The 272347-nt window shown below is 41.8% G+C and overlaps 2 protein-coding genes across 5 annotated transcripts; one reads left to right on the top strand and one right to left on the bottom strand.

The window, feature by feature from the left end:
• The first annotated feature begins 35384 nt into the window (after positions 1-35384).
• On the top strand, positions 35385-66261 carry XKR8 (XK related 8). The gene is made up of 3 exons (XM_089686319.1): positions 35385-36112; positions 61666-61871; positions 65428-66261. The coding sequence occupies exons 1-3, from the start codon at positions 35502-35504 to the stop codon at positions 66111-66113; spliced, it is 1503 nt and encodes a 500-aa protein (XP_089542445.1). The 5' UTR covers positions 35385-35501; the 3' UTR covers positions 66114-66261.
• A 19639-nt stretch (positions 66262-85900) lies between these two features.
• On the bottom strand, positions 85901-212871 carry EYA3 (EYA transcriptional coactivator and phosphatase 3). Of its 4 annotated transcripts, none has more exons than XM_089686315.1 (18): positions 212736-212871; positions 183018-183081; positions 173911-173954; positions 173021-173091; positions 167025-167091; positions 164741-164883; positions 163485-163616; positions 155690-155766; positions 149424-149598; positions 146410-146549; positions 131796-131879; positions 128148-128237; positions 115591-115649; positions 109795-109955; positions 101905-102019; positions 100656-100777; positions 96518-96618; positions 85901-86752 (listed from the first exon to the last, which is right to left on the bottom strand). In XM_089686315.1, exons 2-18 carry the CDS (start codon positions 183057-183059, stop codon positions 86672-86674), a joined length of 1704 nt encoding a protein of 567 aa, XP_089542441.1. In that variant the 5' UTR covers positions 183060-183081; positions 212736-212871; the 3' UTR covers positions 85901-86671. The 4 variants fall into 4 exon arrangements, with proteins under 4 accessions (XP_089542441.1, XP_089542442.1, XP_089542444.1 ...); XM_089686316.1 differs by having other exon boundaries at positions 173911-173952; positions 183015-183081; positions 212736-212848; XM_089686318.1 differs by lacking the exon at positions 131796-131879.
• Positions 212872-272347: the final 59476 nt, after the last annotated feature.

Below are 272347 nucleotides of genomic sequence, written 5' to 3'. Positions count from 1 at the left end.
TTAGATAAAAGTATAGAATAGAGTGTATTTAGTAACTCTTATAGTTCCTACACAGTATACTGTTTTAAATAAATAAGTGCAGCGCTGATATATATTATAAACCAAAATAAATAAAATATCAGTAAAAAGTTCCAATAAAGATTGGTGATAGTGATAAGTTGCCTCTTGTGCTATGGTGACACTGGACCCGGTATCATTGAAAAGGTAATGCGCACTCACCGGACGCGCATAATGTTTGCGCCTTGTAACAATAATCCAGATGTCATCAGATAGAGGACTGGTTTAGGAGATGCTCTTCCCTCTTCTGGGATGGTGGGTCATCATATTGGATGATAAGCAGCTGATGAAGACACTCTCCGTCCACTAGATGCCCCTCTCTCCAATAGATATCTCTCAGGGTGTGTGAGTATCCCCTAGGAAGTACTAGTCCGTCCTTGGTATAGTGGGTCTGCAGGCTAAAAAGCTCCCTTTCACTGCTGTAGGTGCCGGAACCGCTGAAAAAAAGCCCCGGGCACAAGTATTCAGAGACTTTGCAATAACACTTACTCAATCACCCCAGCCTCATTGTGCCCTTCCCCCAACAATTGAGTTTAATTATAGGATTGCCTCATCACTCCGAGGGTGAGAGCCACCCTGCCAGTCCGGGCTGAGAGCGGAGAGCACACGGTGCCGGCCTGCAGCTCTTTATAGAGCCCACACCACAGCCGGCCAGTCCCATACCCATCCCCCCCTCCCATCCCAAACATCTGGATGAGGGAGCCGGAAGCGGAAGTGCAGGAGAAGCCAGAGAAGAGGAGGAGCGGAAGTGGACTCCAATCAAGGGGTAGAAACATCTCATCAACGATCAAAAGAAATGGGAGGCACCTGAGATAAATTTCAAGTGTCGTTGCAAAGTCTCTGAATACTTGTGCCCAGGGCTTTTTTTCAGCGGTTCCGGCACCTCCAGCACTGAAAGGGAGCTTTTTAGCCTGCAGACCCACTATACCAAGGACAGACCAGTACTTCCTAGGGGATACTCACACACCCTGAGAGATATCTATTGGAGAGAGGGGCATCTAGTGGATGGAGAGTGTCTTCATCAGCTGCTTATCATCCAATATGATGACCCACCATCCCATAAGAGGGAAGAGCATCTCCTAAACCAGTCCTCTATCTGATGACATCTGGATTATTGTTACAAGGCGCAAACCTTATGCGCATCCGGTGAGTGTGCATTACCTTATCAATTTGCACTGGTACCGGGTCCAGTGTCACCATAGCACAAGAGGCAACTTATCACTATCACCAATCTTTATTGGAACTTTTTACTGATATTTTATTTTGGCTTTTTTTATTATTGTTTGTTTAAGGTGTTCTATTGGTTACCTTTTTGTGCACAGTCGCTTTACCTTTATTACTTCTTTGGCGCTCACAATTTTATCTATATATCTCAGAATACTGTTTTAGCTTACCCAGAAGTTCTACTTTAAACCCTAAGGTTCAGGCAGGTGCTGCCACCTATACTGCTGTGTGCAGGCAACTTATGGATGCAGATGCAGTGGCTGCAGGGACATAGCCACATTTCAAAATTTGACAGCTATGCAGGAATGGATGTACACTGTCTGGATGCACACTGGTGTCACTGTTAGAGGTAAGGAATAAAGTGGTGTCATCTCCCCAACCTCAGTCTATTGACTGGACAATAAATGAGCAACACAAAAACTACTATAATGTAATTTCACTCATCTTTCTTCTCCTGTTACCATCTGAGAACATGTGCATGCAGCAGAGCCTGATTGGCTCCCAGTGCTGTCCCTCCCGCTCCCACTCTGCAGTTGTAGAAGGGATGACAGGGGGCCGATACCAAGACAGATTCAACGATTAATGCTAGTTATATGCAAAAATACAGTGAATTACTGTTAGGACTCGTTCACACTGCCCGCAGACTAAATTGGAGTTAGTGTGCAGGCAGCTGTTCGTTCCGGCTGCAGTGAGATGGTGGTAGGGGGCGCTGTAATGCACATTTCAGCGCATCAGACTGTCCCCTTTTTTCATTTTTGGTCAGCTTTATTTGAAGTGGACAAAGTGACACTCCATTCATGTCACTGCACAGCAGTGCAATGGATTGAGCAGCTGTGCGGTGACATGCGGTCCCTTCCTGTGCGGAAGGAAGCATGTCTGCATTTTACTGCAGCTCATTGCACTGCACCTCTGGGCTGCATTAAAGAAGTACACCACTGCATTCAAATTGCTTTCTTATATTCACCCAGAGTTCATCTCCATGTCTATATTAAAGAGGAAGTATAATCCCCTTCATTTTAGCAATGCATTGTATAGGAGCATCCTCTCCAGCCACTGACATATTCGTCCAGTCTTCTTTCAAGGTCCAGTCTCCTGCCGGTTTGATTGGCAGGACCGAGTTGATGTTACTCAGCGCATATGGGAGTTCTTTCATCTCAGCTGTTTCTGACATTGCACACTAATCGGCATGTGCACAGCTCAGTGTACATTGAAAACAACAGGTAAGAATTCTTTCATGCAGAAGAGACTCTTCTGTCTTTATCCTGCCTGATAACAAATTTTTATGTAACTGCTTAAGGTCCGCCCTATAGCAGGAATACTGCTACAGGGCGGACTCCCTGCACAAAATCACGTGTATATATACGTCACTGTAACTTGATACATTGCACACAAAACCGCAGTGTTCGCAGAATAAGGCCTGATCTCTGCTAGCACTTGCAGGTACATTTTTTTTTTTGTAGCGGTTCAAGCAGTTCTTGGCAGCCAGGTGCTCTTTTTCCCGTGAGTTGCACTAGGTACCTAATAAATTTAGTGGCCAAAATGTCCAACAATAGGTACTCTAGTAAAGAGGCCTACCGGATTCTGAGTATGTCATATGAGAGCGAAGGGGAAGCCTCACTGACAGAATCAGGCTCAGAATACGAACCTGTAGGCAGCAGCAGCACCCTGACAGATGGCTCAGACAATGGAGTAGAGGTCCCTGTTAAGGACTCAGGTTGCTGAGGTGGTAAAATTGCATGATGATTCTCATATGCAGCAGAGTGCCAGTACTAGTGCCGCTCAAACTTTTGGTGAACTGGCAAGCACCAGCGACCTAGTACATCCTGGTCTTATACATACCAGCACTGCAGTATCAATTGGTGACATGGCGAGTCCCATAAGTGCAGTACAAGCTGGTGCAGTGGCGAGCACAGTAATGTCCTGCTGCCACCAAGAATTCGCACACAGGCCTGTAGAGCCCATAGTGTCCTTCTGGATGTACTTGCAAATCCTTATTGGCAGCCCACAAATTCTGCAGCACCCGTACTTCCCCCATTCACTGTCCAACCTGGAATTCAGGTGGAAACAGCACATTTAACTACTCCCCTTGATTTTTTGGAGCTGTTTTTCATAGAAGATCTGTATGCATTGATTGTGGATCAAAGCAATTTAAATGCACAACCGTTTATTTCTGCCAACCAAACTTCAAACCTTGCAAGACCATTTGCATGGAAACTTATTACGGTTTCTGAATTTAAAGTTTTTTTGGGCCTTACCCTCAACATGGGCATTACTAAAAAAAAAATGAATTGGGGGCGTGGCTTGGCGCTAGATGAGGATGGCAGCCTGAACAGGGAGCTCTGACACGATGGGAGGAATCACCCTATTTGCAGCCAACACAAGCGGAACCATGGACAAGATAGGGAGATCCCTGCCCTTTGCTAAGTTGCCCCTCTCTCAACCTGGGTGAAATTTCCTGGAAACCTTCCGGACACAGCCAGCAGCACCTACGGAAGAGCTCCCCTCGTGCTCTCCGCTGGTGACCATGTCTCGCAAGCAGAGTGATACGCAGCAGCACCAGAAGCAGAGAGAGGACGTGGCTGATGTGATCTCCCTGATCCAACAGGTACCGAAGGTAGCAGACTTGCAGTTCATAGCCCTAGACATAAAAATGCACTAAGAGAGGCTGTGTGGGATCTGAAGGAGGAAATAAGAGGGGTGTCTGACCGCCTGGGGGAAGTGGAGAGAGCAGCAGGCTACCATGATGCAGATATTCAAGAGTTGCAGCAACATGGAGCCCATTATTATCACCATCTTATTACTATGCAATGTGAATTAGAAGATTTAGATTACAGGGGTCGACGTAGGGATTTGGCCATCCGTGGGATACCTAAATCAGTGGAACACGATCAAATTCTGTTAGCTATACAGTCCCTGGTTAACAACTTGTTGGAAAGACCCCTAGACTCTCCGGTGGAGCTGGAGAGGGAGCACAGGGCCCTCTGCCCTCGCAGCAGAATGGAGAACCCCCCCCCGGCCCTTTAAGAGTTTCAGGGGGCGGGGTTTTAGGGTCATGTGATGGCGGTCACATGATCGGAAAAGGTCCCAAACGAAAGGGGAGATCGGGACCTTTCCAGGAGTCGCAGAAATATGTGCTGGAAGTGTGCAGGGCGCGTGCTCTCAGCACATATGTCATTTCTGATTGCACGTAAATATGCGGCCGCTCGGCGTCAAGGCCCAGACGCCGAGAGGCTGCATATTTGTGTATGATCGGCATCAAGGGGTTAATAGATCAGAAGTAAAAGTCTTCCAGGACCTTTCTCAGATCACTTTAAATCATAGAAGGGCCCTGTGTCCTATCCTTACCGTCCTCAGGGACAGAAACATTCCCTATAAATGGTGCTTCCCATTCGGCCTCTGCTCCTTTACGCTGCAAACCCCTGCAGACTTACCACAGTTTTTGGACCACTTAAGTATACAACTCATCCCGATGCCAGAATGGTATCGAGTTCAGTGTTCCAGAGTTCTGGAAGGATGCATTGCCTCCTACAGAAGAGAAGCACACGCCCCGCCTCAGACTTCACGCAACACCCTACAGAAGAAGAAGACCAGAGACCACTCCAGTGGACCCGTCTACTGAACCAAGCTTGGGGCTCTCATTCCCATCAGGGGTTCACTACACAAGGAATTCTCCGATTGGACAAGGATGATGGTGCATTAAAGGTTTACCCTACCCTATTGAGAGCTTGGAAGTGACTGCTAAAACATCTGAATATCCCTTAAGGCTTGATATTACTCCATGAGGGTAAGTGTATGCATTCTTGCCATATAGAGGTGGTCACGGAGTGTTCACATAAGTTTGTTTTTTGAAAGAAAAAAATTATTTTATTTTAATTTTATTTTTATTATTGATTTTGTTTGTTTATATTTTTTTTTGTTTTAAATTTATTATTTTGTTTATATTTGAAAAAAAGTTTTTGGTTTTGAGTGTACACAATTTGTCACTATATATTCGTTTATTTATAGTGTACACAGAGTGATTTTGCATGATTCACGTGTTATTCACAGTTGAATCTTTTTGCACAGATATAGTATATACTTATTTGTTTGAAGGTATATACTTATTATTTGAAGGTAATACACTATTTTAGTTGCTTTTTTCCGAGGTAATCACTGGGTTCAGAATACTGGAAATATTGAAGTTGGACACCAGGGGGGGACTGACCATTTGAAAGCTCGGGCACTGCCCGAGGGCCCGGGGTCAGTAGGGGGCCCCATGAGATGCCCCTGGTACCTTTTTCATAGGCTTTTTTGAGTTTGGGCAAGGACACAGGGGCCCCATGATCCCCTATTGCCCAGGGGCCCCATGAGTTGTCAGTCCGCCCCTGTTGGACACATAGGATTGAGAGATTTTGGTGGACTTGAAAATTTTATTTTTTTGAAACTTTATTGAAATTAAGTTAAGGTTAAGAAAAAGGTTTGAATACCATTATTTGCTTTCAAGGGTGAAAGTGTGACTTTTTCTTGGGAGTAGAAGTTGGTTATTCACTATATGAGTTATATTTAGGTTATAAGTTGCCGAGTGATTTATTTATTAGCCTTTCCATGGAGTCATGTTATGCACTTATATTACGCAATTTGATATTATCTCCTAATGCACCCCAGTGATTTAGCGGGTTACCTTCTATCACCCCCTGAGAGATTGCTGGGTGGCAGTGCAGAAGCTCGCTCCTAGCTATATAAGATATTTTATCATAAGGCCCATTGATGTGATCCAAGCACTCGGCTTTAGTGCAATAAAGTTGTGATGTCACTATATTCTAGCGGATATGAGATACCCTTAATGGGCCTAACGACTATGGGGACTTGATGCACTAACAAGTTTTGATTTACTATTTCCTCATAGGACCTAATTGATCACATCTTCGCATATGCCAATTGCTAGCTTTTGTTGTTTTTTTATGATCTATTTTGTTTTTTTATATGAGATAGATACTTTAGAGGGGCTACGAGCTTCCTGCACAGGTGCTTGACGGTGCTCTGAAACCCCCGACTAGTCGTCACTTCTGTTATATACAATTGATGGATCCGCCGACCAGAGGGAAAATACTGCCCCACGCCTCTTTCTTGAGCCTGAGATTGAGAGTATTTGTCCCCCTGCTGGCTTGGGACTGAGGGCGGACCCTTGGGTCCTGAGATGGCACACCCCCCGTAGGGTTTGCTTATCATAAAGCAAGATGACTATATCACTATATTTCTGCCGGGTGTGGCTCTTGGGTAGTAAGGCAGATGAGAATCCCCTTATGACACTGGCTGTGGGAGGTAACAAACGGGAAAAAAGGAAGACGACGTCAGGTTTTTTAAGAAGGGCCAGTTTCTCTGGAGCCAGGTGCCTGCCCGGAGCAGAATCGTGCTGGTTCTGTTAACACTTTTTCTATTGATTGTACCATGGACCACTTAGCTCAAGGGTGGTCCTCCTGACAACGGGTGCTTTCCTTCACCTCTTGTCGATATACCAACCACCCAACACCCCACACGTCAGTCTGGTCTTAGGCCAGGCTGCACCTTAGTGTTCCGGTTAGAGATTGTGGGTTGGAACCCTTTTATTTCCAAATTCGCCCGGAATACTCTCTTGTCTTTTCTTATCTTCTTCTCTTTTTCCGCTCTCTGTGTAATGTCTTTTTCTGTACATCTGGTCCACTCTCTGGGCCTTCTTTAAATTCTCTTTCCATAGCTCCATTCATCTTTTATTTCTTTGTTTTAGGGGGCCTAAATACCCCTGAAAAGAGGTCTATGGTACTGAGAGATTTAGCTAAACACACTCTGCATATTGCGCTCTGCATATTGCGTATTTACAGGAAACGCATTTCAGAGGCCCGAATATTCCTAAACTTTGAAATATTCACTTTCCAGTAATGTTCCATGCTTCCTAATCTGTGTCTTAAACTAAAGGTGTGGCTATCTTAATATCAAAGAATCTTTCCATCCATATATCCGACCACCTAGCAGATAAGGAGGGTCGTTTTCTTTTTTTAAAGGGCAAGATTTATGGTCGCCCTATCACTCACCAACGTGTATTTTCCGAACGAGGGTCAAGTTTAATTTATCTGCAGAGTAGCGGACCTTTTAGTCCAATTCCATGAACGAATAGTAATACTGGGTGGAGATATGAACTTTCCTTTGAACCCGCTTTGATTCCTCTGCAGGCACTTCTGCCATTCCATATAGGGCTCTTAAGCAAATGAAATCTCAATTGCATCTTCTACCTTTACATGATTCTTGGAGGACGCTATACTCAAATACTAAAGATTATATGTTCTACTCATCGCCCCATCGCAAATATTAACCATCGACTATTTTTTTCTTTCACAAACTGACCTCCCGCTTCTCCATTCTGCCAGTATCGAACCCATGTACATCTCGGACCACCTGGTGACTATCTCCTTGCGTTTCCCTGAATTGCAGGCTAAACCCAAACGATGGATACTACATTCTTCCCTACTCGGTAACCGGGCCAATCATCTTTATCAGACTACTTTTCTCTTAATGCGTCGGCTGAAACCTCAGCCACGATTCTTTGGCTGGCTCATAAATGCGTACTTTGTGGGGAATGCATATCTTTGACTGTCCAGAACAAAAAACAACATCAGGCTCATATTTCAGATCTTCTTACATGAATTCGATCTCTAGAACTGTCTCATAAACAGAGTAGGGCGAAGGAGTGGACACCAGGAAGGCTCTTCTTGAAGCCCTCGGTGCTAAAACGTGACAAAACTTTATCCTCGTGTCTAAACTTTACTGAGCAGGCTAACAAAAGTGGCAAACTCCTAGACAGAATGCTTCAGGGTAGAAGGGCCCAAATGACTATTCATTCTATTTATAATAAGTCCAGTAAATGCTTTAACAATAATGAAGATATCACATAACATTTTGTAGATTATTACTTTGATTTATACAATGTTTGTACATGTGACTCTTGTACGTCTGTCCCTCCGTCACGTACGCAAGCTGTCACCGATTTTTTTAGCCCTGCATAGCATACCAGCAATCTCACCCGAAACAGCTTTTATCTTTGGACAAAAATATCACTGAGGAAAAGTATCGAGTGGCCTTTCAAATATGAAACCTGGTAAGAGTCCTGGGCCTGATGGTTTCCTTGCTCAATACTGCAAGAGCTTTTCATCTGTCCTTGCACCATACTTTTTGGAGGCTTTTAAGACCATTTCACAGCAGATGATTCATAATCCTCAGCTGTTAGAGGCACATATTACTGTTATTCACAAGAAAGATAAAGATAATACGCAGGTTCAGAATTACAGGCCCATTTCGCTACTTAATGTAAATGTCAAAATTATTGCCAAGATCCTTTGCGAATAGATTGCTCACTTTTCTTCCTCAGTTGATATCCCCAGATCAAGTTGGTTTCATAACAGGTAGAGAAACGTGTGATAATATGATCAAGGCCGGTAATATTCATCACTGGCTGTCTTCCTCTGGTTCAGAGGGTTTCTTCTTATCGACTGACGCGAAAAAGGCATTTGACAGGATCGCCTGGGACTTCATGGAAGCGGTTTTGACATCAATCGTATTGGGCCCCTCCTTGCTGGGCATAATTATGAGCCTCTACGCTGACCCCTGGGCCATTGTTAGGGTCAACGGCCATCTCTCAGAAGCATTTTCGATTAGAAATGGGACCAGACAGGAGTGCCCTCTTTCCCCAATCATCTTAATTCTAACGATAGAACCCTTGTTACGCTGTATTAGATCGCATCCTGACATAATGGGAGTACAAGCAGGCCATAGGACTTATAAAACAGCAGTGTTCGCGGATGATATTCTCTTTTTTCTGACTGACCCATTAACTACACTTCCTGCCCTAATTTCAGTATTATAGCACTTTGGGCTACTATCCAATTTCAAAATAAATTTCGCTAAATCCTTTGCTTTAAATGTCTACTTGCCTACGTCACTTGCTCAGGAATGTCAGGACTCTTTTCCCTTCTCATGGCGCTCGATGTCCATTACATACTTAGGCATACAGCTTCCCTTTAACCTATCAGATCTTTACCTACTAAATTTCCACCCTTTCATTCAAGAGATTAAAAAAGACCTTACCAGGTGGGATCATCCTAATCTCTCCTGGTTTGGTCGAGCCGCGGCACAAGATGAATATTCTACCCTGCTTCCTATACCTGTCACAGACCATTCCCATCTACTTGCCATCCGCTTTTTTTGCGACCATTCATTCATTTTGGATGGCATACATTTGGAAAGGACAGACACCCAGACCTGGTCTGGCGAGACTCATGGCCTCTAAGGAGGGAGGTGGTATTGGCCTACTGAACCTGCAGCGGTATCATAGAACATCACTCTTGACCAGAGTGGTGGATTGGCATGTGCATGGGAGCCTCAAGGACTGTATTACCCTGGAACAACATTGGGCTAATGGTGCTCTAACTGATATCGCGTGGCTTCCTGGCCCCATGACCCCAATCGGTAACAACCCTTCTTTCCCCCCAGGTCTGGAGGCCAATTTTCGGGTGACAAATCTGTCAAACATGAGCATCAGGGCCCATCAATTCTTTGAACACGGCCGGTTTCACACAAGGGATGCTATTTTATCTAATCTCCCCCTACTACCTATGGCTTGGTGGTCATACTTACAACTAAGACATTTCCTGACTAGCTCCAAATCTAGAGAGGAATTTGGTAGTCCCTTGACGCCCTTTGAAAAATTATATTCGTTCACTACTCCGCAGAGACATTTGATATCCTCCATTTATTCTATACTTTCTGGACTTGATTCACTACATCTTCGGACAATCATTAAGGCTTGGGACGTGGAAGGTTCACTTGATCTTTCTATGGAAGATTGGGAGAACGTTTGTAATTTTGTTCTTGTATTGAAACATTCTGAGAACCCTTGTGGACAGATAGACAAAGTCCTTACACAGTGGTATAGAACACCAAACTTTCTTCACAAAATCTTTCCTCAGGTTCCAGATACTTGTTGGCATTGCTGCTCCATGATAGGTACAATGGCCCACATATGGTGGGATTGCCCCAAGATTAGCTCATACTGGTCACAAGTCCATGAGATAATTTATGAGGGTATCTTCATATCAGATCGATTTCTCCCCGCTACAATACCTGATTCATCATTCTGTATCCATGGGACAATCCTACCGCAAGTCTCTGGTCATGCACATGATTAATGCAGCTCATATGTGTATCCCGGTATTTTGGAAACAAACTAGAACCCCATCCTTGAAGGATTGATTTTCGAGACCCAATAGCACCTCTGAGATGGAGGAATTGATAGCTACATCTTTAGATGGATTGGATAGATTTTGGAAGACCTGGATGTGTTGGATACACTTCCAATCATCATCTGCTTATCAGAATATCATGAACCCATGAATGGCTGATGTGTAATGTTTGCACCCAGCTTTGAACTCTCATTCTACTCTATTTTCTCTTTTCTGCGCCGCATTGGGAAGGAGACTCGACACGATTATTCTTCTTTTATACCTTCACCTATTTTCTCTCTTTATTCCCCTTCCCTTTCTCTCTCTTCTATCTTTCTTTCCCCCATCTCTCCCCCCCCTTTTTTTTTTCTTCTGTTTTTCTCCCTCTCTCTTCCCTCTCTCTTTTATTTATTTTTCTTCTACTTTTCTTTCTTTCCTTCTTCCTGGACCTTCATTTCTTCTTTTAATCATCTCCATTTTTATTTGGATATTTATGCTTTTTCTGCTTAGTTCTCATCCACTCTGATTTGTTACTCACGGCACCCTGCTTATTTTTGTGGATATTACTATGTTATCGGTTGTTTGTTTTTCTTAGCACATAAAAGTCTGGAAAGTCATAATTTCTGATTGTATAATTGTGAATTCAAGATCGCTGGGTTATGCTGCCAATTATTCTGATGTATTACTTTTGTTATGTTTGGCTTCATTCATTTGAGACGCTCTTCTCTGGCATAATTGCTATGCATAGATGGGGCTGCCTTTACTTAGGTTTGATGTATAGAGCTCAAGTCTAACATGTGTGATGGGTAACTTCAAATTGCTTCTAACGGAGCGGAGCGGATAGCTTATTAACCGAATGCGATGTATACGATTGTATAACCAATTGTACCATTTCATGATGATGTCATTTTGATTGTATGTCTAGACTTTCCTAATAAAGTTTTTTTGTGGGAAAAAAAAATTAATTGCAGTTGTATTGGTCCACAGACCTGATTTATCATATGCCCGTGTTCTCTGCTGCTATGGCCAGGCATAGATTTGAGACTATAATGTGATTTATGCATTTCAACGACTATACACTCTGTTGTCCTCAGGGTGACCCTGAATTTGACTGGCTCCACAAAATTCGGCCGCTCATAAATCACCTTAACAAAAAATTTGCAGATGTCTATACTCCCCAACAGTAAAACAGTAATTCAACAACAACAAAAAATTACAACTTTTGTTTTTTTGAAAAGTTGTAAGTTTTATTTTTTTTCTTTTCTTTTTCTTTTTTACTTTTTGTTTTAAACTTTAACCAGATTGTAGGGTCTCTCAAAATGCGATAGACAGTTCCCTAACTACCTAACATCTTTTGAGACCCTGTGTAAATATGTGCCCTGAACTGTGCCGTGCTGTACCCTATACTAATAGTTTACTAGTGTATGGTAGCGAAAGAAGCAGTCCTTGAGGCAGAGACCAGATTGGCCAGGACAGGAGGGACAAAAAAAGTCGGTGTCACACCTAATTTCATGTCTGCTACAGACACATCTTTTTTGGTGTGTCCTTTGGGTTGGGATACTAGGAATGGCATCAGTAAATGCCTCTCATTCAGCTGGCTAACTGCATCTGGGTTGGGGGTTTGGGCCATAGCACCTTCTGGATACAAAAGGGTTGTGATGATCTCTTCCTGACATTTTAGGAAGGATCCACTACGTCCAGTTGCTTTGTAAAGCACAAAAGCGTTATATAGAGCCAATTGAAATAAATAGACACTTTTTTGTACCAGTATCTGGCTTTTTGGGAAACTAAGTATGGCTTCATCATCTGGTCATTGAATTCTACCCCTCCCATGTTATGGTAATAGTCTTGGACACAGAGGGGCTTCTCGACAACACCAGCTGCCATGGCAATTTGGATGGTCATGTCTGCATGAATGGAAGACAGGATGAAAACATCCCGTTTGTCCTTCCACTTCACTGCGAGAAATTCATAATTTCTCAAGCAGGCTTTTTCCCCCTTTCTAAGATGGGTATTTACAAGCCGTTTGGGGAAGTCCTGGCAATTAGGTCACACGGTGACACATGCGCAAATTCCAAGATGTACAATTGTCTAAATAGTGGCATGCTTGAATAAAAATTGTCCATGTATAAGTGATACCCCATATGGAAAAAAGATGACACCAAGTCCCAAACTATCTTGCCACTGCTCCCCATGTAGTCTGGGGCGGGGGGGGGGGGCTCCATGTGACTATCTTTTCCCTCGCAAATCCAAAACTTACATGTATAGCCTGTTGCCCACTCAGGCCCTATACATCTTGACCCCATATATGGCATGCTTGCTGCATAGAAACTGTTTGAATGCAAGGTGGCCAGAAAAACTATTGAGGGACATACGTTTTGACAGTCAGAAAGTAAAAGCTGTGTAAATTCCAGTTTCTATACCACCAAAAGAAAGCTTTATTTGTGTGAAAAAAAAGGACATAAATTTCATTTATGTACAATATTGCATGACAATGCACAATTGCCAGTTAAACTAAAGTTGATAAATCTATACCATCATTTGTAGACACTATAACGTTCACACAAACCAATTAATATACACCTATTGGTATTTTGTTATCAAAGACATATAGCAAAATACATTTTGGCCTAAATTTATGATGAAATTTGAGTTTATTGCATATTTTTTATGACCGAAATGAAAAAATATCATTTAAAAAATTTCAGTCTTTTTTTGTTTATAGCGAAACCCCTGAGGTGATCATATACAACCAAATGAAAGCTCTATTTGTGTGGGAAAAAAAGGACATAAATTTAATTTATGTACAGTATTGCATGACCACTTAATTGTCAGTTAAACTAGCACAGCGCAAAAAATTGCGTAAATTTCAATATCTATACCGCCATTTGTAGCCGCTATAAATTTCACACAAACCAATTAATATGCATTTATTGGGATTTTTTTTTTTTATCAAAGACATGTAGCAAAATACATTTTGGCCTAAATTTATGACAAAATTTTAGTTTATTGGATATTTTTTATAACAGAAATAATAACATATTGGTTATTTTTAAAACAAATTTTGGTCTTTTTTTGTTTATAGCACAAAAAAATACAAAACCCTGAGGTAATCAAATACCACTAAAAGAAAGCTGTATTTATGTAAAAAAAAGGACATATATTTCATTTGGGTACAGCACTGCATGACCACACAACTATCAGTTGCAATAGCACAGCGCCAATAGCAAAAAATGGCCTAGTCGGGAAAGGGAGAAAATCCTCTGGAGGACAAGTGGTTAAGTTCCACTTTAAGTAGAGTATATATGAAAAACCCGCAATTTTATTGTAGCTTACATTCAGCATAAAGTAGCGTCCATCCTTTCCCACAGTTCGTATGACTAAACTCCAATATCCAAGATGGCCGCGCCGCTCCTTCCGGTTTTACGTCTGACGTCATGGTCTGACGCGTTTCGTCACTTCCGACTTTTTCTCAAAGGTCCCTTGAGCATTGTCTTCTCTGCCCATTTGAGGAGCAGGGAAGTCCGGATTGGGCACAATTGCCAGTTAAACTAGAGTTAATATATCTGTACCATCATTTGTAGACACTATAACGTTCACACAAACCAATTAATATACACCTATTGGTATTTTGTTATCAAAGACATATAGCAAAATACATTTTGGCCTAAATTTGTGATGAAATTTGAGTTTATTGCATATTTTTTATGACAAATGAAAAAATATCATTTTTAACAAAAAATTTCAGTCTTTTTTTGTTTATAGCGCAACCCCCCCCTCGAGGTGATCAAATATCACCAAATGAAAGCTCTATTGCATGACCACTCAATTGTCAGTTAAACTAGCACAGCGCAAAAAATTGCGTAAATTTCAATATCTATACCGCCATTTGTAGACACTATAAATTTCACACAAACCAATTAATATGCATTTATTGGGATTTTTTTTTTATCAAAGACATGTAGCAAAATACATTTTGGCCTAAATTTATGACAAAATTTTAGTTTATTGGATATGTTTTATAACAGAAATAATAACATATTGGTTATTTTTTAAAAAATGTTTATAGCACAAAAAAAATACAAAACCCTGAAGTAATCAAATACCACTAAAAGAAAGCTGTATTTATGTGAAAAAAAGGACATAAATTTAATTTGGGTACAGCACTTCATGACCACACAACTACCAGTTGAAATAGCACAGCGCCAATAGCAAAAAATGGCCTAGTCGGGAAAGGGAGAAAATCCTCTGGAGGGCAAGTGGTTAAGTAAAGTTCCACTTTAAGTGTAACAAAGTTTCAGTATAACGAAAATGAAAAAGTATTTATCAGTATACATTGTCAAAATTTTTTGTAACTCTAATTTGTAATTTGGTTAACTGTGTCACTTTTTTAGAAAAAGATTGTGAGAGACTGCAGGCAGGAGGAGGAAGGAAATAAACAAAGTATATCTTAACAGGAAGAATGATGAAATAGGGGAGGACAAATTGCATCAAGGTATAACATCGACAGTAAACAGAAATAAGAAAATAATGCATAGTAAAAACTGGCACAATCCTTTCCCACCAATACAGGCCACCTTGTCATGTACAAAACTGATAGAATTTATTATAGTGGAGATGGGCTGGCAAAAAATTAGGCAAAGACCACCATGTAGGCTTGATCTACATGGCAGTTCAATAAGCAGCACATTGACATCAAATGCTGCAACTGAGGAAAACACCAACAAGCGTAAATCTCACAATAACTAAGACATTTAATTGCCTGTGTAGTCCTTGGCATATCCATGAAACAAATCTCTACATTTATTTGAAGATAGAAATATGATGGCTTTCATTGCTGAAGTTCTCTTCAAAGGTGCAAATTTTGGGACTGTTTTCTTGATCCTTGCTTGTCTATGAATATAGTGGTGAGGTTGGAAGAAGGGTGTGACCCAAACTAAATTGACAAATGCCGCTCAAGGCTCCACTGGGTCCCCTTATATAGCAACCGCTTGGAGTGCAGACAAAAACAGAACTCGTCCCAGCTCTAGACATCTGATGGAAAAGGGAGAAGTACTGGAAGTTGCAGATCTCTGCAAAACCCCGTAAGAAGGTGTACGGCAGCCTCAGCCCGGGTTCCAACCATGCCACCCATCCCATTGTGTTTAATGCCACCCAAGGAGCTCAGTCATGAGCAGTGCTTGGCTTAATCCTGGTACATATCCATGAAAAAAAATGTACATTTATTTGAAGATAAAAATATGATGGCTTCCTTTGCTGATGTTCTCTTTAAAGGTGTACATTTTGGGACTGGTTTCCTGATTCGACATAGGGTTGAGGTTGGAAGAAGGGTAACACACAGGTTTAAGAAAACATGCTGAAAAATAGTCACCAAATGTCTAACTCTCAGCAGTGTCAGTCCAACAGTTATAAATGGCAATGAAAAAGTGCCATGATAGTTATTTAGGGGTCTATTTACCAATATTTTCACCCAGAATTGACACAACATTCATCCAAGATTCACCCATTTTTCTTATAAGATTCTATTACAGAATGGGTAAAAGGTGTGTGAAAACTGATAGACACCTTAATATAGTAGCAAATTTCATGACTTGTGTTAGACTGATTGGACGATTCATCAATGTACGTTTTAAATCAGACTGTCATCTACCCTCCTCACCTTTAGGCGCACGCTGAAAACCCATCCCTTCAGGGAAGCCTACCCCACCCTCACCTAACAGCCGATCTCCTCCACTCCTCCTACCACTCCATCCCCCACAACCACTTCTTCCTGTACCACTGTCCCCTCCCTCCTAGATTGTAAGCTCGAAAGAGCAGGGCCCTCGAACCCCTTGTGTATTGTTTTGTTACTGTATTGTCTCATGTTCTGTCCCCCACTATAATGTACAGCGTTGAGCAAACCTTTTGGCGCTATATAAATACTGTATAATAACACTGTTCAACAAATTTTTATTTTTTGCCAGTTTTGGAAACAAAAGGATCAATTTCTTAATGAATTTCACATTCTGAGTTCAAATATAACAATGAAATTTGTCAATTGGCTCTAGTTTTTCTGTAAACGGAAAGTTTTCTACTATAGGCGTAATGACTACATAATGCACAATAATTATATAGATAGATGTCTTTCCACAAATATAAAGCAAGTGATATTGACTACATAACAAAGCCTAAATGGCATAATATATTGCATAGGATTACCAAGAAAAATTATAGCCATAAGCTAAGTTGAATCATTTTAATACTTAGGATTCTCACTAGTTTTGTCTTCAGTTTGTGTCGGTTTTGCTTCTCTTGGCTTTTCTCTTGTATTCGAGGAAAGGGCTATCTCTTACAACTGCACGTGACTACACGCTTCAGGTTCTTCCTCACTTGACTCAACCACGAAGGATTCTGGTGCTTTAGGAATTGGTAGCCCCTCTCCATGAGGAACTGGACGTATTGCCGATGGAATATTTGGATAGTGCACAGATACCTTTTTCTTCTTATTTAGCCCTTTTACAATTGGAGGCACCATACAAAAGTAACAATTACTAACATGATCTGTTGGCTCTCTCCAAATCATTGGCACAGCGAAAGGCATAGATGCCTTTTTTCCATTCAACCATTGCTCCAGTGCCGTCCCACAAGAATTGCAGCATATATGTGGTGCCCAGCTCTTGTCCTGGTCTCCTATCTTGCAGCCAAAATACAAGTTGTAGGCTTTCTTAATCATTCCTGTTATCCTCCTTTTTTGTGAGATAAAAGTTATTTCACTGCAGATATAGCAGAAATTATCTGCTTTATTCACACAAGTTCGAGGCATTACTGAGTAGCCTATATAAGCATAAAACGAAATGTAAAGACGCTGTCGAACTACAATCAGCTACAGATACTGCAGCTTTTATGCAGTGAAGTGATGCAATTAAAGGCTAATATTGCATCATCTCAGTATACATGCAATTTTCTATTGGTCACCAGTATCAATTGCGCAATATGCAGCTGAAGTTGCATCATAATTTTGAATGGCTTACGTCATTAGATGGGTGAATATATCATGGAAACTAGAGTCAATCAACATTTTTTAGGGTCATTTTCATTTTCAGCACCCCAAAATTATGTAAGATTAGCTAATTTTATGCCCAAAACTTTTTACCTGTTGAACAGTGTAATAAATGAAACACGTGTTTAAAGTGGTAGTAAACTCAGGCAAAGTAATTGTAAAAAAGAATGTATCCACAGCACAATACCTTTTTATATCATTCCTCTATGAAAATAACCCCCTCTCATTTCCATCTTACCGTTTTCCTGCTTATTTTTGCTTATTCTCATTTCCAGAGCCGGCCCCCCTGCTAATACTGTCGTCCGCATCTTTGAAGTCTAACACTTCCGTATCCCTGGATCTGTCTTGCTGTTTACACCCCCATGTGACATAGCAAGTCAAATGGGGTGTATCAGGAAGCTGTGCACGGAGTTTTACTCTCGCAGAATTGCAAAGCACAGCATGTATATTAAAAAGTAAGGGTCCCAACAATGAACCTTGAGGTCTTCTTCAAAGCTTTGATATTGAACTTTAAAAGGAATGGAGTGGAGGGTTAGTGGTTTCAGATGCCACACAGATCACTTACAAACTCCTTGGATTCCAGAATATAGTCCAGCTTCACAATGTCAGAACCTTTAAGCTGACCCGGCAACACTGCTAGCACGTTTTCAGAGGTAGATAAATATAACCTTTTCTACAATCCTTTCAAAAACACTCCCAACCCCTACCCCTGAATATCACTAATAAAAATTCATAGTGAAAACTATATCATATATGTGTATAAAGGGCCATCAAAAGTCCACACACTGGAATCTTCCAAATGTTATAAACAAATCCAATTTGTTGCTTCCAATCCAAGATACCTCAAACAAAAAAACTAAATATAGTGCATTATCTTTTGTAGAACAAAATAAATAAACAAAACCACTCGTGATAATTAAAGTGACTCCTCCTAAACCCACACTCCTGAGAAAAGATAACGCACTTCAACTTGTGATATGTGCAAAATCCACAAGTGTCAGCACTCTAACATAATTAAACACCATTACCCTCACAAGGTACGATAAAACTTTACAACCATTCCAGGGTAATCCACATCAAACGAATTGTGATCACGTGCAACAAACCCAAATAGTGCCACAACTCTTGCAGGATAAAATACCATTACCCTCTTTCAGTTTAAAAAGGCGTTACAATCCTCCAAGGTAATTCATAGCTCCCTCTTCCTGAGGTGCCCAATCCGGACTTCCCCGCTCCTCAAAAGGGCAGAGAAGACAATGCTCAGTAGAGTATATATGAAAAACCCGCAATTTTATTGTAGCTTACATTCAGCATAAAGTAGCGTCCATCCTTTCCCACAGTTCGTATGACTAAACTCCAATATCCAAGATGGCCGCGCCGCTCCTTCCGGTTTTACGTCTGACGTCATGGCCTGACGCGTTTCGTCACTTCCGACTTTTTCTCAAAGGTCCCTTGAGCATTGTCTTCTCTGCCCATTTGAGGAGCAGGGAAGTCCGGATTGGGCACAATTGCCAGTTAAACTAGAGTTAATATATCTGTACCATCATTTGTAGACACTATAACGTTCACACAAACCAATTAATATACACCTATTGGTATTTTGTTATCAAAGACATATAGCAAAATACATTTTGGCCTAAATTTGTGATGAAATTTGAGTTTATTGCATATTTTTTATGACAAATGAAAAAAAATATCATTTTTAACAAAAAATTTCAGTCTTTTTTTGTTTATAGCGCAACCCCCCCCTCGAGGTGATCAAATACCACCAAATGAAAGCTCTATTGCATGACCACTCAATTGTCAGTTAAACTAGCACAGCGCAAAAAATTGCGTAAATTTCAATATCTATACCGCCATTTGTAGACACTATAAATTTCACACAAACCAATTAATATGCATTTATTGGGATTTTTTTTTTTATCAAAGACATGTAGCAAAATACATTTTGGCCTAAATGTATGACAAAATTTTAGTTTATTGGATATGTTTTATAACAGAAATAATAACATATTGGTTATTTTTTAAAAAATGTTTATAGCACAAAAAAAATACAAAACCCTGAGGTAATCAAATACCACTAAAAGAAAGCTGTATTTATGTGAAAAAAAGGACATAAATTTAATTTGGGTACAGCACTTCATGACCACACAACTACCAGTTGAAATAGCACAGCGCCAATAGCAAAAAATGGCCTAGTTGGGAAAGGGAGAAAATCCTCTGGAGGGCAAGTGGTTAAGTTCCACTTTAAGTGTAACAAAGTTTCAGTATAACGAAAATGAAAAGTATTTATCAGTATACATTGTCAAATTTTTTTGTAACTCTAATTTGTAATTCTGTTAACTGTGTCACTTTTTTTAGAAAAAGATTGTGAGAGACTGCAGGCAGGAGGAGGAAGGAAATAAACAAAGTATATCTTAACAGGAATAATGGTGAAATAGGGGAGGACAAATTGCATCAAGGTATAACATCGACAGTAAACAGAAATAAGAAAATAATGCATAGTAAAAACTGGCACAACTCTTTCCCACCAATACAGGCCACCTTGTCATGTACAAAACTGATAGAATTTATTATAGTGGAGATGGGCTGGCAAAAAATTAGGCAAAGACCACCATGTAGGCTTAAACTACACGGGAGTTCAAGAAGCAGCACATTGACATCAAATGCTGCAACTGAGGAAAACACCAACAAGCATAAATCTCACAATAACTAAGAGGAGGAGCAGGGAAGTCCGGATTGGGCACCTCAGGAAGGGGGAGCTATGAATTACCCTGGAGGATTGTAACGCCTTTTTAAAACTGAAAGAGGGTAATGGTATTTTATCCTGCAAGAGTTGTGGCACTATTTGTGTTTGTTGCAGGTGATCACAATTCGTTTGATGTGGATTACCCTGGAATGGTTGTGAAGTTTTATCACACCTTGTGAGGGTAATGGTGTTTAATTATGTTAGAGTGCTGACACTGTTGTGGATTTTGCACATATCACAAGTTGAAGTGTGTTATCTTTTCTCAAGAGTGTGGGTTTAGGAGGAGTCACTTTAATTATCACGAGTGGTTTTGTTTATTTATTTTTTTCTACAAAAGATAATGCACTATATTTCGTTTTTTTTCTTTGAGGTATCTTGGATTGGAAGCAACAAATTGGATTTGTTTATAACATTTGGAAGATTCCAGTGTGTGGACTTTTGATGGACCTTTATAAACATATATGATATAGTTTTCACTATGAATTTTTATTAGTGATATTCAGGGGTAGGGGTTGGGAGTGTTTTTGAAAGGATTGTAGAAAAGGTTATATTTATCTATTTTGCACTTTCAAGGGTGAAAGTGATACTTTTCTTTGAGGGTTTATAGAGTTTGGTATATTAACGTTTTCGGAGGTAGTTACGACCTCCGGATTTTTATTACCTGGAACATGGCAGAACTCCATTCCTCCAGCAGTTGTGTCTTCTCCAACCTGCCACTAAGCACAGAAGGCAGTAGAGGAAGTTTTTGCTCTCTTGCTATTGGCAGTCACTCAGGACATGTGCATGACCAGGCATTTATCAGTGGGTGCCCCGGTTCCCCATGCTGCAACTGCCACATTTTTTCTATTCCTGTGGTTCTTTGGGAGAGAGTTCTTGTCCTGCCCCACCTGTCAGACCTGTGTAGCACAGGGCTGTGTGAAGTGCTACACGTCTGATAGGCAGAGATTGCACTGTGATGGAAAAGAAAAAAGCTCCCACACACCTAACAGAGCATTGCTGGGTGCACCACAGCAAGGCTTTTGTGAAAAGGTGAGAGAGAGCTATGGAGGAAAGGGAATGGCGGTTGTGCAGAGAGGTATCTGTGGGAAGGTGACAGCTAGAAGTGGGAAGATGTATGAAGAGAGCTGTGAATGCCAGGGGAAGAAGTGAATTTGTGAAGAGATAAAGGAAAGGGGGGGCAGGTTGCACAAAGTGAGAGTCGTGTAGTGAGGGGTGGCAGGTTGTTCAGAACCAGGATATGGAAAGAGGAAGTAGGCAGGTTGTGTAGAGCTGGCAGGGGGTGTATAGGTGAAAAGTGGGGGCTGAGAGCTGTGGGGCTCAGCTGTACTGTAGATGGGAGTGCAGAAGTGAAATGTGGAAGGGGGTAGAGACAAGTGGGGTGTAAGCTGTGGACGGGGGGGAAGGGGGGTCCCAAGCTGAGTTGTTGACAGGGAGAACAATGGTGAGTTGTAGATGGGGAGTGCTAAGTGAGCTGTGGAGAGGAGTGCCGAGTTGAGGTGTGGTTCGAAGGAAAAGAGGTGAGCTGTGGATAGGTGTAAAAAGAGGTAAGCTGTGGTTGAGGGGAAGAAAAGGTGAGCTGCAGACAGGGGAAAGAAGAGCTGAGCTGTGGAATGGGGAAAGAAGAGGTGTGCTGTGGAGAAAGGGAAGAAGAAGTGCTGTGGTTTGAGGGGAAGTGAGGTGTGTTTTAGATGAGGGGCATAGGTGAGCTGTTAACAAGGGTTGCAGAGGTGAGCTAGTGATGTGATGCAACCCTGGATTACATACACGTGTGTACCTTGGGTGTGCGTTTGCACATGTACAGTGGGGCAAAAAAGTATTTAGTCAGCCACCAATTGTGCAAGTTCTCCCACTTAAAAAGATGAGAGAGGCCTGTAATTGGCATCATAGGTAGACCTCAACTATGAGAGAAAAAATGAGAAAAAAAATCCAGACAATCACATTGGCTGATTTGGAAAGAATGTATTTGCAAATTATGGTGGAAAATAAGTATTTGGTCACCTACAAACAAGCAAGATTTCTGGCTCTCACAGACCTGTACCTTCTTCTTTAAGAGGCTCCTCTGTCCTGCACTCATTTCCTGTATCAATGGCACCTGTTTGAGGTTGAACTTGTTATCAGTATAAAAGACACCTGTCCACAAACAGTCACACTCCAAACTCCACTATAGTGAAGACCAAAGAGCTGTCGAAGAACACCAGAAACAAATTGTAGACCTGCACCAGGCTGGGAAGACTGAATCTGCAATAGGCAAGCAGCTTGGTGTGAACAAATCAACTGTGGGAGCAATAATTAGAAAATGGAAGACATACAAGACCACTGATAATCTCCCTCAATCTGGGGCTCCACGCAAGATCTCACCCCGTGGGGTCAAAATGATCACAAGAACGGTGAGCAAAAATCCTAGGACCACACGGGGGGACCTAGTGAATGACCTGCAGAGAGCTGGGACCAACGTAACAAAGGCTACCATCAGTAACACACTACGCCGCCAGGGACTCAGATCCTGCAGTGCCAGACATGTCCCCCTGCTTAAGCCAGTACATGTCCAGGTCTGTCTGAAGTTTGCTAGAAAGCATTTGGATGATCCAGAAGAGGATTGGAAGAATGTCATATGGTCAGATGAAACCAAAATAGAACTGTTTGGTAGAAACACAACTCGTCGTGTTTGGAGGAGAGAGAATGCTGAGTTGCATCCAAAGAACACCATACCTACTGTGAAGCATGGGGGTGGCAACATCATGCTTTGGGGCTGTTTCTCCACAAAGGGACCAGGATGACTGTACAGGACAGAATGAATGGGGCCATGTATTGTGAGATTTTGAGTGCAAACCTCCTTCCATCAGCAAGGGCATTGAAGATGAAACATGGCTGGGTCTTCCAACATGACAATGATCCCAAACATACCGCCCGGGCAACAAAGGAGTGGCTTCGTAAGAAGCATTTAAAGGTCCTGAAGTGGCCTAGCCAGTCTCCAGATCTCAACCCCATAGAAAACCTTTGGAGGGAGTTGAAAGTCCGTGTTGCCCAGCGACAGCCCCAAAACATCACTGCTCTAGAGGAGATCTGCATGGAGGAATGGGCCAACATACCAGCAACAGTGTGTGCCAACCTTGTGAAGACTTACAGGAAACGTTTGACCTCTGTCATTACCAACAAAGGATATATAACAAAGTATTGAGATGAACTTTTGATATTGACCAAATACTTATTTTCCACCATAATTTGCAAATAAATTCTTTCCAAATCAGCCAATGTGATTGTCTAGATTTTTTTTCTCATTTTGTCTCTCATAGTTGAGGTCTACCTATGATGCCAATTACAGGCCTCTCTCATCTTTTTAAGTGGGAGAACTTACACAATTGGTGGCTGACTAAATACTTTTTTGCCCCACTGTATGTGGGCAATGGGGGTTAAGGAGTATTTTTTCTTTATACATTTTACTGTTTTTACAAATATTTATTTTTACTTTATTAGTATCACAAAAGGTTAATAACCCCCCATAATAATAGACCCCAATGTCACCCCTGCCCTTCATAGCATCTGAGCACAGATCTGCTCAGTGAGATGTGTCCCCTGGCTGTATCTATCAGGAAATGGTGGGCACCGTGCTCTCCGCTCTTTTAAAGTGATCAGCTGCTATAGAGCTGCTGCATCACTTTCACTTTGAAGCCAAGAGCTGGCTAAAAAAACCCTGCAGAAGTCAATAGCTGCAGCCATCAGCTTGTGTTTAATGGTTCAGAAGGTTGAACAAAAAAAAGAAAAAAATGACTTGATGACAGCAGGGAGACTTCCCTGCCATCAGTATACACTGATCATCACTGCTGACTATAGTCAGCGGCATTGATGGAACAGGAAAAATCCAACAGGCTGCCCATACATGCATTGAAATTTGGCCAGATTCAGTTGGACTGGCCAAATTGTGATCCATGTAAGCTCCATGAGCAGGATCATCCTATTCTTTCTGTATTGAATTGTATTGTAATTGTACTGAACCATTTTAAATTGTAAAGTGCAGCACAAACTGTTGGCGTTATATAAATCCTGTATAATAATAATAATATGTATGGCCAGCTTTACATAGGTAAACAAGCCATACCTTTAAAACACTATTTACTATAAACAAGTACCCAGTGAATACATATATATGTGATTTTGCATTTCCGGGTAGGGGGTGCCTGCCGCCATTGGTCGCTACAGTTGTCGGGCACCAGGTCCCAGCTGGAGATTCCCTGCCAGCACCTGGTGATCGCCGAGAAACACTGACAGGGGAGAGGTCTGTATGTAAACAACACAGATCTCTCCCTTGTCAGCACGAACAAGCTGCTTTGTACAGCACAGCAGACCAGAACAATACAAATCAGCTTGTCTCCCTAGTAAAACACACACAGCACATAATGTAAAACACAACACAGTACACAGTTAACCCTTTGATCGCCCCAGATGTTAACCCTTGCTGCCCAGTGTCATTATTACAGTGTCAGTGTTTTTTATTAGCACTGATCACTGTATTAGTGTCACTGGGGATGTCAGTAGCAGTTAGTCAGTTCCCACCCCAGTGTCAGAATGCCCCCTGCAGTCCAGCTATAAGTCACTGATCGCCATCATTACTAGTATAGAAAAAAAAAATTCCAGTATATATACCGCCATTTGTAGACGCTATAACGTTCAAGTAAACCAATTAATTTATATGTATTGGGTTTTTTTTTAGCAAAGACATGTAGCAGAATACATTTTGGCCCAAATTTATAACAAAATCAGTTTTTTTTTTTATTTTTTTACTGGATATGTTTTATAGCAAAACGTCAAAAATATATTTTTTCTTTCAAAATTGTTGGTATTATTTTGTTTATAGTGCAAAAAATAAAAAATGCAGAGGCAATCAAATACCACCAAAAGAAAGCTCTATTTGTGGGGAAAAAAAAGATATAAATTTCATTTGGGTGCAGCGTTGCATGACCTCGTAATTATCAATTAAAATAACGTAGAGTCCTATCACGAAAAATGGATTGGTCAGGAAGGGGGGTAAATTCTCTGGAGGACAAGTGGTTAAGACCCCTCAAGCAGGGTCAGATCTAGCCTGTCTGATGTGGGAATGCAGTAAAAAAATGTCAGAGGGGCAGAGGATTTGAAGTTAGCAGGGTAGTGTAAAGGAGTCAGTAGAGCAGTGTACAGGGGGTCAGCAGGGAAGTGTACAAAGGCCACTTGCTTGTAGGACAGTGCACAGGGGGTTAGCAGAGCAGTGTACAGGAGCAGTAGGGCATTGTACAGGCATTGGGGCAGAGGATAGGAGTCAGCGGGGCAGAGGCTGGGAGGTCAGGAGAAGAGTGTACAAGAGTTAGTAGGGCAGAGGACAGGGGTCAGCAGAACAGATGACAGGGGTCAGTAGAGTGGAGAACAAGCGTTATCAGGGCAGAAGACAGGGGTCAGTAAGGCAGAGGACAGGGGTCAGCAGGGCAGGGTAAAGGGGTCATCATTAGTGTGACATACTGTAGCAGCCAGGTACATACTGTGCAGATTGAGGCTGTGTCTGTAAATGAATCCAATCTCAGCTATGTGCTGTGTCAGAAAGAAGAACAGCACTAATCAGCATGTTCCTACCCTAAGCATAAATTTCCTCTGCAAGAAAAATTTCTCCCTAAACAAAAATGCCTCTCCTCCCAGTCCAAATGCCACCTGTCAGCACAAATCTTCACCCCCAAATACCCCATCCCAGCACAAATCCTCTCCTCCAAATCCCCTCATCCCAGCACAACCCCCCAGCACAAATCCCTCCAATCCACCTCCTAGCTCAAGTCCCCTCCCACATCCCCCCTCTTAGCCCAAATCCCCCCACCCCCTCCTAGGATAAATCCCCTCAATCCAGCAAAAAACAAATTCCCCCTCCTAGCACAAATCTCCCCTCTTAGTGCAATACCCCCCTCTCAGCAAATGATTGAACAGTTAATGGCCATATTTCAAAGGTCACAAATAAGAGCTTGACACTTTTTGCTTTTTCATTCTCTAATTTTGATTTTTGTGAATTGTGGCATGCTGTAGATTCTACTAAATTATACTTTTAGCCTTTTGAGGGTTTTGTTCAACCAAACCGAATATATATTTTAATTTCTAGTTGACAATATGTGTTCCTGGATGTTCATTGTGGCCGTTCGTAGATCCAGTGCTGTTCCTGTATGAACCCATTTATTGTAGATCTAGGAGGTTTCGTACACGTCCCATAGGGGTGCATCATCAAGACACCCTGGGCTCAGAGAACAATGCATCATTAAGTGAGCAACATTAAAGCAGACAGGGCCACCTACCACCAGAGGCACGGACACCCTTCAGAAAACACTTTGCATCCTCTCAGATTGGACAAGGTGCAGACTGTGATGTCAGCACCCCACATCTCCACCATATCCCATCAAATAATAATTTGGATTTTTTGAGAAAATGCTAAATATTCTGTTTCCATGAGAACCAGCCAGGCATTGGTCCATTGGAGTAGTAGATTGACAGTGGATTCGCTGGGAGTGTGAATTTGCCTATTTAGCATAACCCAGCGAACCAATTAAGAGGGGATTGGGGAAAAAAGGAAATAGAACAGGGGGATGAAATTCCTCTTTAGGTTTAAACTACGTGAAGCACTGGAAATTTTTTATCACTGGGTATGGAAAACACATTTTATTATTTAGCATTGTTATGTAATTTCAGGGTCAGGAGACAATGATCAAACTTCAGCTGATCTCTGAGACCCAAGATCAGGCTTAAATGAAGTGTTACACTCCCCCTTAGGGGTTGCTGTTGAATTTGGGTCCCCCTATAATCCTGCACAGCCAGTCAGTTAGCATTTTACACACCATCTTTAATTTGCAGACAGAAATCAGGCCTTGAGCATTAGTTTTGTTATTTTATTGAGGAAATTAAACTTCGATGGGGTAAGGGATTTATAGGATGGTCAAGGGAACCAATCCAACTGAGGACAACTTCCAACTTCTCTTCAGCCAGCAATCTAGAGGTATCCCTGAACAGGGGATTCAGATCCTGTCCCTTCAAGGAGGTGAACAGCCACACATAGGGGGATAATCTGGTTTCCCACCACAGTGCTCCTTCACCTATCTGCCCCGGGGATGTAGGTGTACTCACTCAGATCCTCTCCTGTCCTGCTTGTGGGTTGGCTGCTGCTACTAGGCCTATCAGCAGGTGGTCCTCTCTCAGGTGGCCAGTGAGTTTCAACCTTTCTAGCTCCAGGCCTACAGGTGGGCCCGATCCCACTGGGCCCCCTTAAAGCCTCCTTCCTCAAAGCCTCACAGCTTGCTCTCCCCTTCTTCCACCCGATTCCCCCTCTCTGGACAGGTTCACTCGTATCTAAGGGCTATTCTGGACCCTAGCCAAGCCTCCTGTTGGGGACTGGTCAGAGTCACTTGAATATGCAGATCAGCTACTCCTGACATCTGCCCACTGCTTCTAGAACTTTCCCCAAACTTCTAGGCAGCCGGACAACCCAGAGGGCTGAGTCTGCAGTGCCTTCCAGCTCCTGACCAAAATTTGATGCCTCTGACTATTACACCTGAGCTGCTACTTAGTTATTGTCTAACCATTAAGATCTAGCTCCCCCTAGCTGACTAGGAGGGTGCTATAGATGTAAATCGGTTAAAATAAAGAAGAACCTTAACTCATTCACAAGTAAGGTTGTACAGTTGTAACAATTTAAATACCAAGAATTCAAATTCATGCTCAAAACTAACATTGATTGATTCTATTAAAAATTAAAGTCGTCAAGGGCACTTCAATTTCCTGGGCAATCCACTTGAACATTTACTGGTCTTTGAGGAGAAAACCTCCAGAAGTTATTTCTCAGGAGCCTGAGCCAACAGTGAAGGAGGACAACCAGCCTGAGACACATCACGGGTCCAGCATTAATAGCAATTCTCTCTTCTTTGTATAGAACAGTGTGTCTGTGTCAATACAGCCAGACGGCGGGGGATTGATTTACTAAATATAGAGGGTCACGGTCATCTGTTGAGTGTTCTGTGTCAAGGGTGGAGGCACTTAGGTGTTTCCTGTTCACTTGAAAGAACCTAATGAAGGCATTTTAAAGCACAAAACATTACATGATGTGATGGGCATTTTATGTTGGTTCTTTATAACACATTTTGAACTGTGGTTATATAAAGTTTCATATACTGTAGCTATGTGCAAGTGCTCATTTCTGATACTGAAAAAGACAGTGCAATCACCAGAGACAGAGAAGGGTTCAGCCACCCAGCAGTCAGGGGCAGTGATTTTCCAGCAGCTGGTCTCCAGCAATGAAGGGGGTGGATGATGAGGTGGCAGACCATCAGTGGATACCACAGACTGGAGAGGAGGAGAGTTCAGAGGGAGTGGAAGAACAACAGCAAGGTAGAAGGTTGTCCAGGAGCACATAGAACTAAAAGGAGCAGCCATCCAAGTCAGTTTGGCTGTACTGCCCAACTGGTGCAGGCCGCTGATATCCCCAGAGGGGAACCACCAATGTCCTCAGTGTGGGCCTTTTTCAATGTGTTGTATGGACATTCTGATTTCAGTGCTCCTCCACATGCGGTACTTGTCCTAGATTCATGTACCTGTTCATATCAAGTACAAGAATTTATCACCCACACTGACATTTGTTGTGCAGAGGCACGCTAGAATTCTAAAGGGTGTCTTGGATATTCTTTATGAAGTCTTCTGATCGTTTAACAGGCTATGCCTTCCTCCCACACCTAAACCCTTGGAAATTGCATGCACCAGAGCTAAACATCGAGAGGAGTTCATCATACCTTGAGTAGTCAGATCCTGGAACAGCTGTGCATGACCACCAATCAACTTCTATCTTCAGCTTGTATAGCCAGTTAATGACTGCCCCATAGCAGATGTACTGCTACAGGGTGGCCATGCTGTGCAAAATCACGTATAAATACGTGATATTGCACTTCCAGGTGGTGGGGGGGGTGCACACGTGCTACCCTACCCTTTATGTCATTGGCTGCTGAAGATGTCAATTACCGGGTCCCAGCCAGCGATTCATGACCGGGATTCAAGTGATTGGTGGAGAAGCTGACAGGGGAGAGATCTGTGTGTAAACAACACAGATCTCTCTCCTGTCAGCACAGACGTACTGCTTTCCATTTCTATGCACAGCAGAGAGATAGAAAGCAGCACGTCCCCTAGTAAAACACCACACAGGAAGCACAAAACAGCACACAGTTAACCCTTTGATCGCCCCACATGTTAACCCCTTCCTGTCCAGTGTCATTAGTACAGTGTCAGTGCTTTTTATTAGCACTGATCACTGTATTAGTGTCACTGGGGATGTCAGTGACAGTCAGTCCCTCCACCCAGTGTCAGAAGGCCCGCCGCAGTCCTGCTATAAGTCGCTGATTGTCGCCATTACTAGCATAAAAAAAATTTAAATTCCAGTATACATACCGTCATTTTTAGACGCTATACATTTCACGTAAGCCAATTAATAAACACTTATTGGAATCTTTTTTTTTTTTACCAAAGACGTAGCAGAATACAGTTCTTGCCTACATTTATGAAGAAATTTAATTTTTTTTAATGGATGTGTTTTATAGGAAAAAGGAAAAAATATTGTTTTTTTTTTCAAAACTGTCAGCTTTTTTTGTTTATATCACAAAAACTAAAACATGCAGAGGTGATCACATACCACCGAAAGAAAGCTCTATTTGTGGGTAAAAAATTATGTAACTTTCATTTATGTACAGTGTTGCATGACCGCGCAATTGTCAGCTAAAGTAATACAGTGCCATATCGCAAAAAATAGCCTGGTCAGGAAGGGGGGTAAGGCTCCATTCACACTTGTGCAACTTCAAAATCGTGCGATTTTCATTGCAACCTTACAGTGTGACTTGATGCGACTTTGTATGAGTGCGACTTTGGCTTTGACCAAGGATGAGTGTTTGTGCTGTACAAAGTTGCACACAAGTTGCACGTGTAACATTCTGGTGCGACTTTGGAGGGTTTACATTGAAGTCTATGGCCCTCAAGTTGAATGAACGTTAGACCAAAGTAGTGCAGGAAGGACTTGAAGTCGCACAGATATGAATGGTACTCAGGGGTGTGACTTGTCATGTGACTTCAGACCCAAAAGTCACATAAGTGTGAATGGGCTCGGTTCACACTGCTACGACTTAGGATCCAACTTGTGAGACCCCAAGTCGCATGACATGTGAAATCCCAAGGTAGTCAATGAGAGCTGTCTTAATTAGCACTACTGAAGTTGCTCTCACTTTAGAAGAGGTTCCTGTACTACTTCAAGTGACTACTATATGACATGTGCCCACAGACTTTAATGGAAGTTGCCTCCAAGTCAGATGCTCATCTATATTGATGTGATTTGGATCCAACATTACTGGAAGATTACCCAGGCATTTCTTGAAAGTCGCTTTAAAGTCACAAAGTAGTGATCAAGTCGCCAGGAAAAGTTGCACTGTAAGTCGCACGACTTTCAGATCGCAGTAGTATGAACTGAGACTAAGCCCTGGTTCACACTGAATGCAATTTGCATGCCTTGCAAATTGCATGCCAAGTTGCATCCTATTGTCCACAGTTGGAGCAGATACTAAAAAGTAGTACATGCACTACTTTTGGTGCAATTTGCATAGACATCTGTATTAGATGTCTTGCAAATGGCATCTGAAATCGGCGGGTCCCCCAACTTTGAAATCGTGAGACTTCACTGTAAGTCTCAAAGTTGGGCTTAATGTGAATGGAGGGTAAGTGCCTGGTCACATCGGTGCAAATTGAAATCGCACCTGAAATCGCATCTAATGAATGTGAATGTCAGTGCCTTAACATTCTAAAGTAGTTCTTGCATTACTTTTTCTGCAGTTTTGTTATGATTTCACATACAAAGAACATAATGTAAATCACACTGCAAATTGCAAATCATTGAAAATCTTCACAAGTAGCAATAAAGTCTTCAGAAATTGCACAATTTTAAATCGCAGCGGTGTGACAGGTGACTAATGCAGGCCATAGATGGGTCGAAAATCGGCTGATTTTTCGGCCGAAAATAAAGTCGGCCGATTTTCGGATCGTTAGTGGGCTAATTGTTCAGCCGTTTTTCAGTATTTTGGCAGATTTTTTTTATCGGTAAAGTTGGAAACAAATCGGCCGATTTTGCCGATCAGCCGATTTTCGCGGCAATTATGGGCAAATCGGCCGATCTTTTTACCGATAAAAAATCTGCGCATGAGCAGTGACCTGCAAGAGGAAGACAAAAAGAAGAAGAAGAAGAAGAAAAAGAAGAAGAGGATGAAGAAGAAGAAGAAGAAGAGGAAGAAGAGGAAGAAGAAGAGGAAGAAGAAGAAGAGGATGAAGAAGAGGAGGAAGAAGAAGAAGAATAGGAAGAAGAGGATGAAGAAGAAGAGGATGAAGAAGAGGAAGAAGAAGAAGAGGATGAAGAGGAAGAAGAAGAGGATGAAGAAGAAGAGGATGAGGAAGAAGAAGAGGATGAGGAAGAAGAAGAGGAAGAAGAAGATGATGAAGAAGAGGAAGAAGAAGAGGATGAAGAAGAGGAAGAAGAAGAGGATGATGAAGAAGAAGAGGATGAAGAAGAGGAAGAAGAGGATGAAGAAGAGGAAAAAGAGGATGAAGAAGAGGAAGAAGAGGATGAAGAAGAAGAAGAGGAAGAAGAGGATGAAGAAGAGGATGATGAAGAAGATGAAGAAGAGGATGAAGAAGCTGAAGAAGAGGAAACTGAAGAAGAAGAAGAAGAAGAAGAGGATGAGGATGAAGAAGAAGAAGAGGATGAAGAAGCTTAAGAAGAGGAAGAAGAAGAAGAGGATGAAGAAGAGGATGAAGTAGAAGAAGTAGAGGATGATGAAGATGAAGAAGAAGAGGATGAAGAAGAGGATGAAGAAGCTGAAGAAGAGGATGAAGAAGAAGACGAAGAAGAAGAGGATGAAGAAGAGGAAAGTAGAGGATGATGAAGATGAGGATGAAGAAGAAGAGGATGAAGAAGAGGATGTAGAAGCTGAAGAAGAGGATGAAGAAGAGGATGAAGAAGAAGATGAAGAAGAAGAGGATGAAGAAGAAGAGGATGAAGAAGAAGAGGATGATGAAGAAGAAGAGGATGAAGAAGGAGAAGAAGAAGTAGAAGAAGCAGAAGAAGAGGATGAAGAAGATGAAGAAGAGGATGAAGAAGAAGAAGAGGAAGTAGAAGAAGGAGAAGAAGAAGAGGATGAAGAAGAAGAGGAATTCCAGTCCAGAAAAAAGTGTCCCTACAGAGAGCTCTGCTATTTCTTTGACAGTTCCTTGACATTTATAGCGGTTGCAACAATGTATCTATTTGTTTCCAAATAAAAACATCTGTATCCTAAATGGATACAAATACATTGTTGCAACCGCTATAAATGTCAAGGAACTGTCAAAGAAATAGCGGAGCTCTCTGCAGGGACACTTTTTGCCAGCTGTAGACAGGATGAAAATCGGCCGATTTTTTTTACCGTTGCAGGTAACATCGGCCGCTTGAACGACCGATTTTTCATTTTTTTAAAAGAAAAATCGGCCGATTTTCGACCCATCTATGGCCTGCATAAGCCTCTTGTCACACTGCTGCAATTTATAAGCACGATTTATGTGCAATCTCAACGCAATTTCAGGTGTGATTTCTGAAGACTTTATTTCTACTTGAGAAGATTTTCAATAATTTCTTGCAATTTGCAGTGCGATTTCCATTATATTCTATGTATGTGAAATCTCAACAAAACTGCAGAAAAAGTAATGCAAGAACTACTGTAGAAACTGCGGTGCAGCAAATCGCACGTTAAAACACGGACATTCACTAAATGTGATTTCAGGTGTGATTTCAATTTGCATATCGCACCGGAGTGACAGGACACTTTTTCCCCCGGTCACATCAAAGCAGATTTTGAAATCGTGCGACTAAGCTCTGGTTCACACCGCCGTGATTTCAGGTGCAATTTCTAAGTTGAAATCGTACCTCAAATTGGATCTAATGAATGTGAATGTTTTAACATACACCATTTGCTGCAGTGCGATTTCAAAAGTAGTTCCCTGTATTACTTATGCAGTTTGTTGTGATTTCACATATAGACTACAATATGAATCACACTGCAAAACGCAATGGAAAACGCAAGAAATTGTTGGGAAATCTCAAACAAATCTTCAGAAAACATGGTGAAATCGCAAACAAAACACGCGATTTTAAAGCACATCCAGTGTGAACCAAGCCTTACAGTGAAGTCGCACAATTTCAAAATTGTGTGACTTGCCGATTTCATTGCAATTTGCAAGACATCTGACATAGATGTCTATGCAAATTGCATGAAAAGAAGTGCATGCACTGCTTTAGAAATTGGTGCGACCAAGTCGGAACCGCACCGATATGACCGTTCTAATAGTGGACAATAGGGTTCGACTTGGCATACGTTTTGCAAGTTGTCTGGCATGCAAATCGCATGCCAAGTCACACCTGATGTCACCGGGTCGGTTACACCTCGGTCAACTTGCCATGCGATTTTCAATGCTACGCGAGTTGCAAATCGCATGGCAAGTCACCCCCTACTGTCCGCAATTAAAGCGGACATATCGGTGCGATTCTGACTTGGTCAGAGCTGCACCGATTTCTAAAGTAGTGCATGCACGGTGCGACTTGCATAGACATCTGGGCAGATGTCTTGCAAGTCGCACCTCAAGTTGGAATGACATCCGAATTTGAAATTGTGAGACTTCACTGGAAGTCGCACGATATCAAAGTTGGATCGGTGTGACCAGGCTGTTAACCTCCCTAGCGGTCTGATTATGTCAGTATTTCTGTGCTCAAAGCGGTACATTTTTTTGCATGGAAATATGTATTTTTTTTATTGTAGGCTTGTAATTTTTAGGAATAACTCACCAAAATCTGTCCAAACAAGAGTCTAGTAAACATCCCGGGTATGATAAAATTTGAAACACGAAATCATAAATTATAATTTAATAAATCATAAAAAATAATATAATAATAATAAATTTAATTCAATAATATAATCCAACCAAAAACACTGAAATTTGAAATATAGCGCCAAGTTTGCACATCACTGAGCAAAGTCGCAAAATCGTTTTCAGTGTCTGATGACGAATTTCCCCACGAATCATTATCACTCAATTCTGCAAGTGGTTCTGATTTACTATCACTGTTCTCTAGCTGGTCTAAAACCGCTTTTGACCCAAAGGGACGCTTTTTGGACTCCATGGACGTTTCTCAGTTTCCAGGCAGAAAGAACAGTAAAAATGTAGGCAGGACACAGGACAAAGCACTCGGGACAAAATGTATGTGAAATGGTTTGATACAGTAATGTTATACTATGTGATTTTAGTGAATGTCACTTTTTGTCATTTTCAAATTTCCTGCCGTTCTGTCCCCCGTACGTCCCGACGCTCGCAGAGGATAGAACCCAGATGACAGATGCCGGCATCCGCCGGAGGACATTACAGGGGACACTGCAGGGAGGACATCGCCGGAGCGCAGGACAAGGTAAGTGATCGAGGGATCCCGGAGCAACGCTGCAAGGTATCCTGAGTGTAGCTCGGGGTTACCGCTTGTGGTACTGAAACTTTACCCCGAGCTACACTCGGGAATACCGCCAGGGAGGTTAATCTTCCGGAAGGCAAGTGGTTACTTACACCTCAGTCACATCAAGCCTTACAGAGAAGTCACATGATTTCAAAGTCGCAAGACAACTGACACAGATGTCTGTTTAAATCGCACCAAAAGTAGTGTATGTACTACTTTAGAAATCGGTGCGGCTCTGACCAAGTCGGAACGACACCAATATGACTGCTGTGATTGCAGACAATAGGGTGCGACTTGGCATGGCACTCAGTGTGACCGGGATCTTAAGCTTTGAAAATGAAAGAAAGAAGCTGATTGGTGGCCATGCACAGCTGCTCCTGTTTTGATAAATTCTCCTCTCAGTGTACATGAGGCCCCAGTCAGGGCACCCTGGCAGCCAATAGGGGTGTCTATAAATCTGCTGTGACCGCAGCGCTGAGGTGCCCCCTGGAATGCCCAGTCACTGTTATTGTGACACGAAGCAGCCCAGCCTGTGTTGTCCCTCATGTGCTCCTCAGAAGTGTCAGTGTCAGACGCGAACAGGCCGCCAATCCGCGACCTCACGTACTCGCCACGCCCCCGTTCAGGCTCACAGCCGCGCCCCCTCCGGGTAGCTCGGAGTGCGGGATGCCGAGCTGCCTGGCGCCCCGCTATCGGCTCCTGGACCTGGTGTTTGCGGTGTTGGGGACGGTGGCCTTCCTGTGGGACCTGGGCATCGATATTTGGAGCGCAGTGAAGTATTATAAGGGCGGGGACCCCGTGTTTGCTGGTCTGCACTTCGGCCTGTACGTCGTGTCCTCTCTTGTGCTGCAGCTCCTCAGCTGGGGATGGTTCAGGGCTGACTGGAAGGACTGGGCGGCTGAGGCTGCCAGTGAAGGGAAGGCAGCCAATGGGCACCCAGCGGTGAATGGAATGAGGAGTGCAGTGTTGTATGTGCGGACAGAGGACGGGAGATGCAATGTAGATGCGGCTGTGTGTATGGAGGACCAGCCAGGAGGGACCACAGCTTGTCCTGAGACGTCCTTACTCCAGGCTAATGGGGACACCGAACAAGCCGCTGCCACCACACAGGCACCAATGCCTGACACTCCACTGCAAGGACCTGAGCTGGACTGCAAGCCAACAAGTGAGCACGTTGAGGAGCCGGCCTTTCTGACTCGGTTTTCTATCTCCCGCATCCGGCGGCAGCCTTTCTGTCTCTCTATACTGCACATACTCCAGTTAGGGTACCCCTTTAGGTAAGTGCTGCTGCCTATGGGTCTGATTTGTTAAAGGAGTACTAAAGATGATGCATATGATGTGGTCGGTCTCTAGCATTGAGAGATCTTAGATTGTAAGCTTCTAGGATCAGGGCCTCCTAACCCTCTTGTATTGAACTGTATTATCTCCCATTATGTTGGAAAGCGCTGAGCAAACTGTTGACGCTATTTATTATTATACAGGATTTATATAGCGCCAACTGTTTGCTCAGCGCTCTCCAACATAATGGGAGACAATACAGTTCAATACAAGAGGGAGAGGAGGGCCTGATCCTTGGAGCTTACAATCTAAGAGATATATAAATCCTGAATAATAATAATTTGAAGGTGTGTTCAGATGCTCCTCCAAAACCCATCCGAGTGAACCCATCACCTGTAATAGGCCAATCATCTGCAGCTAGGGCATTCCCCACTGTCATAGACGTACATGCCCTTTGTATATGTGTGGTTGTAGGTTGGGAAATGCTACCACACTAGATGACTGCTCCATTACAGGTGATGGCCTCCTGGCAGAAGAGCATCCAAACACACCAAAGTTCATCTCTGCCAGCACTAAAGTGGTTGGAAAGGCTCCAGGTATTTCACCTTCATACATTCTATGAAGGGAGGTTAAAAAAAAAAAACCTGTGTGGAGCAGCCCCCCCGATCCCGATATGTTCATGAGAGCCTTGGATCTCACTCCTGATTGGCTCCCACTACTATCAATCACTGCCTGTGAGGCAATCAGGATAAAAAGGGGGGCAAGACCAAGCCGTGACTCTATGTGTAAATGCACACAAAAAGCTGCAGCTCGGGAGCACGTCTGTTCAGGTGCCCCCCTAACAAGGTGCTTGCTATGGGGGCACTCCTTAGGAGGGAGGGACCAGGAGCACAGGCAGGAGAACTGAGAAGAGGAAGAGCTGGGCTGCTCTGTCCAAACCCACTGCACAGAGCAGGTAAGTATAGACATTTTTTTTTTATAACAAAGACTAAAGCAGTAGTAAACCACAAAAGAAAAATTCTAAAAAAAAAAAAAATCACCCTGCAAGCTAAGCGCATAATGTGGCCATCGGATTGGCCAGGCCATGATGTCATCACTCTCGCGCATGCACAAAGGGAGTTTCAGCCACGGCACGGCTCTCAGTGGATGGCGCGCCATCCATTGAGAGCACAGTGCGCATGTGCCGGTGGCATCACCAGCGGTTCTAGAGTAAAGATCTCCTATACAGTACACGTTTAGGAGATATTTTGCAGTACCTACAGTTAAGCCTTATTAACCGCTTTCCGACCGCCCTATAGCAGATATACTGCTACAGGGTGGCACGGGTGCGCAAAATTACGTGTATCTGTACATGGTTTTGCATTTCCGGGTAGTGGGCTCGCGAATGCCCCACCCATGCTGCCATTCGCTTCAATTACTGTGTCCCGGCCGGTGATTCCTCGCCGACGCCCGGTAATTCACAAACCTCTCTGCTGGGGAGAACTGTATGTAAACAATTCAGTTCTCCTCCCGATGAGCCCATGCACACTGCCTTGGAGCAAAGCAGTGTACTTACAGTGAAGCACATGGACACAGCACAGAGTAAAGCAGCACAGTTAACCCTTTGATCGCCCCACATGTTAACCCCTTCCTGTCCAGTGCCATTAGTACAGTTTCAGTGCTTTTTTTTAGCACTGATCACTATATTGGTGTCACTGGGGATGTCAGTGACACCAAGTCAGTTCCTCCCAGTGTCAGAATGCCCACCGCAGTCCTGCTATAATTCGCTGATCGCCATCATTACTAGTTAAAAAAAAAAAAAAAAAAAAATCCCAGTATATATACCGCACCATTTGTAAACGCTATAACTTTCACATAAACCAATTAATTTAGACGTATTGGGTTTTTTTTTTTTTTTTTAGCAAAGACATGTAGCAGAATACATTTTGGCCTAAATTTATGATGAAATTTGATTATTTACATTTTTTTTACTGGATATGTTTAAAAGCAAAAAGTCAAAAAAATTTTTTTTCCCTCAAAATTGTCTGTCACAGGCGATCAAATACAGACAGAATATGACAGAAAGCTCAATTTGTGGCAAAAAAGGATGTAAATTTCATTTGGGTTCAGCATTGCATTAGCGCACAACTGTAAGTTAAAGTAATACAGCGCCTTAACGTAAAAAATGGCCTGGTCAGGAAGGGGGGTAAATCCTCAGGAGGGCAAGTGGTTAAAGGCTTACCTGTTGGTAAAATATGCAAAAAGGAGTGTACTTCCGCTTTAATATCACTTTAAGACTACATTCACACTAGCGTTGTGTGCAGGCGGCAGAGAGGCGTTTGGGAAGCGTTTTTACCGCTTCCCAAACACCTCAGACAATTCTGTACATTGCAGCACATGGTGCTGTTCTAACAGAAGCGTTAGCGTCGCGGCAAAACGGACGCCTCTGGTCGAGTCAGGAGGCGTTGAAGCCTCCTATTCTAGTCTATGGTGCCGCTCCGCAAAAGCCTGGCCGGCGTTTGCGGAGCGGTTTTGGGGCGTTTGCGGAGTGGTAACGCCATTTAAACTTCATTACAGGCGTTTGTGGGCCGTTTTTAATGCTCAGCAAACGCCTACCAACCGCCACTAAGCCGCGCATGCGGCGTTTGCGGAGCATTTGCCGAGTGTTAAAAAAACGCTTCGCAAACACCGGACCAACGCTTGCCAAACACTATAGGAGCGTTTGGCAAGCGTTGGTAAAACAGTCAAGTGTGAACGAGCCCTAAGGCTTCATTCATACTACTGCAATGTGGCTTTGAAGCAATTTACAGTACAATTTTGTGGTGGGACTTTAATGCAACTTTGCATATTTTATGGGGCGAAGTCACATTGTAAATCGCACCAAAGTAGTGCAGGAACCTTTTCCAAAATCACACCCTTCTGAGTTATATTGATTAGAATGGGCACTATTGAAAATAATGAGATCTACCTTGTCATTCCCCCTCTCTATTTGTCCTGTTTACCATTATCATTGAAATTGAAAGCAAAAGAAAATTCAAAATTTTGGGCTGTCCCCAGAAAAGTGAGAGAGGAGATATCTTCCAATGGGGACACTAGTTTTGGGGACTAGCGACTAATTAGCTGCTGGTTTGCTTTTGCAGGCAGCAGTGGGGGGTCTCCCCCCCACCCCCCCTTTCATGGCTCTTCTGTTTCGGCTTACCTAAGAGATAATCAAGGACCAGAATCACAGCATTCCTCCTGCAATTTGAAACGCCTAAGTGTGAATGGAGCCTTAGACAATTCATCAAGTGTGGACATATTACATGGTTTGTAGGATATAATTATGGTAACATATTGTCAAAGAGTTTCTTTAGGAAACCTGTGCTTTGGCATGCAGGACAAGCAAAAGGTTCATTTAAAGCTGAAGTTTACGGAAAATTTTTTTGGGGGAAAAAAGCACCAAGGATATAAGTTACATGTAATTGCAGAGTATTTCATGTCCTGCAGGCTGATGTTCCTGTAAAAATGTTTTTTTTTTCTCTGAACTGCAGCCCTCTCCAGCAACACATACCTTGGGCCCGTACACACGATAAGAAAATTGTACCGATTGTAACAGTCGGTCAATTATGTGTCCATTTGTATGGAAATAGGCAAGTAGTGAAAACCGCGCACGACCGGAAGCAAAGAACGACCCAATGCTATACTATATCTCTTCCTCCTCTACCACGCTAGCACATAGCTACATTTGCCTTCATCAGTTGAGAATTTTTGTACAAGTTTATACAATTGTCAGTTAGATCAGGACACGCACCCTCGTGAAAAATTGGACGATTATGCGTAATAGGCTTTACCTTCGCTTTAATCCCTCAAATACATTGTATTGTACATGTATGGGGAGCATGTGACTTCCACATGCCGGTGTTTGGCCAGTCAGGCAACCAGCATTGTCGCATGGGTACGGGAACAGAGTCTTTAGCCAGGTCTAAGCCCAAGGTCAAACTTGGAGGTTCCACATTATTTCCTATCTCATTTCCTGGTGGCTGAATGGAGAATCAGGGCAGGGAAAGTAAGGTGGGTATGGGCAGCAGTTAGGTAAGCCTGTGCTCAGGTTTAAAGTCTTTTAAGTTAGAGTGCTGCTCAAGAGTAGATGCCACAAAAGCCTGTTTTTACCTATATTACCCAGAAAAGCTTTTTATTTGTCTTCTCCTCCCTGATACAACTTTACTTTGTTACTGGGGCCTTACTTTATTTATATACCTAAATTTATAGCCCAGTTCTACCAACTGCCATTAGCGTCCAATGAGATTTCTTCAGTAAAGGCACTCTGACAAACTGAACCTAAATCAGCGATGGTCACAGAAAAGGATTTTCTGACAAATAAACATGATATTAGATATCTTTTGGTGTCTGCTCTAAGAGAGGACACTTAAAATTGCCAAGGATCACTTTAAGTGCCATTTGCAGCTTGACATTTTTTGGCACCACATTGTGATATACAGTAGCTAATTATAAATTGTAATACTATTCTTTCCAGTGATTACTCCCTGTGACAAAGCAATGATACTCATGTGATTGCATGTGGGCAAGTCACTGATTAGCTATTTATATTCCTTTTTTTTTTTACTTGAACAAACAAAACATTCCATTAGGGCTGCTTGATGTGATCCACAAAGTAAATGGCTCCATACTGTATAGATGCATATTGCTGGGCAGTTTTTCTATTTGTTTCTTATTTTACAGATCTAGAAAACTGCCAGTTACATACAGTGAAGGAAATAAGTATTTGATCCCCTGCTGATTTTGAATGTTTGCCCACTCACAAAGAAATGATCAATCTAAAAATCGAATGGTAGGTGTATTGTAACACTGAGAGACAGAATAGCAACACAAAATTCAAAAGAAATGCATGTCTAACAAATTATGCACTGATTTGCATGTGCATGAGGGAAATAAGTATTTGATCCCCTATCATTCAGCAGGATTTCTGGCTACCAGGTGTCTTTCATACAAGTAACAAGGTGAGATTAGATGCAGTCTCTTAAAGGGAGTGCTGCTAATCTCATTTTGTTACCTGTATAAAAGACACCTGTCCACAGGAGCAATCAAACAATCAGATTCCAAACTCTCCACCATGACAAAGACCAAAGAGCTGTCCAAGGATCCAGGGACAAGATTGTAGACATACACAAGGCTGGACTGGGCTACCAAACTATCGCCAAGCAGCTTGGTGAGAAGGTGACAACAGTTGGTGCAATCATTCGCAAATGGAAGAAACACAAAACAACTGTCAGTCTCCCTAGGTCTGGTGCACCATGCAAGATCTCACCTCGTGGAGTGTCAATGATCATGAGAACAGTGAGGAATCATCCCAGAACTACACGTGAGGATCTTGTCAATGATCTCCAGGCAGCTGGGACCACAGTCACCAAGAAAACAATTGGTAACACACTACGCCAACAAGGATTGAAATCCTGCAGTGCCCGCAAGGTCCCTCTGCTCAAGAAAGCACATGTCCAGGCCTGTCTGATGTTTGCCACTGAACATCTGAATGATGCAGAGGACTGGTTGAAAGTTTTGTCAGATGAGACAAAAATCGAGTGCTTTGGCATCAACTCAACTCGCCGTGTTTGGAAGGAGGAGGAGGAATGCTGCCTATGACCCCAAGAACACCATCCCAACTGTCAAACATGGTTATGGAAACATTCTGCTTTGGGGGTGTTTTTCTGCTAAGGGGACAGGACAACTGCACCGCATCAAAGGGACGATGAACTGGACCATTGAAAATCTGTGGAGGGAGCTGAAAGTTCGAGTTTCCAAACATCAGCCACCAAACCTTAATGACTTTGAGAGGATCTGCCAAGAGGAGTGGGCCAAAATCCCTCCTGAGATGTGTGCAAACCTGGTGGCCAACTACAGGAAACGTCTGACCTCTGTGATTGCCAACAGGGGATTTGCCGAGTACTAAGTCATGTTTTGTGAAGGGGATCAAATACTTATTTCCCTCATGAACATGCAAATCAGTGCATCATTTGTTAGACATGCATTTCTTTTGAATTTTTTGTTGCTGTTCTCTCAGTGTTACAATACACCTACCATTCAATTTTTAGACTGATCATTTCTTTGTGAGTGGGCAAACATTCAAAATCTGCAGGGGATCAAATACTTATATCCTTCACTATATGCAGAAATGGAAAACTGCAGATATGCATTGTAAAACTGTTGCTACTAATTATATGTGGTGTCAGGAAATCAGTGCTGACCAAGTATCACCTGTCCCTAAGGGCTTGTTCACACTTGATTACATTTCTAACTCTTACCAAACACTTCTATATAGTATAGTATAGGCGTTAGTCAGGCGTTAATGAGCTTTAGACTTTAAAAACTCTCCCCAAATGCCCTATGTGCAGTTTTGAAGCATTTAACAAGTGTTAAAATGACACCACAAACTGTAAAGTTATTAAAGCTCTGCAACCACACCACAAATGACTTGCAAATGCTTGCCAGTGCATTTGAGGAGCGTCTTGAATGGGAGGTGTTGAAAGACTTCAAACTCCTCCTGACTTGACATGAGGCTTCAATTTTTAAGCAACACTACACCCTGTTCCAAATTATTATGCAAATGATATTTTTCTCATTTACCTAAATGACTGATGTAAATAACAGCATAATTCTCATGTTATTAAGAGTACAATTCACATTTTATTGAACAAACCTCCTAATGATAACAGTATTTTTTTAAAACATAAACTTACAATGCACTGTTCCAAATTATTGCGCACAGTAAGTGTCAAAACACTTTATAGGTTGTAAAGAACTGAAAATTGTCATTTGTTGTGTTTGCAGCATATTTACTGAAATCAAAAGCTATTTCAATCAAACTTTTACCAACATTTTAACTTTTTAAACATTTTAACAGGTCACGTTACATTGTAACATAGGACCCCTTATTTGGTAGCAGCTTCACAAGTCTTGCATCCATTGAACTTGTGAGTTTTTGGACAGTTTCTGCTTGAATTTGTTTGCAAGATGTCAGAATAACCTCCCATAGCTGCTGTTTAAATGTAAACTGCCTCCCACCCTCATAGATCTTTTGCTTGAGGATGCTCCAAAGGTTCTCAATAGGATTGAGGTCAGGGGAGGATGGAGGCCACACCATGACTTTCTCTCCTTTTATCCCCATAACAGCCATTGATGCAGAGGTATTCTTTGCAGCATGAGATGGTGCATTGTCATGCATGAATATTATATTATTACGGAAAGCATAGTTCTTCCTTCTGTACCAGGGAAGAAAGTGGTCAGTCATAAACTCCACATACTTTGCAGAGGTCATCTTTACACCTTCGGGGACCCTAAAGGGGCCAACCAGCTCTGATCCCATGATTCCGGCCCAAAACACGACTCCACCACCGCCTTGCTGACGTTGCAGCCTTGTTGGAACAGGGTGACCGTCCACCAACCATCCACTACTCTATCCATCTGGACTATCCAGGGTTGCACGGCACTCATCAGTGAACAGGACTGTTTGAAAATTAGTCTTCATGTATTTTCATGCCATTTCTGCTTGTGAGCATTGGTTAGTGGTGGCTGAATAGAAGGTTTATGCACAGTTGCAGGACTCTGGAGGACTCTACACCTTGATGTCTGTGGGACTCCAGAGGCACCAGCAGCTTCAAATATCTGTTTGCTTCTATGTAATGGTATTTTAGCAGCTGCTGTCTTGATCCGATGCATGGATCTGGCAGAAATCTTCCTCAATGTGCCTTTATCTGCACAAACCCATCTGTGCTCTGAATCAGCCACAAATCTCTTAATAGTGCGATGATCACGCTTAAGTTTTTGTGAAATATCTAATGTTTTCATTCCTCGTCCAAGGCATTGAACTATTTCACTCTTTTCGGCAGCAGAGAGATCCTTTTTCTTCCCCATATTGCTTGAAAATGGTGCTCTGCTTAATAATGTGGAACACCGTCCTTTTAGTAGTTGTTCCTTAAATTGGGCTCACCGGCCAATCTAATTATCACAGGTGTACGAGATTGTTTTCAGTGATCAAAAGAGCCCTGACACACAATGCCATTCATGAGTTAAACTGAAAAACAAAATATTTAATCTTTGTGACACTTAAATAGAATTTGCATAACAATTTGGAACAGGGAGTAATGCTTCATGTTTTGATGATGTGAACAGCACTTTGTGCTGCCCATAGTATCATTTGCATAGGCGTTTGAGGAGCGTTAAAAATGCCCCTCAAACTCCTGCTTTCAAAGCCAGTGTGAACTAGGCCTCTGCACAGCAGAGAAATACAAAGCAGCATGTCTCCCTAGTAAAACACAACACGGCACAGCACATAATGTAAAACAGCACACAGAACACAGCTAACCCTTTGATCACTCCAGATGTTAACCCCTTCCTGCCCAGTGTCATTAGTTCAGTGTCAGTGCTTTTTATTAGCATTGATCACTGTATTAGTGTCACTGAGGATGTCAGTGGCAGTTAGTCAGTTCCCACCCAGTGTCAGACTGCCTGCCGCAGTCCCGCTATAAGTCGCTGATCGCCGCCATCACTAGTATAAAAAAAAAATTAAAATTCCAGTATACTGCCATTTGTAGACGTTACGATGTTTAAGTAAACCAATTAATATACACTTATTGGGAGTCAGGGTCAGGAAGGGGGGTAAATCCTCTGGAGGGCAAATAGTTCAAGTGGCCGTAAACCCTTACATATACACAGAGAAGCAACTGGCCTCACAGAGATTAAACAGATCTTCCTATATACAGTCAGGTCCATAAATATTGGGACATCGACATAATTCTAACATTTTTGGCTCTATACACCACCACAATGGATTTGAAATGAAACGAACAAGATGTGCTTTAACTGCAGACTGTCAGCTTTAATTTGAGGGTATTTACATCCAAATCAGGTGAACGGTGTAGGAATTACAACAGTTTGCATATGTACCTCCCACTTATTAAGGAACCAAAAGTAGTGGGACAGAATAATAATCATAAATCAAACTTTCACTTTTTAATACTTGGTTGCAAATCCTTTGCAGTCAATTACAGCCTGAAGTCTGGAACGCATAGACATCACCAGACGCTGGGTTTCATCCCTGGTGATGCTCTGCCAGGCCTCTACTGCAACTGTCTTCAGTTCCTGCTTGTTCTTGGGGCATTTTCCCTTCAGTTTTGTCTTCAGCAAGTAAAATGCATGCTCAATCGGATTCAGGTCAGGTGATGGACTTGGCCATTGCAGAACATTCCACTTCTTTCCCTTAAATAACTCTTTGGTTGCTTTTGCAGTATGCTTTGGGTCATTGTCCATCTGCACTGTGAAGCGGCGTCCAATGAGTTCTGAAGCATTTGGCTGAATATGAGCAGATAATATTCCCGAAACACTTCAGAATTCATCCTGCTGCTTTTGTCAGCAGTCACATCATCAATAAATACAAGAGAACCAGTTCCATTGGCAGCCATACATGCCCACGCCATGACACTACCACCACCATGCTTCACTGATGAGGTGGTATGCTTAGGATCATGAGGAGTTCCTTTCCTTCTCCATACTCTTCTCTTCCCATCACTCTGGTACAAGTTGATCTTGGTCTCATCTGTCCATAGGATGTTGTTCCAGAACTTTGAAGGCTTTTTTAGATGTCGTTTGGTCCCTTAATAAGTGGGAGGCACATATGCAAACTGTTGTAATTCCTACACCGTTCACCTGATTTGGATGTAAATACCCTCAAATTAAAGCGGACAGTCTGCAGTTAAAGAACATCTTGTTCGTTTCATTTCAAATCCATTGTGGTGGTGTATAGAGCCAAAAATGTTAGAATTGTGTCGATGTCCCAATATTTATGGACCTGACTGTAAGTTGTACCTGTTTATCTGTACCCTCTCTGCTCTACAACTGTTCAAATTGGAGAATGTATACAGTTTGTCTGAACTTTTAGAAAGCAGGGGGCAGGGAGCTAAAGTTACACTCTGTACAGCTCAGTGAGAGCTGATTGGAGGGAAGGGACACACACCCCTTCAGACAGCAAACAGGAACAGAGCTGAGGCTGTCAATCACAGGATGTGTGTTGAAGTCTCTCCCCATGAAGTCACCATTTTACCCCTTGATGTCAGGAAAACTTGTCATAAGTGACTCATGCAGATAGCAGAGGAACAAGGCAGCACACAGAAATGACACTTCTTGCTCTGGATTGAGATAAGTACACACAGTCTATCAGTGTTCAGCCGAACAGTGGTTAAAGCTTGTAGGAGGAGTTTTCTCTAGGAGGATGTAGAACCCCTGACCTCTGTCTGGATAGTGCTGATTGGCCCTTTGCTGATCGCATGCATTTCCCCAAGAAAAAAAAAACACCTCTAGCAATACACACCAAACAAGCATGTGCAGTGTCTCCACATGATATGTCTTACCAGGTAGACACTAGAAAAAGGGGAGGATCAGAGAAGACAGGATCAAACAGCATTTTTACACAATATGGAGGATTAACCCCTTAGGTTCTACAATGAGTATAACAAGCATGCACTGCATATATAGACTGATTTTACTGTTGTGGGTTTAATAACACTTTAATGTCAGCCTGTTGTCATCTGACAAAGCCAGGTGCTTGACACCAGTGCTATCATGTGGGAGATAGGAGACTGAATCACATACTTGCATATGCACGACTATGCACATTTACTATACAGCCCATACTGAAATTTTGAAGCAGGAACTTACTCCCAGGAATCTCATGTTCATACATCAGTACCCTGTGCAAGTGTTCTTACCAGCCACTTCAGAAAACCTGTCAGAACAGGTTGGTATTAGGACCAGGGCCTGATTTTCATCACTGGAGCCTGTAAGCACCCAAACAAGATTGCCTTTTTTACACACAATATTATCTTGTTTTGCTGGTCCTAACCTGGCTTAGAATATTGTGACAATGTGTAAATAATGATTAGAAAACCTGAATTTAAGGCTCCATGCACACTGGGCATTTCAATAACGGTGGTAGCGTTAGCTGTGTAAAGTCACAGTAAAAAATGTGAGTTTTTCAGTGGTTTTTTAGTGTTTATGCATTAGCGTTTTGCCGCATTTGCGGTTTTCAGCTTTTTTTTAACCAAAAAATTTTTTTTGCTCAAAAAAAGGCCAAAAACGCTGGTTTGCCGCGTTTTTCAATATTAGAACGTTTTTACAGCTAAAAATTCCTCTAGAAACCCACTAGTTCTGGGTTTTTTTTTCAGCCGAAAAATGCTGATTACAGCCTATATGTGCATAGATACATAGGAGAACATGCTGGGGAGGAGTTTACTGGCTGTAGAAAAATCACCAAAAGCCAAAAACAGCAGCTGTAAAATGTCCAGTGTGCATGAGGACTAAATCTACTAATGATGAGATCGCTTGATGTGTCATTTTGCACAGGGTGCTTGATCAGAAGGATAATGTACATCTGGCTGATTAACCACTTCCCATCCAGCCCATGTACATAAACGGCCGGATGGGAGCAGTGCGGGAGCGGGTTGCCGTTCATAAACGGCTGCCATATTTATAGGCTGTGCACGCTCCCTGGGACACCGATTGCTGTACAGGACCTTTGTGTGAGGTCCCGATCATGTGATCACTGATTGGCCAATCAGTGATCACATGAATAGTAGCAAGCAAGATGTCACTTGTGACATCATTGCTTACTACTCGTGAAATCTGTGAATGATCACAGAGGTCACATGGTACAAGGCTATTCACAACAGCCTTGTACCATGTGACAAGCTTTGACCAGTCACAGCTCTCACAGTATTTCTCAATGGCTGCAAGAATGCAGCCAGAGAGAAGGAGAAACGATTGCTTTTACAGCCTTTATGGTTGTAAAAGCAATCCGTTAGAAAAAAAAAATCTTCATCACCCCCCACAAGTAGTGCAGTGTCACTGTGGTGACACTGTACTGCTAGGATGACACTATGTTAAAAAAATATATAAAATATATATAAAAAAAAAAAGAAAACAATTTTGAAAAATTATAATTTTTGGTTATAAACGAATTTGGGTTTTTTTTTTGTTTTTTTTTTACTAAAAAGATAGCCGAATACATTTTGGCCAAGATTTATGAAGAAAGATTATTTATTTGCAAAATGTTATAAGAAAAACACTTTTTTTTCAAAATTTTGGGACTTTTTTATTTATATAGCAAAAAGATAAATAAAAATCCCAGTGGTGAATAAATACCACCAAAATAAAGTTTTATTGATCTCAAAAAAATGCTAAAAAATTCATATGGGTACAGTGTTGCATGACCGCGCAATTGTCATTCAAAGTGTGATAGCGCTGAAAGCTGAAAATTGGCCTGGACAGGAAGGGGGTGAAAGTGTCCGGACTTGAAGTGGTTAAACAGTCCAGCAGGAAACAATGGTGAGATAAATCTCAACTTTCCATGTGCTGCTGTGAACGGGTTTAGACAAGCATTGGCATCTCTTGCAAAGGATCCTAATATCAGGCATTCAGACAAAGGAGGAAATGTCTTACATATCTCAAATTATATGGCAGAAGACAACTAGAGCAGTGGTTCTGAACCTTAAGACCAGGGCCCAGTAAATTCTTCTAAAACCTTCCATGCCCCAACAATGATAAAAAAAGTTTAGACTCCAATAAAAGTATGGGCATTTAAAATATGAATTTAACATGTATTAGAAATTGTATAATCATTTAAATATCTGAGTTACTGTAATAATAATTTAAAAAAAAAAATCTCGCTCTTTTTCCCCCTCTCTTACCTAATCCTCATTAGTAACTAAGGTCATCTTCCCAGGCCAGGTAGTTGCACGTTTACCAACTAGATGCAAGAGTCACCATCTACTACTAGGAAACATATGCTAAAAAAAACTGCTTTAGTGTAAACTAGCATGGAAAGGAAGCCATTGAGATTTATTGTGGAAGCTGCCATTCATGCATTCATCTGAGTAGGTGACTCAGATCAAGCCTGGTGGTATCATGTATCTCCACACCTCATATGTACATATTTGTTCCAGGTCAGTGAATGTAATAACAGCCTCAAAACAAAAACTCACCAGAAACAGCTCTTATAATTCTATCCCAGCAACTTTGGAAATATGTATATAACCCTTTGAGTATACTAAAATAAAAGAAATACCCTACCAGATCATTTTCATGCTCTTGTAAATATATGAATAGAAAATATGTTTGTTGCTTAAAGCGGAGCTCCAGTCAAAAGTTAAAAAAATTAAAAGCTACAAAAACTGTAGCTGTTGCCTTTTAAAAAATAGCCACTCATCAGTTCCTCGATCCAGCTGTTTCATGCGCCATCGTCTGCTTGGTGCCGGCATCTTAAGTGTGGGGACCCCAGCTGTGACAGCTTGTGGCTTCACAGCCGGGTACCCACTGCGCATGCGCAAGTAGTGCTGCGCCTTGCGAATGGTCCCGTAGTCTTCTGGGACTTGTCACGTGTCCTAGAAGACTATGGGGAGGGTGCTGGGGGAGGACAACTTCCACTTTCAGTCGCCCATGCATTCACAGTGGCATTGGGTACCTGCTCCCCAAAGGTGCCAGTCCTTAATGGGGAGCGGGGAATGAGGCCTTAAAGAGGAACTTTCCCTTTTGGGTGGAGCTCCACTTTAACACCACCCTAGCCTTTCTGTCCAGACTCTCCACCTCATTCAATGACAGAATGTTTTGCATTCATCAAAATGCAAAGCAATCTCCAAATGCTGCAAATTCAGCAGGGCAGCCACTGGACATTTGCACCTGGAAAATAGTGGAGATCAATGTTATAGGGGTGCCAGCATCTAAAACGGGTGGGCAGTTATTTTCCCAAGGGGCCACATGAGAAACCGAGATTGTTTTGGAAGGTTGAACCAATACGCTGAGCTTAATTCTGCCCAAAAATATTTTTGGACCTGGGAAGGTTTATAATTATGTAAATAAATAAAAACCAAACACCTGGTGCTAAGAATAATAGGTACAAACTGTTCAAAAAAAAATTGTGTGCACAGGATTATTAGAAGCAGTAGTCAAGAAATGTCCCCGGGGTTTGCAAGTCTGTGATTTACTAGAACACCCAGATCTTTCTCTACCATTGATGCCCCCAGTTGTACTTTTCCTAGAATGTACACGCACTGGCCACTTTGTTAGGTACACCTTGCTAGTACCGAGTTGGACCCCCTTTTACCTTCAGAACTGCTTTAATTCTTCATGGCATAGTTTCAACAAGGTGTTGGAAACATTCCTCAGAGATTTTGGTCCATATTGACACGAGTTACTTTTGCCTATCATCTCTGCCCATTCTTCTTTGACATCAACAAGGCATTTTTGTTCACACAACTGCCACTCACTGGGTATTTTCTCTTTTTTGGACCATTTTCTGTAAACCCTAGAGATGGTTGTGTGTGAAAATCCCAATACCAACAACCATGCCATGTTCAGAGTCACTTAAATCCCCTTTTGTCCCCATTCTGATGCTCGGTTTGAACTTCAGCAAGTCGTCTTCACCACGTCTAGATGCCTAAAAGCATTGAGTTCTGCCATGTGATTGGCTGATTAGAAATTTGTGTTACCAAGCAGGTGAACAGGTGTACCTAAAAGTGACTGGCGAGTGTATGATGGGTTTATGTCATGTTGTGTTATAACATCACATTTATCAACATTAAACCTCATTTTCCACATAGTTACCAAATTAACAATTTGCCTACCAGCGCAATTCTGACATTTCTATCATACATGTAAGTCAGCATCTTTATGCTAGAAAATTACTTAGAACTCTCAAACTATATATTTTTAAGCAGAGACCCTAGAGAAAAAAATGGTGGTTGTTGCAATTTTTTTATGTCACATGGCATTTGTGCAGTAGTTTTTCAAATGCAATTTTTTGGGCAAAAAAAATACACAGAATTTTAGTAAACGCAAACACAATATAATACCCAATTTTTGCTAACCTATAAAAGATGATGTTACCCAAAGTAAAGAGATACCAAACATGTCACACTTTAAAACTGAGCTTGCCCATGGAATGGCAACAAACCAAGGTATATTAAATCATGCATAGGCGACGCTTTAAATGCCTTTACAAGTTACCAGTTTAGAGGTATATAAGAGGTCTGGTGGTAGAAATATTGCTCTCGCTCTGACGATTGTGGTGATACCTCACGTGTGGTGAGATCGCCATTTACATATGCGTGCAAGACCAACACATGTGTTTGCCTTTGCATTCAAGACCTACGCTAGTGTTCTATGAGACCCCAGATCTCTCCTCTGGACCTTAAAGCAATAGATCAAAATGAGATCGGTTGGATCTGCTGCTAACGGCTTGTAAACAAACCAAAACAGGAAGTGACTAAATCCTCATCACTTCCAGTTACTGATGTCACAGAGTGGGACATCAGCAACATCAGCTCTTCTCACTGTGTCCAGGGAAACGGATGCTGCCAGTGGCATCCTTACCAAACTTGCTGTTCAGACAGGAGAGCCCGGTAAAGGCAGCAGCAGAAGTGGATCTCCTTCTGCCACCTGCAAAAGTAATCCAGTGGTTGTATAGTCACTAGAATTGCTTTTACAATGTACAGAATTGCTGGCTGTAAAAAATTATACTGGGATCATGGTTATAGACAACCATGATCCTGATAAACCCACCTTAATACCAGGATGTATATGTATGGACAGTGGTATTGAGGTGGTTAACCCTTTGAGGACCGTAAGATTTTGGAATGCCAAAAGAATCCATCTTTTTGTTTTTAAAGTTCGTACACTTCAGTTGCTGTAACTAAGCCATTTCATGAAATATTTGGCAAAAAGCTAGATCCATTTGTTGTTTGTTGATAAGAACTAATATTTTGACTCAAACCAAAAAAAATTAAAAACATGGGACAAATACGTCCCTTGGTCCTCAAAGGGTTAAAAGATAAGTTCACCTTTAAACAAAAAGTAATAAATGCACATTTTTTTGCAGGTAAAAAATGTGCATTTACGGTTTTTGTTTTAGGAGCCTGGACAGCATTGCACCAGCAATCAGCAGATTGCTGGTGCCATGCAGATCTTCTGCAGACCTGTCAGTGTATCTGTGTGCCCATACCTTGTATGGGCAAGCAGAAACACATTGACGGGAAGAATAAGTGAACTAACACAGCGCTCAATAGTTCTTCATTGAGAACTACAAGTCAACAGCTGCAAAGGCTGCCAGGACTTGTAGTTTTCTCATTCACAGAATACTTTTTTTTTTTTTTTAAATTGTGACAGCTATTGGGGGGAGAAGATCCCCCGCTAGCTGTCACATGGGGGGGGGGTCTGGGGTGTGGGGGCCAATCCTTTCGTTACATGTTACCTTCTGAATATTGATGTAACATGTTACGAAAGCTGGTCTTATCCTTTAGTGCAAGTTGGAGACTGCAAGATTCTGTAATGTTATTGCACTACATAGCTTGGTTTCATTTCCAAACACAGAAATAGTATGTTTAATCCCAAACTCTATATAACTGATAAATAGGTTAAAACGTAACGGTCCCAACACTGAACCTTGGGGTACACCACTAATAACCTATCAAAGTATGAATCATTAACCACTACTCTCTAAATACAGTTTTTAAGAGCCTTTAAAAATGAGGAACAATGGCTATGAAATAATAGAGAACTTTTTGTGGACACGGGTATAAGCCATCTTGTCCAGGTGCTTTATTCACCTTTATTTAGCTCATTGCTCAGGAAACCTCTGAAAGAACCCTGGTTGAGAATGAAAGGCTGATCCATATTATAATAATTTCTTGAGCCATCAACCCTGGCTGAGAAAGAAAGGCTGATCCATATTATATTAAATTCTTGAGCCATTAGACCAAGGGAGTCAAACTGGCAGCCTTCCAGCTGTTGCGAAACTACAAGTCCCATCATGCCTCTGTCTTGGGGAGTTATGCTTGTAACTGTCAATCTTGCAATGCCTCATGGGACTTGTAGTTTGGTAACAGCTGCAGGGCCGCCAGTTTGACACCCGTGCATTAGATTTTTTCAGGTAACACAGTTCACAGAAATTGCCAGTGTTACCCTACTGCATATGTTCTATAACAAACTATGGCGAGATCAAAAATTGATTTTCCACCAGGAACCAGGTTGCGACTATCTGCTGCCTTATCCTGACTGCGGTCATATGATGATTCATGTGACTTCCAGCCTTTCTAATTTCTGTTCCAAAGACCAAGTCACCTTGAGTCAGTATATATTGATTAATTAGTATTCTGTGAGAAATCAAATCACAGCTGCTATAAATAGTGCTAGTGGTGAATCACAGACTCAGAAATCATCCAAAACAAATTTTGTTGCCTTCACTACGTCAACCTTCTAGTATTCAGAGTATTGAAAAGTGCATCAACCACCCCTCCAGTATTGACCTTATTGGGAGGCTGTATGAAGCCTTTACTTGGGTTCAAAACTTTCTCAAGCCTCTCTTTGATGCTTACCATTTTTTCATTAAGCATGATCCTGGAGATCCTAGTTTTTGTTGCAACAATATTGACCACAGATTTCTGTATCTTAGCAATGGATATTTTCACTGCCAGTAATGTGTTAAAGATGAGTCTCTGAGAATTTCAGCAATTGCGTCACAATCTCAAGTTCAGCGTTCCAGCCAATCACAGAGAGGGTGCGGTTTTAAAAGGCTAGTGTGTGGATTGCTCAGGGTTGGAGCATCCACAGGTTAGCAGCCGACCTCCCTTCTAGGAATATCCTGTGTCTCTGTTATCCTCTGTGTTTCTTTTGCTTCCTGTGTGTTCCATCTTGTTTCTAGCCTTGTTCTCAGAGTCTCCCATCCTTGCTCCAAGTGTGTTCCAGCCATGTGTCCCTCTATCTGTATCCTGCTCTTGTCACTATGTACTCCTACCTTGCATTCCTTCTTCCTTCACTTCCAGGGCTCTCTTTGCTCCTCAGTTTAACCACTTGACCTCCAGAGGATTTACCCCCCTTAATGACCAGGCCTCTTTTTGCTACTCGGCGCTGCACTAATTCAACTGATAATTGCGCGGTCATGCAATGCTGCACCCAAACGAAATTTACATCCTTTTTTTCCCACAAATTGAGCTTTCTTTCGGTGGTATTTGATCATCTGTGCGCTTTTTATTTTTCACGCTATAAACAAAAAAAGGCCAAAAATTGTGAAGAAAAACAATATTTTTTACTTTCAGCTATAAAAAATATATAGTAAACTCAAAGTTGGTTATAAATTTAGGCCAAAATGTATTCTGCTACATGTTTTTGGTAAAAAAAAAATCCCAATGAGTGTATATTGATTACTTTGTGTGGAAGTTATAGCGTCTACAAACTTTGGTATAAATACTGCAACTTACGCCATTTTTCTGCTATACAGCGCTGCGCTAGTTTAACGGACAATTGCGCGGTCATACAATACGGTACATAAATGAAATTTACATCCTTTTTTTCCCCACAAATTGAGCTTTCTTTTGGTGGTATTTGATTGCCTGTGCAGTTTTTATTTTTTGCGCTATAAAAAAAAAAGGCTGACAATTTTGAGGGAAAAAAAACAATATTTTGGACTTTTTGCTATAAAACATGTCCAGTAAAAAAAAAAATGCAAAAATCAAATTTAGTCATAAATTTCTGCCAAAATGCATTCTGCGACATGTCTTTTCTAAAAAAAAAAACCCCAATACGTGTAAATTAATTGGTTTACGTGAAAGTTATAGCGTTTACAAATGGCGGGAAATATACTGGGATTTTTAGGGTTTTTTTTTATACTAATAATGGCGGCGATCAGTGAATTATGGCGGCAATCAGTGACTTATGGCAGCGACCAGCGACTTATGGCGGGACTGTGAGACTGCGGCAGACATTCTGACATTGGGGGGTACTGACTTGGGGTCACTGACATCCCCAAAAACACTAATACAGTGATCAGTGCAAAAATAAAAACACTGACACTACTAATGACACTGGGGAGGAAGGGGTTAACTTTATTTTGCAGGGAAGGGTTATCTGAGTGAGGGGGAGTGTTTTACTAGGGGGCGAGGGTGTGTGCTGCACGGGACACCGCTGATCGAGAGAGAGAAACTCTTCTGTCTCGATCAGCTCGTCCTCCAGCTGACAAGGAAGTGACAGACAGCACAGCTACTGCAGCTGTGCTCTCTGTCACTGTTTACCGCCGATCGCCGGGAAACAGCCGCTAAGGACCGGCTGTGACCCGGCGACTGACATCCGCGGCGGTGATCGGCGGGACAGATAGGGCGGCGGCGCACCTCGCGCGTGCCCCCTATCTGTTTAAAAAACACAAGTTTTAAAACGTGGTTTTGCCTGCCAGTGCCGCCCTGCCGCCGTATTTCTACAGTGGCAGGGCGGCAAGTGGTTAAGGTCCCTTTCACATGGATGTTCTGATTGGGTCCGCCTGCCTGTTTTTCAGGCGGACCCAATCGGAATCTGCATTCTCCTTTATGGAGCAGCGGGTGTAAGTGGACATGTGTCTGTTTACACACGCCGACATCCAATCCGATCTGCAAAAAAGAGGCGGATGGGATCCAATTCCCCTTCCGTCCGTCGGATCGGGTAGGATGGAAACGGACTTTCGGTTTCGTATTTGTTTCTCGTCATCAGTCTGTTTCCCATTTTAGCTCCAGTCTGCCTTGTTATCTGCACTTGTGCTCTGCCGGCCTGTGTTCCTCAATTCCTCATTTGCCTCTTGTGTGTTTCTGTTCTTTTTGGCTACTTGTCTTTGTACCCTTCTGTCTGCTGAGTCCATTGTCTCGGTCTGCTTGGGTGAGTCAGAGGACTGCAACCTGATTGCCACCTGCAATGCAGCTCCTCCACCTCTGGTGAAGACTCAGACTTAAAGTCTTAGACTCTGCACCTCGACCCTTCTGAGGGCTCTCACTTCCGCTAAGCAAGCAGCCAGCCGAGTCCTCTTTGTGCACGCTATAGTTTTCACCACCATCCCTCTAGCTGCTATCCTAAGTTCTGGTCAGCCACTCCACACCTGCAGGCATTCTTGGGAATATTAAAGCGGAGCTCCACCCAAAAGGGGAAGTTCCACTTTAAGGCCTCGTCCCCCACTCCTCATTAAAGATTGGAACACATGGAGAGCAGGTACCCGATTTTCATAGGTACCCTCTCTCACTTCTGTTACGATTGCGTAGGCGATCAGAAGTGGAGGTTCTCCTCTCTCCCCATAGTCTCCTGGGACACGTGACCGGTCCCAGAAGACTATAGGACCATTCACAAGGAAGTCGCAAGCTGTCACAGACGGGTGCCCACACTTAAGACTCCGGCACCGGGGAGAGAGGGCAGCTAGTGGAATCGACTGTGTTAAGGACACCGTTGGATTGAGGGACAGGTGAATGGTTGTTTTTTTTTTTAAACAGTTTGTACAGAATTACAATGGTAATTTGGAACAACTACAAGGAGAAGAGGTCAAATTTAATAATCGTATCGGTATAAAAAAAAAAGTGCTGGGGTTTTTTTTGCACGTTTTAGAGCTATTCTGCTCATCGCACATAGGGAAGCACATTCACTTGAATGGGCTGTCCTACATGCGACACGTGCCCCAAAGAAGCTTCAAAAACCCTTTTTGAAACAGAATGCACTTTTTTCACTGGCCATTTGTAATACATTTGCTGCACAACAAAACTCGTGGCAAATGCTGCCTGCTACTAGTGCTTGGGGTGCCATGAACAGCTAATGGCACCACACACGCGACATGCATTTCTAAAATGTGCAGCAAAACGCTTGTTTTCTGTGTGCTTTGTCATGCATTCCACAAACTCCAAGTGTAAATAGATTATTAAAAATTTAAATTTTTTTGCTCAGTTTCAGATTCATGATTAATGTAATTTTGGTGGTTGATTAAACACATGGATGGAAATTTGTGATGATTACTTATGATCTTATGTGCAATTTCTGGTGGATGGAACATGGTTGAAAATGACTAAAAGTTGCCAAGTTCATGGCCTGTAGCCACAGAGCTATAGTAGATCTAGTGCAAGGAGCATTCCATTCCTAGACTTACTAAAACTACTTCATGCGCACTGTGATGTCTTTGGCTTTTGGATGGAAGTCACAGAATGATCTTCAGTTGTCAGTCTTATCTTATTACTAAACACTTACTAGACTCACAAGTCCCAGCAGGTTTTGCTGATATATCCACCTCTCTATGTAGTATTACAAGTTGAACGCTTCTTCACTCTTAGGGTCTAAACTAAAGACCCCAGCATGCTCAATTGGTGTCGCCCATGTCTGTGTAGAAGTTCTAGTATCTCTGCCTGGGAACTACAGCTCCTAGCATTCCAACTGGTCTTTCTTATAAATCACAAGTAAAAGTCCTAGCAATCCTGACGTCTTGTCCATATAATTAAAACCACATCTTATTACAAGTCCAAGCATGCTCCCGATTGTATTCTCTCTCGTTTGCTTAGAACTGCAAATTCCAACATTCTCATTTCTCACACTTAGGGACACATTCTGCACATACCCTCAAGTCAACATGTATATTTAAATACTTTATGTCTAATAAATGTATTTATGCAGTACACATATATAAAAACCCTCCTGAGCATCAAACCCAATGTATAAATTAATAATTCTGTGAAACAAATAAAGTCAATAGTTAATAAGGAAACTAGCTGAGCTACTAAATCCAAATGATATGTGAAACATATATCAAAAATAAAACACAATCAAGTAGCAATAAACACCTGGCCAGCCTATACTAAACACCCGGCTGAGCTGAAGAATATAGTGTAAAAAAACAAAAAAACAGTAATAAATATGTGAAACGTATATAAGAAATAAAACAAAATCACAATAGCAGGAAATAGCCGGCTGAGCTGAAACATAAAGTGCTAAAACCAACAAAAACAGTATTAAATAATTGCAAAACAAAAGCCCGGCTGCGCAATCAGCCCCAATGGAATAAATAAGTGATCAGTCAAGTGAATGTTCAACTGGACTAGATATTCACAAAAAGTGCATAATAAAAAAAGATAAGCAACTCTATGAAATATGTACAAAAAAAAATGATGAATGCTGAATGATGGGTAACACAGTGCAAAGTGCAGAGAAAAAGTGATATTAAAAAAAAAAAAAGGTCTCTTTCTTCCAACATTTAACCACTTGACCTCCAGAGGATTTACCCCCCCCTTAAATGACCAGGCCTCTTTTTGCTACTCGGCGCTGCACTAATTCAACTGATAATTGCGCGGTCATGCAATGCTGCACCCAAACGAAATTTACTTCCTTTTTTTCACACAAATAGAGCTTTCTTTCGGTGGTATTTGATCGCCTGTGCGCTTTTTATTTTTCACGCTATAAACAAAAAAAGGCCAAAAATTTTGAAGAAAAACAATATTTTTTACTTTCAGCTACAAAAATATATAGTAAACTCAAAGTTGGTTATAAATTTAGGCCAAAATGTATTCTGCTCCATGTTTTTGGTAAAAAAAATCCCAATAAGTGTATAGTAATTGTTTTGTGTGGAAGTTATAGCGTCTACAAACTATGGTATAAATATTGCAATTTACGCCATTTTTCTGCTATACAGCGCTGCGCTAGTTTAACGGACAATTGCGCGGTCATGCAATATGGTACATAAATGAAATTTACATCCTTTTTTCCCCCACAAATTCAGCTTTCTTTTGGTGGTATTTGATTGCCTGTGCGGTTTTTATTTTTTGCGCTATAAAAAAAAAAAGGCTGACAATTTTGAGGAAAAAAAAAACAATACTTTGGACTTTTTGCTATAAAACATGTCCAGTAAAAAAAAAAAGCAAAAATCAAATTTAGTCATAAATTTCTGCCAAAATGCATTCTGTGACATGTCTTTGCTAAAAAAAACCCCCAATACGTGTAAATTAATTGGTTTACGTGAAAGTTATAGCATTTACAAATGGCGGGAAAGATACTGGGATTTTTAGGGTTTTTTTTATACTAATAATGGCGGCGATCAGCGACTTATGGCGGGACTGCGGCGGACATTCTGACACTGGGGGGGTACTGACTTGGGGTCACTGACCTCCCCAGTGACACCAATACAGTGATTACTGCAAAAAAAAAAAAAAAACACTGACACTGTACTAATGGCACTGGGGAGGAAAGGGGTAAAGTTTATTTTGCAGGGAAGGGTTATCTGTGTGAGGAGAGTGTTTTACTAGGGGGCGGGGGTGTGTACTGCAGGGGACACGGCTGATCGGGAGAGTGAAACTCTTCTGTTCTGATCAGCTTGTCCTTGAGCTGTCAGGGAAGTGACAGAAAGCACAGCTACTGTAGCTGTGCTCTCTGTCACTGATTGCCACTGATCACCGGGAGATAGCCGGTAAGGACCGGCTGTGACCCGGCGACTGACATCCGCGGCTGTGATCGGTGGGGCAGGTAGGGCGGCGGCGCGCCTCGCGAGCGCTCCCTACCTGTTTACAAAACACACATTTTAAAACGTGGTTTTGCCTGCCCGTGCCACCCTGCCGTCGTATTTCTACAGTTGCAGGGCGGCAAGTGGTTAAAGTAATGCACCAGTGACTTCAACAGGTGTGAAAATCTTTCGTGCTCCTCCACCTTCTGTCATGCACACTCACCTTAAATATAGGTCAACATGGGCTCCATATGAATCCCACTGGATCCTCTGCTTCCACAGGTCTCTCCAGGTGCACTCAGGAACAATCCTTTATCCGATGCATAAGTGCTCAAAAGATAAAGAACTCCTCATAGTGTAGGAAGGCTTTACTACCATAAAAATGTATAAAAACCGCCACGCTTGTATATAAAAGGTTCACAGAACCTATTCCAAGCATTTAGAGAAAAGCAGGGCGAACACAGATAGCTGCTGCTACACGCACTAGAAAAGAGGACACAAGCATCCTTCCTACACGTTACGCCACGGATCACGTGATTTCTTCGGGGACAGATCCTCATTTGGATTTAGTGGCTCAGTTTCCTTATTAACTATTAACTTCATTTGTTTCACAGATTTATTTATTTACACATTGGGTTTGATGCGCAGGAGGGTGTTTGATTATTTTTTTGGGACAATAGGGGGCAGCGCAGCACTGTTCTTGGGGTAATTTATTGATGTGGGAACATAGGTGTTTGCAGCAGTGTAGAATTCATTTGTGGCAGCGCATGAGTATTGCATCCTTATTTATGCAATACACAACCATCTGTTTTTTACATTTTGTGTAATTTCCGGTTTCCTGTAGTTGGGCTTTAAAGGATAAATGCACTTTCAAAGAAATTGTGCTAATCTGGTTCACCCCTTTAAGGTGACCTAATGGATTCTACTGCCTCTCTCCAAAGATGCCTCTGAGGATTGTTTACACCTTGTGCCACAAGCCCTCTGTTTCCTGCACGTGTGCGCAATAGAGCCCCATTGAAGACCACGGGGCTTGTCTCCCTGCATCTCCCAGATGGAGACAGAGGGAGATAGTCCAGACCCTTAGTCTTCTATGGAGATTTACTGCACTGGCATGGCCAGGACACAGAAGACATGAAGCATGGGTTGTAAACAATCCCCGGTGGCTGTCAGATCAAGGTAGGTATGCATCTCTGGTGGGATGGGGCATGAATTGGGTCATCCTAAAGAAGAAAACAGAATACGTGAAGTGCACTTATCCTTTAGGAAGATTTTACAGGGATTTTACTCTGATTACAGTGTGTGTAGTTGGCCTAAATTGTTAATGCCCATTTTTCTACCTTATTTATAAGGCACTACTTCTGTTGCTAGACAGTTTGCTAGCTTGGTTTTATTATTTCATACAGTTTATCCTTTAATGTGCACACTCTTTTTCTTCATAGAACTCTGGGGAATTGACCAATTTGAAGTACCACGTAAAACAGATGTAACATATACAAGACACAAACTCACATAGTGTTATGATGGCCTACTGCATCCCCAATGTACAGAGAAGGTGTTAAAATATGTTTTCTCTTATGTTCTGCATTGGACACAGCTCTTCTGATTCTCGACTGTAGGGTTATAGCGCCACCTATAGGAGGACAATAGGTAGAAAAAGAAACAGCACTGCCAATGGGTAGTCCTAGCTGGTATAAAAGCCCTCTCTACTATAGGCAATCCAGTTTTTTTTTTTCTTCTTGCCCATTGCGGCACTGCTTTGGGATATCCCTATGGTCAAGAATCAGAAGATCTGTATCCGTCAATTAACGTAAGAGAAAACGGGATTTTAGTTACTGTAAAATCCTTTGCTCTGAATTGACGGACGGACACAGCACTCTCCCCTCTATGAAAGTTTATGTACTGCTTTGTGCCTAACTGGATTGCCTATAGTAGAGAGGGGTTTTATACCAGCTAGGACTGCATATAGGCGGTGCTGTGTTTTACTGCCTAGTGTCCTACATCTGTAGGTGGTGCTATAACCCTATGGTCGAGAATCAGAAGAGTGGTGTCTGTTGAACTCAGAGAAAAGGATTTTACATTGAGTAACAAAATATCCTGTTATTTCAAATACTTTTCTTCTTCACTGTTTTATCAGTGATCAAATGATCGCTGTCTTCTTTGTTCTCTAAGGTCTGGGGAAAGTTAGTTATTGGATTGCGCTGCACTAGAAACAATTATACTGTATGATTTTATTACATGTTTTTATATTTTGTGTTTACATGCACTTTAATATCCTTACAGGTGCCTACATTCATTGGAAGTGGGGATAGCTGCATACCGAAGCAGTGAAAGCAGTCCAGAGTTTAGCCCATACCAGGAATATGCCTATTTTCTAACTCATGACATTAGCATGATGAGACTTGTAGAGACCTTCCTGGAGAACACTCCTCAACTCATCCTTGTCTTATATGTTATAATACAGCAAGAAACCATACACCTCTTTCAATGTAAGTAATGCACAACAACAAATAATGTTTCTTTGCAGTAACAGACCACAAAAATAGCAAATATATTACAATATACCAAAGACCATATATTGTCACATGATGATCCCAATAGATTAAACATGCACAGGCTTTGATGACTGGCTGATATTTGTCACGTTTTTATGGCGCAACTTGCCAGTATCACATGGTCAGTGCAGTCATAGCTGTAAACTTCCAAACTGACTGTACAATACATAGGGACTGTCTTACTCCATTATATATTTCATGTTTCACATATTATACTAGGCTTCATTCAGTAGACAAGCAGCTAATTAGCATGAAAAAAGTAGATTAATTTATCACTAGATGCATATAATAGCCATATTCATATCACCTAGTTGAATGTGTTCAGGGGTATTTTTCTATTCTTTACTCCATGGAAACACCTTTTTCCTGTCTCTTACTAAGTATGACAGGATCAAAAGTAAGTCCTGTTATGGGAGGGAATATCAGAGGTAGATTTCCATAAGACATACATGGAGGGCATAACTATGCCCTCTCTGTATGATACATTGCAATATTTACCTGAAGGAAAATAAGTGGTGGTCATGGAGCAGTACAGCCAGTGGAAACCAGGTGCGTGGGGTGAAGGTGGCTTCTAGTTTAAAAAGCTTGTATTGCAAGCGGAAATATTCTACATAAAGTAGAATATTTTTCTCAAAATTTTTACGCGGTAAAGCCTTGTTACTGTTTAGAAAAAAAGAGACAGGTGCTCTTTATTGAGAGGCCAGGTCATCCAGAAGGCATGCATGCATGTGTTTAGCCCCAAAGTGTGCTCATTAAAGTTACTAGGACCATGCCACAACCATGTGTCATATGCTTGGCATGCAGTTGTCACACGGTATTTCAATATAAAATCACCCTTGGGATCAGAAACTTAAAAAAAAAAATAAAAAAAATAGTATCCCTTCCTGAACGCCTGCAAACTTCCACTCAGTCATCTCTGAAAAAGTGACCCACCACAGATCTTTTTTCAGAGGAGCAGTAAAGTCCACTGCTGTGTAAACAGGCCTTACTCAATCATGTAATGCTGTACCCAAATTTTAATTTTTTTTTTTTTTTTTTTTTTTTTTAGACAGATAGCACTTTCTTTTGGTGGTAACCACTGAACTTTTTTATTTTTTACCATGCAAGGTAAAAAGACACATTTTAGAACAGAAGTACTGTTTCCATTACATTATGTTACAAAACAAAAATGGCAACACAGCATGAACACCACCAAGGGAGCCCTTTTTGAAAAGGGGACACCCCAATGTGATCTGATTTTTTTGTATCACGGTTTTTTGAAAATGTTGGTATTGAGGTGGCTAAAACATGATGCACTACATACAGTGCACTATTAATGTACAGGTCATATATTGGGAGGAGAAGATGAAGGGGCATATGTACAAGTCACATACAGTTGGAGGATGGAAATTAGCCAAGGATGACTCCAGTGAAGGGAAAGACTCTAGTACTAGTACCTCCAGATAGTTGCCACTAATATGAGGCGTGCTTTAACCACCTCCCGTCCGGCCGTTGTATATAAACGGCTGGACGGTGGCAGTGCAGGGGCGGGTGGCCGTTTATAAATGGCTTCCCCGCACCCTGCTTGTGCGCGCTCCCTGGGAGCATGCAGCACCGCTATCCGGTGCCCGCTGTGTCCTCAGCACGCAGTGGAACACCGATCATCGGACGGGACCTCTGTACGAGGTCCCGATCATGTGATCACGGATTGGCCAATCAGTGATCACATGCAAAGCAGTAAGCAAGATATCACTTGTTACATCATTGCTTACTACGTGTGAAATCTGTGAATGATCACAGAGGTCACATGGTACAAGGCTATTCACAACAGCCTTGTACCATGTGACAAGCTGTGACCAATCACAGCTCACTCAGTAGTTCTCTAGTGGAAGAATGCACCTAGAGAGAAGGAGAAATTATTGCTTTTACATCCTTTATGGGTGTAAAAGCAATCAATGTAAAAAAAAAAAATCTTCATCACCCCCAAGTAGTACAGTGTCACCATGGTGACACTGTACTGCTAGGGTGACAGTATGTAAAAAAATAAATAAAAAAAAAATATAAAAACAAATGTTTAAAAATGATCATTTTGGTTATAAATTAATTTGGGTTATTTTTTTTTTACTAAAAATATAACGGAATAAATTTTTGGCTAAGATTTATGATGAAATACTATTTATTTGCAAAATTTTATAAGAAAAACACTTTTTTCAAAATTTTTGAACATTTTCATTTACATAGCAAAAAAAATAAAAATCCCAGTGGTGAATAAATACCACCAAAATAAAGCTTTATCGGTCTCAAAAAATGCTAAAAAAATATTATGGGTACAGTGTTGCAGGACCGCGCATTTGTCATTCAAAGTGTGATAGCACTGAAAGCTGAAAATTGGCCTGGACAGGAAGGGGGTGAAAGTGTCCAGACTGGCAGTGGTTAAGCAGTTCCTGACCTGTTAGTGAACATTGTGCTTGGGGCACTTGGTACAGAGGGACTGTACGCCTTTGTCTAGAATCAGGCATCTTGCCATCACAGGTGTGGTAAGCAATGTACAAGCAGGAGCCAAGGCCTTGAATACTCACAAAACTTGAACAGCTCGTAACTTGCAGAAGGGCTCAAGACCAGAGGGTTGAGCAGCTGGAGGTTACCAAAGGTCACTGCAGGAGGACAGCAGGAACTGAGCAAGGATTGTAGCTCCCTGTGGATCTTGCAGCAGTGGGGAGATGCTTCCTCAGTTCTGTCTGGGGGGAAAGAGAGCGACATTCTACCTAGAGGAATGACCCGTCATGTCAAACTCTTGTTGCAATTCTGTGGGGGAAAAAGGGGAATAAAATGTTGTGTCCGTTGACTAAAAAAGTGAGGAAGCTCCCAGTGCATGGCTCGAATGTCCTACCTACTACAGTAAGACAGGGCATGCCTACAGCAATTGCTGTGGTGTACTGGAAGGCACTATCCAGCTAACATAACTAAGCCAGTCCAGAAAGCACTCTTACAGAGCCCAGTGTATGTGACTCACTTCCACGCTCACCCTGTAACATCAAGTCCCGTGTCTCCAGTCACAGTGAAAGCTTGGAAGCAAAGGCTAAGGACTACTAAACTGGATAGTTGCAAAGAAAGTGGGAAGATCGCCTGCAGCTATAGGATAAACATTATTGATTGAAGAGATTAAGTTACTAGAGGAAATTAAAGGGAAGTCTTGAAACAGTAGCACTGATGAAATGACATTCATCCTTCTAGGACACTATTAAAACAAAAACTGAAGCATGCTGGTAGTAAGGGGTTATCCCCAGGGCTGGCCTACAGTTTTTTGTTTGACATGTCCAATCCTCCTGTAGCTGGTAGTACAACGTGAAGGTTTCAGAATTCCTGTGTCTCTTAGTGAGCGAGGTATTTACCTTAACCAGTATTGCATACAAACATTGTTTTTACAGTTTCAAAACCGATTTTCACTTTTAATTATATTACTAGTAAGTTATTAAAAAAATACAAGCTAACCCTATTTATATTTTTTTAGATTTCAGCATAGCTATTTCATTCATCTGCATTAGCTGGGCAATATTGGACTACCACCAGTCACTAAGACTGTTTCTGAAAGACAAAGAAAAGCTGAACCTTTTCTCTTCAGTCATTTACTTCCTGTGGAATTTATTCTTAATTTCATCACGTATCATATGTATCACACTTTTTGTGGTCACCTTTCATTGGATGATTGCTGTGCATTTTGTTGCTGTGTGTTTTGTATTTTTTCTATGGGCATGCCTGCAGAAGACCGAATTTATGAAAAATAAATTCCTGGAGCCTTTCTACAGAGCAACAGTAGCTGTGATCCTTTACTTCTCGTGGTTTAACATAGCTGATGGGAAAACAGTCTACAGATGTCTTTTCTACCATATATTTATTACCCTAGATTCTATGATACTTCTGCTCTCATGGACGTTTCTGAGGTTTCCATCCATCATGGATAAGTATGAAATATTAATAATTGTGACAGCTGCTCTACTTACTGGTCTAGGTCTCATGACAAGGTTGTTTTATTACAAGTGTGTGCACCCCAATGTGACTAGAGAAACTAAAGAGTACTATGATGAACTTGATGGTATAATAGGAGAAGGAACATACAGAATGTTTGAACCAACATTAAAGAAAAAGTCCTGGAAACAAAATGATCGAATGGTCCACTTAGCACAGCAAATTTACTAGCAGTATTTCTGCCAAATGTAGCATTGGATTGCATTGAAACATGCCAACATGTGACTTTTTCATTACGAAACAGATGCTTAAAAATGTGTTTGTATAAAACAATGCTGTAAGCAGCTCAAACCCAAATAATAAAGTCCTGGACTTGAAAGCTGCTTAGGAGTAATGAATTGTGCATAAAAGTATTGCAAAGCCTAGGTTTTTATTTAGGCAAATTGCAGTAAGGTGTTAGTATACGCGGTCACTTTTTTGTGGTCACTGCCACGTTAGCCTGACTTTAGGCACCCCCATTGACTTCTTTTGCAGTTTTTCTGCTAAGAGAAGGGGTCTTCCTCTTCTATTGAATTAGTCATCTCTTTTACATTATGGAGAATGAGACTGGAACACTGAAGCTCCTACTACAGCAGGAAATTTCAATAAAGCACTCCAAGCAGGGAGTTCCCAAGATGCACATAACGAGTGTAAATAATTCCTCCAGCATCAACCTTTAACGAAAACACTATTTTAGGCGGTCTATTTAATATATGGTAGTCATGATCTGTGAAGTTTATAATATTTATAATGCTTGACTGTCAAGTATTTTTGATACGTAAAACAATGTCTCTTGTCTAGAGCTGCAAAACAAATTTATTTTCTTAACTTTGACAATGTTGTGTTCAAATTCATAGATCAAGTTTTCCCAGATGTATTGCATTATCATTGTTCCTCAAATGAAAAGGTAAATGATATGCATTTTGTAATAAACATATTTAAAGAGTTTGTTTACAATATACGCCGATTAGCCATAACTTGATGACCTCCAACCTAATATTGAGTAGGTTACCCTTTGCCACCAAAGCAATTCTGAGCTGTCAAGGCATGTATGCCACTAGACCGCTGAAGGTATGCTGTGGTATCTGGCACCAAGCCGTCAGTTGAATCTTTTAAATCCTGTAAGTTGCAAGGTGGGGCATCCTTGAATTGGACTTTTTTCTAGTACAGCCCACAGATGTTTGGTTTGATTGGATTGGGATCTGGAGAATTTGGAGGCCAAGTCAACACCTTAGGCTCTGTGTTGTATTTCTCAAACCATTCTTGAACTATTTTTGCAGTGGATCGGGGCACATTGTCCTCCTGAAAGGAGCCACTGCCATCAGGAATACTGTTTCCACAAAGGGGTGTACGTGGTCAACAACAGCGTTTAGGTAGGTGGTATGTGTCATGTAACATCCAAATGAATGGCAGGACCCAAGGTTTCCCAGGAGAACATTGCCCAAAGCATTACATGCTGCCTCTGCTGGCTTATATTCTTCCCATACTGCATTCTGGTGCTATCTCTTCCCCAGGTAAGCCCACACACACCCAGACATCCACATGATGTAAAAGAAAAGGTGATTCATCAGACCAGGCCACCTTCTTTCATTGCTCCAGTTCTGATGCTTACATGCCCATAGTAGGCACCTTTGGCTATGGACATGGGTCAGCATGGACACCCTGACCAGGCTGCAGCTACAAACTGTAATGCACATTTTTTCTGCATTCAACACATCTTCAGGAACAACATGTTTACTTGCTGTCTAATGATCCAACAACTTTCAGATGCCAATATTACAAGATACCCTAATCAGTGTTATTCACTTAACCTTTCAGTGGTCATAAAGTTATGGCTGATCAATGTACAGTTGCAAGAAAAAGTATGTGAACCCCTTGGGATTACGTGGAGTTTTGCATGAATTGGGCATAAAATGTGCTCTGAATGTCATCTAAGTCACAACAATAGAAGAACACAGTCTGCTGAACATAATACTACACAAACATTAGATGTTGCCATGGTTTAATTGCACATAACATGTAAACATTCACAGTGCAGGGAGGAAAAAGTATGTGAGGCCCTAGCTTAATGACTTCTCCCAGAGCTATATGGAGCCAGGAGTGAGCCAACTTTGACTCCAATCAGTGTGATAATATTGGATGTGTTGCTGACAGCTGTCCTGCCCTTAAAAAGCACACACCTGTTTTGTTTACTGGTTTCAAGAAGCACTGTCTGATGTGAACCATGCCTCGCAGAAAAGAGCTCTCAGAAGACCTATGATCAAGAATTGTTGACTTGCATGAAGCTGGAAAGGGTTACAAAAGTATCTCCAAAAGCTTTGATGTTCATGTGTCCACAGTAAGACAGACTGTCTACAAATGGAGAAAGTTTAGCACTGTTGCTACTCTCCCTAGGCGTGGTCATCCTGTAAAAATGACTGCAAGAGCACAGCGCAGAATGCTGCATGAGGTAAAGAAGAATCCCAGAGTGTCAGCTAAAGACCTACAGAAATCTCTGGCACATGCTAACATTTTTGTTGACACATCTACAATAAGGAAAACATTAAACAAGAATGGAGTACATGGGAGGACACCACGGAGGAAGCCATTGCTGTCCAAAAAGAATATTGCAGCACGTTTGAAGTTTGCAAAAGAGCACCTGGATGTTCCACAGCACTACTGGCAGAATATACTGTGGACAGATGAAACCAAGATTGAGTTGTTTGGGAAGAACACACAACACTATGTGTGGAGAAAAATAGGCCCAGCACACCAACATCAAAACCTCATCCCCACTGTGAGACATGGCGGAGGGAGCATCATGGTTTGGGACTGCTTTGCTGCCTCAGGGCCTGGACGGATTGTTGTCATTGATGGGAAAATGAATTCCAGAGTTTATCAAGACATTTTGCAGGAAAACATACGACCATCTGTCCGCCAACTGAAGCTCCGCAGAGGATGGGTGATGCAACAGGACAATGACCCAAAGCATACAAGTAATTCTACAAAACAATGGCTGCAACAGCACAGAATACGCCTTCTGGAGTGGCCCAGTCAGAGTCCTGACCTCAACCCCAATTGAAATGCTGTGGCATCACCTTAAGAGAGCGATTCACACCAGACATCCCAAGAATATTGCTACACTGAAACAGTTTTGTGAAGAGTAGTGGTCCAAAATGACTCCAGATCGTTGTGCAGGTCTGATCTGCAACTACAGGAAACGTTTGGTTGAGGTTATTGCTGCCAAAGGAGGGTCAACCAGTTATTAAGTCCAAAGGTTCACATACTTTTTCCTCCCTGCACTGTGAATGTTTACATGTTATGTGGAATTAAACCCATGGCAACATCTAATGTTTGTGTAGTATTATGTTCAGCAGACTGTGTTCTTCTATTGTTGTGACTTAGATGACGTTCAGAGCACATTTTATGCCCAATTCATGCAAAACTCCACGTAATCCCAAGGGGTTCATATACTTTTTCTTGCAACTGTATATGAATATGTTTGTGCAAAATACACAAGGCAAATCCATATGGAGATATTTTTGAATGTAAATCGTATTATGCATTTTTAATTGTTGTTCTTTCAATTTTATTGCTATTTAGATGACTGGTGTGGTTCACATTAGCCTTATCATTAGGCGTATTAGGGTCAAATTGGAGGCCATGAGGGACTGCAGACCAGCTTTGCTGCTAAAGTCACGGTTTCACATTTTCACCTAACAAGACTAATGTTCTACCCTATCATCTTCATTTTATTTTTTTGTTCTCTTCTTTTCTCATTATGCCTTCTTTCTTTTTCCTCTGTTGGACTGTCCATCCATTTTTTTTTTTTCCCACACACGGGTGACAGGTTTACAGTAAGGCCTGGTTCACATCTGCCTGCAACCACCCACAGTCAAAGCACACTCTTTGGAAATGGACAGGGCTGCAATTCATTCTGAATGGCACCCCACACATCTAAAAATGCATCCCAGCAGCTGTGTTTTTAGAATGGTGCCAGAACCCTTTTCTTGCAGGAAGTGCAGGTAAGGCAGCCCATTCAAATGAATGGGCTGCCATACCCACGCAAACCCACATTGATATGAACCAGACCCACATGGTGCATTAGAAAAGAATGCCATTTTAAGGTCAATGAACAGTCCAAATAAACATGTGATGAAATTGTACTGCCAGCAGTGGGCAACGTATGAAAGACAGTAATTTCAGAACACCTATTTAAGGTCTCTGATTAATTGGCAGACAGGAAAGTGAGAACAAGTGCTCTATAAGACTACAGTAGGTTCACATCTGTGCGGGTGGTGCCGCTGCGGATCTGCACGAAAGCCATGCAACCGCACCACCTGCACAGAGAAATGTGGACCCGCGGGCGGGTGCCATTAGTTCTAATGGCACGCCACCCGCACTGGAAATCGCAACGGTACTGGGAATTGAGGTTCCTGTGCGGGCTGGATTTGCAGAAGAAGTGCAGGGACTTCTCTGCATGTCATGGTCACGGGAGTCCATTCAAATTAATGGGCTCTCGTGCCCGCGCAAAACGCGACCCGCACGGTCATATATGTGAACCAGGGCTAAGGCAGCACATCTGCAGATGCTAATCTGAAGCACTCAGTGTTCTCTGTGCAATCTTGCAGAATTTATCAGAGCTATATAAATGTCTAATATAAATAGTAACGTAACTGTGGTGGAACATTAGAGTAGAAGCTTCCCTGGTGCTAAGACTGACACAAGTGGTGCAGTATTCTCTGAAAAAAACGGAGGATAAATAGATAAACCACCTCATGCTTGCTGGTGATTTCTGTGTCATATCCTCAGTATTCACTGATACCATTATTGTGAACAGGGGAACGGGCAGAATTTACAGTATGAGACCTGAAATAGTTTTCCCCTACTGCTGACCTCTAACAAGTGTGCCATTTATTCCCTATAGCTACGCCATGAGTTATGTCTGTAGCACACGTTCATCTATATCTCATCTTCCTTTTCATCATTGTTTATTTCAAAGATGACATGTTTATTGATTTTATATTACAGGACACAGGATCAGTATCTAGACCATGGATTATCTAAAGCTACCTTCAGTTTATTGGACACTGGAGCACACAGCTGCAAGGACAGCTGCTTTATATTCCATTCCACTCCCAGCAAGCCTTATTTTTTTTGCTACTGTCTTTAAGTGATGGATGTCTCCTCTCTGCTGAGAGAAAAATACCACTTTCTTTGTATTTTCTCTCAAGGATATTCTAGCAAGTTTCTAGCTCCTACATAGTGACTGTGGCTCCCATATTTGCAGTTTTCTGGATCAGTTGACTCCTTGGTTGAGCCTTAGGGGACGGTACCTGATCCAGCAAGAAGATGCAGGGCCAGCCTGTAATGTTGATTTGTGCACTAGGTCCTGCATTAAGTGCTCAACTTGGCATATAGTACTGTACTTTGGGTTAGCCACAGGGTGCTATACAGGCCCAAATCTAGGTGGGACACAGTGCCTGAAGACCCCATAGAAAGTATGCCCACTGGTAGGGCGAAGACTGGGAGGACTGCAAGTCTGCTGCTGTAATTTTTTTTTTCTCCTTTACTGGTGACCAGGGTGCCATTGATCTAGTCCCCTTATAAATAGGTTGTGCTCACCTGCTTTGTGCACATAGCGGCAACAAACCTCCTCTTCTGGGGTCCCCAGTGCTTGGTCACAGAAAGCTTAACCCTTTCTCAGCAGTAATTGGTTGTGAGTAACCCTTATGGGACATTCTTCATCACACATGGCAGATCATAGGTACAAAAGAAATAGATCAACAGGCCTTGCAAGTTCGCACTTAACTGACAAAGGGGTTGCAATCTTTTCTTAGGCCTTGGTTCTGTAAGCCTTGACCATTGTCCCCAATCTGAGTGACTTCTTTCCTCTGATAGCTCCAACCAGCCACAATGTTTGAATTGCTAGGCAGGCTCTCAGCCAGTTTAGAGGCCTCCAGTCGCAGGGGCTGCCAGTGGGGCTCATCAGCCTCTCCTTCAGTATCTGTCTCTAACTTTATCTTACTTCTCAGAAGCAAAGCAGCAAGAACAAAGACGATACATAATCTGGTCCTGAGTATTCAGTACAGGAGAAGGCTCAATCTGGTGATATCTTGGTGCACACTTGCCTAGCCTTGGAGCCTGCCTGTGTTGGCCTGTCTAAAGCTCCGTTCACACCTATGCAGTTTGCTTTTTGTCTGCTTTGCAGGGTTTTCAGTTTGTTTTGAATTTTTCTACACGTTTTTGCTGCAATTTGCGTTTTGTTCAGTTTTTTTTTTTAATTTTAAAGTGGAATTTGTTTTTTTTTTGGGCAGAATAAAAATGCAAAATGTGGCAAAAACGCACCACCATGCATTTCAGCAGATTCTCCTATTGTAGCAAAACTGCTGCTTTTTTGCTTTTAAAAAAGTCCCTGACCCTTTCCAAAACCGCAGCAGCTCAAAACAGCATAGATGTGAACATGTTCCATAGGAAACCATGGAAAATAGACTAATGCATTTCTGCAAAAAGCACTAAAAAACACATTGGTGTGAACGGAGCCTAAAGGTCAACAGTCTGGGTTCTTAAAAAATGCCTAAGCCTGTGAAGACTTTCTCCGTATACTCAATCCCAGAGCCCATATTGTAGGGCGAGCACTTTGCTCCACAATTCCCTATGGTGGGCGTTTCCTGAAAAGTATAGATGAATCAGAGTGACTTGTGAGCCACAGGTGTGATAATTGCTAGAGGATCGCAAACATGAAACACATAACTACAACTGTGTTGGAAATATCTACAAATATACGTTGCGCTCCTAAATACTTCTCAATAAATAATAATTAAATTATTACCATTAAATTAATTCAAATTATGATACAAATAACTAATAAAAGTGTATAAATACCAAAAAAATGTTTTAAATAGATAATTCCACATGAAATACTCCTCTAAAAAATATTTTACCAAGTGCTCATAAATCATCTATTAGTGACATGATGTACTTACTAATACCCTAAATTTCCTGAAAAGTAACCTCAGTCCCCTGTAGACAAAAGGTTGAAGGCCCTCTTTAAAGCCTTGTTTTCTGTTAGCACCACAAGCCGCTGTGGCAGCTATGTCACTCTGCCAGATATTTGCAGTCTGGACTAAATACATGGCTCGGGATCCTGGATCAATTCTGACAGATCCATCCGTCCTGGAATAAATTCTGTCCTTCCTCCAGTCAAGTCTGGTTCAATTCTTGCCCTGTCTATCCTTTTTCAAAGAGTGCTTGCCTCTCGCTCCTTAGTGAAAGCTTTTGTGCAGGGTGTAGTTCACATTGCTCCCCACTGACACTGTGGGATCTCAAGTCTGGTTTTGTTGGCCCTTGAGAGGCTATCCCTCTAACTCATAAGGAACATGCCCTTATCTAACCTCACTGGCACAGTTGCCTTTCTCATTGTTATCACCTCTGCAAGACAGTTCTCTGAGTTAGCAGCCCTGTCCTATAAGGAGTCCTTCCCACAGTGGTTTCTTCTTTCCACCTTAAGTGGGTCAATGTTCTGTCCTTTATTTGCTGGCCTGAAAAACTCCAATTTCTCTCCACTGCCTGGATGTTGTATACTCTCAGTCTGCCCCTGAGCTACTGCTCCTTCAGTAATTGGATTGCCCATTTATCCTTTCTAAAGGTTCACCTAAAGAACTTCTTGCATCTCACTCCACCATTGCTAAATTAGAAAAGTCATCATTTGAGTTTATAGTCTTAAGGATAGGGTTCCACCCTCCCCTGTTAAGGCACATTAACCAGATCTGATGCCACCGCATGAGCTTTTCAGCATCAGGCATATGTTTCACAGACTTGCATGGCTACCACCTGGTCCTATGTTCACATATTTGTTAAAGTGGAACTGAAGTTCTGCTGTAAAGCACAGTAAGGAGGCAAGCTTTTAATGCACAAAAGACATGCAATATGTCTTCCGCAATAAAATGCCCCTACCTGTCCACTCGCTGTTTTCTCCAGGGCTGTTATCGCAGCTGTGCATACACAGCTCAACTTATAGCAGTGGGCCACTCTGTGTGTGACAGAATACCAGGCTCCAATGCATGCACAGGAGTGACATCATCCCATGCCAGCCAATGAAGATGGGCAAAAACTGGCACAAAGATGATATCAATGATGGAGCATTGGTAAGGTAAGTTTAACTCCCTTAGTTTGCTTTAAAGTGATTGAAAAGTTTTTTTGTTTTTTTTTTAAATTAAAACATGTTATACTTACCTGCTCTGTGCACTGGTTTTGCAGAGAGTAGCCCCGGTTCTTCTCAGATCCTCAAGGCGCTCTGGGCTCCAACCTCCCGCTGACTGCCACTAGAAGCAAGCTGCTTACTTTGGGGGTACTCGTGTGCTCACTCCCAAGCCCTGCTCTGTCTGTCTATAATGCACACAGAACGCGACTTGGCCCTGCTCCTCATGACTGGCTCTGATTAACAGCAGCAGGATCCAATGAGGAGTGAGGGAGCCTCGACTCATTCACATCGCTGGGTCAAGAACGGTCTCATATGTATTTGGGGAAGCTGCATGCAGAAGGTTCTTTACCACCACTAAGTTTTATCAGGTGGATGTTGGAAGAGAGGCTTCAGATCTACTCTCAATTATACGGTGCTTTCAACCGCTTGGAGTTATCAACCTTTTCCTTCCCCTCTTGTTCTGTGGGATTGTTAGTGTTAATTTGCTGTGCTACCCACCTTTCCATTGGACTGCTTTTGGACATGCCATGATCTAGATTTTGATCCTGTGTCCTGTATTGTACAATTAAGAAAATAGGATTTTTGACTGATCTGTAAAACACCTTTCTTGGAATACAGTACAGGACAAATATTCCTTACCCTGTGATCCTTATTGCTTGCTGAGAGTGGAAGGGGTTATATTGGGGCTGTCCTTGCAGCTTTGTTAGCCAGTGTTTCATGTGCCTGAAGGTAGTTGCATATAACCAATGGTCTTATCCTGTGTACTATACTGTACTCCAGGAGAAAGATTGTACAGGTAAGTCAAAAATCCTATTTTGTGACAGTGAACTCTCCTGCTTGGGAAGAGTATCTTAGCTGAGGGCCTAATGCATGTGAATGATGATTGGGGGGGGCAGCACTTGATTATTGGCTGCATAAGGGCAGTGAAATAACAGTAGAGTGTCTCCAAAAAGGCAAATCCCTTCTTCTGTGAAGAACTCTGCACTCAGGTGTCCTCTGCAACAAAAATGTCACTTTCGTTGAGATATTCCCCAAGTGCCGGCTCACACTAAAGAAACGCAGTTCAGATGCGTTCCAGTGTGTTTATGCATTCCAGTTAATTTTTTTCCCCCTCTCTTTCTTCAAATGAAATAGGGACATGTGCGTTCCAGTGAAACTTGGTTCGTTCCAGTGCAGTTGTGTGCAGAGAAAAATGCAGCATGTTTTACTTTTTTTATGCAACCAGAACGCACTGAAACTGCAAGCACTGATGTGAACTATGACATTGACAGCCATATAACCTACTTTCTGTGCGGTTTGGATGCAGAAAAAAAAAGCAACTGAAAACGCATGTAATGTGAACTGGCCCTAAGGGTTAATCACTTCTAGAGGAGTGCAGATACTGCAACATTTCTCATTAAAACACTGAAAGTGCACCAGTGGAATAAAATTATTTAGACATTCTCATTCAGAATCACTCTGCACAGGAGATAGGCTAACAAAGAGCTATTCCTGCCAAACAGAAACAAGGAGTCTGCAACAAATTATGTTAAAAATTGCACACTGTAGGGGATTTCCCCCCCCCCCCAATAAAAGTGGAGTTACACTTTAAGTAGTGCCTTTTCCTTTAAGTGCCTAAAAAAGATGCCACAAAATTAGGTTATAGGGTCTATTTATAAGTGGTCTCACACAAGATTCATGTGTTTTCTACCTGGATTAAATTGAAAAAATGTCAATTCTAGGTTAACGTTGTGTGAAAATAGTATATCTGATGATAACGGTAGCATTAATAATTCTGTATTAAGGCCATGTGCACATTGCAATAGATGACCAAAGAGGCCACATTCACCAACACCCCCAGCTGCAGGGTGCCTTTGAGTCACTGTACACAAAACAATCTCTGCAGGCAATGCATGAATAGGTACAAGGAAAAAATGCACAGTTGGTGTGAATGGGCCCTTACTGTATTAGGTTTTCAATTTAAGGAGAATAACGGAATATCACGTCTCACAAGCGTCTCAAAGACCAACACTTTGTAAGATTTGCATGTTCTTTTGTTATGTAATAAAAAAATTAGAGTATTCATATATTCTTAAAGGGAAAAGCCACCCACAGCTGATTTTATTTTTTCCTGGAAAGTAAAAAGTAGCACTGATAGGTCCAGACAATATTCATATACCGTGCCTAAAGGTGCCTGTACAAATCTGCAACAGGTTTCATTGCTTTCTGAACTTCTGAATGTTAAGAAACTCTAACCAACTAAGCTCTGGCATTTTCTTGCTTGCCCAGGCCTTCCTATTAACTACTGGGACAGCCCATCAAAGCAATGTGACAATAGGAATGTGTGGAGAGAGAGTACATATGCTGCATACAATTTAACATATTCCTAGTGTCTATGCATCTAATAATTTCTTTTACCTCCTGGGGCTTCATGATATTTTTGCACTGGATTTTTCAAGCCTATGCACTTGCTGCTGCGTAGGTCGCAGACTTTCCTTCTTGCACAGGAACTGAACAAGGAAATTTCTCCCATGGAGTCCTGAATAGATTTATGAAACCAGTAGGTGATTAAATCCATACACTTTACCTGTACATAAAATATTGCAGGACAACCCTTAAAGAAAAAGCCATATTTTAATTTCGACTAGTTAATTTTATACTCAAATATATAAAACAAAACATTTTATATGACTGCTGTATGTTGCCATCTGTTTGGAAGAGTATTTTTATCAAATAGTGGTATGTTAAAAAATGTTGGCAAGTGTTGTAAAATGTTAACTTTCTGCATATATCAATAAATATGTGTATTTTACATCTCTATACTGTCATAGTCTTGTTACCTAATGCCATCCAAAACTAACAAAAACATTGGGTGGCATTCTTGTTTTAAAAATGTATTTAATAAATTAATGAATCTTAACTAACTCCTCCATCCTATTAGCAATTTTCTGTGTAAACAAGGTGTATGCCAAAGCAGCAATGACAGGCTGAAAGTAGCCCCAGCTGTTTGCAATCCACAACATCCAGCATTTACCTGAGGTTATTGACAGCAGTCCGACCCTGAAAGTTGAAAGATTGTGTCCAGGGTCCGCCATCTGTCCCTAACTGCAGGTAAATGCTAGATGTGCAGATACATGTGAAAAAAAACAGTTCCTGTCAGCCTGTTGCTGCTTTATACAGGTTCCTCAGCCGCAGCTGTTTGCATACACCTTTGATCCCAGCCGTAAGTGTCCACTGATTCTTGCCGCTCTAGGTGGAAATAGCAGTAAAGAGTGGGATCAGTGGTGTGATATAACACATGGTCATTCATCTGAGATTAAGTGGTTGAATGTTAGTGCCAAGTTTGAAACCATTACACTGTAAAGTGAATACATTCCAAACATGACTCCGGTTTTTACAGTAACTGTGAGATACATGGATGACTCTTGTCTTACCTCTCCACAACACTGAACTGCTGGTCATGGTGGGAAAACCCCTGAAGGGGTCTTCATAGTGATGGGCCCTGGCCCTGTATAGCACCCAGCAGTTGACTACAACACATTACACAAAGTGCCAAGGTGGGTGCCTGCAGGATCCAATGTCTGAAGCAACATTACAGGCCTTCTCCACAGAGTGGTTTCCAGGTACAGCTCTCAAGGTTTTACAGAGGTTGGACTGATCCGGATGTACTGCGTCTAGTGATGGCATTAGAAAGCAATGAAGGAGATGATTGAAGTGTTGAAAAATCTGAAGATAAACAAAATAAACTAGTTAAGCGAACCGTAATTTCTCTGCAAAGGAGAAGAGGTCCATCGCCTTGGGATACTAGTAGAGAAAAAAACAACTGAAGACTCACGGAGTGGGGGAGGGTTATCGAGGCCCACCCAGGGGCATGTCCTCAGAAACTTTGGCAGTGTCCAATCAGCTGAAGGTAACAGCCTATAAACCACAGCCTATAAATATCAAACCTGTGTCCTGTACAGTACGATTAAGATATTATGAGCTGCACTGAAGAGAGATTTTTCTTATGTAAACTACTAATCCCATCAGCCATCATGTAATTAAATATGAAGAAAAACATATACAATGCATTCAGAAAGTATTCATAGCCCTTTCACTTCTTCCAATTTTGTGTTTGTTGGAGCCTGATACTACAGTTGTTTAATCTATACTATCTCAGTACTCCATGATAACGAAGTGAAAACAGAATTTCAGAAATATTTGCAGATTTATGAACAAGGAAAAACTGAAAAATCACATTGGCATAAGTATTCAGACCCTTTGCAACACTTGAAATTTAGCTCAAGTGCTTCATGTTTCTCTTGAGCGTTGCTGAGATGTTTTCCCCACCTTGATTGAAGCCCTTGTCTGGTAAAGTAAATTGACTGAACATGATTTGGGAAGGCACACACCTCTCTATAAAAGGCCTCACAGTTGATGATGCATACTATATCGGAAAAAGAAATTAGGTCAACGGGGCTGTCTGCAGAGATCAGAGACAGTATTATTGCAAGGCACCGATCTGGGGAAAGGTGCAAAATAATTTCTGGTTCCCAAGAGCACAGTGGCCTCCATAATTCTCAAATGGAAGATGTTTGGCACAACCAGGACTCTTCCAAGAGCTGGCTACCCGGCCAAACTAAGCAACTGGGGGAGAAGGGACTTAGTAAGAGAGGTGATCAAGAACCCCCTGGTCATTTTGACTGAGCTCCAGGGATCCTGTGTGAAGACAGGACAAAGTGACCATCCGATATTTGTTCGCCTCTCTTAACAAGACCTTTCTGCTCCAATTGCTCAGTTTGGCTGGGCAGCAAGCTCTTAGAAAGTCCTGGTTGTGTCAAACTTCTTCCATTTGAGAAATATGGAGGCCACTGTGCTCTTGGGAGCCTTCAGTGCAGCAGAAATGTTTTTGTAGCCTTCCCCAGGTCTGTGCCTTGCAATGATCCTATCTCTGAGCTCTGCAGGCAGTTCCTTTGACTTCACTGTTTTGTTCTGATTCAGTAAGCATTGTAAGCTGTAAGGACATTTATAGAGAGGTGTGTCACTTTCCAAATCATGTCCATTCAATTTAGTTTACCACAGGTGGACTCCAGTCAAGGTGGGGAAAACATCTCAGCAACAATCAAGAGAAACCTGAGCTAAATTTCAAGTGTTGTTACAAAGGGTCTGAATACTTATGCCAATGTGATTTTACAGTTTTTCCTTCTTCAGAAATGCGCAAATATTTCTAAAATTTGGTTTTTACTTTGTCATTATGGGGTACTGAGTATAGATTAAAGAGGGGAAAAAAATAAAATAAAATTTAAACAACTGTAGTACCAGGCTGCAACATAGCAAAATTTAAAAAGGCGAAGGGGGTCTGAATACTTTCTGAATGCACTGTATTAGTATTCCAGCCTGTATGAAAACCATAGCACCCTCCATAGGTACAGTGGAGGAGTAGGTTATTTGCAGGATTACCAGGTGAAAATAAAGGGAATAAAAGCCTAAAGAAAAGATAGAAAACACAAACCTCATTTAAGGAGTGGTAAGACTATAAATATAAACAACAGGAGTCTAATCTGCAGAGAATTACAAACTCTTCACTCAAAACGAGTTTCAGACCCGTCAGGATCCTAATGGGTCCAAAACTGTAGTTATGATGAGTTTGTAAATCCTAACCACTAGGGGACTGCCCACAGTACATATACTGTGGCAAGGCGGCCCCTGTGCGCAGGATCACGTTTATAAATGTCACCCTGCATTTCAGGGCAGAGGGCGCGTGCGAGGCGCGCAACCGCCCTGCCCGAGCCGCCGATAGCACCCCACGGGAGTTAATCACCGGGTTCCGGCCGGTGATTACCCGCCAGAGCCCGATGATTGCAGGCAAACACTGACAGGAAGGATGGCTGCACACAAAACCGCAGTGTTCGCAGAGTCATGCCTGATCTCTGTTAGCACTTGCCAGTAAATTTTGATGACTCTCATATGCAGCAGAGTGCCAGTACTAGTGACACGCTACCTTTTGGTAAACTGGCGAGCACCAGCGGCCTAGTACATCCTGGTCTTTCACATACCAGCACTGCAGTATCACTTGGTGACATGGCGAGTCCCATAAGTGCAGTACAAGCTGGTGCGGTGGCAAGCACATGTATTGTCCCGCAACCACCAAGAATCCGCACACAGGCCCGTAGAGCCCATAGTGTCCTTCCAGATGTGCTTGAAAATCCTGATTGTCAGCCCACAAATTCTGCAGCACCCGTACTTCCCCCATTCACTGCCCAACCCAGAATTCAGGTGGAAACAGCAAATTTAACTACTCCCTTTGATTTTTTGGAGCTGTTTTTCACTGAATATCTGTATGCATTGATTGTTGATCAAAGCAATTGATGCACAATTTATCATCGCCAACCCAAATTCAAACCTTGCCAGACCATTCGCATGGAAACCCATTACGGTTTCCAAATGTAAATTTTTTTTGGACCCAACCCTCAACATGGGCATTACTAATAAAAATGAATTGCGGTTGTATTGGTCCACAGACCCGATTCATCACATGCCCGTGTTCTCTGCTGCCATGGCCAGGCATCGATATGACAGTATAATGTGTTTTATGCATTTCAACGACAATGCACTCTGTCGTCCTCAAGGTGACCCTGAATTTGACCGGCTTCACAAAATTCAGCCCCTCATAAATCACCTTAACCAAAAATTTGCAGATGTCTATACTCCCCAGCAAACAATCTGCGTTGACGAGTCCCTCATTAATTTTTCTGGCCGCCTTGCATTCAAACAATTTCTTCACAGCAAGCGTGCCAGATATGGGGTCAAGATGTATAAGACCTGTGAGAGGGCAACAGGTTATACATAACTTTTGGATTTACGAGGAGCCCCCTGGATGCCCAGACTACATGGGGAGTAGTGACAAGATAGTTTTGGACTTGGTGTCATCCTTTTTCCATATGGGGTACCACTTATACGTGGACAATTTTTATTCAAGCATGCCACTATTTAGACATTTGTACAATCTTGGAATTGGCGCATGTGGCACCGTGCGACCTCATGTGTGCGCACCATTAGAAGTGGGTGGATGCAGGGCAGTATATTCTAATGGTGGGCATACCACACACTTTTTCTGGCAGAGATTTCTTCTCTTTTTCATTCAGCCCACAGGCTGCATACAAAAAAAAAAGAAAACGGAAAAGCATATATACTGAACAAGGACCAGCGACATACTGGTACATCACTGGATTTGAATGGTTATACCAGGATGATGCCTACAGCTGTAGGCATCATCCTGGTATCGTTTTTTTCATCCGGCGATCAGCTTTCATGTAAAAGCAATCCTAGTGGCTAATTAGCTGCAGGATTGCTTTTACAAGAAGTGGGAGATGACGCCCCCCCTCCCCCGCTGCCTTCCACGGCCTTCTCGAGCAGTCCCGTTCCATCGAGGGAACCTGAGAATGCAGCCGGTGTTTCTGCCAGCTGACCATAGAGCTGATTGGAGACCAGAATGGTGCCAATCATCTCTATAGTCTATGAAATCAAAAGCTACAAGCATTTCATCACTTCAGTTTCGCAGGATATAAATAGCACCATTTGTAAATTGGGAAAGCATCTGATCACACTGATCTTGGTTTGATTAGATAATGTAAGGGCAGAGGAGAGATCTACACCCTGTTCCAAATTATTATGCAAATTCTATTTAAGTGTCACAAAGATTAAATATTTTGGTTTTCAGTTTAACTCATGGATGGCCTTGTGTCTCAGGGCTCTTTTGATCACTGAAAACAATCTCGGATACATTGAGATAATTAGATTGGCAGGTGAGCCCAATTTAAGGAAAAACTACTAAAGGAGGGTGTTCCACATTATTAAGCAGAGCACCATTTTCAAGCAAAATAGGGAAGAAAAAGGATCTCTCTGCTGAAGCATGGTATTTTGCAGATCTTGTTTGTTGCTACAAGTTTTTGGAAAATGAAGAAAACACATTTTTTTCTTTTCTTATATTTCAAAACCTTGTGAGAAAAAATTACATCTGCAAAATACTCACCATGCCTCTTTTTAAATTCCTTAGGGTGTCTACTTTCCAAAAAGGGGTCATTTGGGGGGTTTGGTGCTATCATGGCATTTCAGGGCCTCCGAAACTGTGATAAGTAGTGAGGACGTGGAATGAGGAAGTTACGCACCTTCAGGTTTTCAAAGTGGTCATTAGATTTCAGGCTCCCGTATGTGGCTAGGCTCCCAAAAAGTCTCTCACATGTGGTATGCCCATACTCAGCAGAAGTAGCAGAATGTATTTTGGGGTGCAATTCCACATATACCCATGGCTTGTGCGAGAAATATATAATTTAAATGACAACTTTGTGTAAAGAAAAAAAGTTTGTCATTTTCCACAAACTTGTGGAAACAAAATAAATCTTCCATGGACTCAATATGCCTCTCAGCAGATAGCTTAGGGTGTCTACATTCCAAAAAGGGGTCATTTGGGGGTGTTTGTACTATCCTGGTATTTCAGCACCTCAAGAAATGTGATAGGCAGTCAGAAAGTAAAAGCTGTGTAAATTCCATTATCTATACCAGGGGTGGGCAACTGTGGCCCTCCAGCTGTTGTAGAACTACAAGTCCCATGAGGCATTGCAAAACTGACAGTGACAAACATGACTCCCAAAGGCAGAGGCATGATGGGAGTTGTTCACCAACAGCTGGAGGGCCACAGTTGCCCACCCCTGATCTATACCATAGTTTGTAGATGCTATAACTTTCACACAAAGCAATCAATATTCACTTATTGGGATTTTTTTTTACCAAAAACATGTAACAATACATTTTGGCCCAACTTTATGACAAAATTTTAGTTTTTTTAGATATTTATGACAGAAATGAGAAAATGTTTAAAAAAAAAAAATTTTTTCTAAAAAAGTTTTTGTTTATAGCACAAAAAATAAAAAGCGCACAGGTGATCAAATACCACCAAAAGAAAGCTCTATTTGTGTGAAAAAAGGACGTACATTTCGTTTGGGTACAGCATTGCATGACCGCACAATTATCAGTTGAATTAGTGCAGCGCCAAGTAGCAAAAAAAAGCCTGGTCATTAAGGGGGTGTGTGTACTATATTGCTAAAGGTATTGGGACACCCCTCCAAATATTTGCATTCAGGAGTTCCAATCACTTCCATGGCCACAGGTGTATAAAATCAAGCACCTAGGCATGCAGACTGCTTCTACAAACATTTTTGAAAAAATGGGTCGCTCTCAGGAGTTCAGTGAATTCAAGTGTGGTACCGTGATAGGTTGCCACCTGTGCAATAAGTTCATCCATGAAATTTCCTTGCTACTAAATATTCCACGCTAAACTGTTAGTGGTATTATAACAAAGTGGAAGCAACTGGGAACAACAGCAACTGAACCACGAAGTGCTAGGCCACATAAAATGACAGAGCAGGTTCAGCGCATAGTGTGCAGAAGTTGCCAACTCTCTGCAACCTGATAGAACACCTTTAGGGTGAATTACAGCGGAGACTGCGAGCCAGGCCTTCTCGACCGACATCAGTGCCTGACCTCACACATGCCCTTCTGAAAGAATGGTCAAACATTCCCACAGACACACTCCTAAACGTTGTGGACAGCCTTTCCAAAAGGGTTGAATTTGTTCTAGCTGCAAAGGGTGGGCCAACTCAATGCTGAACCCTACGGACTAAGACACCAATAAAGTTCATGTGTGTGTAAAGCCAGTCCCGTGTGTGTGTACATACAAATATATATATATATATATATATATATACACACACACACACACACACATATATATATATACACACATATATACATACACACACACACACACACACACACACATACATGCACAGTGAAAGAAATAAGTATTTGATCCCCTGCTGATTTTGAATGTTTGCCCACTCACAAAGAAATGATCAGTCTAAAAATCAAATGGTAGGTGTATTGTAACACTGAGAGACAGAATAGCAACTCAAAATTCAAAAGAAATGCATGTCTAACAAGCTATGCACTGATTTGCATGTTCATGAGGGAAATAAGTATTTGATTCCCTTCACAAAACATGACTTAGTACTTGGTGGCAAATCCCTTGTTGGTAATCACAAAGGTCAGACGTTCGCTGTAGTTGGCCACCAGGTTTGCACACATCTCAGGAGGGATTTTGGCCCACTCCTCTTGGCAGATCCTCTCCAAGTCTTTTAGGTTTGGTGGCTGATGTTTGGCAACATGACCTTTCAGCTCCCTCCACAGATTTTCAATCGGATTAAGGTCTGGAGACTGGCTAGGCCACTCTAGGACCTTAATGTGCTTCTTCTTGAGCCACTCCTTTGTTGCCTTGGCCATGTGTTTTGGGTCATTGTCATGCTCGAACACCTATCCATGACCCATTTTCAATGCCCTGCCTGAGGGAAGAAGGTTCTCACCCAAGATTTGAAGGTACATTGCCCCGTCCATCGTCCCTTTGATGCGGTGCAGTTGTCCTGTCCCCTTAGCAAAAAAACTCCCCCAAAGCAGAATGTTTCCACCACGTTTGACAGTTGGGATGGTGTTCTTGGGGTCATAGGCAGCATTCCTCCTCCTCCAAACATGGCCAGTTGAGTTGATGCCAAAGGGCTCGATTTTGGTCTCATCTGACCACAACACTTTCAACCAGTCCTCCTCTGCATCATTCAAATGTTCAGTGGCAAACTTCAGAAGGGCCTGGACATGTTCTTTCCTGAGCAGAGGGACCATACGGGCAATGCAGGATTTCAATCCTTGTCGGCGTAGTGTGTTACAAATTGTTTTCTTGGTGACTGTAGTCCCAGCTGCTTGGAGATCATTGACAAGATCTTCACGTGTAGTTTTGGGATGATTCCGCACTGTTCTCATGATCATTGACACTCCACAAGGTGAGATCTTGCATGGTGCACCAGACCTAGGGAGACTGACAGCTGTTTTGTGTTTCTTCCATTTGCGAATGATTGCACCAACTGTTGTCACCTTCTTGCCAAGCTGCTTGGCAATAGTTTTGTAGCCCAGTCCAGCCGTGTGTAGGTCTGCAATCTTGTCCCTGACATCCTTGGACAGCTCTTTGGTCTTTGCCATTGTGGAGAGTTTGGAATCTGATTGTTTGATTGCTCCAGTGGACAGGTGTCTTTTATACAGGTCACAAAATGAGATTAGCAGCACTCCCTTTAAGAGACTGCTTCTAATCTCAGCTTGTTACCTGTATGAAAGACACCTGGTAGCCAGAAATCCTGCTGAATGATAGGGGATCAAATACTTATTTCCCTCATGAACATGCAAATCAGTAAATAATTTGTTAGACATGCATTTCTTTTGAATTGTTTGTTGCTATTCTGACTCTCAGTGTTACAATACACCTACCTTCGATTTTTAGACTGATCACTTCTTTGTGAGCGGGCAAACATTCAAAATCAGCAGGGGATCAAATACTTATTTCCATCACTGTATCCATCCATCTATATATATATATACACATATATACATAAATATACACATATATATATATATATATATATATATATATATATATATATATATACACAAACACACACTGTATAAACTGTATAGGATATTTTAATTTTTAGACATGGGAAGGGTTGTGATGGTTGTACATTTTGAACAAAAGTTTCTGTAACATTATGGTGAGCAAATGCTTTGAACAAATGATTGAGGAGATTGCAGCACTTGCCTTTAATATCAAATATGTGATTATCTTTTATTCATGTATTCAATTAAAGAGTGTGTTTGCACTGCATTACCACAAACAGCATCTCCCAATATGACAGTATCTGTTCCAAACACCTGCTAGGGATAAAATACAGACATGGGAAACATATCAAGGAAAAAAACTTCTTTAATAAGTTATAGATCCAAAAAGGTATAATAATGGAGGCCTTTCTTCCCCTCCCGTGAGGTATTTCACGAAGAGTTCCAGAATGGTAATGAGACAATATTAAAGGCAAGCCATTATGACTTGTGAAACTGTAAAAAAAAAAAAAAAAAAAAATCAAAAAAATGTACACTGACCCATCTGTTCATACTCTGATTAAAGGAGAGGACAGTTAAAGTTTGATGCAGAAGCCATCCATCCTTAGGAGAAGGTCTTGACTACTCCATTCACATCAAGATGCAGTACATTATTAGGATCCAATGCTACATGTTATGGCTCATCCTATATAAGCTTAGCTGCTCCTTATGTGCTCATAGCATTATTAATTGTATTTCCTGGCACAAGAGGAACAGCCTACAACTAACCAGAAGTTGGGTTCGAGTGAAACTGAAGACAGTCCGTACAAGAGGAGGTAGGTGGGAGTGGGAGAGTTATTTACCAAAAAAAACTGAAGAAACTCTCTGGCAAGTAAATGAGAGGTAGGTGGGATGTGAAAGCTAAACAAGGTATTCTGCAGGACTGGATAGTTGAAATGGTCGAAATGGTTTATCCTCCATGAAGGACAAAACTGAAAGCGTCTCCCTCTTGGAAAGTTCAGGGTAGATGCAGGTTTACCAGATCTAACATCTCTTCCTCAGGTCTCCACCTAAGCTTTTGTTTGTCAGGCACCTGCTGATCTAATGGGGTTGCATACAAAACATGGTTATTCAGCATTTCTCACAAGAAGTCCAGCTCCAGTGCCTGATGTAGAGAGATGAGGTCATTGTGGTTTGCGATTCTCCAAAAAGGCATATTGTGCTGTAAGAATAAAATACATGAACTCAGAGATTGCCAAAATGATAGCCCAACTTTAAATGGACACAAATTAAGTAAAATCAAAACTTGTTGGTTTAGACATAAATAGACTTTTCTCCTATAGGAACACTTCAAAGGACAACTGTACCATTAGTACAATATATTTTTGTGAATGTTTAGTAGGCAGCACAGTGGCTAAATGGTTATCACTTCCGCCTGGCAGTAGTAGGGTTGTTGGTTCGAATCCCAGCCACGGCACCACCTGTCTGGAGTTTGTATGTTCTTCCTGTGCCTGCATGGGTTTCCTCCGAGTCCTCTGGTTTCCTCCCACACTCCAAAAAAGACATGTTGGTAGGTGAATTGGATCCTGTCTAATATGGCCCTAGTATGTGTATGTATGAATGTGAGTTAGGGACCTTAGATTGGACTGATGTGAATGCACAATATATATATATATATATATATGTATATGTAAAGCGCTGCGCAAATTGACGGCGCTATCTAAATACCTGAAATAAATAAATAATAGTGTATGTACATTTGTATTGGCACTAAAACAGCAAATTACTGATAATACAAACGATAACATATGAGCGCTGGGTAGTATAGGAAAAGGGAGCAGCCAGCATAGAAGAGGAAAAACCTCAAATCCTCCAAAATATGCAAACAGTTAGAATGCGGCGCTTTACAATGCAGATGATGGACAAATATGTTAATAAAACACCAAAGATCAGTCTTAGGTATAGTTCATAAGGTGCAGCGTGACAATAGTGATGCAATGAGCAACCAAATAACTTTTGTGACTGCCGTGGCTGTGAAGAATCAGCATACAATGCACTAACCAGATAGCACAAATGATTGTGCGTTGGAGTATATAAGACCTACTCCTAGGTGCTCTGGGGATAGGAACTCTGCATACGGATGAAGTCGTCAGGTGGGGGTGCGTCACCAGGTGTCATCCATCCAGGGCAGGTTACCACTCTCCAGCAGTGTGTAAACACATCAGGTTAACTGCATCCAGCAGTACGGATTTCAGCCATCGGGGGGATCATACATTCAAGTGTGAATCCAATTTGAAAAGGACCTTCAGGGGAAGGGGGCAGAGTCCAGAGAGCGAGTCCGCCTTGTTTTTCCATTACTGATGTCCTCCAATACCTTCAACACAGTGGGGTTTATTTACTAAAGCTGGAGAGTGCAAAATCAGGCTCACTTCTGCATAGAAACCAATCAGCTTCCAAATCTTAATTGAACAGCTGAAGTTAGAAGCTGGTTGGTTTCTATGCAGAAGTGAGCCTGATTTTTCACTCACCAGCTTTAGTAAATAAACCCCACTGTGTGTACACAAAAGTTTTATATACTGCCACATGAGCAAAGGAGTGTCCATTGTCAAGCACATAGGAGCGTAGTTTAGCAAACAGGCCAGCTCTGCAGACAAGCCATCTAAAGGACATAAAGCCTTATGCGATTCAAAACTGGCCACCTTAATTTGTCACCATTTTCCTGTCTACAGAGGTCGAAGATATACATTTTTTTAGTCTCAATTTATAGTAATTATACAAGAAACAGACCTTGTTCTGTAAAATGCATAAGGACGTCTGTATGGGGTTAGCACCACTAGTACGGATGTGATAGTTAACTATTATGGATACAAATGTGTGATTATACCTTTCTCAAGGATTGTAAACTATTGTATTTGGTCCTGCTATATTATGAGAGTGATGTATTTGTAAAATCACTCAAAAAAAAAAATAAAAAAAATATTGTACCTTTACCACTTTGCGTATCTATTTTTATGCCCTTAGAAGTCACTCCCTTCTAATCATATTGAATATGCTTAGCATTAGTTCAGGATGAAAACTGCCTTTGTTGGTTAGTGGAGGTGCTGACGGAACAGATTGAAAACAAAGTACATATTGTTTCGGATTTAGTTGTTACAGAACCCTGGCTGGGAAACAAATACAGGAGGGTATTTGTTACGAAGTATAAAGTAATGATAAATGAGCATACTGTATGAAACAATAACATGATTTACAGGGGTAGGTTTAATACATTTACATTTATAAGAGTTTAAAGAATGACAAAGTTCTAGTAAAATTCCTGAAGAACACTTGGGCATGAAAGGGGATTATTTACTAAAGCTGGAGCATGCCAAATCTGGTGCAACTTTACCTAGAAACTAATCAACTTTCAGGTTTTATTGCCAAAGCTTAAAGTGGAACTGCACTGTATCTGAGCACTAAAAAGCAAAAATGCTATTTAATTCCTTGTTAATATTCAAAGCAAACTCACCCATGTTTTATTTTGCTGATAATTACTTTTAAAAAAACACCCCCTGGTATTTCGGGACGTGGCCATCTTGAGTAAGGGCAGATGATTCATGTAGCATTTACTTCCTGGAACCCATCTGCCCTTAGCTCAGGCATTGGCTGAGCAGAGAACTCTCCCTTCCCTCCTGAAGGCTCCTGGGATCTATGACATCATTTGCCTTAGCATGGAAACCAGGAAGTAACTAAAGAAATGTTTAACACAAGTAAATATGATATACTTTCCAGTCTATTATTCACTAATGCTATCAGCATAAGGATTGAAAATAGTCCATGTTGGGGGGCGAATGCGCGGAACGACCCAAGATGGCCACGATTTACGCTAGCTCTGCTCACCCCGGACACTTCGCCTCCTCTCCCTCAGGCTAGAAGGAGCCAATCGAGTCCCTGCTGGTCTCTGTGGGTATCGGAGTGTGTGGGGGAGTGATCGGTGGCCATGGCTCCTCCAGATCAGTTCCAGTCCAAGCAGCAGGCTGATCCTAAGCCACAACACCGGCTCCCTTCCAAGATGGCGTCGGCCCCCTTTGCAGATGAGACCACGAGGCAGTAGTTGGGAGACTCGGAGGATTCAGTTGACAGCCCTTTACAGTTCCCCTCTGCTTTGCAGCCGTCCCGCACAGATCAAGATTCGGTTCAGTTGAGTAAGATTTGAGGGATTGTTCGCGAGGAACTTGGCGAGATCTCTCGCAAATTATCAGCAGATTTACTCAAAGAACTTAGAAATGTAGGCGAGAGGGCTGTTCTTCTAGAACACAGAATGGATGATGTTACTACAGTTCTGGATGGCCATGAGGGTGATATAGAAAATCTACAGGCAGAATTGCACTCTCTTAAGAATCAATTGGAAGAGGTGGAAAATAGAGCTCGTCGCAGTAATATTCGTATCAGGGGCCTGCCTGAGACCATTACAGATCTCCATGGCTCGGTGTTATCCTTATTGCAAGAACTGATCCCTGATGTTCCGGTGGATCGTTTGGAAATAGATAGGATACATAGAGCCTTAGGCCGCAGATCACCTGAAGGCCCACCTCGGGACATCATCCTGAAATTTCATTATTGTAAGATGAAGGAACAGGTGATGCAAATGGCTAGAGAAGTGAAGATTCTTTAGTTTCAAAGTCACACCTATCAGATTTACTCTGACCTCTCCCAAACTACTATCTTGGAGAGAAGATCTATGAAGCCGTATCTCCAAATTCTTCAGGACAATCATATTTGTTACCGCTGGGGTTCCCCTTCAGACTGTCCTTTATGTATATGGGTGAGACATATGATGCCTTTAATCCACCGGATCTTAAATGCTGTCTGTCAGAGCTTACTCTCCTAGATCCCACCTCTACTTCGCAGACATCTTCAACGAATTCCTCAGCACATCTACCTTAATTATTTCGCAGCCCGAGAAAGTCTTCCAATCGAGAAGCTGACAGAAGATCCCAAGCCATTGCTCAGCTCCATTCTCAGAACTTCCAACCGGTTGGAATGGGCTGACCTGCATGTTTTTCTGTTGTTGGTTTGTTTCTCTTTTTGCCGTCCCAGAGGCCTCTTTTTGGAAATTTGGCAGCTGGGTGGGCCATCCCCCTTTGATATAGTGCAGGTGCTGGGAGAGTGGGGGAGGGAATGGTGGTGTGTCGAGGTTTGTTTTTTCTGTGATCTTTTTTTTCTCTCTTACCCTCTCTCCCTATTCCGGTCAAAGCCCTCCTTTGGGTTGGTTTGTGTGATATTGTATCGGTTTATTTGTTTGGGGGGCCTCCGAGTTGATAGTCGGATTGAGTCCAATTGGGTATGCGCCGGTTGAATTTTGGCCTCCTGTCTATGTGCTTTTCCGGATGGGACGGCGGGCTCATAGTCTCAGCCTTGAAATAGAGCTGATTCTCGGTCTCTGTTGTTACAAGAGGCCAGCTCATGGGAGTGGGCGACCCCTCCCGATCATTGCTGGGGTATGAAAAATTGTTCCACCCACTCATCTACACACTGTTTGCCATGTGTTTGTGACTGGGCGCTATTGTTTGACCCCGTTAACTTTACGACTCCCCTTGACAAGATGTTGCCATTGTTATTGTGTCATTGTGTCTGTTTCACCCTCACGTGCCTGGTTTCTATGTATGTGGCTGTCTTCCTCTTCCTTGGTTTGATATGTGCGGGGGTGGGGTGTCCGGGGTGCTACATGATGCCACCCTCTTTTGTTCCCTGATGTGGGGTATGGTTTTTTGTGCTCCGTGGGTTCCATTGGATACACGAGGTGCATCGCTCTTGCGCTTTGTGGCATTCTAAGGGCGTTTCCGTTTTTTCCTTTGCGACACTCTCATTAGTGTACTCTCTCCTTCTCTGGTGGTAACCCCTTTTCTAGCTTTCTTTTTTCTGTTCACCTTGGGGGGAATAAGTTTTTGGGGCACCCCCATGGTAGAGTGATTTTTTTCTGCTGTGACTCTCACTTGCTTTTCACTTAATGTTCAAGGTTTTAACTCACCGCAGAAATGGACCAAAAAGTTTTTATGTATCTTCGTTCCTCCAAAATCGATATAGCTTGTCTGCAGGAGACTCATCTGACAACCTCCTATACCCCCCATTTTTTAGATGGTCATTATGCCCAGTTTTTTCGCCTCGGCCCCACTTAAGAAGAGGGGGGTTCTTCTGGCGATTCGCAATTCCTTGCCATTTCAAGAGCACAAAGTAGTTACGGACCCCCAAGGCTGTTACTTGATAGCTGTAGGGATTCTACAGATGTGGAGGTTACAATGTGTACGTACTATGCACCCTTTTTTTGCACATCTTTTGTCGGTTCTTCAGACTCATCAGAAAGGATATCTTATGCTGTCAGGCGATTCTAATTTAGTCCTTAAAGCAGAGCTCCACCCAAAAGGGGAAGTTCCGCTTTAAACCTTTGTCCCTCGCTCCCCATTAAGAAGTGGCACCATTGGGGAGCGGCGGGAGGGGGGGGTGGGGTGTGTGTTGACAGGTACCCGCTCCCCCCCCCTCTCTCCCTGTAGTCTTCTGGGACACGCAACAGGTCTACGGGGCTATTCACATAGCGCAGCGCTTCTCGTGCATGCAAAGTGGGCACCCGGCTGTGAAGCCGCAAGGTGCCACAGCCGGGTGCCCACACTGAAGATGCTGGTGCCAGGGAGAGAAGACAGCCAGTGAAATCAGCGCTGGACTGAGGGACAGGTAAGTGTCTGTATTTTAAAAGTCAGCAGCTACAGTTTTTGTAGCTGCCTACTTTTATTTATTTATTTATAGGTGGAACTCAGCTTTAATCCTAAACTAAATAAATCTCCTGAGGGCTCAGCGGCCTCCTCTCCGCTCTCTGTGGAGTTTGGGCATATTCTCTGTTCCAATAATCTGTTCGATGCTTGGCGGGAATTACATCCCACTTCTAGAGATTATACCTTTTTCTCCAACCCTCGTATTGATCACGTTTTTGTGGCCCCTTCTTTCTCCCACATTTAATCTTGAGGAGGATTCCTACGGTTCCTTGGTCTGACCATGATCCCATTATCATGCAATGTTTAGTTCCCTCTCAGTGTCCACGAGCTCCCTCCTGGTATCTCAATGATTCCCTTCTCTCTTTTTCCTCTTTAGTTGAGGATGTTTGGATCCATTCCTTGGATTACTTTCGCAATAATTTGGGTACGGTCTCTTCATCTGTTACTCTTTGGGAAGCATATAAAGCGGTTATTAGAGATCATATCATACAGTTGACTTCTAGACGGCGCAAGGAACGGGACCAACACCAGCAGACTTTGGAACGTAAACTTGAAAGGGTTACAGACCTGTTTAAGCAATCTCCAACAGCTGAGCTCCGACAGAAAGTGGATGGTCTTCGCACAGATCTCAATCTTTGTCTGACTGACAAGACTGAGTGCTATTTGCGATTGTCTCGTCAGACGTTTTATGTGAACAGGAACAAAAATAGGGACTATGTTAGCTAATAAATTACGATCGTTTGCTCCTCAACTACATCATTATACTCTGAAAACTAGGAAATGTCTGAGAACCTCTAATCCCAGGTATATAGTGAATGAGTTTTCTCATCTTCTTTTGAAACTTTATGCTGGTTCGGGGGATGCCCCAGCTGATGTCATCGACACGTTCCTTCGGGAGACTCCTTTACCTCATATCAGACGATCAAAGGGACATGCTGGGCTGATATTATGCACGACGAGCTTCGGGAGACGATTCAATCCTCGCCCAGATGGCTTTACGGCTCTCTTTTATAAAAAATTTAGCGATGTTGTAGTTCCTGTTTTGGCTCAGGTATTCAATCAGCTTAAGCAGGATGGTCACCTGACTTCAGAAATACTAAGGCCCAGATTGTGATGATTCCCAAACCGGGGAAAGATCAGCAATCATGGTCAAATTATCACCCTATTTCTCTGTTGAATGTGGATGTGAAAATTCTGACAAACTCTTGCCAATAGATTGAATGTGTTAATCCCTACCTTAATTGAGAAGGATCAAGTGGGTTTCGTGCCTCGGCGTCAGGCGGCCGATAGTATCCGACACTCTATTTTAGTCATTTCGCTCGACTGCGGTCCCGGGATCTTATGTTTCTGTCCTTGGATATGACTAAAGCCTTTGATACTCTTTCCTGGACTTATTTACAGAGAGCCTTGCAGAGGTAGGGTGTGGGAAATTATTTTCTTCAGTGGATTTATAGACTTTATAGCATTCAGTCAGCTACGGTCCGTTATCATGGGGTTGAATCCTCTAGGTTTTCAATTAAGGGTGATACGCGTCAAGGTTGTTCCATCGCCTCTTCTTTTCATCATGGCCTTTGAACCCCTTGCTGTTCAGATTCGGCTTCATCCAGACATTTCGGGTCTCGAATTCGTGGGATTGCATCATAAGATTGCCCTTTTTGTGGACGATATTCTGATGTATCTTTTGTCTCCACTTATTTCTCTCCCCAATCTCTTGTCGCTTTTGACTGATTTCGCTCATCTCTCAGGATTACATGTAAATCCTAAATCAGTGGCTATGAACATTCCCCTTCCCCATTTGCTTGTGACACACCTTCAATCTCAATTTCTGCTTCAATGGACCTCCTCTCTTCCTTACTTGGGAGTTAAACTTACACCTTCTTATGATTTGTTGTATCAGGCGAATATTCCTCCTCTGCTTTCTATGCTAACCCAGTTGCTCTCTCTTCTTGGCAGTCCATGTCCTTGTCCTGGTTTGGTAGGGCTCAAGCAATTAAAATGACTTATCTTCCCAAGCTACTTTATCCTTTTCGGGCGCTCCCTGTTCAGATTCCACCCCATATACTCTGTATCTACAATGCCAAATTTTACTGTTGGTTTGTGCTTTGGGACGTCCTTGTTTGTCTAAACAGTTGCTTAACCACCCACGTATTTGGGGTGGTCTTAGTCTTCCGAACGTTCATCATTACTATATTGCGGCCCAAGTTACTCCCCCCTATTCAGCTTTTTTCTCACAAAGACTTACCCTTTTGTGGGCACTGATATAGATACTTTGGACACACATCCGCTTCTGCCTTGCCCTGGCTTCCTCCGTCCTTGCGGCCTAAACGGTTGAATCCTGTCCTCACTCACGCTTTACAAATTTGGGACTCGTGTTAAGTATTCAGCGGGTCTCCTTTCCCTGCACTTACCTCTTTTACAATTAATCAACTGTCTGCTTTTTCCCCCAGGGGATCCTGATAAGATGCAATAGGAAGAAAGGTCAGCCGCACACCGGACAGATGAATATAGTGTGTATTTATAAATCCATAGGACACACAAAACACAAGGACATAAATACAGGACCTGTTAACGCGTTTCACACGAACCATGATTAAGCACGAGATCGTTAACAGGTCCTGTAATAATGTCCTGGTGTTTTGTGTGTCCTATGGATTTATAAATACACACTATATTCCTCTATCCTCCGGTGTGTGGCTGACCCTTCTTCCTGTTGCATAGTGTTTGGTGGCGAGCCAGAGCCTGCACCTGTTGGGGATTGATCTGGATTGTTTGCCTGAGCAGTATACCTTTGTTCTTTGGAGCCTGATAAGATGGCCTTTCCTTGGTGGATAACTCATGGTTTTACGAAGGTCCACTCGTTAATCATGGGTCGAGGTGTGCGTACGTTTGCACAGCTTCGAGAGAGTCATACTATTCCTCCATCGGCGTTGTTTCGTTATTTGCAATTACGTCATTTTGTTGCACCTTTGATTCGTAGACAGGATTCCCCCTGCACCTTTTCTGGTTTTGTATCGCTTTGTAAGGCGTCGGCTTCCACTAAAGATGCCTTCTCTCAAATTTATCAATTCGGAATCATATGGCGGAACCTCTACCTGCTTACTGCGCAGGAATGGGGGTCTATGTGGCAAGGAGTTTCCCGATGCTCTCGTAGCATACCGGCATTGGAGAACTCCTATAAAGTAATTTCAAGATAGTATTTTACTCCATCTCAATTAGGTAAATTTATACCAGATTATGACTGCTCTCTAGAGGATACGATGCTCCACATTTGATGGACCTGTCCAGTTTATAATCTTATTTATCCAGTTACGTCCATTAACCTTAAAGATCCTATTGAGACCTTACTTTTTAAGCCACTTTGTGGCCTACCTCGCAGACTCCGCTTATTGGTCAATTTCTTTATTATAGCTACTAAGCAGACTATTGCCGGTTCTTGGAAATCCCCTACTCTACAATTTGAGGTCAGGTCCAGAATCCAAAGGTTTCTTTATCAACTAAAAATTTACGGCAGTGTTAGAGGACAAACATAAGTTTCTCTCAGTTTGGCAACCGTGGGTGGATTACCATCCAGTTTCTCGTTTTACCACAAAATTTACTAATCTATGATGTGTTGGATTTTGCCTCTCCTTTCCCCTCATCTGGGGATCGTATCTCCCAGCGCTCCTCCTCCGGCAAACTCTTTTTCTTTGCTGGCCTGTCTTTTTCTTCTCTCCGCTCCCTTCCTTTTGTTTTCCTGTTTTCTATGGATTCGGGGAGAAATCTGATTCTAACAAATCTGATTGTCTCATGAAGGCTTGGCTCTCTTTTTTTTTTTCTTTTTTTTTTTTTTGTTGCCTTCTTGCATGTAGCTTTTATATTTCTGAATGTGGTTGTGGGCCTCACGGCTCTGCCTTACACAGTGTTGTCTAGACCCCAACATGGGTCTTATATGTGTATTTCTGTGTTTGTTGTATGATGTTTCCCTATCCTCTATTGTTTGTTGTTGCTTTGTATCATACGATTTGTCATGATTTGTATGTTTCTATCAACATGCATAATAAAATCTTTGGTAAAAGCAAATCATCCATGTTGATTGAGGGAGTGAAGTTCCACTTTAATTGAACAAGCGGAGGTTAGAAGCTTATTGGCTACCATGCGCAGCTGCACCAGATTGTGAGTGCACCAGTTGTAGAAAATCTCTCCCAAAGTATCTCAAGGTAGTACCTTCACATATTGCATGGCAAATTAGTATGCCTAAATACCTGTTTGGCGGCCATTTCTTCATCCCTACCATCTCCAATCACCACATAGGTAACTTTCTTCCCAAATCTTGTCACTATCCTTTCAAAGCAGCTCTCTTTTCCTGTAAGTAAAGGCCAAGGTTTTATGACTGTAAAGCATTGGTGTGGAGCATACATATATGCTGGCATCACTAGCCAATAATTAATAAAACAAAATTACAGTGGTTACTCTGTCCATCAGCCTTACTTTCTGCATTTTATACACTTAGACATTATAGACAATTGTGCACTTCCAGCCCATCGACAAGTTTGGGGAAAGCCTTTTTCCAGCATGACTACCACTATGCACAGTGTCAGATCCAAAGGCATGATTTAACAGGTTTGGTGTGAAGAAATTTAACTGATTTCAAAACTATTTAACACCTTTCAGATTATTTAAATTGGCAACTGTGCACCAGGTTTTCTCATCCATATAAACATTCATAAGGTGACAATCCGTGTGTAGAGTGCCCACTATGTCGGTACTTCAGTGCTTGTGCTTTTAAAGGTGGGATATGAATACGCACTCACCAGATGCGTAAAGATAATACGCATATAAATCAATCATCCGAGGTCCCCCTTTAAGGAAGCAGGTTAAGCCAGGTATAAAGATATCCTCCCTCTGGATGGGTGGTGCGTCAGGCACTTCTGGGTGATATATGGATCCAGTAACCAGAGGTCCCCTTTAAGGGATGACTGGGTGTAGCAGCCTGTGTAGCAGGAACTCCCTCCTCTGTGCAATATGATGGATCTGGATGCAGGGGTGGGCTCTGGGGAATCAATGACTCCACAAAGGAGACATAAAGAAGATTCCCATAGTGTAGTATTTAAAAGCATTTTAAAGTGTTGCCAAAAATCCAAGTAAAAACAGGTAAAACTTGTGGGGTGTATAGCAAATAAATGGACTAACCATCCTTTAGTAAGATGGACGCAGGACCTTCATGAGGCTCCGGCGGCGTGACGTCACGGCGTATTGGCTCCTCCTTGTGCGTTTCATGCCACACACGTCTTCAGAGGAGAGCCAATGCCACCGCGACGTGCACCATGTATATATGTATATAGGGAAGATGGCGCATGCGCATTACCGCCAGCGCCATCTTAATGAAGGTAGAAAGGTGCACGTGCGCGCTTCTGTGGGCGCCATTTTGCCATAGGTTTTCTGCACACAAATAATATCACCAAATCGAGAAGAGACTAAAAGGTGTTACGATTATGGATAATGCATCTCGATCCTGGTAAAGCCTAATGACCAAATTATTTATGATAGACAAGAATGGATAACACTCATTCTTATGAAAAATAAATAGATACGGTAAGAAATAGAAAAACGGTGTGAACAAGATAATAGAAATATAGATGCAGATAATTTAATTGAAGTGGTCATCTTGGTTGCTATGAAAAGGATATGATCACTCATGGCAACAAATATTAAATAAAAAAGTGTTTAAATACCAAACAATTGAATCTCTTTATGTCTCCCTTGTGGAGTCACTGATTCCCCAGAACCCACCTCTGCATCCAGATGCATCATATTGCACAGAGGAGGGAGTTCCTGCTACACAGGCTGCTACACCCACTCATCCCTTAAAGGGGACCTCTGGTTACTGGATCCATATATCACCCAGAAGTGCCTGACGCACCACCCATCCAGAGGGAGGATATCTCTATACCTGGCTTAACCTGCTCCCTTAAAGGGGGACCTCGGATGATTGATTTATATGCGTATTATCTTTATGCATCTGGTGAGTGCGTATTCTTACCCCACCTTTAAAAGCACAAGCACTGAAGTACCGCCATAGTGGGCACTCTACACATGGATTGTCACCTTATGAATGTTTATCTATATGGACATTATTACCAATTGTTACCTATTTATAGCGCTGCACTTTATTTATCGATTTGACTGAGGTTTTTTATTTATTTGGTTACCTGTAGCGCATAGCTGCTGATGCTGAAAGCACTCACTTCATTTTTGTTTTATTTAGGTTTTCTCATCCAATACACCTTTGGCTAAAGGGGCACAAACTTCCACAAACACGCTCCAAAATTTTGTGGAACACCTTCCTACAAAATCTTTTAGAAATCCTTCCCAGAAGACTAGAGAGTGCAAAAGGGAGCCCACTCCATATTACTGTCCATGATTTTGGAATAGGATGACCAACCAGATCCTATAAATGTGATGGCCAGGTGTCCACAAACTTTCTGCCATACAACAAAATCATGAACGTCTGACACAATTATCTAGTTTTTCATTGTTGGAAAGGAGCTATTTAAATAGCAGTTATAGTATTGGCAATTTTTTAGGGTTATCGCTTTAAAAGTGTTGTACACAATTATTTTATTCTGCAGCAGAAAAAAATGCAAAGGAAGGGGAAAAAATTCGAACAGGCTGAAAAAAGTTCTATCCTAAACACTATTTTACAACTTACTAAATTATTTGTTCCACACTATACAATCATTATCAATACATTGGAAAAGAACAAACAAACCATGGTGTTAAACCAATCACATTGTAAACTGCATCACATTTACAGTTAGGTCCATTTATATTTGGACACAGGCACAGTTTTAGTTTTTTCAGGTATTTACCAAAACATATTCAAGCTATAGTTATATAATGGATATGGGCTGAAAGTGCACACTCTAAGGTTTAATTTTAGGGTATGTACATCGAAGGAGGAAAGGTTTAGGAATTACAGCTCTTAGAAGTAGCCACCCCCCCCCCCCTCCCCTTTTTTTTTCAAGGGACCAAAAGTCATTGGAAAATTGAATCAAAAGCTGTTTCATGGGTAGGTGTGGGCTACTCCTACGTTATTTCTTCATCAATTAAGCAGGTAAAAGGTCTGGAGTTGATTCTAAGTGTGATATTTGCATTTGGAATCTTGCTGTGAACCTACATCATGTGTTCACTGGTGAGCTCAGCAACACATGAAAAAGGCATGGATGTCAACGGAAGACAACAGTAGTGGATGATCGCAGGATCCTTTCTATGGTAAAGAAAAACCCATTCACAACATACAGACAAGTGAAGGACACTCTCCAGGAGGGGGCGTATCATACTCAAAGTCTACAATCAAGAAAAGACTTCACAAGAGCAAATACAGAGATTTCACCACAAGGTGCAAACCATTTATAAGCGTGAAGAACAGAAAAGCCAGATTAGACTTTGCCGAAAGACATCTAAAAAAGCCAGACCAGTTCTGGAAAAGCATTCTTTGGATGGATGAAACTAAGATTAATCTGTACCAGAATGACATGAAGAAAGTGGGGAGAAGGATTGGAACAGCTCATGATCCAAAGCACACAACGTCATCTGTAAAACATGGTGGAGGCATGCATGGCTTCCAGTGGCACTGGGTCATTGGTGTTTATTGATGATGTGATAGAAGAAAAAGCAGACCGTATATCTCTAAACACTGCAGATTTCATCTGTCAGCCCAGATTCAGCCAAATGCAGCAAAGTTGATTGGATGGGCTTCACAGTACAGATGGACAATGATCCAAAAACACACTACAAAAGCAACCCAGGAGCTTTTGAAGGAAAAGAAGTGGAATATTCTGCAATGGCCAAGTCAATCACCTGACTCAACCAAACTGAGCATGCATTTTACTTGCTGAAGGCAAAACTAAAGGCAAAAAGACCCACAAACAAAGAGCAACTGAAGACAGCTGCAGTTACAGCCTGGCAAAGCATAAGAAAGCAGGAAACCCAGTCTTTGGTAATGTCCATGGGTTCCAGACTTTAAGCAGTCACTGCCAGTAAAGGATTCTCAACAAAATATTAAAAATTAACATTTTATTTATGATTACATTCATTTGTCCAATTACACTTGAGCCTCTGAAAATGGAGGGGCTGTGTATAAAAATGGTTGCAGTTCCTAAAATATGTACTTGATATTTATGTTCAACCCCTTGAATTAAAGCTGGAAGTCTGCACTTCAAATTAATTTGGAGTGTTTCGTTTTAATTTATTCTGGTGGCATACAGAGGCAAACGTATGACATTTGTGCCTGTGTCCAAATATATATGGACCTAACTGTATATGCTGGAACAGGACACAGAGACAATAACAAGACCCACTTCAACAGGAGATCAGGACTCAATCACTTTGTAATGTTACCTATTTTTGTGGCACTGTATATATTCTGTATTGGAAACGCGTCTCCAAGCCCGTAGAGAAGAACTTTGGCCAGAGCTGGAACCAGCTGTGTTGTAGTTATTAACACATTAACACAGTTCTTCCTAAAATGAAAACAGTGCAAAATATATACATATATAAATCTTTTTAAGAGTGAAGTAGAGAAATGCACTAAAAAGCTATCAATGATTTCTGCTTTAAATATGAATAGGCTTAAATCACACCACACAGAATCACATGTGAATTGCACAGTAATGCGCTGCGGTTCCTGTTAGCTGCAGTGTGAACCCGGCTCCAGCCTGAACATCAACAATATGGAACAAACAGAAATTAAAGCTTAATTCCAGGTTTGGTTTTTTGCATAGTGATATTACTCCAGCTTGGACCAATGTAAGTTTGCATGTGCCATACCTGTAGTATTCATGCGCAAGCAGAAAACCATTGTAGTAGCCACTGCTACTAAGTGATCCTCTCTGTCTTCCGGATTCCGTGGATGGGGTTGCCCGCTTGAGAAGGGCACCATTCAGAGATCAACTTGCATTTTTCTCAGTGAACACAAAGCCTTCTCTGATTGGATGAGGTGGTGATCATGACAGCACTGCCCCCTTATCCACCTCATCCAATCAGAGGAGGCTTTGCATTCACTGAGAAAAATGCAAGTTGATCTCTGAATGGTGCCCTTCTCAAGCGGGCAACCCCACGTAGTTACTATGCAGCAAGGCAGCTGTTCAGCACAGGTCCCAGAGAACAGCAAGAATCACTGTAGTAGCGGAGGCTACTAAGTGATTTTCTGCTTCCAAAAAAATTGCCCAGGTATGGAATATGTATACTTATATTTGTCCAAGCTAAGCCAATATTAACTATCCAAAATAATCCATACGAGGAGTTTGGCTTCAACTATAAAATAAAGTAAATTTTGTACAGAAAGCACAAAAAGTGCCCTCCCCTTTTCTTTTTACCTTTTCCTGTACCTGTTGCCAAATTATAAAATTGTTGACTCTATATTGACTGGTCAGAAAATTGTTTCATGGCACAACTCTGCTTTATTGATGGGTCCACATATAAGCTCTTTCTTTCTATATTGACACAATAGACCCAATGTATCCATTTTTTGGATTGTATCACTGCATCTTAATATATCAGGTAAAAGCATGTTATATACTATATATGTACAACCTATCCTTTGGTCAATAAACTATTAAAAGAAAATACAAAAAGTATTCTTGGTTACCTTGCTTGAATGAGTTGTAAACACTTCATAGCAGTGCCTAACCAGCCATCTGTCAATGTCTCTATATCATCTCTAAGTCTCTGGAGAGAGTCTCGCCTCTGTGGGCTGAGTAATCCTGTGAAAGGAAAAAAATAAATGTTAAATACCTTCAATAGTTACCTCAAATAAAGGGCTCTGTGAAAAGCCAAAAAAACACTTTCTTGCACATTATGTAAATAAGCTCTCTTCTAAGCAGCATTTGTATCTAAAATTCATTAGGCTTGTTTATAGGATTCTATACCACAATGTTCAGGGATTCCTAAGTAAAGAGCAGCAAATCTTTTCAGCAATTCAACTCTTTGGGTGCACATTCTATCACTACAAGAAACCCACTTTTGTACTAAAAGCTGTCCATCTCATCTCCATGAAAGATTCTCTACTAAATATGTCACCAACTGCCAAGAAAAGAGGGGTATTAATTTGTTTCTCCATTAACAGTAACACTAAAAGTGGAATTGGTTATAAGAGATCCTGAGGGAAGACGCATTCTACTTTTGGGCAAGATGGGAGACAATTTAATTACCATTAATATTTACTACACCTCAAGCCAGAACCAAATCAACTTCTTCACACAATTATTCTCAACATTAATTCCCCAAGTAGTGGGTGTTGTTTTTTAGTGGGGGACTTTAATTTAGCACTGGACCAAGTACTTGATAAAACCCCAAGGACTCAACATGAATATCTTTCAAAATTCAGCCATATGTTGGTGGGACTGTTGTATCAGGAGGAAGAAAACCCCTCAATTAAAGATTACACTTGTTATTTCTGCACAGAAGAAATACTCAAATTATCACACACTGTATTTGTGCCCTCTTGCTTGATTTCTAAGAATGTGATTTGGAATGAAAATTTGACTGTTCGTGCATTCAGCCCCGTTCTGCGAGGGCCAAAAATCATACATAGGAGAATTTCCCACATCCCTAGGAACTACAGACACCACTGGAACAAAGGGGTGGGAACAGCAGTAACATCAATGGCCATATTTGGTCACTACCATCCATGCGCCTTCCCTTATATAGCTCATGACAGCTTGGAGAGCTGTCATTTGGTTAGTACTATCAAGATTGATCACATGCGCAGGTTCATCAGGCATCATGAATGACGATGGATTTAAAATGAGACTTTTTTTTTTTTTTTTTTTTAACTTCTAAAACATTTGGTTGTCTGTATTTCTAGGTGTCAATTCTCTGTTATACATAGGGAGATAATGCCCAAGGAATGGGAGTCATCCCTGCATCTAAGTTCGAAGAAAGTGAGGGTTCTGGCAGAATTAGGTATGGAATGAATAGTCATTTTGGAGAGCTTGAAACAATTTAACACCATCCGTCAAAGAGATTGTAAGCATATAACCTTTCGTTGTGACCATTGTTTAAAAATATGAGGATCCTCTAAGCTCAGGGGAAAGAGGGGTTATGGAAAAACGACTGTATAGGTAAGTGAGGAGATTGGAGGAGCCCAGATTATTTAAGATCATCCCATATTTGCAGGGAATGCACTGTAATAGGTTTATGTAGCCAAGCCCTGTGCCTTAGGAGGAGCAATAGCAAATCTATGTGTAGGGATTTGCAATCGATCGCTTCCAAAGAGACCCAAAGTTGGGTTTTAGAAGTGGCAGCTTGATAGTGTTTCTGGAGTTGTGGGACACTCAGTTCACCCTGAGCCCTACTATGAAAAGGGGTGTAGATTTCAATTCTAGGTTTATGGTGGTGCCATATCAATTGTAAAACTTAATATTTTTTTTTTACATAATTTTAACCACACCACAAATCTAACCTTGGCTATGCTCCATTGGAGGTCTTGTGTAAAAATCTTGAAGCGGTTAAAACGTCTCATTTCTGGTATCCAAGATATGTTACAGTTGAATGCTATAAAATTACCATAGATAGCAAAGCTGCAATTATCTCTAAAACACATTTGGAGGCAGCTAACTACAAGGTGCTGTTAAGATGGTATTTGGTTCCCACCAGGGTTGCAAAATGTGCTCCACTAGCTTCATATCATTGCTTTAGGGGCTGTTAAAGGAAGGATCTATGATGCATATCTGGTAGTCACATCAAAAAGTACAAAGATTTTGGGATAAAGTGTTTCCTTGATTATTTGCTCATCCTCCATTAACCTTAAAAAGTCGCCTGCAGTGGCATGATTTCTTTGACATGCCCAAAAAGGTATTGGCCAGTATAATATAAATTCTCCTAATAGCTAATTGCTCGAAGTCGGAGAAAACCTATGGTTTCCATCAAACTAGCCAAACACAACTCAACTGTATCACAATCAACTAAGGGTTGTCTTGTGTACTGAATGATGCTCAAGCTAAATTTGAGCCAAATTTGAACTAACAGCCCTGGATATAGTAGAACTCTGCTGAGCGACTGGAATTTTTGACAAAGGAAACCTGTGAAACCCCCCCCCCCCCGTCTTTTCTCTTCTGCTCTTCTTTTTTTCTTCTGCTGTGATTCTGGCATGATTAACACTGAATTGGCCAACGATCTGCTCTTTGGTTCTGTGGACTACATGATGAATTCTTATAACTTATATTGTTGGCAATGACTTACTAGTAATAAAGACCACTTGAGTACTGTTTAACTAACATTGCCATAGCTCTATATTTGTTCTGCTCGAATGGCTCTTCATTTACCACCACCAATCATAGCTGTTAGGATGGCCTCTCTCATTTCAATGTCCTATACCTATGTTTAATTACCGAACATGTACACAATTATTTGGAACAGTGCACCATCACCTAGTGCAGGGGTCTCCATATTTTAGAAACAAAAGGGCCAGTTTACTGTCCTTCAGACTTTAGGGGGGCCAGATGTTGGTATTAGTGGAAGGAATAGTACCCCATCATTGGTATCATTGGGAGGAATAGTGCCCCATCGTTGGTGTCAGTGGGAAGAATAGTGGCCCATCATTGGTGTCAGTGGGAGGAATAGTGGCCAATCATTGGTGTCAGTGGGAAGAATAGTGGCCCATCATTGGTGTCAGTGGGAGGAATAGTGCCCAATCATTGGTGTCAGTGGGAGGAATAGTGCCCAATCGTTGGTGTCATTGGGAGGAATACGGTCTTGTATCAGTGATAAGAAGAGTGCCCCAGGGGCGGGTTAAAGACAAGCAAAGGGCCATATCTGGTCTCCAGGCGGCAGTTTGGAGACCACTGATCAAGTGCACCTCTGTATAAAAGTACATCAAATTGTGTTGCCCCCTTAAGGCGATTTCAGATCAAGCTCAATGTAATAACCAAAGACTCCACTTCCAGGTATGTATGATGATGTAATTGGCTCCACCCCTGCATGGTTTGTTATAGGCCATGTGACTGTCAAGAGGAAAATAAAATATGTAAACTCTATATATCCCTACAAAAAAATACCACTCTCACCCCTGAAAGTGCAAAAATGAAATAAAACTTTTTCTGTAATCCCTCTAATAAACTCCCATCATCTCCCTTCATACATAAGATAATAAATACAATATTGTATATGTATAAGTGTCCAAGATGGCCGCGCCGCTCCTTCCGGTTTGAGGTTCTGACGTCACATCCCTGACGTGGCGTGGCCATCTTGGATACTGGAGTTCAGTCACACGAACTGTTGGAGAGGATGGACGTTTCTTTTTACCTGATGTAAGCTTGAAAATAAAATTACGGATTTCTATTTATATATTCCACTGAGTATTGTCTTCTCTGCCCTTCTGAGGAGCGGGGAAGTCCGGATTGGGCACTTCAGGAAAGGGGAAGTCACGGATTACCCTGGAGGAGTCTTATGCCTTTTTATATTGAAAGAGGGTAATGGTATATTATCCTGCAAGAGTTGTGGCACTACTTATGTTTGATTCATGTGATCACGAGTAGTTTGATGTGGATTAATATGGAATGGTTGTGAAGTTCCATTATCCATGAGAGGGTAATGGTATTTAACTATATTTGAGTGGTGACACTGTTTTTGGAATTTTGCACTAATCACAAGCTGAAGTGGTGGTTTCTCACGAGTGTGGGTTTAGGAGGAGTCACTTTAAGTGTCACGAGTGTTTTTGTTTTGTTTTAAAGATAATGCACTATATTTAGTTTATATTTTTTTGAGGTATCTTGGATGGAAAAGCTACGAACTGGATTGAATATTCTTGGAAGAATATTTTGTGTGGACTTTTGCTTGGACACTTATACATACATATACAATATTGTATTTATTATCTTATGTATGAAGGGAGATGATGGGAGTGTATTAGAGGGATTACAGAAAAAGTTTTATTTCATTTTATTTCATTTATGTCAAGAGGAAAAACCATGATTAAATGTGTAGGGGTGAAGCCTATGACAAATGTAGAGCAATGACAACTGTATGGCAATGTTAATTAAACAGTACTCAAGTGGTCTATATTACTAGCAAGTCGTTGTCAACAATATAAGTGCAAAATAAATGTAGAGCAATGATAACTATATGGCAGTGCACTGCCCCAAGTGAGTGTGTATTTGTTATTTATAAATAAATAGTACTTTTAATCAAGTAATAAGCACAGTGAAAGTATTTTTGTAAGCTATATACTTGAGTCTTCTGTAGGGAGGACGTGGATGGTTTCAACTTGACCTGAGGAATCAGGAGGAGAACAGGTGCGATGAGAAATCCTCATGCCTGGGAATAGTTATAAACCTCTTAAAATGGGAAAATGCACATAGACCTATTTTTTCACATAGGAACATTCTTTTAGGCGAGAGCATATGGTGTTAGGTGGTTGAACATGTGGAAGTCACAATTACTGGATTATTGCACTTGAGTTCTTCACAGACACTGTGTGGTTAAATTAACAAGTTGGACTTTATTTTTATATTCTCTATACTTTATGTCAACATTAGAAACAATTGTTACATATATTATGGGGTTACATATACTGTATTTTACAGCATACTGGTTATTTATTTATTTATTTTTTAAACAACTGATGATGGGGACTACATTTTGTAGGGTGGATTGTGCGGCACTATAGGAATATATAGATTACAAGTAATGATGTGGTAACACACATTAATATACCCTTAGAGTGGTGATTATACTTATTGGTAATTGAACAGAAAGTATTTTTAAGAGTTTCTTGTAATGGTGATTTATTGATCTGGAAAGAGCCAAACCAGTAAATCTTCTGGAGTACATGTAATAAGCAGGGAACACTGCTTTAAAAATATTTAAATGGCATTAAATAGTACACTGCTCACAAAAATTAAAGGAACACTTTGAAAACACATCAGATCTCAATGGGGGAAAATACCATGCTGGATTCTATACTTATATGGACTGGGTAATGTGTTAGGAATGTAAGGATGGCCCATCGTTTTATGGAAATTATCAACCTATAGAGGACTGAATTCAAAGACACCCCAAAAATCAAAGTGAAAAAATGATGCAGCAGGCTAGTCCATTTTGCTGAAATTTCATTGCAGCAACTCAAAACGGTACTCAGTGCACGTGCTTGTATGCAAGCCTGACGTCAAAGCATGCTCCTAATGAGACGACAGATGGTGTCCTGGGGTATTTCCTCCCAGATCTGGCCCAGGGCATCACTGAGCTCCTGGATAGTCTGAGTTGCAACCTGGCAACGTCGGATGGACCGAAATTTGATATCCCAGAGGTGTTCTATTGGATTTAGGTCAGGCGAGCAAAAGGGCCATTCAATGGAATCAATTCCTTTATTCTCCAAGAACTACTTGCATACTCTCGCCACATGAGGCCGAGCATTGTCATGCACCAGGAGGAACCCAGGAACCACTGCACCAGTGTAGGGTCTGACAATGGGTCCAAGGTTTTCATCCCGATACCTAAAGGCAGTCAGGGTGCCATTGTCTAGCCTGTAGAGATCTGTGCGTCCCTCCATGGATATGCCTCCCCAGACCATCACTGGCAAACCACCAAAACAATCATGCTGAACAATGTTACAGGCAGCATAACATTCTCCACAGCTTCTCCAGACCCTTTCACGTTTGTCACATGTGCTCAGGGTGAACCTGCTCTCATCTGTGAAAAGCACAGGGTGCCAGTGGCGGACCTGCCTATTCAGGTGTTCAATGGCAAATTCCAATCGAGCTCTATTGTGCCAGGCAGTGAGCACAGGGCCCAATAGAGGACGTCAGGCCTTCAGGCCACCCTCATGAAGTCTGATTCTAATTGTTTGGTCAGACATTCAGACCATGGCCTGCTGGAGGTCATTTTGTAGGATTCTGGCAGTGCTCATCCTGTTCATCCTTGCACAAAGGAGCAGATAATAGTCCTGCTGATGGGTTAAGGACCTTCTACGGCCCTGTCTAGCTCTCCTAGAGTAACTGCCTGTCTCCTAGAATCTCCTCCATGCTCTTGAGACAGTGCTGGGAGACACAGCAAACCTTCTGGCAATGTCATATTGATGTATCATCCTGGAGGAGTTGAACTGCCTGTGCAACCTCTGTAGGGTAAGTATCGCCTCATGCTACCAGTATTGACATGACCCTAGCCACATGCAAACCTAGTGAAAAACAGTCAGAAACGATGAGAAAACAATGTCAGTGGCCTCCACCTGTAAAACCATTCCTGTTTTGGAGATTGCCTCATTATTGCCATCTGGTGCACATGTTGTTAATTTAATTAACAGTAAAGCAGCTGAAATTAACATCCACCTCTGCTACTTAACTAACCAGATCAGCATCCCAGGAGTTTAATTGACTTGATGCTATACTCTGCTCAAAAAAATTAAAGGAACACTTTTTAATCAGTGTATAAAAACATTGAAGGTCTACCACTGACTTGTTTTTAAAAGTGTTTCACTACTTCATAAATAAGTTTTCGAGAAAATGCATGAAACGGCAGCTTGAACATTTGCTGTCCACTACTGACAGGCCCCTTTAAAGTTATATTCAATAAAATGAAACTCACAAAGTGATATACATCAGAAATACTAAAGTGTCAAAAAAAATTGACCTTACTGAACGTAAGAGTCTAAACGTTCAATCCTAGAGCATATGATCTGATGAGTGTCCCAAAGACAATATCACTCCACTAGTAGACCAGATCCTTTTTTCCTGCTTTCTCTTTTTAGGTGTACAGTATACATCTAATGAAGAAGCTCTGGTCACATTACTTTATTGATTTAAAGTGGTTTTAAACCTCAGACATGCAATATGCGCAAATCACATCCTTCTATAATGTGTACTTGTATCCATCCAAAGCATGGAGTGTGATTTCTCTCTGCTGTCGCCTTCCTCTGTTATCTGTATAAGTCAATTCTGACAGTGTTTTTTTTTTACTCCAAGAGATTAGTGACCGGGAAGGAGAGCTCCAGCACACAGCTTGTGGTTGTCAGCCACAGCTGTGCATGTATTCTGTACTGTGTGTGTGTACTGAGGAAGGGTCCCTCCAATCACGAGTCTCTGAGCTCTGCAGTGTGAAACTTCAGATCCCTGCCTCCTGCTTTTAAGAGCTGAGAGATGCTGTGTAAAATGGGTGCTTTAGAAAGCTGCAGTGAAGAAAGAGCTTTAATTAAACAGTTACAACTTATGTAGGAGAATTTGTTTAATCTCTGTGTATCACCTGATACTAGTCACTTTACCAAGTAATGTAAAAGTTTTCAACCACTTTAACAATTCCATTTTCACATTGAAAAAAACATTGTTAAATTTCATTTTCCGGACCATAACTATAAACCTGAAGTCAAGCTAGACTGTGATTAGTACATGAACAATTATGATACTTGTTACATTTTATCATTCAAACAAATGACAAGGTTGTTATGAAATATATAGAATCATACTCTGTTCATTCATCCCCAACATTGCTCTTATTTTTCATAAACCTAATTGACTTCCTATGAAAACATTACACACAGTTCACTCACCCCCAACGTTACTCTTGTATTTTTCATAAACCTCATTTACTCTCCTATATCGAAATGCCAACTTTCTCATCCAGTCCATCCCACCTTGGACACCACTATTTGAGTTGAGGTTTCGATTTCCTGCTGTCCCATTAAATCCGTCGGTTGTAAAGTTGTAATTACTGGATCAAATTGGAAAACAAATGGGGAAAAATAGATATTTTATTGTGACCCTGTCAGTAAGTGGAATGAATTAAATGAAGCTCAGCCCGTCAAAGAGGAAGATAAACACTTTCCTTTCTGTGGCAGCAAATTAAACTAAGCCCAGCATTTAAAAGAAAAAGATAAACATTGACTGCTCACGTCCTATTACTCCACTCTGGTCTGGATCTCGGGCCTCTGCAGGTATCCAACACCCCTGGGTGTGATGAATACCTACACCTCAACCATGTGATATAGGTTCTCCTGCTGGCTCCTGTGGTCAGTAATGTCAAAAGAGCCAGCGGGAGAAATCACAACACATGGCAGTGGAGCAAGTATTTAACACACCCAAAAGTGTTGGATTTCTGCTCAGGCCAGAAATTTGCAACATGATGGTGTTTTAGGACATGAGTCGGGTACAAGTATTTATGTTCTTCTTTTAAACCTCTTCCCATCTGGTCCATCCACATAAATGGCTGGACAAGAGCAGCGCAAAATGGCTGGACGAGAGCAGCGCAAAATGCACCCCCTCGCATCCACCGCCTGTGCGTGCTCCTTGGGAAGACACAGTAGAATACTGATTGCTGTATCGGGCTGCTGTGGGCGGCCCCTGTACCATGTGATCGCTGACTGGCTAATCACATGCATAGGAGGTACAAGATGTCATTTCCTGGCATCGTTTTCTACTGTGATCTCTGATCGATCACACAGTACAAGGCCATTCACAGCAGCCTTGTACCATGTGATAAGCTATGACCAATATTAGCTCTCACAGTATTTCTCAATGGCTGCAGGAATGCAGCCAGAAAGAGTGAAAAGTGATTGCTTTTGCAGCCAGCAGGGATGTATAAGCAATCACAGTGTTAAAAAAAAAAAAAAAAAAAACAACATCACCCCTTAAAAAGGTAGTACAGTGTCACTATGGTGACGCTGTACTGCTAGGGTGAATGTATGTAAAAAAAAAAATATATATATATATACACATAAGCAAATAGAAAATGTAATAAGAAAATTATATTTTTTTTCCTACAGTTAGGTTCATATATATTTGGACACAGGCACAATTTCCATACTTTTGGCTCTGTATGCCACCAGAATTAAAATGAAACACTCCAAATGAATTTGAAGTGCAGACTTTCAGCTTTAATTCAAGGGGTTAAACATAAAATATCAAGTACAAATTTTAGGAACTGCAAGCATTTTTATACACAGTCCTCCATTTTCAGGGGCTCAAATGTAATTGGACAAATGAATATAATCATAAATAAAATGTTCTTTTTTATTATTTTGTTGAGAATCCTTTACTGGCAATGACTGCCTGAAGTCTGGAACCCATGGACATTACCAAAGACTGGGTTTCCTGCTTTCTGATGATTTGCCAGACTAACTGCAGCTGTCTTCAGTTGTTCTTTGTTTGTGGGTCTTTTTGCCTTCAGCAAGTGAAATGCATGCTCAATTGGGTTGAGTCAGGTGATTGACTCGGCCATTGCAGAATATTCTACCTTTTTTCCTTCAAAAGTTCCTGCGTTGCTTTTGTAGTGTGTTTTGGATCATTGTACTGTGATTCGCCGGCCAATCAACATTGCTGCATTTGGCCAAATGTGGGTTTACAGTATCTCTCTAAACACTGCAGAATTCATCCTGTTGCTTCTGTCTTTTGTCACATCAATACCAATGACAGTGCCACTGGAAGCCATGCATGGCCATGCCATCACACTGCCTCCACCATGTTTTACAGATGACAACATGTGCTTTGGATCATGAGCGGTTCCAAGCCTTCTCCACACTTTTTTCTTCCCGTCATTCTGGTACAGATTAATCTTAGTTTCATCGTCCAAAGAATGCTTTTCCAGAACTGGTCTGGCTTTTTTTAGATTTTTTTTGGCAAAGTACTAATCTGGCTTTTCTTTTCTTCAGGCTTATGAATGGTTTGCACTTTGTGGTGTACCCTCTATTTGCTCTCGTGAAGTCTTCTCTTGATTGTAGACTTTGACAATGATATGCCCACCTCCTGGAAAGTGTCCTTCACTGGTCTGTGAGAATGGGTTCTTCTTTACCATAGAGAGGATCCTGCAATCATCCACCACTGTTGTCTCTTGTGGACGTCCATGCCTTATTATGATGCTGAGCTCACCAGCGCGTTCTTCTTTACTCAGAATGTACCAAACTGTTGATTTGGCCACTCCTAATGTTGCTGCTAGCTCTCTGATGGATTTGTTTAGTTTTTGAAGCCTTACAATGGCCTGTTTCACTTGCATGGACAGCTCCTTTGAACGCATGATGTAGGTTCACAGCAACAGATTCCAAATATCACTTAGAATCAACTCCAGACCTTTTACCTGTTTAAATGATGAAGAAATAATGGAGTAGCCCACAACTAGCCATGAAACAGCTTTTGATTCAATTGTCCAATTACTTTTGGCTCCGTGAAAAAGGTTGATGGCTACTCTTAAGAGCTGTAATTTCTAAACCCCTCCTCCAATTTGGATGTACATACCCTCAAATTAAACCTGAGGTTGTGCGCTTTTAGCCCATATCCATTATATACAGTCATGGCCGAAATTGTTGGCACCCTTGATATTTTTCCTGAAAATCAAGTATTTCACACAAAAAAGGTATTGCATTAACACATGTTTTGCTATACACATGTTTATTCCCTTTGTATGTATTGGAACAAATATAAAACAGAGGCAGAAAAGCAAATATGACATAATGTCACACAAAACCCCAAAAATGGGCTGGACAAAAGTATTGGCACCCTTAACTTAATATTTGGTTGCACACCCTTTGGAAAACATAACTGAAATCAGTCGCTTCCTATAACCATCAATAAGCTTCTGACACCTCTCACCCGGAATTTTGGACCACTCTTCCTTTGCAAACAGCTCCAGGTCTCTCTTATTGGAAGGACACCTTTTCCCAACAGCAATTTTAAGATCTCTCCACAGGTGTTCAATGGGATTTAGATCTGGGCTCATTGCTGGCCACTTCAGAACTCTCCAGCGCTTCTTTGCCATCCATTTCTGAGTGCTTTTTGACGTATGTTTGGGGTCATTGTCCTGCTGGAAGACCCAGGATCTTGGACGCAAACCCAGCTTTCTGACACTGGGCCCTACAGTGCGACCCAAAATCCTTTGGTAATCCTCAGATTTCATGATGCCTTGCACACAGTCAAGGCACCCAGTGCCAGAGGCAGCAAAACAACCCCAAAACATCATTGAACCTCCACCATATTTTACCGTAGGTACTGTGTTTTGTTCTTTGTAGGCCTCATTCCGTTTTCGGTAAACAGTAGAATGATGTGCTTTACCGAAAAGCTCTATCTTGGTCTCATCTGTCCACAAGACGTTTTCCCAGAAGGCTTTTGGCTTACTCAAGTACATTTTGGCAAACTGTAGTCTTGCTTTTTTATGTCTCTGTGTCAGCAGTGGGGTCCTCCTGGGTCTCCTGCCATAGCGTTTCATTTCATTTAAATGTCGACGGATAGTTCGCGCTGACACTGATGCTCCCTGAGCCTGCAGGACAGCTTGAATGTCTTTGGAACATGTTTGGGGCTGCTTATCCACCATCCGGACTATTCTGCGTTGCAATCTTTCATCAATTTTCCTCATCCGTCCACGACCAGGGAGATTAGCTACAGTGCCATGGGTTGCAAACTTCTTGATAATGTTGCGCACTGTGGACAAAGGCAAATCTAGTTCTCTGGAGATGGACTTGTAACCTTGAGATTGTTGATATTTTGCCACAATTTTGGTTCTCAGGTCCTCAGACAGTTCTCGTCTCCTCTTTCTGTTGTCCATGCTTAGTGTGGCACAGACAGACACACAATGCAAAGGTTAAGTGAACGTCTCTCCTTTTTATCTGCTTTCAGGTGTGATTTCTATATTGCCCACACCTGTTACTTGCCCCAGGTGAGTTTACAGGAGCATCACATGCTTGTAACATTCTTATTTATCCGCAGTTGTGAAAGGGTGCCAATACTTTTGTCCAGCCCATTTTTGGAGGTTTGTGTGACATTATGTCGAATTTGCTTTCTTTCCTCCCTTTTTTTGTTTTGTCCCAATACACACAAAGGGAATAAACATGTGTATAGCAAAACATGTGTTAATGCAATACGTTTCGTGAGAAATACATGATTTCCTGGAGAAATATCAAGGGTGCCAACAATTTCGGCCATGACTGTAACTATAGCTTGAATATGAGTTGGTAAATACCTGAAAAAAAAAAAAAAATTGTATGGACCTAACTGTATATACAGATTTGAGTTATTTTTACCAAAAAGGTAACAATACATTTTAGCCTAGATTTATGAAGAAAGATTATATACTTGCAAAATTTTATAAGAAAAACAAATTTTTTCCCCCAAATTTTGTCTTTTTTCATTTATACAGCAAAAAAAAAAAACAAAAAAAAAAAACAACATTGGTGAATAAATACCACCCAAAGAAAGCGGTCTGTCTCAAAAGAAATTATAAAAAATTTCATTTGGGTACAGTGTTGCATGCCTGAGTAATTGGCATTCAGTGTGAGAGCTGCGAAAGCTGGAAATTGACCTGGACTGGAAAAGGGTAAAAAAAAGTCCAGATTTGAAGTGATTAAAGGCTAATCTTAGTTTAATTTGCTTCACTTACTGACAAGGTTGCTGTAAGACATAACACAGACTTAAACATATAATTTACTAGAAATATTTAATACTTCTATAATGTTTGCAATATTCCACATCCCAGTAGCCTTCTAAAAGATACTGAGACTGGTTTATGCTCAGGCAATCTCCATTTTATGTTTATCATGTGCATGTGTCATGGATATAACATTTAAGGACTGTGTCAATGGGCTTTTGTTCCCTACAAGTGGGTCTGTATTCCCATACAAGTCTATGGTAATGCAAATCCTGCTTACCCCCTGGTCACACCGATCCGATTTTGAAATAGTGCAACTTCCCTGGAAGTCGCACGATTTCAAAGTCAGATGCCATTCCGACTTGAGGTAAGACTTGCCTAGATGTCTATGCAAGTCGCACTTGAAGTAGTGCGTGCATGACTGCTTTAATTGCAGACAATTGGCAAATCACATAGCAAGTCACACCCGGTGTGATCAGGGTGTTAAAGCAAGTCAAATGGAAGTTACAAAGAGATCAACTGCAGGTCAAATACACCTGTTAATGAATTCTGAATGATGTCAGAAATGTCTCAAACGGACTTCAAATTGAAGCCATTGACACGTGCCCCTACCTGTGAAAGTTATTAGTAACTTTCTCAGAACACAAACAAATAATAATGTAACTTGATTTTGGGTACTGTGGTCTCTTAACAAGGGACTAATGGTAGTCTAAACGAGACTTCTATATTATATAACATACCAGGAAAAAGGTTGAACAGAAAATGGAAATAATGCAATCTATTTCTGAATATATCAAAGAAAAAAAAAAATCATGTTCGAGTTTTGAAGTTGCTCAGTGGTCGCACGGTGGCTGGAGCACATCCTTTTGTCTTTCTCCAGAGATAGATGAAGAAACTGAAAAGCAGCATTCTTCTCTGGTTTCATGGTCATTAATCAAAGTTTCTTTCTAATGTATGAAATATTAAAAGAGAATCCATTTACCACACAGCATACTACCTTAAATCTTGACCATTATCATCAGATGACACATCTTCCACGTGAACCTGGTCACACTCCTACAAATACAATCAATATTGTTAAGATTAATGTTAGTGTATTGAGGCAATGGCATATGAAATGTAAATTAACCCATCATGCTGATTAAGGTCCATAGGTACATGCTTAGAATTACACTGTGCAAAACTGCCTCAATACACATTACTATATGAAATTAGTATACAACTACATTGTCTTGCAAAGTAGGTCTATTCTGGACCACGTTTCCAGCTTCCTTTGCTGCAGAGAAAGCTGCTTCTGACCACTCTTGGCAAAGAGGCTCCTTATCTATGCCAATGGTGAGATTTTATCCTTCTCATAATGGTTCCCTTTAGCAGAGAGCAGAAGTGTTTTTTTCGACAGCAAAACAAATCTGCCACAGACCCTAACAGTCTTAAGCCCCTTTCACATAAAGGGCCCTGTGATGATTGTGCGAAATAGAGGCATGGACACTGTACATGACAAGCCATCTTGTTAGGTCGTGGCCATGTGGTCTCTCCTGTCCTCCCTTTTGAACGGAATGTGGGTCTGTAAGTGAACAGAGGTCAAAAGTGCCTCTTATCTACAACACACCTAGATAAACTCCAGGGCTGTAAACCACTTATTAGTCTGGTCCCAGGGGGTCTGCTTGAAAACCATTTTCCTCTGCCGAATCGTAAAACAATAACTCAGACAGTCATGACCTGTTAGGCCCTTAGAGCTAGAGTGTGCCATAAAACGTACATTCTACACGAGTCATTTTTCATACAACTTCATAAACTTCAGCAGGAACTGAGCACCTTAATATGAAGTACATATTCTGATGTCATTTTAATATGAGTCACATGACACCTTACATCCCTAGGTTAGCACCTACAAAAGAAAATAAGCAGTCTCTTTTATCCGGAGTGGCAAAGAAATGCTAAGATTGGTATCTGTGCGTTCGGAACATAATTCTAAATATTGATCTGCCGGTTGCTCGGATGCTACCTGTACCTATTGAAGGTTATTGACCTTAGTATGAACTTGTAAGGGATTTGGTCATAACCTTGGTTAGCGCCTAACACCCATCCCCAAATGGGATGATAGGCCATTTGTTCTCAGGAGACATCCCTTTAAAATTATAGAAAGACTGACAGCCTGGAGAAAGAGAGCTCTCCTTTTAACTTTAATCAGGAACCACCTAAGACTTGAGAGCCAAAGCAGCGTTTTGTTCGGACAATTGGACTCTGCTCAAACCAAGGACTTTTGCAAGTATTCTTCCTTCTGAACTTCTTTTATTTCTCTGTTGTTTTATTGCTCTCTTTATATGTTTGTTACATCTTTTTCTGGAAATATTTTAATTGCACCATTTTGACCTTTTTAGTAATAAATCCTATTTTCTGAAAAGTGAACTGTCTCTAAAGCTTTTAATGCAAACTAAAGAATCCGTGTCTCTGAAGAGTGCTACTGTATGTAATAATCCTCTGAAAACATCTGTCTGTGGTAACAGTGTGTTACAGGCGCTTATACTAATATTATAGTGTTACTGCTAAGATTTGTGAGTTTCCTCCTCTGTAAAAAGGTGGTGGTGGCAGTGTGAAGGGTTAATTGCGTAATTAACCTGACCCAGTAACAATCGCTCTCAGGCTGCTGGCACATAGATTGTGGTCCCGCAAGCTGGAAAATCTTTGTGCAGGGTGCAGCTGAGAGTGGCATTGTTATGCAGTGACAGCGCGGTGTGAGATCGGCTGGTCCTTCGGTCACAAGTTGGTGAAAAGGGCTGGGGTCTGAAGCCACACACTGTCACAGGCCCGATCAGGTTTTTCACCCTTATGGACCGGTGGGTGTAAACGGACTTGTTTCATCTAGGCCAGGGGTCTCCATACTGCAGCCCGAGGTCCAGATGTGGCCCTTTGCTAGCCTTTATCCGGCCCTTGGGGCACTATTCTTCCCAATGATATGAAGCAGTATTCATCCCACCGACACAAACAATGGGGCACTATTAATAACACTTATGTGGTACAATTAATACCATTAATACCAATGATGGGGCAATACTCTTCCTCCTACTGACCACCATCCCTGAGGCCATGTTTATTCTCACTGATGCTGGGCCCAACACATTTTCTACCCCCACTGGCCACACTCCGGCTCTCTTAAAGCGGAGTTCTAGCTGAAAAATAAATAAATAAAAGTCATCAGCTACAAAAACTGTAGCTGCCGACTTTTAAAATATAGACAGACGCTTACTTGTCCCTTGGTCCAGCGGTGTCCTCACCACCGCTGGTTTCACTGGCCATTCTCTCCCTGTCGCCGGCATCTTTAGTGTGGGCACCCGGCAGTGACAGCTTGCGGCTTCACAGCTGAGTGCCCACTGTGCATGCGCGAGAAGAGCTGTGCTTTGTGAATGGCCCTGAAGTCTTCTGGGACCTGTCACGTGTCCCAGAAGACTATAAGTCTATGGGGGGGATTTGTGGGAGGACAACTTCCGCTCGCCTCAGGCGATCGCAGCAGAAGTGGGAGCGAGTACCTGTCAAATTCGGGTACCCGCTTCCCAAAGGTGCCAATCCTTAATGGGAAGCGGGGGACAAAGACTTAAAGCGGAGCTTCCCCTTTTGGATGGAGCTCCGCTTTAAAGTCTGAAGGACCATAAACTGGCCCTTTGTTTGAAAAGCTTGGAGACCCCTGATCTAGGTGGCCTCTGTCCATGTCTGCTCTGTAAAAACTGAAGACACGAAACTGTCATCTGCCTGCTCTAAAAGCAGGGGATCAGCAAATAGATCCCCTACTGATAGATTCAGTGATAAGAATATTTTTGTAGGTCTGGTCTAAGACAAATAAAAATTATTTTTTTTTTTCTAAATACCAGTAAATTCCATTTCTTGGAGTACAGCATGGGACACAGAGCAGGCTACTCATGTCTATGTTATATGCCACCTATAGGTGAATGGAAACTAACCAACCAGAGGAAGTCCTCTCCTATATAACCCCTCCTACACAGGAAGTACTTCCGTTTTTGTTGCAAGCAATGAAAATCCAAAAAGAGGGTAGGGACCTTTGTGTCCCGATGTACTCCAAGAAATGGATTTTACAGGTAAGTATGTGGAAAAAATCCAATTTTCTTTATCGTACATCACGGGACACAGGGCATGCTATTCATGACTGTGGAATGTCCCCAAAGAAATTTTAAAGGAGGGGTGACGCCATGATAGCCACCGCCAACAATCCCACAAGATCTATTCAGCCGTTCTCAAGATGCTGTGGCCAAAGGAAGAGTCCTCTGCGGCACTCACATCCACCTTGTGAATAGGTGAACCAAAGCCCATGTAGCGGCCTTGCCAATCTGAGAAACTCACGCCTGATGGCGGACTGCCCAAGATGTCCCCACCCTCCTGGTAGAATGTGCTCTCACCCGAAAGGGTGGGACGTTACTCTTCAAACCACAGGTCTGAATGATCAAGTGGCGAATCCAATGTGAAATAGTTGCCTTGGATGTCGCCTTACCCCTCCTGGGCCCATCAGGCAGCACAAACAGAGCATCCAACTTCCTGACCTGTGCTATCAATTTCTGGAAGACCCTTACTGTGCGTACCATATCCAACCATATCTCTCTCTTGCTGACTGAAGTCCAAGAAAGAAAGAAGGCAGAACAATGTCTTGATGGAGATGAAAACTAGAAAACACATTAAAAAAAAAAAAAAAAAAAAAAAAAAAAAAAAATGGTTGACGTCACAACACCACCTTATTCTGATGCAAAACCAGAAAAAGGTTCTTTACAAGACAGAACTGCCAGCCCTGACTCCCAGAAGTGAATGCTCCTAGAAACAAAACCTTCCAGGCCAACAGGACTAGCAGAATCTCTCAAATGGGCTCAGACAGTGGTCTCTGCAAACCTCCAATGCCAAGCTCAAGTCCCAAGAACGAAAAACTTAACAGGCGGAGCTAAACGCATTACTCCATGCAAAAAGGTACGAACTAGAGAGTGAGATGCAATGGGCTCTGGAAAAAATTAGCTAACACTGAAACTTGGCCTGTAACCTATGTTACATCCTAGATTGTAAGCTCTAATGAGCAGGGCCCTCTGTTTCCTCTTGTACCAAATTGCACAGTGTTTTACAAAATGAAGGTAGACATTACAGTTACAATACAAACTGTTGGAGCTATATAAATCCTCTATAACAATAATCCTGCTCGAAGTATGAATCAAGGAGTGAGAAACAACGGTCTCTGGGAAAAAATGGATAAATGCCATTTAGGGTCAGATTTTGGCTCTAAGGTCAATTCCATTTCCCCTCCTGATAGCAAAAAGGAAATAAACCCTTGAACCACACATTTCTGTGGATGCCACTATCTGGCTTCACCCCAGGCAAATCAGATTTACAGGTCCTATAATGGAAGCTCCCTGAAGCTGGCTTCCTGGTGCTCAACAGTGTGGAAAAAACAGGACCCAACCCCCCGATCTTACCAGACCTAGGCTTAATATAGCCAAGACTTCAATCCTAGCAACCAGAAAGCAGGATACATTATTGGAGCCAATATAATAGGTCTGGGCAGACTGTAAGCATCCAAGGAGCATCCCCTGCCAAATAAACCCTGTTGGTGTATCAAGCCCTCCTGGGCTAGGTCCGGCTACCACTATTAATCAGTGTTACCTCCTCCCAGATCCTGTGCAAAGGACACATCACTAGTTGAATCGGGGGAAGACAGACTAATGGAAACAGGTCCCTAAGGGGTTACCAGTGCATCTACCGCTAATGCCAATGGGACTCCCATCCTGGACACAATCTAACTTATTGTAGAACCTGGAAGTCAGTAGATTCACATCCAGGTTTCCCCATCTCGGGATACAGGGACCACTCGCCCAGTATCAACCGCTGACCTGTGGGGAAAAAACCCTAACAGTTCTCTATACCTAGAATATAAACTGCCAACAGAGACGACACATGCTGTTCTGTCCCAGACAGAATGTGGTTCACCTTTGCCTGAACCGCAAGACTTCAGGTGCTGCCCTGGTGGTTAATATATGTTGTGGCATTGTCAGGCTGAAGCCTGACCAAAAACCTGTGCAACTTGTTCACCCAATAATCCAGAGAAAGCTGTATTGCCCGAAATTCCAAGATATTGATGGGCAGTATTCCTTCCTGTGGAGACAAAGTTTCCTGAGCTGTAGCTACCTTTAAACCAGCTCCCCCCCAACCAGAGAGCCTTGCACCAGTGGTTACTATTTGCCATATCAGTGGAAGGAAAATTACCCCTTCTCCAGATTCCAAACAACCAATTTGGACTCTGCAATACCCCGGGAACAAAGCCCTACAGCATCCACTGCTTGGATGTTCATGACAAAATGTTCCTCTTCAAAGACCTGAAGTGGAACTGCACTCAGGAAACTGCTTCAACGTAGATACCATTTCCTCATGCAGAGATATATTGAAGAATACCCCTTTGCGTCTTAGATTTCACTTTAAACTTGGAACCAATTGTTCCCTAAGCAAGGAACATTAAGGTATTCTGAGACTGAGACTCCCTTGTGTCCTCAGCAAGTCCAGCACCGGGGCTAGGAGTTGTGTGAACACTCATAGTTAGTTTGGCTGAAAAAAGACCATCCAGTTCAACCATTAAAAAAAAAAAAAAAAAAAAAGCTATAATCCTATACCCACAGTTGATCCAGAAGAAGGCAAAAAAAACCCCCAGCAAAGCGTGATTCAATTTGCTCCTGCAGGGGAAAAAATTCCTTCCTGATTCCCCGAGAGGCAATCGGATATTCTCTGGATCAACTTTACCTATACATGTTAGTATCCAGTTATATTCTGTGTATCTAGGAAAGAATCCAGGTCTTTTTTTGAAGCAATCCACTGAGCTGGCCAGAACTAACTCTAGAGGGAATCTATTCCACATTTTCACAGCTCTCACTGTGAAGAAATCTTTCCGTGTTTGGAGATTAAATGTCTTTTCCTCCAGACGTAAAGAGTGCCCCCTTGTCCTCAGTGTGGAATTATTCACCCTGAGGTCATCACAGAGTTCACTATATGAAACACTGATGTATTTATACAGGTTGGTCATATCCCCCCTTAATCTCCTCTTCTCAAGAAAGAATAAATTCAGCTCATCTAATCTTTCCTCATAACTGAGCTCCTCCATGCCTCTTGTCAGTTTGGTTGCCCTTCTCTGTACTTTCTCCAGTTCCCCAATGTTCGTTTTGTGAATTAGTGCCCAAAACTGAACTGCATATTCCACATGAGGTCTTACTAATAATTTGTACAGGGGTAAAATGATATCTTTCTCTCTCTCTGGAGTCTATACCTCTTTTAATACAAGAGAGGATTTTGCTCGCTTTAGAAACCGCAGCTTGACATTGCATGCCATTTTTAAGTCTGTGATCTACAGAGAACCTCCAGATCCTTCTCCACCATTGATTCCCCCACTTGTCGTCCCCCCCCCCCCACCCCAGTATGTATGATGCATGCATATTCTAAGCCCCCAAGTGCATAACCTTTCATTTATCATTTGCCACATAGTTGCCCAATTAAACAGTGCATTGAGGTCAGCTTGTAAGTTGAAGACATCCTGTAAGGATGGGATGTGACCAAAGGACAGAGCCCCAAAACAAAAAAATGGACACCAGAAATCTAACTCTTGCAGAGAAGCCACCACTGCTGGACTGTTCCCATTTGAAACAGAAGGACGTCTAGACTTATGTCTAGTGCCTTGAGATCCAAGATAGATTTCATGTCCCCGTTTGGTTTTGGGCCTGTCGAGTGTCTTGAATCACCTCAGAGACTGACTTAGCATCCTCTGCCACAGATACTTATCAAAACACAGCCGTCTGAGATTCTGGAGGGGAAAAGCTTACAGCACTTGATATTCTCAGGTAGACTCCCCTCCAAGTACTAACCAGGGCTAACCCTGCTTAGCTTTCAAGGTTAGATGAGATCAGACACGTATAGGGTGATGTGGCCGCAGTCCATTGCAGCTCCACCACTAGGAACAACTGCAAACCCAGATACACCTGACATCAGTTGGTCTAATGTGACATGCAAACACTGCCAGATTACCCCCCCCCCCCCCCCCCCGCTGAGTCCACTGGACCTGGGCCCATCTGCGTCTTGGCTGCCTTCCCCTTCTGAGGCCCTTTAAGTCAATAATGTAGCAACTATATTGTCACCTAACTATTCAGTCCCGGAGATGCAAGTTCATAGCCATGTTGGTCTACAATTATGCAATCATGCAGGCAAGCAAGCCTGCAGCCATGCAGGTACACAGGTGTGTAAATATGCATGTTATACAATACATAGTTCACACAAGTATGCATGTAAGTATGCAATCTTAAGTACAAATATGCAGTTTATGTAAGTATGCAGTTCATGCATTAGGTACACATGTATGTACTCAATTTAAGCATCAGGTATGCATGTATGTATGCAGTTTTAAGCATCAAATATGCATGTATGAATGCAACCTATGACTTAAGTATGCATGTACAAATACAGTTTATGCATTAAATATGCATGTACAAATACAGTTTATGGAATATATAGTTCAAAATAATTATGCAGGTATGCACCAAAAAAATGTAATACAATGCTGCAACTGTCCCGCTTTTTAGAAGCGTATTGTTTCAAAGAACTGCACTTGGTTCCATACTAGGCAACCACATATGTATCAAACTCCATGCTGCTTCAGTGCAGCTTGAATGTAAACGCCTGCAAATCAAATCCAAGTTAATCTGGAAACTAAACTCTAATTGCACCAATAACCCTGCAGGAGTGTATCAAGAAATAGTTGTACAAGCCCCCCGGGATTATGTAGGCTAATGCAGTGTAAAATCATGTCTTATCTGGTCATGCAACTCCCCAAGGAAATACACACACCTATCATCATCCAGCCATAGACTGCTAAATGTCTCTGCTACCTCTCAGGAGCCTCACAAACCACCAGTCACATGGAACTACAAACACAGGCTAAGATGGCTGCCCATCTGCTTCCTGCCTCCATTGCACAAAGTGTAGGCTATAGAGAGCAGCCCCATGACCCCTACTGGCTGGAGGAGAAACTGTGGCTCAATACTGCTTTAGAGAGACACAGAGCATGGCCTGGCCAGACCAAACAACACACTGCCCCCCCAGTGGCCACCGGGAGAATGACCAAAGAAATACTGCAAATGTAAAACCTACCATTCCCGCCACAGGACTCTAAATCATAACAGGAGTCCAAACTTCACTCATCACGGCAGGCTGTCATGCAGACCTTCAAGGACTTGGTCCCCATAATGTTGGGCCACTGCCTCGGACCTGTACAACACTCCGCCGGAAAACCCACTTTGGTCAGTATTATACTGCACCAGGTTCCGTTATGCAGGGTCCAGTACTGTAAAGCTGCATTAAAGGCAAAATCCTAAGGATTCTTCTCCTTACCCAGTGATGCTCGTGTACCATCCATTTTGGCTAACAGCTTTCCAAATGGGTCCAATTAAAGTCCCTGATTCTCTAATGGAACCATTCCGGACCTTCAGATATGCACCAAGAGCACATGCAACACTTTAGAGACCATTCACCTTACAGACACTGGCAAAAAACTGAAGTATTTCCTGTGTAGGAGGGGTTGTATAGAGGACTTCCTCTCCGATTAGTCGGCCAGTGTCCATTCACCTATAGGTGGCATATAACTAACAGTCATGAATAGCCTGCTCTGTGTCCCGTGGTGTACGATAAAGAATGTAAAGAATGTAGATTATACTAGATTAGATCAAAGTATGTTATGCTATAAACATGGAACATTAAAGGTCACAATGGATAAATGACAAGTGACTCAAAGAGGAACATTTATCAAGCAATTTAGTGACAATATTATATGCAAATCAGGCTACCTGTCAGAAAGGTTTGTGATGGTTAAATCCTAGGCTGGCAGGCAAGACAGTTTTGCACACATCTGGGACAGATTTATAATTGATGAAACAGATTTTCACTCAAAACAGAAGCACAATAAAGAAGTGGCTATGGGGTAAATTCTGCCGCAGGGCTACTTTAGAGCAGAAAGTTAGGAATAGCTGCATAATTATAATACATCTATTTCAAACCTATCTCACTGCTCCTATTTAGCTACTGCTTTGCTGTGCGTTTGAAACTTATAAATGACAGAGTGGTGTGAGGCAACTCACTGCTGAAACGCATTGCCTCCCGCCGCCCGGGGACGTCATTACACCCACACTGCATTCCACAGTGGTTTTAGGAAGGACGCCGGCGATTCCCACGCAAGCAGCTCTCCCAGAGACCTATACTGCGGATCAGGCGGTGATGACTTCCACTACTTACAGCAATTATTGATTCAGATGAGCCTGTATATTGGTTTTAATTGAGAGTGGCCATATGGCATTTCTATTAATAAACTTAGTGCATACTACATTAAGAGTCGCTTCCCTTCCCATTTCTGTTTTCTTGCCTTTATTTTGCCAACAATGGCAGCTCATATGGTGCAAAAGGTGGTAAGGTTGGATATTTAAGCTTCTATATAAATATGGAGGCTATTAACCACTTCCAGACCGAACACTTTTACCCCCTTCCTGACCAGGGCAATTTTCAGCTTTTAGCGCCATCACACTTTGAATGACAATTGCGCGGTCATGCAACACTGTACCCAAATGAATTTTTTACCATTTTTTTGAGATAGATAAAGATTTATTTTGGTGGTATTTATTCACCACTGGGATTTGTATTTTTTTGCTATGTAAATGAAATGTCCAAAAAATTTGAAAAAAAGTGTTTTTTTAATAAAATTTTGCAAATAAATAATATTTCATCATAAATCTTAGCCAAAATTTATTCCGTTATCTTTTTAGTAAAAAAAAAAAATCCAAATTAGTTTATAAGCAAAAATTATAATTTTTAAACATTTTTTTTTATTTTTTTATATTATTATTTTTTATTTTTATTTTTTTTTTACATACTGTCACCCTAGCAGTACAGTGTCACCATGGTGACACTGTACTACTTGTGAGGGGTGATGAAGATTTTTTTTTTTTTTTTTACACTGATTGCTTTTACACCCATATAGGATATAAAAGCAATCATTTCTCTTTCTCTCTGTGTGCATTCTTGCACTCATTGAAAAGAACTGAGTGAGCTGTGATTGGTCATAGCTTGTCACATGGTACAAGGCTTTTGTGAATAGCCTTGTACCATGTGACCTCTGTGATCATTCACAGATTTCACACATAGTAAGCAATGATGTCAGAAGTGACATCTTGCTTGCTACTTTGCATGTGATCACTGATTGGCCAATCAGTGATCACATGATCGGGACCTCGTACAGAGGTCCCGTCCGACGATTGGTGTTTCACTGTGTCCGGAGGAGCGCGCACAAGCAGGGTGCGGGGAGGCCGTTTATAGACGGCCACCCGACCCTGCACTGCCACCGTCCGGCCGTTTATATACAACGGCCGGTCGGGAAGTGGTTAAGAATATTGCAATTTATATTCAGGACAATATACACCTGACTGTATCTCTCTACAACATCAAGAGATTACTAGAAACTACTGTGTTGAGTGCTGTCGTACATAGTGCTGTGTTGCACTATGAACATATGAGTTTTTCTCGGTTTTCATATTTAATACATCGTTTTTCTTTACTATTGTGAGTATTCTCAGTCTTACAGTACGTAAACCAGTGTGTGAAGCTAAGATAAGAAGGCAGAGAGTTGTAATCGCTTGATTTCACAGAGATACATGCAGGCGCATCCACTGACCTGACTATAATTTGAAGTACAATAATATATGGTAAGCAGCATTTCATGAGGTGGTATTACTATCTAAGGGTTTTTCACTGACCTGTGCGGCAGGAACTGATGAGTATTGGAATTTGATGACATTTATTTTCAAGTATTTGCACATAATGTTAAAAGTGATTCCTTAATGTTTTTGGTATTTCTATTTTAGGGCTATTCTTTTTTCGCAAATATTACTATCAGGTACAGACTGTTTTACTAACAAAAGCACAACCCTGAACTCAAATAAATTCACTAGCCACTTTATTATTAGGTACACCTTGATAGTACCAGGTTGGACACCCTTTTGCCTTCAGAACTACCTTAATTCTTCGTGGCATAGATTCAACAAGGTGTTGGAAATATTCCTCTGAGATTTTGGTCCATATTGACATGATAGCATCATGCAGTTGTGGCAGACTTGTTGACTGTACATCCATGATGCGAATCTCCCATTCCACCACATCCCAAAGGTGCTCTATTGGATTGAGATCTGGTGACTGTGGAGACCAATGTAGTACAGTGAACTCATTGCCATGTTCAAGAAACTAGTTTGAGATTATGTGAGCTTTGTGACATGGTGCATTATCCTGCTGGAAATAGCTATCAGAAGATGGCTACATTGTAGTCATAAAGGGATGGACATGGTCAGCAACAATGCTCAGGTAGGCTGTGGTGTTTAAATGATGTTAAGTTGGTACTAAGGGGCCCACAGTGTGCCAAAAAAACATGCCCCACACCATTATACCACCACCACCAGCCTGCACGGTTGATACAAGGCAGGACGGATCCAAGCTTTCATGTTGCTTACGCCAAATTCTGACACTACCATCTGAATGTCGCAGCTGCAATTGAGACTCAGACCAAGCAACATTTTTCCAATTTTCTATTGTCCAATATTGGTGCACTTGTATGAACTGTAGCCTCACTTTCCTGTTCTTAGAGGACAGGAGTGGCACCCAGTGTGGTCTTATGCTGCTGTAGCCCATTTGCTTCAAGGTATGTGTTGTGCATTCACAGACGGTATTCTGCATACCTTGGTTGTAACAAGTGGTTATTTGAATTACTGTTGGCTATCATCCCGAACCAGTCTACCCATTCTCCTCTGAATTCAACAAGGCATTTTCAACTTCTGCCTACTGGATATTTTTTCTTTTCGGACCATTCTCTCTAAACCCTAGAGATGGTTGTGTGTGAAAATCCCAGTAGATCAGCAGTTTTTTAAACTCAGGCCAGCCTGTCTGGCACCAACAACCATGTCACGGTCAAAGTCACTTAAATCCCCTTTCTTCCCCATGCTGATGTTCAGTTTGAACTTCAGTAAGTCGTCTTCACCAATTCTAGATGCCTAAATGCACTGCCATGTGATTGGCTGATTAGCAATATGTGTTACCAAGCAATTGAACAAGTGTACCTAATAAAGAGGCAGGTGAGTGTACATGGTTATTACAATACTGCATGCAGTAGTAAATGCTACTTGTAGGGATTTTATACACATTCTGGGTGCCTCTGTTTTATTAAGCAGTTCCAGCTCACATATGCAATACCCACACCAATGCCGACAAGTTTGGAAGTGAAGCAATATCATAGGACTTGTCTTTTATCCTATGCCAGTTGCCAATGTTTGTTACAAAAAAAAAAAATATTCAATTTATAATGCAGTAAGCCACATGAATAATATCAGCAAATATTCTTTCAGCCTGTAGTAAACTAAACTTTGTAGAAGTTTAGGAAAACACAATACGGTTACTATGACAACTGCTTTTGTTAAAGAAAACCCACATTTTCAGAACTTTTCTCACCTCTAAGTCATTGAAAAATAAATGTGTATCTGCAACTTCAAAGATCATTTCCTCCATGGCTAAGCCTGATCCTACCACAAGGGTGGGGTCCTAAAAGAGGTAAGCAAAATAAAAATACATCAGATATAATTTATTACAATAAACCCAAGAAATTAAAGACAGAGTCAAAAAAAGAAATAAAAAAGGAACAGCTAATGAAATGAAGGAAAGCGATAAAAGTGATGGTCAGTGAATAAAAGCTAATATGGCCAACATAAGCCTGAACATCATTAAGGTATCATTCTCTTTTAGGTCACTTCCTACAGTTCTTTGATGCCATGTATTAGTTAAGTCTAATAGACTAAGAGCATGATGGCTAACACATTTGCCTTGGAGCTCATAGCCACAAATGAGAGTATCTGCATTGAGGTGGTACGTTTGTCCTTTTGTCTGCATGAGTTTCTTTTGGATGCCAAGCTGGAAAATTAATTGTCTTGGACCCAAAACTGGCCAAACAATGGTGTGCATGATTGGATATTAGATTGTAAGATCCTTGGCAACATGGGTCAAATACATGGGTATTTATCTGGTTACACTTATTAGCTGTCCATAAATTCATAGCTAACAGATCAGACATTCTGAAACCAGCAATTAATTTAATTTGTGTTTAAAGTCAACTAAGGAGGATAAAAACATGAACACTTCCAATAAAGTCAGAAAGGTATGAACTCCTGTCCTGCAGGCTTTTTCGTATTATTCCATGGCTGCCATTCTGTTCCTGGCTAAACTATTTAGTGTACCAGTGACTTGGATCAAGTCAGTAATGGCAACTCCTAGATTTCTCCCCTCATGTGTACTAACAGGTATTTTTAATTATTCATGCTAGTGTTTGATATAGAAGAGGGTTGTCCAACTGACAGTCTGTTGGGCCTTCTTTTGTGGCTACATTATACACAGCCAATACAGAGTGGAAGTGAGGTGCACAGTGTTAGAACACACAGGAATTCATAAATCGTGTCTATGGCACTTTTGAGAATTTCATCATTGTAAAACAGGTACATGAATTTGTAGCAAGAACCACTGCAAAATGTGTGGCAAGCACTGAGACTCAAGTGTCCATAGTGACACTCCAACCTCAGGGCAGCTGAGCTCCCTCCCATTACTGCAGTGTCACACAGACCACACAGCAGTCAAGGATTTTTAGAACTGGGTAGGCAGCCTGATGGGGTTTTAGAGACTATTGGCACATCAGGCCCACTTCTTGTGATTGATAGCAGGCAGTAAACAGATCCATAGCTAATAGACAGCCTGCTATTAGTGAAAGAATCACCCCACTGTCAGCTGTCAATCACAATGAGAGAATGGACTTGATAGGAAACTAGTGTCTCAGCTTCCACATCAGGTTCTGCCCACTGTCAGCGTCACTGGTTGCTAGGAGGCTGCTGACTGTGAAGCCAAGAGCATCCTTAACAACCAGTGATAGGTGGGGAGGAGGTAGCAGCAGCAGGAAATATTCCACATGCTACAAAATATACAGACAGGCACACAAATTTACACTTCCAATTTTATTAACTGCAAGCAGGAAGGAGTTAAAGTATTTCTAAATTTTGGTACAGTAGTAATGCCAGTTTGTAAAAGTGACACTATTGAAAACTACCTGAATTTATCGAATGTGTTGGTAAAACCACTGAAATGGTTGGCAGGGATTTCCGAATCTGACTCAGGCCACAATGCCAGAAAAGCGTTGTTAGGGCCTTACTGAATTCCCTCAACTCTGTGTTCTAGCCACCAGCAATTCCTGTTGGGATGATGCGGTCTCTTTACAAACAGGCATAGTAGAGTTTCAGCCAGGGGACAGAGCAGCACGGGAGCCTGGGCACAGGTAAGTTATCAGTAAACACCAATGACCAGAGGTTTGGTTTTTTTTTTTTTTTTTTCCTCCCACTAAATACCAAGGAATGGGGAAAATGAATTGCTGCCACTGACACCAGTGAAGGGGGGAGGAGTTTAATACTGCTGTAACTGACACCAATTTAGGGGAGTGTTACATAATAGCAGCCACTGTCACCAGTGACCAGGAGGTGTGGTTTATTATAGTTACCACTGTCCCAAATCGGGGGAGGGCTGTTTATTATTCCTGCCACTCTCACCAATAAAGTGGAAAAAGTGGGGCGTGTAGGGAGTTATCATGGTTGCCAATCTCACCAATGAAGGAGAGGGGAAGATTGCTGCCACTGTCACAGATAAAGAGACGGCTGTTTATTATGGCTATTATTTCCAAAAAAGGAAGAGAGGGAACATTGGCAAAGGAGTTATTATTGTTTCTTCTGTCATCAATGGAGTTTTTAATGGGGCTGCCTCCTGCAACCAAACCCACAGGAGTTTTTGCATTTAATCAAAAGCAGGATGCATACGCAGGTGTGAATGCACCCTAAGTTGGACACTGGTAATGAAAAATATTAACAGTAAACACTGCAAAAAATAAATGCACAACTTCCAGTGAAAGGGATAAAAAAAAAATTAAAAAACAAAAATACAAAGATGTTCTGCCATACTCCCATCCATTACATAGAGTGTGTTTTACAATGTCAGCATACAGTCAGGTCCATAAATATTGGGACATCAACACAATTCTAACATTTTTGGCTCTATACACCACCACAATGGATTTGAAATGAAACGAACAAGATGTGCTTTGACACACATACACCTACCTCCTGGAGAGTGTTCTTGATCTGGCCAACTGTTGTGAAGGGTGTTTTCTTCACCAGGGAAAGAATTCTTCGGTCATCCACCACAGTTGTTTTCCATGGTCTTCTGGCTCTTTTGGTGTTGCTGAGCTCACCGGTGCGTTCCTTCTTTTTAAGAATGTTCCAAACAGTTGTTTTGGCCACGCCTAATGTTTTTGCTATCTCTCCGATGGGTTTATTTTTTCAGCCGAATGATGGCTTGCTTCACTGATAGTGACAGCTCTTTGGATCTCATCTTGAGAGTTGACAGCAACAGATTCCAAATGCAAATAGCACACTTGAAATGAACTCTGGACCTTTTATCTGCTCATTGTAATTGGGATAATGAGGGAATAACACACACCTGGCCATGGAACAGCTGAGAAGCCAATTGTCCCATTACTTTTGGTCCCTTAACAAGTGGGAGGCACATATGCAAACTGTTGTAATTCCTACACCATTCACCTGATTTGGATGTAAATTAAAGCTGACAGTCTGCAGTTAAAGCACATCTTGTTTGTTTCATTTCAAATCCATTGAGATGGTGTATAGAGCCAAAAATGTTAGAATTGTGTCGATGTCCCAATATTTATGGACCTGACTGTATTTCTATTGGCTCAAATAGGTTTCTTAAAATAAGCATGATATGGTTTAACAAAAAATATCTACAGCATACGAAACATGGCATTAGCACAGTACAATGACTAAGCATTCTGGGGCATGGCACAAGTCTTTGTGACAGAACCTGTTAAGCATATGGACCTAATCATACAAGTAGGCTTAAAATAGCTGTATCAGCACAAAATCTACACGGCGAACATAAACAACTTACAAATATCCAGCTGAAAGCTACGTAAAGTGAATCTAACATTTGTTTGATAATTCCAGTTAATGGTGACAAGCAACAACAGACATGAAGAGTGAATATTCTAATCTGTACCTTTCCGTATTTTTGTGCATATGAACCGGTGAGCAGGGAGTGAAAGATGATAATGGTCTCATCTAAGTCCCACAAAAACACACGCTGGGGAAACAAAGAGAAATATATGCAACACAATCCTTATAATGTTCAATAACAGGCATACTGGTCGAAATGAGAGGAGAAGCAGAGGGGTCTACTGCAATGAAAATATGGCAGAGTGATTAAATGGATTTAGGAAATTACACTTCTAAATATTATCAAATTTATTACAGCTGCAATGATAAGAAGAGTGACAGTCTCGTTGAATAAAAATACACAAGCTCATCTAGTTCAACCTATAAAAATGGGGAAAAATGTATACAGTCCTATATCCACAGATGATACAGAGGAAAGAAAAAAAAAAAAAAAACAACAGGCAGGCTCTTTATTGCAGAAGAGACATGCAATTATTTTTTCTTCAGTTCCAGTCAAAAGCTTTGAAAGCCCAAAGAATCTTCATATCCATCAATTCTAGTACTGTTCAATGTCCGTATCTTTTGCCACATGCTACAGTGCAATAGTCCAGCCCCTATGTCACTACTGTATCCTTTAGTGACTTGCAGGACAGGACAGGCTGTCAACAGCGAGCCAACACATTTCACCATGTGTGTAAGATGTGAAAATTTAAGAAAATTACACAAAGTTATTTACATGCTTTTGCCATGGACAAATATGTACAATCTTTGCTTAAGGTAACTGGTGTGTCCACTCTTAGACTTCAAAAACTGCACCTAAACCTTTCTGGTAACTTTCTGGTCGGCTTGGGGAAAGTTGCCATTCTTCCCTACAGACAACTTCAACTCAGGGATTTTTGTTGGATCCCTCAAATTAACCTTTTAAAAAAACAAATAAATAAAATAATAATAATAATAATAATAATAATAATAATAAATACACCTTTTTGTGAGTAAAAAAAAAAAAAGTGCATTTATTTATTTATTTTTTTACCTTGTAGCATGTAAGGCATTGCACTCACGATCATCAAAGCGCAGGTGAAACGGCAAGGTCCTGCAGACACTCAGTACAGCGGAGTGCCTGAAAGATACTGAAGTGCAGGAAGAAGCAATAAACTACGAGAGCACTTACAAGCACCCTTGTGGTTCATTGAGAACTACAAACCGCCGGACACCATGGCTGATGCTACTTGTAGTTCATTCACAGAACTCTGTAAATGAATGACATGGCCATGTGGGCGGAGCCCTGCATGGCCACACTGCTTTTAAATTCTGGCAGAGGGTGAGGGGAGAAGATCCCCCACCTGCTGTCATAAGGAGAAGGGAATCAGGTAGAGAGGTGGCAGAAGCTGGAACATGTTCTATGTTCAACCATAAATTCAAGTGGAACAAGTTCCAAAGGTGAATGTATCCTTTAAGGTCAAGATTCCAAATTAGTAACTTTCTTCTGCTTTAACTGTTCTTTGGTAGATTGTGTCTTTTGTGTTCAGCATTGCAGGTTTGCGGCACAACGTATTTTCCTTACAGCTCATGGATGGATACTTTGATATTTTCCTGCAGAATTTGTGTGCACAATTCAGTATTCTAACTTTCAGGAATGATAGCAAGCCATCCTCATCCAAGGACAACAAAGTAGGCCCAAACAATGCCACTGCCACCACAAAATGCTGCAATTCAGTGTTTGCCATTTCGCCAAACAGAATTCTTTAATCCAAGTCTCCTACATTCACACAGCTTTCTGACTTAACCACATGGTCTTCAGGAAACTGCAGACAGGTAGAAATATTGTTTTTAGAAAGTAGAGGCTTTCTTTCTAAGAAAAAAGCAACACAAGAACTTCCTGGTGCTCCAAATCAAAAACTGATAAATCACGGATGGAGGTATTGCTGCTGACAGTCCACTGTTTGAGGATCCTACGGTAATAAACAAAGAGTTTAAAAAAAACAAAAAACAAAACCGCAAATACTACCATCCAAGACCAAAAAGGCTCTTAATTTGGACAAACAATATGAAAATGAAAAACAAAATAAAACTGAAATGGATTCTAGCTTAATTAACTCACATTCCCAGCAATACACACCAATGGTCTATAGAAACTTATAGGACAAGTCCTATATGTCAGCTTCAGTAATGGGAGTAATATACAGAGCTTGGAATAGCTGCACAGCCTGCAGTCTGTTTATGTATAAACAAGCAGTATGCTCTGGATATCCATGGCCACTAGGGGGGAGATATGGAAACACAGAACACTCTACTTAGTATGATAGCAATTTATTGAAAACAAAGTATCCACTTACATTACACATGGAGATGAGTGCCCGGAAGTGGAGTCAAAACATCCACACACATTGTTTAACTAATTTTCAGCTCTCATTTCCAGGCATAAAAAGGTACAAAGAGTGGGGAACAGCAACACAACAAGATCAACACAGAAACACAGTCAAAAGGACACATGTGCATTAGAAACGAAACGCGTTAGAGAGGTGCCAACCCACATACAGGCCTTAAGTCCACATGGTTTACACGTCTGACCGGTGGCCATTTTGGATTCCTTTGGCTTTTTACTATGTAAGTGTATTACTTGTTTTTACTACACCTTCTGAATAAAATACATACAACACTATTGGATACTTCTTTCTTGGGCTTGTTTATTCTGCGAGCCCCCAAGGTGACTCCTGACACACGAGAGTGCACTATACACCCCCCTGGTGGTTGATGACAGAAGGCGATGCCTGACACGAGTGATCGTGGAATATCCCTCCGACGGCTGCCAATGGTACACCTGGAGACAAGACAGAGTTTTTGGAGGTTGCTGAATTGATGACCACCCTTCCTACAGTGTCCCTCATCCGGTGACCAGGAGTAGGTCTGATTACTCCAATGCGCTATTCTTTGCGCTATCTGGTTAGTGCAATCAACAGTCACATTCTATACAACAGATGTCACGGATTTCCTATGTCACCTTGAATAACCCATTGATATATTGACTTTGGCACCATTGTCACTATACGCGCTATACTTCATTTCTAGGATACCTGAGTCTAATTCAATCATTGGTTTCCGTACCAACCCCTTAATTGTTTATATGCATCTTTTACATTTTATTTGTTTATATTTGTTTTAGCGCTGCATATTTCATGTTTTAGCTATTTATCCGGAGGCCTTTTGAAGTTTTGCCTTTTATGCTAGCGGCTTTATTACCTTTACCACCTTATCTAGCGTTAGTTTTACTCTACTTTTATATATGATTACATGACTATATCTGGAATGTCTGAGTAACTTACTAGGAGCGAACATGTTTAGATGTTCCAGGCTGTTTTAAAAGACAATAATAGTCTGAGCAGCATATTTTGTGATCAAGGTCCCCGTCCTTCTCATGGCCATAGTACACTCTATATACAGTAAGTGATTCTGAGTTGGTGAATGTCAGGCTTGAGAAAGAGGGTGGCACCCTGGAAACTGTTCCCTGCTCAGGAGACCCATGGTTACAGGAAAGAAAATCCTATCATCTTTGGCTTGCCTTAGTGGAGCATTCTGTGTTTCATATCTCCCCCTAGTGGCTATGGATATCTGAAGCATACTGCAGGCTGTGCAACTCTTCCAGGCTCTGTATACTACTCCCACTACTGGAAGTGAGGTATGGGGCTTGTAATGTATCCAATGACAATTAGCGTGTATTGCTGGGTCTGTTAGCTTGTGGAACTTTGGGGGTTAGATAGTGTTATTTACACTTTTGTTGGGTTTTTTTCTGCCTTTCGCCTTGCAACCCTTCCAATGCATACCATTGTTGTTTAGTGTTCTAATGGTGGACATATGACACTGAAATAAGGGTTTTACGTTCCCTAGATGTTAACATGTGGTACTTTGAGATCTCCTAGAGCTTCGGTGTCAAACCTTTTGACCTTCCTGGGCCACACATAAAATAAACTAAACAGCAAAGCTTGGTACACACGCTCCAAATATCAGCAGTAACCAGCCAACATTCTGTATCTGTGTACAGCTGCCTGTCCAACAACAGAACAAAAAGAAATAAGTATGTACCCAACTTAACCGCTTCCATACAGGGCACTTTTACCCCTTCCTGCCCAGGCCAATTTTCAGGTTTCAGCGCTCTCACACTTTGAATGACTATTGCGCAGTCATACAACACTGTACCCAAACTAAAATTTCATCAATTTTCTTCACACAACTAGAGCTTTCTTTAGGTGGTATTTAATCACCACTGGGGGTTTTATTTTTTTGCTAACAAAAAAAACAAATTTTGAAAAAAAAAACAAACATGTTTTTCTTTGTTTCTGTTATAAAATTTTGCAAATAAATAATTGTTCTTCATAAATTTAGACCAAGATGTATTCTGCTACATGTCTTTGGTGAAAATAACCCAAATTAGGATGTATTATTTAGTCTGTAGGAAAGTTATACAGTTCACAAACTATGGTATAGATCTGACAATTGATAAATCCTGAAGTACTGACGGCCAATATAATTTCTTGAGGTCCAAGAATGTCAGAACAGTACAGATATCCCCCAAATGACCCCTTATTGCAAAGCAGACAGTCCAATGTATTTCGTAACAGGCATGGCAAGTTTTTTGAAGCTGTAATTTTTTTGTCAAAATTTTTCGAAAATGAATAAAAAAATTATTTTCACCATTTTTTTTTTAACATACTGTCACCAGTGCAGTACAGCATCATCATATAACTGGCATGGCGGTGATCAGGGACACTGACTGGTGACAGTACGAAAAAAAAATGTATAATTTTTTTTTTTACTACATTTTTTTCTCTTTTTTTAAGATTTTTTTTTTTTCATATTTCACTATGAGCGAAGTAGTATAATGTTACCATATAGTAACATTGTACTACTTTGGGGAAGTGATCAGTATTTATTTATTTATTTATTTTTTTTTTTTTTACACACAATTTTCTTATAGCAAAGAATTTCTTAAGCAAGCATTTACCTGAATGACAGATTCATTCAGGGGTTTTTTTTTGTGCTTAGCTGTGATTTGGCCACAGCTTGTGCATGTGATCGCTGTGACCATTCACAGCTAGCCACACTAGCATACAATGGATGGCATGAAAGGAAGCCATCCATTGTATACAACTGTCATGTGACCTGCTGTGATTGATCAAAGCAGGTCACATGGTACTGGCAATGGGGCCGGTACACAAATCTGTCATGGGCCGTGTACGAGGTACACGGCCGGTGATAGATCGCGCCGCTGCGCGGCTCTGCAGGCAGGCAAACTGCGCATGACTGAAAGGACACCATATGGCATCCACCCGGAGGGACAAGCTTCTCTGGCTATAGTTTAGCAGACCACAAGTTAACAATGGGATTTCAACTATGTGCTGTGTGGGGGGTGTGTGGTTGGGGGGCTGCAACTGAAATCTGGGGGGCTTTGCAGCCTACCCCACAATTCCCTTATATCCAGCCATGCGGTCATTTACTTTCCTGGAGCTACATAGTTACAGTTAGTCTGGCTGAAAAAAGACAAAGTCCATCCAGTTCAACCATTAAAAAAAAAAAAAAGTTATAATCCTATACCCACAGTTGATCCAGAGGAAGGTAAAAAAAACCCCCCCAAGCAAAAGCATGATCCAATTTGCTCCTGCAGGGGAAAAAAATTCCTTCTTGATCCCCCAAGAGGCAATCAGATATTCCCTGGATCAACCTAACCTATAAATGTTAGTATCCAGTTATATTCTGTGTATCCAATAAAAAAACCCAGGCCTTTTTTAAAGCAATACACGGAGCTGGCCAGAACCAACTCTTGATGGAGTCTATTCCACATTTTCACAGCTCATACTGTGAAGAAATCTTTCCGTGTATAGAGATTAAATTTCTTTTCCTCCAGACGTAAAGAGTGCCCCCCTGTCCTCTGTGATGACCTCAGAATAATTACACCGAATTCACTATATGAACCACTGATGTATTTATACATGTTGATCATATCCCCCCTTAATCTCCTCTTCTCAAGAGAATAAATTCAGTTCCTCTAATTTTTCCTCATAGCTGAGCTCCTCCATGCCTCTTGTCAGTTTGGTTGCCCTTCTCTGTACTTTCTCCAGTTCCCCAATGATCTTTTGTAAATTGGTGCCCAAAACTGAACTGCATATTCCAGATGAGGTGTTACTAATGATTTGTACAGGGGTAAAATGATGATATCTCTCTCTCTGGAGTCTATACCTCTTAATAAAAGAGAGGATTTTGCTCGCTTTAGAAACCGCAGCTTGGCATTGCATGCCATTATTAGGCCTGTGATCTACCAGAACTCCAAGATCCTTCTCCACCATTGATTCCCCCAGTTGTACTCCCCCTAGTATGTATGATGCATGCATATTCTTAGCCCCCTAAGTGCATAACCTTACATTTATCAACATTAAACGTCATTTGCCACATTTGCCCAATTAAACAGTGCACTGAGGTCGGCTTGTAAATTGGAGACATCCTGTAAGGACGTTATTCCACTGCACAGCTTGGTGTCATCTGCAAAGACTGAAATGGTATTCTTAATCCCAGACCCTATATTGTTTATAAATATATTAAAAAGTAAGGGTCCCAACACTGAACCTTGGGGTACACCACGAAAAACCCTAGACCATTCAGAGTATGAATCATTAACCACTACTCTCTGAATAGAAACTTTTAGCCAGTTTTTTATCCATTTACATACTGATTTTTCCAAGCCTGTAGACTTTACCTTACACATAAGCTGTGTATGGGGAATGGTGTCAAGTGCTTTTGCAAAAACCAAGTATACCACGTCCACCGTCACCCCTCTGTCCCAAGGTTTTGTGTTCACCTCCTCAAAAAGAAACCAAATTTGCTTGAAAACTTCTGTCTTTCATGAATCCATGCTGTCTGTTGCTTAAAATATTTTTTTCCAGCAAGAACTCATCTATGTTGTCTTTTATTAAACTCTCCAGTATCTTCCCAACTATAGATGCTAAACTAACAGGTCTATAATTACTTGGTAAAGATTATGACCTCCTTTTAAATATTGGCACCACATTGGCCTTTTGCCAGTTCAGTGGTATTATGCCAGTCAATAAAGATTCACTAAAAATTAGAAACAATGGCTTTGAAATGACAGAGCTCAATTATTTAAGGAAGGGTTGTAACAGCGCAAACACTGCAAAGTCCTGGGAAATGGTAGTATGGGGTGATCGTGGTATTAGTGGCTACTGTATGAAGAGCGTAGGATTCCGTGTGGCACTGATTTCTCAATTATTTAAGGACCTGTGGGTGTATGCCATCCAGTCCAGGTGCTTTATTCACCTTTATACTGTCTAAATATTTTTGGATCATATCAATTGTGAGCCAATATGAATCATCTGGAGCGGTGTCAATACCATGCCGATTATGGACAAGAGCTCCCCGATGCTCCTTTGTATACACAGAGGTGAAGAAGGTATTCAATAAATTTGCCTTCTCTTTATCCCCAGTCACCCACCCTCTAGATTATTTTGTAAAGGGCCTACATGCTCGCACCGGACCTCTTTACTATTAATATATTTGAAGAATTGTTTGTAACAGCAGAGAACATGAACATGGGAATTGTCTGGCAAGAACTGAATTTGGGTGGGTGGCAATGTATTGTTGTGGGTATAAATTACTTTGTCCCACAATCAATTGGTACAAATCTTTCGTGAAAAACAGCGAAGGTGATAAGCGCTAGTGCTGGAAGCGAACGAGGCCGATCCTGCTAACACTGCATTTTTGGGGACACTATACAAAGCAGGCACTAATAGAGTTCTGTTCATGATCATTGTATTGATCCGTACAAACACTATACTAGTAATAGGGGTGATCAGCAACCTATAACGTGAGTGCGATAAGTGTGCAGACAATCTAACGCTAGCTGACCCTGGCTGGGAGGGACCCTGACGCTATTCGATGTCGCTAGTGGCAGGAATACAGTGATCAGTGAAAAATTCTATATACTGACACTGTACTAATGGCACTAGCTAGGTGACAGGCCAAAGGGTTAATAAAGGCAATCAAAGGGTTAAATATGCTAACTGAACATGTGTGTGTAAAATGTAGTGCTTTTACTCGGTGCAGTGTTCTCTCTTCTCTCCCTGGACCGACCTTAATTTTTTTTTTTTAATTCTTACAATGGTATTTGCCATTTTATTTTTTTTAGCTTTATTTTTTAGCCATCCCGATCAAGTGTGCTTACAGTGAAGCACACCCCCCCCCACCCCCTAGTAAAACACTCCCTACACACAATTAACCCTTTGATTGCTCCTCACATTAACTCCTTCCTGCTCAGTGTCATTAGTACAGCATCAGTGCTGTTTTTTAGCACTGATCACTGTATTGGTTATTACTCTGGATGTCAATGACACCAAGTCAGTTCCCCCCCCAGAGTCAGAATGCCTGCTGCAGTCCCGTTAAAAGTCGCTGATAGCCGCCATTACTAGTAGGGAAAAAAAACAAAAAACAATTCCAGTATCTATAATGCCATTTGTAAATGCTATATCTTTCACGTAAAACCACCGAAAGAAAGCTGACTCTGTGGGAGAAAAAAATGATGCAAATTTCATCTGGGTGCAGCATTGCATGACCGTGCAATTGCCAGTTAAATTAATGCAGCGCTGTAACGCAAAACAATGGCTTGGTCAGGAAGGGGGGTAAATCCACTGGAGGGCAGGTAGTTAAGTAAACCTGTGCTTTTTGTTATTATTATATAGGATTTATATAGTGCCAACAGTTTGCGCAGCACTTTACAATATAAGGGAGACAGTACAATTACAAAACATTTCAGTACAGAAGGAATAGGAGGGTCCTGCTCGTGGCGCTTACAATTTAAAGGCTGTGCTTTGCAGGGCAGATACTAGGTTTACAATACTGCCAGTCAGGGGCGGACTGACTACTCATGGGGCCCCCGGGCAATAGGGAATCATGGGGCCCGTGTCCTCGCCCACACTTAAACCACACCCAAAAAAGCCTATGAAATGTACCAGGGGCATCTCATGGGGCCCCCTACTGACCCCGGGCCCTTGGGCAGTGCCAGAGTTCCCAAATAGTCAGTCCGCCCCTGCTGCCAGCCAATGAAGCAGCTCTTACTTGCGAGTGTACATGCATTTTTCTCATTTCTGGTTTTTTCCCCACTTCCTGTTGTGTTCAAGATAGAAAAAAGTGAAGACTCCTGAATGTGACACAGACAATAGATACAAAAAAAGTAAAGTGGAGTCAATTATTTCCTACTGCATCCAAGAAGGAATCTTCAGAAATACACTACATTGCAAAAAGTATTGGGACAACCTTTCCAAATCATTAGATTCAGGTGTTCCAATCACCTCCATGGCCACAGGTGTATAAAATCAAGTTCCCAGGCAATGTAGACTGCTTCTACAAACATTTGTAAAAGAGTGGCTTGCTCTCAGGAGCTCGAAACAGCTGAAGCACAGTGAGCAGAAGTCACCAACTGTCTGCAGTGTCAATAGCTAAAGACCTCCAAACTTTGTGTGGCCTTCAGATTAGCACAACAGTGCATAGAGAGCTTCATGGAATGGGTTTCCATGGCCGAGCAGTGCAATGCAAAGCATCAGATGCAGTGATGTAAAGCACGCTGCCACTGGACTCAGTGGAGATGTGTTCTCCAGAGTGACGAATTACACTTTTCTGTCTGGAAATCTGATGGACGTTTTTGGGTTTGGTGGTTGCCAGGAGAACGTTACTTGCCTGACTGAATTGTGGCAATTGTAAAGTTTGGTGGAGGGGGGGATTATGGTGTGGGGTTGTTTTATCAGGGGTTGGGCATGGCCCTTTAGTTCCAGTGAAAGGAACTCTTAAGGCGTCAGCATACCAAGACATTTTGGACAATTTCATGCTCCCAACTTTGTGGGAACAGTTTTGGGATGGCCCCGTCCAGTTCCAAGATGACTGCGCACCAGTGCAAAAAAGCAAGGTTCATAAATGGATGAGCGTGTTTGGGGTGGAGGAACTTTACTGGCCTGCAAAGAGTCCGGATCTCAACCTGATAGAACACCTCTAGAATGAATTAGAGCGGAGACTGCTAACCAATCCTTCTCGTCCGACATCAGTGCCTGAACTCACAAATGCGCTTCTGGAAGAATGGTCAAACATTCTAAACCTTGTGGACAGCGTTCCCAGAAGAGTTGAAGCGGTTATGGCTGCAAAAGGTGGGCCAACTCAATATTGACCCCTACAGACTAAGACTGGGATGCTATTAACGTTCATGTGCGTGTAAAGGCAGGCGTCCCAATACTTTTGGCAATATAGTGTATATTAGATACAAATACATCACTGATTTCAACATTGTCTGATAATTAGACATTGGGATTTACTAAAGGCAAATATACTGTGCACTACAAGTGCAGTTGCTCCAGAGCTTAGGAAATGAGGTAAAGCTTCCCTTTGCAAAGAATACCCAATCACCTGCAAAAAAAATAAACACATTTTTGCTTACACATGATTGGATGATAGAAATCAACCAAGCCTCCCCTCAGATCTAGAGCAGCCTCTCTCAACCAGGGTGCCTTAAGGTTTCTTCAGGGGTGCCTTGGCAAAATGCCTAAAAATTGCATAAAAACTTGTATACAAGCCAGCAGGCGGAACCAGGCTGTCTTTTAGTTACATTGTGCACCACTAAGAAATTCTAGCCGCCGGCGTCCTGACAATCAATGACATCATCAGTTGATAAGAAGGATGTCAGCTGTCTGCACAGCATCCTAGTTTTACTCTCCCCTGCCCCTCTCCATCAGTGCTGGGGTCACATTAGGTCAGTGATGGAGAAAAACTGAGGGAGAATAGAAACACTGGAATACTACTTATTGTGCAAAAGTGCATTTGAATAAATCACCTCTAATGTTGGGTGTCCTACATGTATGGATGTTGCTGCATTATATAAAACTATTAGAATAGTTTTTCACATTTTATTATGCGGTGCCCTTTTAAAGGGTGCCTCAGGACTGTCTATAATTTTAAACGGTGCCTTGACTGAAAAAAGGTTGAGAAACACTGATCTAGAGCAACTTCACTTGCAGCGCACAGACTAATTGCCTTTAGTAAATAAACCCCAATGTATGTGGTACAAGAGACACAACAAAATCAAACAAAATCAAAAGTGAAGGTAAATCCACAAACCAGCTAAGTGCACTACAAGTCCCAGCTTTCAATGTCCAATGTCAGAGGTATTAATAAGATTCAATTCAAACAGAAGGATGATCAAGGGACATTGATCTAATGAGAGGATCCTCCAGCTTCCAGAAGAGATCCGGGATGATCTAAAACAACTCAAACAACAAGAAAACAAGAGTGTGGGTTCTTCTTTAGCATGACAATAGTCATTTATTAAAAGAAAAAAATAGTATGCTTATAGTTTAAATTCGTGAAATTCACCATGGGTGATAGGAAACACCAATGTGAATACAAAAAGCAAAGCCGCAAAATGCTGTTGTGGTCTTTAGACAGCTGTCAGAGCGGTTCCCTGTGATGCTGGCCAGGGGATCTGGAATTGCTGTTCCAACACATAGCCTTGATTTTGCATCCATCTTGGCAATTCTTACCACTCATGCTGAATTTCAAGAATTTTTACTGTATGCGTGCTATTTTGTTCTTTTAATAAAGGACTACTGTCATGCTGATGAGGATCCCGCACTCCTGTTTCCTTGTTTGAACAATAAAATCCAAATGCTCAAGTGGGACAGCTTCTTAGTTATCATACCATAGCCATAGGTGGATTGTTTCAAAGGGACAGTACTCCTACTTTGCTATTAGGAGCCATCTGATGTACAGTAAAAAAGGTTTGAAACATTCATTTTTTTAAACCATTATTGATCTGTAGCACCAGTAATGCATATAAGCGAATTACAATAGGTAACATAAAAAAGAATCAAAATCTCAGTATTTTCAGCTGAACACATGGAGCTCAAAAACATTCCCAAGTAAACCATTTGTTAAAATTCGTACCTCAGCAATAGCAGATTACAACTTTCATGGTTGCTGGCTCCTGTTCTCCTAGTGCTGCTTCCCTAAACATCCAGTCTTTATAGGAAGAAGTTAACAGTAGACAAAGCAAACTTAAGCCAGTCTGTTTAATTGGAGTAAGGAGGGGGGAGGGGTAAGAATGTGCCTTGCCATCCATAGGGGCTGTGTGCTTCTTTTGATGCACACAATATAAATGAGACACAACTCTAGTCTCTGCAAGCAAAGGTGACTCCATAGGATGCTGCAAGAAATACCTTAGGTTGTGCACCCCTTGGCGGTTAGGGACTGATGTGCATGTACAATATGTATGTATGTAAAGAGCTGCATAAATTGACGGCGCTATAGAAGTACCTGAAATAGATAGATAGAAAGAAGTCACCCTAAAACAGGAAACCTGGAGCAGCAAACATGGCACCAGCTTAAACTGGTACAGGGGTAGGGATTAACACGGGTAAGGATTTGGTTGCCAACTCAGAAAATTATTAAGTCAGCTGCTGAAGGTGCTTTAACCTCTTCATGCCGGCCGAAAGCAAATGTGCGGCCTCCCGGTGTCTGGGCCTAGACGCCAAGCGGCCGCACATCTGCGGTCTATTAAAAAAGAAAATATGTGCTGAGAGCGCGCGCCCTGCGCGCTCCCAGCACACATGCCCGGTACTCACGGAAAGGTCCCGATCTCCTCTTTCTATCGGGACCTTTCCCGATCATGTGACCGCCGTGACAGCGTGTCACGGCAGTCACATGACCCTAAACCCCGCCTCCTGAAACCCTTAAAGGGCCGGGAGGTACTAGCGCGACGGGGTTAAAAAAAACAAAGCTTTAAAATGACAGCTGAAATGTTTTAAGATGTACATGAAATAAGATTACAATGTTACAATCCTCAACTCTAGAAACTGCAACAGTTTCTTAAAGTAGAGCTACACCCAAAAGGGGAAGTTCTGCTTTTAGGCTTTGTCCCCCACTCCCCGTTAAAGATTGGCACCTTTGGGGAGCGAGGGGGTGTGAGAGCAGGTATCCGAATTTGACAGGTACCCACTTCCAGTTCGATCAGCTAAGGCGATCGGAAGCGGAAGTTGTCCTCCCTCCCCGTAGTCTTCTGAGACACGTGACAGGTCCCAGAAGACTACAGGACCATTCACAAAGCGCAGCGCTCCTAGCGCATGCACAGTGGGCACATACAGCTCGCAGCTTCACAGCCAGGAGCCCACACTGAAGATGCCTGCGCAGGGAAGAGAAGACGGCCAGTGAAGCCAGCCATGGTGAGGACACCACTGGACCGAGGGACAGGTGTCTGTATTTTAACCACTAGCCTACAGGGCACTTATACCCCCTTCCTGCCCAGGCCAATTTCCAGCTTTCAGCACTGTCACACTTTGAATGACAATTGCGCAGTCATGCAACACTGTACCCATATGAAATTTTTAGCATTTTTTTGAGACAGATAGAGCTTTCTTTTGGTGGTATTTAATTACCTCTGGGATTTTTTTGTTTCTTAAACAAACCAAAAACCACTGAACATTTTGAAAAAAAAAAAGTTTTTTCTTAGTTTTTGTTATACAATTTTGTAAATAAGTGATTTTTCTCCTTCACTGATGTGCGCTAATGAGGCTGCAGTGATGGGCACTGATAGGCTGCACTGATGGACACTGATAGATGGCACTGATGAGGAGGCACTGGTAGGTTGCACTGATGGGCATCACTGATGGGCACTGAAAGGCAGCACTGACACATGACACTGATATATGGCACTGATAGGCGGCACTGACTGGCACTGTTAGGCGGCACTGATAGGCGACACTGACTGGCACTGATAGGTGGCACTGACTGACACTGATGGGTGACATTGAAAGGCAGCTCAGATGGGCACTGATATGTGGCATTGATGTGCACTGGTATGCACTGATATGTAGCATTGATGTGGCACTGGCATGTGGCACTGATGAGCACTGACAGGTGGCACTGCTGGAGCTACACTGATCTTCAGGGCACACTAATCATCAGTGCCCTTATGATCAGTGTACATGTCCCCTCTGCGGAAAGCCAATTACCGGCTCTCCTCACCTCTCGAGCTGTCAGCGTGACAGCTCGAGAGGAGAGAAATGCCGATAACCGGCATTTCCGTGTTTACATGTGATCAGCTGTGATCGGCTCTTTCCGTGATCCGCTGTGTCCAAAGGGACACAGCGCACTGGCAATCGCCACGCTCCATGCTCCCTGAGCCGCTCATGTACGTTGAGAATGGAAGGACGTCATATGACGTCCTATTCGAACGAGAGAACCACCTTGCGCCCGTCATTGTACTATATGGCGGGCGGAAGGTGGTTAAAAGACAGTTTTTGTAGTTTCTGACTTTTATTTTATTTTTATACAACTGGAACATCTGTTTTAACATCTTTATGTACAGAAATATCTTACCAACATTGATATAGCAGGGCTCGAGAGAACAATGTACAATTTATAAACTGGTATTTGAAATATAGAATCCAGCATAATCTCTGAAGATGCAAGAGGTCAGGTTTATCCATGTACATCAAGAAAACAGTCTCAGCAAAAGTAATGTTTGCCATGAGATGGTTTTATATCAAAAGTATCATTAGCCTAGAGACTTGCTACATTCACTTTTATAACATGCATCTCCTCTCATCTCGTCAGATTAGTCTACATTCATATCAGCTTACCTCAAGATCACCATGCTGTGGCGACAAGGAGTCAGCTTTCTTACCCTTCCCCCTGTTCTTTACTGGCATATTCTTCTTACTTTGTTCTTCTGTCTCTTTGCTGCTCATTGCTCTCATGGGCTGGCCTGCAGCAGGATCACCTAAAAGAGTATTTATGATGTAAGTATAGCCACTTTAGCTACTTAAGCACGTGACTGGTTTCTACAAGCAGCAACCTCCTATTCATGATTATGGGCTTAAAACCTGATCCATGTGGCTTAAAATAAAATGCATATACGGATTTAAGAAAAAAAAATATATTTCTCGAACATTTCCACCACCAGTGGCTCTGGGTAGATGTGTATGCGTTTTTGCTGGAGCTGGTTAAAGGCTATCTAAAACCCATGCACAAAAAATATAATATGTTCCAGCTAACAATTGATATGGTGGTTGTATAAGGTTTGAGTTTTTTGGGCCAAGAACGGTTTCAACAGTACAGGAACTACCTGCTGAATTTGTCAAGAATGCAATATTCTTATCACTTCCTGTGGGCGGAACTGCATAAACAGTGTTATCTACCTTCTGTATACTACTAAGCTCTCTTCCACCATGTCATGATGGACAGGAAGATATAGTTGAAATCTAGCCCTGGTGACATAGCGCCCTTCATAAAAAATGTAGAGTAAGCATAGTCACCCTACCCTACAGAAAGGGTAATAACAGGATTATTAGATTAAAATAAAAGGAAAAAACCTTATTAAAAAAAAAAAAAATACAAATTCTTCATTTAAAGTGGTTGTAAAGGCTCAAGGTTTTTTACCTTCATGCATTCTGTGCATGAAAGTAAAAAAACCTCTTCTGTGTAGCATCCCCCCACCCCCCCCTAATACTCACCTAAGTCCCCTCTCGATCCAGCGATGTGCACTGGAGTCTCGGCTATCTCCTCATTGGCTGGGAAAGCAGCGGGAGCTAATGGCTCCTGCTTCTGTCAATTACAGCAGTGAGCAAATAAGAAGAGAGGGGCAGGGCTGAGCTGCGGCTCCGTGTGTGAATGGACACATGGAGCAGCAGTTGGGAAATGCGCATGCTCGGGTGCCCCCATAGTAAGCTGCTTACTGTGGGGGCTCCCGACAGGAGGGAGGGGCCAGGATCGCTGGCAGGGGACCAGAGAACAGGAAGATCCGGGAAAAACTATTACACAGAGCAGGTAAGTATACACGTTTTTTTTTTTAAATTAAGCCTTTAGAATCACTTTAAGGACTGGTAAGCTGATATACAACTATTTGTTTTTAGATTTATTAAAAGAAGAAGTCTTCCCTTTAGGGATTTAGTGCTGGATTAGAGTAATTGTTAGGGAGCGTGTTTAGGTGTTATTAGACAATGCAATGAGGGGGTGTACTGGCAGTGCTTAAACTCTCCATAGGATCCAAAGGAGAGCGTATACTGTATGTGCGCAGGTCCCAGTGCTAAGATTTTGACAAGGGGCTGAAAGGAATAGAGAAGATGCATGGACAATATCTTGATGGATTGGGGACAGATTAGTATAAACCGATTTGGGGGGTGGGGTTACATAATATGTGCAATTGCAATATATATATATATATATATATATATATATATACATACACACACATACATACATACACACACACACATATATATAAATAATGATGCAGCGCTAATATACAATTTCAACAAACATGTATAATAATATATGACAGATGAAATAAAAAAAAATGATGAAGTCATGAGGTCACGTGACGCAGTGCGTCGACGGCACTAACGTGTGATGCACTTCCGGCGTGGCGCCATCTTTGTATACCCAACAAGTGCTTTTTCTTCATGCAGTACACCTGGCATATTGTATTCCACCTGGTTACAAGCTGTATACTGTGCTCATTGGATTCTACCTTGATATATACTGGACTCTACTCCATGCAAGCTATATACATGAGTGCACCTTTGGCTTATTTTATTTATATGCCATTAAACAGTATTACACTATGGAGATTTTGTTCTCTGTTATATGGGCATATGATTTATGGTATCTATGAGAGTGCTAAGCGGCCTGCAAACCAGTCCATGGAATGGTGAATAATTATTACCTGTTGGCATCATCCTAATGATAGAGTGGCTACTCTGAGGACCTAGAGGAGTTTTTTTTGCTTTGTGGCCCTGCAGGGTCATGAAGTGGAGGTGAGAGGCCATTCTAGCCATTCCGTTGGGGATCACACTGAGGGTGTTTGACATCCACATCGTGCATGAACGGGAAGATCACTACACTTATTTATGGACTTTTAAGTCACTTTATGTGTGATGCGAGTCTCACATAGTGTGCTGTTCTGATCCCTAGTAGGGATTCACATCATTTTTTTGCTATTATTGTGTCCCATCAGGGACTTGGAGGTCACGTTTAATATATCCACATTTGGATTGGAGTCACTCTTGCTGTGTGATCAGTTTTATGTCTAATTTCTAGATTTTATATCTGATCTGTCTATTATATATTTATCTGATCTGTCTATTATATATTATCAAACATGTTTGTTGAAATTGTGTATAGACCTTATGGTATGGGATTGGATGTTAGCTGCTTTTTAGTATCGATATTTATTTCTATCCATTTACATAAGAGCGCAGGAGGATTTATTTCTTTTTTGCAATTGCACTATAGATGCAGTTCGTTTAGAAAGTGAAAGTAAAGACAAATGTTTAAGATAAATTGTGCTTTTTGCACATCACTGGAACTGAGAAGACCCTGCACAAATTTAGTATAGTAATAATGTGTGGGCTATTAGCAAAGAATTCAAAAGTAATTTGGGCACAGAACAGGTAAACCAAAGAAAGGGAACAAGTGAGTATCAACTAAAGTTTTGCCAGTGGCTATTGGGTTTTTGCTTAGCAAAAACATTATAACATTAAATTATTTTTGACCTGAACATATAGGGTCTGAAGTAACCTTAGTTCATATTGCTATCCTGTTATACTCTCCAATATCTTTCTCCATACAAATGAAAATAAAATGATGTACACACCAGAAATTGGTGTTTGTATCTGCAAAGGGGAAGTAGTGTCTGTCTTGGTCTCTTGAAAATCTGGTGTCACAGGGTTGCTTTCTGTAGAGCCAGGGGGCGATACTGTTGTGAAGTTTTGGTTTGGATAACAATGCTGGTACTGATTTTGTCCAAGGATGGTATATGTGGGATATTCCTATAAAAGTAAAAGAGAGAAACAGTCAGAGGTATACATTTTCAGTGGCTAGAACGTATTATTGTAAGGGTTACTAGAAATTTGATTTTTTTTTAAATTACTTTCAATATTTAAATTTTTGGTTTTTGTTCCATTAAGGCATTTTTATTTGCAGGTTTTATAGATTTTTTTTTTTCCCTCTAAAGACTTTTTTTTTGTAAGTTAACCTTAATTTCAATAGTTGAGGACTACTTTTTTTTTTCTTTTTCCTTCACAAAGCACATAGTATTTATTTTTATTTGTGTTCAAAATAGCAGTCCAACATCACTAACCAGATCAACCACTGTTTTTGGTATAAATTATATTTCTACATGGCAAATAATTTACAAGTAGGTGTAGTAGAGTTATAGAAAACCAACAAACCCCACAGTCATGACATGCATGCCTCGGATTCTGTGCAATTGAATTATTGATAATGGAAGGGGACACATTCCAAATAATAGCAGTGTGGAGTTCAATTAGTGAGGTTATTCAGTCTGTGAAAAAAAGGTAAACAGGTAGCCCTTACAGGGGAGTGGACATTTTTTGAAAAACTACTTGTCCAAGGACTAAATCGGGGTCCCAATCTCCCAATCTACTTGTCCTGATGAAAAAAAAAAAAAAATTAACCAAAACCGTATTTAAATAAAGGTCTTAATTGTTATACTACTGAATGAGACGGTTTTATCACTAGGGATTTTCAATGGATGCATGCCCCATTAAACCTTGAAATGGCTTTGCCAGGATGAAAAATACAAAGGATTGATGTTTATTAGGCACAGGTGCTTTTAGGAATGTCTGGGGCTTTTAAAAACAAAAAGGGGCTTTATGGCAACTTAAACGTGTAATATTTTTTAACATTGTGCTGTTTATCTACTCCTTGCCTCCCTGCCTGTCTACAGGACCACACCCAGGGACTAGCAGGGATGGGAGACACCTTAGCACATCTGTGCTAGTGTGGTCAATTGTCCTTCCTTCTTTCAGAATGGGAGCTACAGGATGCCATGCTGACGCATGGTATGCCTGTAGTCCCCATAGGCAGTCTGCTGCCGTCTAGCCTTTTACAAGATAAGTGACACTGGCTCCTGTTTGAGGAGCAGCTGCACATTTGTGTAGTGGAGTGGACCAAGCGGCCATATTATTCCTAAAACACAAATATTATATTTATCTGGCATAATATGTATGTGCATATATTTATATGCAGGATGTGTGATGTCAGGAGAAGGTGCCGATTATCGCAGCGTCCGGCCCACACTTGTAGCCAATGGGTGAAGAGCTGAATAGCGGTCAAGTGACAACATGTAAAATTAGCCAAAAAAGGTATTTACAAAAAGATTCCCTTCAGTTTTATGAGCTGGTCCCTGAAATTTATAAACAAAAGCCTGCAGACCTGTAGCCCACCTGATGAATTTACAGGAATTAGGAGGAGCTTGCAATGCAAGTAAATGTGTCAGTGTTTGCTGTGCAAATGGAGGAAGGCTTCATGAGCCCTTAGAACAGAGGGGCCCAAAGTGAATGAATGGAGCATGTTTCTGGTGTGTCATTATGGCACCAATTCTGTGTGGACATATTTATGATTGCTTCAATACTGCAGTGATTAGTGAATGACAGAACGATACTAAGCGTCTCTGCTGAGTTTTCTGGTTTTATCAGTACAGTACTTATGTAGTCTCCAAGGATATGCTTGTGTAAGACACAAGTTCTGTGATCATGATCTTGCTACTGGTATAAGTCTTTGTAAATTAGTTTTCAATCTGTACACTGCGTGCGAGCGTGTTGTGGGTGGGAGGGAAACAAAAAGGTAGATGGCCTGGGGAATAAAAAGCATAAATCCGGCCCTGATGATACAGAATAAACGCAGTCCCAATTGGCACCTTACAGGGAAAAAACAAGTGACAATGACCAGAGGGTGAAACCACAGCATGCAGTGGGGGATGTAGGCATCCAACACACTCTAAAGTGTCGGATGCAGAAGATTTTAGTTCTGCAAAAAAGAGATGATTAATAAAATGGCAAATAGCAGTACTCTTCTTTTACAGGGTGCTTTTTATTGTTTTGTGGCAGAGTAAGTTTAAGAGACAGGCCCTTATCTTTTGAAGTGCTCCCACATTGGCTGTTAATTAAGCCAAAAATGTAGACATAATGTGAAGAGCATTGCCCTTTATATGAAGATAAAAAAAAAAAAGATATGGCATCAATGGCTGCACATATTGACACTTCTATGGTATTATCTGTGTTACAAAGTTACACAGTAAGCCTAAAAAAAAAAAAAAAAAAAAAAAACCACACATGTACTGACATTTGTTTGGTTTTAAGCAGCCAGATCTACTGCCTTCCATATTTTAGCATACAGTCATGGGTAAAAATATTGGCACCCCTGCATTTCTGATAATGCACCACTTCGCCCAGAACACTGTTGCAATAACAAATGTTTAGGCATTCTCATGTTTATTTCTTTTGTTTGTATTGGTATGACACAAAAAAATGGAGAAACAAAAAGCCAAATATGACACATTTCACGCAAAACTGCAAAAGTGGACTGGACAAAATTGGCACCCTCAATGTAATATTTGGTAGCACACCCCTTGCAAAAAAATAACTAAAATCAATCGCTTCAGGTGACCATTGATGAGTTTTTCTACGCCTCTTTTTTTCGCAAACAGCTCCAGGTCTTTCAGATCGGGGTCCTCAGGGGTGTTGAAATTTTGTACAAAACTACTTGTGCAAGGAACCAATTTGAAGTCCCAATCTACTTGTCCTATTAACAAAAAATAATTTTAACCAAAACCATATTAAGTCTTTATATACAAAACGGTAAAAAACTCCTGCGCGGCTATCTTCAATTTGATCTACTGAGCTGCCGCTGACACCTGATCCTCTCCTTTTAGATGGATAAATGATATGTGTAGTGTAATATGTGTAATATGTGTAGCGCTGCTAAAATTAAAACATATATCCAAAAGTGCTTAACCTTATTGTGAACCAATTAAAATATTTATACAATAAACAAAGATATTCGGTGATTATAGCACTCAGTGATTCCTTATCGTGAAATATATATCACTGTATAGGTGATTATAATATACGTGCAGATAATAACTTCAATATAGTGCTTGCAACACACACTGGTAGTAAATGGTGATACATGTCCACAAGCAGAGCAGTTTTGACCATGTGGAACTCAAAACATCATGCACAACTTCTAAGTGCTGGTGATGGGTGAGAATCCTATAATGGCTAGCGTGCCCACTCACCCGCAGGGGCCAAAAAGCCTTTTGGATCACTCCAGGATCCTACTAGTTATCCAAGTTAGAAGTGACTTTTTTGGCTCCAAACAGACTCACTCCTCCTCCTTCCACTTATCCTCCACGGACAGACACCAGTATATAAGCTTATGGACTCATATCTTCTGCTCATAATTTGGCAGTGCGTCTTTATGTATGGTGATAATATCCATGAATGTGTAATTATTGTCTTTGCGGATCTTTGCCAGCTCTGGATCACTCTCATAATTATCGGCATCCAACTTGTAGTAGAAGACCCCCAGAGCTCAGAGCTCCTCCAAGGAAACTGGCTGTTCAGGCTCCAAGTGGTGCACCAAGTGGTGAAACTTGACAGTAAGGCAGAGCTACAGTCATTTATCCATACAACTGCACCCACTTTTTTTTTTTTTTTTACACATTTACCCATACATGCACATAGGCACACACAGTCACTTACCCATACATGCACATGGTCACTTTTCAGAAAATCACGCAATAGGGACACAGCTAAAATACCTAGCGATAAAACTGTCTAATTCAGTAGCATTATAATTCAGATAGCTGTCTCTTTTTTACATAAAAAGCCCCAATGAGGAAAAAAACCCAAACAAACCTAATTCCTTCAGGTTACCCTCACACACGGAAGCACTTTGGTGCTCAGTACAAGCGCATACTGAGCAGCCAAATCAAGCTCCAGTGTCCACTACTTTAACCCGTTCCCTTCCAGAGCAGTTTTTGCATTTTTTTTTTGCACATGTGTAACCACTTCCCACCCAGGCCAATTCTGGCATTTCTCTCCTACAAGTAAAAAGCTTCTTTTTTTTTGCACTAGAAAATTATACCAAATCACCAAACATTATATATATTTTTTAAGCAGTGGGTGTTGCAATTTTTTATGTCAGCGATTTATCAAATGCAATTTTTATGGAAAAAATATACTTTAATGAATTTTAACGCAAAAAAAAACCCCAATACAATACCCAATTTTTGGTAAAATCTAAAATATGTTACGCAGAGTAAATAAATGCCCAACATGGCACGCTTTACAACTGCGCATGCTCGTGGAATGGCCCCAAAATACAGTACCTAAAAATCTCCATAGGCGACGCTATAAAAATGTTTACAAGTTACCACAGTTGAGAGTTACAGAGGAGGTCTAGCCCTAGAATTATTGCTCTCAGTATATTGTTCACATTGATACTTCACATGTGGTGTGAACCTTTGTATGCATTCGCTTCTGTGCGCAAGCACAGGGGAATGAGGGCGCTTTGACATGTTTTTTATATATATTTTTTTTTATTACATTGTCCCTTTCATTTTTTTTTTGTATCACTTTTATTCCTATGAGAAGGTATGTAAACATCCCTTGTGATAGAAATAAGGTATGAGAGGTCCTCTTTATGGAGATATCTGGGGTCTATACGACCCCAGAGCTTTCCTCTACCCTGGAAAGAATGACGAAAAAAAAAAAATGTTGATCTCTGCTTTCCAGGAAAAAACATGTAATTGTTTACACATCACAGGTGCTCTATGGGACTGAGATCTGGACTCTTTGCTGGCCAGTTCAGTACTCTTCAGTGCTTTCCCTTAAACCATTTCTGGGTGCTTTTTGATATGTGCTTTGAGTAATTGTCCTGCTGTAAGACCAATGACCTCTGACAGAGACCCCACATTCTGACACTGGGCCCTACATTGCACACCAGAATTCTTTGGTAGTCTTCAGATTTCTAATGCCACAGTCAAGACATCCAGTACCTGAAGCAGCAAAGCAACCCCAAAACATTCACCATGCTTGACTGTAGGGATTGTATTCATTTCTTTAAAGGCCTCATTGCTTTTTCGGAAAACAGTAGAATGATGGGCTTTACCAAAAATCTGTAATTTTGTTTCTTCTGTCCACAGCACATTCTTCCAAAATAATTTGGCTTCCTCAAGTAAGTTTTGGCAAACTCCAATCTGGCTTTTTTACGTTTCTGTGTCAGCAATGGGGTCCTCCTGGGTCTCTTACCATAACATTCCTTTTCATTCAGATGGTGACATATAGTGCAAGCTGACATAGCTGTACCCTGTGCCTGAAGGTCAGCATGAATTTGTCTGGAAGTTGGTTGAGGTTCTTTGTTTACCATTCAAACAATCCTTTGTTGCAATCTTTGATCAATTTTTCTCTTTCGTCCATATCCAGGGAGATTGCTACAGTGCCATGGGCTCTAAACGTCTTGACAATGTTGCACACAGTGGACACAGGAACAGTAAGATCTCTAGAGATGGACTTGTAACCTTGAAATTATCCATGCTTTTCCACAATTTTTGTTCTCAAATCCTCAGACAATTTTTTTGCTGCTCTCTCTCTTCTCCATGTGGCACACAGAGATACACAACAGAAAGGTTGAATCAATTTTTCACAATTTTAACTGGTTGCCAGTGTGATTTCTATATTGCCAGTACCTGTTAATTGATACAGGTGAGTTTAATTACAAATTACAGGAGCATCAAAAACTTGGAATGCAATTATTTCTTACAATTTTAAGAAAAGGTCAATTATTTTGTCCAGTCAATTTTTGGGGTTTTGTGTGGAATGTGTCAGATTTTGCTTTTTGTTTCTCCACTTTTTTGTGTAATTCCAATGCAAAAATAAACATGAGAATGCCAAAACGTTTGTAACTGCAACAATATTCTGGGCGAAGTGGTGCATTACCTGACAGAAAAGGAGGTGTGACAATATTTTTGGCCATGACTGTACATGGAGGAAAAAAGGGAATGTACTCAAGCCACAGTTCTAAAAAACTTTCAGGTTACGTTACAGATGTTACCTGGTTTGAGATGCTGGTAACTGTTGGGGTTGTGATGTTTGATGGTGATGTGCTTGATATTGCATTTGTAGTAGAGGCTGTGAGAAAACAGTGTTGTTGAAAAATAAGACATTATAATTAAAAAAAAAAAGCTATATCCTGCATACAAAATGATCGTAGCTTATCATAAAACTATATTCACAATAAAAATCTTTTTCTTGGACTCCAATGAGAGACACAGGAAGATTTCAGCATTTTGGGTTATACTGCTGCCTACAGGAAGCTTGGACACTGGCCTACGATAACTCCTGCAAACTACCAGCATGCCACAGTTTTGTACAAAGCAGTAACGAGAGCATGATCATAAACAAAGCAGGTTGGGAAATGTGTCTCTCAAGGGACTCCAATATAGTGGTTATATGGTGAGTACAAAGATTCTATTTTCTTTTTTGTCTATTGAAGGACACAAGAAATCTCTAATCTTCAGGACATCCAAAAGCATTCCAACTGAGGAGTGGGCATCACAGCAAACAATCACTAACAAAAATATACAACAGAAATTTGGAGGCTGCTGCAGCTTGAAGGATCTTACGCCCAATGTGGACATCATGGGAGGCCGAAACGTCCACCTGATAGAACATAGAGAACAGGTAAACAGAAGTTCAGGTGGCAGCCTTGCAAATCTGGGAAACAGTTTCTTGATGCAGAGAAGGCCAAGAAGCACCCACAGATCTAGTAGAGTGTGCCTTCACAGAAAAAGGTAGAACCCAATCCTTAAAATCATAGGCTTGGATGATGGTATGCCTAACCCACCTAGAGCTGGTGGAATGAGAAACCAGTGCACCCTTTCAGAGTCCATCTAGGATGAAAAAAGAATCAGTCTTCCTGAAACAAGCCAGTGACTAAAAGACAGACTTGAACAGCCTGAACCACTTCACAATGCAGAGAAGATTTCTTTGGTGAACTGGAGCCAGGCAGAGGGATGCAAAAACAATATCCTGGTTGAGGTAAAAGAAAGACAATACCTTAGGCAAGGAGGAAGTCTAGGTCCTCTACACCATATGTTTCTATGCAAAATCAGAAAGGGTTCCTTGCAGGATAACACTGCCAGTTCAGATACTTCCCTTGCAGAAGTGACAGCTGCAAGAACCAACACCGTTTAAGAGTAGGGAAATGAATATCTCTAATAGGTTCAAATGGTGGCTTCTGAAGCGCAGAAAGAACCAGAGTCAAAGGGAAATGGACAGAGGGAGTTACAAGGGTGACTTCCCCTATACAAATAAAAAGGACATAAACCTGGCCCGTGCCGAGTGCCAAACACTTTGTCCCAAGCCAGCTGGAAGAAGGAGACTATTTGTTTCACTCTTGGTGTGGAAGCCCTGAGACGCACGCCAACTGTAGGAATAACAGTTTCAGAATTTTCCTCGTTCCTCAGCACTTGGGCTTCAACAGCCATGCCAATAAAGCCAGCAACTGTTATGAAGGATGGTAAAATTGGTCTGCAGAGCACCCAGAGTATCTGCCAGGAGTCATATCAGGTTGGCACACCACACCCACTTAGAGCAGTCCATATCAGAATCAGAGGAATTCCCTTTATCACAATCCCGCAAAGCAGAAGTTTCAGGGTATGAAAAGCATAGATCAGGGTGTATCAATCCCATGGAGCTGGCAGCACAGTCACAGCTTCTGCTAGAAAATCCATGTACCTGGAGACAAACCTGTCGAGTTTGTCGTTGAACTTGTAGCCCAAGAAGTCCATATCCGAAGTCTCCCACCTACAACACATGCCCTGCAACCCCCCTTACTGTAGGGACCACTTACCCAGATCCAGGCTTTGCCAGTTGAGGAAATCTGCCTGCCAAATGTCTACACCTGGATTGTGCATAGGGGACAGAGCTGGAACAAAGTTACTAAAAAGGACAGGATTAAATATACCTATCTTGCCACAGCAAAACGTCTGGTTCCCCCCTAATGATTGATATATGCCACAGTTGTAGCAATGTCCAACTGCAGAGACAGCCACATTGCCCAAAATGCCAGGATGATAAATGAGAGACAAGACTAACAATCAAATCCCCTGCACCAACAAGGTGTACAGGACTCCTCCCCAGCCTGAAAGGATGGCATCCATCATGAGGATCCTTTGAAAGATGGTGTGTCGGGAGTCACTTTGGGTGGGGGGCCGATTGGAACCCAGCTCACTTTGGAGGGGTGGGAAGACCCCTGTCTCAGCTCCCCATATCCCTCCTATGTGTAAGTCACCCTGTGCCTGTTAGAGGTACAGGGTGATCTGTCCTAATTTTGGGGTGCGGGGTTGATCATTGTTTAATGCCATGTGGTTGCATCCCATGGTTCTATTGTGTGTCTTGCTTAGGCGCAAAATATTATGGGATGTATGTGTTTATGTATTGGCTTGGTGGGGGGTGTCTGCTGATGTGGCTCTTGTTGCTAGATGTGGTTTGCCCCGCTCTGTGTCATTATGCAGGGGGGGGGGGGGTTGTTTCCTAGAATGTATATATCTTGTATCTGTGTTAAAATAAAAGGAGTCTATGTCATGGTTTCCTTCAAGACTGGTGTCGTCTAGTCTTGTATGGTCAGCGGTGGGGTCCGTGGACGGTGTTCAGACAGGGAAGCGGTAGTCTGCACAGATAGAGACACATTATCTGACAGATCCTGCACTAACTGTTCCTTCAATAGAAGCTCATCTAAGTATTCCACAATGGAGATGTCAAAACTGCACAGAAGGGCTAATACTGGTGCCAGGAACCTTAGTGCAGAGGAGAGGTCAGGGCCATAAACTGGTAGAGCAGGGGTCCCACAGCAAAGTGTGGCAAAAAGTGATGCGCTAGCAAAAAAAGGGACATGAAGGTAAGTATCCTTGACATCCACAGAAGTCAAAAAGTCTCCCTGGTAAAAAGGGGAAATTACATTTGGTGCATTTCTAGACCCGAACAAAGATATTTAGAGCTTTGAGATCCAAGATGAGGCGCATGTCCCCTTTGGATGTGGGAACTGTGAATAGGTTAGATTAAATCCCTAAGATGGTTCTTCCATAGGAACTGGGGCAATGACACCTTGGTCCTGAAAATCCAAGATGACTGGAAGTGTGATAATCTGTGCAATTACATAGGAAGATTGGAGTGAGAAGCCAAAGTGCGGAAGCGTGAAATTTGGAAATGAAACCAGGATACAACAGTCAGAGAGGAAGAAGAGTTTGCAGTCTGTTCCTATGGCATCTCACGCTAAAAATGATGGGTGCCCTTGCCAGTAACATTCTTTATAGTATTCTCAAAAGCTGCATGGAAGAGATGTGGACTTTCGAAGGCCATGCAGATCAAAAGCTTCTTGCACAAATGTCCCACAGTCCAGCACTTTAGCCCAAGTGCCCTATGCATACAATATGTACCAGTGGAAGACGTGCAGGAAATGAGTTTGGAGGCTTTTAGCAATCCGTGACAACTCAAATGTAGAAACACAGAAACATAGAAGACTAACGGCAAAAAAAAACAAAAAATAAAACAAGTGGTTAATCAAGTCTGCCCTATTATTTTTTTTAACTTGTTGTCTGTGTATAGACATTGGAAGGAGCAAACAACTTATCAGGACAGTCCCAATCTCTATACAGAAATACCTGGAAAAGCTGGTGTTTTAGAGCTGGGGACAATGGGTCTGTTATCTACAGGTTACCAGTTACACTGTAGTTCTGGTGATAGAATTCTTGCTCACATCCCTTGTGATAGCATGGTCTTTGACAGGTCCTCTTTATGGAGAGATCTGGGGTTTATTAGATTCCAGATCTCTCCTCTGCCCTTCAAAGCACAATGGCTTATAAACAAAACAAACAAACCAAAACCGGAAGTGATATCTTTGTCTCTTCTGGTTTCTGATGTCACAGAGGGAGAGGAAAAACAGAAGTTCCTCTCACTGTGTCTAGGGCATCCAATTTGACAGTTCACATCTGTACTGGTCTTCCACGTGGGACAGGATAGCCCTTCCAGCACCTGTAAAAGAGATCAGGCGGCTGTATGGCTGGTTGGATCACTTTTACATTGTAGGGAATCATTGGCTAAATAAAACAATATCTGGATCATGCCTACAGCTGCAGCCATGACCCAGATATCACCGCTCCCATTCAAGGATGTACAGGTATGTCCTAAGGATGGGAAGCAGTTAAACAAGACAGAATACTGGACCCTGAGACAGCATGTTTGGCCGATCTGGAAGAGCCAAGAGGTCTATGATGTTTGCATACCACAATCTACTTGACCAGGACGGTGCTATCAAGATCTCCAAAATGTCCTCCACCTTTACCCTGTGTAACAAGGGGAGGAAGGAGTTGAAGTGAAGGGAAAGAATAGATCAGACAATAATGATCCCAGGGAGTCACAAGTGCATCCACTGGAATGGCCACAGGATCCCTGGTGCAGGATACAAACTTGTCCAGTTTGTTGCTTAATCTAGAAGCTAAGAGATCCAAATCTGGCACCCCCCCCCCTCTTCCACCCCACTGAAGACAAATATCTGCAAACAAGTGTCCCATTTCCCCAGAATCAGCTGGTAATGATTAAAAAAAAAATGTGCCGGTTAATCTTCCACGCCAGGAACGTAGACAGCAGAGATGGCTGGAACATGCAGTTCTGCCCAAGACAAAAAGTCAGCTTCTGAGCAATACAACTTCTTGTCCCTCCTTGATGGCTGATGTATGCCACTGCAGTGGCGTTTGTATGACTTATAAATATAAAACTATTCCCCCTGCGCTCCACTGGAAAAAACAGACAAAACCCTAGATTGTTGCAAGTTGCTACCACCTATTCCCAATACCTCAGGATATGTAACAAACAATATTGGTGAAGCGTTTCACATATAAAACTCGATGTGTATAATACAATGATATTAAATGCACATAAACTAGCCACACTGTATAAATAAACGAAATAAGTGAATTAACTCATACTTAATATTGCCAAAAAGGAACACTCACAGTATTTGCAGGTATCATACAGCGGTTTCCCATGTGCTGTGGGTGTACTGCAGGGTCCTGGGTGTCTAAAGATGGCGTCTACCGGATGTGCGTTTCCGGAAGTGCGTCACCGCGCTCTACGCGTTACTCCATGATGTCACGTGGCTTTTTCAGGATCCAGCAGTACACCCACAGCACATGGGAAACCGCTGTATGATACCTGCAAATACTGTGAGTGTTCCTTTTGGCTTATTTTGTCTGCTATTGGAATAAACCGTACTTCACTATGGAGGCTCTCTTTGTTTACCTCTTCTCGGCCTTATGATACTCCTGATGTAACCATCTGAGGGCAAAAGTGACCTGGCAGAGGAGGCTGAGTGGTACTACAGGAGCCAATTAACAGAGATCTCTAGTTGTGTGGAGCACTATTGCTTAAAGCGTTGTTGCCCTTAGGGGTCGCATAGATAAGGTGAGGAGGCACTTTAGCCACTTTCGGATTAAGATGCACACGTGGCACGTTAACACGCATCGTGTTTTAGAGTGAAGAATTGAAGCACTGATATCGTGTTTTTCGCACATCAACTGTCAAGCACCTATTATTGCACTTTATTATGGACTCTTTTTTGACCCATATTTATATTAATTTTCTAGTTAGAGCACTTGTCACTTTTATCTAGAGTGTGCAATATATTTCGTTGCATTTATCTTTTACCTCGTAAGAATTTTATTTTGGCACTAATAATATAAGTCAGCAATTGCATGACCTGTTTGCACTTTAGCACTTGGTATCCATATATTTGGGCAATATTAGGTATGAGTTAATTCACTTATTTCATTTATTTATACAGTGTGGCTAGTTAATGCTCATTTAATATCATTGTAATATACACATCGAGTTTTATATGTGAAGCGCTTCACCAATATTGTTTGTATGACTTAACCCTTACAGGCAGACCCTGAAGGCAGACAATCCTCCGTGAAAAGGCCAGCCGAACTGCCCAAAGCTTAAAAGTGTTGATTGTTAACTTCCGTTCCTCTGGCAACCACGCTATCTGTTCTCCTGAACATTTGCCCAGCCTGACAGGCTGGAGTAAGTCTTCAAGACCTTAAGCTTCAGTGGAAGGAAGGATTATCCAGCATCTGTGCGGATATCCACCATTCCAGATCCAAGAACTCCTGATACTGGTCTCATACCGCCAATATATTGCGCTGCAGAGCTATGGAGATGTGTACCATCTTCTCTAGCATTCTCTGGCATGTCCAATGTTCATAGAGACTTCACCTGGGCTCAAAGAGACCGAATCCTGCAGAAGCAATATACTTGCCCAAAATATATCCCCAAATAACCAGGATTAAACCAAAGTGTTCGAGGCATGAGCTCAGAATCAATGTCGACTTCTGAAGGTTTAGCAGCCAGCCGAACCTCTATAGGGCTTGTACCCATCTGCGTCAACCTTCAGAGCAATTGCTGTCATAGAAGTCATCCAAGTATCCCACACTGGGAATCCCTTGGGTTCTCAACAACTCCTGCACCAGAGTCAACACCGTGGCAACATTCTGAGGACCGTAGACAGGCCAAAGGGTAATGTCACAAACCGATAGTGATGATCCTCCACTGCAAAAGTGTAGAAATCATTGGTGATGATGGAAAATTGGTGTAGGCTGGCATCTTTGATGTCAACTGACACCAGGGAGTCCCCCTGATGAAGTGGACCAATCACCAACTGGGAAGACTCCATCCTGAATGTATACATTTTCAGGAACGTGTTCAAAATTTTGAGGTCTAGGATAGGTTGGGCATCTGTGGCTTAGGAACCTTAAAACAGAAGAGAGGTCTCAAAGCTATTAATCCAAGCTAACAGAACAGGGGCAATAACCCCTTGGCACAGCAGTCTTTCCAGGGCTACAAAGAAACCACTCTTTTTCATGGTTCTGAAGGCACACTTGAGCACAAAGTGTGAAGAAGGAAAGAAAAGAAATTCCAACTTGTATCCTCTGGACAACATGCTGCAGATCCAGTCCTTTGAAATAACTTCAGATGAAGTGGCTACAAAGATCCTTAGGTGTACACCCACCCGAGCGAGTGTGGGCGTCCCTTCACTGAGAGAAGGATGGACTGGAGGGCTAGGGATTCAAGTCCTTATGAAACTGGAATGTGGTGTGTGCTTTAATTTAGAGCCCAAGGATGGTTGCTTACAATGACACTCCTCTGAAGGCACTACTGGCTTTTAATCTGTAATATTTGCCTTCTTCTTTAGAGATAAGAAAGTACTCTACCCCACAGTCTTCTTTTGGATGCAGGCATCCAAGGATTTGCGAGTAAGAGGCCTCCCTCAAGTGGTGGCCACTCAATGTGGATCCAGCACCAAACAGCAGACATTATAGGTCGTCCCCACTCTTGATGCAGGGTCTGGGTACAGTCACTCTTGCCTTACTGGCCATAGTGACCAGTTGGGAAGAGGGCCCAACTCTGACCAGATAGGGATGTTAGGAACAGGGCCAGAGATGCAGGAACAAAGTCCCAGAGAGATTCAGTAAAGCATCCGTAACACTAGCGCATATATGCGGCTTATGCCTGGGTGGCGACTTCTGCCTTTTTTTATTCTGGCCAGGGTCCATTCACCTGAAAGTGGCAATATAACCCATGTAATAAAGACTATTAACACCTCTGTGTCCTGTGATGTACAATAAAAAAAATCTGGCTTTTATATAGCTATGCACAGCATTTAATTTATTACATACAAGTTCAATCTTCTATAACTGATAAATTTATTTTAATGTAATTTCCCAAGTTTTGCAAGCGATATGATCAACTTATTTTTATACTCACAGCCAATAGTAAAGAAAATATTTTACCTTGTACAGGGTAGGAATATAGTACAGAGCTGGTTTGGCTGTTGGTAACTCCTGAGGAGCATGTCAAAACTGTTGGGGGGTTTAGTGTCTGGATTAAGCCATTTTCAGACTTGACTCCTGGCCACAAGGCACCTGAAAACAGAAAAATGAACAAGGGTAAACTCTTAAAGCACTGCTATGTGAAGTGTAAAGAAAAAAGTGTGTTACATAGCATGGCAGGATACACAGAGACATGAAATTCCCTGCCACTCCATTTGAGTTTTTTTGAAGGACTGAATATCAACCAGGCTAAGGGCCAGAACTGTGCCAGAGGTTCATTGAACACTACTGTCAGAGGCATAAGAATGCCAACCTTTTGGAGAAATAAAAGAATATGAACATAGGCTGGTGACTTGGTATATACATATAAAATATACACCTAATCCTATATGTACTGTATATGGACTATCAGAATTTTTCCAGAGCACAAACTTATCAGCCCTGCCTGAATGTTAACCCTCAAAGTCTGAATTTGCTGAATGCCTGAGGCCATAGTTCCTTTCAGTGTCTCTAATTATACAGTGTACTTGCAAGGTCAAGATAGAGGTTGACAGTTAATACAGTATAAATTGACTATAAAAAACAAAGTATGCATCCATAATATCTTGATTAGTCTTCATTTTTAGAATAGTTATCCAACCACAGCTGCAAAGCTGTCTTCCTATTCTATCCAACAGAATACTAAAATCACAGTAATATCATTACTATGCGCATTAAGGCCTCATTTGCACGGGCATACTACAGCGTACACCTATGCAAGGGCCACATTTGCCTGCAGGGGATGCACAGGCTGTTCCGTGCATCCCTATGCAGCAAGTCCTATTCACGTCAATTTGGAAGTTGTGGCTGCATGGACAGCCATGCAGATGTGGGTGCACAACCCTGAATGCACACAGTGTGCATTCATGCCTGTGCACCTGCATAGCTTCAAATTGGGAGCAGCCACTGCGTCCCAATTGACATGAATGAGACCGCCTGCATGAAACACCTGTGAAAACCCTGTGCAGGCAAACAAGGCCCTCGCACAGGGGTACATTGTAGTACGCTTGTGTGAATCATATATACTGTGCTTTAGTACAAGTCTTTGCGTTTGATTTTAAAACACAATTATTCCCCTTACAGTCTAACCTAAGGTAATTAGACAAGCAGCAAAGATATGACAAAAGGTAAAAAGGTGTTCCAAGTCAAAAAACATCAGAAAAAAAACAAACACTTACCAAATGGAGGTAGACCGTATGTTTGTGTTGCCTGAGGGTATACTGTATATGGCTGAGATGGCTGCAAGGATTGATACTGAGTCTGCCCAGTGTATGCTGGAATTGTTTCTGCTACTGGTACAGAAAGAATGTGTGTATACGGCCTAGAAAACAACACAAAATGTGCCAAATGCACAAACAAATTATTTAATTTTGTCTATCAAGTCAAAAATATTATCTTTAAAGCATAAGTGCAGCCAAAGTAAGAAAGAAAAATCAGCACAAGGGACATATAATTGTAGAATACGAAGTTCTCCTATACTGTAGTGTCTAGCACAGACACAAAATAGAAGACAGAGCAAATTGATCCTAATTAACAAAAAGGGATCTGTGTCCCTTTTTTTTTCCATTAAAAGTAGCACCTGCTTGCTTTTTTCCCATTTATAAGAGGGGTGCAGGCTTTGTGCCTGTGCCATGCTTTGTTAATTCCCCCCTATATTTCTATGATCACCATAATAAAACAAAAATCCAAGCAGAGTGCATAATTAAACAATTAAATACCTTCCAAACTTACTAGCCCACCTTTGTATACTTTATTATCAAACACATCTGATATTTATGAAATTCAAAAATATCATTATACAGTTGTGCACAAAAGTTTACATACCCTGGCAGCAATTGTGAAATTTTGGTATTGATGTTGAAAATATGACTGATCATGCCAAAAAATGCTCTTTTATTGAAGGATGATGATCATATGAAGCCATTTATTATCAAATAGTTGTTTGGCTCCTTTTTAAATCATAATAACAGAAATCACCCAAATGACCATGAGCAAAAGTTTACATACCCTAGAATGTTTGCCCTTGGTACAGACACACAAGGTGACACACACGGGTTAAAATGCAAATTAGAGGTTAATGTCCCACATCTGTGGCTTTTTAAATTGCAATTAGTATCAGTGTATAAATAGTCAATGAGTTTGTTAGCACGTGGAAGCACTGACTAGGCTAGATACTGAGCCACGGGAATCAGAAAAGAACTGTCAAAAGTCCTGCGTAACAAGGTAAAAGGAACTTTATAAAAAGATGGAAAATAACCTAAAAAGATGTCCAAAGCCTTGAATATGCCAATCAGCACTGGTAAATCACCTATTAAGAAGTGGAAAGTTTGGGGATATCTTGATACCAAGCCAAGGCCAGGTAGACCAAGAAAGATTGCAGCCATAACCGACAGAATTGTCTGGGATTCAAAGAAAAACCCACAGGCAACTTCAAAAAAAATACAGGCTGTTCTGGAAAAAGATGGTGTGGTTGTTTTTAAGATGTACAATACAGTTATACTTGAACAAAAATGAGCTGTTTGGTTGAGGTGCCAGAAAGAAGCTTTTACTGCACCAATGCCACAAAAAAAGCCCAGTTACAATATGCCTGACAACACCTTGACATGCCTAACCAGGCCTTTGTGTCATTGATGCAGTAAAGGCTTCTTTCTAGCACCTCAACCATGCAGCTCAATTTTGTTGAAGTGTCATCATATTATGCTCCTTCGAAACAATCACACTTTTTCAATTTTTCCAGAGCAGCCTGTATTTCTTTTGAGGTTGCCTGTGGGTTTTTTGTTTGAATCCCGGACAATTCTTCTGTCAGTTATGGCTGCAATCTTTCTTGATCTACCTGACCTTGGCGAGGTATCAAGAGATCCCTGAACTTTCCATTTCTTAATAGGTGATTTAACAGTGCTGATTGGCATATTCAAGGCTTTGGACATCTTTTTTTATGTTATTTTCCATCTTTATAAAGTTCCTTTACCTTGGTACACAGGACTTTTGAAAGTTCTTTTCTGATCTCCATGGCTCAGTATCTAGCCTAGTCAGTGCTTCCATGTAAGAGCTAACAATCTCATTGACTATATATACACTGACACTAATTGCAATTTAAAAAGCCACAGATGTGGGACATTAACCTCTATTTGGCATTTTAACCTGTGTGTGTCACCTTGTGTGTCTGTACCAAGGCCAAACATTCTAGGGTATGTAAACTTTTGATCATGGCCATTTGAGAGATTTCTGTTATCATTATGATTTAAAAAGGAGACAAAACTATTTGATAAGAAATGGCTTCATATGATCATCATCCTTCAATAACAGAGCATTTTTTGCATGATCAGTCATATTTTTAAGATCAATGCCAAAATTTCACAATTTCTGCCAGGGTATGCAAACTTTTGAGCACAACTGTATAATGCAACAAACGTTCCACAGTAGAATACACAGTCATGAATAGTAATAGGAGAACAGACTTACTTAGCTTGATACAACTGAGAGGTATAATCACCAGGAGTTCGGACCATATAGTCAGCACACGGAAGGACTGCAGAAAGAAAAACACATTACAGATAAAAAACAAAATCTAGATACCTCCTCTCTAATGCAATTTACAGACAGGAAGGTACATATGCACAAATTAGAATTTTAGATCCAGCTCACCATTTTAATGCAGTCTACAGACCAGGAAAAAAAAAGAAAAATTGGCTGACAAGATAGTGTGATCTTTGCCTGCTCCTCTTCATGGGTTATGTTGTTAATTAGTTTAAATACAGTAGAACAATTATGGGGGGTCCAGTAAAAGTTACAAAATACTCAGTAATTTTCACTTCATAACTGCCCATTTAAAAAGACCATCCAAAATATTATTTGGACCAAAAGTTTCTTATTATTTTGTATTGTATTATGGGATAGTGTTCCTTTTTTTTCCCTATCCTTATAATTAATAAACATTTGGGCCAGTTAACGCCAGAATGCGGTATGGTAAACCTGTATTCCATGCACATTTCCTGCACTGCGTTCAAAACGAAGTAGTTACGATCTGCAGCAGGTGTCAATTTTAAGTTATTGAAACCCCAAATGCAGTGCATTTCCCCACACCCGATGGCATGGTACAGGAGCACTATGCAATGCGATTGCAATAAGTTTCCTACAGTAGTGCATGCGCTACTTTTGGGGTGCGATTTCAGCCCATTCAAAACAAACGTGCTGAAATCATACCATGTAGAACTGCATGGGAATTGCACAGGAATGCACAGCGCATTCCTCTACGATTCCTGGTGTGAACTGGCCCTTAAAGTGGTTGTAACAATCTGACATGAAAAAATTAACAAAGCATTTCCTCTGATTGTGTGTACTTGTCTTAATTAAAAACACCAAGTGTAATTTCCCTCTGCTTCGTCAATCCTCTGCTATCTGCATGAGGCACTTTTAAGCCGTTAGACTTACACCAGACAATCCCAGATGATGGCCCTGCCAAACCCCCCCCCCAGCACACAGCAGGTGACTGACAGCCTCACCTGTGCATGTTTTCCCTTGGTACTGTGTGCGGGTGGGGGGCAACAGCATGGAATGGTGGGCAACAACATGGCAAACAGAACTGTACCAAGATGCAACTTTAGAGTCCTGCTGAAAGAACCTTGTAGCCAAAAGCTGCACCCACAGAGGTCTGGACATCCACCTTGTAGAACTTGGAGAAAGTGTGAACTGAAGACCAGGTGGCAGCCTTACAGAGCTGAGCAGCAGTCGCCAGGTAGCGGAATGGATCTGGTGCAGTGAGCATGTAACGGTACTGGAGCTACCATATCTTTTAGAATATAGGCTTTAACAATGAGCTGTCTTATCCACCTGGCAACAGTGGAATTGGAAGTTCATCCTTCCTTGCATCTGGAATATTCAGGTCTCATCCTAGACAAAGTCCAGGCAAAGGTATTCCTACCACCAAAGACACTTTTCTTTCTAAGGTCCCATGCTCAGGATCAAAAAAGAATCCTGTGAAATTCTCCATGAGAGTCCTAGGCCTCATGGCCACCTCATTCAAATTCTTCAGACTTTTGGTTGGGTAATCAGTTTCCAATGTCTGAAGAATCTGGTTAGTCTGTTAGACATTTGCAGATAGTTGTAATCGATCTGAATTCTTCACAAGAAGGTTATCTATGTACCCAGTGAATTGGATGCTCTGAGTTCTTAAGAGGGCAAGAAGGGGTGCAAGCACCTTTGTGAATAATCTGGGTGCAGAGGATAGGCTGAACAGCATTGTGACAAATTGGAAGTGTTTGTGTCTTATTGCAAAGTGCATAAAGTTAATAAGAGGCGTGTAAATGGGAATTATAGAGGTAGGCATCTTGAATGTCTACTAATGTACTAAAGAGGCAATAACTGACCTTGCAGATTCCATGTGAAACTTGTGAATGAAAAAAGGTGATTGCAGAGGGATTTTAGGTCCAGATAAGGGTGACTACCCCGTTGGGTTTCCTATAGTGAACATGGTTTTTGGGACAGTTTGTAAATCTGACTGTATTTGTGCAGATTTTGGATGGTTTGTGAAAAGTAAACGAGGGCAGACCCTCGAACTCTATTTTGTACCCCTTTGAATCCACTGTTGGGTCTGGGACCAAAAGGAACAAGTACTGTAATAGTACCAGCCAAAGAAAAAAAGAGCTGAATTTTGGCTTTAAAGATGAAGCCTGAGGAGAGCAGGGAGACACTCTGTGTTTTGAAGAGCTAGAAGCCCCTGAAGAGGGAGGTTTTGGAGCCTTTTCCCCTGTGATAAATTTTTTCAAGTGCCAGCATACGAATGAGTCATGAACAGAAAAAGGCCATTCTGGAAATTTGTGTCATAACATGTTCTAGCTTATGAACACAAAATGATGAGGAAGGCAGGTTTTGTAAGTGTTCCACCAAAGTTCAGTCCTCAAAGACAGGATCTTGTTGAGTGTTCATTGCCCAATCAGCGGCAGTCTGACAAACAGAGAATGCAGCAATAGCTGGTTGGAGGGCTGGGCCTGCAAGGGAAAAAGAGAGCCTTTAAAATGGTCTCAATTTTCCTGTCTGCAGGATCCATGAATGAAGTAACATCTTCTATAGGCAGAGTAAGATGTTTGTTTAAGACAGACAGCAGCGCAGTCCATTTTTATTTTTCCAATGAATAAAGCTCAGCAATGATTCGCAGAGGTGTGAAAACCTTTTCAGGAGAAAACTAATCGTCCTACATTGCCCATTCTATTTATTCATAAATGGGAAATGTTTTTTTTGACTGTTTAGGTCTCCTAGTTCCCATGGAAGCTTAGCGAGACTGGAGAGAGCAAAGTGTGACTATACTGAGGCTTTTGCATGACCATATCTACACTATCTGCAAAGAATATTGCATCAAGTAATAGCATCAGGTGTATGAAAGGATGGGAGTGAGAAATCTTCTGTAGCCTCTTCTAACACTACATTCTGGGTATTCTTTAAAAATGTCTATCTTTTCTAAAGGAGGTAGACACTTCTGACTGAGCTAGAAAAGTTGGGGAAGAAGCCTAGCGCTTTCAGGTTCTGGACAGTGACGGCTGAATTAAGCCCATTAGTTGTCTGAAAAATTCTGATAGTTGCAGAGAAATCTGCCCTGATCACATAGGCTACCCTGTTGTGTGCCTGAGATACAGCTTGTAATGGATCCAGCAAGTGATGTAAAAATAGGGTCTTGCTCCAATACAAGACAAGCAATATCACTTGTAGCGATTTTAGTGCTTTGAAGCAAATGGCAGAATAAATCTTTGCTTGAGCTTTTACTGGGATTTGCCTGCGCCTGGTTTCCGCCATTGCTAGGAGTAAGGGTATTCCTCTCTGAAGTATTTATGAACTAAGGTGTGGAAATGGTGTAGGTGTGGTCAGAGAAGGATATACACTCAGATATCAACCGCCCTGTAGTGAAGTCCTCATGGCAAAAAGACCAAGGAAGTGCCTGAGTAGCCCATAATGTATCTGGGCAGAAGTTGGTGGTCCCATCATCTACAGGACACGGGCAAAAACTGCAGTCTCACAGAGTGGGTAAGGTTATAGGGGTACGCAAAAGGGGGGCATGTCCAAAAGCTTTGCCAGTGTCCAATCTACTGAAGGTAGCAGCCTATAAAACTTAAAGTCTATGAATATCGAAGCTTGCCAGCCAGCTTGCCAACAACTGAATTAACCTATTTAACAGTATGCGTTAAAAACAGGGGTTTAGTTAGCACACATTTGCAAATACATACGTAAGCCACAGAGCCACGTCACGGCACCCAGATATTCTGTGGTCCTAACTCTACAAATTTTGAGAGCCCTTATAGTAGAGGCACATGCATTTAATGGATAAACCAAGGGCAGGTGAACCTGAGGGAGATCTGAAAAACTTGTGCAATTACTTGTGAGCCACTGGAAGGTGCTCACATGTATCTCTATATACAATATATTAGATCGCCGGCTTCCTTGCTCACCCTCACTTGGTGTGCATCAAAAGATAAACAGTGGATAAATATGGTACCGCGCTCTAATCAATCATGCAACAGCAAAACATAGCCTTAATCTGTGAAAACAATAATATACCATAAATGTGCGTGTATATACTCAAATCAATCATTACAGTGCATAAAATCCATGTACTCATGCACGTTGAGTATTTAGTTAATATTCCGGTGGTGATCTTAGACTATATGGGAAAAATCCTTTCTGCAGTGTAGTGCCAGTCTCCCAGCAGATGTAATACAAAATATGATACAATGTACTCTCCTCTGTGACAAATTGAGTAATGGTGTGCAATAGAAACTGCACCATGGGTCAGTATGATAAACGGAATCCTTTCCTTCCTCAGCAAGCTGCTTGATCACATCCTCCTCGAATGGGACATGAAAAAAAAAGAAGAAATGCATAGTGTCTTATCTGGGGTATAAGGTTTTAATGTGCGTTGGTAATGCACTCACACGTAAGAAGATAAAGATGCGCTTTGTATATACATAAAGCCGCAGACAGCGGTAAGGTCAGCCTTGTAGGTGTGCCTGCGCACACTGTCAATACTCGCCGTTTCTCAGTGCGGATGCGTGGTGACGTCACTGCCCCTCCCCTACGCGTTACGCTACAGGGACTCGTAGCTTCCTCTGGGGGATGTAGAAAAACTACATCCCCCAGAGGAAGCTACGAGTCCCTGTAGCGTAACGCGTAGGGGAGGGGCAGTGACGTCACCACGCATCCGCACTGAGAAACGGCGAGTATTGACAGTGTGCGCAGGCACACCTACAAGGCTGACCTTACCGCTGTCTGCGGCTTTATGTATATACAAAGCGCATCTTTATCTTCTTACATGTGAGTGCATTACCAACACACATTAAAACCTTATACCCCAGATAAGACACTATGCATTTCTTCTTCTTTTTCATATGTCCCATTCGAGGAGGATGTGATCAAGCAGCTTGCTGAGGAAGGAAAGGATTCCGTTTATCATACTGACCGATGGTGCAGTTTCTATTGCACACCATTACTCAATTTGTCACAGAGGAGAGTACATTGTATCATATTTTGTATTACATCTGCTGGGAGACTGGCACTACACTGCAGAAAGGATATTTCCCATATAGTCTAAGATCACCACCAGAATATTAACTAAATACGCAGCGTGCATGAGTACATGGATTTTATGCACTGTAATGATTGATTTGAATATATACACGCACATTTATGGTATATTATTGTTTCACAGATTAAGGCTATGTTTTGATGTTGCATGATTGATTAGAGAGCGGTACCATATTTATCCACTGTGAACCTGAGGGAGCCCACCCCTCCTTAAAAGGCACAGGAGTGCGCTGGACACCCAGCATGTAGCACAATGGCAGCCAGGGTGTCCAGTGCACCCACTCACCTACAATTCAACAGTACAAAAAATTGCCACTGCCCCAGTCTATAACTGGCTTTTACAACAAGGAACACATGGACGGGCAACGCATGTAAAAAAAAAGTTTAGCTGAGTACTCGCTTTTCTTTTTTTACATGCGTTGCCCGTCCATGTGTTCCTTGTTGTAAAAGCCAGTTATAGACTGGGACAGTAGCCGTTTTTTGCATTCTATGAATATCCAGCCTGCGTCCTGTACTGTCTGGTTGGGATAAAAAATGTAGTCCTGACCATAATAGGCAAAAGAAACACATACAGAAAACCACTACACATTCCCTTTAATAAAGAGAACATTGCAAATTGTAGTAGCCCACAGTGATCATATTGCAATTATCTATTATGGTTCTAATTGTTGTAAATGGACAAAAGCCAAAATCCTTTTAGGCTTCCAGTGATTACTGCACTGTTATTAGTGCTGTTTGCTTTGTCTTATCAAACAATCAGCATTAAAGGTGCCTTTTCTCTATAAAAAAAAAAATTGTCTTCAAAATATACACTTTAGTACTGTAATTGTAACATCTGTAATTAAAAAGTTAAAAACTAGGAGTCTATGAATTTAAATGAAAATACTTACTTCCAGTAGGAATGGTACGGTTAGAAGACAGTTCTCCTTTTTGACTGGGAGGATCACCATTACTCACTTTACTGAAAAGTATTAAATAAAATGGACTACATGAAAATCTATTCAGGAGGATTTGAGTAGTATCCGGTCATGCAGAGATACTAGTACACATAGTCAAACTACTACATAATATCAAAAATTCCAATGGTACTGTATGTGACACGCTGACCCTATGTGTAGGTAAAGCAACTGCAGGAACTCTGAAGATAAATTAAAAACGATGTGCCTCCAACTGTCCATGTTTAATTGGATTTTTTTTTTTTTTTAAACTAAACTAGTGTTTCATAGTCTAAGATCTATACCTCAACTGAGTAAACTCATACTCCCTCCTGCCTAAAAGGTGCAAAGAAAAGTAAAAACCCATTTTCAAATGACCAAGCATTTTTCAATATTTATATTATTCTACAAATTAGAAAAGATACATGTGTATAGCCAATTTAATAATACATCAGCAGTAAAAGTTGGAAGTTAAATTACATACAAATTACTATACAACTCTTCATAAAACACATTGTTATAATTAATGTTGTATGGATAACATATTTGACAAAAATATCTGATCCAAAATTAAAAAATCTGAACAACAAAATCTACCAACAGAGAAAATAAAAACAACAAAAGACTATTATAAACATTTGTGTGAAGCACCTTGATGTAAATTATCTGGAAAACTGGTGTTATAATCTAAACAAAGACATATGTAATAAAGTGGGAAAAAATAGGAAAACAGATACATTTTCTATTAGATATTTGTGTATATTACTATATACACCCAAAACGAAGAACTTTTATGGATGGAAAAAATGTATATACACATACACCCGAATCATACATTTACTGACCTCACACGTTCTTCATTGGAGTCCTCCATTTTGGCTTTTTTTACCTGAAAAACAAATGCTTGTTTAAATTATAAAATACAAAAATACTTAGAAACATGTTAAACCTACTGTAAAACAGAAAAATGTACCTCAAAATTAAAATCTGAGTCCATGTACTCAAAGCACTGCAGTTGGATGTTAAAAATCTGCACATCAGAAAATGTGCAACCATTGTAAGATGCGGCTGTAGTTGCCTCTTAAATACAGTTTCTGGATTAAGAAATCTGAGAAGCCTTATCAGTTAAACCACACAAAGCTGTGGAAAAGTTGTCCTTAAAATTATAAAGTGCACAGATTTGAAAAAAGCTCATCCATTCTTTATTGCAGCCAATTACCTTAAAATAATATTTTAATTTTTACCTTCTATATTGTGATTTAAAGAAACTTACACACAAACATACAGTGCTATAAAGTGTGACAGGAAAATGACCAAAAACTGATTTTTTTTTTTTGCTGCTGACCACTTGGTAATGGTAGCGCATGTACTGTATCAGTCTGCTTTTTAACTCATGTAAAAAAAAAAATAAATTTATATATATATATATATATATCTATCTATCTCTCTCTATCTTTAACCACTTGCCTACCGGGCACTTATACCCCCTTATTTACCAGGCCAATTTTCAGCTTTCAGTGCTGTCGAACTTTGATTGACAATTGCGCGGTCATGCAAGATTGTACCCATATGAAATTTTTATAATTTTTTTCTCACAAATAGAGCTTTCTTTTGGTGGTATTTAATCGCTGCTGGGCGCTTTACTTTTTGTGCTATAAGGAAAAAAAGTGCAAAAAAATTTGAAAAAAAAAAAGTTTCTTTGTTTCTATTATAAAATTTTTCAAACAGGTAATTTTTCTCCTTCACTGATGTGCGTTGATGAGGCAGCACTGAAGGGCACTGATAGGCGGCACTGATAGGCAGCACAAATGAGGTGGCACGGATAGGCTGCACTGATAGGCAGCACTAATGAAGTGTCACGGATAGGTGGCACTGATATGCGGCACTGATAATGGGTACTGATAGACAGCACTGATAGGTGGCACTGACATCACTGCTGGGCACTGACTAGCGGCACTGCTGCGCACTGACTGGCACAACCGCTGGGCTTAACTGATGGGTGGCACTGGTGGGCACAGGTGGGTGGCACTACTGGGCACAGGTAGGTGGCACTTCTGGGCACAGGTGGTGACACTGTTGGGTGGCACAGGTGGGCGCAATGCTGGGCACAGGTGGGTGCATTGCTGGGCACAGGTGGGCGGAACTTGTGTGTGGCACTGCTGGGCACTGATGATCAGTGACCCTGATGATCGGTGCCGATCCCCGCTCTGACAAGTACCGGTTTTCGGCAGCACTTTCCTCACGATCTGACAGAGTAAGGAAAGTGCAGCCGAGAACCGGCATTTGCATTTCCCGGTGATCAGCGTGTCATTGGACACGGCTGATCACGTGGTAAAAGGCCGCTGTGATTGGCCTTTTACCACGTCACGTGATCAGCTGTGTCCATAGGACACAGAGATCACGGAGATCGCCGGGGGCGCGCAGGAGAGCGCGTTCTGGGAGGACGCCATATAACGTCCACCCAGAACTGGCCGGCCACAGTGCAGCCGTCATTCGGCTATCTGCGGTCGGCAGGTAGTTAAAGATGACTGTCAGGGGAACTAAAACATTTTTAGAGATGAAATACATATATGGGGCAGTTTTACCTGCCAAAGGGTTTCATTTCTGTCGATCAAGTTCTAAGATTTACGCAGCTCTGCCAAACTGGCTTTTTTCTGTTGTTCAGTAGTGCAACTAAGTTTTGTCCTTACTTCATGCCAGTGACTGGACAGTTAGAGAATAATGACACTGATGAACTCATTTGTCTGCTCTCTCTTTCTACCAGCATGTTCCTTGTCAGCAAAAAATGATGGCGCTGCTTCTCCTTTTCCCTGTCTTAGCTATACTGTATGTAGGATGAATAAGAAATTCAAGTGCTTACACTGCTTGCATATACAAAGGTAAATTCAATGACGTATTAATGAATACAGAGTTGAATTTTGCATGAACATACAGTATGCATCTGCCTGGAGATCAGCTTCTAGGTTTCTAATGGAGCTCTGGCAGCAGGTTTGGATGAGAAGGTAGGAACAGGAGGAGGTCTCGTACAATGTCAAGCTTGCAAAGTAAATATTTCCTTCATTCAGGTTTACTTTAACCACCTCCCGTCTGGCCGTTGTATAAAAACGGCCGGACGGTGGCAGTGCAGGGGCGGGTGACCATTTATAAACCCGTCCCCTGCTTGTGCATGCTCCCTGGGAGCGCGCAGCACCGCGATCTGGTGCCCGCTGTGTCCTTCGGACACAGTGGAACACCGATCATCGTACGGGACCTCTGTGTGAGTTCCCGATCCTGTGATCACTTATTGGCCAATCAGTGATCACATGCACAGTAGTAAGCAAGATGTCACTTCTGACATCATTGCTTACTATGTGTGAAATCTGTGAATGATCACAGAGGTCACATGATACAAGGCTATTCACAACAGCCTTGTATTATGTGACAAGCTGTGACCAATCACAGATCACACAGTATTTCTCAATGGCTGCAAGAATGCAGCCAGATAGGAGAAATTCTTGCTTTTACAGCCTTTATGGGTGTAAAAGCACTCAGTGTAAAAAAAATCTTCATCACCCCCCACAAGTAGTACAGTGTCACCATTATGACACTGTACTGCTAGGGTAACAGTATGTAAAAAAAAAAAAAAAATCAAATATAAAAAAATAAAAATTTTAAATATTTTTTTAAATATTAGAATTTTTGATTATAAAATAATTTGGGTTATTTTTATTTTACTAAAAAGATAACTAAATACATTTTGGCCAAGATTTATTATGAAATATTATTTATTTGCAAAATTTTATAAGAAAAACACTTTAAAATTTTTTGGACTTTTTCATTTATATAGCAAAAAGAATAAAAATCCCAGTGGTGAATAAATATCACCAAAATAAAGCTTTATCGGTCTCAAAAAAATGCTAAAAAATTCATATAGGTACAGTGTTGCATGACCACGCAATCAGTGGTGTATTTAGGTTTTGCGCTGCCCTAGGCAACACAAAAATCCCCCCCGCAGAAAGAGCCTGATATTGACCAAGAGTACCCCTGCCCTCCACCCGAGCCTTTCACTACCACTGCCCCCCATACACCAGCCACCATCCCCCATGGCGAGAGAAAGAAAGACTCACCTTCATAGCTCCGGACATCCCCATGAACGAGAGTCGGGCTGTGCATACACAGTCATGAAACCTGCAACCTCTCTCGGAACCCAACAGGTCCCCATGCCGCATGTCCCTTCTTCCAAGGGGCAGCGCTGCCCCCCTGAAAATTGCCACCCTAGGCAAATGCATTGTTTGCCTTGTGGTAAATACACCCCTGCATGCAATTGTCATTCAAAGTGTGATAGCGCTGAAAGCTGAAAATTAGCCTGGACAGGAAGGGGGTAAAAGTGTCCGGACTTGAAGTGGTTAAAGCTGAACACCATTCAGATATTAAAAACACCAATGACTACAATTATGTATTGTTCAATTTTTAATAATATTTGTAGTATCAGGGTACCTCAAAAGTCTGCAATATCCAAATTTAATTAAAAAAAAAAAAAAAAATTTCCTGACACAAATTACAGTTGTGTCCAAAATTATTCAACCCCCACTGAAATTGAGTGTTTTGGCCAGTTTGACATTGCTTTTGATCATTCAGTCATCTTGCTTACATTTACATTAAAGAGGCACTTGTAGGTCAGACAAATATAACATAACAGTTATAATGAAATAACCACAAATGTCTTTTCTGTGCTCACAGCATTATCAGTTTTATTCAACCCCCAAGTGACATTCAATCTTAGTACTTAGTACAGCATCCTTTTACAGTTATAACAGCTTTTAAACGTGAAGCATAGCTTGACACAAGTGTCTTGCAGCGATCTACGGGTATCTTCGCCCATTCTTCATGGGCAAAGGCCTCCAGTTCAGTCACATTCTTAGGCTTGCGCACTGCAACTGCTTTCTTTAAGTCCCACCAGAGGTTCTCAATCGGATTTAAGTCTGGTGACTGCGATGGCCACTCCAAAATGTTCCAGCCTTTCCTCTGCAACCATGCTCTAGTGGACTTGGAGGTATGCTTGGGATCATTGTCCTGTTGAAAGGTCCAACGTCTCCCAAGCCTCAGGTGTGTGACGGACTGCATCACGTTTCCATCCAATATCTCCTGGTACTGAAGAGAATTCATGGTACCTTGCACACGCTGAAGCTTCCCTGTACCTGCAGAAGCAAAACAGCCCCAAAGCATGATTGACCCTCCACCATGCTTCACAGTAGGCAAGGTGTTCTTTTCATCATAGGCCTTGTTCTTCCTCCTCCAAACATAGCGTTGATCCATGGGCCCAAACAGTTCTAATTTTGTTTCATCAGTCCACAGAACACTATCCCACAACTTTTGTGGTTTGTCCACATGGCTTTTGGCATACTGCAGTCGACTCTTCTTATTCTTTGGAGACAGCAAGGGGGTACGCCTGGGAGTTCTGGCACGGAGGCCTTCATTACGCAGTGTGCGTCTTATTGTCTGGGCTGAAACTTCTGTACCCACATCTGACAAATCTTTTCTCAGTTCCTCAGCAGTCACACGGGGACTTCTCTCCACTCTACGCTTCAGGTAGCGCACAGCAGTCGAAGTCAGCATCTTCTTTCTGCCACGACCAGGTAGCGTTTCAACAGTGCCCTTTGCCTTGAATTTGCGAATGATGCTTCCTAAGGTGTCTCTTGGTATGTTTAACATCTTTGCAATCTTCTTATAGCCATTGCCCTTCCTGTGAAGAGAAATCACCTCTTCTCTTGTCTTCCTGGACCATTCTCTTGCCTTCACCATGTTTGTAACCACACCAGTAAATGTCTAGAAGGAGCTGAGTATCACAGTCATTTTAAAGCTGCCTAATTGGTGCTTATTATGCTTGATTGCTGCTCGGTGACATCCACAGGTGTTTTCAATACCTGATGGAAAGCACCTGTATGAACCTCTGTTCTTCAGAGTGGTAGTCTTTAAGGGGTTGAATAATTGTGGCAATGAAGAAACCACATAAGAACCATTTACTACTGTATTACATAAACAATTGATGTCATTTTAGTTGCATTTGGGTAGTTACAACGTCCTTGTAGGATTTGATTCTGAATACAATTCCAAATGTACACTATAGTCCCTAAACCCCTTTACAGCATTGGGGGTTGAATAATTTTGGACACAACTGTATAACAAATGTCTACAAAGTATATCATTTACTTCAAGAAAACATGAATTGACTTGTTCAGGGCTCAGGTTAACAAATCTGATAGAAGAATTAAAAGAGACATGCATCTGCTGTTACACTTTTATACTTTTCAGAGAAAGGAAGCTTTTCGCCACCTTTTTTAAAATTATTATTAAATACGCGATACCTTTTAAATATAACCATAATTAAAATGACACACACACTCTATATGCAGTATATATTTATAAACAAAGATGTCTAATCTGTAGCACCTTGTATATTTATTGAAAGTTACAAACTCATCAAATTTCGATGAGTTTGTAACTCTCTTAATTATACAAGGTGCTGCAAATTGCGCTTTGTAAACATATATTGGAGAAGGGATGTTCTCTGTTATCTGTTCTGCACTTGGTGGATTGTGTTACATGCCCTGTGCTCTAAATACACTGTCCCAGCAGGGGGTATTCCTTCTCTAGTTCAGGGGTGGGCAACTGTGGCCCTCCAGCTGTTGTAGAACTACAAGTCCCATGAGACATTGCAAAACTGACAGTTACAAGCATGACTCCCAAAGGCATGATGGGACTTTTAGTTCACCAACAGCTGGAGGGTGACAGTTCCCCACCCCTGCTCTAGTTAAAAAAATAAACATTCTCTATAGCCAGCTTTGTACTGACACAAGCACATGTTAATAAACCAAAAGACAGCAAACAGATAGTTCAGTTCAATGTCTACATGTAGTTCAAAATACAAAAGGAAAAAGAGTGGGCCAGCATCTGCTTTAGGGCTGCCCAAATTGTTCTGGCAAAAGAGAGCTTCTAACTTGTCTAAAAAGTGGACTTTGCAGGCAAAATAAACAGACAAGCTGCCCATAGGCATATAGCCAGCACACTGAATGAAAAACATTTAACAGATTCTGTCATCTATACTACACAGTCAAGATAGACAAATATCCCACTGCGGCTACTACTATATATCTTGAGAGCCAGCCCAGCTGGTTCAGAAATCGGCTGAGAATTGTACAATGTACGGCCAGATTATGTTCACATTATTGTAGCAGCTTTATGTACATGTATGAGATGTGTATGCAAGAGGAGCAGGTTATAAACTTGACAATTTTATAGCCAAACTGCAGCCAAAATGCTTTTATTAGTTTAGAGTACAAGGTGGTAAGGTTTAGGACCTCTGACTGGTTTTAATTGTGATTTGTGTCCTCTTCTGAGATATTTATTTAACCTCATTTTCACCACACAGGGAAACATCAATAAAAAAAATTGTTGGAGGTCCTACTTTTAATTCTCAAAATGTTTGGGCTAGAGTTAGGCATTTCATTTTGAATAATTTCTGTGGCTCTTTCTGGTACGTACTCTTTTTAGCCTAAATAAGAGCAAATTCAGGATAAATAAGAGGCCTGCACCATGGGGCCACATTTTAATGGTATTCATATTGAAGGTGACCAACATTTGTACTCTGATCTACTGTTTTGCCACCAGGCACGAGGACATTTACATTCATCTCTGAAGCAAGATATAGTTACCATCATGAAAATTCAAATTCTGTTGTCATACCATTAAATTGCACATGTTTAGGGTCAACTGATACATTCACGGATTATTTGGTTTAAGGGTTCATGCACAAAGATGAAAAAAAAAACAAAAAACATGTGACTTCATTGTTTTAATAAACTTTGCATGCCAGTAAGTGAATGCAAACTCTCACAAAACAAGGTACCTACAGAATGTGTGTGTAAAAATATATACATTATATTGCCAAAAGTATTGGGACACCGCTCAAAATCCTTGGATTCAGGTGTTCCAATCACCTCCACAAGTGTATAAAATCAAGCACCTAGGCATGCACACTGCTTCCACAAACATTTGTGAAACAATGGGTCGCTCTCAGGAGCTCAGTGATATCAAGCGTGGTACCGCGATAGGTTGCCACCTGTGCAATAAGTCCATCCGTGAAATCTCCTTGCTACTAAATATTCCACAATCAAATGTTAGTGGTATTGTATCAAAGTGGAAGCAACTGGGAACAACAGCAACTCAGCCACAAAGTAGTAGGCCATGTAAAATGATAGAGAGGGGTCAGCGCATGCTGAAGCGCATAGTGCCAGAAGCTGCCAACTGTCTGCAGTGTCAATAGCGAAAGACCTCCAAACTTCATGTGGCTTTTATATTAGCACAACAGTCCGTAGAGAGCTTCATGAAATGGGTTTCCATGGCCGAGCAGCTGCATCCAAGCCTTACATCACCAAATGCAATGCAACGCGTCAGATGCAGTGGCGTAAAGTACGCCAAAACTGAACTCTAAAGCAGGAGACGTGTTATCTGGAGTGACGAATCATGCTTCTCTGTCTGGCAATCTGATGGACGTGTCTGGGTTTGCTAGTTGCCAGAACAGTACTTGTCTGACTGCATTTTGTCAAGTGTACTTTGGTGGAGGGGGGATTATGGTCTAGGGTTGTTTTTCAGGGTTTGGGCTTGGCCCCTTAGTTTCAGTGAAGGGAACTCTTAAGGTTTCAGCATAGCAGGACATTTTGGACAATTTCATGCTCTCACCTTTATGTGAACAGATTGGGGATGGTCCCTTGCTGTTCCAACATGACTGCGCACCAGTGTACAAAGCAAGGTCCATAAAGATATGGATGAGCGAGTTTGTGGTGATGGAACTTGACTGGTCTGCACAGAGTCCTGATAGAACACCTTTGGGATGAATTGGAGCAGAGACTACAAGCCAGGCCTTCTCAACCGACATCAGTGCCTGACCTCACAAATGCGCTTCTGGAAGAATGGTCAAACATTCCCATTGACACACACCTAAACCTTGTGGACAGCCTTCACAGAAGAGCTGAAGCTCAAATCAATATTTGCTATGACCATCCTTTGCCTTCAAAACAGCTTCAATTCTTCTAAGTACACTTGCATATAGTTTTTGAACTCGGTAGGTGTCCAAAACATCTTAGAGAACTAACCAAGCAACTGCAAGACAACTGTGCCACATATTATATACCACTGCGCAAGACAGAGTGAAAGAAATAAATTCATTTATGGCCAACTCTGAGCTGATGAGCTGTAAAAGCAGATGAAGTGTCACCTATTGATAATTTTGGGTGCCATAATTTTTTTCTGTTTCTTGAGCACATGCATTTTTGATATCTATTTACTCGACACTACCTCATCTTTTATTTTGTACAAAACATGGGGATGTACTTGTGTTTGTGTGAACTAAAGTTAGTGTATTTTTTCCCAGAAAATATAGATTGGATCAGCAGTTGCACAAATATCAAGTAACATAAAAAAAACTGCAACCACCATCTTTTTATTCTGCAGGGCCTCTGCATTCAGAAAATATATAAATGTTCTGGGACTTTTTGGCTATAAAATACCTAATGTGTGTTAAAAAAATTGCTCCACAACCTGCAGTTGTGTCTCTCCACAGAGCAAGTTGCACATATTCTTGCAAGGTTTCTGGCTTTTCTACCACCAATCCTGCAGAATCCACACCCTAGTACACTGGCTCCCAAACCTTTGTGACACACAGCAATAGATCATATGCTGGTACTCAGTGTCTGTGAAATATAAGTAAACATGCCAGGAAACAAATCTACGAAAAGATCAGATGCGTTTCCAAATGATTTTAAACAGGACTGGCTTTTGGCTAAGTAATATAATACCAGAAATGTTCACACGACACATAAATCTTGCCATGGCAACTGAAAGGTAGCAATGGATTTTACGTTATAAACCATTCACTGAAAAAGAAGAGTAAAAAAAAAAAAAAAATTAAGCTTACTGGTTGTTCACCCATATCCTGTTCATTATCAATGGCCGCCATCCCCACTTAGGTTAGTCTGATCCTTTAAGAGAAAAAAACATTTTTTTTAATTTTTGGTTTCAATGAGGTTTTGTTGTTGTAACAAATTAAACAGGGTAGAACATGTTATTACATGGCTGTCAGAGTTTAGTGTTTTTATACATACTATAGCAAGCAATAATTTCAGTAGTTAGACACATTAAGGTCTGTCAAAAAAACAAAACAAAACGCCTTTGAATCGCAAAACAAAACTGTCAAAAAGCTCACAACACACAAACACATGGTACCAATTCACCTGTTGGTTTTACAAGGTAAAGGCACCAAAAGGCTTAACAGGATGGGTTAGAGGGGAGGGGATTAGTACGAAGATAAATTTTGCCCAGTGTGGGGCTTTAATCATTATGGATTCGACTCTCTGTTGCACCTCTGGAAATTACAAGATTTTGTTTTCTAGTTAGGCTAAGATAGCAATTCAAGCTTGCTGTGTAGCAAGGCCACCCTTACAGAGTACGTATTTGTGTTTAGTTATATAGAGACTTCAGTAGACTATGGTGAAATTTAAAGAGCATTTGGGCAAATGCGTTCAACGTATATGAGGAATTTGGTTGTTCCTTCTATTAAATTTGCATATATCTGTACAGTTCCATGGTAGGAGGGTGTTTTTACGAGCATACATTTCAGCCAAAAGATACAGTTTTAATGATTTTGGGAAGTGGTGAACTCTGTGATCCTGTTATAGACATTGTGAGACCACCATTCAAATGTTTTGGGATTTACTAGGTCTGGAGGAAAGCAGAGATGAGAGAGTAGTGACAATAAAAGGGAAGTGTGGTGATATTAGTCTATTGGACTACTATTTAACGGAGTCCTGTATTTTGAGGTTTTGTTTCGTAGGAGAGCTGGAGGGCTGGAATCCATAGGATGGGTTAACTAGGGGTTGGGTTGTGCAGTATTTCCAGAAAAGTCCAGTGGAGCATTGTTAGTTATATAAAGTATATGTAAAGTCATCAGTGGTAGAAGCTGGGCTGCATGATATCAGCACAATATGCTCAGGAGTCCTTTTCCCCTTTCAAATACAGTATGTGTGCTTAACGTTCTGTAAACTGGCATTAAGTGAGGTTTTTCTTTTCAAGGATTAAAAACGGGTAAAAGTTGGGATCTGTACCAGAAATTATTACAAAAGTGTTGCAAAAATAGTCATTTATAAGCAATCATGAACACTTCCTTAATAGAGGCAAACTACAAAGTCTTACTGAGGTGGTATATGGTTCCAGCCATAATAGCCCACTGGGTACTGTCATGGAAATTTGGTATTTACAGGTTGAACTTTAAATGTGTCATATATTAGTGTTATTCATATGTCTCTCATGTGGCTTAATTAAAGCTCTGAAGGCTGCAATTGGGCCATGCGCATGTACAATGTATGTATTACAGTACTCAGCTCGGTAATGGATGAGATGGCAGATCTGCGCTTATAGACTGGCGTGTATACCACCACGGCATTCGATGCGAATGCCGCCGGCGGTAGGCCGCGGGCCTGTATCCACATATCAGCAGCATAGTACCACATGGACTTCGTACCGCAAGGCGCCAAGCAGTGCGAACTCCGTGTGTAGGCTCATGTATATCTTACAAGCCATTACCGACCTGAACTGTATCTGGATGGATGTGTATTAATAAAGATCGTATCGGGCCAATTCAGATACAGACTGGCACTGTTTAATCTAGGGGATGCTTGTACAGAGAATTTACATACCACTAGGAGCTAATAGGATGAGAAGTTTGCTCTCCTCAGAGAGTTCATGGGGGGGAGGGGAGGACTGGTGTAAAGGGGGAAGGTTGCTTCCCTCAGAGAGCTCATGGAGGGAGGGGAGGACTGGTGATAGATAAGAGGAAAGGCAATGCTCCAATCGGAATGTACATCCTGTGTATAGGCACTCCCCATGCATTGTTCTGTGGGAGGGGATTGACCTGACTCATGTGGGGGGTGTGTGTGTGTGTAATAAAACCGGGGGCTGAGTCTGAAGCCAGCCTCTATGTGAATTCCAACAGCAACCTGAGAGTGTCGTCTGATCATTCCTAGGTAACTGGAGCTCCATTTCCCCACATCTCGAGATAGCTAACCCAGTTGGAGGCACAGGAATCATGGAGTTTAGCTGCAGTCGTGGTAAGCGAGATTCGCACAGCTTTATGGGGGATTGCTGCGCATCCAACCGCGAGTACTCACGGTAAGGAGAAATTCGTTAAAAGCGAATTTCCAAGACAGTATCAGATGCTTCCCCAATGTGTTTCCGAGGATGCAGTCAGGAGGGGACAGCGTATTATGTCTGGTGGACGTGCCCAAAGGTCCGCTGGTTTTGGATCCGTATTTATAATCTTCTTTATTCCCTTACAGGGGCTAATTTAATCAAATCCCCGCAACAGGTTCTATTGGGCTGTCCTCTGAAAGGGACCCCGAGACCATCTCAACGCCTCATAACATTCATTTTTACAACGGTTAGGATCACGACAGCAAGATCGAGATCTTGGAAATATCCAGTGATCCCTTTTGGTCTCGTAAAGTCTAAATTGTCCTGGATAATGTTGAACGAAAGCCTCCCTGCCATTCTGCAGGAAAAGATATCAAATTTTGAGAGGATTTTGGAACCTTGGCTTACCTACCTTACAGGTCCCACTTAACCGGGTTTGCAGATAACCTCTTTGGGCCACAGTGATTGTTCATGGATTCCACCTTTTCCTGTCTCTTTTTTTTTTACTCCCTATTACTTACCTTTTCTTTCCTCTCTTTCATCTGTTTATGGCCTGTCGGACATTTTGGAGGGGAGGTCGGGTCCCCTTCCTCACCTTGGGCGGCCGGAGCCAATAGGATCAGACCTTAGGGCCCACGGGTACTGAGAATTTTCCCCCTGTTTCACATGAAGGGGCTCTTTATGTGAGGATCCTGTTGGAGGCTCAATGAAGATAGTTCAGAAACATGCAAGTTCAGCCTCTTACGCTATAAGTTGGAATTTTGTGTACAAAAATATAAAATAGATCGCTTATCGGGTCTTGATACTCTATTTCATTTGTACTGAGTTGTATCACTGTGTTGAGAAACAAAAAAAAAAAACCAAAAAACAGAAATCTCAATAAAAACGATTGGAAAACAAAGATCCAAAACAAAGAGTTTAGGTTTTGAAAGATCAGTATATGAAAGATCAGTATATAACTGGCTGAGTAAAAGTGTTTAAGTAAGATTGGGTAATTTTATGCCTGACTGTTTTATATTGATTCTGGCTGAACAAATTCTGAACTTCATCCTAAATTAGTTCAAGGATGATTTGCGTTTATAGGTCTAAGGGTTTTTTCCATTTTACAGTTAGTCCCGAGATGGCTGATATGGAAAGATCAGCACATGGTAGGGTGTTGATATATGGAGTTGGTTAGTTGAGAGTTAAAACGCTATTGTCCACAGGTTTGCTTGGTAGGAAATGCTAGAAACTTCACTCTTGTGTATACTGGAGATTTTTCTGATTAATGGGACTAGGGATCTAATGGCTAAGACTAACAGAATCAGTTAAAAGTTACAGACTTGCTGTGTGCCCCTTTCTATGCGAAAACTAGGGGAAGTGATACCCCTGCAGGCAGTCGCAGTGTACCAGTGTTTCCACTGTCCTGGTGCTCCAGGGCCTCAAAAAAACTGATAGGTAGCCAGGAAATTGGATGCATGATTTATGTCCCCTGAAAGCCTACAGGAGCACCTTAAACTCGGGAGGAGTATCAGAATGTTGGGGGGGGGGGTGTAGTTGTAAGTATGCCTATGTTGTATGTGAGAAATAACATGTTAAAATGAAAACTATTTGCTTTGATCATTTTCCAAAGAATTGTGGCAAAAAATTACAACTTCAAAAAAATTCACCACGCCTCTTAAATACCTTGAAATGTCTACTTCTCATCAATAGGTCACTTTGGGGGTATTTGTACTGTCCTGGCGTTTTAGGGCCTGAGAAATTAAGTATATACCATAGTTTGTAGAGGCTATAACAATTTTCACACAGACTAAATAATATACACCTTTTTTTTTTTCTTTTTTTACAAAAAGAAATGCAGCTAAATGCATTTCGGTCTAAATTTATGAAGAAATTATTTGCATAGTTTTATAACAAAACTAAAAAAAACTTTTTTTCCCAAAAAGTTTATTTTTTGCTATATAAAGAAAAAAAAAAAGACCAAACTCAGCAGTGAATAAATTAAAGACAGATAGAAATCTATCGATAAGTCTAAACAAATGATAAAAAATTCATTTGGGTACAGTGTTGCACGACTGAGTAACTGTCATTTAAAATGTTACAGCACTGAAAACTGGAACACGGCCTGGGCAGGAAGGGGGTTTAACATGCCGGTCTTCAAGTGGTTAACAATATCCAGAAATGATGTAACATAACACAAAGCTCTAACTAGCTATATCATATATGGATTACGGATTTTGTTCAAGCTGTTAATAAGGCAACATTAAACAGAACAGCGAACATGAGTGCACATGTAACTTCTGTTCTTTATACAATGTGATAAACATCTGGCCTACGCTGTAATCCACCCATTTATATAACTGCTACAAAAAAAGTCTCAAAACAAAAAGTAGGGCAACTGCAAGAAGAAAAAAAAAAAAAAACAAAAAAAAAAAACACAACAACAACAAACCAAAAAGGCATAATAATTTGTTGATCACAGGAGAACTTTTAGGTTTCAGAATAAAGGTTTTTCATGTGGAAACGCAGCAAATAGAAATTTAGGTCATGGCTCATAAAAGGGCCATAGCATGAGACATTAATTATTGAGACCAGAGACATTTGAGTGAGATTTGATCTTAATGTTATTGTAAAGGATCACTTTTTATTTTTTATAAAATAACAAACGTGTTATACTTGCCTGCTCTTTGCAATGGTTTTTCACAGAGCAGCCCCAGTCCTCCATTTTCTGAGGTTACTTGCTGGCGCTCCTGGCTCCTATCCCCCAAGTGCCCCCATTGCAAACTGCTTGCTATGGCGGCACTTGTGTATGCTCACTCCCAAGATGGCTCTTTCTCCATTGACACACAGAGCGCAGCTTGGTCCCGCCCCCTTCTCACTGGCTGTACTTGACAATGGGGAGGGAGAGAGTCTCTACGCTCATGAACATTGCTGGATCGAGATCGGCTCAGGAGGTAAAGCAAAGAGTAGTATACATTATGTTGCTGGGGAAAGGGAAAGCATCAGGTCGCCTTAAGATGTTCATATTGTCATATAGTACCAGTGCTGTGAAACAATATCTTAAAGCAGTTGTAAATTATTTAAGTTGCACCTTAACGTAAGCTTACACTCAGGCTTACCTGTAGGTACAATGAATATCTACTAAACGTAGATATGACAATAGCCAATGATGTCACCCACGCATGTGCAGTGATGCTCTACATTTAGGGCATAAAGTATGCCGTAGAATGCAGAACACTATGCTGTGGCACGTATGTGCAGAAGTGACATGATCTCAGAACTCGGAAGGAAGACGGTGTTAAGATGGAAGCGCCAGAGAACCGTGACAGCGCTGCACTGGAAGGCTCTGTGTGCAGGTAAGTGTCATAATGTGCTAATATGCGGTGCATATTAGTACATTATGACATAAACCTGCAGCGTGGCCCTTTTTTTTTTTTTTTTTTATTCTTGTGGCGGTTTACTATCACTTCAAAGCGGTATTAAACCCAATACACAAATATATTTTATTGCATCTTACCAATTCTTAGACATAGTGGCTGTATTCGTTTTCTTTTGTTAGGTGTTCTTCCCCAGTGATCCAGCCAGTAAGGCAAGGTATTTTCAATTTCTTTTAACAGGTCAAGCTGTCCAGCAAAAGTGACAATTAAAGGGTTGAGAAAAACTATTTAACACTGACAGGGGGACATTGGTCAGCTTTTGTTCATTTATGTAAAACCTTTATCTCAAAAGGAAAAAAAAAAAATCTAAATTTGCTAGTGCATCTAAAAAGGTGGCAACACACACACTTACATTTTATCATCCAATTAATGTGCAATGCAATCAAAACGAACACCACACACAATCGAATAGTCAATAGCTTCCCATCCGATTGATTTTGACTTGATTTAGATTGGCCAGGTCGAAAAATTTGAATAGTAGAATCAGTGCAGCAATTGATAATTTACAATCACAAGTTACAATTGTATCTCAACTATCAATTGAAATTGCTATATCATGTGTGGCACATCGATTGAATAGGTTGTCAACTTTAGATCGATTAAACCTATCGGAACAGAGTGATCAAAAAAGAAATAGATTGTTGTGTTAAAGAGTGTATTCCCACTATTACACTACCCACTTCACAGTATGATAATGCTGCTGTCCAAAGGAATTACAGAAAATAGCCAGTTAACGTTCAAACAAGGTATAGGAAATAAATAAGAAAAAGCCTTCCTAATTCCTTTGGCATCACGTATGCCTATTAATGTATTATTTGCCAAAAATACATAAGGACCCCATTCACCTGCCTGGACAACCCATTATTAGCAGAATTGATTCCATGTCCTCTAGAGTGGGGAAATACATCGATTTTTACCTCCAGCCTTTAGTGAAAAAAAATGCCATCTTATCTTTGAGAGATTCCCAGCATACTATTCCTTAATGTTCCTTGCCTGTTGATTGTTACCAGGATTTGAGCTCAATGCGGATGTTGACTTTTCTTTAATTTGAACGGTCATACCTGTCTGGTAAGCCTTGCATGTTGTAATTTGGTGGAGAACTCCTTTCTGCTCTTCTGAGGGACATTCCCCTTTTTTGCAGCTATCATCTGTTATTTTTGCACATTTAGTTTTGGATTATTTATGATTTTTTCTATACACTTATGTATATGCACTGCACATTTTTACTGTATGCACTGCACATTTTCACTGCACAACACTTACTAGATGCAATTTGTTAACTAGGTCAATAACTCAGTGTGTTTGCAGCTTTTTCTCTATTCAAATTTTGTTTCTGTAGTAATTTATGGTTCACCCAAGCACAGTTTACATATACTGTACATTTACTATCCAAAGGAGTCTCCATTGCTCCTCTGTCCAAAGTTGAGACATTCTAAGACAGAAAATGTGTTATTGGCCAAATCACAAAGTGAAAATAAAGTTATGAGTTGCTTACATCGTAAACTCCGTGTGTGACCTGAGTTCACAGGACTGAAGCTGTGCAGTCACTTTTGCAGAAGTTTTGTTTTCCTTATTCTGGGTCACAATGTCCTTTTGTCTGTTTCGGTAAGTTGACCATGTTGACTGGGCTTATGCTTATTAGATGACGTTTCCCCAAAACTGTATATGCCATCATAGCCTGTGCAGCTGTGCCTCAAGACATAGCAAAAAAATTTGCAACTTCAGGCATCAGCTAGACAGACACCAACAACTTACCCTTTGAAAATCAGTAAGCTCTGACATTAACTTTACTTTTGGATTTTTCTTTACTTCACAGAAGCTGATTGGACCTTCTCATGTCTCCCTTGCACTGTCCCTGAACTGGTCAGCTCCTACACTGACCACTAGCGACTCACAGCCTTGAACCTAGAAGAGTTCTGTGCATAGATTTGTGTGTCATCAGCATAGAGATGGTGCTTAAAGCCATGGGAGTTTATCAAGTGGCCAAGGGAGGAGGTGCAGATGGATAAGAAAAGGGGTCCAAGGATTGAACCTTGAGGGACCCCTACAGAAAGAGGACGTGGAGACGAGGAGACAGTTATAGGTAACGCTGAAGGAGTGCTTTGATAGGTAGGAGGAGAAGAACCAGGAGAGAGCAGAGTCTCGAAGGCCAAGAGAGTGGAGTTTTTTAAGGAGGAGGGGATGGTCAACCGTATCAAAAGCCGCAGAGAGGTCAAGTAGTAAGAGTATGGAGTAGTGACCATTGGTTTTAGCAGCTGTAAATAATTAGTGAGTTTTAGTTGGGCAGTTTCAGTGGAGTGGAGAGTAGTGAGCGAAAGCCAGACTGTAAAGGGTCAAGAAGGTTGTGATCAGTGAGGTAGGAGCTCATGCGATTGTAGACTAAGAGTCTAGAGGTAAAGGGAGCAGGGAGATGGGTCTTAAAAAGCCCTCGCTGGACCCCACCAATCTGAACAATTTAAGTATGGGAGTGATCTGTGCATGCTTTAGAGGGGAGGGGAAAGCACCAGTAGAGAGAGAGTTTGAAGATGTGAGTGAGGGAGCATAGGACAGAAGAAGAGGGTGACCGTAGTAGTTGTGAGGGGGACAGGATCCAGGGGGCAGGTGGTGAGACGGGCTTCTGAGAAAAATTTAGTGATGTCTTCAGTAGTAGCAAGGTCAAAAGAGGAAAGTGTTGAGGGAGGTTGAGTATAAGGTATGCGAAGTGGGATAGATGTCTGTGTAGTAGAGATGCCCCTACGAATTGCATAAATCTTGTTTTTGAAATGACTGGCAATCTCTTAAGCAGTGAGTGAGTTACTGGGTGGAGGTGGCAAAAGTAGAGAGTTAAAAGTAGAGAAGAGACGAGGACTGGATGACAAGGTATTAATACGTGTGACAAAGTAGGCTTGTTTGGCAGCATGGAGGGAGAAATTGTGTTTTAAGAAAGTGGATTTATATAGGGTCAATGCTTGCTGGGATTAGGTTTTACGCCAGTCGCTCCAGTGCATGACTATGTCTCTTAAGATTTCTGGTGTTGTCAGTCTACCACGATTGTAATAGTTGGGGCCTGATACTGAAAGGATCTAGATAACCTCCATTTTGTTGATGTACACCATTTTAAGTATTAAGTTAGGTTTTTGCAGATATATTAGAAGTTTAATTAAACTGTTTTAGCTTGCACCAGAATGTATAAACAATGATAAGACGACCCTGACATTTTCTTTGCCCAGCTAATTCTCTGAAAGCTAGCAAAAACAGTTTATACCATGAAATGTATATGTCATGTTTCATGTAGTTAGCTCATGATGGAAACTTACAAGTTACAGTTTTGAAACTCGCTCCCCCCCCCCCCCCTTATTTTTTCTGTACCCTATATAATCTTAGTAATGTCTAATAAACTTTGAACATCTCTGAACATAAGCTGCCGTTATTTCCGTGTTCAAGGGGTATTCCCAGAATTCTGATAAGCCAGGAACCTCTCCACAGACCAGGGGTCTCTGAGGGGATAAGAAAATCATCCTTTCAGATACTTTGTGTAGTTAAGAGGAGCAAGTGAGTCTAGTGAGGATGAACGCAAAAACTGTTTTAGACAGCAGTGGTCAGGGCAGGACAGGGGAGAGATTCAGTCATAAAGGTGGTCGGTTGCAGAGTGGAAAAGAGAAGGGTTAAAGTTGTGAAGGTTTCTGCCTGTAATTGTTTGCTGTTTGATCACAATCTCATCACCTTTAAAGTGTGTCCTCCTCTTCAAAGAGAGGTAGGGGGGTGTTTGTGAGGTTGTAGGGAATGCAAAGAGGGAAGAAAAACAAGGTCTAATGTACTCTCATCAGAGTGAGTGGAGGACTGTGTCCATTGTGTTAAGGCAAAAGATGAGGTTAGGTTGAAGATTTGGGATGTAGCTAGAATGTTCACATTAATGGGGATGTTAAAATCTCCAAGAAAGTTAGTGGGTATTTCAGAGGAGAGAAAGTAGGGTAGCCAAGCAGAGAAGTCATCAAGAAAATGAAACACTGGTCCAGGAGGCCGATAGCTCACTGCAATCCTCAGAGAAATGGGAGAAAACAGCAGAATGCAGTGAATCTCGAAAGAAGAGAGGGAGGGTTATGGAGGACTTGAAAGGTGCTCAGTGGGGATAGGAGCAAATCAACTCCACCTTTCCAAACACTGGGTCTGAGAGAGTGAGTCCAGTAAAGGCCTCCATAGGAAACTGCTGCAGTAGAAGCAGAATCTGATGCTTGAAGCCAGGTTTCTGTAATTGCTGTATGTTAAGGGAGTGGGAGACAAAAAAGTCATGGACAGAAGTGAGCTTATTACAGGCATTCCAGAGTGCACATGAAAAAGGGAGGGTGTTTTTTAGGAGCATGGGGATAGAGATTAAATTGAGTGCATTGCAGCTATTCCTGTAGGAAGGAGGGTGCCTGGTGAGACACTAGAGGACCAGGGTTCAGGGAAATATCCCCAGAGGTTAGGACAATTGCTGGGAGGTGAGGAATGGGGATAATAGCACTCAATGGAGGGGTAAGAAGTGGGGGACATCAGAGTTGGTTGAGGATTGAGAAGGGGGGACAGCTTGAGATTGCATGGAAGTGAATGCACTGGTGCTAGAGGCAGAGAGGAAGATTGGGCAGCATCAGGCAGTGATTAGAGTGGCTTATGGGGGAACTGCAACAGAGAGGAAATGACAGCCAGCAAACTAAGTGATCCACCTCCACTTGGCACCAAAGGAAAAAACACCAGTCTTCAGCAGCAACCACCCTATTCCTGCTAAGAGTGTGAAACTCTGCTGGTGCTGAGCAGAAGCAAAGCATTCAGAAATTGACAGTTGCAGGTGCTAGACACTGGAGGGCAGGGTATGCTGTATATATCTGTTTTGTCACTGGTGGACTGGAACATGTGCCTTCTGTTCATCGAAGTATTACTTGTGCCACTATTTGTGTTTCCCTAGTGACAAACTGAACATTGGACTATTTTTTTATATTAAGAATATAGAACATAAAAAAACACTGGAATTCCAAGTTATTTATTGCAATGCTCAGAACAAGGACAATATAATGGAAAAGTGGAGTGCATTAATTTTTTCTTTATCTATGTGTGTGCATTTACTTTTTTTTAAATTGTTATTGCACTTTAAAAACACTTACGTTATATAGAAGATTATTCCAATTCTTAAACCAGTTACATAAAATGGGTGGTGGCAAGATTTACTTTTGATAATTTCAGCTACCTGAGTTAATACCTAGCCTATTTCACCTAATTCCTTTTAACCAAGAAATAACCGGAAGGATTTATGTAAGTGTCTACCAAAGACAACACTGAACAATCTGTGACTAGGCAACCAAAAGGTTTCCAAAGTAACCTACACAAAGATAAACCACCCCTTAAAAACAATTTAAAAAATTGAATGGTCTTCTCGGTAAAGGGCATTAATTAGAACTGGATTTAATGGAAACGGACAGGCTAGCTGTTATCTGTCGCAGATTAGGCTCCCATCTAGCAGTGAAGGCTATTAAAGCAGTCAAACCCATAAACAAAGACTTGGGAGCTGCTAGTTAGTTTTTTTTTTTTGTTTAGTTTTATCTGGTGATCTGGCCAGTACGGCCCCTTTCACACAGGCCATACGATCAGGTCCACCTGTCAGTTTTCCAGGCAGACCTGATCAGATGGTACATGCATCCCTATGGGCAGGCAGGTGTAAACAGACTCGTGTGATTACATCTGCCTACCTCCAGGTCTGAATTGGTCCGCTTAAAAAACAAAACAAAACAAAACAAAAAAACAAAACAAAACAAAAAACAGAAGAAACTGAGTAGATACAAACATGTCATCTGCCTGCTCTGGGAGCTGATGGAAACGGAATCCACACAGAATCCGCCTTGTGTAAAAGTTTAACAAAAGCGGTCTAGCAAAAAAAATAAAATAAAATAAAAAAAACAAAAAACGAATGTAGCCACAACATTTAAGGATTGGTAAACTGCAATAAATTACGTTTCTGTTTCAGTGTTTAATATCGCTTTAAGCCCAACTTTTAGCCTCCATTCACACTAGGACATTTCAAATTGTGGGTGGAATTGCAGCAATTCTGCCCGCAATTTTAAAATGCACTGTGAAAATGTATATTGGCGTGTTCAGGAGCCGGAACGGTTTTGGGCATTGCGTATCCCACAATGTTTGCATGAACGCAAAGAGTTTGTCACGTGGAAAAACCTGCCGTGATCAAGCCAAAAAAGCCCCATGTTTTCAGATGCCATTGAAAGGAACGGCATCTGAACAAGCAAATGCGTCCTTTCGATTTTCACAGCGTTTTTAAATCATGGGCAGAACTGCGGCGATTCCGCTCACAATTTGAAACTCCCTAGTGTGAATGGAGCCTTAGAAGTGATTCAAGTTCCAGTGCAGAATAAAGCACAGTAATGTGGCCTTCCCAGAACTGGAACTTACACTATTTCTGGAATAATGTGTATAAAAAGAAATCATCAAATCATAAGATATATTTATGGATGATCTGCCATTATATTATCAAGGTTTTTTGGTGAAATTTTTCATATTTAGACACTTTTTTTGCACAAAAGTTTTTTGCACTTAAAAGTTTTTTTGTGGTATTGGCATATATATATTTTTTTCTGGGCTTATGATTTGATGATTTCTTTTTATACACATTTACTAGCGCAAATTATTTATTTATTGGTACACTTTATATATGGTGATTTTTTGCAGCTGGTACACTATTAGTAAGTTATATAATTTTGACCATAGGCGCTATTATTAATTTTTTCTTATTTCTGGAATAATGCAATAACAGCCTGCAAAGCTAAATAGGAACCATACTTGTTACACGTATTAGCAATCCTAGCGAGGGCCTTAACCAAATACCATCCATTAACATGAAATGCAACATGTTAATCGGAGCGACTTCTCACTGCAAGCTTTTTATTATGGGCAGAACTAGTAGCAATTTTCTGAGCATTTCCAAGTCATAAAGGTCAATTCCTCTGCATAGATACCAACAGGCAGAACCAAATGCGGCTTTAATGTCTCATGGTACTCCAGTGGCAGGATACTCCCAACAACTTTGCTAGGTTTGGAAACTGCCGAAAGAACAGTTGATATTATGCTTCTCCCAATACAATGTTATGACCTTTAGGAAGGCTCAAAACTACTAGTAGAACATCTCACCATTAGTTTCCAAAAGCCTAAGCCAATACCCCAAACGAAATTGTCAGTACTGGAGTACCATGAGACGTTCCTCATGAGAAATGATCAAAACCCATGTTTAGATCAGAGACTCCTAAACATAATTAAATGAACTGGTGTCCTTCCAGGGAATGTTACTTGAGCAAGAATTCAGTTGCCACTTCGGGTACCTGCTTATTAACTACTTACCATCTGTATAAAAGGGAATGGATGGCACACTTACGAGGACAAGTGGTCGTTCTAAAAACACCTTTAATTTTTTTTCAGTGTTCATGGCAACCTTGAGCAGGCATATTAGCACTATACTATGATTGAGAACACTGTCCATCAGGACACATGATACAGAACACACACACAGAGGGTATAGAGCTAACGAAAGTGGCTTTGTGAAACATGATCGCTGTGACCAATCACAGAATATCAAAGCGTAAACAATGGCTGCAGGTTCTTTCTTTCCTCTCACACACTGATCGGCTATAAGAGGAAAGAGAGTTTTTCATCCTGACTGCCAGCACCACATGTACCAGTGTTACCAAGTACCAGTATAAGCCAGTACCAGCTACCTGATTGGCAACCACATCAGTACAGTGTCATCTAGTACCAGTGTTACCCTGAACCAGTGACCTGCCAGCCACATCAGTACAGTGTCATCTAGTACCAGTGCTTGTCCTGATCACCAGCCACCCCTGTACAATATCATCTAGTACTAGCATCTGACCAGATTACTAGCCACACCAGTATAGTGTTACCTAGTAAAGGTGTTTGACCCGATTACCACCCACCCAGTTAGTACCAGGGTTTGAACTAATTACCAGCCACACCAGTACAGTGTCAGTTAGTACCAGTGTCATTAGGTACAAGTGTCAGACAGAATCAGTGTTGTGATCCCCAGCCAGCATGAGTACTAGTGTCAACAGATACCAGTACAACCACACCAGTACAGTGTCATCTACTACCCAAACTCCCAGCGCAGGGACAAGGCGGTCACCTAAGGGTGAAGGGGGTTTGCGCAGAGAGGAATTTTATGCAGATAAAAGGAAGAGTAATTGGGATGTTTATGTCTTTTCATTTATCTATTCAGATACCTCAGTGCAAACTCAGGGAAATAAAATTATAAAAAGTTATAAAAAGGAGTTTTGAGTATCAACAAAATGAATAGGTACAAAGCTGCAAACTTCACCTGTCAGAGTTAAATCTTGAACAGAAGTGTGTTGGTACTGCGCTATGTACTGTATATACAATCAAAACTGACAATTTTAAATCACTTGCTGACCAGTCATGAACTTGGTACATCACTGGACTTCAAGTGGTTATACTGGGATGATGCCCACCCCCTCCGCCGGCTGATCACAGAGGGGAACAAAGACCGGATCGGCTTTGTTGGGCTCTGTAATATAGTAACCCAGAAGCGGTGACCTTACAATACTTCAGGTTTACTCAGAAATACACAGCACCATTTTTAATAAAGAAAAGCATTTAATCACACCGATCTTAAAGTGATTAATTGCTTTTAAGGGCAGAAGAGGGATTTGGGGTCCTACTGACCTCAGATCACTTCATAAAGAGTACCAGTCACAAGGGATGACAGCAAAAAAAAGTGCTAAAAAAAAAAAAAAAAGTTTTAAAAGCAACACCGATGGTGTGAAAATTAAAAAAAAAAAAAGATACATTTTGAAAACCATCAAAGTACCTCGTGCTTCTGCGCGCACACAAACAGTTATCCTCCTACACATGTGAACTATCGCTACGTATGTCAGACCATGTTCAATAATTCTAGCACCAGACCTCTGTAAATCTAAAGTGGTAACCTGTAAAGGTTTTAAAGCGTCGCCGATGGATAATAAGGTTAACATCATTTGTCGCTATTGCAAGGTTGTTTCATAGCATGACATGTTTGGTATCTAAAAAACATAGTGTAGTCTTTAAAAAAAAAAATGCAAATACAGCGTGACAAAAAAAATAGCAAAACCCGCCATTTTATTCTCTATGACCCCTGCTTTAAAAAAATAGAAAAAAAAAATTTTGGGGGGGTTCTAAGAAATTTTCTAGGAAAAAATACTGATTGTTACAGTACATGTAAACAAAAAGGGCCAGAAAAGGCTTGGTGGTTAAATGAAACAAACAAAAATAATGGTATACACAGAAATGAGTGTTGTGATTGACATAAAAGTTCATGAGTGGATAAAGTTAAATTCAAAATCTATACAGTCAATAAGATTTCTGATTATTCACTGCTATATAACCAAAAAATCAGCATGTGGAAAAGGTGAAATCCACTCACAATCCACCAAACAGGTATATGAAAACCACCACCAGAAGCCCCTTAAGGTATGCGTTCTCTTCTCAGATGGGCCCTTCTAATTAGGCAAATACAGCTTTTTAAATAGTAAGCCCACGGTTTCTGCTGGTCACTAGAGATGTATGTATTCCTGGACCTATTTGTTCTCTGTTGTTTAACCATCACTATGTACGCAACAGTAACTCAAAAGCAACTGCCAGGTACCCATGACGGAGATGATGCCATGGTGTGGAAGGGCTCAGGGTTCTGGGGCTTAATGCTGCTAGCCTAGTTGGAAGAACGGTGGGTGGGTGGGGGGGGGGTTCTCTCATGCGCCAGTCCAGTCACAAAAGGCTAACAAGATTTTGGGAAAGATTTGCTTGTTTTGTCCCCACCCCCCCATGGCTGTTGGTGGGCTGGCAGAGGACCAGGTTGGTTGGCAAGCGCCTGGGATTTATCAAGGTAATCTAACACTACCCTTTCCCATGGCTTTCAATACTGCTGTTCAAGGGTGTCTGCTTTACTACTGCAATCCGAATTCAAACATCTCAAAAAGGTGTGTTGCTATCTGGATCACTAGGTGAAATAAAGAAATAAAAACTAAAAGAAAACTGATGGAACTACCATATCTAAGGACTGGTAAGCTGAAATATGTTACATTTTTGTCTTTGGGTTTAATACAGCTTTAAAATAAATAGTATATGAATCTATTGTTACCATATTTTCAATATCACTGCAAGTCCGGACTGTTTTTCTCCCTTCCAGTTCAGGCCATTTTTCAGTTTTACTGTAAGTGCTGTCACACATTGAATGACAAACTACTCAGGCATGCAACACTGTACCCAAATGGATTTTATAGCATTTTTTTTGAGACATGCAGAGCTTTCTTTTGGAAGTATTTAATTTTTTGCTATATAAAAAAGGGAAAAAAAAAAAATACAAAGTTCAGGGGGGAAAAAAAGTTTTTTCTTTTAAAAGCTTCTGTTATAAAACTTTGCAAAAAAAAAAAATCTCTTTATAGATTTGTGCATTCTGTGTGCATTCAAGTATATTCTGCTATATTTCATTGGTGTAAAAACACAACAAATAAATGTATCCTTTTTAGTATGTGTGAAAGTTAGATCCTACAAACTATGGTATATATTTGAAAACTGATCAAAGCCGACTAACGTTTATTGAGGTGCTAAAATGCTAGGACAGTACAAATACCCCCCCAAATGACCTATTTTGGAAATTAGACAGTCCAAAGTAAATTGAATTTGAAATTGTAATTTTTGTCACACAGTTTTGTAAAATGATGAAATTAAATAAAATTACAACTTTTTGAAAAAAACTAATTTTAACAAGTTCTCACACACAGAATAGGCATACTTACAATTACACCCCAAAACACATTCTTCGACCCCTCCCAAGTATGGGGATGTGTGATAATTTCTCAAAGCTCAATGCTTAGAGGTACACGATACCTCACACTTGTGGTTTGAACACAGTTTACACATGTGGGCATGGCATACGTATGCATTCACCACTACGTGCGAGCATAGGGGGACGGAAGCAGTTTAAACTTTTTTTTTTTTTTTTTAATTTGTTTGCACTGTCCCTTTAAAAAAAAAAGTTTAATCACTTTTATTCCTATCACAAGGAATGCATGCATCCCCTGTAATAGAAATAATTAGTGACAGGTCCTCTTTATGGAGATATGGGAACAATAAGACCCCACATCTCTCCTCCATAATGTCAAGCCTTGGATCAAAAAAAAAGAATTGATCTAGTGCTTTAAAAAAAGAAAACAAAAAAAGAAAAAAAAAAAAAAAAGCTGTTTACAAGGCAACGGAACCGGAAGTGGCATCGCTGCGGTCCTCCAAGGGAATGAGTGGAGGCCATCTTTCCTTCACTTATCTCTATGCCCAGCGCCAGGATCGTTCGGTGGTTTCTCAGGTAAGGCTGAGAACTACCGAGCGGCGGTGAATGGCGGCAGCCGCGTGCAGGTGGCAGCGGTGAGGGTGGCAGCTGATAGGGGTGTTTTCAGCCAAAACGTTTATGCCATCGAAATTTAGGTGCACCCCTACTGACTACCCATCATATTTTTGGTGGCCCTGGAGCACCAGGGCAGAGGAAATACCCACAAAATGACCACATTTTGGAGCGTAAACATCCCAAAGTATTGCCATGTTTTTGGAAAACGTGGAAAATGAAAATTATTATAATTTTTTTTTCACAAAGTCGTCAATGTATTAAGATATTTTTCACACACAGCATGAGCGTACTTAGAATTACAACGAAAAACACATTCTGTTACTCCTCCTAAGTATAGGCATACCACATGAGAGTGTGAGACTTTCACTGTTTCAACCAATTATACACTATATAGCCAAAAGTATTGGGACACCCCTCCAAATCACTGGATTCAGGTGTTTCAATCACCTCCATGGACACAGGTGTATAAAATCAAGCACCTAGGCATGCAGACTGCTTCTACAAACATTTGTGAAAGAATGGGCCGCTCTCAGGAGCTCAGTGAATTCAAGAGTGGTACCGTGATAGGTTGCCACCTGTGAAAAGTCCATCCGTGAAATTTCTTTGCTACTAAATATTTCATGGTCAACTGTTCAAAATCATGTTAAATAGGAGTCAGTACACACCTGTCAATTAAAGTGCCTCCGATTAACCCCAGATAAATTCAGCTGTTCTAGTAGGTCTTTCCTGACATTTTCTTTGTCGCATCCTACAGCAAAAGCCATGGTCTGCAGAGAGCTTCCAAAGCATCAGAGGGATCTCATTGTTAAAAGGTATAAGTCAGGAGAAGGGTACAAAAGAATTTCCAAGGCATTAGATATACCATGGAACACAGTGAAGTGGAGAAAATGGATCATCAAGTGGAGAAAATATGGCCCAACAGTAAACTGGACGTCCCTCCAAAATTGATGGAGACGAGAAGAAAACTGGTCTGGGAGGCTGCCAAGAGGCCTACAGCAACATTAAAGGAGCTGCAGAAATATCTGGCAAGTACTGGCTGTGTGATACATGTGATAACAATCTCCCATATTCTTCTTATGTCTGGGCTATGGGGTAGAGCGGCAAGACGGAAGCCTTTTCTTACGAAAAAAAACATTACAAAAAAAAAAAGCATCCAAGCTCGGGTACATTTTGCAAAAACACATCAGAAGTCCCCCAAAAGCATGTGGGAAAATGTGTTATGGTCTGATGAAACCAAGGTTGAACTTTTTGGCCATAATTTAAAAAGATAGGTTTGGCGCAACAAAAACACTGCACATCACCAAAAGAACATCATACCCACAGTGAAGCATGGTGGTGGCAGAATCATGCTTTAGGGCTGTTTTTCTTCAGCTGGAACTGGGGCCTTAGTCAAGGTAGAGGGAATTATGAACAGTTCCAAATACCAGTCAATATTGGCACAAAACCTTCAGGTTTCTTCGAGAAAGCTGAACATGAAGAGGAACTTCATCTTTCAGCATGACAACGACCCAAAGCATACTTCCAAATCAGCAAAGGAATGGCTTCACCAGAAGAAGATTCAAGTTTTGGAATAGCCCAGCCAGAGCCCAGACCTGAATCCGATCAAAAATCTGTGGGGTGATCTGAAGAGGGCTGTGCACAGGAGATGCCCTCGCAATCAGACAGATTTGGAGTGTTTTTACAAGGAAGAGTGGGCAAATATTGCAAAGTCAAGATGTGCCATGCTGATAGACTCATACCCAAAAAGACAGATTGCTGGAATAAAATCAAAAGGTGCTTCAACAAAGTATTAGTTTAAGGGTGTGCACACTTATGCAACCATATTATTTTAGTTTCTTATTTTTACTACCCTCCACCTAAAAGATTTCCGTTTGTACAGTTTATAGTTTACATTAACCACTTAAGGCCCGCCCACAGTACTTTTACTGCTGCAGGGCGGGCCCACAGCGCAAAAATCACATAAGTCAGGTCCATAAATATTGGGACATCGACACAATTCTAACTTTTGTGGCTCTATACACCACCCCAATGGATTTAAAATGAAACAAACAAGATGTGCTTTAACTGCAGACTGTCAGCTTTAATTTGAGGGTATTTACATCCAAATCAGATGAACGGTGTAGGAATTACAACAGTTTGCATATGTGCCTCCCACTTGTTAAGGGACCAAAAGTAATGTAACAATTGGCTTCTCAGCTGTTCCATGGCCAGGTGTGTGTTATTCCCTCATTATCCCAATTACAATGAGCAGATAAAAGGTCAAGAGTTCATTTCAAGTGTGCTATTTGTATTTGGAATCTGTTGCTGTCAACTCTCAAGATGAGATCCAAAGAGCTGTCGCTATCAGTGAAGCAAGCCATCATTAGGCTGAAAAAACAAAACAAACCCATCAGAGAGATAGCAAAAACATTAGGCGTGGCCAAAACAACTGTTTGGGACATTCTTAAAAAGAAGGAACGCACCGGTGAGCTCAGCAACACTAAAAGACCCGGAAGACCACGGAAAACAACTGTGGTGGATGACCGAAGAATTCTTTCCCTGGTGAAGAAAACACCCTTCACAACAGTTGGCCAGATCAAGAACACTCCAGGAGGTAGGTGTATGTGTGTCAAAGTCAACAATCAAGAGAAGACTTCACCAAAGTGAATACAGAGGGTTCACCACAAGATGTAAACCATTGGTGAGCCTCAAAAACAGGAAGGCCAGATTAGAGTTTGCCATCTAAAAAAGCCTTCACAGTTCTGGAACAACATCCTATGGACAGATGAGACCAAGATCAACTTGTACCAGAGTGATGGGAAGAGAAGAGTATGGAGAAGGAAAGGAACTGCTCATGATCCTAAGCATACCACCTCATCAGTGAAGCATGGTGGTGGTAGTGTCATGGCGTGGGCATGTATGGCTGCCAATGGAACTGGTTCTCTTGTATTTATTGATGATGTGACTGCTGGCAAAAGCAGCAGGATGAATTCTGAAGTGTTTCGGGCATTATTATCTGCTCATATTCAGCCAAATGCTTCAGAACTCATTGGACGCCGCTTCACAGTGCAGATGGACAATGACCCAAAACATACTGCAAAAGCAACCAAAGAGTTTAAGGGAAAGAAGTGGAATGTTATGCAATGGCCAAGTCAATCACCTGACCTGAATCCGATTGAGCATGCATTTCACTTGCTGAAGACAAAACTGAAGGGAAAATGCCCCAAGAACAAGCAGGAACTGAAGACAGTGCAGTAAATCTAAAATAGTAGCTTTGTAAAGGATTTTAAAGCATTGCCTATGGATATTAAAAATGTATGCAGTTTGTCACCATTGCATGGGGTATCTCTTTACTCGGCATACCATCATCTTTTATATCTTACCAAATAATTGGCCAATATATTATGTTTTTGTGCATTACAATTTAAAAGTGTTTTTTTTAATTTGCATTAAAAAAAAAAAAAATCGCTGCACGAATACTATGTGACAAAAAACATTACAGCACCCACCATTTTATTCACTAGGGTGTCTGCTTTAAAAAAATATTTAATGTTTGGGGGTTCAAAGTAATTTCCTAGCAAAAAATACAGATTTTTTTCATGTGAACAAAAAGTGTCAGAAAGGCTTGGTCTTCAGGTGGTTAGAAGAGTGAATCTTGTGTGCAATAAACTTCCAATGCTGGGCACAAAATGCCCCCCCCCCCCAAAATGACCCCTTTTTGGAAAGTAGACACCCCAAACTATTTGCTGAGAGGCATGTTGAGTCAATAGAAGAAATTTTTTTTTTTTTTTTTTTTACCACGTTTTTGGAAAATGACAAAAAAAAAATGTATTTAATTTTTTTTTTTTACACAAAATTGTCACTTAAATTATTTTTTTGCTCACATATGCCATGGGTATATATGTGGAATTACTCCCCAAAATACATTCTGCAGTATGGCAGTCTAGCCAAGTACAGGACCCCGAAATCCAATAAGCACCTTCAGGCTTTTAACCTCCTTGGCGGTTTTCCCGAGTGTAGCTCGGGGTAGAATTTCTATACCAAGAACGGTAACCCCGAGCTACACTCGGGCTTACCATGCAGCGTTCTCTGGGGGTCCCTGCAGCACTTACCTTGTCCTTCGCTCCCACGATGGGTCCCCTGCAGCGTCCCCGTCCATCTCCTCCGGCGGATGCCGGCATCTGGCTTCCGTGTTCCGGTCCCCGTGACGTCGGAACGTTCGGGCGGCGGAACCGGCGGGAAATTTGAAATTTTTAAAAAATGACATTTTTGCTGTCATTGCTTTTTCACTGCATTTCACATACATATTGTCCCCACTGCTTTGTCCTGTGCTCTGCCTGCATTTTGAATGTTCTTTCTGCCTGGAAACTTAGAAAAGTCCATGGCGGCCAAAAAGCGTCCCTTTACGTCAAAAGCAGTTTTAGAACAGCGATAGTAAATCAGAACCACTTGCAGAATTGAGTGATGATTTGTGGGGAAATTCGTCATCAGACACTGAAAACGATTTTGCGACTTTGCTCAGCGATGTGCGAATTTGCCTCTGTATTTCAAATTTCAGTGTTTTTGGTTTGATTATATTATTGAATTAAATTTATTATTATTATATTATTATTTTTTATGATTATTTATTAAATTATAATTTATGATTTCGTGTTTCAAGTTTTATCATCCCCGGGATGTTTAATAGACTCTTTTTCGGATAGATTTCAGTGAGTTATTCCTAAAAATTACAGCCTACAATTAAAAACTACATATTTCCATGCAAAAAAATGGTACCGCTTTCAGCACAAAATTCCTGACATGATCATACCGCCAGGGAGGTTAAAGGGCTTTATTTCCTCATTACACTTCCTCACTACCCATCACAGTTTTGGAGGCCCTGAAATGCCAGGATAGCACCAAACACCCCCAAATGACTCATTTTTGGAAAGTAGACACCCCAAGGAATTTGATAAGATGCATGGTGAGTATTTTGCAGATCTCGTTTGTTGCCATAAGTTTGTGGAAAATGAAGAAAGAAAACAAAAACATATTTTTCCTTTTTTTTTATATTTCAAAACCTTGTGAGAAAAAAATGAGATCTGCAAAATACTCACCATGCCTCTTTTTAAATTCCTAGGGGTGTCTACTTTTCAAAAAGGGGTCATTTTGGAGGGTTGGTGCTATCCTGGCATTTCAGGGCCTCCGAAACTGTGATAGGTAGTGAGGAAATGAAATGAGCAAGTTACGCACCTTCAGGCTTTCAAAGTGGTCATTGGATTTCAGGCTCCTGTATGTGGCTAGGCTCCCAAAGTCTCACACGTGGTTTCACCATACTCGGAAGAAGTAGCAGAATGTATTTTGGGGTGTAATTCCACATATACCCATGGCTTGTGTGAGAAATATATCATTTAAATGACAACTTTGTGTAAAAAAAAAAAAAAAAAAGTCAGATTTCAAAAACTTGTGGAAAAATAAATCTTCCATGGACTCAATATGCCTCTCAGCAGATAGCTTAGGGTGTCTACTTTATGAAAAGGGGTCATTTGGGGGTGTTTGTACTGTCCTGGTATTAAAGCACCTCAAGAAATGTAATGGGCAGTCAGAAAGTAAAAGCTGTGAAAATTCCATTACCTATACCATAGTTTGTAGATGCTATAACTTTCACACAAAGCAATCAATATACACATATTGGGATTTTTTTTAAACCAAAAACATTTTGGCCTAAATTTATGACGCAATTTTAGTTTTTTGGATATTTATGACAGAAATGAGAAAATATCGCCTTTTTCAAAAATTTTTTGTTTATAGCGCCAAAAATAAAAAGCGCACAGGTGATCAAATACCACCAAAAGAAAGCTCTATTTGTGTGAAAAAAGGACGTAAATTTCATTTATGTACCATATTGCATGACTGCACAATTGTCAGTTAAACTAGTACAGCGCTGTATAGCAAAAAAACAGCGTAAATTGCAGTATCTATACCATAGTTTGTAGACACTATAACTTTCACACAAAGCAATATACACTTATTGGGATTTTTTACCAAAAATATGTAGCAAAATACATTTTGGCCTAAAATTCATGACTGAGTATACTATATATTTTTTATAGCCGAAAGTAAAAAATATCGTCTTCCTTCTAAATTTTCGGTCTATTTTTGTTGATAGCACAAAAAAAAAAAAAAAAAAAAAAAAAAAAGCGCACAGGTGATCAAATACCACCGAAAGAAAGCTCTAATTGTGTGAAAAAAGGACGTAAATTTCATTTGGGTAAAGCATTACATGACTGCGAAAATATCAGGTGAAATAGTACAGTGGCAAATATCAAAAAGAGGCCTGGTCATTAACCTCCCAAGCGGTCTGATTATGTCCATATTTCTGTGCTCAAAGCGGTACATTTTTTTGCATGGAAATACAGTCAGGTCCATAAATATTGGGACATTGACACAATTCTAACATTTTTGGCTCTATACACCACCACAATGGATTTGAAATGAAACGAACAAGATGTGCTTTAACTGCAGAATGGCAGCTTTAATTTGAGGGTATTTACATCCAAATCAGGTGAACGGTGTAGGAATTACAACAGTTTGCATATGTGCCTCCCACTTTATAAGGGACCAAAAGTAATGGGACAATTGGCTTCTCAGCTGTTCCATGGCCAGGTGTGTGTTATTCCCTCATTATCCCGATTACAAATGAGCAGATAAAAGGTCCAGAGTTCATTTCAAGTGTGCTATTTGTATTTGGAATCTGTTGCTGTCAACTCTCAAGATGAGATCCAAAGACCTGTCACTATCAGTGAAACAAGCCATCATTAGGCTGAAAAAACAAAACAAACCCATCAGAGAGATAGCAAAAACATTAGGCGTGGCCAAAACAACTGTTTGGAACATTCTTAAAAAGAAGGAACGCACCGGTGAGCTCAGCAGATTAGAGTTTGCCAAACGACATCTAAAAAAGCCTTCACAGTTCTGGAACAACATCCTATGGACAGATGAGACCAAGATCAACTTATACCAGAGTGATGGGAAGAGGAGATTATGGAGAAGGAAAGGAACTGTTCATGATCCTAAGCATACCACCTCATCAGTGAAGCATGTGAAAAATGTAAATGTGCCCCTACTGTCCTGAGCCTCCTATAAGTCTGCTTTTACACTGATGTGCTGTGTCTTTCCTGCTGGTTAGCTGAGGTTTGCCATACACTTCTTTTATATCTGGGTGTGATGCACTTTTTGAAAGCATACCAAAACTCTGTATGGCTGCCAATGGAACTGGTTCTCTTGTATTTACTGATGATGTGACTGCTGACAAAAGCAGCAGGATGAATTGTGAAGTGTTTCGGGGAATATTATCTGCTCATATTCAGCCAAATGCTTCACAACTCATTGGACGCCGCTTCACAGTGCAGATGGACAATGACCCAAAGCAGACTGCAAAAGCAACCAGAGTTTTTTAAGGGAAAGAAGTGGAATGTTTTGCAATGGCCAAGTCAATCACCTGACCTGAATCCGATTGAGCATGCATTTCACTTGCTGAAGACAAAACTGAAGGGAAAATGCCCCAAGAACAAGCAGGAACTGAAGACAGTTGCAGTAGAGGCCTGGCAGAGCATCACCAGGGATGAAACCCAGCGTCTGATGATGTCTATGCGTTCCAGACTTCAGGCTGTAATTGACTGCAAAGGATTTGCAACCAAGTATTAAAAAGTGAAAGTTTGATTTATGATTATTATTCTGTCCCATTACTGTTGGTCCCTTAACAAGTGGGAGGCACATATGCAAACTGTTGTAATTCCTACACTGTTCACCTGATTTGGATGTAAATACCCTCAAATTAAAGCTGACAGTCTGTAGTTAAAGCACATCTTGTTCATTTCATTTCAAATCCATTGTGGTGGTGTATAGAGCCAAAAATGTTGGAATTGTGTCGATGTCCCAATATTTATGGACCTGACTGTACGTATTGTTTTTTATTGTAGGCCTGTCATTTTTAGGAATAACTCACTGAAATCTGTCCGAACAAAAGTCTAGTAAACATCCCGGGTATGTTAAAATTTGAAACACGAAATCATAAATTATAATTTAATAAATCATAAAAAATAATGTAATAATACATTTAATTCAATAATATAATCAAACCAAAAACACAGAAATTTGAAATATAACGCCAAGTTCGCACATCACTGAGCAAAGTCGCAAAAATCGTTTTCAGTGTCTGATGACGAATTTCCCCACAAATTATCACTCAATTCTGCAAGTGGTTCTAATTTACTATCGCTGTTCTCTAGCTGGTCTGAAACCACTTTTGACCTAAAGGGACGCTTTTTGGACGCCATGGACGTTTCTCAGTTTCAAGGCAGAAAGAACAGTAAAAATGCAGGCAGGTCACAGGACAAAGCACTCGGGACAAAATGTATGTGAAATGGTTTGATACAGTAATGTTTTACTATGTAAATTTAGTGAATGTCACTTTTAAAATTTCCTGCTAGTTCCATCACCGTACGTCCTGACGTCGCAGGGAAAGGAACCCGGAAGACAGATGCCGGTATCGACCGGAGGACATTGCCAGGGACAGGGGAAATCGCAGGAGCGCAGGACAAGGTAAGTGCAGAAGAGATCCCGGAGCAACGCTGCAAGGTATTCCCGAGTATAGCTCAGGGTTACCGCTGAAACTTTACCCCGAGCTACACTCGGGAATACCTCCAGGGAGGTTAAGGGGGGTAAATCCTCAGGATGGCAAGTGGTTGAAGGTGGAAAAAGTTCTGAAATGATTTGTCTTTGTCTCATTCTTTTTACATCACAGAAACCTGACATTTTAACAGGGGTGTGTAGACTTTATATGCACTGTAGGTACCAATCTTAGAAAATAACTAAATAAATTTACTGTGTGTATGCAAGAAACTAATGCGTGTTGCAAATCCACTTCCCCTTGTTTACAACTTTATAACATTGTATTTATTAGGCAGCCAGGACAGTTGAAAGGCAGCTGTTATACTGTCGCTTGGTGTCAGTGACAGAACAGAGGGACAGATAGTCATCATGGACAGCAATAAAAGCAATGTCAGAAGTTCTCTTTCCCACTACCGTACCCTCTACTGAAATTGAGTTTTTGATGGTCTGTGTCCCAGATAAAGATTTCCCCTGACTTCCTGAAATCACAATAAAAACCTGACCAAGAATCTACCCTTTTCCTGCAATATCAAGCAACAATATTCAATTACTCTTGGGGCTTTACAGCTGGGTGTCCACTGCACATACGCGAGTAGCGCTGCACCTTGTGAATGATCCCATGGTCTTCTGGGTCTTCTTCATGGACCCAGAAGACTATTTTGAGGGAGAGGAAGGAGGACAAACTGCTTCCGATCGCCTGTCAAAATCGGATACCCGCTCCCCCAAGGTGCCAATCCTTTACCGCCACCCTATAGCAAAAATACTGCTACAGGGCAGCAGGGGTGCGCAAAGTCATGTATATATACGTGATTTAGCATTGCCAGGTAGGGTGCCATTAGCGGCCTTGGCTGTCAATCACCGGGTCCCGGCAGGTGATTACTCGCCGGCACTGGGTGATCGCTGAGTAATACCGACGGGGGGGGGGGGGGGGGGAGAGAGAACTGTATATAAACAATACAGTTCTCTCCCCTGTCAGCTCCAGCACATTGCTTTGTACGGCTCTGCTTAGCACAGACATACAAAGCAGTGTGCTTACAGTGGAAAGCAGACACCGCCCCATAGTGAAACACACAGCACACAGTTGACCCTTTGATTGCCCCTCATGTTAACCCCTTCCTGCCCAGTGCCATTAGTATAGCATCAGTGCTTTTTATTAGCACTGATCACTGTATTGGTGTCACTGAGGATGTCAAGTCAGTTCCCCCCAGTGTCAGAATGCCCGCCGTAGTCCCGCTAAGTCACTGATCGCCGCCATTACTAGTAGAAAATAAATAATTCCAGTATATATACCGCCATTTGTAAACGCTATAACTTTCACATAAACCAATTAACACCTATTGGGATTTTTTTTTTGTAGCAGAATACATTTTGCACTAAATTTATCACGAAATTTGATTTGGTTTAATTTTTTTATACTGGACATGTTTAATAACAAAAAGTCAAAAATATTGTTTATCAAAATTGTCAGTCTTTTTTTTTTTATTTATATCACAAAAAGTAAAAAACACACAGGCGATTAAATACCACCAAAAGAAATCTCTATTTGTGGGGAAAAAAAAGGAAGTAAATATAATTTGGGTGCAACGTTGCATGACCACACAATCGAAAGGAACGCAAAAAATGGCCTGGTCAGGAAGGGGGGGGGGGGGGTAAATCCTCTGGAGGGCAAGTGGTTAAAGGATCAGTTCACCTTTAGCACAAAAATAATAAAAAATGTGCATTTTTTTATTTTTTTGTCCGCAGAAGCCTGTAAAGCAGATCGCTGGTGCCATGCAGGTCTCCTGCAGATCTGTTAGTATATCAGGTCAGCAGTGGCTGCTTATGTAAGCTGGCTTTTCTTTGTTTTGTACACTGATTTTATATACTGCTTCACTTTATTTTACAATAAATACTACACTATTGGAAGACTCTGGATCAACTGTGGGTGTAGGATTATAACTTTTTTTTTGGTTGAACTGGATGGACTTTTGTCTTTTTTCAGCCAGACTAACTATGTAACTATACTTCTCGCTCCTGGTGAGCCTTATTTTACCAGAGCACAGGCAGACAGGATGGCGTCTATCTACTGATCACTTTGGCAAGACACATACGTTTCTGCTTGGCTATATGGGCGTTTTTTCTGCTGTAGTGGCAGCCAACATCTGGTGGGTTTGTTTTGGACATATACTTTTTGAACACATGTATTAATTAGTATATTTGACATTTTATATTATTTGATTAGCGCTGCACTTCACACTTTCATTCATCAAATTTCATTAGGTTTATATACTAGCCAATTGTGTCAGAGGCTTTGCATTGCTAGTCAGCGTGGATATACTTTTTAACTTCCTTGGCGGTATGATTCTTTACGATTTTTTGTGCTGAAAGCGGTACAATTTTTTTGCATGGAAATATGTAGTTTTTTTATTGTAGGCCTGTAATTTTTAGGAATAACTCACTGAAATCTGTCCGAACAAGAGTCTAGTAAACATTCCGGATATGATAAAACTTGAAACACGAAATCATAAATTATAATTTAATAAATAATCATAAAAAATAATATAATAAATTTAATTCAATAATATAATCAAACCAAAAACACTGAAATTTCAAATACAGAGGCAAATTCGCACATCGCTGAGCAAAGTCGCAAAATCGTTTTCAGTGTCTGATGACGAATTTCCCCACGAATCATTATCAGTCAATTCTGCAAGTGGTTCTGATTTACTATCGCTGTTCTCTAGCTGGTCTAAAACCGCTACTGACGTAAAGGGACACTTTTTGGACGCCATGGACTTTTCTAAGTTTCCAGGCAGAAAAAAACAGTCAAAATGCAGGCAGGGCACAGGACAAAGCAGTAGGGACAAAATATATGTGAAATTCATTGAAACAGCAATGACAGCAAAAATTACATTTTTTAAAAATTTCAAATTTGCCGCCGGTTCCGGCGCCCGTACGTGCCGACGTCACAGTGACTGGAACACGGAAGCCGGCATCGGCCTGAGGAGATGGCCGGGGAAGCTCCAGGGGACGTATCGCGGGAGCGAAGGACAAGGTAAGTGCTGCAGGGACCCCCTGAGCAACGCCGCATGGTAAGCCCGAGTGTAGCTCGGGGTTACCGCTCTTGGTACTCAAATTTTACTCCGAGCTACACTCGGGAAAACCGCTAAGGAGGTTAATTGTATTTTGTTAGCATATCTACTTTCCTGTACAGGATGTATGAGCAAGCAGATACAGTGACAGGAAGATTCAGTGATCTACCACGGCACTCCACAGCACCGTGGTAGATTACTGAGGACCACAAAACAACAGCTGTTAGGACCTGAAGTGCATTCAGTCATGGAACTCTGTGAATTAACAACGCTGACTTGTGGGCGGAGCCCCGCACGGCCATTTTTTTTATTTGAAGCTGACAGATAGTACGGGGGGGGGGGGAGCAGGGGGTGGCAACTACAGAATTGGGAACCTGTTACACCCTAAAAACAGGTGCAGCATGTTCCCAAAGGTGAACGTATCCTTTAACAGGGAACTGAGGAACAAGGCCTTAAAGTGAAATTTCCCCTTTTGGGTAGAGCTCCACTTTAGGTGGGGGGAACCTACTGCCTTTAAGATGTCTGACAGGGTGAATCATTTAGGTAAACGTGTCCATCCTTTAAACAGCCGAATAACTAGTGTGACCAAAAAATGCACTGAAGCTGTTACCATAACAATAGACTACTAAAGCTTCTGAAGCCACAAAAGATGTTCCTTTCAGATCAACCTTCTTCTCCTGCAGCACTGCAAACCAATGGCATTGTACACGTCTTAGTGAAATCCCACAGAGACAAACAAAAGACAAGGACACGAGTGGCCAGGGCCTCTGCCATTTGTGCTCTAAGGCCCTGACCAGTGTGTGGGGGTGTGTGGGTGAGGAAGAGGCGGAGCTCGCACACCAACCAAACAAACACAGCCACATGCAGGCACGCGCATACACCTCTCTCCCCACTTTCCTCCACTTTACCTGCTTCCCGAGGCAGGGAGGGAGAACAACACCCCGGTCACCGGGACTTAACACTGCGGCTTCTCAAACTGGCTCCCTTGCTTCCCACAGGTAACTACCTCAAAGGTACTTCCGCCAGGAGCGTCAGCCCCCCCCCCCATCCAGCGTTCTGACGTTACGCGGCGTAAAGCCGTGTCCAGTGAGATGTCAGAGCTACTGGGTAGGAGCTTCTGATTGGCTGGGCGGTTTATGCTGCTTTGTCGGCGCGAAGGGTATTCCAGTGACCGAGTGCCAGGTTGGCGTGCCTGTATCATGTACCTGGGCTGCTTTGTGTAGCGAGCAGGCTTGGCGTTTGGAACTAGACGAGGGGCTTAACTACTAATAGTAAAGAGGGTCTAGGTTCACACATAGGTTTCCACTGCGTTTTGCAGAAACGCACAGCGCTCCATTTACACCCTGGTCACATCAAGCTGGACTTTGAAATCGTGTGACTTATGCAGGCCATAGATGGGTCGAAAATCGGCCGATTTTCGGATCGTTAGTGCGTTAATTGTTCGTCCATTTTTTGGTATTTTGGCAGATTTTTTTTCATCGGTAAAGTTGGAAAAAGATCGGCCGATTTTCATGGCAATTATGGGCAAATCGGCCGATCTTTTTACCGATAAAAATATCTGCGCATGAGCAGTGACCTGCAAGAGGAAGACAAGAAGAGGATGAAGAAGAAGAAGAGGATGAAGAAGAAGAAGAGGATGATGATGAAGAAGAAGAGGATGATGAAAAAGAGGATGATAAAGAAGAATAGGATGATGAAGAGGATGAGGATGAAGAAGGAGAATTCCAGTCTGGCAAAAAGTGTCCCTGCAGAGAGCTCTGCTATTTCTTTGACAGTGCTTTGACATTTATAGCGGTTGCAACATTGTATCTATTTGTTTCCGAATAAAAACATCTGTATCCTAAATGGATACAAATAGATATATTGTTGCAGCCGCTATAAATGTCAAAGCACTGTCAAAGAAATAGCGGAGCTCTCTGCAGGGACACTTTTTGCCGGCTGTAGACAGGATGAAAATCGGACGATTTTTTTTTTTTTTTACCATTCCTGGTAACGTCGGCCACTTGAATGACCGATTTTTCGGTTTTTTTAAAGAAAAATCGTCCAGTTTTCTCCCCATCTATGGCCTGCATAACACCCCAATTACATCGGGTGTGACTTGGTATGCGATTTGCAAATTGTATACCAGATCGCACCCTAGTGTCCACAGTTAGAGCGGTCATATTGGTGCAGGTTCTGACTTGTGCAGGCCATAGATGGGTCGAAAATCGTCCAAAAATTAGTCCGAAAGAATAATCGGCCGATTTTCGGATCATTAGTGGGTGAATTTGTGGTCCATTTTTCGTGATTTTGACACATTTTTTTAATTGGTTATGTTGGATAAAAAACAGCCGACGATGGGCAAATCGGCCGATCTTTTTACCGATTAAAAAAATGCGCATGAGCCGTGACCTGCAAGAAGAAGGAAAAGAAGATGAAGAAAAAGAAGAACATCTGTATCTATTTGTATCCATTTTGGATACAGATGTTTCTATTCGGATACAAATAGATACATTGTTGCAACCGCAATACTTTTAAATGTCAAAAATAATAGCGGAGTGTCCCTGCAGAGAGCTCCGTTATTATATTTGACATTTAAAAGTATAGCGGTTGCAACATTGTATCTTTTTGTATCCGAATAGAAACATCTGTATCTGAAATGGATACAAATAGATACAATGTTGCAACTTTGCTATACTTTTAAATGTCAAATATAATAGCGGAGCTCTCTGCAGGGACACCGCTATGTATACTTGCCAGCCGTAGACGGGACGAAAATCAGCCGATTTTTTTTTTTTGTTGTTTTTTTACCAATGGTGGTAACGTCGGCCGATTGAACAACCGATTTTTCGTTTTTAAAAAAAAAACCAGCTGGTTTTTGCCCCGTCTATGACCTGCATTGGTTGGAGCCGCAATGATTTCTAAAGTAGTGCATGCACTACTTTTGGTGTGATTTGCATAGACATCTGTGTCAGATTTTTTGCAAATCACAATGAAATCGGCAGGTCACCCGACTTTGAAATCGTACAACTTCACTGTAAGTCGCATGATTTTAAAGTCGGGCTTGATGTGACTGGAGTTTTACAGTGAAGTCGTACAATTTCAAAGTCTGGTGAGATGCCGATTTCAGGTGCGATTTGCAAGACATCTGACACGGATGTCTATGCAAATCACACCAAAAGTAGTGCATGTACTACTTTAGAAATTGGTGCGGCTCTGACCAAGTCGGAACCGCACCTATTTGACCGCTCTAATTGCGGACAATAGGGTGCAACTTGGCATACGATTTGCAAGTTGCATGGCATGCAAATCGCATGCCAAGTCGCATCCGACGTGACCGGAGTGTTAATATGATTTTCTATGGGACAGGTTCACATCTCCATGTTTTCACCAGGTGCATTTTTTGGAAAGGGTCCAGGACTTTTTTAAATGCAAAATGTTGCATTTTTGGTTCTATAGACTTCAATGGAGACGCTGCAGAAAAGCATGTAGTGTGTTTTTGATGTGTTTTATTCTGCCCAGCAACAAGTTGGGGGAACAAAATGCATGTGCAAACTGCAGAAATGCATCAAACTGCATAGGTGTGAACTTAGCCTTATGTTTTATTTATGGCAGACAGAGTGCTTTACCCTAGGTTCACACCTATGCGTTTTTCAGAAATGCACAGTAGTCCATTTAACATAATTTCCTATGGGACAGGTTTACATCTCTTCGTTTTTTGGAAAGGGCCAGGGACTTTTATAAACACAAAACTTTGCTTTTGGTGTTTTATAGACCAGTGGAGATGCTGTAGAAAAGTAGTGCATTTTTTACGCGTTTTTGATGTGTTTTAATGTGCCCAGCAACAAGTTTGAAGATAACGCAAAACACATGAGCAAGAACGCAAAACGCACTGCAGAACCAGATCAAACGCAAACTGCATAGGTGTGAACCTACCCTTAAGGCAGTGTTTCTCAACTCCAGTCCTCATGGACCCCCAACAGGTCATGTTTTCAGGATTTCCCTCAGATGAAACAGCTGTGGTAATTACTAAGGCAGTGAAACTGATCAAATCACCTGTGCAAAATAATGGAAATCCTGAAAACATGACCTGTTGGGGGTCCATGAGGACTGGAATTGAGAAACACTGCCTTAAGGCCAGTTCACACTACAAGCTTTTCAGTTGCTTTTTTTCTGCATCCAAAATGCACAGAAAGTAGGTTATATGGTCAATGTCATAGTTCACATCAGTGCTTGCAGTACCAGCGCGTTCCGGATGCAGAACAAAAGTAGAACAGGCTGCATTTTTCCTGCACAAAACTGTACTGGAACATGGTAAAATGCACTGGATTGCACCAAAACACACTGGAACACACATGTCCCTATTTAAATTTAAGAAAAAGAGGGGAAAAAAATGAACTGGTATGCAAAACAAATACACCGGAATGCGCCAAAAACATGCATGCAGAAACGCATCTGGAATGTATCTGGGCTGCGTTTCTATAGTGTGATCTCGTCTTTAACCACTTGTCTACAGGGCACTTATACCCCCTTCCTGCCCAGGCCAATTTTCAGCTTTCAGCGCTGTCACACTTTGAATGACAATTGCACGGCCATGCAACACTGTACCATGTGAAATATTTATCATTTTTTTGAGACAGAGCTTTATTTTGGTGGTTTTTAATCACCTCTGGGTTTTTTATTTCTTTGCTAAACAAACCAAAAACAACTGAAAATTTTGAAAAACAAAAACTTTTTTTCTTAGTTTTTGTTTTAAAATTTTCTACTTCACTGATGTGCGCTAATGAGGCTGCAGTGATAGGCACTGATAGGCTGCATTGCTGGGCACTGATAGGTGGCACTGACTGGCACTGTTAGGTGGCACTGACTGGCATTAATAGGTGGCATTGACTGGCACTGATAGGTGACACTGAAAGGCAGCCCAGATGGGCACTGATATGTGGCATTGATGTGCACTGGTAGGCACTGATATGTGGCATTGATGAGGCACTGATGGGCACTGATGGGCACGGGCAGGTGGCATTGATGGACACACAGGTGGCACTGCTGGGGATACACTGATCATCAGTGCACTGATGATCAGTGTACATGTCCCCTATGAGGAATGCCGATTACCGGCTCTCCTCTCGAGCTGTCAGCGTTGCGCGCTGCCGGAGCCGCGCATGCGCGGTTAGAGTGGGAGGACGTCATATGACGTCCTACCAGAAGGAGAGAACCGCCTTGCGCCCGTCATTTCTTTATATGGGGGGCGGGAGGTGGTTAAGATGAGCTGAAAGAGGTTTACACTTATCAATTGCTTTGCTGTTCTTGTACATGCCTTAGGGGCAGTTCACACTACATGCCTTTTTAGTTGCTCTTTCTCTGCATCCAAAATGCACAGAAAGTAGGTTATATGGTTGTCATAGTTCACATCAGTGCTTGCAGTTCCAGTTGCAGAAAAAAAATTACAACAGGCTGCATTTTTCCTGCAGAGAACTGTTCTAGAACGCGGTAAAATGCACTGGAATGCACATGTCCCTATTTAAATTGAAGAAAAAGAAGAAAAAATTAACTGGAAAAAGCGTCAAAAACGCATCAGAACACATCAATAACGCGCATGCAGAAACGCATCCAGAACGCATCTGGACTGCATTTCTATGGTGTGAATCAGCCTTTAAAAGTATAACTGAAGGCAAAGCTATTTTTTACTTCTCAGAGTGCAAAGGAGCTTGAATGCATGACAGGTGTTTATCTCCGTCTGTGTCCCCATTAGGCCTCTTGCGCACTGTGCTGGTGTTTTGAGCATCTGCATTTTGTAAATGTAAATTCAGGTGCTTGCGTTGCACATATTCATGTGTATTTGCGTGCATATGTGCATTCGTGCATTTGCACGCACAATATATTCTTAGGAAAAATGAATTAGTATTTATGCTCATATGCACGTATTCACACACATTTACGTGCAAGTGCAAAATACTGACCAAAAATCCAGATTTTCCAATTTTTCTTTTTTTTTCTCTGAGGAATACAGTTTACGCCCTGTGTGCAAAGGCACATTGTAAATAATGGGCTACATTTTACCTCCGTAAAAAAAAAAAGCTGCAGTGTGCAAGAGGCCTTATGAAAAAGGTACCCTTCCTGTCTTGGTAATTCTCAGTGAAAGTTAAAGAAATTCCCAAATTTTGAGTGGACACTGGAGCAGAAAATAAAGGGAATTCTTTCAACGGGTTCTGACAACACTCTGGGATTCCTGCACTTTGGAGGGATTTCCTTTCACTTCCTCTTTTGGTTATGTGACAGGAAGTGAAGGGAAATCTCCTGAATGGATTACAGATGGCATAAAATCTGACTAAGTATTTTTTGCAATACTGTATTCAGAATGAAAGAAAAAGTTTTGCCTTTAGCTCTACTTTAACCGCTTCTTGACCGCGCGTATAGCAGAAGTGCCTGGTACGCAAAATCATACATGTGTGTGTATGTAGGTGCCATTCGCGGCCACAGATGTCAATCACCGGGTCCCAGCCGGTGATTACTCGCCACCTGGTGATTACCGAGGATCTCTGATGGGGAGGAGAACTGTTTTGTTTACTAATTACTCACCCCTTCAGTCTCCGCTCATATCTCAAGCCTACTAAGTGACATATCGGATTGGATGTCACTCCACTTCCTCAAACTCAATCTTTCCAAAACTGAGCTCCTAGTATTCCCCCCATCCCGCGCCCCCCCCCCCCGACTTCTCCATCAAGACCAACAACACTATCATCAGCCCCACCCCTCACGCCAGGTTACTAGGTGTAATCCTAGACTCCAATCTGTCCTTTCAGCCCCAAGTCCAATCGTTGACAAACTCATGTAGACTTCACCTCCGCAACATCTCCAAGATACGACCGTTCCTAACCTCGGAAACCACTAAGCAACTCATTCCCTCCCTTATTATATCACGCCTCGACTACTGTAACTCCCTCCTCATTGGCCTACCTCACCGCAGGCTATCCCTACTTCATTCTATCATAAATGTTGTTGCCAGACTCATCCACCTTACTAACCGTTCTGTATCTGCCACCCCTCTCTGCCAATCCCTCCACTGGCTTCTAATAGCCCAGCGGATAAAATTCAAAATGCTAACACTGACGTATAAAGTTGTTCATAACACTGCCCCAAATTACATCACCGATCTTGTCTCCAAATATCACCCAAACCGTACTCTCCACTCCTCGAAAGACCTCCTACTCTTTAGTTCCCTTGTCTGCTCCTCCCATGCTAGTCTCCAGGACTTCTCCAGGGCTTTCCCCCCATCCTCTGGAACTCCCTACCACTATCCATCAGACTATCGCCTACTCTGCTCACTTTTAGGCGCACTCTGAAAACCTATCTCTTCAGGGAAGCCTACCCTGCCCTCTGCTAATACTGGAATCTTCTACCCTTCTAACCACTCCATCCCCCACAGTTATTACCTCTTGTACCACTATCACCTCCCTCCTAGATTGTAAGCTCCAAGGAGCAGGGCCCTCAAATCCCTCTTGTATTGAATCGTATTGTTACTGTACTGTCTTGTGTACTGTCTCCCACCATAATGTAAAGCGCTGAGCAAACTGTCAGCGCTATATAAATCCTGTATAATAATACTAACAGTTCTCCTCCCTGTCAGCTCGGGCACACTGCTTTGGATTGCTGTGCAAAGCAGTGTGATTACAGTGAAGCACACCGCCCCACAGTAAATCACACCCAGCACACAGTTGACCCTTTGATCACCCCTCATGTTAACCCATTCCTGCCCAGTGCCATTAGTACAGTGTCAGTGCTTTTTATTAGCACTGATCACTGTATTGGTGTCGCTGGGGATGTCAGTGACATCAAGTCAGTTCCCACCAGTGTCAGAACTCCCGCTAAGTCGCTGATCACCGCCATTACTAGTAAAAAAAATTTAAAAAAAAAAAATCCCAGTTTATATACCGCTATAACTTTATATACACGTATTCGGTTGTTGTTTTTTAACAAAGATATGTAGCAGAATATGTTTTGGCCTAAATTTATGACAAAATTAGATTTTTTACTGGACATGCTTAATAGTAAAAAGTCAACAATATTGTTTTTTTTTCTCAAAATTGTCAGACTTTTTCTTTTTCTTTTTTTATAGCGCAAAAAAAAAACCACACAGGTGATCAAATACCCCCGAAAGAAAGCTCAATTTGTGGGGGAAAGAAGGACATACATTTCTTTTGGGTGCAGCATTGCAGACCACGCAATTGTCAGTTAAAGTAAAGCAGCGCCATAACGCAAATAATGGCCTGGTCAGGAAGGGGGGTAAATCCTCAGGAGGGCAAGTGGTTAAACAAAGGGAGACATGATCAATCCCAGTTGATTGTTCAACAAAGGGCACTACTGGTATTTGTATACTTTACTAAAAATTTACTAAGAATGTAGGCATAGTCATACAGCAGTTATTTTACAAATGTTATTTTAAAAAGTAAATCTGTTAAGCATGTATGCAATTATTAGAAAGTGATGGGTCATTCAGTTTTTTGTATAACTAAAAGTGGTTGTAAAGGTTCAAGGCTTTTTACCTTTATGCATTCTATGCATGAAGGTAAAAAACATTCTGTGTGCAGCAGTGCACCCAGCCCCCTCAATACTTACCTGAGCCTCATCCAGCAATATGAACAACGGCTTTTGGCTGTCCCAGGTCTCTGCCTCCTCATTGGCAGAGACAGCAAACGAGAGCCATTGGCTCTCACTGCTGTCAATCACAGCCAGTCAGCCAATGAGGAAAGACAGGGGGAGGGGCCAAGCCATGGCTCTATGTGTGAATGGACACATGGAGCAGTGGGTGCCTCCATAGCAAGCTGCTTCCTGTGCGGGCCCCTGGCAGACAGGAGGAGCCAGGAGAGCCTGCAGGGGACCTGAGAAGAGGATCCTGGCTGCTCTGTGCAAAACCACTGCACACAGCAGGTAAGTATAGCATGTTTGTTATTCCCCCCCCCCCCCCCCAAAAAAAAAAAATGAACCTTTAGAATCACTTAAAGGATACAGTGTATCCAGAAACTATTCACAGTGCTTAACGTTTGCCACATTTTGTTATGTTACAGCCTTATTCCACAGTGGATTAAATACATTTTTTTCCCTCAACATTCTACAAACAATACCCCATAATGACAACGTGAAAGAAGTTCATTTTGAAATCTTTACAATGTATTAAAAATAAAAAAGAAATAAAAACATGTACATAAGTATTCACATCTTTTGCCATGACACTCAGAATTGAGCTCTGGTGCATCCTGTTCCCATTGTTCATCTTTGAGATGTTTCCACAACTTGATTGGAGTCCACCTGTGGGAAATTCAGTTGATTGGACATGATGAAGAAAGGCATAAACCTGTCTACATAAGGTCCCACAGTTAACAGTGCATGTCAGAGCACAAACCAAGCCATGAAGTCCAAGGAATTGTCCATAGAATTCTGAGACAGGATTGTATCAAGGCACAGATCTGGGGAAGGGTACAGAAAAATTTCTTCAGCATTGAAGGTCCCAATGAGCACAGTGGCCTCCATAATCCGTAAATGGAAGAAGTTTGGAACCACCAGGAATCTTCCTAGAGTTGGCCGCCTGGCCAAAATGAGCGATCGAGGGAGAAGGGCCTTAAGCCAGGAAGGTAACTAAGCACCCGATGGTCACTCTGAAAGAGCTACAGCATTTCTCTGTGGAAAGAGTCAAACCTTCCAGAAGAACAACCATCTCTGCAGCACTCCACCAATCAGGCCTATATGGTAGTGTGGCCAAACAGAAGCCACTCCTTAGTAAAAGGCAAATGGCAGCCCGCCTGAAGTTTGCCAAAAGGCACCTGAAGGACTCTCAGACCAAAAGAAACAAAACTCTCTGGTCTAATGAAACAAAAATTGAACTTTGACCTGAATGCCAAACATCATGTCTAGAGGAAACCAGGCACCGCTCACCACCTGGCCAATACCATCCCTACAGGGAAGCATGGTGGTGGCAGAATCATGCTGTGGGGATGTTTTTCAGTGGCAGGAACTGGGAAACTACTCAGGGTCAAAGGGAAAATTAATGCAGCAATGTACAGGAACATCTTTGATGAAAACTTGTTCCAGAGCACTCTGGACCTTAGACTGGGGTGACGGTTCATCTTTCAACAGAACAGTGACCCTAAGCACACAGCCCACATCACAAAGGAGTGTTGATGGTCCAACTCTGTGAATGTCCTGGAGTGGCCCAGCCAGAACTCAGACTTGAACCTGATTGAAGATCTCTGGAGAGATATTAAAATGGCTGTGCACCGATGCTCCCCATCCAGCCTGATGGTGCTTGAGAGGTACTGCAAAGAAGAATAGGAGAAATTGCTCAAAAATAGGTGTGCTAAGCTTGTAGCATCATACTCAAAACGACTTGAGGCTGTAATTGGTGCTAAAGGGGCTTCAACAAAGTATTGAGCAAAGGCTGTGAATACTTATGTACATGTGTTTTTTTTTTCGTTTTTTATTTTTTAAAAATTGCAAGGCTTTCAAAACAAAATTCTTTCATGTTGTCATGGGGTATTGTTTGTAGAGGGAACAAAATTAATTTAATCCATTTTGGAATAATGCTGTAACATAAAATGTGGCAAAAGTTACGTGCTGTGAATACTTTCTGGATGCACTGTAAGTTCCCCTTTTGGGCAAAAATAATAAATGCACATTTTTTTGCAGGTAAAAAAAATGTGCATTTATTATTTTTTTCCAAAGGAGCCTGTAAAGCATTGCATCGGCGATCAGTAGATTGCTGATGCCATGCAGGTCTCCTGCAGACCTGTCAGAATATCTGCTAGCCATATGAGATGTACAAGCAAGCAGATATTCTGACAGGAAGCTTCCATGAACTACCAGGGCGCTCCACAGCACTGTGGTAATTCATTGAAAACTACAAGCCCACAGCTGCTAAGGCTGTCGGGACTTGTAGGCACTCATTCACAGTGAATGATTAACGCAGCCATGTGGGTGGAGCCCCGCACGGCCATGTTGTTTTCAAATCTGACAGATAGTACAGATAGGACACCTTTTAGGTTTTTACTGCTATCTGTGTCCCCTTTTGAGCTGGTTTGCACTGTAGATTCGTTCCAGATGCATTTCTGCTTGCACGTTTTTAACACATTTTTGATGCGTTTTGGATGCCATTCCAGATGCATTCTAGATGCTTTTTTCCTGTTTGTTTTTTTTTCTTCAGAGTCCGTGCACACTTGTGAAACTTGCCATGTGACTTTGGGGTCCAAAGTCGCATGGCAAGTTACACCCCATGTTTCCCAATGAGTACCATTCAAATCTGTGCGACTTCAAGATAGTTCCTGCACTACTTTGGTACAACTTTTGATGCAACATTAGTCCAGTGAATGTAAAGTTGGATCAAAATCGCATCAGTTGTGCTCCAAAGTCGCACTGGAAATTACCCATCTTTGGAAATGCACAAATGTGAAAGGAGCCTTTCTGTACTGGGGTCCGGTGCATTTTTTTTTTTAAGCGTTCTGGTGCATTTTTGATGCTCTTTATTGCATTCCAAGACATGAAAATAGCATCATGTTCTACTTCTTTTTTTCTGGAATGCCCTGAAAGTGACCTCACTGGTGTGAACTATGCCATTGGAAACCACACAACCTACTTTCCACTGCATGTGGTGTGAACTGGCTCTTAGGGAGATTCATTCTCTGTATTTGTCATGGTTACTATTGTCACAGAGAGTGAAATAAAATCCCAAATTTTTGGGTTGTTACCAGAACAGGAACAGGAGGCGAAATCTTCCCAGGGAGACACTAGTTCTAGTGACAACCAGGGTCCCCTTCATTTTGGAGGGATTTCCTCTCGCTTCCTGTTTTGGCTATAGGACAGAGAGTGAAGTGAAATCTCCCCAATGGTGCACATATGGCAAGAAAACTGAAATGGGTTGTAACTCTCTCTTACACTATCCATGGGGGAGTTTTGCTTTTAGTTCTACCTTAACCACATCGTGCCCAGGGAAATTTTTCACATACGTTAAAATAAGAATTTTTTATTGCTAGAAAATTACACAGAACCCCCAAACAATTATATATTTTTTGAAAGCAGGGATTCTGTAGAATATAATGGTGACCGTTGCAATTTTTCATGTCATCCGATATTTGCACAGCTCTTTATTAAACATATATCTTTAGGAAGAAAATACAGTAAAATTAATTTTATGTGCACAAATGCAATATAATAACCATTTTTTGGGTAAAAAGTAGGTTTGCATTGAGGAAGTAAAAATAAGTAACCACAAGACTCAAAATTACTTGCACCTGTAAGCTCTTTTGACCCTACTTCCCATGTAAGTCACACAAGTGCACTCACTTTTGCACTCCTGTGACCCAAAAACAGCCAACAGCAGACTAAGATCTGCTGACATCATAGACCCACTCTGGTCTATGAGAGGATCCCGACAATGACAGGATCCACCCAGATTCCTGACCAGCAGCTGGCTCAGCCTTTCTGCACACTACTGAGAGCCTGAGCCAGCTCCTCCTGCCTGTTCCACAGTCCAGCCCCCCCCCCCCAGTGAGTGCTGGAGGGGCAGAGCAGGGAGTGGTGATTGACAGTCACCACTTTCTGCTGAGAGTGGATCTGAGAATTGAACGATCACTGGTAATGGGATTGGTCAGCTCCCAGGCTTAGGAGCAGTGGGGGACAGCTGCAGCAAAGTATGTGTATGTTTTTGTTTTTTTGTTTTTTTACACTTCAAATGTATGTTCATTGATTTAATTTTTCTATACCTTATGTGACAGCCTCTGCTGGTGACAGGCACTCTTTATGGAGACATCAGGGGTCTATTAAACTCCTAATGCCCCCTGCCCTCCAGTGCAGCTAATCAGCACAGATGGTGCTTGTTTGGGGAATGACAGTTATGAACTGAGAAGTAACATAATACACATAGTTTCTGGCTTCATTAGGCACAGAGAGGACTGGGGAAATTATGTTCTTCAATCCCCTCCTAATCCCACCATTACTAGTGGGAAGAGGGGGTCGGGGATGTTTGACCCATCTCATCACTGTAGAAGTGATCGGGTGCCGGTATGTAGAGGCACCTGGATCACTGTTACTGCCCCAAGATTGCACTAAGCTTTTAACAGTTTTAAGTCCAGAATGTTTTATAATGACCATAAGGGCATGAAGTGGTTAAAGTTGAACTATAGGATAAGCAAATATTAGCTAAAGCCGGCCTTAGACCATTCAAATCTCGGCTGGTTAAGCAGGGACTGGCTGAGATTTGAACCATGTATACGTAGGCTGCATGTACCCAGGTTGATCAATCATGCAGTTATTGATAGCAGCTGTTATATCCACTAGCAGTAGTCACTGTGTTCTTCCGGCGGGGGCTGCTTCCCCTTCCGGGAAAACACAATAGCTCTGTGGGAGGGATTCTCCCATTAACACTGACTGTTAGGGGAATCACTTTCTTTCCTGCAACCTACTATGCATAGTGATGCCATTAAGAATAATGGCACCCCCGCGTGTTTGCTAACAGTAGCTCATTTTTGGTGTGGGAAATTGTGCGATTTACACATAGCCTCACATGCACCCAGATGTGAACCTGGCCTATTTAAGAGATATTATACAAGATTTATATAGCGCCAACAGTTTGCACAGCACTTTACAACATAAGAGCAGACGGTACAATTCAATACAGTAGGAATCTGAGGGCCCTACTCATTAGAGCTTACAAACTAAGATGGGTGGTGTAACGTACATGTAAGATTTGAGTAGCTGTGATGTGACATAAATATAAAGATTTGAGTAGCTGAGATGTTCCATGGTAATATAAGATGTGTTCAGAATTAAGGCAGAGGCATATGGTCACCAATTAGCATCTGAAAGGGACAGAGCTTCCTCTGGAAGGAGGTGACACCTGGGTGCCAATAAGATTTGTCACCTTCTGGGAAATCTGGAAGGAAAAGGCTCGAGACAGTTCAGCTGCAGGAGACCAGGGTGTCTCCGATCTGTCTGGGGAGCTTTAAAATATATACACAGATCAAAGGAATAGATTTCATATCTCATAAAAGATAAAATATTAGTTGCAGAGAGATGAAAATACTTCCTTCTGATTGGACACTCTGTAGGCTACATCTGCATGTAAAAACTGTATTTGTGGCCTTTGTAGAATGCCAGAAAAATACAGGAAATGGTTATGTGGCGCTGGATTGCGACAGCTGAACAGTGATTGGTACTGTCGCGATCAGACTGATGCGCTGGTGTCGGAAATTCAATCCTTGACTTGGTGATTCAAACCGTTCCTGGTCCAATCGACTTTGGGCATTTCAGCACCCAGAACTTCCTGTGGACTGGTACAGGAACACACCCCAGGGTTGATTGGCCAAGGACTGGGGTCGGGGTAGGCTTCCCTGAAGAGATGGGTTTTCAGAGTGCGACTAAAGGTGAGCAGAGTAGGCGATAGCCTGATATATTGGGGTAAGGAGTTCCAGAGGATGGGTGAAGCCCTTGAGAAATCCTGGAGACGAGCATGGGAGGAGGAGACAAGGGAGCTAGAGAGTAGGAGGTCTTGCGAGGAGCAGAGAGTATGGTTTGGGTGGTATTTAGAGACAAGGTCGGTCATGTAATTAGAGGCAGTGTTAAGAACGGCTTTATACGTCAGTGTTAGTGTTTTGAATTTTATCCGTTGGGAAATTGGAAGCCAGTGGAGGGATTGGCAGAGAGGGGTGGCAGATACAGAGCGGTTAGTAAGGTGAATGAGTCTGGCAGCAGCATTCATGATGGACTGGAGTGGGGATAGCCTGCAATGAGGTAGGCCAGTGAGGAGGGAGTTACAGTAGTCAAGGCGTGATATAATAAGGAAGTGAATAAGTTGCTTAGTGGTTTCCGAGGTTAGGAACGGTCGTATCTTGGAGATGTTGCGGAGTTGAAGTCTACATGCATTTGTCAGCGATTGGACCTGGGGCTGAAAGGATAGATTGGAGTCTAGGATTACACCTAGTAACCTGGCGTGAGGGGTGGGACTGATGATAGTGTTGTTGATCTTGATGGAGAAGTCGGGGGGGGGGCACGGGCTGGGGGGAATACTAGGAGCTCAGTTTTGGAAAGATTGAGTTTGAGGAAGTGGAGTGACATCCAGTCCGATATGTCACTTAGTAGGCTGGTGATGCGATTGGAGACTGAGGGGGTGAGGTGAGGGGTAGAGAGATAGATTTGTGTGCCGTCGGCATAGAAATGGTAGTTGAAGCCGTGGGAATTTATCAATTGGCCAAGGGAGGAAGTGTAGATGGAGAAGAGGAGGGGTCTGAGGACAGAACCTTGAGGGACTCCAACAGAGAGAGGGAGTGAAGGGGAGGTGGCAGCATTATAGGTAACACTGAAGGAGCGCTGCGATAGATAGGAGGATAACCAGGAGAGAGTGGAGTCTCTGAGGCCAAGAGAGTGCAGTTTTTTGAGGAGGAGGGGGCAGTCAACCGTGTCAAAAGACGCAGAGAGGTCAAGTAGTAGGAGTATAGTATAGTGGCCATTGGTTTTGGCGGTTAGTAGGTCATTGGTCAGTTTGAGTAGGGCAGTTTTGGTGGAGTGTAGGGGGTGGAAGCCGGACTGTAAAGGGTCGAGAAGGTTGTTGTCAGTGAGATGGGAGCTCAGGCGATTGTAGACTACGCATTCTAGGAGTTTAGAGGTAAATGGCAGTAGGGAGATGGGTCTTAAGTTGTTCAGGTCAGTGGGGTCCAGGGAGGGTTTCTTAAGTATGGGAGTAATGTGCGCATGCTTTAGAGGGGAAGGTACCAATGGAGAGGGAAAGATTGAAGATGTGAGTGAGGGAGCATAGGATGGAGGAGGAGGGGGACCGCAGGAGTTGTGAGGGGACAGGGTCCAGGGGGCAGGTGGTGAGGCGGGCATCAGAGAAAATCTTAGTGACCTTTTTGGTGGTAGCAAGGTCAAGGGAGCAAAGTGTTGAGGGGGTTATTGTGTGAGGAGTGCTAAGTGGGGTGGGTGTCTGAGCAGTGGCAAAGTCCCTACGAATTGCGTCAATCTTGTTTTGCTCGGTCAAGTTCATTGCCAATCTGTATGCAATTGCACTGCGTGTTGGCAGATTGCTTGCAGATTGTAAGGGTGACAGGTCTGCCAGACGGAGATCTGTGTGTGTGTGGTGTCCCAGCAGACCGTTCTGCAGATAAACTGTTGGGCAGTGGCAAGCTACCATTTGTGGTGTGTCTGGTGTGGGGGTGTGTGGACAGTGGAAGAGTGATTAACACTGGGGTTCTAGCTTGTAGGACAGCTGGAGGAATCCTAGAAGGGTGTGTTGATCGCTAGGCTGCTCCTCAACCCTAATTAGTGCACCAGATTGTATGTAAGATCGTATCTGCCTGTGTGTGTGGTCAGCTAGCTGGATTGGAGTGGAGTCTCCCTCCGGTGGTGGTAGTGCGGGCTGTGAAAGTATATCACGGCCAGTCTTATATACTTATATATATTCAGATTAAGTCCCTCTTACCCCAAGTCACGGCCACACGCGCGCACCTCGGTTAGCTAGTCGCTGTGGGCGTGTGGGTTGGATCTGTGACAGGTGGTCAAGAGATACAAAATGTAAAAACTGGGGGCGAGCTGATGGAGAAAATAAAAGTACAGTTGTTAAGTGGGGCAGGGTAAGCCCTTCTGAAGAGAGGGGTTTTCGGTGATCGTCAGAAAGTGGACAGAGTAGGAGATAGACAAACAGATTGGGGTACGGAGTTCCATCTGATGGGAGAAGCAAAGGAGGGAAGTATGGGAGGAGGTGACAAAAGAGGTAGAGAGCAGGAGGTCTTGGGAGGAAATAAGAGAATGATTTGGTTGGTATTTTGAGACTAGGTTAGTGTTGTGTATGGCTTTGTAAGAAGTTATTAGTATTTTTAATTAAATTTGCTGGGTGAGCAGAAGCCAGTGGAGGGATTGGCGGATTGGCATAGAGGAGTAGAGGACACTGAATGGTTTGTAAGGTGGATGAGTCAGGCAACAGCATTCATGATAGACTGACGAGGGGATAGCCTATGTAAAGGTAAGCCAATGAGGAGGGATAATGTGAGTGCAGTCCCCTAGGAGAGAGGAGTGTCCCTGGAGCCTGCTCGCAAGTCTGTCCTGGAGAACCAAGGGCTGGGGGAGTGGATCCGCGGCTGAGAGGGAGAGTGGAGATCCCTGGGAGGGGACGGGAACTGAGAGGACTCCGAGCGGTCGCGTGGTCTGGCGCAGAGGAGCACTGGGAGAAGAGAAGCCGGACGGCGTGCGGTAGTGAATGTGAGTCCCGGCTCCTGTGTCTCAAAGACTTCCAAGTAAACCCCTCACAAAGTGCCGCTATAACGAAGGGTCCACCCTCCCCTTCTTTGAATACACCTGTCACCTGGAGAGGATACTGAAGTCAGCAACCCCAAATCCCCCCCAAAAGAAAAGGAAAAGAGGAGAAAGAAGAAAAACCAGGAAACCCGCCCCACTTAGGAAGAAAAAGGAGCTAAGAGGGTGAGGGAGAGCGGCAGGAAAAACATTAAAAAAAAATATAATGTACTGTGTTGATAAATATTAAGCTTACGCTGAAGTGAATGTGAAAGAATCCTGGGGGGGTATTGCACCCAGGAGGGACCATTAAAAAGCCTAAAGAGAAGAAGTGAAAAAAGGTTAAAAAACTGAGAGAAGTCCAGAAAAGGGTTTTGAAGCATACAAAGGATCTACAGGTGAAAGTGGGGGACAGAGGAAAAGGAAAAGAGAAAGGAAAGGGGACAAGAAGAGAAAAGGTGCAAAGGACTTTTTTTTTTTTTGTTCTTTCTTTCCTCTCTTTCGTCCAGCTGACTGAACATTGTGAGGAGGAGAAGAGAAAAATAGAGAGAAAAATCTAATAACAAAATGAAGAATAAAATGGCAAAGGGAGGATGCTCAAAAGTCTCTCAAACAAGCTCAATTAAAAAATATATACCATCACAGGGAAATAGTACTCCTGAGAGACAAACAGTAATAAATGGTAGTGGTGAGATGGAACATAGTATTGGAGAAATTTCTAGACTCCCTGGGAATGGCAAATAGCAGCCAAATTATGGAAGATATGGCTATAGCAAGAACAAGGGCACGGGAAGATATAGAAGAACAAGAGAAGAGATCTCAACTGCCCACTAAAATTGAAATAGCGGATATGTTTAAAGAATTAGAAAAATCTATAAAACAAGAAATGGTGAAACTACATAAAGATATGGGGCAGATATTGGCAAGAGTGGAAGAAACGGAGGGAAAATTAGACAAACATGCCCAAGCCATACATGTCATGGAAAAAAAGCTAATGCATATGAGAAAAGAACAAAGAAATATATATAAATTGGAAGATCAGGAAAATAGGGACAGAAAACTCAATTTACGGATACGAGGTCTCCCGGAGATACCCCAAGGAGAAGATTTGCAGGAAATAATAAGGGAAGTGTTCAATATTATATAAGAACTTAAACAGCCCCGTTTGAACTTGATGGGGTCTATAGAATAGGAAGGGTTCAACAACAGGAGGGAAGAAAGAGCAACCCGAGAGACATAATTGTACAATTTCATTATTACCGAGACAAAGAGGAAATATGGAAAAAGGAAGAGCAAAAATAAAATATGGGGAAGTAAACATTCAGAGCTTTGCTGACCTCGCAGCAGAAACATTGATAAGGAGGAGAACTTTAAAACCACTATTAGAACAAATGAGAAAGCAGAAAATTCAATATAGATGGGGATTTCCCGCTTGTCTGATAGGATGGAAGAATGGTCGATCGGCAAGATTGAGGTTTCCTGAAGATTTGAGAGACTTGAATTACAGTAAATAAATATTCCAGATTGGGAGGAAAGTCAGGAGGAGAGAAGTCAGTTGGAAAAGATAGGTGGCAGGTTACATAAACTGAGATAGGGTAGAGGGGGTAGTGAGAGAGGGGAGATGGAAGGGGGATGGGGTTTTTTTTTTTTTGTGTCTCCGTACCATACTCACTCTTTCTCACTCCCTCCACTTTGAACTCGGCGGGAAGGGGGGGGGATAAAGCGCATGCCCAGAGCCCCACCTCAGGTAGAATCTAAGGTGGAACAAGACCACAAATGATTCATAGACAAATAAAAGACCTGAAGGGGGAGAGTTGGGGAGGAGAGGGGCAAATTATAGGTCTAGAGGGGGGGAGGGGAGGCGAAGGGTATGGGGAGGGGGTTGGTAGGTTAAGACTCAGCAATATAGCTGGAGATACATTAGTTTGGAGAAGTATTAGAGAATAAAGGGGAAGGTATGGACAAGAGTGGAGGAGAGTGGGAATAGAGGAAAAAGACAGGAGGAAAAAGGAATAATGGAAGAAATTCACTTCGTGACTTATAATGTTAATGGTTTGAATAGCCCTGGGAAGAGAGTCAGGATATTTAAAGAGATTCAGCATAGATTGTCCTCAGTGGTTTTTTTTACAGGAGACACATTTGGGGCAAGAAACAAATGTGAAATTGAATTCCAGATATTACCCATTAGGGTTTTATGCAGATTCCCCAAGAGCTAAAGGAGTGGCAATAGGGTTTGCGAAAAATATAAGGTTTAAATTGGAAGACAGGTTGGTAGATCCCAAAGGGAGATTTCTGTTTCTGAAAGGAAAGCTACAGGAGATGGATTGTACATTAGCAAATATTTATTGTCCGAATAAAAAAACGGAGATATTCCTAAAAAAATACTCTGAAAAAATTACTGGATTTCAAGAAAGGCAGTTTAATTGTGGCAGGAGATTTCAACCTCTGTATGGATCCTCAGATAGACATGACGTCTCCTGTGCAGAAAGAGGAAAGTAGATCTCTGATATATCAATGCCAACTTGTAGATATATGGAGAATTAAACATATGAAGGACAGAGATTATACGTTTTACTCACATGCACACGAGATGTATTCAAGATTGGATTATATATTGCTTGAACATCGACTCCTTGAGTCCTTGGTCAAAGTAAAAATAGAAGTGATGTCAATATTGGATCATTCTCCTGTCACAATGCAGTTATTATGGGTAAAGGAGCAGAAGGGAAATGGTTGGAGGTTAAATGAGACACTTCTTCAGGATCAAGAGACGAATCAGAAAATTAAAAAAGAAATAGAGCAATTCTTTGAAGAGAACAATTCGGGGAAAGTGTCTGTGGCAATGGTGTGGGAGGCTCATAAGGCGTATATTAGAGGAATCTTGATAGCGCTAGGAGCAAAGAAGAAGAGGGAAAGGAGAGAAAAAATGAACATGCTTCTAGGGGAACTTTGTGAGCTAAAGCAGACACACAAACATAGAGCATCTAAAGAGATTATGCAGAAGGTAACAAATAAAAGAGACGAATTAAATAATTTCCTGGAAGAAGAGAAGAGTATTTAATAATATAAGTGAGAGATATAGATGGGGAGACAGGCCAGGAAAGTATTTGAGGGCCCTGAGAAAAAAAAAACCTAGGAATTGCGTAGAGAAAATAAGGGATCTTAAAGGAGAATTAGTGTATTCAACTAAAGATATAGCTAAAGTGTTTAAAGAATATTATAATAACCTATATAATAATACTCCCCATAGTTCTAGAGATAAAGGAGTAGGAAAAACAGAAAAAAGACAGACATACTTAAAAAAGGCAGGTCTACCGAAAATAAGTGAGGAACAATTAAAATCTCTCGAAATAGAAATAACACAGGAAGAAATAGAAATAGCATTAAAAAGTACAACAGAGCGGAAAAGTCCAAGACCAGATGGATATGCTGTGAGGTATTATAAAAAATATAAAGTACTATTAGTACCTAAATTGAGAATATAAATGAATGCATTGGGTGGGGAAATGGAAATGAGGAAGGAATACTTAAAAGCACATGTAGTTCTCATACATAAAGAAGGTAAAGATGATACTTACTGTTCAAGCTATAGACCGATTTCCTTATTAAACACAGACACTAAACTTTATGCAAAAGTCTTGGCAAATAGGTTAAAAGAACATATGCCGGAATGGATATACATGGATCAGGTGGGTTTTGTCCCAGGGAGAGAGGGGAGAGACAATAGATTGAGATCTTTGTTTCTCATACAAAAAAAGTAGGAAAGAAAAAACCCCCGTGGTGGTACTCTCGATTGATGCCGAAAAAGCTTTTGATAGAGTAGACTGGGGATATATGATGGATACACTGGAAGTATTGGGGATGGGTCTTAGAGTGAGAGAATGGATAAGGAAATAATATAGTCAACCTTCTGCAGCAATCATGGTCAACGGGGAATTATCAGAGTATTTTGGGATGCAAAACGGAACAAGACAGGGTTGTCCTCTGTTGCCACTTTTATATGTGTTGTCATTAGAATCTTTATCAGCTACAATAAGGAATAATATAGATATAAAGGGAATTTGGATAGGAGATACAGAGCATAAGGTGGCAGCTTCTGCAGATGATATGCTGTTCTATGTGGGAAACCCAAGAATAACATTTCCAAATTTAATAAGAGCATTGAAAGAGTATGGGGAGATATCAAATTTAAAAATCAATCCAACAAAAACAGAGATTTTGAATATAAATCTTCCAAATAGTGAGAAAAATAGATTACAGAAGGATTTTCCCTTCGTTTGGCGAGAAAAAACTAAAATATCTAGAAATAAAACTAACTGTATCTTCCTAGAACTTGTATAAATTGATTTACATCCCATTGTTAAATGAGATTAAGGATGAATTTAGGAAATTAGGAGGGGGTGCCTCGTCATTGACAGGCCGTATAAATTTGATAAAAATGGTGATCGTTCCAAAAATTCTATAAAAATTCCAAATGATACCAATTAAAGTACCAGAAGTATATTTTAGAACAATTAAAAAAATGTTAAGATTTATCTGGAGGAATAAAAAACCGAGAATAAGCTATGAGATTTTAAGTAGAAATAAAGAGAGAGGTGGACTGGGAGTACCAGACTTGAAAAGATATTATAGGTCGGTAAAAATGGCGAGAATTTTTGATTGGACACATAATACAAAAGGGAAAAGCTGGGTTAAAATAGAAAATACACTAAGTAGTACCAGCTTAAGCAAAATCATATGGTTACCTCCACAATACAGAGGATTAGTAGATAGCACAAGTTTGTTCACATTCAATCTTTTAAGAGTATGGGATGTTTTACACAAACAAATGGGATGGGAATTTAATTCTTTATTAATGCCTTTAGGGTCCACAGAGTTTTTTCCCCCCAGGTAAAGAAGGAATCACAGGGAGGTGGATAAAGAAGGAAGATGCACAATTAAGGGATATAATGGTGGGGAAGGAAATAGAATCACTTAAGGAACTGGGAAAAAAAGAGAGAAGTTTTCCCGAAAATGGATGAGTGGCGTTATTTTCAATTGAAACACTTTATAGGAAATCTTCCAAAGCCTTTAAGAACAAAAGAGGAATGGAACCTGTTTGAGCATTTTTAGATACACGGGGAGATGGGAAACACGGAACCTCTAAAATATATAAGATTCTCACTGAAATAAACACTGATATAAGGCCTCCATTTATAGAAAAATGGGAAAGGGATATAGAAATAATATTGGATATGGAAAAACTGAGGAAAATATATAGAATAATACATGGAAATGTAAATATGCAGGATGTATTAATGAATTATAAGTGTTTGGCAAGATAGTATATCACACCATGTGTGGCACATAGATTAAATGGAGATAATTCACCTTTATGCTGGCATGGATGTGAAGGTAGAGGCACAATGTATCATATATGGTTGGAGTGTCCTAAAATCCAAGAGTATTGGGAGAAAATAGTAAGTTTGATTCAAAAAATTTCAGAGGTTTATGTATTAAAAGACCCAGAAACTTGCCTTATTTCATAGTACCAAGCTTTCAGTCAAAAAATATAAAAAATCTGGGGTATTGTATTATCTGAACGCAGCAAAAGGATTGATACCCATGTTCTGGAGGAGACAGGAGGTGCCGAAAATAAAAGATTGGGTGGACAGGGTAGATCAAATATGTAGATTGGAGGAACTTTACTATAGGAATGAAGATAAGATGGAGAGTCACCATACAGTATAAGATGGAACAAATGGAATGAATTTAAAAAATCAAAGTTAAATCTAGAGTGTATGGGGGATTAATATAGAACAATATGGGTGTATTGGCTTCTTCCTTTCCTTTGTTGTGACTGAGATCTCCAGAAAGGAATAGGAAATTGCAGAGGGGAGGGGGAGAAGGGTTGGAGGGGGATGGGTGGTGCATAAGTAGGAGGGGAAGGTTTGGGGGGGGATAAGATGAAAAGAGTAATGTTTTTGATACTGTGTTCATGTTTTATAAGGGACATGTTTGTATAACTCGTTAATTTCAAAAATCAATAAATATTTAAATTATTAAAATAAGAAGCTTTGTGGCATCATTGGTTCGGAAGGGGTGTATTTTGGAGATGTTGCGTAGGTTGAGGCGGCTAGCTTTGGACAGTGATTGGGTGTAAGGCCAAAAGGAGAGTCAAGAGTCCAGGATAACACCTAGTACCTTGTCATGCAGAGACAGGTTGATAATTATGCCATTGATCTTGACAGAGAAGTCAGGGGAAGGGGCACATGGGGAAAGAAATATGAGCAAAGTTGAATTTGAGGAAGTGGTGAGACATCCAGTCTGATGTCGGTCAGTAAATTAGTGATGTTTATGAGTAGAGAAATAGATTTGGGTATCATCAGCGTACAAATGGTAATTGCCTCTGTGGAGGAGCTTTCTGTAATTAAAGCGTAGTTCCACTGAACCTATCAAAAAATAAAAGTCAGCAGCTACAAAAACTGTAGCTGCTTTTAAAAAACAGCCACTTATCTTTCCCTCGGTCCCGTGGTGTGTCCCCTGCAGCCCATTTCACCGGCCATCCTGGATTCCAGGAGGCCGGCATCTTCAGTGTGGGCACCTGGCTGTGATAGCTTGCGGCTTCACAGCTTGGTACCCACTGCGCATGCGCGAGTAGAGCTGCGCTTCATGAATGGTCCTGTAGTCTTCTGGGACCTGTCACATGTCCCATAAGACTGCAGGGAGGGAAGGAGGACACCTTCCGTTTCCGATCGCCTAGGCAATCCGACCGGAAGTGGGAGCGGGTACCTGTCAAATTTGGGTACCCGCTCCCCAAAGGTGCCAATCCTTAATGGGGAGCAGTCCTTAAAGTGGAACTTCCCCTTTTGGGTGGAGCTTCGCTTTAAGACGAGTCAGTGCTTCTGCCCTTTGTGGCTATTTGGGTAAAAAAAAGCCTTCAATCAAATATATTCCCTGAGTTTAGCTTTAATTATTATATGTGCTTTTGGTGGAAGGTATGAAGGGTGTAGATGTAGTTGTGTGATAGATTAACCACATCCTGACCTTCCTATAGTAGATATACTGCTACACGGCGGCAGGGGGGGCGCAAATTCACACATATGTGTGATTTTGTACTTCCGGGCAGGGGACGTGCGCGGCCACAGCTGTCAATCACCAGGTCCTGGCTGGTAATTATCCGCTGGTTGCCGGTGATTGCTTAACATCTCCGATGGGGAGGAGGACTGCTTTGTTTACTAACAGTCCTCCTCACTGTCTGCTTGGGCACAGCACACCCAAAGTAGTAAATGTTACTATGGTAACCTTCTACTTTGGCCATAGTGAAATATGAAAAAAATCTTAAAAAAAGAGAAAAAAATGTAATAAAAAATTTAAACTAATAAAAATTAAAAAAAAAAAAAAAATCTTTTTTTTCGTACTGTCGCCAGTCAGTGTCCCTGATCACTGCCATGCCAGATATATGATGACGCTGTACTGCACTGGTGTAGGTATGTAAATAAAAAAGTGAAAATAATTTTTTTAATTTCTTCATTTTCTGAAAAATGATGACAAAAAAATTACAACTTCAAAAAACTCGCCATGCCTCTTATGAAATACGTCGGACTGTCTACTTTTGCAAAAAGGGGTCATTTGGGGGATTGGCCATCAGTACTTCAGGATTGATCAATTTTCAGATATATCCCTTAGTTTGTGAACTCTATAACTTTCCTACAAACTAAATAATACATCCTAATTTGGGTTATTTTCACCAAAGACATGTAGCAGAATACATCTCGGCCTAAATTTATGAAGAACAATTATTTATTTGCAAACCTTTATAACAGAAACAAAAAAAAACGTGTTTTTTTTTCAAACTTTTCGGTCTTTTTTTTGTTAATTTAGCAAAAAATAAAAACCCCAGTGTTAATTAAATACCACCAAAAGAAAGCTCTGGTTATGTGAAGAAAATTATAAAATTTTAGTTTGGGTACAATGTTGTATGACCGTGCAATTGTCATTCAAAGTGTGAGAGTGCTGAAACCTGAAAAATTGCCTGGGCGGGAAGGGGGTAAAAGCACAAAAAATAAAAATGACACAGGCAAACAAATACCACCAAAAGAAAGCTCAATTTTTGTGGAAAAAAAGGACCTCAATTTATTTTTGGTGCATCATTGCATGACCGCGCAGTTGTCAGTTAAAGTAACGCAGCATGGTAACGCAAAAAATGGCCTGGACAGGAAGGGGGGAGATAAATCCTCAGTAGGGCAAACGGTTAAATGGTTCATGTATATGGCTGCAGGTTTTTTTTTTTTGTTTGCTTTACTAATCTGAATGCAGGTATATTTTTTACTTTGGGTCCATACACACAGCTGCATAAATATCAGTAAATGTGCTGCATTCAGATCCATAAAATCAAAATAGAAAAAAATCTAAATCTGTGGACCAAATTTTACACTGTACACATGCGAACATTTTTGCTAGAGTTTACATGCGTACATCACAAACACACGCTATTGGCCTGCTCAGGGCCAATTTGAAACTATTAATGTGTGTGTTCTCAGCTATATTATGCGCTGTTGAGTTATGTTGGTGCTGAATGGCCCCATGCATCCTAGCAACTAGTAATGCATTGATATATCAGTCGACGAAAATTATTGGGTGAAAATAGGGTTATCTGCCTTTTGCCGGAAAAAAAAAAAGGTGCCAATAATGATTGACTTCAATGCAAAACACCTCTAAGTTTTTTGAGTAGTGTATATAAAATTAAAAACACTTGAATAAAAGAATACTTTGAAAACACATCAGATCTCAATGGGGAAAAATATCATGCTGGATATCTATACTGATATGGACTGAGTAATGTGTAAGGATCAAAAGGATACCCCATCATTTGATGGAAATGAAAATTATCAACCTACAGAGAACTGAGTTCAAAGACACCCCGAAAATCAAAGTGAAAAAATTATGCAGCAGGCTAGTTCATTTTGCTGAAATTTCATTGCAGCAACTCAAAATGGTATTCAGTAGTTTGTTTAGCCACCAAGTGCTTGTATGCATGCCTGACAACGTTGGGGCATGCTCCTAATGAGATGACGGATGGTGTCCTGGGGTATTTCCTCCCAGATCCGGACCAGGCCACCACTGAGCTCCTGGACGGAGGTGCAACCTGGTGGCGTCGGTTGGACCGAAACATGATATCCCAGAGGTGTTCTATTGGATTTAGGTCAGGCAAGCATGGGGGCCATTCAATTCTTTTATCCTTCAGGAACTGCCTGCATACTCTCGCCACATGAGGCCGAGCATTGTCGTGCACCAGGAGGTACCCAGGATCCACTGCACCAGCGTAAGGTCTGACAATGGGTCCAAGGATTTCATCCTGATACCTAATGACAGTCAGGGTGCCATTGTCTAGCTTGTAGAGGTCTGTTTGGTCAGAAACATTCGCAAGAGTGGCCTGCTGGAGGTCATTTTGTAGGGCTCTGGCAGTGCTCATTCTGTTCCTCTTTGCACAAAGGAGCAGATACCTGTCCTGCTGATGGGTTAAGGACCTTCTATGACCCTGTCCAGCTCTCCTAGAGTAACTGCCTGTCTCCTAGAATCTCCTCCATGCTCTTGAGACTGTGCTGGCAGACACAGAAAACCTTCTGGCAATGGCGCGTATTGTTGTGCCATCCTGGAGGAGTTGGACTTGCCTGTGCAACCTCTGTAGGGTCCAGGTATTGCCTTATGCTACCAGTAGTGACACTGGCCCTAGCCAAATGCAAAAGTAGTGAAAAACAGGCCGAAATGATGAGTAAGGAAAAAATGTCAGTGGCCACTACCTTTAAAACCATTCCTGTTTTGGGGGTCATCTCATTTTTGCCCATCTAGTGCACCTATTGTTAATTTCATTAACACCAAAGCAGCTGAAACTGATTAACAACCCCCTCCGCTACTTCACTGACCAGATCAATATCCCATGAGTTTAACCACTAGCCTACAGGGCACTTATACCCCCTTCCTGTCTAGGCCAATTTCCAGCTTTCAGCGCTGTCCCACTTTGAATGACAATTGCGCAGTCATGCAACACTGTACCCATATGAAATTTTTATCATTTTTTTGTGATAGAGCTTTATTTATGTGTGTAAAAAAAAAAAATAATAATCCTGCTTGCTGCATCATTCGCTTTCATTAAAACACATATAGAGTTCCATGGTAACGCATATAAAATGCAACACACATATAAGGACTTGTTCAGGCAGGGACTGAGATCCATGTTGCTGAGCCTTTTTTTTTTCCAGGATCTGCTTCCACTTTGGAGCTGTGCACAGGCAGCACATAGAAGTCATATGTCAAGATTTGACATGCAGGCAGGAATGAATGCACAGATCTGTTTTTGATGTCTATTTTCAGGTCACTGCATCTGCTTCTGCTCACGTCATATTTTGACATGCGACCCAGTCCACACAGCTGCTGCTTCTATGGGCTGCCTGTACGCATGCTAAGAGGTGAATGAAGATGCAGAAGAAAGTGGCTCAGCACACAGGATGGGTCTCACTGCTCGTATGAATGAGCTCTAAAGCAGATGTTGAACCAGGCCTTATGCTATAGCCTGATATGTTTATTATTGAAGGTAATGTAACCTGTGTGAGGATGTGTCTTGATTACGTTCTGTGAACACAATTAAAATCTATTAACAGAAAAACTGTGTGGCGGTAAGATACCTATTGCTTCTTTTTTTTGATAACTACAGTTGTGTTCAAAATAATAGCAGTGTGTTAAAAAAAATGAATAAAGCTCAAAATCCTTCTAATAGCTTTTATTTCCATACACACAAATGCATTGGGAACACTACACATTCTATTCCAAATCAAAACATGAAGAAAAATAAATCAAATTTGTGTTGTTCCTCTAAAAAAAATTTAAGAAAAGTGAATATTAGACTTCAAAAAAATAGCAGTGTTTGTATTCTTCTTTACAAACTCAAACATTCACTATATAAACTGAAAAATGTTTGAAGATTTTGCTTTCCTTTGAATCACTTAATGAATATTTAGTTGTATAAGCACTGTTTCTGAGAACTGCCGTTCATCTGTGTTGCATGGAGTCAACCAACTTCTGGCACCTGTGAACAGGTATTCCAGCCCAGGATGATTGGACTACATTCCACAGTTCTTCTCTATTTCTTGGTTTTTCCTCAGAAACTGCATTTTTGATGTCACCCCACAAGTTTTCTATTGGATTAAGATCCAGGGATTGGGCTGGCCACTCCATAACGTCAATCTTGTTGGTCTGGAACCAAGATGTTGCACGTTTACTGGTGTGTTTGGGGTCGTTGTCTTGTTGGAACACCCATTTCAAGGGCATTTCCTCTTCAGCATAAGGCAGCATGACATTCTTCAAGTATTCTGATGTATTCAAACTGATCCATGATCCCTGGTATGCGATAAATAGGCCCAACACCGTAGTATGAGAAACATCCCCATATCATGATGCTTGCGCAACCATGCTTCACTGTCTTCACAGTGTACTGTGGCTTTAATTCAGTGTTTGGGGGTCGTCTGACAAACTGTCTCTGGCCACTAGACCCAAAAAGAACAATCTTACTTTCATCAGTCCACAAAATGTTGCGCCATTTCTCTTTATGACAGTCAATGTGCTCTTTGGCAAATTGTAACCTCTTCAGCACATGTCTTTTTTTTCAACAGTGGGACTTTGCGGGGGCTTCTTGCAGATAGCTTGGCTTCACATAGGCGTCTTCTAATTGTAACAGTACTCACAGGTAACGTTAGACCTTCTTTGATCTTCCTGGAGCTGATTGTTGGCTGAGTCCTTGCCATTTTGGATATTCTTCTATCCATTTGAATGGTAGTTTTTCGCTTTCTTCCGCGTCTTTCAGGTTTTGGTTGCCATTTTAAAGCATTTGCGATCATTTTAGCTGAGCAGCCTATCATTTTCTGCACTTCTTTATATGTTTTCCACTCTCCAATCAACTTTTTAATCAAGGTACGCTGTTCTTCTGAACAATGTCTGGAACGACCCATTTTCCTCAGAATTTCAGAGAAATGCACTGTAACCAGCATGTACAACATTTGCTGCCTTCCTTCCTTAAATAAGGGCAATAATTGCCACCTGTTTTTCAAAGAATGAATGACCTCACTAATAGAACTCCACACTGCTATTATTTTGAACATGCCCCTTTCAATTAGTGATTCAATTACACAGAATCAGCAGCATGCATGTCATGACTGTTGGGTCTGTTGGATTTCTATTACTCTACTACACCTGCTAGCAAATTATTTGCCATGTAGAAATATCATTTCTACCAAAAACAGAGATCAGGTTAGTGATGTCTGACTGCTATTATTTTGAACACAACTGTACATTCAGATGGTAATGAATTCTGAAGCTCTTAAAGTGAAAGAAAAGGTGCAACAATAACACACCAGATATGTCGCTCTACAACTGCTGGTACAATGTACTAATACATGCTTTAATTTCTTCCTTCTTGTGGTCAAATGACTGCAAATTTCATTCCATCCCTTTCTGAGGTAGACAGAAACTCCTCCCCCAGCTGACAACACCTTGACAACCCTGGAAGAAAGCGAGATGACGTCACTGCTCCAGAGGATTCAGCACTGTTGGTGGATCCTCCACACTACAGAGAAGAGCTGCAGCTTTGTGGTCACATAACCCTATAGAAAAACAGTATTTAGGAAGCAATTTCTTAGAAAATATATACAGGGAGGATCACAGCAAAGAGGAAGCAATGTCTCGGGGAGCAGGCCTACAGAGGAAGATGCTGTCAGACCTGGGGAAAAACTCAGTATTCATCTAATGCAACAAAGTAGGAAATGATTCTCAGTAATTTAGTGAGGCAGATAGGTCTATAAAGTAGTAGATCCCTTCAGAGGAAACAGATGGCTTACTGAAGGCAATATACAGTATGCAAGAGAATGGAGGAAAATCAGCAGTTATTCATACAGAATAGGATATATGGGGAACTGCAGACCCGAAAGGGGAGGGTGTTTCCTATACAAAAGTCTTCCATAGAAATATATATTCACAGGGCTTTGAAGACGTTTATGTTTGGTCTTGAGGAGAATGAGAGATTTTTTTTTTCCCCCTAAACTTGAAGCTCCTCTGGCCAAGATCTCAAAGAAGGCAGACATGTCAACTGAGGTTGCTGGGGCTATAAAGGATTGAGAGGGCAGGAAAACTGACACCTTCATGAGACTTGCAAAATACATCCACCTGTGTTGCCAAGCAATATTGTCACCCTGGGTAGGCTTAACCAGCATGTTTCTTCTGGTACCTCTTTGGAATAGGTTCAGGAATGTCCCCCAATGAATTCTCCAGCCTGCTTCTATGGCAGGTGTAGTTTTGGAGTGGCCCAGAGCCACAGAGGTTTATTTACTAAACTTGGTTCATTCAGAATCTTGTGCACCTGTGCATGGTAACCAATCAGCTTCTAACCTCAGTTTGTTGAACTAAGCTTTAGCAATAAAACCTGTAAGCTGATTGGTTTCTTTGCAGAAGTGCACAAGATTCTGAGTGAAGTGAACCAGCTTTAGTAAATAATCTCCAGTGTTGTTTAAAGAAGAACTATAGGCAAAACTTTTTCTTTTCATTTTGGACACCCAATCTGTGTCCCATTTTGGACATTTCCATTCACTTCCTGTCCCATAGCCAAACAGGAAGTAGGAGGAAATCTCTGCAAATGAAGGGAATTCCTTGGGGACCCCCAAGTCACTAGAACTAGTGTCCCCATGGGAAGGTTTCTCCTTTTACGTTTCTGAGGAAAACCCAAAATTTGGAATTTTCTTATACTTTCAATGATAATGGTAAACAAGACATATAAAGAGGGGGAATCTTCCTAATGGGGCACAGACAGCAATAAAAATTGACAAGCATTCCAATACCTCTCCACTCCATCCAAAATTTTAAAAAAATGTTTGACTTTAGTTGTACTTTAAATCTACCCGAAGATCTACCTCTAGGGTTCAATTCCTGGGAGGGTGACTCTATGATGTTTGTGTGGTGTACCTTTTTGAAAGGAAACTGTCCAAATTGGACATTGTTTTAAAGTATATGTGAACCCTTACTTTGTAAAATAGCCCAACCCCTTGAAATAGGAAAGCATGGTGACTGGCAGGATCACCAATCATTTCACACAAAGGCAGCAATGCAAGGAGAACAGAATACTTTTTCATAAAATATTACAACAGACAGATATCTGGAATATGAAATGCTGGGGTAATATACAGTGTACATGATCTTCAAAAATGTAAATGTTTATGATCAAATGCAGGAAATTTCATTTTTGCAGACCATTGTGTTATTTCACTGGACTAGTAACAGCAGAGTGTTAAAACCACTGATGCTAGGAAAAAATAGCAGTTTAACTTAATAAAAATAAAAAAGGGAACTCTGGCAGGGGCGTCTTGTTGACCAGTCATCAAATGATGCCAGCAGTTGTGTGGGAGGCAGACTAGCAAGGTTCCTTCCTTAGAGTCAGAAAATTTCCAGAAGCCTTTTTTTTTTTTACTCCTAAGAATTTTTTAGAATGGGTTACTTCTTAGATTTCAAAAGACCTCCAGCACTATTTTTTGTTGTTTTTTTAATACCAAAGCTACTGTGATCTCAAGAAAAGGCATGAGCAAAGGGTAATAGATCCAGTGCTTATAGTACTGCATGTTTTACTTATGGAGACTACACTGTGTGTGTATATTTAGTCTACAATATCTTATTAAAGATGCTTGATTTTGTTAGACTTGCATGATGTGTATCATCTGCAAATCTTGATACCCCAGTCCATAAAAAAAAGCGATTCAGGACACAGGGTTTACAGCATTAGCAGTTCCATGCCCTCCTGTTTGACCTTTGGCATCCCCTTGAATATTTACAAGTGATGGCCTATTTGAGCATTTAGGTATTTGCTATTGCCCCATACCTGAACAAATTCCTAATTTTTTTCCTCTTCTCTGATTTGAATTGATCTGATCTCCAATTAGTCTTGAACACATGTCAGAATCTAGGATGAATCATGTCAGGGAAAACAGAGAATGCCCAGGCGCAAATTTATGCGCCAATGCCAATTACCCAACAGCCGTGCCCGTGTCAGTGTGCATGCACACATGCGTGCGCATACTGGCGTGCACAGGTGGCTGGCTATTTAAACCTCTACTGCACTAGGAGTACTTGCCTTCTGGTCTATCACGTTCCGTTATCTGCTGTCTGTTGTATCCTGATCCTGTTGCCGACCTGACCTGTCTTGACCTCACTTGAACTCCGCCTGCACTGACCTAGCTTACCCTTGGACCATGCCTTTGCCTGTTCTCCTGCTATCTGCCTATGGTTGCTGACTTCTGGCCTGAACTTCAACTACCCGCTTGCCTGCTACCTGTACCTGATCTGCCTGATAGATCCCGACCCGGCTTGTCTGACTCTGCTACTTCTCCGCCTGTGACTACCACTTGCTACTAACTGTCTGCAGTTGCCGAGTTCCTGCTAGAACCTACCAGCTACTGCTCCTGCTGACCTGCATCCTCTGCTCAACTGCATCCACAACTGACCTGCATCCTCTGCTTACCTACATCCTCCGCTGACCTGCATTCTGGTCGTCCGGACTACCCACCTGTCGGCTGACATTGTAGACCTGCCAGTCACTCGTGCCTTCTGTTTGCTCTATCAGGGGCACCTAGCAGGAGGTGTAAGAGGATTCCTTCATCTCCACGTCAGGCTCCCCCACCAGGTACGTGACAAATAGCCTAAAAAATTATTTTCTGACTTTTGAGAATGTAGTTTCTATGGGCTTATCAAGTTTATCTGGGGCGTGCTCAAGATGGCGACCGGAGCGGCCGCATAATCCCGAGCTCCAACGACCCTGCATCTAATCCGCTGCCATCCTGGCGGCAGCAGATTGAAGGAGCCACCGCACCTGCTGGAGGGGTGCCAAGTGGTTTTGGCTCCCCTACGCGGCAGTGGACCGTTGCGGCCTAGTGAGGCCTCGCTGGATGCCGGGCTCGCATCCAGCTAGGAAACGAGTGCGGTGGGAGGGGTGTTTTAGGATCATCGGGACCCCCCACCCGGACCATCGGGCCACCCTACCCAGACCATCGGGCACCCCCCACCCGGACCCAGGGGACTGCGGCCTGGAATAAAGGCCTTGAGGGTCCCCCATTACATGGAGCTGCAAAACAGCCCCTGCTGGGCCTGAAGGCCTGCTAAACCTAACAGACAGCTACTTGGGGGATACAGCAGTGCTCCCTGCACCCCCCCTAAAAGGCTCTGGAGCCAGCACCATAGGGAGCCTATAGTTCTTCAGCCCCTGTGCCTGCCTGCCTCCCCACACAGTTTGAGGCCTACATTTGAGCCCCTGGCCTTTATTGCGATTATATACTACAAGTTTATAATTACTAGGGGGCTTGGCTTGAGCCCAGAGAAGATGGCAGCTTAGTTCCAGGAGCACACGGAGGTAGAAGCACGTGAGAGACACCGCTGATATGGGGAAGGCGGATAGGAGACCCGTCGCCCAACGATCGCGGTCCCCCCGCCAGAAGAGCGGTCCTGCCAATTGCAGCATTCCGGATTTATTCCGGTCCCAGACCCCAGAACACATTGAGACCTCCTCCCCTTCTGCCCCCTCCCATTCGCTTCACAGAATACCCCACTCGCGGAGCAGGAGCACAGCCACAGCACCCACAGCCTGCCATTCTGAAGCCTCCTCTCTCACTATAGGGGATTTGAAAGCAGTAGCATCAGATATTAAAGAGACCCTCTCTGCAGCAGTTGCAGAGTTACATATCAACATGCAGGCAGTGGCCCAAAGGCTTGAGGCAGTGGAGGATAAAGTTATCACACAAGACCTTGCCATCCATGATATACACAAACTGGTAGATACGCACACTATGCACCTAAGAGAGCTTGATCGTCATATTGAGGACCTGGACAACAGGGGAAGACGACATAATTTAAGGGTACGTGGTGTCCCTAAAGCAATTGAAATGGGTCAACTCACCCAAACGCTTTTAACCATTTTTAATGATCTTTTGGAAAGACCACAGGAATCTCCTATTGAGATCGAATGCCTCCATAGGGCTCTGTGTCCTAGAGATAGAGACACTGATCCCCCAAGAGATATAATTTGCTGCTTAGTCGACTTCCGACTTAAGAAAAAAATATTACGCAGAGCACGAGATCAAAACCGTGTGATATATAATGGAGCAGAAATCAAATTATTTCAAGATCTCTCCCATCTCACCTTACAACGCAGAAAGGATTTACGCCCTTTACTGGACCTATTACATTCTCGGGGTATAGCATACCGCTGGAGATTCCCGTTTGGCCTCCCAGCAACACACATGGGGCAATCAGCTCTCCTGAGATTCCTGGAAGATATTGCACCATTCTGCGAGATCCTAGATATCCCAATAGTGGAAATACCCAACTGGTCCAGTGAATCCCACCTCCCATCTCTGACGGATGAAGACCCAATGGAGGCCCAATCCGCTGGACACCCTGGAGGGGCAAGGCGACGCAAACCATCCCACCGCACCTCGTCCTCTCCTGTACGACAAAGGCTCAGCATTGGGGACAGTCTACCAGCTTCACCAGCTCGTCGCAAGGCACATCACGAATGACACTTCTCCTTTCTCCCCCCGCCTGTGCATCACCATTCCCCCATTCTATAGCTACTTCCACACCTGACCTAATATATCATGTGATTTTCTTCTAAACCATGGTTCCATTTCACCTTCAATGGAAAACCTACTGTCCGACCTGAGATAAGACACTAGGGTATGTGTATCGCATCAGATTGCTGTAACTCTCATGTATACTATCTGTTCATTATATGTTTATACAGATTCTGAATGTATATACTGAGATTATATTAGCTTTTGCTCTCTGCGGGCTGCATGGTAGCGGTGCTATTAGAGCCGTGGTTCATAATCTTGTTGGCTCTGGAGTTTGTTTGTTTGGACAGTAATGGCCTGCTGCATTATACGGATAACCTCGGCTGAGACCAGAGTTTTTCTTTGAGATCCAAGGATGCAGACCGCTCAATTACCTCAGTGTAAGTCTGCGTCACTGAATCTCACTGCATTTTGCAATTAATGTCCTCAGACAGGGAATCTTATGCGACTGAGATTTTGAGTTTGAATTACTACGGTTTATTACGATCTTCTTGCATTGCCCGTTGGGAACATATTCTATGGTCCATGAGCAATTCCAGAACGAGCCTTCTCACTCTTATTCAATGTTTATATTGTGGTTCTGTGATGCTGTTATTGTGTGACCATGCTATGCCCTGATACACATTCTGCCCATAGCATCTCTTCATGAGCTTTTTAACTACATATAAGCTCATGGGAACCTTTCTCCGAATATCATACTCTCCTACATGTTCATGATCATACCTAGATTTATACATGAACACTTGAGACACTATATGCAATGCACTCATATACTTTACTCCCCCCCCCACCCTTCCTTTGTACACCGCCTCCCTCTCCCCTCATATTTTGGCTGCCTTTACATTCTTCCCAGTATAAGGTGTGATTACCTTAGAAACCCAGGTTCCAAGTCATCTTTAAACGCAAACCCCCTAACTGCCCTTGGACAAGGTGTTAAGATATGTCTAAGGCATAAGAGTTCTTTAATTGTTATGCATACTACTGGTTCACTCTATAGTTGTGCAAGTTTCTGATATGTGTACATAGATGATAACGGACCACGCTCTCGACAGGCCACAAATTCACAATGCTACCTCAGTGGTTTATCACAACCTTGCTTATTCTGGGGTTGACCTGCATCCGTGATAGCATCCTGCTGCACAGCGTGGAACGCCTTGGTTGGGGCCAATATTTTTCTTATATCAGGGTTTCAGGGATGCAGTTTGACCAGATGGTTTGCCCTCGGTCCGCATTCCTGAATATTTATGTGTTATGTAATTGCTGTTTCCTTGCAAGGTTTCTCATAAGGTTAATATCTTCAGTCTGAACTGACACAGTATAAGGAGACCTTTTCGCATTGTCTTTTGTGATTGCACTGTATGGCTCAAGGACAACTACAGAACAAAACTTACTATTAATGTATACTGCTTACCTTGTGATACTATAGTATTATAAATATATGACTATGCCACATCCTATTACATAGCCCCACCTTAATGCCTTCCCAAGACATTAGTACATACAACTAGACACATAGGAACACCATACTTTCATACTTATTAGTGAGCATCCCTAGATTTGCACATGATTACCCACACTATTATAGCTAACACACCTCTACATATAATATTTCCTACCTGTGCCCCCCTACTACGAATTGGACACCTCTCCCTACAAAAATTTGCTGACATCCACCTATCTCCGTGTGTCACCGCTACCTTCCATTGGACCCTATCTGGTACACACTTTTCGTCCCCGACATACCTAGTAGGTCTTAGACGGTCTTCCTGGGACTCTCCCGCGACCCCCCACAGAAGCCGCCTCTGGGTCCGACACATCTTGGATTTGAATCCCATATCCACACACAATACATTAAGTATCTCACCAACACATACGATTGTTAATACAGGATGGCGTAGCTGGACTACACTGTCCCCGGAGTTTGTTTTGTAGGAGAAGTTTTAGGAATACTTACCACAACATTTATATGAGTTTTTACTATGAGCGCCTAACACTTCTCACCTCTACTATTTTCTCATTTCTTGACTTTTCCTCTCTATCTTTTTCACTCCTATTTCTACTTTTCATTTTCTCTACCCTCTAAGGGGGCTGTTTGGTGGGGGGGGGGGTTGTTTTTTTTTCCCCTCACACCCATCTGCTACAATTATAGACCTTGAGTAGTACTTTTTCTCCCATACAAGACATCTGTACGAGCCCACCATACACTTTCTGTGGCATCTCTTAATGCAAGAGGCCTAAATATACCTGAGAAATGCTCACAACTCCTGACTTACATGAAAAGCTTGCAAGCAGACGTGCTCTTCATCCAAGAAACTCATTTTCGTGCTGATCATATCCCTAAATTTTCCAATGCTAATTACCCAACAGTCTACCATTCAGTTAACACAGAGGTAAAAGCAAAAGGTGTGTCCATTTTGATCTCCAAAACACTCCCATTTACAATTACTGATTCTCTCAAAGATCCGGAGGGAAGTTTCCTCTTCCTTAAAGGCACCTTCTACAACAAACCGCTTACTTTAGCCAACATTTACAGCCCCAATACGGCACAAGTGAGCTTTTTCCGTAATTTTTCTAAAACACTTGCAACATTCTAAATCGGGTATCTTGATTCTTTGGGGGCGATTTTAATGTAGCACTGAATCCATTGGAAGACACTTCGACAGGCTTTTTATCTAAACCATTCCGAGCACTTAAACAGATTAAAATTGAACTGAATGACCTTCTCCTTCATGATACATGGCATACCCTACACCCCTCTGACAAAGACTACACTTTTTCTCCGCACCTCACAAGCGTCATTCCAGAATCGACTATCTTTTTCTTTCACAAAAAGACTTACACACATTAAAATCAGCCTCTATTGAACCAATGATTCTTTCTGACCATCACCCGATCATGATGACCATACATCTTCCCGATGCCCCATTTATGTCCAAAACATGGAGATTAGATCCCTTTCTCCTTACGGACTCACCCGTTACCCTACAGATTTGTGAATCTCTGACCAATTATTTTAAGGAAAATGCATCCCCGGAAACGACACCTCTCATACAATGGGAAGCACACAAATGTGTGATACGTGGGCTCTTGCTTCAAATCACTGCTTCTCAAAACGCATAGCTCACATAAACGCTCTGTCACGCGTTCACCCACACGCCACGCCCACAGCGACTAGCTAACCGAGGCGTGCACGTGCGGCCGTGACTTGGGGTAGGAGGGAATAAAGGGGACTTAACTTTTAATATATAAAACCGCATATAAGACCAGCCGTGATCTACTTTCACAGCCCGCACTACCACTTGGCCACCACTGGAGGGAGACTCCACTCCAATCCAGATGGCTGACCACGCACTGGCAGATACAAATCTTATATACAATCTGGTGCACTAATTAGAGTTGAGGAGCAGCCTAGCAATCACACACCCTTCTAGGATTCCTCCAGCTATCCTACAAGCCAGAACCCTGGCGTTAATCACTCTTCCACTGTCCACACACCCCCACACCAGACACACCACAAACGGTAGCAGGCAACCACCCAACAGTTTATCCGCAGAAGGGTCTGTGGTGACAACACACACACAGACCTCCGTCTGGCAGATCTGCTACCTTTACAATCTACACGCAATCTGCCCACACGCAGTCCAATTGCATACAGATTGGCAATTATCTTGACTGAGCAAATAAAGGCACTAAAATACAATACAATCTAATCTCTTCGAAGATATGAGCCCATGCTTAAATACACAGAAGTCACTTATTAATTTTAAGATTTAATATCCCGAAAGTGGGTAGTGCATAAAATATGTACAAAATATAAAAAGTTACAGAAATACAAAAAATACAAGAAGACACACATAGACTATTCACTACAAAATAAAAGAGAATACAAAAAACAGGAATAAAACTTTTACCAAGATTTACCCTGCAACTGGAGCAAGTCAGAGAGTCCGTAAACCCTTAGTCGATCGAACCAGCTCCATACGAATCACAATGTCCAAATGTTCGGGTCCTCAATTTATGGGGATATGGACGTAGGCTGGACATGAGTTCTTAGCCAATTGACTCTGGGGTGTGTTCCTGTACCCACCCACATGCTGTTCTGAGTGCTGAACTGCCCAAAGTCAATTGCACCAAGACCGGCTTTAATCACCAAGTCGGGGATTGAATTTCCGACACCAGCACATCAGTCCGATCGCGACAGTACCAATCACTGTTCCGCTATCGCACTCCAGCGCCACATAACCATTTCCTGCATTTTTCTGGCGTTCTGCCTAGGCCACAAATATAGTTTTCATATGACAATGTAGCCTACAGAGTGCCCCATCAGAAGGAAGTATTTTCATCTCTCTGCAACTAATATTTGAGCGTTTATGGGGGATGAAACATACTCCTTTGATGTATGTAGATCGGAGCCCCCCTGGTGTCATGAAGCCGAAATGTCTGAGTTTCTCTTTTCAGCTTCAGGAAGATGGCAGAGTCTGATTACATATAGGTGACAAAATCTTATTAGCACCCAGGTGCCACTTCCAGAAGAAGCTAGGTTCCTTCAGATGCTAATTTATGACCATCTGTCTCTGAGTACCTTTGACTGAATACATCTTTAAGAACAAGGAATGAACTAAATTTATGATTACATATTGCTACAAGTCACATTTCAGCTACTCAAATCTGTACATTTATGTCACACGCTCTAAGGCTGTAAACTCTGCGAACGAACTTGATCAGGCACGCAAACAACTCTAAGACATAGTGGAAAAGAAAACCAAGCGTAATTTTACTTTATCTCAGAAACACTTTTATGAACATGGAAATAAGAGCAGCAAGTTTTTAGCCAGGGCCTTGCAATCTAAAAAAGCGGCTTGCACCATTTATCAACTTAACTCCAAACAAGGCCACCTACTTAAAACTTCTGCGGATATTGCAGCCGAATTTGAGAAATATTATACTACCCTCTACAACCTACCCTTATCCCCAAAACCGGCAGGGGATACTAGACCACGTAAGGTCATTATCCAGACTTTTCTCGCCCAATATCTTCCTAAACCCATTTTCCAATCACAAGCAAGAGAACTAGATGGAGCTTTGACATTGGCAGAACTACAACAGGCCATCACACAATTGAAACCAGGTAAAAGCCCAGGCCCAGACAGATTTATAACCACATATTACAAATCCTTCATAAACATCCTCGCACACCCATTCCTAAAGGCCTTCAATTCACTAGATACCCCAGGACAGTAAATGCGCCATCTTTCTGAAGCCCACATCAGGCTTAAACCAAAAGAAAACATCAGACATTGCCAGTGAACTATCGTCCACTCTCCCCCCTGAACGTTGATTTAAAGATTTTTGCCAAAATACTGGCCAATCGCTTATTACGCATCATAGACCCTATTATTTCCACTGACCAGGTGGGGTTCGTACCCGTTAGGGAGGCTAGAGACAATACGATCAGGGCAATAAATGTACATCATTGGTTGACACAGAAGAAACAATCTAGCTTTATCCTCTCTCTAGACGCTGAGAAGGCCTTCGACAGATTGGCATGCGACTACATGGAAGCTGTTCTGACTAGCCTTGGACTTCCTCCACGCCTCTTAAACTTTATCATATCTTTATATACAACACCAACAGCTAAAGTGAGAGTCAATGGCCTCCTTTCAGATGCCTTTTCGATAAGCAATAGGACCAGACAGGGATGTCCATTATCCCCCCTCCTATTCATTCTTACATTGGAACCTTTTTTGAACTGCATTAAACAGAATGACAACATCAAAGGAATTTTAATCAATGGCAAAATTCACAAAATAGCGGTCTTTGCTAACGACATCTTACTTTTCCTGACAGACCCACATATTATGCTACCTAACTTACTACACGATTTCAAATTATTCCAGTATTTGGCCAATTTTAAAATTAACTTCAATAAATCCCAAGCCCTTAATGTTTCCCTAACCCAAGATATGGTCAGACAGGCGAAAGGGAACTTTCCTTTCGCATGGCAGTCCGAGGCCATCACTTACTTAGGAATTCAATTACCGACTTACCTTGCAGAACTCTATAATAAAAACTTTTTACCCATCCTACTTAGCATCACCACAGATCTACAGATGTGGGACAAACCATTTTTTTCTTGGTTTGGCAGGGCAGCTATTCTCAGGATGAACGTGCTTCCTTGACTTCTATACCTGATGCAAACAATTCCTATCAAACTGCCTAATTCCATCTTTAAGTCCTATAAAACATTATGTACCTCGTTCCTATGGTGTAATAAACGCCCCAGAATCGGTTTTGAACAACTTACCATGCCTAAGACGAGCAGAGGTATTGGACTGCCTGATATCACCCGCTACTACAGAGCCTGTCACATGGCAAGAATAGTAGATTGGGCTACAAACCACAATCGTAAGGCTTGGGTTAATTTGGAAGCCGCATTTTCGGGGACCCCGCTCGCCACCTCCCCTTGGCTGAAAAGCTCCCACATTCCATCTGAGTTCAGGGAACACCTTCTCTTCCTTCAACCTCTGGCCCATTCACTCCTATCAAAATGAACCCAGACTTCCCCCCTGGTATGTCTCGTGCCTTTCTCGCCGGGTCTAACCCCACAGACAATTTGAATTTGCATCAACTTTTCAAAGATGAGACGTTATTACCCAGAGACCTCCTTCTGAACAAATGGCCATCCCTAACCCGGACGCCGTGGATGTACAGACAGCTCCACCACTTTATACATAGCTCCCCACATCTAAGAAATTTTACTAGACCACTCACCCCATTTGAAAAACTTTGCTCAACAGACTCCCCCCAGAGACATGTTATATCTAAGCTCTACACATGCCTTGAAAACACCATTGACCTTCCGTCTAGAAAAGCTTGCAAGGCCTGGAGTGCTGACTTGCAAGGCCTGGAGTGCTGACTTACAACTCCAACTATCTCCAGAGGACTGGGATCACATTTATGAACATATACACAAAGGGTCCATATGCGTCTCCACACAAGAAAACAATTTTAAACTATATTCTAGATCAGCAATGGGCAAACTACGGCCCGCGGGCCGTATACGGCTCGGCGGACCTTTTAATCCGGCCCGCGGAGCTAGGCTCCTCTCACAGTCCGCCCTGAAGACCGGTGTAGCATGAAAATCTGTCTCCTATGAGGATCTGTCCCCCTCGACGTATCTGCGTATGTGCCGGAGATCGCCGATCGGCTGCTAATGCCTGAAACTGGCACATGCGCAGATACGTCGAGGGGGACAGATCCTCATAGGAGACAGATTTTCCTGCTACACCGGAACAGCGCGGGAATAAGGCGAGAGGAACGCGCGGAGCAAAGGTAAGTGAATTGACACAGGGGGGACTTGGGGACTTAATATGGGGGATGAATTAATATGGGGAATGAATTACTATAGGGGGGATGAATTACTATATGGGAGATGAATTACTATATGGGGGATGAATTACTATGGGGGATGAATTACTATATGGGGGATGAATTACTATGGGGGATGAATTACTATATGGGGGATGAATTACTATAGGGGGGATGAATTACTATATGGGGGATGAATTACTATGGGGGATGAATTTCTATAGGGGGGATGAATTACTATATGGGGGATGAATTACTATGGGGGATGAATTACTATGGGGGATGAATTACTATATGGGTAATGAATTACTATGGGGGATGAATTACTATATGGGGGATGAATTACTATGGGGGATGAATTACTCTATGGGGGATGAATTACTATATGGGGGATGAATTACTATGGGGGATGAATTACTATGGGGGATGAATTCCTATATGGGGGATGAATTACTATGGGGGATGAATTACTATATGGGGGATGAATTACTATGGGGGATGAATTACTATGGGGGATGAATTACTCTATGGGGGATGAATTACTATATGGGGGATTAATTACTATGGGGGATGAATTACTATGGGGGATTAATTACTATGCTTACTATGGGGGAATATTACTATACTTACTATGGATGACACATACACATCATTCATCTACTCTTGGTCCGGCCCCCGGGTCCAATATATGAACCCATTGCGGCCCTCAAGTCAAAAAGTTTGCCCACCCCTGTTCTAGATGGTATAGAGTTCCGTCCCTGCTTCACAAATTTGACCCTACCATTTCAGATTCGTGTTAAAGATGTCACCAGGCAACAGGTACACTCTTGCATATCTGGTGGGACTGCCCATTGCTACAGCCTTTCTGGGGGAAAATCCAATCCATAATCACACAAGTAACTACGTACTCACTAGACCTCTCCCCCGCACAATTCTTGCTCCACCACTCCACACTTCCATTTAGGACATACCGTAAATCACTTGCCATGCACATGGTAAACGCGTCAAAACAATGTATCCCAGTCCACTGGCGCACAACACATGTTTTCACTATTCAAGAATGGTTTGTTAAGATCAACAAAATTGAGGAAATGGAGGAGTTGATTTCTGTAGCAAAAGAACATCCCGAGAGATTCAGGAAAACATGGGCTGTTTGGAGTCATTTCAAAACCACCACTACCTATTAATGCATGAACAGCCTACACCCCCTGACTGATTTCTTAGACACAATGCTGTTCTAGGGAACGCCTTGTCCACCGAAGACGCATTTGATACACATTTTGATGGGCTGAGACGCGGCATCGTGGTTTGCCTTTTGGGTTCTTGACCCACATGTTGCCCCTTTGAATGATCTTGCACGTACTGCATCCTAAGTTATATGAATATCTTTCTGACTTGTGCAAAATTATGTGATTTATTTTTTATCTACAACTACCCATTCTAACATCCCCTTTACTCATTTCCCCCCCCCCCCACCTTTTTTTTTATCCTATATCCCCCTCCCCCCACTACCTCACTCTACATCTCCTCCTCTAACTATTCTCCTTTCTATCTTCTTTTTATCTCACACCTTTTATACACTTCCATTATTAATATATCCCCAATAAAATATAGCATTTAATTTCTCATGCAGGTGTGACTAATTTCACATGGCTAACATGCTCCTGAAATGGACACATAAATCATAACATACACATCATCATGTGCTAACCTTACCCAACACCTCACATTCCCTTAACATAAGGGCTCACAAGTAATTAGATCAGTAATCAATATACCAATATCAACTTATACTCTTTGTATCTGCTGGTTCGCTATATACATTTGATGTAATGGTATATCTCACCTTAATTTGTACTGCAGTTTAACCCCTTCACGCCTAAGGGTAAAACAAATCTAAATGCCTAAGCACAATTCTGCACCGTTGACATGTGATAGCAAAACCGTACATATCATCACAACTACTTTGCACATCCAGGTGGATTATACCTTGATTTTTTCAGGACAAATTGGGCTTTCATTTGGTGGTAAATGGTAATGGATATCTCCTGATTTTTTTTTATTATCAAAGGAAAACTGGACAAAAATAGTAAAAAAAATCCTTTTTTTTTATTTAGCTATGTGTTTCTTGTTATGACCATAACCTACCACCAAAGAGCAACCCAAAATAAATTCTCCAGCTCTTGACGATCGCAGCGATACCATATATGTGTATGTTATTTGTTTTTTGTACCCGTAGTACAGCCCAGATCCATAGTGCGCATTTTGTTTTTGTCTTTTTTTTTTTTTTTTTTACCTAAAACACACTAACACTAACTGACACTGACATTAACACTAACTGACACTGATACCAATTTTTTTTAAATCCTGACCTTGACCTTTGACCCTGACCTTTGACCTTGACCCTGACCTTTGACCTTGACCCTGACCTAAACACTAACCCTGGCACTGAACTAGATCCAACCTTGATCTAGGTATTTTTTTTTATTTTTTATTTTATTTTTTTAATATTTATTTATTTATCTTTTTTTTTTTTTTACAAACTCTTTTTTTTCTTCTCTCTGACAGGAGTTTGAGAGATACAATGTATCTCTCTTCTCCATTCATAGAGAGAGAGAGAAAAAAAAACAAGGGGGCCGGGCTGCACAGTGACTGATCACTGTGATAGCCAATCAGAGGCTATCACAGCGATCATGTGACCCGGGACCGGGAGTCCCGGGTCCCGATCGTTAGAACGGGACCCGGTGCTCTCAGTGACACCGCGGTCTTGGTGCTGGGAGCGCGCTGAGGGGCGCGCTCCCAACACAAAGACAGGTACGCAAATATGCGGCCCCACGGAAAAAAGCCCAGGTCCGTGAGGCCGCATATTTGTGTTACGTCGGCGTCAAGGGGTTAAACCTGTGGTCGTCTGCGAAACGGGATGCTACATGTTGTGTCTATGTTCGGACTGTGATCCGTATTTGTATGTACATTGATATGCCTTACTTTTTCTAATAAAAGTATTTTTGGAAAAAAAAAACTGTTTATTCAGGGGCCCAGAACAGAACAGATACACAAGCAATTGTGATATTGTTGGGATTCATAATGCTAATAAACTTGTGGGTAGTATAAAGAGCTTGCAACAGAATGTCTTCTAACCTGGGATCATTTTGCTTTCCCACCAAAAGTAATTTAGGATTTGATATGGTGGGATTGACCAGCCAACTTCAGGGAGTTCATGACTATAGGTAATACTCTTCATTCTGTCTTCTCCAAGGCTTTAAGCACAGAGGTGCTGGTATATTCTGACAATTCTATGGCAGTTTTCTACTTGCTCTAACCAAACAGTTTTTCTTTTTGGGGGGGGAAGGGAGCAAAATGATTTGTGAAGTTCATTTCAAGGAAGATTCTGATTAGGTACCAGAATTTCTATAAAGAAAAATAAGGCGGGGGAATTGGAAAGTTTTTTGAAGTTATAACTGAAAAAGGAGGCAGAAGTGGAGGGAATTCAAAATGACATATACCTTTTCCCTGATTCTTCTTCCTTAAAACGTTTCAGAAATGCAAAGGGAAGTTTTGCCAAGTTCTCTTGCCTCAAAGTCCCCTGTAGATTTCTCTGATTCGAAAGGACCTGCTTTCTCAGAGTCTGGTTTGGTATTCTAACTTTTAGACTCGAAACCTCATAGCTTGGATCCTGTAATGGAACTTCCTGAAATCCACAGTGGCACAAAAGGTTTAAAAACTACATATTTGAAAATATGAAGAGTCTTCTCGTGTATCTCCCGTTTTCTATAATGTTGATATAGCAAAAATTCTCTTTAGAGTTTACATTATCATTGACCCGCAAAGGTTTGTTAAACATTCCCTTCTAACCCCTTCCCCCATCCTTTCCTACAGGGCTTCTATGTACACTTTTCAGCTTATGCCTTTATTGATGCATGCCTTGAACCAGATTTTCGTCATTTAATATGATTTATAATTGTTGGTCATTGAATTTATGCTCAGAATGTCTGTTTATCTTTGCTTAATATTCAATAAAGCTCTTTGTAAAAGAAAATATGAAGAGTTTTTACTTCATAAAAATCTAAAAGAGGTCACATAATTTGTTTTTTTTCTACAGCATTGGATGTCTTACAGAGTTTTATTACCTACATTAAGTTTTATGCAGCAATTTAGTATTTTTGACCCAGGTGTGTTGTTCATATTTTCTTAGTTTCGATATATTTTTCCTTTCTTCACCCAATTCACTTTTTTATGCTAGATACTTTGTAAGCACTGGGAAGGTGAGATAGATATTTATTGCTTGTTTGATTTATGTTTACGTAAATTATGTAAGGTTATGTTAAGGAGGCGTTGTCACTTCCTTTTATTTTATTGCTTTTGTTATCTGTAAAGTCATGCTAGGTGACAAATTTGCTGTCTCTCTTTTGCCATCTTTACTGCTGTTATGTAGAGGCACATAGGTGTTAACTCTGACCTTAAAATGGTTTTAAAGGCTTCAGGTTTTTAACCTTCAATGCATTCTATTCATGAAGGTACAAAACCTTCGGTGTGCATCTCCCCCCTCAGCCCCCCTAATACCTACTGTTAGACAATGAGGAGAGAGCGGGAGACGGAGTTGAGCCGCGATCTGTGTGTGAATGGACATACAGAGCAGCAGCCTGGGAGCAAGCATGTATGAGTGTGTCCATAGCAAGCAGCTTTCTATGGGGGCACTGAGCAAGGGGGAGGGGCCAGGAGCACTGGTGTGGGACCTGAGAAGAGGAGGATCGGGGCTGCTCTGTGCAAAACCGTTACTCAGAGCAGGTAAGTATGACATGTTTGCTATTTTAAAAATAGAATATGCAAGCTTTTAATGTCACTTTAAAGAAGTCTTAAACTTAAAAGCAAACGTTTTACTATGTTATAGGTTACCAATTCTTGGATATGATTACTGCATAATTTTTTCTTTTTTAGGATTTTGTTCTTTTATTTTTACTTGATCTGGACAGTAATCCTGTTTTTCAAGAGAACAAGATCTCCTTTGAATGTATCAGTTAAAGGACAAGTTCACCTTTTACTGGCACCCACATTTTACACACTCCCGTATAGATTGCTTTGTGAACAACTCAACATTACGTGCTCTTATGAAAGCCGAGATTTTGCCTATGTCATGGTCAGATCATGCTCCAATATCCCTCACATTGCCCTTGAGGCCACAAAACTCAAAGCCAGTCATTAGCAAACTTATTTTTTTTGTTAAAACAATTGCCAACTAGACTCGGTGCTTAAACAATACTTTGTAGAAAATAACACACCAGATGTATCTCTGAACACGTTATGAGAGGCCCATAAGGCGGTAATCAGAGGCCAATGCATAGCCTTATTGTCAGGGCTCCGGGTATGACCAGAGGTATGTGAACTGACGCAGGGAAACGCAGGCTTCAAATATGTTATAAACAATATAATTTATTAATACTAACAATACAAACATAAACGCAGTGCACCAAACCCCAAGCTAACACAAATACATACAACAAGGTGAAACAAACCCAAACCTAAACTGATACAGATACACAGGTACATACACATATAGAGCACAACGTAATCAGGCAGGCCGGGTCGATAACTATCGGGCAGGTAGGTACAGGAGGAGCAGGCAGAGAATGGTCGGGGTCACAAGCCAGGGATCAAAACAGGAGAAGTCAGCAGAGGTCAGGATCAAGCAGGGTCGGCAACCAGTCAGTCAGGCAGGAACAGGAACGCAGGTTACAAGATACAGGGGCCCATGGAAAAACACACACCAAGGCCCAGACTTCAGGTCTGGCCATCCCTTAAATACACCTCCGTAATCAGCTTCAGGTGTTTGGCTGACTGCAGGGTTGAGTCTCTGATTGCTGAGAGCACCCGCTGGCCAGCCCTGGTACTGCAGCCCACAAGGCAGGTGAGTCCCACCATTACTGGCAAGTCCATTCCTGACAGTACCCCCCCTCAAGGAGCAGCCTCAGGACGCTCCAAACAGTCCTAGCTGGGCAAAATGTTCCACCGCCCGGGTCTGGTAACTGGCGGGATATCAAAGACTGGCACATCGGGCTGGACTCCGGGCAGAGGCACATCAGGCTGGACTCCGGGCAGAGGCACATCGGACTGGACACCAGATCACCAGGCGGAGCAGCAGGCACCGGATCACCAGGCGGAGCAGCAGGCACCGGGCCCCCAGGCGGAGCGACGGGCGCCGGGCCCCCAGGCAGAGCGATGGGCGCCGGGCCCCCAGGAGGGGCGGCGGGCGCCGGGCCCCCAGGCGGAGCGACGGGTGCCGGGCCCCCAGGAGGAGCGGCGGGCGCCGGGCCCCCAGGCGGAGCGACGGGCGCCGGACCCCCAGGAGGGGCGACGGGCGCCGGACCCCAGGCGTCGGGTCACCAGGGATCAAGTCATTTGGCTCGCCAGCGGGCACCGCATCATCTGGCAAGGCAGTGGGCACCGAGTCACCAGGCACGACAGTGGGTTCCGAGTCAACTGGCATGACCGCGGGGACGGGTCAGACATTGGATCGTCTGGCTTGGCAGCGGGCATCGGTTCACCAGGCATCAGGTCATTTGGCTCGACAGCGGGCACCGCGTCATCTGGCAAGGCAGTGGGCACTGAGTCACCAGGCACAACAGTGGGCTCTGACTCAATTGGCACGACAGCGGGCACCGGGTCATCAGGTTCCCGGATCGTCTGGCTCAACAGCAGGCACCGGGTCATCTGGCATGACAGCGGGCACTGGGTCATCAGGCATTGGATCGTCTGGCTCGACAGCGGGCATCGGGTCACCAGGCATGACAGCGGGCACTGGGTCATCAGGCATTGGATTGTCTGGCTCGACAGCGGGCTTCGGGTCACCAGGTATGACAGCGGGCATCGGGTAACCAGGCATCAGGTCATTTGGCTCGCCAGCGGGCACCGCGTCATCTGGCAAGGCAGTGGGCACCGAGTCACCAGGCACGACAGTGGGCTCCGAGTCAACTGGCATGACCACGGGCACTGGGTCAGACATTGGATCGTCTGGCCCGACAGCGGGCATCGGGTCACCAGGCATCAGGTCATTTGACTCGACAGCGGGCACCGTGTCATCTGGCAAGGCAGTGGGCACCGAGTCACCAGGCATGACAGTGGGCTCTGAGTCAATTGGCATGACAGCGGGCACCGGGTCATCAGGTACCGGATCGTCTGGCTCAACAGCAGGCACCGGGTCATCTGGCGCTGGATTGTCTGGCTCGACAGCGGGCATCGGGTCACCAGGCATGACAGCGGGCACTGGGTCATCAGGCATTGGATCGTCTGGCTCGACAGCGGGCATCGGGTCACCAGGCATGACAGCGGGCACTGGGTCATCAGGTACCGGATCGTCTGGATCGACAGCGGGCACCGGGTCATCAGGCATTGGATCGTCTGGCTCGACAGCGGGCATCGGGTCACCAGGCATGACAGCGGGCACTGGGTCATCAGGCATTGGATCGTCTGGCTCGACAGCGGGCATCGGGTCACCAGGTATGACAGCGGGCACTGGGTCATCAGGCGTGATGGGATCATCAGGCTGGATCAGTTCATCAGGCTGGGTAGAGACATCAGGCTGGGTAGAGACATCAGGCTGAAGTGCGGGTGCCGAGGCACCAGGCTGAACCATGGAAGGCAGGTTCTCAGACGGCAGGCTCACCGGTTTGGATACTGGCAGGATGGTACTGGTTGGAAAGAATTTTTGCTTTTTTCTGGTTTTAACTACTGGAGCACTGCAAGTAAATGCAGGTCTGCAAACGAATGGAGCAGCTGAGGACAGAGAAGAGTTGGAAGATGGAACAGAGGAGGGAGCAGCCGCCACAGAGGACCTCTCCACAGGGCCAAAGAAAGGATAGGTGCAGCGAGTGGGAGCAGGGGACTGGTATGTGGTAGTTAGCAGAGCATACTGGGCCGTCACTGGGGGTGATGTCGGGGATGCAGAAAGAGTGCCTTGAGCAGAGGAATGACGTTGCAAGCTGACTGAGGCTGGGTGCAACAAGTCTGACCATGTCTGCAGTATAGGTTGAACAAAGCTGAGCTTACACAAAGCCTGTCTGGTCAAAGACTGCACTGCGTTTATACAATCCCTTAATACCTGTGGTGAACATGCAGCATAATGCTCCAAGAAGCAATCCACATCATCCTCTAATAACCATACCAGGGACTCTACCTGGTCTGCACTAAATGGTGGCAAAAAGTCATTCCTGCTTTCAGGGGTACCAGATGAAGCCAACTCTACACAAACCTGAATCAAAGGTTGCACCTCAGAGAACTCTGTGCCCTGATCTATTAGAACATGAGCGATCCGTATACATTCTAGCAGTTGATCCCGGGTATACTCCCTCAGAGTCTGATAAGCATATTCTCTGTCATCAAAAACCAGCAGCGACAAATACACAACCTCATCAAGATCCATCCTTCCCAGCAACAAGCCAAGATGGCTTCCCTGTGCAGCCACTTCTGGTCAGGATTGGCCTTGGTGTAATGTCAGGGCTCCGGGTATGACCAGAGGTATGTGAACTGACGCAGGGAAACGCAGGCTTCAGATATGTTATAAACAATATAATTTATTAATACTAACAATACAAACATAAACGCAGTGCACCAAACCCCAAGCTAACACAAATACATACAAGAAGGTGAAACAAACCCAAACCTAAACTGATACAGATACACAGGTACATACACATATAGAGCACAACGTAATCAGGCAGGCCGGGTCGATAACTATCGGGCAGGTAGGTACAGGAGGAGCAGGCAGAGAATGGTCGGGGTCACAAGCCAGGGATCAAAACAGGAGAAGTCAGCAGAGGTCAGGATCAAGCAGGGTCGGCAACCAGTCAGTCAGTCAGGCAGGAACAGGAACGCAGGTTACAAGATACAGGGGCCCATGGAAAACCACACACCAAGGCCCAGACTGCAGGTCTGGCCATCCCTTAAATACACCTCCGTAATCAGCTTCAGGTGTTTGGCTGACTGCAGGGTTGAGTCTCTGATTGCTGAGAGCACCTGCTGGCCAGCCCTGGTACTGCAGCCCACAAGGCAGGTGAGTCCCACCATTACTGGCAAGTCCATTCCTGACACTTATCCTTGAATATGAAAAAAGCAAGCTGACCTACTCAAAACTCAGACTGAGAAAAAACTGCGAGCACTTGAACTTCAATTGAAAAATATCATAGACTTTAGAACTACTCTTAAGGAATTAGCCTTAGGTAAAATGAAGAAGGCAAATCTATTATGATAAGGGTAATAAAGGCTTTTGATCGCCTCAGATGGCCTTTCCTATTCTAATTGCTTTTTGATAGATGGGAATCAAGGGTCCATTTTTACGAGCAATAACTCATCTTTACTCCAATCCTACGGTGCAAATCAAAACACCCTATCTTCATCGTTTTCAATTGCTAACGAAACACAACAGGGTTGCCCACGATCACCCTTCCTATTCTCACTTTGTACTGAGCCACTTGCAGCTCACATTTGTAATAACCCTAATATTCACGGCATACCTGTTAGAGGAAAGGAATTTAAGTTCTCCCTTTCTGCCAATGATGTAATTCTTTCCCTGACACAGAGTCGGTTTACCCTACCCAATCTTCTGCCCGAGTTTGAGCACTATGGCTGCTTATTAGGCTACAAGAATAACTCATCCAAAGCTGAAGCCCTCTAATTAAATAAGTTACAAACGGAGATTCAATGGCTTTCTACTATTTTTCCTTGTAGGTGGAAAACCTCTTCCCTTAAAGTGTTACTAAACCAACAACAGTAAAATCAGTCTGTATATGCGTATGTATGAATGTAAGTTAGGGACCTTAGATTGTACACCCCTTGAGGGTTAGGGACTGATGTGAATGAACAATACATATGTAAAGCACTGCGTAAATTGACAGTGCTATATAAGCACCTGAAATAAATAAAATAAATAAATATGCATTAAAGCATGCTTGGTTATACTCACTGTGGAACCTAAGTCGGGAGGGACTTTTAAACTAGGTAGTGGGGGGAGGGACCAGAGAACACAAAAGCCACCAGTGAGCAAAGGTTGGAGGGTAAAACTGGAGGCATTCGTGATAATATAACCAGTATGCAGAAGCCAAAGGCGGATAGGCTGGCAGTAAACTAGTGCAGAAAAACTAAGGGTAAACTAATATGCACTCATAGAAAACTAAAGGGCATGTACACTAATGCTAGATGTTTAGCTAACAAAATGGAAGAACCGGAGCTGCTGATGCACGAGGAGGATTTTGACTTTGTGGGAATATCAGAAACTTGGTTAGATAACTCACATGACTGGCTAGCAACTGTCCTTGGGTACTCCTTGTTTTGGAGGGACAGAATAGGTAAAAGAGGGGTAGGAGTGTGCTTGAATATTAAGGATTAGCCAATAGTTAATGTGAAGGACAACATAGCTAATGGGGCAAGGGAGTAGGCAGAAGCCCTGTGGGTGGATCTTCAAAGGGAAGATGCAAATTGGAAGTTAATTCTGGGCATATGCTACAGGCTCCCTAACTTAAAGGATGAGGAGAAGCCTGACCTCCTGACACAATTAGAAATGGAGGCAAGGAAATGTTATTATAATGGGGGATTTCAACTTCCCAGATATTGACAGGGCAGAAGGCACTGCTTGCTTATTTAAGGCTCGGCACTTCACTTAATGCATTGCTAGATCTACTTATTACAAATAATGCAGAGGTGGAAATGGGGGACAGCTTGGGTAGCAGCGATCACAAGATAATCACATTCAAAGTAAACAATAGTAAAAGTGGGCACAAGGGTAGTGTGAAAACACTGAATTTCAAGTGAGCCAACTTTTCTAAATTGCACTCAATATTATAAGACATTAAATATTAATATATTAATAGTAAAAAGGTCCGGTCCAAGCACGTAGGCCCTTTACAAAATAATTTAGAGTGGGTGACTGGGAACAAAGAGAAGGCAAATTTATTAAATACCTTCTTCAGCTCTGTGCATACAAAAAAGCATTAGGGAGCTCTTGTCCATAATAGGCATGGTATTGACACAGATCCAGATGATCCACATTGACTCGCAATTGATATGATCCAAAAATATTTAGACAGAACAAAGGTGAATAAAGCACCTGGACCGGATGGAATACACCCGCGGGTCCTTACAGAATTGAGCTCTGTCATTTCAAAGCCATTGTTTCTAATTTTTAGGGACTCATTAATGATTGGCATAGTACCACTGGATTGGCGTAAGGCCAACGTGAAGCCAATATTTAAAAAGGATTTAAAATCTTTACCAAGTAATTATAGACCTGTTAGTTTAACTTCTGTAGTTGGGAAGATACTACAGAGTTTAATAAAAGACCACATAGATGAGTTCTTGCTGGAAAAAAATATTTTAAGTAACAGACAGCATGGATTCATGAAAGACAGAAGTTGTCAAGCAAATCTGATTTCTTTTTATGAGGGGGTGAGCAAAACCTTGGACAGAGGGGTGGCGGTGGACGTGGTATACTTGGATTTTGCAAAAGCGTTTGACACAGTTCCCCACACAAGGCTAATGTATAAGGTAAAGTCTACAGGCTTGGAAAAATCTGTATGTAAATGGATAGAAAACTGGCTAAAAGATTGTATTCAGAGAGTAGTGGTTAATGATTCATACTCTGAATGGCCTAGGGTTGTCAGTGGTGTACCCCAAGGTTCAGTGTTGGGACCCTTACTTTTTAATATATTTATAAACGATATAGGGTCTAGGATTGAAAATATAATTTCAGTCTTTGCAGATGACACCAAGCTGTGCAGTGGAATAAGGTGTTTACAGGATCTCCTCAATTTACAAGCCGACCTCAATGCACTGTTTAATTGGGCAACTATGTTGCAAATGAGGTTCAATGTTAATAAATGTAAGGTTATGCACTTGGGGGCTAAGAATATGCATGCATCATACATACTAGGGGGAGTACAACTGGGGAATCAATGGTGGAGAAGGATCTGGGAGTTCTGGTAGATCACAAACTTAATAATGACATGCAATGCCAAGCTGCGGTTTCTAAAGCGAGCAAAATCCTCTCTTGTATTAAAAGAGGTATAGACTCCAGAGAGAAAGATATCAGATGACCCCTGTACAAATCATTAGTAAGACTTCATCTGGAATATGCAGTTCAGTTTTAGGCACCAATTCACAAAAAGAACATTGGGGAACTAGAGAAAGTACAGAGAAGGGCAACCAAACTGATAAGAGCCATGGAGGAGCTCAGCTATGAGGAAAGATTAGAGGAGCTGAATTTATTCTCTTTTTTTCCCTGCAGGAGCAAATTGGATCATGCTTTGCTTGGCAGATTTTTTGCCTTCCTCTGAATCAACTGTGGGTATAGGAATATAACTTTTTTTTTTTAATGGTTGAACTGGATGGACTTTTGTCTTTTTTCAGCTAGACTAACTATGTAAATAGGATTGAATCCTTGGAACATTGAATGTGGAGGAAGAATGGGAATGCTTTAGGAACATATTAAATAAAGGTATCATCCAGTGCATTCCAATGGGCAACAAATAAAAAAGAGCTAAGGTTAAGCCTGGATGGCTAAACACTAACGTAAAAGTTTATAAAACAAAAAGACCTTTAGGAAGTATAAGGCTGAGGGGTCATTGTCAGCATTCCAACACTACAAGGAATGCAATAAGAGGTGTAAGAATGCAATAAGAGTGGCTAAAACAGACCACGAGTGACATATAGCAGAGGAGAAAAATGTAAAGTAATGCATTTGGAGACCAAAAATATGAATGCAAATTACTCGCTAGGAGGAGATCCATTGGGGAATTCAAGGACGGAAAAGGATCTGAGGGTCTTAGTAGATAACAGGCTCAGCAATGTCATGCAGTGCTAAGCTGCAGCAAGCAGAATGTTTGCATGCAAAAGAAAGGGAGCTGGAGAGTGTCCAGAGCAGGGCAACAAAGCTAATAGGGGGCTGGAGGACCTCAGTTATGAGGAACGAGTACAAATATTAAACTTATTCTTCCTGGAGAAGAGACGCTTGAGAGGAGATATGATAACAATATACAAATATCTCAGTGGTGATTCCAACAAAGGAAGAAAACTATTCAGCTTCAGGGAGCTTAACCCCATCACGCCGACATAACACAAATATGTGGCCTCACAGAACTGGACTTTTTTCCGTGGGGCCGCATATTTGCATACCTGTCTTTGTGCTGTGATAGGCTCTGATTGGCTATTACAGTGATCAGTCACTGTGAAGTCCGCCCCCCTTGGGTTTTTTTTCTCTCTGAATGGTACATTGTATCTCTCTATCTCCTTGCACAAAGAAAAAAATAACTGTAAAAAAAAAAAAGGATATTAAAAAATAAAGAAAAATACCTAGATCAAAGTTTGATCTAGTTCAGTACCAGGGCTAGTGTTTGCGTCAAAGGTCAGGATTTTTTATTTTTTTTTGGTGTCAGTGTGTTTTAGGTAAAAAACAAAAAACAAAATGCGCACTATTGTTTCTGGGCTGTAGTACAGGTACAAACAACAAATAACATACACATATATGGTATCGCTGCAATCGTCAAGAGCTGGAAAATGTATTTTGGGTTGCTCTTTGGTGGTAGGTTATGGTAGTAATGAGAATCACACAGCTAAATTTAAAAAAATATATTTTTTTTACTTACCAGTTTTCCTTTGATAATAAAAAAAATCAGGAGATATCCATTACCATTTACTACCAAATGAAAGCCCAATGTGTCCTGAAAAAAACAAGGTATAATTAACCTGGATATACAAAGTAGTTGTTATGATATGTCCAGTTTTACTAACACATGTCAAAATTGAAAAATTTTACTTTGGCTTTAAGATTTGTTTTACCTTTAGGCATGAAGGGGTTAAGAAGACACGTGGCCAATCCATGAAATTGGAGGAGAAGTCATTCAACCTTAAAGCAATTCTAAAGGTTAATTTATTTTATTTTTTTTTAATAACAAACATGTTACACTTACCTGCTGTGTGCAGTGGTTTTGCTCAAAGCAGCCTGGATCCTCCTCTTCTTGGGTCCCCCACAGGCTCTCCTGGCCCCTCCCTCCTATCGAGTGCCCCCACAGCAAGCAGCTTGCTATGGGGGCACCTGCTGCTCCATGTGTCTATTCACCCACCGAGCTGCGACTCGGCCCCGCCCCCACTGACTGGCTGTGATTGACAGCAGCACTTGCTGTCTCAGTCAATGAGGAAGTAGAGACCTGAGACAATCAAGGCGTTTGTTCACATTGCTGGATTGCGATGAGGCTCACGTAAGTATTGAGAGGGCTTGGGGCACTGCTGCACACAGAAGGTTTTTTACCTTCATGCATAGAATACGTGAAGGTAAAAAACTTTGAGCCTTTACAACCATTTTAAACTGTGTGGGGGATTCGTTACCGTTAGAACAGTAAGGATGTAGAACTCCCTTCCACAAGCAGTGGTGTATGCGGGAAGTATAAAACGTTTCAAAAGACTCTTAGATTGGCATCTTAGTAAATGCAATATACAAGGATATGGAAAATGATATAGATTTAAACACACACATGTTCACAAACACACACAGGTTGAGCTGGATGGACTGCTGTCTATTCAACCATACCAACTATGTTACTATGGATGGTATTAGAAAAGTGTATGAAATGCCTCATAAGTGAAGCATTCATTTACATTTTAAGGGTTAATCTCTGTATTGCTCAGATAGGAGGTATTTCTGCTGTGTAGATTACGGGCTACTCTTGTATCCACACAAGCACCAATGGTAGACCAGGCGTCTGATTCAGATTCTCTGCCATCCTTGGCATCCCCAGAACATGGCAGTTTCACCCAACTAAGGGAAGTACTTGGCTTAGTTGTTGTAGCTGTCAACACTTAGTTTGGAGGATAAGCCTGTGATTACTGTTAGTGCCATGTCTATCCTGGAGTCATACAGCCGAGGCATCCCAGCAGATTTTTTCCACATCATCCTTTATTTGATGATAAAGATGAAAACCCAGATAAATCTTTCCCAATAACCTTCCTATGAGGATCCCACCAAGTATAATTCCATGTATTCGCTCTGGTTTTGCCCTGCAACTTAAATTGCCTTGCCTTATCTAAGACCCTTTTGGATTGATCTAAATGCTTGTGCAGGGGTTTATCTGCTTCATACACTGGCCAGCAATTGTGCTGATCAGAAGTAAGTTGCTGTGAACTTCATATATAACCCAGCACTGAAAACTGGTCATCTCTTTTCATACATCAGTCTTCTGTTGGTGCAGATGCAAAGGGTGCTTACACCTAAGTGCTGGTCAGAAAATCTATCTTCCAGAATGGCGTTACTACATATGCCCTTCATGTTAGATCTATCAGTCTGTTTGATGCTTTGATAGGTAATCTCATTAAGGCTTTTTCTGGGGTAAGGGCAAACATGTTCCCCAGAATCAGAATGTTAAGGATTCGGCCTGCAAATATGTTCTACTTTTCACTTCAGGTCCTCAGGCTGTCAAGAACCTCCTCCTCCTCAGGTCCTGAGAAACCCTATCAGGCCAAGATCCTTAAGCATGCAGATAAGCCCTCTGTAACATGAAGGTATGTCTCTACCTGTCTCTTTCAGGGTGAGTGGACTGTTATTGGCAAGCGAAAATACTCAGAAGGATTGCATGACTGGGTTAAAAAAAGAGAGTTCTTTTCATTACCTCCTCATTGTTTTCTTCTCAAAAACCTTATGTGCCCACAACATTTTGCTGATCTTCACCTCCCATTTAAGTGTTTTTGGCTTAGGGGGTCATTGCCCCAAATCCTCCTGCTAATGTTTTTTTTTTGTTTTGAGTTTTTCTTTTTTTAATAATTATACCAGTCTCTCACAGTTCCCAAACCCGAAGAGGGAATTTGTCCCATTCTGGACTAAATATTTGTCCATCATCAAAAGTTCAGAATTGAATTTCCTCATTCAGTAACGGCCTGTCTTCATTTTGGGAGATTTTCTGGCCTCTAGAGATCAGACTCCTATTTTCTTTTCCTCATTTTTCTTGGTTGTGAGCACTTTTGTTGCTTCATAGTGGGATCACCAAAGTTGTTTAGCTAGGTGCTTGCCACTTTTTTGGATCTTCTCCACTTGTAGGCCATCCCCATCCTCAGTTACCTGGACAATCAGGTGAGAGAACAAGTGGTGTGGTATCCATGTCTTTAATTCTATTGATGTTGAAGGAGACCAGTATGGTTCTGAGTCTTCAGAAGCCTTCCCTAGCCCTGATGTCTTGCCTGGAGTATCTACTGTAGACTTTGTTCTGGATACTTTGCTTTAGTGGTGCATCGATATGAAAATTCTGGTGCCGAAACCGATACTGAAAATTCAGAATGCATGTGGCTGAAAACCGAAATGTCTGTGTATGTGGGGGTGGGGAGGCTCAAATTTTTTTATTTATTTTTTTTTCAACTTTAACTTACTTTAACAATAGTCCCTCTCATGTGATAGCATATGAATGATATGTCCTCTTTCTAGGGGGGGTAGGGTGTGCAAGGAAGGGGCAGGAGAGGAGCAGTGTATACAGTGAGGGAGCAGTGTATACAGTGAGGGAGCAGTGTATACACTCAGGCTCCCTCACTGGCTGCCCCTATATGTCACTGCCGGTTTTAAAATGTAATTACCGGAATTTTTTTTCCTTCACTATAGCTCCAAGAAGGAGCTGGCATTCTCCCTGCCGCTAAAGGTAACTAAGGGCAGGGTCACTGGGTAATGTCACTGGGTGACCCCGCCCCTTTATTTCCTTTTGCGGTGGGGAGAATGACCGCTCCTTCTCGAAGCTATAGTGAACGGAAGAAAAGCTGGTAATTATTCTCCCCACCACTAAAGAAAATAAATGGGTAGGATCACCAGTGACATTACACGGTGACCCCACCCTTTAGTTTCCTTTAGCGGTGGGGTGAATGACAGCTCTTAGAGCTATAGTGAAGAAAAAAAAAAAGCCAGTAATTACATTTAAAAATGGCAGTGACATTTAGCGGTAGCGGTACACTGCTCCTCTCCTGCTTTTTTACGCCGCCCCCATCTGCAGTGTACACAGCTCCCTACCAGCACCTGTATTGCCTAAAATTTTCCTATTGGTGAAATGCCAATAGGGCCATTTTCGAACTGTATGTTTCGGCCACTGAAATTTCGGTGCATCCCTACTTTGCTAATTAGTCTCATGGTGGCTTCTTTCAAGGTTGTCCCATTCACCAATACACACATTTGCAAAGGGGGATTCAACTCTGACCTTCATCAAGTCACTCTGCTGGGTGCAACCACTGCAGTGAATATCTGGATCTGGGGGTTTAGATTCACACCTACTAAGCAGAACGTCTCTGCAGTGCATGTCCAAGTATGGTGGTCCTGTAAAAGCACTGATTCTGGTGATGGCTGCATCAGTGACTACCTGAATCTGGGGGTCTGGTATGCCACAAGGAAACAGGATGAATGCCGCAGTGAATGTCCGAATCTGAAGGTTGTGTATAGTCCGTGAATATCTAGGATCTGAGGACCTGGCGTGACAGTATCAACAGGGCTGGAAAAAGATGCCCTTTCTCCTCAGAACACTAAGCCTATGTTTTAAATATAGGGGTATAGCCACTAAATACACTTTGCTTTGAATAGTATTCAATCTCTTAGAAGGTGCAGCTATACTCATCAGTACAAGATTGGCTGTGTCTCCCAATGAATTTTGGGAGGAAGCCTTTATGCTGTCCAGACTTGTTGGAGCCTAGGTGAATGGATAGTTCCCTTTAAAGTAGAGGGCAGGAAGCTAAATACATGATACAATATAATGGTGTAGCGCTAGATGCATATAAATGCATATAAATAAAGACATGCAACACACCCCTACCCACAGAATAAAACAGCAGCCCCAAATAGGGGATCAAGTGGTAGTGACACAAGTGATTCCTCTTAGAGGAACATATCACACATGAAAAAAAGTCCAAACGGTGTGTAAATATTGGTAATAACCTAGTCCTTATATCTTAATGGATGCAGGGACCCAGACAGATGGATGGTGTATATTAAGTGCCACACTCTGTAAGGTGATATCCGTGAACAGCCAAAGTGCCTCCTCACCTCCTTTATGAGACCACAAGGGTCACCACACTTTGTGGAATATCCACATATATCCCAGGATGGTTATATCGGTAGATGAGCCCCTCTCATGGTTAGGATATCCCTGCTACTCCTCCACGTCCTCCTGTCACCTGGCTCCACTCCGTAACTGATCCCACCAGAAGGTCATAGACAACAAAACAGACCTCCCATAGTGTAATACTGCATAATCGCTTTATTTTAAAGAAATACC

The sequence above is a fragment of the Staurois parvus genome, unplaced genomic scaffold (assembly GCF_062004578.1).
Source record: "Staurois parvus isolate SC_StPar_1 unplaced genomic scaffold, SC_StPar_1.0 ptg000394l, whole genome shotgun sequence".
Classification (NCBI taxonomy): domain Eukaryota; kingdom Metazoa; phylum Chordata; class Amphibia; order Anura; family Ranidae; genus Staurois; species Staurois parvus.
The sequence above is the reverse complement of the archived record's forward strand: the minus strand, read 5'-3'. Positions and strand labels throughout refer to the sequence as shown.

Excerpts from the sequence above, each read along its gene's own strand:
- EYA3 (XM_089686315.1), bottom strand. The coding sequence starts at position 183,059 with ATGGCGGCCATTGATAATGAACAGGATATGGGTGAACAACCA. Across the intron at positions 149,599-155,689 it reads TTACCAGCATCTCAAACCAG|GAATATCCCACATATACCAT; the intron begins GTAACATCTGTA and ends TTACTTTTATAG. Across the intron at positions 86,753-96,517 it reads AAGAAATGGCCGCCAAACAG|CACAATATGCCTTTTTGGAG; the intron begins GTATTTAGGCAT and ends TTATTCTTACAG.
- XKR8 (XM_089686319.1), top strand. The coding sequence starts at position 35,502 with ATGCCGAGCTGCCTGGCGCCCCGCTATCGGCTCCTGGACCTGGTGTTT. Across the intron at positions 36,113-61,665 it reads CAGTTAGGGTACCCCTTTAG|GTGCCTACATTCATTGGAAG; the intron begins GTAAGTGCTGCT and ends ATATCCTTACAG. Across the intron at positions 61,872-65,427 it reads AACCATACACCTCTTTCAAT|ATTTCAGCATAGCTATTTCA; the intron begins GTAAGTAATGCA and ends ATATTTTTTTAG.